This window comes from Crinia signifera, chromosome 1, assembly GCF_055691185.1.
Source record: "Crinia signifera chromosome 1, ASM5569118v1, whole genome shotgun sequence".
Classification (NCBI taxonomy): domain Eukaryota; kingdom Metazoa; phylum Chordata; class Amphibia; order Anura; family Myobatrachidae; genus Crinia; species Crinia signifera.
In genome coordinates, this window is record NC_139217.1 from 128,005,316 (window position 1) to 128,240,089 (window position 234,774).

At 43.6% G+C, this 234,774-nt stretch overlaps 1 protein-coding gene across 1 annotated transcript; it reads left to right on the plus strand.

Moving 5' to 3' along the window:
- The first annotated feature begins 16,084 nt into the window (after nucleotides 1-16,084).
- On the plus strand, nucleotides 16,085-182,037 carry RNF150 (ring finger protein 150). Its single transcript, XM_083173272.1, has 7 exons — nucleotides 16,085-16,759; nucleotides 87,871-88,121; nucleotides 115,750-115,821; nucleotides 118,770-118,852; nucleotides 155,573-155,669; nucleotides 159,846-160,053; nucleotides 176,207-182,037. Exons 1-7 carry the CDS (start codon nucleotides 16,315-16,317, stop codon nucleotides 176,323-176,325), a joined length of 1,275 nt encoding a protein of 424 aa, XP_083029398.1. The 5' UTR covers nucleotides 16,085-16,314; the 3' UTR covers nucleotides 176,326-182,037.
- Nucleotides 182,038-234,774: the final 52,737 nt, after the last annotated feature.

A 234,774-nucleotide genomic window follows, 5' to 3' on the forward strand; every position in this document is an offset into this window, starting at 1 on the left:
CCATCAGGCCCATTGTTAATCCGGCTCTGTATATGATACCCAATAATTCTCCACGCGCCAGAAAGTTTCATCCAATTTCTTGTTTATTTCTTTCTTTCAAATTTGTCACCGGAAAAACCGTGAGAATTGACCCAATGCGTTTCTTCATCAGGGGTATAATCACAATTATTTTTTCAAAAAGAAAATCATATCTCCAATTGGTATCAGGAGAAAGGGAAGAAACCCAGTTTCGATATACCACTTCTCGTTTAGCTCTATAGAATGGGATAAGAGCGTTTAATACGCTTAGTAGTATACAAGTGTGTGAACACCAATACAATTCTAGGAAAAAGTTTTCCTTCCCTGTATAGTGCACCTCTCTTATACCCCTTTCACATCGCACTTTTAAAACAGTATATTGCATTTTTTTTCCCATTTTAAAACGTTTAAGGCTGCAATGTGAAAGTGCCAAAGTTGATTTACCGGTTAAAGTTAACTGGTATTTCCACACGGTTAAAAAGCAGAGTCCTACACGTTTTAAAGCCGTTTTTTAGGCAGTGTGAACAGCTCTATTTCAATGGCTTGAAACGTGTCCCTTGGGGGTTAAACGGGTTGAATGTTTGAATGGTATTAAATGATTTTTAAAACGGTTTTCACCTGCAATGTGAAAGGTCTCAAGGCTCAGACCCGTTTTAAAGTCCCATTTAAGAATACCGTGTCATTACCCATTTCTGCAATGTGAAAGCAGTATATATGAGTTCTATCTCCAACAGGGAAGGACAGCAGCTTTATAATATATATATATATATATATATATATATATATATATTCTCTCTCTCTATATATATATATATATATAATAATATATTTCTGGTGCATTTAAATGAATATAAACATTGATGGGCAGGGGGGTGGGGCCAGCAGGGTGCACTGTATTGCCGGGCAGGGAGCAGTGCTGTCTGCTCCTGTTTTTGGCGGGGGGTGGGGCTAGTTGCCGGGGAGCAGGAACAGCAGCAGCCGGAGAGAAGATGACTGGATCTGCGGAGTAGGACCAGCTTGGTGAGTATGACAGGCGAGGGGGGGGGCAGGGGGAGTCAGCGGGGCGGTCCGCCGGGCTGAAAGTGGTTAATCTTTCAGCCCGGCAGGCATACACACATGGCGATGATTGATGAAAAACCATCCATCATCGCCATATCTGCTGGTAAAACCAGCAGATGAACCATTTTACTAGCGATGATGCGGGAGCGCGCATCATCGCTAGTCGGCAATCTGGGGGGCATACACACTGGGCGATTTTCAGCCGAAAATCGCTCAAAACGGCTGCTGAAAATCGTCAAGTGTGTATGGGCCTTAAGAAGCTGCTGTGTACTTCCTTAAACATACTACTTTATACATTTAAATCGGTACAAATTGGGGAGAGGGGCATGGCTATGGGTAAAGGGGCATGGTCATGTCCTTTTTCCTGTCTTTTCAATAGATTATGGATGGAATGTAATAGGTTGTTGAGAGTTTTACCTTTTTTTTTTAAAGCGCCAATCATTTACACTGCAACACCAGGTTGATTTTGCCATGTAACTGATTGCCGCTTTAAAAAAATGGGAAAACTCAAAAACTCTTCACTTTCTGATTCTCACAATGCTGCCAACTTGCCGAGAGCAGTGCACAGGACCCCCTTCCAGGGAGCCCCACTCACAGCCCTCTGATGGCCTGTGGCGTAAAAACCACACTGCGATCGCATATGCAATTTGATAAATATTATGTGCAGCACATGGGGGGTTATTCTAGTCCATTCTTTCTGACAAAATCCTTCTTAGATGGACAAAACCATGTGCACTGCGGGTGGGGCAGATGTAACTTGTGCAGAGAGAATTAGATTTGGGTGGGGTTTTTCTTCAAAGTGAGATCTATATTGAAGTGTAAAATCATGCAGTCAGTATTTTCCCTGCACAGAAAGAAAATAACTCACCCAAATCTAACTCTCTCTGCACATGTTACATCTGCCCCCCTGCAGTGCACATGGTTTTGTCCATCTAAGAAGGATTTTGTCAGAAAGAATGAACTAGAATAAACCCCATAATATCTATCGATGCGACATTCGACCGGTAGGCCTGCGAATCACGTCGGGTGACACGTGCGATGGCATGCGATTTGTCACGGCGAATTATAGAAATCGCATGGATCACATGCCATATCTCACAAGTGTATGGGCACCAATAGTTTTAACACATACAAAGATGTCGTACAATAGAACTCTGTGTGAGAAAAGCTTGGCAGCACTTTACACACAGATTCAGTCTCTGTTGCGATACTACATGCATCTATGACTGCGCAAGGTATCGGCATAACAAGATACAATTTCACTTCCGCGTCCCACCGCGGCTTGCGTCCGTGACACGCACGGCCATCTTGTTTCCGGCTAATACACCCGGACATCCGGTCTCCTAATACAGACGAGGTGTTGCACAGGTGTACCTAAGATTTAAGGGACTATATAACAGGGCTTGAGTGCCCTATCTTTGAACACTCCTGAAGAAGAACTCATTCGAAACACGTTGAGTGTCCTGAACGGTTCCATCTGAGACGGACAGCTACAAGTCAGCACGGCATCCCTGGTCTCCGAATCCCCTGTTCCGGAGGGGTCGTTTGGACTTTCAGAGGGTGTCTTTCTCATTCCATCCTGCTTTGCTGTTAATGCCATTGTTGGAAACCTTTTATGCTGTTTTTACGTCTACAGATTGTAAGTGTGGACTTTTATTAAAAATGTGTGTCTTTAAAGGATAATTTGCACTATTCCTTTTTTCTTGGTATACCCCCTTGTCGCATGTCCTGCGAAAGGGAGGTTATCATTGCAGGTTATCACTCTAACCAGTTGAAACAATTCTGGATACCTATGGTGATATAAATCCATTTATTTGTCTGGTTATACACTGAGCGCTTATCTGTTTATTATACCACTCTGTACCAAAAGGTCAATACATGAAAAAGGTTGACGTACATTATGTCGACATGGTCAAAAGGTTGACAAAAGCAATAGGTCGACATGTAGGTGCAGGTGTATGAGCTCCCTACTCTGTTTAAGGAAATACCCAAAGAAAATATTGCAATATCAAAATATTATACTCTTTAACAAATACATATTTCTTTTAATGTATTTAAAACCTGCTGTCTGCTTACTCTGTGACATCACAAGTTGAAGAAAAGTTTGCTACTGATGAAAAATTTGGTTAGGTGTGTGTGGAGCAAGGTTTTAGTAAGACAGGTGTTTGGCGGTTGGTCAGTTTCATAGTTGGAGAAAAGTTGGTCTGAAAGTTGGGATGTATGGCCAGCTTCAGTTAGGAGATTGGGACAGATGAAGGCATGGTGTGGGGAGTTTCCATAAGGTGGTAGCAACTTTCAGGGCTGGGCAACACCGACCCTCCAGATGTTGATGAACTACACATCCCAGCATGCCTTGCATCAGTTTCAGCATGGCCACATAGCAAAACTAATGCAAAGCATCCTGGGATGTGTAGTTCATCAACATCTGGAGGGCCGGTGTTGCCCAGCCCTGACAAGGTAGATGAGGTAATTTAAGTGAATTATGGAACTGTAAAGATCAGGCACTTCACAGGATTGATATTTTTTCTATAGTAAGTAAGTTTCATTTATATAGCGCACTTTCTCCAACAGGACTCATAAACTCAGAGGTAGTGATTCTAAAATAAAGGTAACTGATTAGATACCTGAGGACCAGATCTAAGAATGTCTGCATACAGAGCTAGTATGAATCATCCCTAGCAACATTAATTACAAATAATTATGTTACAAATTAATACGGTTTGTTCCAACTTTTAAATGGTTGCTGGGTGATGGCCGACAGTCGGGATCCCAATGGTCACTACACCGACATCGGAATCCTGACTTTTTTAAATGCCCGGCAGTTGGGATCCCAACTGACAGGGGCTAATCTCCATCATGGTGATCCATGACCCCCATAGAGGGAAAATACAACCTGTGGCAAGCCACCAACGAGCCCGCAAGCGGCTTTATTGCACTCTCCACCCTGTCAGTGTACCGGTGGCCAGGATTCAGATGTCAGTATACTGACCGTCGGAATCCCAACCGTTGGCTCGCCATACCACACAACTTTTAAATAGACAAAAAAATTGAAAGCTCACTACGCTGAAGATAGAAAATGCCATGTGTTAGCAATGTTCCCTGCTTTGGATTAGTTTTTCTCTGAATTAAGAAAAGATAACCCTTAATTATGTACTTATGGCAAATGCACCTATGTAAAAAAAAAAAGTGTGGTGATACTGCAATTTTGATGTACTGTATCTGTATATAGCCATTTATAATTTTCTTTAACGTAATTATCCTTACTTTGTATGCGTCGATATACTATTCCTGCTAAATAAAATCAAGCAAAAAAGCCGTGTGCTTTTTCAAAAGACTCCTCCTGACACTGCATAGGCGCACAGTGTAGTTGATGTCCATACAGAATTTTGGGCCAGATGTATTAAGCTTCTTAAAGTGATAAAGTGGAAGGTGATAACGCATCAACCAATCAGCTGTGTTTAAAAAATGATTGGAATTTATCAGCCGGTGCATTAACACCTTCCACTTTTTCACGTTACCAGGCTTAATACATCTGCTTTTATATGCATAGATTACAGAAGATGGTGCCTTCAGATGTAGGAAAGAGAAACATTATTAGCATAAAATTATAAATACAATTTTTTTAATCAATGACTGTTAAAACCTTTATGAATGTATCACAAATATTTTGATGGTATATTTTATTGCGAGCTATTGCATGTTGCCTCTACATTTTATGTGTCAGCTTAATAACCTTAAGGTGGCGCCCAACTATCAAGATTGAACTATTTGTATTGTTTTCCATGTGCACAAAGATTTGAATGCATTCAAACATAATCTAATCTTTTGAGAAATCAAAAAGACTTCTGCAACTGGAAAGTAAATGGGAACATCAATAGGATATTGTGTATTAGGTAAATATGCCCTGTTGTAAGCTATGCATTTAGGAATGATCCATACAGTATCTCACATGCTGGAATGAGACAGCTGATGACAAATAAATTGTGACATAATATGAAGAATGAAGCTCATAAATGAAGTGTGATAAATCATTGTAATTATAATCATTGTAATTATCTCACAAGCACAACTATTACAATAATTGCAATACAATATGTATCCAGTGATATAACTAGGGCTTGGTGGCCCCTGGAAAACTCTCAGAGGGGGGGAGGGGGGAGTCCTGTTTGATAAACCCTTTTATGTGTATATGTTTTATCATATCTGATAAAAGGAAAAAAAGGCGCTGTGAGCGAGGCTGTCCCAAGCCCTGCCTCTCTGACCCATCGCCCCCCCATCCCCGACCAGAGCCTGATCAAATCACTTGCCACAGATTGAATCTCTACTACGATCCGATCTGCGGCACTGCAGCTGCGCTCCCCACACCCCTGATTGACAGCCGCTGCCACGGGAACCTTTTTGCAAAGCAGGACAGCTGAGTGACGGCTCAGCTGTCCAATAGCGGCTAAAGCAACAGCCTACGGCTCAGTAACTGGCTGGGCGCACAGGCTGCACATAAGAAGGAGGCTGGGTTCTATCGGTGTGTGGATTCTGGAGCCTGCAGACTGGAGTGCTACCGCTGCCTAGGGAGAGAGAGAGAGATCATGTGTGTGTATGGGGGAGGGGGATCCCAGGTATTCCTCTTCTGGAAAGTTTTGCATAATGCCAAGATGGAAGGGCAATCTTAAAGCCATGGTTTCCCAGAGGTTTTCTCCACAAGGGTTTTTTTCCTTTCCTGCGTGCTGAAGGATGACTCTTTGTGAGTCCAGTGGTTGCTCCAGTATGTGGCTGTTATACCGTTATAACCACCAATCAGTAACATGCAGGAACACCATTGCTGCAATATATATAGGCCTGCCTTTCATCTACTATATATACCCCGACCGAGTCCGATGATAATGCAGCAGTAGCTGCCTATACTTATAGAAGTGAGGCGGAATGCACGACCATATTGGCTTGCATTCCACCCACTAGCCTCACTACCCACAAGCCTCTCCACTCACTATTACCCATAAATGGTGCCCTGGGTACGGAAGCTTGCGTTCCACCTGCTATTACCCATCTTAATATTTACATTTATTATACCAATTTCTACATTATTAATACATTCTTTTGGCTCCTATAAATCTCTCAAGCATTATAGATAATTGATATGTTACCCCATCATGTTCCCCCTCTTTTATTTTTTCTATTTTTCCTGTATGTGGACCAACTACTATTATATTTTATTACATTTTTTGTTTTACACTTTCTTCAATCTGTTTAAAAGGGGCTAATTATGAATCCTTTTAGGGTTTTATAGTCTCACATAGGTTTTAAACATGGTAGTTTTAAATAAAGTGAATTTTATTTTGGGCAGGAAGTGATGTCATGATTCTCTATATATAGCTGACTCCCCAGCTCCTCACTCATTCTATTGTTGGAGTGGAGTGAGCTACACATATATTTGTGCTGAGTGATATTTTATGAAGTCTACATACTTGAATTACATTCTTCTTTGTTTTGTCTTTGTAATTATTATTATCCAATTTTTTGGCCTACTATATAACATTGGCCCGGTATGTAGATATGTTTATTATGAATTTTTAGTTGTATACATCATCCATATGTATTTGATTGTATTTTATTCATACCTTGTTTTTAGATTTTATGAATTTGTTACCTTAAAGTAGGCATGTCCAAACTATGGCCCTCCAGCTGTTTTGAAACTACACATCCCAGTGTATGCCTTGAAATAGTTTTAGCATTCCCTAATAGCAAAACTGTGGCAAGGCATGGTGGGACTTGTAGTTTCACAACAGCTGGAGGGCCATAGTTTGGACATGCCTGCCTTAAAGGAACATTTCCCACTATCTGGACTTTGTTAGTGATAATCACTTTTTGGTATGTACCATTATACTATATTGTTCTCTATATAGCAGAATATGTTTATCATATGATATTATATTCATGCCCCACCCCCTCCCCTTCCCCCTCTTTCTTTTTTCTGTACCATTACCAGTCTTACCGCTGATGAAGTCATATGACGAAACGCGTTGGGTACTTTGAATAAATTGCTTCATTGCAAAAATTGGGATCCGCTTCTTGCGTGGTCAGATGATGATTAACAACACTTGGATACGCCACTGTTGATCTTTATCACTGGGACAATATACTGTCATCATTTATTTTCTATTGTGTTTTATTTGATGTTTTTTATATCGGCTGGTTGGTACTTTTTAGTTCTAGCGCACTTTAATATTTTCTCTTTCTGTACCAATTTAACCCTTCACTAACAGGAGGGGTTTATAGCGTTGCTGCTGCCCCCATTCACAGCGCAAGGCTGAGACCTATATTCTTGTGTGTGTGTATATGTATATATATATATATATATATATATATATATATATATATATATATATATATATATATATATATAAAAAATGGATGTGCAGACCGGCACTCTCCCCTCTGTAGCAAAGGCCCCGGTGCTTTTCTAAGTCATGAATGGAGAAATAGAAAAAATAAGGCACTCCAGGGACTTGAGTAAATGCAATGTGTATTAACAACAGCAAAAGCGGCCAACATTTCGGGGCTACAACGCCCCTTTGTCAAGGCAATCAAATAAGTGAAAAAGTACAAACAATGGTGAATGGTGTGACTCACCCTTAAACAGGATTGCACCGTGTCTCCGTTCTCCCGGGGCTGGCGCACGCCGTGGTCCCTGCTGCCGGAAGTCGCTGTCGGAAGTGCGTCGTCAATCAAACGCTTCCCCCGCTAGGCTGGTTGTCAGGGTGATTGGAACGCACGCTGCTCTGTTGCTAGGGCTGTACTTCCAGGAGCGTTCTAATATGCTTTTTCTGTAGCGGCCAGCGACAGCGCCTGGGTGTCGGGATGACACGGTGCTGTGAGAGGTGTCTGTGAAAAATTGAAAATAAATGGTGACGAAATGAATAAAGGAGCTATAGTGTGACACAAAAGATTAAGATCTCCCTAGGTGGAGAATACAGGGTGTTCAGCTGCACGTGAATGATGAATAAGGAATAAATGGGTACTTGTGTATTTTGGCGGCGCCCATCGCATCGCATACCATAACGCATACGATGGTATGCGATGCGACGCGATATCGTACGATAGTGCACGATGGCATACAATTTTCAAATTGTATGCCATTGTACATGGCATACAATGCCATACGATGCAATGCGATTAAACATTGTATAAGCACCCTAATGGGTGCTTACAATGTTAAATGCACCCCCACGCCACCCCCCCCCCCCACTATAAACGTGAACCCGAAGCGTGGCGAGCGCAGCGAGCCCGCGAGGGGTGGCGGTACGCGTCCTACGACATTTTCATACCCCCACTATCCACGTCGGCGTGGAGTTGAGAATAGAATAGTGTGGCGAGTGCAGCGAGCCACCGAGCCCGAAGCGTGGCGAGCGCAGCGAGCCCCGCGAGGGGACGCGGATACCTGTGAAGCCCGCGAAGGGACGCGTTTACCTATGAAGGTATCCGCGTCCCCTCGCAGGGCTCGCTGCGCTCGCCACACTATTCTATTCTCAACTCCACGCCGACGTGGGTAGTGGGGGTATGAAAAGGTCGTAGGACGCGTACCGCCGCCCCTCGCGGGCTCGCTGCGCTCGCCACGCTTCGGGTTCACGTTTATAGTGGGGGGGTGCATTTAACATTGTAAGCACCCATTAGGGTGCTTATACGATTTTTTATCGTATAGGGGGTCAAAATTGCGTCGCATCGCATGCTATCGGGTACATGGCATGCGATGCGATACGTTCATCGTACGATGGACATCGGGGGCGCCGCCAAAATACACAAGTACCAATAAATGGATAAAATGAGAGGTTAAAAATTGACAGCGGGCCGATTAGTGACCTATCCTAAGGATGGAAAACAATATTAACCCTACTGGTACTACAGAGACTGCAGGTGCCAGAGGATGAATTTAATAAACATGCACTGCTGAAAGCAAAGGATACCCAGCTTAATATTACTGCTGCAGACCACCACCAGATGTGACTTGGTGAAATATAATGATAAAGGTCCATGATGGATTAGCTATTTGGACTGGGTGACAAATGTCTCTCAGATGTAGAAATTCCATCCAGGGGGTTAGTCGCACTATATAATGACAGTGGTGGACCAAAAGGAAGTTGAGGGTGAAAGATACTGTGGATAGTGGATTAATGATAAATATTCCAATTATGGAGTACTGAGTGTTGGATTCACAGGAACACCGATAGAGACAGTCGATCATTCAAGCCTTGTGGTTTCACCGTATTGAGCCGGTGTATCCATCTGGTTTCCATTTTTACCAGATTACCAGCTCTATCACCTCTCCGGATCGATGGAGGAGTATGGTCCAGGATAATGTGCTTGAAGTCGGTTAGGCTGTGGCCAACTTGTAAAAAGTGTTTGGCCACCGGTTTTTCAGTACCTTTACTGGCCAGTGCTTGTCCTATAGCTACAACACGACAGCTACAAGGCCAGTATTATGTGGTGCTCTGGGGGGCAATGAATGTGTGTTTTATATTTTTCTGATTAGGCTAACTCATAACTCCTAACTCGGGACAGTCCCATTTTTTAGGTCTGTCCCACTTTCCAATCCGCACAGTTGGGGGAGAACCTTTGGCACTGCTCTGCATATAGCATTATTCAAAGTGCAGGAAGAGCCAGAGGGCAGGACAGCATCTCAGAGAGAGCTCATGAACAGTCCAAGGGCAGTGAGGCACATGCCTAGGGGAGCCACCATCCAGTAGTGCTGAGAAAGTGGGGGAGGGGCACTAATTATTTGATAATGGATTTGTTTCCAGTAGGCCACATATTTTATGATTGGAAGCCACAAGCCCTGGATTTGCCTATTACACAGGGTTGCCTACTTTCAAAGTCTCCTCTCCGGGAGAAGCCAGAAGAGTAGACTGTCAGCAGCACATCGGGGTGGGGGTCTTGATGTAGACGTCATCAAGACCCGCCCCCAGCACTGCACATCCCGCAATTTACAGGTCTTTGAGGGGGGTGGGGCTAAATGACATGATTTGCATCTCTGGCTAAAAGCTTAGGAAGCATACAAATCAAAAAAGTCTCTTGAGGCATTGGCCTTTAAGGGTGAACTGCTTTTTGGGACAGAACTGGAGTCCATTTTAAAGCAAGCTTTAAAGAAGCACCCGTCCAAAAGCGAGAATAAGTCCTCCGCATGATGGGGCGGAGACTCTCCATTCTGGAATCAGAGTAGGGGGTCATCTCCTGAAATTTCGCGACCAGTGGATCAACTCCACCATGGACCCTTGCAGGGGCATAACTATAGCACCGCAGCCCCCGACACCGCGGGGGGGCGCTGTGCATGTGGGGGCGCCGGGGGCTGCGGTGCTATAGTTAACCCCCCCCCCCAATCCCCCGCAGACTGTCACTTACCTATCGCGCTGGTCCCGGCGGCTCCGTTCTTCTGCTGAGGACCACCACAAAATGGCCGCCCCCATATAGCACACAGTTCTCTGAAACTGTCTGCTGTATGAGGGCGCCCATTTTCTGGTGGTCCTCAGCAGAAGAACGGAGCCGCCGGGACCAGCGCGATAGGTAAGGCTGTGGGGGATTGAGGGGGGGTTTGCATGGGCGGCGGGGCAGGGGTGCTCGGCGGGGCGGCGGGGTAGGGGTGCTCGGCGGGGCGGCGACGGGGGGCGCCCCCCCCCTAACGGCGGGGGGGGGCGCCCAAAACGTAGCTACGCCACTGGACCCTTGGGTTCTTTCCATCATCTCACAAGGTTACAGAATAAATCTTAGGGGATCTCTCCCCAACAGAGGTTTCTTCCAACACTCTTACCGAGAGAGGCTCGTCTGCTGGAAGCTCTCTTGGGGGTGGCAACGTCCCTTATAGAGAAGGGAGTGGTGGTCCCGGTACCTCAGGAAGAGAGGTTTTTATTCAATTCTCTTTTTGGTCCCCAAACCAGACGGGTCCTTCAGACCCATTCTAAAGGCCCATACACACTCGAAGATTTTCATTTTAAAAGACTTTGGCAAAATCTTTGATAGATATATCTGTCACCAAAGTAGTGCGTACACACTGAGCTACTTTCCCCAAAGAGCAAAAGATTTTGAGGAGGCGAAAGACTTTGCTGAAAATCTTTCATTAAAAGGTTATTTACATAATGGGCGGGGTTTGAATTCCAAGGGTGGGAGCAGAGGCCATTGTATTTAGTGCATTTCTGTTCTTTGGGCCTGATTCAGAACTAATCGCTGGGCTGCGTATATTCGGAGCCCAGCGATCAGGTAAACCCCACCCTATACTGCCAGCTAGGGCTTTCTTGATCTTTGCCAGGGGTTACATGCTCTTTGCCAGGGGCTTCATGCTCTTTGCCAGGGGAAGTTACGCCGTGCACTGCACTCAGTGTTAAAGGAGACAGCCGGGGCAGAGTGGTGGGAAACCCAGATGTCTCAGAACAGGTCTATCTGTCCGTGGCGCGGCTATTTGAAATGATGTGTCGGCTCGTGAATCGCAAGCCAATAGAAGCTTGCGGCCTGGTAGCGCCTGATTGGTTGCCAGGCCGCTAGCTCCAATTGGCTCAGGAGTCGCGAGCCGGTGCGTCATTTGAAATAGCCGTGCCACGGATGGATGGACCTGGTCTGAGACAGCCGGGTATATGTTACTGCCTAATAATCATTGGTGGTCAGTGGTGCCAGTAATATATAGATTGCTGGCATGTGCCAGCAATCTATATATTACTGGCTTAAGAATTTCATTTTTGCCCAGTGGTGCCATTAATATATACATTGCTGGCACGTGCCAGCAATGTATATATTACTGGCTTATGAATATCATTGGTGCCCAGTGGTGCCATTAATATATACATTGCTGGCACATGCCAGCAATGTATATATTACTGGCTTAAAAAGGAAAACATTGGTGCCCAGTGGTGCCATTAATATATACATTGCTGGCACATTCCAGCAATGTATATAGTACTTGCTTAAGAATCTCATTGGTGCCCAGTGGTGCTATTAATATATACATTGCTGACACATGCCAGCAATGTACATATTACCAGCTTAAGAATCTCATTGGTGCCCAGTGGTGCCATTAATATATACATTGCTGGCACATGCCAGCAATGTATATATTACCAGCTTAAGAATCTCATTGGTGCCCAGTGGTGTCATTAATATATACATTGCTGGCACATGCCAGCAATGTATATATTACCGGCTTAAAAAGGAAAACATTGGTGGTCAGTGGTGCTCCGTGTGGAGCAGGATGGAGGGAGGTGGGGGGAGCACGGTGTAGGTGGGCGGGGCGTCAGCCTGTCATTGTGGCCGGGATGCAGAGCTGCCTGGGACCCATGTTGACAAGCACAGCGGACGGCGGGGGAGCAGGGCTCTGCACTGCATCATCCAGCCGCAGCAGTCTGAGCAGGGCGGCGCGGACCAATCCTGCAGGGTAAGTATATGACAGGCGGGGGGCGGCGGGGCGGTCCGCCGGGCTGAAAGTAGTTAATCTTTCAGCCCAGCAGGCGTACACACACGGCGATGATGGATGAAAAACCATCCATCATCGCCACATCTGCTGGTAAAACCAGCAGATGCACCACTTTCCTAGCGATGATGCGGGAGCGCGCATTTACATGGGAACGCTCATTCTGAGTGCCGCCACCACCCCAGTCTGCCCCCCCACCCCCACCCCTGTACGAACACCATGCCGACAGTGCAGGTCGCCTAGGTAGCTCGCACAGAAGCTCTGCACATTACAAATTCTGCGCATGGGCACAATCATCGGTACGGGGGACCGAATGGATCAGAATGAGTGCCATTATACCCCTTTTACACCGAGGCAAGAACCTGGGTTTTTGCATTGTGGAACATGGGTAGGACCCTGTTGGCGGGCAGTGTAAATGGGTTTTCCGGGGTCATCCGACCTGGCTCCCGTTTACAGCAATGGGGCAGCCCAGCCTCCTGACTGCAGTGTCCTGCGGTCAGTTTGGAGGTTGGGCGGGGGTGCACACAGCCTCCACTGTTGTCTGCTGTACTGTGCAGACAGCAGCAGAGGCAGGAAGGAGGTGAATGGATTCACGGACAGGGTGGGAGGGGGTGGGGGCTAGCGGCGCACAGAGGCTGGGGGCAGCCCAGCAGCTTACCTTGGACTGGTGGCGATCGGCAGTCCCAGTGCTTGTCATCTCCAAGTGCCACCCCTGTTTACACTGTCAGCACCGCAGTGTAAATGAGAAAAATCCCGTATCCGACCGTATTGGAACCATGTTCTAAATAACGGGTTGGATCTGGGTATTTGTTGTAAAAGGGCTATTACAGAGAAGTTCGCACTCAAAGGGTTAATACTATAGTTGCAAAAATGTTAGTGCTGAGCAGGTGCATCTCAGCACAACATGTATGGTCTAGATCAATGGTTCTCAACCCCGGTCCTCAAGGACCCCCAACAGTGCCCGTTTTCCAGGTCTCCTGGCAGGTGAACAGGTGCACTCATTAGTCACTGACACGTTTTAAAAGATCACAGGTGGAGCTAATTATTTCACCTTTGATTCTGTGTGGAGACCTGGAAAACGTGCACTGTTGGGGGTCCTTGAGGACTGAGGTTGAGAACCACTGCTCTAGATAGGCATTTCAGGACTACTATTTGTGATTTAAAGCTTCTTCAACATAAGTGTAACTAGGTATTTGCATACTCTGGGCCAAATATATGTGTGTGTGATATATGTGCGCTGAACCCCTGCATTTATAAGAGGGTACCTGGCACATCCGTGATGTCAGCTGCCCATCCCCGGCACCCATGTCACGGGCCGATTGCCATGGGAACACCCAGCGTTTTCATGGCAACACCCATGAAACACTGGGCTTTCCCATGGGCACAACTATCTATTGCTGCGCTAAGCCCGCTGTCTTGGGTGCGTGCACCTGGCAAACAGTTTGTTTGTTGTGGCCTCATGTACCCAGTCACGGGGGATGCGAAGTAACTAGAATAACGCCCACGTCTAATGATGACGTTACTGGAGTCTGCTCAGCCAGGATACCGAGAGGTCCCGCCCCCCTTGTGAGCAAAAAATCTGTAACAAGAAGAAATATGCAAAAAAAAACCTCTCGGTATCCCGGCTGAGCAGACTCCAGTGACGTCATCATTAGACGCCCCGGGGAAGCTGAGCGGGGAGGACCAACAGGAAGGCTGCAGGTATTTATTCTTGTATTGCACGTTTGTTTGGTTGGTTATTTTGCACTTGATAAAGGGGCAACACAGCTCCGAAACGTTGTGAGAAAGTGGTCTCCTGTGTCTTCATTTTGCGAGTGCCGCCGTCCCCCACAGCCATATATATATATATATATATATATATATAGTACAGTAGATGGCAATAAGGCGTCACTCGGAGACTGGATACAACTTCAAAATTTATTGTGTGGTGACATATATATTGTTATTGAAGATGCCATATATAACAGGCTGCGATGCCTTCTTTTCAGTATTTTCTAGTATTTTATGTAGTGTAAAAGAGTTTAGCCCCATACACAATAGGCGACCCTGGGAGTTTCCATTGTTAACAATACTGAGTGTACTCACTAGAAAATATAGTAAAAGATATCGCTCAGCAGGGCATAAAGTGGTTATGCAGAGGTGGGTGAACTCATTTCTCGATGCCACCTAATTACCCTCCCTCCCCTCATTAGGCAGAGACAGGGCCAGTGGTAGGGTTTTTGGCATCCCCCTGCAAACTAGAATGCGGTTCTGTGAGAATTACTGTGCAGGGCCAATGTGGAGGATAAAATGTTCCACCTCACCATTAGAGGTAGTGGAAGTCAGTTCCACCCCGTTCCCCCTCACTTTAACTCCTGTCGCTCAAAAAGCCCTTTCTGAGTGATATATTTTACTATATCCTCTAGTGCAGTGTTTTTCAACCACTGTGCCGTGGCACACTAGTGTGCCTTGAGCTGTTCTCAAGTGTGCCCCCAGATCTAGAGATGCCCAAACCAGTTTACAGTCACCACCAGTTCAACTGGTCTCTTCTTTTCATGTAAAGGGCCAATGTATTTTATTTTTGTTACCTGTGGGGACCAATATGATTGTTTGTTTGTTTTTCTTGTGGGGGCCAATGGGTTTTGCCCTGTGGGGATCATAGTGTGCCTTGGGATTTTTTAAAACTTATTTAGTGTGCCCCAAGGTAAAAAGGTTGAAAAACACTGCTCTAGTGTGTATGGGGCTTTATAGTTTTTCAGCATTATTTATTTTTATTTATAAAGTATTTATATATAGCGCAGCATATTCCGCTGTGCTTTATAGGGCAATAATCACCTCTATTTTTGTAGTGTCAGGAGAGGGATGCGCTCACTAGGTCTACAAACATTAGGTCGACCACTATAGGTCAACACATGAGTTTTTAAGGTTTCTTTTTAAAAGGTGTTTTTTTATACTTTACTATCCAAGTAAGACTTTAATAGTGTGTCGACTGAGACACCAAAAAACATGAAAAATGCATGTCAACTTATTTCATGTGTTGACCTATAGTGGTCGATCTATAACTGTTGACCTAAATTCTGTCGACCCTATGACCCATATATAGATGTGCAAAATTCATAGATTTTTTCTTTCTTTCTGCTACTGGCAGGTGTATGTTTTATTCCAGTGTCAGAGACTTCACTAATGATTTCTGTGGTCACACACTGACAGAAAACAAGACCCTAGCTGGCCTTTGCACATGTAGGTGTGAATAAACACAATATGAAGACAATAAAGTAACTTTAACAAAACACAAATAAACAACCTGATGCACATCCATCATTAGTTTATAAAGTGGGCCTTGTTAGCTAAACCGGGTTTTGCAATAAAGTCAGTGGGGTGGATATATAGAGGTGGATATTTATATATGTTTGTGCTCAATGTGGGGGACGGTGCTGGCCTGTACCTAATGCCCGGCTATGCCCTCCACACATATTTCTACTAGGGCCCCTCCTCCCTTGTTACATGTACATGGCATGCTGTGTGTATGTGGGAGAGGGGTGGCACTGGCCACACAGGCTGCAGGACACCCGGCGGCGGGGCAGCAGCTCCAGTGTCCCGATCGCTAATAATAGCAGCAGCAGTAGTAGCAGTAGCAGTATCATCCCTGCCGCCGCCGCCGCACGCAGGCGGAGGAAGGAGCAGCAGCAGCGGGCTGGGGAGAGGGAGCAGGAGGAGGAGGAGAGAGCCCTAACCTGGCCGCAGCCAATGGCAGGCGAGTCTCCGGCGGTGACATATTTGGCAGCGGGCAGAGCCGCCGCTGGAGCAGGAGCATAAAGATGGCAATGTCCCTGATGGAGGCATGCCGCAGCCTGGCGCTCTCCACCTGGCTGCTCTCCTGCTGCTTCGTGCATCTGCTGTGCATGGACTTCACGGTGGCGGAGAAGGAGGAGTGGTACACGGCCTTCGTCAACATCACCTACCACGACCCGGCCACCGGCGCCAACAGGACGGAGAAGAGCGAGTGCGGGCGCTACGGGGAGCACTCTGCCAGGCAGGACGCCTGGGGCTTGGCGGTGATGCCCTCCCCGCAGGACAGGTTGGCCTGTGACCCGGCCACCAAGTTCCCGGTGCCCGCTCACGCCGGCAGATGGGTGGCCCTGATCCCTGTGGGGAACTGCTCGTGTAGGGATAAGATCCGGCACGCCGCCCTGCACAACGCATCGGCCGTGCTCATCTATAACGTGGGCTTCGGAAATGAGACCATCACCATGTCTCACCCAGGTCAGTCTGCTGCTGTGCGCCCATGTGCAGCGCCGAGCACATGTATGTACTCTTACTGCCGGTCTCCTTCCACCGGGCACAGCCTGGCACATACCTCTCCGGGTACCGGTGTCTGCATCAGGTCTATGGATATGTACATTGTACACAGGATATACTGTCAGGTCAGGATGTACAGAAGACACACTGTCTGCATATGTTTATTATACACAGGACACTGTCAGGTGGTCTTGATGCACACAGTATACACAGGACACTGTCAGGTCTGGATGCACACAATATACACAGGACACTGCCAGGTATGGATATGTTGATTATGCACAGGACACTGTCAGGTGGTCTTGATGCACACAGGACACTGTCAGGTCCGGATATGTTTATTGTACACAGGACACTGTCAGGTCCGGATATGTTTATTGTACACAGGACACTGTCAGGTGGTCTTGATGCGCACAGTATACACAGGACACTGTCAGGTCTGGATGTGCACAGTATACACAGGACACTCCCAGGTATGGATGTGCACAGTATACACAGGACACTGTCAGGTCTGCATGTGCACAGTATACACAGAACACGGTCAGGTATGGATGTGAACAGTGTATGCAGGACACTGTCAGGTGTGGATGTGCACAGTATACGCAGGACACTGTCAGGTATGGATGTGCACAGTTTACGCAGGACACTCAGGTGTGGATGTGCACAGTATACACAGGACACTGTCAGGTCTGGATGTGCACATTATACACAGGACACTGTCAGGTATGGATGTGCACAGTATACACAGGACACTGTCCAATATGGATGTGCACATTATACACAGGACACTGTCAGGTCTGGATGTGCACAGTATACACAGGACACTGTCCAATATGGATGTGCACATTATACACAGGACACTGTCAGGTCTGGATGTGCACAGTATACACAGAACACGGTCAGGTATGGATGTGCACATTATACACAGGACACTGTCAGGTCTGAATGTTAACAGTATACGCAGGACACTGTCAGGTATGGATGTGCACAGTATACACAGGACACTGTCAGGTCTGCATGTGCACAGTATACACAGGACACTGTCAGGTCTGCATGTGCACAGTATACACAGTACACTGTCAGGTATGGATATGCACATTATACACAAGACACTGTCAGGTATGTATGTGAACAGTGTATGCAGGACACTGTCAGGTGTGGATGTGCACAGTATACGCAGGACACTGTCAGGTATGTATGTGAACAGTGTATGCAGGACACTGTCAGGTGTGGATGTGCACAGTATACGCAGGACACTGTCAGGTATGGATGTGCACAGTTTACGCAGGACACTCAGGTGTGGATGTGCACAGTATACACAGGACACTGTCAGGTCTGGATGTGCACATTATACACAGGACACTGTCAGGTATGGATGTGCACAGTATACACAGGACACTGTCCAATATGGATGTGCACATTATACACAGGACACTGTCAGGTCTGGATGTGCACAGTATACACAGGACACTGTCCAATATGGATGTGCACATTATACACAGGACACTGTCAGGTCTGGATGTGCACAGTATACACAAGTCACTGTCAGGTCTGGATGTGCACAGTATACACAGGACACTGTCAGGTATGGATGTGCACATTATACACAGGACACTGTCAGGTCTGCATGTGCTCAGTATACACAGGACACTGTCAGGTCTGCATGTTCACAGTAAACACACAACACTGTCAGGTATGGATATACACATTATACACAAGACACTGTCAGGTATGTATGTGAACAGTGTATGCAGGACACTGTCACGTGTGGATGTGCACAGTATACACAGGACACTGTCAGGTATGGATGTGCACATTATACACAGGACACTGTCAGGTATGGATGTGCACATTATACACAGGACACTGTCAGGTCTGCATGTGCACAGTATACACAGAACACTGTCAGGTCTGGATGTGCACATTATACACAGGACATTGTCAGGTCTGGATGTGCAGAGTATACACAGGACATTGTCAGGTCTGGATGTGCACAGTATACACAGGACATTGTCAGGTCTGGATGTGCACAATATACACAGGACATTGTCAGGTCTGGATGTGCACAGTATACACAGGACACTGTCAGGTCTGGATGTGCACATTATACACAGGACACTGTCAGGTATGGATGTGCACAGTATACACAGGACACTGTCCAATATGGATGTGCACATTATACACAGGACACTGTCAGGTCTGGATGTGCACAGTATACACAGGACACTGTCCAATATGGATGTGCACATTATACACAGGACACTGTCAGGTCTGGATGTGCACAGTATACACAAGTCACTGTCAGGTCTGGATGTGCACAGTATACACAGGACACTGTCAGGTATGGATGTGCACATTATACACAGGACACTGTCAGGTCTGCATGTGCTCAGTATACACAGAACACTGTCAGGTCTGCATGTTCACAGTAAACACACAACACTGTCAGGTATGGATATACACATTATACACAAGACACTGTCAGGTATGTATGTGAACAGTGTATGCAGGACACTGTCACGTGTGGATGTGCACAGTATACACAGGACACTGTCAGGTATGTATATGAACAGTGTATGCAGGACACTGTCAGGTGTGGATGTGCACAGTATACGCAGGACACTGTCAGGTATGGATGTGCACAGTTTACGCAGGACACTCAGGTGTGGATGTGCACAGTATACACAGGACACTGTCAGGTCTGGATGTGCACATTATACAAGGACACTGTCAGGTCTGCATGTGCACAGTATACACAGGACACTGTCAAGTCTGAATGTGCACATTATACACAGGACACTGTCAGGTATGGATGTGCACATTATACACAGGACACTGTCAGGTATGGATGTGCACATTATACACAGGACAGTGTCAGGTCTGCATGTGCACAGTATACACAAAACACTGTCAGGTCTGGATGTGCACATTATACACAGGACATTGTCAGGTCTGGATGTGCAGAGTATACACAGGACATTGTCAGGTCTGGATGTGCACAGTATACACAGGACATTGTCAGGTCTGGATGTGCACAGTATACACAGGACATTGTCAGGTCTGGATGTGCACAGTATACACAGGACACTGTCAGGTCTAGATGTGCACATTATACACAGGACACTGTCAGGTCTGAATGTGCACATTATACACAGGACACTGTCAGGTCTGAATGTGCACATTATACACAGGACACTGTCAGGTATGGATGTGTACATTATACACAGGACACTGTCAGGTCTGCATGTGCACAGTATACACAGGACATTGTCAGGTCTGGATGTGCAGAGTATACACAGGACACTGTCAGGTCTGGATGCAGAAAGTATACACAGGACACTGTCAGGTCTGGATGCACAAAGTATACACAGGACACTGTCAGGTCTGGATGCACACGGTATACACAGGACACTATCAGGTCTGGATGTTCACAGTATACAAAGACACTGTCAGGTCTGGATGTGCACATTATACACAGGACACTGTCAGGTCTGGATGTGCACAGTATACACAGGACACTGTCAGGTCTGGATGCACAAAGTATACACAGGACACTGTCAGGTCTGAATGCACAAAGTATACACAGGACACTGTCAGGTCTGGATGTGCACATTATACACAGGACACTGTCAGGTATGCATGTGCACATTATACACAGGACACTGTCAGGTCTGGATGTGCACATTATACACAGGACACTGTCAGGTCTGGATGTGCACATTATACACAGGACACTGTCAGGTCTGGATGTGCACAGTATATACAGGATACTGTCAGGTATGGATGAGCACATTATACAATGTCAGGTCTGAATGTGCACAGTATACACAGGACACTGTCAGATCTGGATGTGCACAGTATACACAGAACACTGTCAGGTCTTGATGTGCACATAATATACAGGAAACTGTCAGGTCTGGATGTACACAGGACATTGTTAGGTCTGAATGTGCACAGTATTCACAGGACATTGTCCGGTCTGGAAGTGTACATTATACACAGGACACTCAGGTCTGGATGCACACAGTATACACAGGACACTATCAGGTCTGGATGTTCACAGTATACAAGGACACTGTCAGGTATGGATGTGCACATTATACACAGGACACTGTCGGGTATGGATGTGCACATTATACACAGGACACTGTTAGGTCTGGATGTGCACATTATACACAGGACACTGTCAGGTCTCCATGTGCACAGTAAACACAGGACACTGTCAGGTATGGATGTGCACATTATACACAGGACACTGTCAGGACTGGATGTGCACATTATACACTGTATACACCATCAGGTTTCGATGTGCAGGTATCACATTGTATCAGGTTTGGCTGCACATATTATATACAGGAGGTATACATTAAACATAGTATACACAAATAGCACACTGGCAGGTATTCAATGCTGTGGGCGAGTGGTGACAGCGAGCAGAGCTTCCTGCTCGCTGTCACCACTCACCCTGACAGTATTCAACGCAGCCCCCTCATACGCCAATTCCCCCTCGATCCATTTTTTGAGCGAGGGGATATTGGCGTATGTGGCTCCTAAACCAGTGAGACTCGCGGCTAAATACAGCGAGTTTTCTGCACTAGCCGCGGGTCTTGCTGTTTTGGGGAATTCTCGCCGTCCTGTGATGGCGATGATTTCCCCAGAACATTGAATAGAGCGAGCGGCCGGCGCGGGGGTTAAACTGCGAGGATCGCTGGTTTTCTGCAATCCTCGCTGTTTAACCCCCTCGCTGGCCGCTCGCCGCGGCATTGAATACACCCCACTGTATCAGGTTGTTATTGTTATACCCAGAACACAGCTGGTACGTTTTATACAGGTGGGAGACTGCATAAGGTTTTAAGGTGCACATCATATACACTGTATTTGTTTTGGATATGCTCATTATTGAAGTACACACTGGTGGTACACTCATTCGATTTGGATATGTGTGTTATACAGAGATGGCATTTTGCATCACTATTGAATATGAATGTTATACTTAGGTGGCACACTGTGTCAGTTTTATATGTAAATGTTATACACAGGTGGCACACTGCATCAGTTTTATATTTTGACATTATACACAGCTGGCACACTGCATTATTTTGGATTTGCACAATTTATACAGGTGGCACACTGCATCATTTCAGGATTTGCACATTATACACAGGTGGCACACTGCATCAGTTTTATATTTGCACATTATACACAGGTGGCACACTGCATTAGTTTAGGATTTGCACATTTTATACAGGTGGCACACTGCATCATTTTAGGATTTGCCCATTATACACGTGGCACACTGCATTAGTTTAGGGTTTGCACATTATACACACGTGCACTCCATCAGTTTAGGATTTGTACATCACACACAGGTGGCATGCTGCATTAGTTTAGGTTTTGCACATTATACACAGGTGCACTGCATCAGTTTAGGATTTGCACATTACACACAGGTGGCACGCTGCATCAGTTTAGGGTTTGCACATTACACACAGGTGGCACACTGCATCAGTTTAGGATTTGCACATCATACACAGGTGACATGCTGCATTAGTTTTGGATTTCGCACATTATACACAGGTGGCATGCTGCATCAGTTTAGGATTTGCACATTGTACACAGGTGGCACACTGCATCAGACAGGATTTGCACATTATACACAGGTGGCACGCTGCATCAGTTTAGGATTCGCACGTTTCACACAGGTGGCATGCTGCATTAGTTTAGGATTTGCACATTAAACACAGGTGGCACACTGCATACGTTTAGGATTGGCACATTATACACATGTGGCACACAGTATCAGTTTAGGGTTTGCACATTACACACAGGTTTCACACTGCATCAGTTTAGGATTTGCACATCATACACAGGTGACATGCTGCATTAGTTTTGGATTTCGCACATTATACACAGGTGGCACACTGCATTAGTTTAGGATTTGCACATTAAACACAGGTGGCACACTGCATACGTTTAGGATTGGCACATTATACACATGTGGCACACTGCATCAGTTTAGGGTTTGCACATTACACACAGGTTTCACACTGCATCAGTTTAGGATTTGCACATCATACACAGGTGACATGCTGCATTAGTTTTGGATTTCGCACATTATACACAGGTGACATGCTGCATTAGTTTTGGATTTCGCACATTATACACAGGTGGCATGCTGCATCGGTACTCTTTACTTAGAAGGGCGCCCACGATTTTGATCGTGGGCATCGTTAGTAAAAAATCTCGGGCATCTCGGGCATTGAATGCACTAAAAAATCGGGTGCGATCAACCGACGAGATGCCCGAGATTTCCCATAGGGAACAATGTTAAATGTCTCAATTGACCCAATTTTCCTGTTCAATGCCTCAATTGACCCGATTTTTCCATAGGAAACAATGTTAAATGGGCCACAGAGGCCAAATAGGCACCCTGAAGTGTATAATGGCCACCCGAATTGTTAACGCCACCCCACGATCAACGTCAACCCGATGCGTGGCGAGCGAAGCGAGCCCGCGAGGGGCGGCGGTACGCGTCCTACGACCTTTTCATACCCCCACTATCCACGTCGGCGTGGAGTTGAGAATAGAAAGTGTGGCGAGCGCAGCGAGCCACCGAGCCTGAAGCGTGGCGAGCGCAGCGAGCCCCGCGAGGGTACGCGGACAGCTGTGAAGCCCGCGAGGGGACGCGGATACCTGTGAAGGTATCCGCGTCCCCTCGCCACGCTTCGGGCTCGATGGCTCGCTGCGCTCGCCACACTTTCTATTCTCAACTCCACGCCGACGTGGATAGTGGGGGTATGAAAAGGTCGTAGGACGCGTACCGCCGCCCCTCGCGGGCTCGCTGCGCTCGCCACGCTTCGGGTTGACGTTGATCGTGGGGTGGCGTTAACAATTCGGGTGGCCATTATTCACTTCAGGGTGCCTATTTGGCCTCTGTGGCCCATTTAACATTGTTTCCTATGGAAAAATTGGGTCAATTGAGGCATTGAACAGGAAAATCGGGTCAATTGAGACATTTAACATTGTTCCCTATGGGAAATCTCGGGCATCTCGTCTGTCGCATCGCACCTGATTTTTTAGTGCATTCAATGCCCGAGATGGGAGCCCTTCTAAGTAAAGAGTACCGCTGCATCAGTTTAGGATTTGCACATTGTACACAGGTGGCACACTGCATCAGACAGGATTTGCACATTATGCACAGGGGGCACGCTGCATCAGTTTTGGATTTCGCACATTATAAACAGGTGGCTTGCACAGGTGGCACACTGCATCACTTATTTATTTATTTACAGTTTCTTATATAGCGCAGCAGATTCCGTTGCACTTTACAATTGTAAACAGAGTTAAAACAAACTGGGTAACAACAGACAGACTTGGAGGTAAGAGGGCGCTGCTGCAGGCTTACTATCTATAGTTCAGGATTTGCACATTATACACAGGTGGCACAATGTATCAGTTTTGGATTTAAATGATATACACAAGTGACACAGCATTAGTTTTGGATATGACCATTAAACAGAGTTGACCCAGTGCAATAACTCAATTTGGGAATGACACTGTGTGTTTATGTCATGCACAGTTGGTGTGATGTACACTTCATATTTGGACAAGTGATATTCTGGTCACCTGCGTTAGGCCTTTGTACACATTAACAGAGAGGATATGTTTTAGACTATTTTATATTGTTGTACTGTTGAGATTGATTCCATATAGACCTAAGTACAGTATTTAGCTTGTTTATATGTTGCTTTTTGAAGTTTTCTGAATGTTGTTAACCCTTTGAATGCCAAGTGAATTTGTCAAAATTGGTGTAAAAATTGCCAATCAAACATTTTTTTTTTCATAATGACCTGTAATGTGTCCCTTACATAGGAAATATCTTTTTTTTATACAACATTTTTTAGTTGAATTTATATAACAAATGGGAGCAACGTTTTTTTGCGGATTTTTTGAACATCTGTCACAGAGATGTTGGCACTCAAAGGGGGGTATGCAATGTTGGATCATGGCTGTCGATACCCGCCGAAAGCCGTGATCCAGGCCCGTTTGTGATCAGATCGACCGCATAACGACAGATGAGATTCAATGTCCTGCCTGCCGATGGGCGCAAAGGGGGCATAGCGGCGAAAACGGCCGTGGATTGTTGATCTGCGGCCCGGATAACGACAATCCACGGCCGTTATCGGCAGAACGGACCCGACAACTTCTGAAGTCGGGCCCGTTCTGCCGTCATCCCGCATCAATGCTGTCGTTAATGACAGTATTGAATGGCTGCCGGACGGGGTCCCGACAGTCATTAACACGACGTTGGGATCCCGACTATTAAAACAGACGGCCGGGTTCCCAACGGCCGTCGGCTATTTTCCCTCGTGGGGGTCCACGACCCCCATAGAGGGAGAATAGAATAGGTGGCGAGCGTAGCTTGCTACAGTGCCCGCAGCGTGGCGAGCGCAGCGAGCCCGCAAGGGGCTTTACTGAGCTGGCCTCCCTCCTGAGACCAGACAGCCGGGATCCCGACGTCGGGATAATGACTGTCGGGATCCCAACTGTCGGTGAATCATACCACACCCCATTGAATAGGGAGCCGCCGCTATTTCCCACGTCGGAAATAGCAGCGGCAGAGTGCATATCCCCTAAAGGGTTAATTTAGAGTCCTGACAAATTTGTTTACACTAAACATACAGTTTTCCAAGATTCAGATACACATTCAGGAATGTAATGTTATTAATTGTGTAAAGGGTATTAGCCTTCACAATGCACCTTTACTATTGCTGCTGGTATACTTGTAGTCTCTCCTATAATGATCCTATTTATGCCATTGCTTACTTGTAAATCTATTTTTATAAGTGATATGCATCACTTTGCTGGAAGCTGTTACTTATGCATGGCTTCGTAAATCCTAAGGTGGTGTCACATAGGCTCTCTTCAAGTTATACAATCTCTCACTGCTAATTTATATAGCATTTTCTTTGCACTTTTACATTATCTAATGCATGCTGAAAAAATGAAGATGTGTAGTCAGATTTGCCTTGTTTCTTTCGCTACATTATTTTATAATGAGTTAAAGAGCAATTCTTGAAAATTTAGATTTGGGTGCTTTGGACCATAAAGTATCTGTGCTCCAGAACACGTGATACCTTAGCTTTCTGCCAAAATTACTATCTGCCCCGTTTCAGGTTCAAAACTGTCAGGAAGAACAGATTGGAATCTGAGCCGCTCAGTTCTACTAAAAGCTTCTGTGTGCCACAGGGTCTGTTCACATATGACGTATTGAGGGCCTGATTCAGATTCGCCCAGACAAAGAAAATCCGCCCTGTGTAAATCTGCGAGTCAATTGCCAAACTGCTATCCTACATCCATATGCAACTCAGTAACCTTCAAATGATTTCCCCAGTCTGTGCAAAAGCCCCATGCACACTAGCCCAAAGTCTCGGTATGCGGACTCATGATAGATTGACTCTAAGTCGACAGTCATAAGGTCGACCACGATTGGTTGACAGTCAAAAGGTGGACAGGGTCAAAAGGTCGACAGGGACAAAAGGTCCACAGTCAAAATGTTGACAGGGTCAAAAGGTGGACATGTGCCCACAGTCAATATTACATGCCCTGCCATCTACTACGGCATGGAGGGAGTATATAATAGTGCAAAACATGGCGTGCGTAGTGTGCAATGCGAGGGGACGCAGTACACTTAGACGTCGACATAGACACCAAAAAAACATGAAAAATTCATGTCACCCTTTTCATGTTTACCCTTTGACCCTGTCAACCTTTTGACTGTCGACCTATAGTGGTCGATCTTATGACTGTAGACATGGACATTGTAGATCTAAAATTCCATAACCAGATTCTCTTTGAACTATTTCAGCAGTGTCTCCCTGTCAGCTCCAGGCAAACAATAATTGCTACATTTCCCCCTGAAATTATTTTATGGAGCGCTTTCAATAGTTGTTCAAAACAGTGTGGTCATCACTTAAAACCGTAATTTTATGCATTGAAAATATTTATGTTTTGAGGGATTTTAGATCCTGCATAGTGAAATGCGCTAAGGGGGACTAGACCCGTAATTATGTTTAAAGTTAATTGAGCCTTTTATTTGTTAAGAGCTGTAGGAAAGCTGTGAATGTGTGGCGAGCAGGATACCTCATTGTAATAGAGTATGCTGGCAAGTATAATGTACGAGGGTGGATCAGTAAGTACCTGTGTTTGAAGACAGGTGGCGTTGCTGAGGAAAATTAGTATTACTAAAGCGGGGGCTGGTGCATTGTCGTGGTGGAAAAAAAAACAGCCCTATGAATCAATCTGAAATGTGGTATGACATTGGGTACTTGTTTCCTAGCACGGCCACAACGATTTAGATCGTTGTGGTCGGAAGATAAAAAATCGGATCGGTCGCATCGCATGCGATTTGGTCGCATGCGATGCGACCGATCCGATCGGCCGATTTTTCACCCGATTTTTTTATTTTTTCACCAGATTTTTTTTAATTGCCCCCCCAAATGTTACTAAGTGTGCTAGACCCCACGATAGACGTGAACCCGAAGCGTGGCGAGCGCAGCGAGCCCGCGAGGGGCGGCGGTACGCGTCCTCCGACCTTTTCATTCCCCTACTATCCACTAGGGCGTGGAGTGAGAATATAATAGTGTGGCGAGCGCAGCGAGCCACCGAGCCCGAAGCGTGGCGAGCGCAGCGAGCCCCGCGAGGGGACGCGTATAACTTCACAGGTATACGCGTCCCCTCGCGGGGCTCGCTGCGCTCGCCACGCTTCGGGCTCGGTGGCTCGCTGCGCTCGCCACACTATTATATTCTCACTCCACGCCCTAGTGGATAGTAGGGGAATGAAAAGGTCGGAGGACGCGTACCGCCGCCCCTCGCGGGCTCGCTGCGCTCGCCACGCTTCGGGTTCACGTCTATCGTGGGGTCATGGCGGGCACATAAAAAATGTGAAATGGGTCATATTGACCCATTTCACCTTTTTTATCAATTTTCCCTATGTGAGATGGACTTAATCAAGTCCATCTCATCTTGTGCCATTATAATGGCACAAGACCGACACGATCCTCCCGATTTCAATGTTAAAAGATTTTTTAACATTGAAGTCTATGGAAAAATCGGGTCAATCGGTCGGTCGCATCGCGGCCGATTTTAATTGGTCGCGACCGACCGATTGACCCGATTTCTGTCAATCAAAGGCAAAAAAATGTAAAAAATCGGCCACATCGTGAGGATCGTGTCCCTTAATTAAGAGCCACGATCACTCACGATTGTGGCCGTTCTAGGAAACAAGTACCTGACATTGTTTGAAAGATGGTAGTATACAATAGTGATAACAACTTTCCTCAGCAACGACACCTGTCTTCAAACACAGGTACTTATTGATCCACTCGCATATGTTAGGGCAGTGGTTCCAAAGCTGTGTGCAGTGGCATCCTATTGACCACCAAATCAACCTTAGTTATGGTCAATCATACTTGCCTACCTGACCCTCTCCATGCGGGAGAAAATGCTCTTCTCCTGGACTTCCCTGGTAATGTATGATTGCCATCACCTGTGGTGAAAAACCTTTATCTAGCTCCCCACAGGTGATGGCAATCATACATTACCTGGGAAGTCCAGAAACAGAGCATTTTCTCCTGCATGGAGAGGGCTAGGTAGGCAAGTATGTAGTCAATATGGCGTTTCGCTTTACAAATGGAAACAACAGTGATTAAACAAACAGGGTAGCCACAAACTGACATCTAAATAGCAGGGCCCTGCTCGCAAGCTTACAATCTATGCTCCCGCTGGTCATTAGCGATGTCCTCTGTGGTCTGCACATGCAGGATGATGGAGGTTACCACAAACAAGAGCCATGCTGGGGAATACACATGGCCCTTGCTTGCCTGGCACTGTCACTTGTCAAGCCTGGCATTGGCAGAGGTCAGCTACGCTGCTGAGTCCCGACAATGCCGATATTGCGCCAGGAACATATCATGTCATTTGTACCTAGCTTAAAGGCTTAAACATTATCCCTGCCAGTGGTACAGGGCCTTATTCTAGTTCACTCTTTCAGACAAAATCCCTCTTAGATGGACAAAACCATGTGCACTGCAGTGGGGCAGATGTTACTTGTGCAGAGAGAGTTAGATTTGGGTGGGGTTTTACTTCAAAGTGAGATCTATATTGCAGTGTAAAAATAATGCAGCCAGTATTTTCCCTACACAGAAACAAAATAACTCGCCCAAATCTAATTCTCTCTGCACATTTTACATCTGCCCCCCTGCAGTGCACATGGTTTTGTCCATCTAAGAAGGATTTTGTCAGAAAGAGTGAACTAGAATAAGGCCCACAGTGCTATCAATTTTATTTTACTTTTAATGTGTGCTACCTTCTGGAAGCTGTTGAGTATAGGTTGTATAGTTTTAGAAATGATAAATGTATAAATAATTTTTTATACTTCTGTGACCCTTACAATACACTTATCTCATATGAAAAAATAATTGACATAAACGTAACATAGGAGTATTAAGAGTACAACTGGGGTGCAATACGTATTGGGAGACTGCAGTTGTTCAGAAGGGTATGAATTAGCCTTCTTTTCAACTAAATCCCCTTACAAACAAGTGCCCAAGTATTTCACGGACAGGTCTGTACTATCCGCATATCAGCACAGGAAGAACTGAACTATGTCAGCAGCTGTTTGTCTGTAAGTGGAACATTTTTACTTATTCATTTAGGGGCAGATTTATTAAGCTTGGAGAAGAGATAAACTGGAGATAAAGCGGAGAAAAGGTAAAAGGAGATAAAGCACCAGCCAATCAGCTGTGTTTGAAAAAGACAGTTGGGAGTTGATTGGCTGGTGCTTTATCTCCTTTTACCTTTTCTCCGCTTTATCTCCAGTTTATCTCTTCTCCAAGCTTAATAAATCGGCCCCTTAATCACTGTAATAAAGTACATCATGAGCTACTGGAATCAGTATGCGGCACGCTTCCATTTCATAATATCATTGTTTTACCTCGGTAACAGCATACGGAAGAATGCTCTGCAGCATTGTTTCAAGACTATGGGGGTTATTCTAGTCCATTCTTTCTGACAAAATCCTTCTTAGATGGACAAAACCATGTGCACTGCGGGTGGGGCAGATGTAACTTGTGCAGAGAGAATTAGATTTGGGTGGGGTTTTTCTTCAAAGTGAGATCTATATTGCAGTGTAAAAATAAAGCAGTCAGTATTTTCCCTGCACAGAAACAAAATAACTCACCCAAATCTAATTCTCTCTGCACATGTTACATCTGCCCCCCTGCAGTGCACATGGTTTTGTCCATCTAAGAAGGATTTTGTCAGAAAGAATGAACTAGAATAAACCCCAATGTTACTGCACGTAGTGGGATTTTGGGAATCCCTTGTGACATACCATGCATGCACAGTTTGTACTTAGTTGTTTAGACCTGTTTTAAAGCCCTAACCCCTTGACAAAACGTCTTTATCTTCTAAATTCACTGTTCCTCTGATGCACCTATCCGGCACACTATGTGGTAAACTTAATAAGATGGGGTGTTGCTCATATCATCCAATAAGATTATACATCTTATTAATTTAGTACATTTTACTGTTTGGTTGCTATGGGCAACATCCAATCTTAGTAAATGTACCCCTATAACACATTCATAAGCTACTTCTGGAATTCTGATACTCTCAACTTCCCCACTTTGTTGATGTGTAGCAACAGGATATAGGCTGGACTAGTGAGGAAGTGTTGATAAAATATTTCCAATTTACTTACAGTATGTCAGATCCCAAAATGTATTGGTTATGGAGACCAACTGTACATTTGTGCTGAGGTGGTACAGGGTTCTCAACATTCTATTCAAAATGTATAGCAACACTCTACAGTGATAACAAATTCAGGTGTTCCCCTTGACCCATCTTTTTGGCTATTCAACTGTGTGTATGAGTCAGACGTGTTGCTTTCTCTTTTTCTGAAAAAAAAAAAGTTTAAGACAGAGCAGCAACATCAGGCAAATAGCTAAGACTGAGAAATGAATGCCTGTTCCATTTATATTACAATTATTGGTACTTGTTTCCTAGAACGGCGCCCACGATTTCTATCGTATGGGCTCCTAAAAATCGCATTGCATCCCCCTGGAATATTGCGGCATGCGATGCAATTCGATTTTTAATTGTACAAGCACCCATGCCATGAGATGTGATTGGTGCTTACAATGAGATGTAACCCCCTGTATCCACGCCATCCCAAAGTGTGGTGAGTGGCAGCGGTACGCGTCCTCTGACCTTTTCATACCCCCACTATCCATGTCGGCGTGGAGTTGATTTTAGATAGTGTGGTGAGCCACCGAGCCGGAAGCGTGGCGAGCGGACGTGGAATACGAGCCCGAAGCGTGGCGAGCGCACACGGATTACTTTACATGTGGTGCTGCGCTCGCCACGCTTCAGGCTCGTATTCCGCGTCCCCTTGCGGGGCGCGCTGCGTTCTCCATGCTTCGGGCTCGGTGGCTCGCTGCGCTCGCCACACTATCTAAATTCAACTCCATGCCGACGTGGATAGTGGGGGTATGAAAAAGGTCGGCAGCATTGAACAGGGGTTCTCGGCAGAACGAGCCCGACATCACAAGCTGTAATCACGGGCTCGTTCTGCCAAGAAAAGCCAGAAATAGGCCAGCTCCCGGCTGGAGCTCATCTATTTCCACCCTCAACTCGTGGCCACGCCCCTTTCTCGCCGTTTGGCGGCCGGGACATTGAATCCCGACCGCCGAGCTCAAGTCGAGCAAAGCAAGAACGGGACAGGGGGGGCACGGCTGTCAAACTTGCTCGACAGCCGTGCCCCTGACATTGAATACCCCCCTTAAGGTGGAATGCTCTGGGGTTTTGTTAGCGTTAAATTCCTGATATTCCTATGTAGTTAACAATAAATATATTTTCTAACTAAGGTCCAGATGCAGTAAGCTTCAAATCAGCTCACCTGCCATGTCACAGACTGTGGGGTAGATTTACTAACCTGTCCCTAACGTTCTTTATGAAGCTACTTTCGCTTCACCACTGTTTCGTGGAGAAGCGGCCCCGCAGTTCGCCCTGATCATTTAATCTTCGTTATGTGAGTGCATTATCCCCTGCTGACGGGGATACGCATCATCCCATAACATGTGTGCGCTCCTCCCCGGCTATGTGTTCTGCGCATGCACCAGTTTCCCTGACACACGATGTGTCTCCGGCGCATGCGCAGATTTCCATGGTCAGCCGCTTGCTGGTCTCCGGCGTCTTCAAATTCAAATGGTTATGTTCACTGGGGATGCTGTGTACCCGGTGCATGCGCAGTTTGAATTTGAAGACGTCAGAGACCAGCAAGTGGCGCCGAACACACCAGGATAACCGCAGCGCCAGATTCTGGCGCTATGTACATGCGAAAAAAGGAGGAGCGCGCGGCCATCCAGGAGCTTAATAAAGGTATATTAGGCAGGCGCCAACTGTTAGATAACGTATAACGTTATCCCTCATCTAGCACCGCCATTAAAGTAATCGCACAGTGGGTTTAATATATGAGGGGAAGCTTTAGCGCACGGGGATAGCGCATATGCCCCACAGCGCCAATGGATAAATCTACCCCTTAGTTTGAAAAATGTCAGGCAGGAGATGTTTTGGTGGTTGTTTATCACTCTCCATTTTATCACTTTTGAAGATTAGTGCATCTGGCTCAATAACTGTATAAATACAATTATGTGTTCTGATCATCAAAGAGAGATTCTTGTAAGTTTCTTATAAAATGGTTTGTGTGTTCATCAATGTTTCATAACTGTCACCTGGTACAGACCGTTCTACCTTTCCAGTCCTGTTCAGAAGCACAAAATGCACTTCCAGTACTGCACTTAGATAAAAGTAGTCTCAATTTTTATGCATCCTGGATGTATTTTCTCATTACTCATTACTTACGTGACAAAGCCCAACTACTGTATGGGCATGGTAATGGTAATGTACCTTGGAATCTATTCATGTACATAAATGTAAAGTGAATTGTTGCTTATAACCAGGGCTATTTTTCTGCAGGCTCCAGCAGGAACTGTGGCCATTATTCTAGTTCACTCTTTCTGACAAAATATTTCTTAGATGGACAAAACCATGTGCACTGCAGGTGAGGCAGGTGTTACTTTTGCAGAGATAATTAGATTTGGGTGGGGTTTTACACCTGCCTCACCTGCATTGCACATGGGGCCTTATTTTGGTTCACTCTTTCTGACAAAATACTTCTTAGATTTACAAAACCATGTGCGCTGCAGGGGGGCAGATGTAACATGTGCAGAGAGAATTAGATTTGGGTGAGTAATTTTGTTTCTGTGCAGGAAAAATACTTGCTGCTTTATTTTTACACTTCAATATAGATCTTACTTTGAAGTAAAACCCCACCCAAATCTAACTCTCTCTGCACATTTTGCATATGCTCCCCTGCAGTGCACATGGTTTTGTCCATCTAAGAAATATTTTGTCAGAGTGAACTAGAATAAGGGCCACAGTTCCTGCTGGAGCCTGCAGAAAAATAGCCCTGCTTATAAGTTTCATGCACTCTATAGAGCTTTGAAAAGTAGCAATTTATGTATACTGTACTTACCCTTCCGGCAATGCGATCCTTTATCCAGGTCTCCAGCACTGCTGTCTTCTCTAAAACGTGGAATGATGGGATCGGTATGAAATCCTGGCGGTCGGAATCCCGGCGGTCAGAAATCCTGACGCCAGAATCCCGACAAGGGGGGGATGGGGATCGCCCCCCCTTGCGGGCTCGCTGCGCTCGCCACGCAGCGAGCCCGGTGCTTTGCTACACTCGGCACACTAATTTCTTCTCCCTCTATGGGTGTTGTGGACCGCCGGGATACTTACTGCATCCCGGACATGCCCCGTTCTGCGCATGTGCCAGTGTTGGAGGTCAGGAAAAGGCTGCCAGGTAGGGTTACCACCTAGTCCCTTTAATTCCGGACACATATTAATTACACAGGTTCTGTGGCTGGCTGACTTCAAGACTCCACTTCACCTGATTTTAAACTGCCACAGAACCTGTGTAATTAACATGTGTCCGGAATTAAAGGGCCTAGGTGGTAACCCTACTGCCAGGGCTGCTTGTAGTTTAGGGGGCAGATGCAGGGCAGAGAAGCACAATGCTTCCCTGCTGTTTTGGCAATCCAGTTCAAATTCTGCGATCCTGAGATGGCGTATCTGAACTCCCTTGAGAAGCAGTAAATTGAGATTCCCATTCTTTCATAGATCACACTCACTGTGTGGCGATGCAATTCAGCCACGGAGCTGGGGTGGAGCTGGAGAAGTCAGGAACTTCTCCATGGTAGCCCACTTTGTGAATAGCCCGAAGGAGGGAAAAGCCCTGTTTTCCTCAAAACACGACTTTCCTCTGCTTTATGAATAGACCCCCTTATCTCTAAAGTATGGGGAAAGAAGCCGCATACACCTATTAGGAGGTGTATCTTCTATAGCTGTCTCCTCCCTGCTGTAACATCTGAGCTGCTGATGGGCAAAATGTGCCCTGCCCCTCTACCAGCACCCTGCTAGAACAGCCTGCTGCCTGTCCCCACCAGTGCGCACGAGGAAGCCCAGCACCCCTGTAGATGCCCGGCGCTTCCCCGGCAGTTACTTTGGCGGGCCTGGCCCCCCTCCAATGATGATGTTAGCTGGCCTGACCCGCCCCCTTTGGTGGCCAGTCCGCCCTTTTAATTCTGCCCCCGCCCTGCACAGTTCCTAGAAGGAACACTAAGGCCGATATGATGCGTGGTCCCATAAGCATTGCATTGAACCTGAAGATTGCACGGGCTGCACTATATATATATCGCATCGCCTTGCCTTTTGACAGGCTTGGTTGGGATTGAAACATAGAATTTGACGGCAGATAAGAACCACTTGGCCCATCTAGTATGCCCCTTTTTTTTAAACATGTTACCTCATACCATATTTGATCCTTATTTTTTTTTTTTTTTGTAAGGATATCAATATGCCTATCCCAAGCATAAATTGTTCTACAGTATTTGCCTTTACCACCTCTGATGGGAGGCTATTCCACTTATCTACTACTCTTTCTGTGAAGTAATTCTTCCTCAAATTTCCCCTGAATCTTTCTCCCTCTAGTTTCAGTGCATTGTTACATTGATACATTGTATGCAAAAAGACTGCATATGCCTGGGCAGTTCCAGGGGAAATCCCAGACGACTTATCTCCTAGTGTATGGCCACTTTAAGGTGTCCTATGTTATACTGAACTTTTTACATGATTGAATACTTCTGGAAGCCAATGTATATCCACACAACAGTCCTAATTATTGGACCCACTATTGGGTGGAGCTTGTGGGAAGCAGGCAGAGCTTTGCTAGCTAATGGTTGTACAGATTAGGGCTGGTTTACTGGTGAATGGGGGTGCAGGACTATGGATAGGTGGTAACATTTGTGTTATCCAGATTTGTTCAGGGTTCATGTTGGTAGATATGTGAATGCATAACTTTCAGTACAGATAAAACACACCTATGACATGGTGAACCTGTCATACAGTGCAAGCAGTGTGGGTTTGTTTAGTTTATTTATTTGTTTCTTTTATTTGTTTATTTCATATTTTTATTTGTATCAATTTGTGTATTATTAGGAATAATGTATTCTCAACATAAGAAAAAACAGAGGGTGAGATTTAATAGGATGAGAGATTCAGTTTCTTTAAAGCGGCAATCACAAAATCAAACTGGTTTTGCAGTGCAAATGATTGCCACTTTGAAGAAACTGGAGATTTCTCACCAAATCTCTCACTTTCTTAATCTCTCATCCTATTAAATCTCACCAGGATGTTAGAATGAAACTTTGTGTTGTGTGGCCTGTAAAAAAGGACTTGGATAGCTTTTATATGGTTACAGAACTCCTGGGTGGCTTTTCTGTAGCATTCTGTATTATTGCTTCTGCTGGTTGTATATTGCAGTGTCCAGATTTACACATTCCATCCGTGATATGCTATATCTTATTTTTCCAGCTGCTGGAGTTGATCTGTAACCTTCCTGAGCAACAGAATATGCATTCTCTATGTGAAAAATGCTGTTATACTGTGTACCCAAGCTTTGTTTATCCTGATTAAAAAAAAAATAATATGGAAATATATTTCTTATTAATAGCAGGTGACTACTCATTTGATAAAGAACATCAAAGCTCTTACAAGCTCATACAACAATGTGGGTATAGGGTGGGAAAAGAAGTACCAGGAAGCTAAGCACACACAGGTGAGGTAGTAAAATGTAATCAGACTTTTACTATTCTCTCCGGGAGAAGCCCTGCAATTTGTGGGTCTTCGAGGAGGGGGCGGGGCTTATTGATGCAGTTTGCATCTTTAGCCCCAGAATCACGGGAAATTAATTAATGGAGCAAACTTTGGAGCCCACTGGAAAATACCATTGTAAGCATTGCACCAATCAAGCAGAATAGTAGTATCTGCAAAATCTACCTGAACCTAAAGTATGATATAGGATGGACGTGTTTTATAGTGGGCAATTATGGTCATGACAAGTCAAATCTAAGCCTAATAGTGATCTACTGATGTGCTATATACATTAAATGCAATGGTATTTCTATAAAAATTGTATGTGCTGAATTCACTATAAATGGTCTATGCCTCATGCTACTTTTTTGATGATGGGTCTGTTGGATCAATGTGATATCTTAATGCCCACTCCAAAATATAACCACCAAATAGCATAAAAATGTAATACTGTATATAAGATACTGTTTTGTAACTCAAAATAACAAAACCCATGCATAGAATATATTATCTGAATTGTACTGGTTTGGAAGTAGCTTCTACTGAGCTTTACTTAACCTGAGAAATATCATTTTCATCTCCCACGAGACTTCGTACATAGGTATATTCATATTATATGATTAATTATATTTATATTACCGATTAGCATCTTTGGAACATTTTGTAAGCTTAGAAATATTTTGTTTAGTAATATGTGGCTTCACATTTACCTCACAGGAACTGTGAGTCAGATACATAGAAAACTGGATTATTCAAAGGAAGTACATTTAAAAAAAAAGATTAATAAAACATATGAAAAACATCATGGGCGGTTATCAATGCTCTGTGGTGAGCTGTGACGGCGAGCAGTGCCGTTAGCTAGCACTCACAGCTCGCTGGTCAGAATTCAACTGCCTACCCCCCTGCATTCGCTGTTTCCACCACCGCTGTTTCCAGCGAGGTTGCGCCCATCAAAATGGTGAGGCTTGCAGCTAAATGCTCTGATGGCGAGGAGTCCCCCGGATCGTTGAATAGGGCAAACGGCCGGTGCGGCGTTAAACGATGAGGGTGGCTTCTTTTCAGCAATCCTCTCCAAAAACAAGCCACCCTCGCCCCATGTCTTTAAGTTCCAGTATGCACTGGCATTTATAAAGGTCAAGTTAAAGTTTGCTGCTGAGTGATCATGCGCATACCACTGTAGGGAGACTCAATGCTGAAAGCCCCAGTACCAAGTGAGGAACCTGGTAACCAACCTTGTCTTGCAATAACCTCACATACAGGGTTCCTTGCCACATACTGTGAGCTGAATGATGAATCACCCACAATTTTTCAGGGCACTTTTGTCGGAAGCCATATACTGTATATGTATGGGAGACCAAAATGAGAAAAGAAGTGGAGTAATACATAAGTTGCCAATAGGAATCAGTTAGTTTCTACTTATGATTTTATAGAATGTAATTGATATAATGCTTTCTCAATGCTGATTGGTTGCTTTGGGCAACTGCACTGGCTCATTGCTCCACTTTTGTCTCTTCTTGATACATCAACCCATGAATCATGGGGCATTCCCATGAGAAGGCTGGGCGTTCTCATGCTAATGAGATCGTGACGCGGGTGCAGGGGTGGGCAGCTGACATCACCGGATGTCAGCTGCCCGCCCTGTCCTCGCACAGGGTGCCTGCAGTTTAGAGACACCATATAAGTGGCTCTGAAATGCGAGCACTGGAGAAATCATTTGATGGTCTCTGATCTAACAGTGCATGGAGGTTACCAGCAGCTTACCTTGGTACTGAGCTTGCCCCAGGACAGCCATCGTTGGTCCCGGCGCTTGGAGATGATGTCATCTCCAAGTGCTGCCCCCGTTAACTCTGCGGGTTGGCACCCTAGTGTAAACGGGAAACATCCCGGGTCCGACCTGGATTAGAACCATGTTCCAACTTCTGGGTCAGATTCAGGATTTTGTTGTATAAGGGGTAACAGAGACTCTTTCCTTCTCTTATAACTGCTAGCTAGCATGGATGTGCCATGGATGTGTTTATAGAACTTCTTGCTGCCTACTGCCTAAAAAAACCTCAGGGACAGCTGCTGATGCTTGTTGCTGCTTAGCCTGATGGATAGACACGTCACCACTTTATTTTATTACATGTCACATTCTGTATATTTATAAGGACCTTGTTTTCATAGTGGTGTCGATGATCCACTGCTGTATTCTCCTTTTAAACGCTGTAAGCTGATATCATCAGTGCAGATAACTGCCAGCTCTTCACACACTCTGTGATACACAGTATTCATTGTGTTATTGCAGGAAGTGTGTAAGCATGTCACACATGTTACCTATTAATCAGCATTTAATTCTGTCTGTCTGCTCCTCCTGAGCTGCCAGAGACCACATATTCTAGTTCTAATGCTGAACCTGATTGGACAGATGCCACAGTCATTCAATCAGATGCCACATTAAAAAATGCCATGGATGGCTGCATTCCGCTGTGCAGTGCATAGAGTTTTATGTAGTTTTACAATTAAAAAAAAGTTAAACAAAGTTAAGATTTGAAACATATTAAACCCTTATTCAATGCTTTATTTTAAAATTGAATGTTCTCTTTTTGCTCACCATTGTAATAGAATTGAAAATCCATGGAGAAATCCGTGTGTCTTTGTAATCCAACGTGGTCAATAACAAAAACATAAAGTTGATTCAACTGCTGTCGACCGCAACTCAATGACTGTGACCTGTATTGATTGGGAATTCTCTTAGCTGCATGCAGGAATACTTGCGATTGGCTGCGCTGCTGCTAACAGTGTGAATCAATAATGGTCCCTTTTATGGTCAGGGTAGAAGGAAAAGATGAAAATGATGATGTGATCATGCTTTCATATATGAAGCAATAATTTGTACTACTTATCAGCCCTTCAAGGATGGAACAATATAAACGGAACCTCAGCACTCGTGGCTGTGCGCACCTGAACGGAACACCTGATTGGTTGCACGAAGGAACAAATGGCTACCTGCGTCTAAAACACTTGACCCATAGAGGTCAAGTTTTTTTTTTTTTTTTTTTTTATGATTTGATTCTCAAGAGTGCAATAGTAAAGTAAAATTTGTGTTAGTTGTGTGTATGTTAAATGTGTATTGCCGAAAAATGGAATGCAATAAATACAGAGAATTACACACAGCTGTTATTAAATTGCCATTGGAGTAAATTTCATTAACCTTCACAACTCATATAATGTGAGGCAGACTTAAAATGTTAAACTCCCTTTTTCTTACAATGTATACAGTATATATGTTAAATCTGATCTGCATATGCAGAGTACATTAATGTTAGGTTTGTGTAGATAATATAGTTACTACAGCCCCATAAAATAGATCTACTATACACCGATCTCTAAATGGAATTGTACTTTTGTAATTACTGTATTTACTTACATTACAGTGAAGTTGGATTCAGTTTGGTATAGAGAAGAGTCGGTGTAGCATGCAATGTGACTTATCAAGATGTTGTAAAATTTGGCTGCAACAATATTGATTCCATTAGTTTCAGGATAACTAAATGACTTTATACAGAGGCCTACATGTTATGGAAAGAACTTGCCCTCTATTTTAGGAACCATATGTCACATCACAAATCATAAAGATGGGAAACTTTCTGCAGGTTTGATATATGTGTTGACTGGTCATGATGTTGACATTGACCATGTCCACATACTGTACATCAGGTAGACAGTTGTGACTCAGCACTGACTTACAGTACCTGCTCTCGATGGCTGAAGCAGCTTCTGGGTCCCGACAGTTGCAGCAGAGTCATCCTGCATTCTTAACCCTAACTGCCCTCTAGTGTCTAACCCTAAACTCCCCCTTGTGCACCACCCATCCCCCCAGACTAGCCCCAATGCCAACAGTCTTAGAATTGCGACATCTTGCCTGTTTGCATTTTACAGTGTCCACATTTTGATATTGACCTTATGAATGTTGAAAATGTTAATATCAGCATAATAAATAAATCACCTGTACATACAGGCCCTTATTCTGGTTCACTCGCAATGGCAAATTCCTTCTCAAATGGTCAAAAAAATTGCGAAAGAACAAGAATAAGGGCCACATTCCGAAGGGATTTCATGGTAGTTCCAAGACTAGGCCACTGAAAATTTGTATAGGTACTTGTGTAGTTTCACGGCGCCACAAACTATGTTAAAAAAAGTAACTTAACTCCATGCCAACATGGATAGTTCATACCCCCACTATCCATGTTGGCATGGAGTTGATTCTAAATAGCGTGGCGAGCGTAGCGAGCCACCGAGCCCGCAGCGTGGGCGAGCGAAGCGAGCCCCGCAAGGGGACTCAGACGCACGGCACCATACTGGCGCCGTGAAACTACACAAGTACCTTTGTATATATTAGCATGTACCTTGTAAGATAAGTAAGCTTATTTTTTGTATCTTCTGGAACGCAGCACAACCTAACAAGAACAAAACGCAGCGGAGGGAAGAAAGGTTGTTGCATAATGACTTTTAGCTCACCTTGAAGTTAAACCATTATGTCTATAGGGAATTATACAGTAGGTGTCCAGTGTGTGTTGTTTATTTATTTATTTACAGTTTCTTATATAGCGCAGCAGATTCCGTTGACAACGCTGAAAGAACAAACTGGGTAAAACAGACAGACATAGAGGTTGGAGGGCCCTGCTGCAAGCTTACAATCTATAGTATGCCAGCCCTTCCCATAGGATCACCATTTTTTAACGCACTATCTACTGACAAATTCGGGATATTTTCCAAGCTGTCGTTGTGGTGCTTACCATGTTATATTTTCTGCCAAACCCAAGCAAGTGAAGTCATCTACAGATAACACACACTTGGCTACTACATAAGCCAGGGGTCCTAATGGATAAATGCCGCTTTGATTAGAAAATCTGCTGTATTGGCGGTTAAGGGTCATTTCTAGAAAGTGCTGGAATGTTTGTTTCCTGTGTTTCTGTGACTAATGTATGGCTGAAAATGCCTATTTCACCTGCATTTGCAGCTAGTCATACAGCACATTAGCAGCTACCGTACACTAGGTATACTGATTGATGAGCTTAGTATGTTGGGAGAACTGCAAGGGGGTGTGGATCATTAAGTCACCAGCATGTTGGTCGACAGTATTAGGTCGACATGAGTCTAGGTCGACATGCAGGAAAGTCGACCTGAGTCTAGGTCGACATGTGTTAGGTCCACAGGGTTAAAATGACGACATGGGTTAGGTCGACAGTCAAAAGGTCGACATGGTTTTTCACAATTTTTTGTCCCGAATGTTGTCACAGTCAACATGAACACTGAAACATAGCACCGCGTCCCCTCCCATGGCGCGCTGCACTATTTTATTCTCCCATCACGCCCTAGTGGATGGTAAGACTTGAAATACCCCCTGTCGGCACATGTCGGCTCCCAAAAAATATGGGAAAAATGCCATGTCGTCCTTTTGCCTGTCGACCTAACCCATGTCGGTCTAATGGCCCTGTTGACCTAGACTCATTTCGACCTAAATGCATGTCGACCTTATGGTGTCGACCTAATGACTGTCGACCAACATGCTGGTGACCCAATGACTGTATCCCCTGCAAGAAATGACAGTAATAGGTTCTTGGTATACTAGTATTAGATTATATTTTGGAGTTTTATATCCATCTGGTCTTTTTGGATAACTAAACGGTTGCAGCACTATACTCCTCCATGACTATGGGCCTTATTCTGGTTCACTCAGAGTCAAATTCCTTCTCAAATGGACAAAACCATGTGCACTACGGTGGGGGGGGGGGGATGTAACGTGCAGATAGAATTAGATTTGGGTGAGTTATTTTGTTTCTGTGCAGGGAAAATACTGACTGCTTTATTTCTACACTGCAATATAGATCTCACTTTGATGAAAAACCCCACCCAAATCTAATTCTCTCTGCACAAGTTACATCTGCCCCATCTGCAGTGCACATGGTTTTGTCCATTTTGAGAAGGAATTTGCCCCTGAGATTGAACCAGAATAAGACCCTGTGGGCCAAATGTAATAGGGTGAGAGTTCCAGAAAGTGAGAGATTTTGGGAGAGTTTTCCCATGTTTTTTAAAGCAGCAATCAATTACATGGCAAAATCAACCTGGTTTTGCAGTGTAATTGATTGCTGCTTTAAAAAACATGGGAAAACTCTCCCAAAATCTCTCACTTTTTGAAACTCTCACCCTATTACATTTGGCCCTATGTGTTATCCAGTTGACAAAACACAGGCAGACTATACCGTACCATAAAATAAAACATTCCTGTATGTAAAATAGAAACAGAGAATAAAACTACTTAGTGCTATTTTAACCTTATTGTTACACCAGGTACAAATACAAAGATATACAGTGTCTAGGTCATTAGTGAATAGGTCAGCATTGACAAAAAGGTCAACACAATCAAACTGTCGACATAGGAAAGGTCGTCATGGGGTTTTCACTTTTTGTTGATAGTGTCAACACCTGAGCATGTGGACCACAGACACTGACCAATGTATCATATATAAATCTGTGTCTCTTGTAAAGAAAAGATGGGAAATCCTACGCAAGTGATTTCTTCTGGTTGGCCATGCAGTAGGGCCGACCAGAAGCAATTGCTAATGACGGCAGGAGCACCCTTATTGGGCATACCCACTGAATGATCTGGCAGAAATGTTTCCATACAGACAGAAATTACCTATGGGGCCAAGATATGTCTAGAGTGTACTTGGCTTTAGTCAGAATTGATATTAAAACTGCTTCGACTGGGCAATTTTTTCATGGGATAACTGGGTCACACTGCATTGACTTTCAGAAAAATGCACTTCTGTGGGGTCGGAACCACAGATGAGCCAGCATGGCTTGCAGTAATACTCAGGCATATTTTAGCATCACAATCCACTTTTCAAAAAATTCAAGAAGAATAATGACAGTTAATATAGACATATGCTGTATATAGCTCCCAGTAGATTAGGTACTCAGGTGAGTCTATAGAACAGTGGTTCCCAACCTGTGGTACTTGTATGGGGGGTATGCTGCAGACTGGTTGGGGGTACTTGATATAGATATATATACCGGTATATATATATTTATAATATTTGTAAATGTAGTGAATATTAGGTAATATGCGCTCAAGTTTATCATTAGCGTAGGTCCTATAGGTATGGAGAGGTATGTGTATGGTCTTAAAGGGGCTGCAGTCTATCAGGTGTGTCCTGGACACCCTGTGAGGTACTATGAGAAAGAAATGGATAGACTGCGCTCACCTGTGATGCGCTTATGATGAATATACAAATATAGTGTGTAGATGTAAGCAAAAGAAGAGAGTAAGATGGTAAGTGGGTAAAAATTAATGAATTTATTAAATAAAAATGAAGTCGCAGTTGGAGAATGTGTGGAGTCCTGGTGATGCAGGAATAGGCCAGCGGGGTATCACTCCACTAGGCCTATTGTTTAGGTGTAAGAGTGACCTACTGTAGGTAGGACTCTTTAACCATAGGTCCCTTAATAGGAACCTATGTACCTATGTGGGTGACCGCAGCGGTCTGTATGGGCAAGGGGATGGGGGATAAAGTGGATACAATGTCCAAGTGCACAGTATTGCGGGGTGCACTTGTCCTGTGGTACTGTGTCAAAGTCTCGTATTAGCGGTGTTACTGCAGGATAGGAACAAATGAGGATGTTGTCCAAAACTGTGTGCCAGGAAAAATGACCGGGGTGGAGGACAGTGAGCGGCGTCCCGCTTTGTACTCTTACCGGATCCTTGTAGGAGAAGTTCTGCCGCCTCTAGGGAGCTGTTGTCGATGGCGCGGGTGGATGCACAGCCGTGCGCCGGCACCCGGCTCCACAGTGTCTGTCGCTCGTGGCTTCCGGTTTCCGCTCTAGGGAGAGCACGGTTCCCTTGGAAACGATAGACAGCGTACTGCTGGCTCGTACTCCCGGCTGGGAGGAGGCTGTGGCAGAAGGGGGTGGATTACGTAGATTTGATGTTTGCTGAAGTCTGAGACTGAAGTCTGTGGGTGTCCCAATGCGTTTCAGCCACTAGGGCCTTTGTCAAGGAATGACAATATTTGTAAAGGCAGAAGAAAAGGAAGTCTCCCGTTGTCATGGAGATTAACCACGTCACGCCGGTTTAGTTTTCACATTAGGCTGTTTTAGCGGGGCACTGCGCCCTGCCCAATTTTTAAAGGGCAAATGCTCCCTGCCCATTTTGCGGTGCCCTGCTAAAAGAGCCTAGCCTGTCGGTCCCTGCTGTGGGCTTCTGCATGCCCCCTCAAGAGACTTCGGCAGGCGGGCCTGTCCACATTCATGACATTGCTGGGCAGGCCTGCCCACATTCATGACGCATTTGTGACGTCACCGGGCAGGTCCGCCCACATTTGTAACATCGGCGGGCCCGCCCCACCGTGTTCAAAGTGCCCCTTTTCCTCCAGCACCCTGCCCTCCTGGGATGCTGGAGGGAACATTCCGCATTCAGCGTCTCCTCATGCTTTTACCTGACCAGCAATCCACTGGGAACTACCTGTGCTGCCCTCAGACAAGAGTGTTCCTCTGCTCTCGCACTGACACGGGTGAAGGAATAGCGGCATTAATCCTACAGAGGAGAGTGTGAACCCTCAGGTACACAGCCAGTGACCAGGCACAGAGGTAACAGATTCCTGACCGCACACTACTCCGTTGCTACTCCTTAATCTGAGGAAAATCATAAGGACACGCATACCGCTCACTTCCACTCCATTCATAAGTACTGTGGATATTTCCTTAACTCACTGCTTCCATAGCCTAGACCTCTGCTTCTATAGCCTAACACTAACCCCTTGATGCTTTGAACCTTAACTCTCTGCTACCTTAGCCTAAACCTAACCCTCGGCTTCCATAAGCTAACCTTAACTCCCTGCTGCCACTGCATAACTAACCCTCTGCTGCTGCAGTACAACCTAACTCTCTGCTTCCGGGTGCCGGATGACGCTCCGACAGTGGGGATCCCAACATTCAGTATCCTAATGTCGGGATTCCGACTGCTGGTGCTCCGACAGGGGGGATACCGAGACAAAGGGGCTATTCTCCCTTGTGGGGGTTCCAAGACCCCCATAGAGGGAGAATATAACCTGTGGCGAGCGTAGCGAGCCCGCAAGGGGCTTCTTTGTGCTCACCCCCTGTCGGAGCACCGGCAGTCAGGATCCAGATGTAGGGATACTGTCTGTTGGGGTCCCCACTGTCAGAGCCCCATACCACACCCCTGCATCCATTGTCTAACATTCTGCTGCTATAGCCTAATCTCCTGCTGCCGCTGCATAACTGTGAATAACACTAACCCTCGGATCTGCGCAGAATTTCAAACTGCACATTTGCAATATTGGGAGCATGTTGACACGCTGCAGATGCCAACATATTTACAATTTTTTATAATATTTAAATGTATTTCATATTAAATGCGTTTTATGACTACATATATTTTTGCATAGTGAAATGTATGCTTCTGTATGAAACAAGGGCCTTATTGATAAATGTAAGGATAAGTAGAAACTCATAAATGTTTTGGCTGCAAAAGCTGTGCAGTTCCCTGTGAGATGAAACCTTTGTGTAAGTCCTAGCACAGCTCCACCTCCTGTGTGGCAGAACTACGCTGCTCACTGCTGACTGCTGTTTTTGGCATCACGCCTACACACTGTATACTGGACAAGTGCGTCTTTTGGCAAGTCTTCTACACCCAGGAATGTTGTATGTATAGAAACTAAGGAAAAGGCTAAGTTAAAAATATTTCTAGTCTTCAAGCAGACGAACAATATATTTCCTTACTATCCCGAAGAGCAGACCAATGGCATTTCAAGTTTTCTTTAAAGCTGCTCATAGTATTGCATGTGTTACTTACAGTACACAGCTCATTATAAAACATCCGTTTCTGTAACACCATTTATATTTCTATATACACATACACAGTTATGGAGATGGCCGAACCGTTTGTAAAGTATGTGGTCATAGTTTAAGCTGCATATAGGGCGGAATGTAATGAATGGCAATCACTTACAAGGCATAGATTGCCTTGTATATGATTGCCCCTTTAAAAAAAAGTCAGAGTTTGGCATCTCTCACTGCCGCCAAACTCGGACGGCATTACATTCGGCCCATAAGTTGACATTCCCAAACCCAAGCAAATTAAACCTGATAAGTAACTATAAACTTACTTAAGCCCAGAAACAACATATGCAACTGTAGTTTCACAACGCTGATGTATTCAATGATTTCTTTTTCCATGTGCAGCGAATCCTGTTTAGGATTCGCTACACATTTGCAGGGTTCCGGAGGGCTGCAGCATTCGCTGCCAGCCCTCCCTATTCAATGCAGCAGGATCTCGCTGCTCCTGCTGGCAAATTTTAACTCCTGCGGCGAATGCCGCAGGAGGACGGAGGCAGGCAGGGAGATGTAAGCCTCCCTGCCTGCCCCAGAATTTGTGGGGGAGGGCTCCCAGGGCACAGGCAGCAGAGGCTGCCCCCCAGGAATGCTGGCACGGGACAGGGGGGTAGGGAGCCACTTCTCTGGTCCCGCATGTAACAAGCCGGGACCAGAGTGAAGTGAATATATGAATATCTAATGAGCGGCTCCCGGCCCCCTGCTGATATTAATGTGCTTCAAGCACATAAATAAAAATAGCATGCCCCTTCACAGAAAATAAAAAACAGATTTTTTGACACCAAAAAAAAAATCCTTTATTTTAAAAGATCACTTTCCAGTTCACCTTAAAAAGATGACGAATGCAAAACGGTGAATCATGGCAAAAATCAGGGAGAAAGCAGTTCTCCATCCTAGCATTGATTACACTCTCGGCGAATCCCAGTGAAAACCCCATTGAAATACACCAGCTAATTGCAGCGAGCATGAAACAGAACTGGCGGCATTCACTGTTCGCTTTCGGCGAACAGTGAACATTGAATAGGGTGAATCATATTTTCAGTGAAAAAAATTCACCGCAAGGAGTGAAAACAGCCCGATTCGCCGAAGAAAAAGGTGAATCGGGAGCATTGAAGACTGGCCTATAACTGCCCTTTTACAAGCTGGGTTACCAAGGAATCTCCTCCCTTTACTTGGCCAGTACAGGCCTACCCCTAAAGTAAAGACCTTTTCATTTTGATCAAAGGGGAAATACCTGGGAACCCTGCTTGCATCCAATATGGCTGCTAGTCTTTCTGGTAAGACACAAAAGCCATTGTGATTTATAATGAAAAAACAGAGAACACATAAATGATAACATACAAACACAAAGGCCCTTATTCTGTTCTAAGCGGTAACGGCCGCATGCGGCCGTTCCGCCGATGTTTTCGCTCTGCGCATGTGCAGAGGTCACTCTGCGCATGTGCAGGCGAAATCGCCGCACATTTTTTTTTAACGCCGCAAAGGGGGTGGATAGGGGCGTGAGGGGCTACTTAGCCTCATTTCCCTATGCATACGCCCCGCGTTTCATGGGCGTTCCCATGCAAACGCGGGGCGTACGCATGGTAATGAGGCTGTGACGCATGTGTTGGGGGCGGCCATCTGACATCGCCGGATGTCAGCTGCCCGCCCCCATACATGCTTTCACACGGACAAGTGTCCGTGAGGTCTATGGGTGCGGGAGCTGGTGGAGCGTGCGGCCCTGCCTTCGATGGTCGGTGACCATCGAATGCAGGGGGCTGCTCCAAGATGGTGGAGGCGTATCCCCCGCCATTTTCATGCGGACCGCCACATGTCCGCGTACGGACGGCCGTGGCGATCCGTATGGAAGGCGGGGATTCGCCTGCACGGTCGGAGCCGCATATGCGGCTCCGGCCGTTCCAACCAGAATAAGGGCCAAGGTGAGGCAGGGTGGTGACTTCAAAATGGTCCTGTGAGAGTGAGAGCTTATATGGGACTATAGGCCGCCCCCTAAGCTCTTATTGGCTAAGCAAAAACAGGAACAATAACAAACACCTGTTCATGAAAGTATCAGTATCTCACAATTACCATTACCAATTTCTCTGATGATATACTCCAGTATCAGTGAATTATGATCAGTGGATCTTTGCCACACTTAGCTACACTTGCTGTGTTTTTCCCCCACTTTTTGTTTCTCTGGCCCATATTAACAAGGTCAGGATATTATTACATGCCGATTTGTCTATGTAACCAGTCTACAGCAAATTCCATTGCAGTTTTCTACACCTTGCAATCTTGTTGGTTCTACTGCTGTGTCCTTGTTAGTATTTGTCTTTTTTCTAACCTATTCTTGGGAACCTTTGCTTTTGGTTGTCACGTTTCAGAAACCTAGGGATACATTTACTAAAGTGTACGTTTTTAGACGTGAGGGATGTTATTCATAGCAACCAATAAGATTCTAACTATTTTTGTAGGTGCTAGAGCAGCTGTTCCCAACCTTTTTCTCTCCTGTACCCCTTGATTAGGCTTTTCATTTATGAGTACCCCCTTTCTATTTGAACTATCATCAGTACTTACCAGTGGAGTGGAAATGAGTGGTATGCATGTCCTTATATTAAGGAGTAGCGGAGGAGTAGTGTGCGGTCAGGAATCGGGCCCTTCTGTGTCTGGCCGTTGGCTGTTTACTGTCTCGGGTTCTCGTTAATGCCTGGATTAAAGCGGGTGGTTCATCTCCACAGCAACAGGAGACTTCTTCCATCATTACCAATATTAGTTTTAAGTACCCCCAACCAGGCTGTAGCGTACCCCCAGAGGTAAATGTACATTAGGTTGGGAACCACTGTTCTAGAGGATAATAGCTAGAATCTGAATGGTTACTATGGGCAACATCTCTCACTTCTGAAAACTCATACTTTAGCAAATTTACTCCCTATTTTTCAAAAACATTGAGGCATCGGAGAATCTGAAGACTCTTCCTTAATAGTTCTTTAAATATATGGACAAGGGGCCCGATTCAGACCTGCTTGCTTGGCTGCTTGTTTTCGAAGCCTAGCCAGCATGTTAACCATGCCCTGGGAATGCACACACCCCTCCCCCTGCATGAATCCCTGTGCAAGGATGCGAACGGATGTGTACTCGCATGGATCAACATGAATTCTGGGTGGGCGCCAACATCATCCACCTGCCCTGAGCAGGCAGGGGAACGCCTGTATTGCTGGGGCCCATGAAACGCTGGGGATCCACCCATGAGATGAAGGCATTGGCAGCTGGGGCGACATTTTGCAGACCCAAACCATCGTCAGGCTGAATTCGGACCTGTACGAACAGGTATGAATCAGCCCCAATGTCTTCTCCTGGTCGCTCCTTATCTAAACATAGTCTAGTCCCTTTAATTTCTACTCCTGGTATTTTAGTGGTTGATGTTTCTAACACCTCTATTCAATGAGTGCTGACTTATTTCACTGAGATAGAACAACATTTCCTTCAAATTACCGAGGACAGCAATGCAGTTTGCACTTCTCTGTAAACTAGGCAACCGTAAATTCCCAAAAGAATTTTGATGAGCATGCCAAGCCAATTAGTTAGCTAATACTTTTTTTAATATGTATATTTCCTATTACAGTATTTTTCTTACCTCAGTTACTCCCCATAGAACAAAATGTACTGCTAGCCCTGTCATTCTGCTCTTCGCCCCTCTCTCTACCCCTACACCTGCCACAATCTCGACACACTCATATATTTAGCCTTCCAGATAAATAGTTTTGTTTTTGTTTTTATCTGAAGGACTGCACTAACAGAAGGTGTTAGTGATGTAATATGAGGTCATCTGTACAATTTTCTTTTTTAATTAAAAAAATGGTTACTAATTACTACTGCTTTATATTCGTTGTCATAGGAAATGCATTTTGTGTGGGGCCTGAGACAATGGATTTATCCTAAACTGTTTTAACTGGGTCATAGGATGTTTGTCCACGTCGGTGATGGAACATTCAGGTTGGCTTGGTAAGCTGTGAACATCACAGCTTACTGAGCACCTAGGACACCATCCGCCACCCATCTGAACGCCCGCCCCCCTGTTGCTGTGATGTCAGCCGCCTGCCCCGGCAGGCATTGGCCCACCCACGTACCCATTGGAACGCCCATCAGTTTCATGGGGATGCCCATAAAAAGCTGGGTGTTCCCATGGGCGCAGCCATCCGCCCCTGGCCCGCCCAGATGTTTGCAGACGGCTCCGAGATTAATAAGTCACCAAGGCCATTTGCAAAGGGGGCCCATAATAGACCATGCATAGTCCTCAAAACATTGGGATGGGGCCGAACTCATAATATTGTGAGTGAACTAAAATCACTCCCATTGTTTCTTTTATTACTGTACATAAAAACACCTAGCCGCAACAGACCATGTGGTGTGGGATGCCTGGTGCGACGTGTGACGCAGAAAAACGCAGCTCAGTTTCTAATAGACACAGTGGTGTGACTTTAAGCACACAGCAATTTGTTTTAAACATATACACAGTAGTCACAGATAAAGCACAACAGAACTTGGCATGAGAAAACCTCAAAGCCACTGAACCCCTAGCACAGATTCACGATCATTTCCCCCCAGATGTACTAGTGTCACATGTCAGTTTAATCAGTGTAGTCTTATGAAGCAGGTTTTGTGCATTGCATTTTCACTAAGATGCACATATCAGTGTAAAATATATACGGAAAAAATGCTCAGTGCAAATCATGTCGCACAGAATCTTCTTCGCCATGAAGGGCTGTTTGGGGCAATGGCTACGGAAATTTGTGAAAAAAACTTCACATACCCTGGTGCTAACTAGTACATACTAAGCACACAGCAGTAAGTGGAAAAATACGGTGTGCCAATACCCTTAATACAGAAAAAGGAAATACACTCCACTATGCTAGTGCAATATATATAACACTTTACAAAATGCTGTTGGTGTCAAAAAGCAATGGAAGCAGGTAACCGGCAATAGTGTAGGAAGTCATGTTCATTATATGTGGCTGTAAGCATTTCATTTGCTCACATTAGCTCATATTCAAAGTGGCCGGTGGGGGGTTAAATAGCTGGGATTGCAGAAAACAAGCCATCCTTGCTGTTTAACCCCCTTGCCGGCCGCTCACCCTATTCTACATTCCAGGGGAATCCTTGATGTCACAGGACATCTAATGCAGGGAGCCCGCTGCATTTAGCCGCAAGTCTCGCTGTTTCTGCGGACGCACACGCCGATTCCCCCTCGCTCCAAAAACTGAGCGAGGGGGAATCAGCGTATGCGGAGGGCTCAGTTGAATACTGACAGGGCAAGCTGAATATACCCCATTATCTGGGTTCCACTTCACTTGAGCTCCAGTTGATTTGGGAATATCTTACCTTAGATTCTTGTTTTTGAGTGAACATTCATGAACCAATTCAGTTAGTTTAATTAATTTTTTCAGCTTATTGGAATAGTTATTTGGCTGACATGTTTATCTCACAGCACTAGATACGAAGGAATAAGTTGTATTTTATACATTTTTGTCACATAGGAAGTTGTGGTTTTTCTGTTTTGGATGAATATGAAACATGCATTTCCTTTAATTCAAATGTAAATATGTATTAACATGAATTACCAGAACATGCCCTGTTGCCATTAATAGTTACCAGTGATAGTATGTAGATGGAGAGATTAGCCTTATTGCCAGTGAGAAGTCAGTAGCAACTGGTTTACTTATTGTCAGTTGTACCAAACTTTATTGGTTTGTTCTGCATTCCCGTGAATCAGCTGACTAGAGATTTTGAGAATGATTTAATGGATACTGTCTACGCATTTTTCAACAGAAATAAAAGAAAAAGAAATATCTATTGTTTTCTAGTTTTTAAAGTACAATGTATCTAAAAAGTGTAAAAAGAGTTATACAGTAATTGTGTTTATAACAATGCTTTGTTACATTTTTATAGTCTGATAAATTGATGTCAATCTAAGATCTGGAGGTTCATGAGCCCAGTGGTGATTATTCCGTATGAATTGGTTACACAAAAAAGGTTTGTGTATGAAAAGATTCAATACAGAAAAGAAGATACAATTTGAAAGCCTTTTGTTATACTTTCCACTAGATAAAGACATTTGTGTAGTCAAATTGAATCTGTTTACCATCTATGAGATGGACAAAGAAAAAAAGTTTTCATTTTAGCGTTCTAATCTTTTCTGCGCCTTTTTTTAGATGCACCATTTATTAATCCCAATATATAATGGCACTGATTCAGGTGTGGTTGGTATCTCTGAGAAGATGCAATGTAGCGATGCTCGGTACACTGTGCATGTGCAGTATAGGTCCTGCATTGTCACTCGCTGCAGATGTCACATGACAGTCTGCAGCTGTTTGGGGGTGACTATGGCCTCGTTTTACAAATTGGAGAAACGTCACTTCTGTTTTGTGGGAGTGCTGAGGCCAGGATCTCGTCTTCCTACAGAGATTTCCTGGCCTCAGCGATGGATCTGCAGAGGCCAATCTGAGTAACCTCCAGGTCACTCAGCCCCCGATGATGTTGCATATTGGGTGCATTGTTGGGTGCAGTATTGGATCACACATGAATTCAGGTGGCATCTACTTATATCAGACGCCTCCTGCTGCATTACTATATGAAATCATCACTGCTGTTTTTTAACTATAACAGCACCTGAATCCATGAAAGTGTTTGTATCATACATATGTTTATCCAACTTTGTTTAAGCACAAACTGAATTACTGCACAAAAACACCTGCTCCTCTAATCCCTTTGCTGTCATAGGCATGTGTACTGTAAAATAATGCTGGGGGCAGGACAGGTGACAGAGATGGCAACCTTGCAAAACTGACACTACCCAGTTTGTATGTAATATAGTACTTGAACTCATTGAGTGCTAAAGAGTTTGAGTCATGTTCACCTATACTTATCTTCAGGACTGCTTGGCTGTGGGTGAAAAACTTACCACAGCCTCTTCAGTAACTACTACCGGTGGGAAGCTATTATATCAGTCATTGTTACAACATCATCAATACTATTAAAAAATAAATTCTGCAGTACATGGGGATGGAGGCCTGATTTAGGGGGAGATTCTCTAAGCGAAAAATGCGGTAAAAAACCCTTTATTGGGGTTTTTACCGCATTTTGGGATGCTGTAAGCATCCCCCGCCGGGTTACCGCGGCGGGGGGCATCGCCAGAAAAATCTGGCGATGCCCCATAGAAGCCAATGGGCTTCTACCGCAACCCTCCGCCGCCCCGCATCGCCCCCTCACCTGTGTCCGGGCTGCACAGAGCTGTGCTGCCCAGACCTGTGACCTCCTCCCTGCACTGATCCTCTTCCTGGTGCAGGGAGGAGGAGAGCCCGGCGCAGCAGCAGCAGCGCCGGGTGTGTCCTTTGCCTTAATTATCGCATATGTTACAACATATGCGATAATTATAAATGCGAAGGGCGGCGGAGATTCTTAGAGAATCTCCCCCCTAGTCCTGTGGGGGAGATTCTCTAAGAATCTCCACCCCCCTTTGCCGCCCATCGCAATTATAATTATCGCATATGTTTTAACATATGCGATAATTATAGCAAAGGACAGCTCTTGCGTTAAGAGCTGTCCTTTGCGGTGAGAGTCGCTGGGTCCCAGCAGGTCCCGACGGCTTCCCCCTCCCTCCCACAGACCCACACCCGGCGCTGCTGCTGCACTGGGCTCTCCTCCTCCCTGCACCCGGAAGAGGATTAGTGCAGGGAGAAGGTCACAGGTCCGGGCAGCACAGTTCTGTGCTGCCCGGACACAGGTGAGGTGGGAGGGGGCGATGCGGGGCGGCGGGGGTCCGTGCGGGGCGGCGGGGGGTCGTTGCGGGGCGGCGTTGTGGGATGCGGTAGAAGCCCATTGACTTCTATGGGGCATCGCCAGATTTTTCTGGCGATGCCCCCCGCCGGGTTACCCGGCGGGGGATGCTTACAGCATCCTAAAATGCGGTAAAAACCGCGATAACGGGGTTTTTACCGCATTCTTCTCCATAATGATCCCTACATAGCTCCAGTGTGTACCCAGCATTATTCAAATGTATACATACACCCTATGGTTTACATACAAATTCCATGCTAAGGTCACACTGCACATGTCTAGAAAACGGGTAAGGATAACGCTTGCACCCCCCCCCCCCTGGTGTTTAGGGGCAGCAACCAGCACCATTATTCAAAGTCAATTTATTTTGTAGGCATGCTGGGACCAGGGTCTGTGTCATCAGACACAGATTTCATGGACCAGGATGTCCGGATCCTACAAGCAGTGTGAGGAAGCTTCAGCTTACGCAGACTAACCATTGCCTGCAAGCATCATGAATCACAACCTCAGATGCAGCTGTGCTTGCCACAAGATTTATTCTCCCTCATGGGGGTCGTGGACCCCCATGAGGGAGAATAGGCCCTGTAAGTTGGGCTTTCAGGCTTTTAACAGTCAGGATTCTGATGTTGATCTACTGATTGTAGGAATCCTGACTGTCGGGAGGCCATCGGGCACCCCTTTTAATTAGTTTAATACTTGTAGTTATCTGCGGTAAATTACCCCTGGGGTTATTCAATTGTCCCCGAAGGCAGGAGAAGAAATTTCCAGATAACCACAATGGTGGCCTCAAAAACACAAGGATCTGCAAACATATCCTGCACATGAATACAGGACAATACATGCGGAAAAAAACAGGCAGATAAAAAGTAGCTGCAAAGCCCATTTTTTTTCTACGTGAAAATCTGGAGGGTACAATTGAATTTCCCCTAATAGAAGTATGTTTTTCCCTTAATAATGTCTTAATTAAAAATGAATAATTCCTTTGATCTGCAGGTTACCGGATACTAGTATTGGCGTATTATTGACAACTACTTGCAGTTAACTAAATCTGTTTACTTCTAGGGGCAGTATTCAATGAGGAAATTCTCCGTGCATGGAGAGCGTTTTATTTCGCTCTCCATGCACTCTCCGTGTTTTTGCGGAGATTCTCCATGTTTGGAGATTCTCCGTCAGGGCACTTTATCCACTATTCAATGTGGCTGATGCTCGCCGCCACTCGCGGCGAGTCTTAACCCCTGCAGCGGACGAGCGTCCGCGGCAGGGAGCTTTCAGGGAGCCGGGGGACGGAAGCAGCCAGAGAGATTAAAGTCTCCCTGGCTGCTCCAGAGGAATGTGGAGGGTAGGGGGGCTCCCCGGGACCCAGGCAGCACAGGCTGCCCCCCCCTATAGCCAGCGGGGGACCCAGTATTCACTGCACCCGATCGTGCATATTAACGATCGGCTGCAGTGAATATATGAATATCTAAAGAGCGGCTCGAGCGCTCCGGCCCCCTGCTGGCTGCACTGTGTAAAAAAAAAAAAAAAAAATTAAAAAAAATATTTTTTTTACAATTAAATATATATTCATGTGCTATAAGCACATTAATAAAAATAACATGCCCCTTCACAGAAAAAAAAAAATGATTTTTTGACACCAAATTAAAAAAAAAAAACCTTTTAGTTTAAAAGTTCACATTCCAGCTCCCCATCAAAAGATGGAGAATTGCTACACGGAGAAAATCACTTAGAAAGACGGAGAATATTTCACATTGAATAGGGTTGCTCGCTTTTGGAGAGCAAAATGCTCCGTCCAAGCGAACAAAGCACAAATTCTCCATAAAACACGGAGAATTTTTCTCATTGAATACTGCCCTAGGTAACAAAAATCCGTAGGTCAAGGGAACACTGACAAATTAGAGAGATTAGGTGGAGCTCACATTTCAGTTTCACCTCAAAAAAAGAAATCACTGTGGAAAAAAAGCATAAAATGCTTTTTAAACAGTGCTCCCCTGTATTATTCTTTACTGATCTTGGGCCCACATACCCCAAACCCTTTTTTATTTCTACATTATGGTGTCAGCTACCTTTCATATAGCTTTATACAGTAGATGTTATGTTCCCCCTTTATTAGGCTTTATTGATTTTGTGTCCCCAATATATAACTTCATTGTGTTTCTCCTCTTATATACCTCCATTCACTTTGTACCCAAAGCCTTTTTATAACTTGATGTGCTCTCCTCCCATATCTATAGCTGGATTGTGTCCCCACTCCTCATTACATAGCCTCTTTATATATCTTGCTATATGCTTCCCTCCACCCCGCTAATTCTTGCTGTATATTCTCCAGCCAGGCAAATACTTATACTTTGAGGAAACGTTATTGTTGTTATTATAAAAACAAAACCCAACGCTGCAGCCTGCGGCAGGTCAGAATACAAAAGCTGTTCTGAAATGATTGTTTTTTTCTCTGTTAGTGGACGCACTTGTGGGTCAGGATAAATCACTTCTCAGGCTGAATTTAGCTCACGGGCTGCCATTTGAGTTGGTCTCTCATAGAGGGCCTTATTTTGGTTCATTCTTTCTGACAAAATCCTTCTTAGATGGGCAAAACCATGTGCACTGCAGGTGGGGCAGATGTAACATGTGCAGAGAGAATTAGATTTGGGTGGGGTTTTACTTCAAAGTGAGATCTATATTGCAGTGTAAAAATAAAGCAGTCAGTATTTTCCCTGCACAGAAACAAAATTACTCACCCAAATCTAATTCTCTCTGCACATGTTACATCTGCCCCCCCCTGCAGTGCACATGGTTTTGTCCATCTAAGAAGGATTTTGTCAGAAAGAATGAACCAAAATAAGGCCCAGAGTAACAATGAAATCAAGGGAAAGGCCAAGGACGTCGGGAGAGAAATAAGGACCAGTTGTCGTCCTTGGCTGGCCCTTTTGGCTCTCCTGATATCCTTGGCCTTAGGTATTTTTACTTGTCATACTGAATACATAAAAGATGCTCAGTTGAAAGTCTGCGGTATTCTAAATACAAAATGTTTTTATGTAGGCATAAGTTAGAGTAGCAATAACAATACTGATGTGGCGTATTCGGTCCATTTTACATAATGTTTTTTCCTTACAGTTTGAGCTCATATATTTATTATATTTATATTATAGTCATTATTAGTTTTAATTTATTTTTGTTTTGTGAGGTGAAATTAGACGGTTGCTGGAAAAAAACGGTGCACTGTGCAATATGGTCGCTGAGCAATATATCGCTGAGCAAAAATAAGACAAAATCGCTCTATTGCACCGTGTGTTTGCACCTTTAGTTCCCTCAAACATGAACGTACTGCAATATGTTGCTATTTAAATCTAGAACCAAGAACCAGTGCTGGAGAATTTAAGAGGATTGCAATATCTCAAGCGATTTCACTGAATAGTCATTAGTTCTGTATCTACTTCTGTTGCTGCCACTTATGGCTCTCCTGACGTCCTTGGCCTTTTCCTTGATTACATTGTCAGTTTTACTTAGCTGTAATAGGCTCTGAGGTCTCTGGCTGTTACATGGATGCAATCCAGTTGGCGCTCTGTCACTACTTGGCCGCACCTAGAATCAGCGCAGCAAGAGAGAGCAAGTTTTCTTTGTACAATAGTACTGTGAGGATTAATTACATATTGTATGCAATCTACTAATTTTAAAAACTGGCACACATTTATCAAACTATCGCTCATATTTTGAACTCAGATCAAATAACTGGCATGTTGGGGACCTCTTGTTATGAACCAAAAGCAGTGGATAAAGTACAAAACCCTCTGTGATATTGTGATTACGCAGTGCGCCAAGAACTCTGCAAAAGAATAGAGGTTTATGGAGCAAGACGGTAGCATCTACATAGGAGTAGATATTTGTAGGGGTCGATGGGATGAATTTGGCAGAGCAGGCATTCCACAAGAGGCATTGCTTACATAAATGTGCACGGTATATTTAAAGTCTGCTGCAGCTATAGAGTTCAAGAACAGAAATAGCTCTAGGTAAATATTTTAACGGTGCAAGTAAGAGCAGATAACGAAAGGTAATTGTTGATGATTGGGGACATATGGCAAATGTTTTGTAAGTTTGAGGTAATATTTATTTATTAACAGTTTCTTGTACAGTACAGCAGGTTCTGTTGCGCTTTACATTTATAAAATAGGGATAAAACTGGGTTGTTACAGACTGTCAAATGGTAGGAGTGCCCTGCTCGCAAGCTTACAAACTAAACTATAGGGGCAATGATACGCAAGGATAATTCTATTATGCATTCTGCATTAAATTAGTGCTTGACACTCATGCAGTATATGACAGGCAGAACGATGATGACAATTATACATTTTTGATGGGCTGGGACAGGGATCACATGTGGCACAGACATTTTAAGGGCGGGATGTATCAACATACATCCCCGCCCTTCGCACGGCAGCCGCCGCGATGTTACCGCATATGTACTAACATATGCGGCCAGCATCGGGCTGCGGTAACGGAGACCCCCGCGATACCTGTGATGTTGGCTGCGGGGGTCTCCGTCACCTCCCGGCGGCTGCCAGCGTCCCCCTGTGTCTCCTCCTCCCCCCTGAAGCCGGATGTCCTGCCGGCTGTGACACCAGGGGGAGGAGATGATCACAGGAGGACGGGAGGGGGTGGGCGCGCGGACGGCGTACGTCGGGCGGCGAAAGAAGCCCATAGGCTTCTATAGGGTATCGCCACCCAGAGGGTGGCGATACCCTGGCCTGCGAAAACGGGGCGAACCGGTGATGATACATAGGAAAATGCGGTAAAACGGGGGTTTTACCGCATTTTCCCGTTAGTACATCCCGCCCTAAGTGAGATATTTGGTAAGACATTTCCAGTTTTTTTAAAGCGCTAATCATTTACACTGCAATACTAGTTTGATGTGAAAATGTAAATGATTGCCAGTTTAAAAAAAAACTGAACATTTCTTATCAAGTATCTCACTTTCTGAATCTCTCATCCTAATAAATTTCACTCTTTATCTTTATCATTTCTGCTTTCAACTTTTGTTTTTGCATTGGGGGACTCATTTTCCTCCAGGTTGGTTTTGTCTTTTTAATGACTGCTATGATAAAATATTGGGCAGAACCCATTGATGCCTGCAGTGTGCACGCTATTTCAGTCATACCCCTTTCCGACTGCCAAAGCAACCTGGGTTCTGCCGTGTCAATCCGGGTTGATCTGTGGAGCGAAAGCTTTACTGACCAAATTTTCGGGTCGAGCAACACAGCATTTCAACTCCGGTCACAACCATGGTTGCACACGGCTCTGACCTGGCTTGCCTACAGTGTGAGCGGGCAAACCGGGTCCCGTTCACACTATGGAGGAGGCAACGCTTGGAGACAGCGTCAGCTCCAAGAGCTGCCTCTTCCCCTGCCCCCAATAATCGCCGACAATCAAATGATGTGGAACGTGCACACAGATTTAAGGTTCCTCAGAGCAACCTTAAGCAGCCCATACACGCTGCAATGCGGGCTGTGCGTTCTGTGCTTTGAGGTGCGCGCTCCCGCAGCACCTCATTGCACAGTACAAAAAGTATGTGCTTGCACATACTTTTTGTACTTTGTTTTCATCACATTGCATCGCATTGCATGCACAACGCATGCACATGCAATGCAATGTGATCCATGCTTGTTAAGCACGGAACGCACGCCCGTATCGGGGCGTGTATGGGCAGCATTAGATCTGCGTGCACATTCTGAGGGAAGTGGATGGGCAGCTGACATCCGGTGATGGCAGCTGTCCGCCCCCCCACACTGGGTGTTCCCATATGCTAATGAACCTCCCCACACCCTCTGCTCGCAAGGACGGGTGCAGCACCCTTCGTCTGCACATGCGCATAAATTACCATGCGCCTGTGCAGACGCAAAACATCTGACACCTTGCGAACGAAGGGGTCCGTACGAACGGACCCAAATAAGGTCCAGTGTTTGTCTCTGCCTTAATTTGGCTAACCATCGATAACTTATACCCCTTTCACATTGCACTTTAAACCGGTATATTGCCGTTTTTTTCCCATTTTAAAACATTTAAGGCTGCAATGTGAAAGTGCCAAAGTTGATTTGCCAGTTAAAGATAACCGGTATTTCAACACGGTTAAAAAGCAGAGTCCTACACGTTTTAAAGCCGTTTTTTAGGCAGTGTGAATGGCTCTATTTCAATGGCTTGAAACGTGTCCCTTGGGGGTTAAACGGGTTGAATTTTGAATGGTATTAAATGATTTTTAAAACGGTTTTCACCTGCAATGTGAAAGGTCTCAAGGCTCAGACCCGTTTTAAAGTCCCATTTAAGAATACCGTGTCATTACCCATTTCTGCAATGTGAAAGCAGTATAAGGTTAGTAAAATCATATTTGTGTCTTCTTTTAGGTTGTTATAATAATATTCAACTTTATCCTAGGTGTGTAACTTTTTTTTTTGCAACATATTACAGTATATGCAGGAGATTTAATAGATTTGGTTTGGTTCCTTATGATGGAAAATGAAAACTATAATGGCTTCATATACAAAGCTACTATGAATAATGGCTTTATATACAGGCTTATATGAATAATGGCTTTATATACAAAGCAGTAGTAGCTAATAATAATAATAATATTAAGCTTCTATGAGACTAGAAAGCTTTTTGCAATGGGAGTATTTGTTTCATGTGTCATTAGCTGGCTTTGCTGCTCACTCCTAGAGCAATTTGTCAGTAGAATAAACATCTTAATCTGAAGACTTGTGGGAGTATCAAGAAAATAGACAGGTGATAATAGGCTGTGGTTTGCTGGGATCAGAAGAAATGACACAAATGACTGGAGAAACACCGTATTTATACAGATCAGACAGGATTTTCCTGCAGCCATCTCACCTAAAGGATTCTGTTGGATTGCTATTACTACGACATGAGACATAGGCCCTTATTCTGCTTCGTGCGGTACGGCCCGCGTGCGGCCGTACCGCCGATGTTTTTACTCTGCACATGCGCAGAGGTCAATCTGCGCATGTGCAGCCCCCTTCGCCGCAGACGTATTTCGTCCGCCGCAAAGGGGGCGTATAGGGGCGTGAGAGGCTTCATGCCCTCATTTCCCTATGTGTACGCCCCGCGTTTCATGGGCGTTCCCATGCAAACGCGGGGCGTATGCATGGTAATGAGGGCATGACGCAACTCATGGGGGCGGAAAGCTGACGTCGCCGGATGTCAGCTTTCAGCCCCCATACAAGCTACCACACGGACGATTGTCCGTGTGGTCTCAGCTTGCGGGAGCTGCCGGGGCGTGCGGACCTGCCTTCGATGGTCGACGACCATCGAATGCAGGGGGCAGCTCCCACCATGGTGGAGGCGTACGCCTCCACCATTTTTATGCGGATCGCCAGCCGTCCGTGTACGGACGGCCGTGGCGATCCGTAGGGTGGGCGGGGATTGGTTTGTGCGGCCGGAGCCCCGTGTGCGGCTCTGGCCGCACCAACCAGAATAAGGGCCATAATAAGTAGTTATAGTTATACAGGTTTTGGGTTGTGTTTTTATTATAAAATCTTTCCATTAAAGAGGATTGGCCTTATTTTCAGTCACACAAAATTCCTCCATTGCGTATTTGTATGCAACACTGACTGTTTTCAGATTTGGCTGTATCTAGGTGTCCGCACCACCCCTACACATCCGCTCTAGAACGTTGCTTTTGTCCCTATCAGTGCGCTTTTAGGGTGGCCTACTTTCTGGCTGCCCCCTCCGAGAGACTGGCCACATTCCGGGAGGCTTGCCCCCATTTGCAGGATGGGGATCCCATTTTCGTGACCCTCCCGGCCATTCCAGGAGGGTCGACAACCCTGTTTTACACTGACTAGCCCAGTGGTTCCCAAACTGCAGGGGTGCTTCTGGTTGGTGGTCCAGGACCAATTTAAACTATTTATGGTCAATATAATAGACAAAACCAGTGATGCTGGCTGCCAATCCTAGCATATGCGTACAAACAGAAGGGAATCCTGCTCCTCACCACATAACTGCCATATAAACACGGTCTACCTAACTTTATTTATTTTCTAAAATTCTTTTGGCCTAGGGGTGCCATGAAAAAAAATGTCATTCTGTTACTCCACGGCATCGTGATTCAAAAAAGTTTGGGAATTACTAAACCATTGCTATCCTAGGTTCAGCAAATCCTTAGGCAACCCTTTGAAACACACCTCTGAACAACCCACAATTGTTCAAATGTCCGTATAACACTTATCCTTGATGTGAACACTCATTTACACTCAGTGGCAAGTAGCTCAGGTGCGTATTCTAAAACACTTGAAGCTGCAGAACATTGTATGTGCACGCTCTGTGGACAGTTGCTAAGTATCTGCTGAATTTACCTGCAGAGCAAACATGCATGCAATCCTGCATCAGATCCAAATAGTGTAGAAATATGTGCAGCACCCAGGCGTCTAGAAAGTGTGGCTACCAGTTGAAAATGTAGTGCATGGGAAACATGTTCTGGAGTAATTCAGTTCCCAACTACAGTTTGTGCCATTACAGTTATGTTACCTCTTTTTACTGTACATGCTGCTCATTTTCCAAAGTGAGGAAAAATAAGGGACGTTGTAGTTCTGCATAAATCTGTTGCAGATGCGCTCCAAGGCACTACACAGAAACTACATTTCCCATTACATGTGTTTAAACTTTTACAATCTGAGTGAATATCATGTGTTGCTGGAGTATTTCCTAATGTTTGGGAATTACCCAAATGTCATTGTGGACGGGATGCACTAACACGAAAATGTGGTAAAACACCCTTATCAGGGTTTTTATTTAATTTTGGTATGTGCTAAGGCCCCATTCATCTGTTCTATCGGGCCGATGATTAATATCCAGCAAGTTGGATAAATCTAGTTAATCGCTGGGGTCAGCCCAGTGTTCTCGATGGAGAGCACTGGCCCTGACAGATCGCTCAGTGGCACATCTCTATGCAGTGCTGAGCGATCTAGTATTGCTCACAATGCTCTTGCAACACATCTTTCCATGTGTAGGCCCCATTAGTTTATACTGTATGCATTTTTTCATCCTTAATGTAATTTATGTATTGGATTTGGAGTAACACTGTGTTCTTGACTACTTACCTGTTGTATCACATTTTCTCTACTCATTGATAATACAGTGAGCCATGGTAAACATAAAGCCCTTGAACTTGTGCAGAACTGAAAGGAATTTGAGTAATTCCACTGTAAGCCAGTTATGGTAGTGGTTTACTTATACCTTATTGATACCGCAAATAGTGGGTTGCTCCCGGGATTAGGACACGGTCCATTCCAGGAGTGACCTGGCTTATTTGCGGTATGAAAGCTCAGACGCTGACCCGGCTTATTGCTGGGTCAGTGATGTCATACAAGGGCGGGGCAAACAACGGTGCATTGTCAAGGGTGGGGGGAGGAGGCAGCACTTGGAGCTGACAGCGCAACCTCCTCCATACTTTAAACCGGACCCATGTCGTTTGACCCGGGTTGCCCGTTCACTCCGCACCATAGTTTGTAAAGATTTTGGCCCGGGATTAATTCCCGCCAGCACTACACCTGGGTGGTTCCTGTGGCCAACCAGGGAAAAAAGGCTGGTGTGGATGAGGAATTATACACATCGGAGCTCGGCACGTGCAACATGCATGGGTAAAGGCGCGCACCACTATGATTGTGCATTGAAGTCACAATTGCGGCTCATTGAAAAGGGCAGCGCATGGCACAGCACTGTAAGTCTACGCCACTGATGCGACTTGCTGCGTCAAATGGGTACTAGCAGCCATATTGCAGTGCCGATGAGTGCTGCTATATCTGTATATGGATTATAGTGTGTTTCTAAATTCTGTATAATCATATCTGTTAAAAGGCAAAGTTGCACTTTCTCAAAGATAAAAAGACTACATTTACTGTTGTGTTCATAATGCTCTAGATTACAGGCTCAGACATTGGAGCAAAAAAGTGCTCACAACTGAATATTGCTTATCCAACATAATGGCAGCATTGACTGTGTGTGTGTGTGTGTGTGTGTGCGTGTGTGCGTGTGTGCAACAGGCACATACATTACACAAGCAGGATGAGTTGTGATTGCAGGCACATGGCACGGCCTACTGACAGGGTTGCAGCAGATTGCTATTGCCATGCTAACTCTGTATAGATCTGAGAGAAGGAATGAAGAGGGACATGTTAAACACTGATATAATTCTTCTCGTTCCTTATTAGATTGTCTTAGCAGAGCCCTGAGGAGTAGGAAGAATCTTCAGAAATATAGCCATGCAATTAGCACATGATGATGTAAGCAGACAGAAGAGGCACATAACACAAAAAGCTTGCCACAGTGGGATTAAATGCTTTTACTATCAGAATCTCAACAAATTAAGATCATGTTTTTCCCTTCAATTATATTAGTCCTTTCTCTTCCTTGAAATATAATACCATACCCTCCATTATGACCCATTGCATTCGGTACACAATGCTCTGCTCCTGGACTTCCCTGGTAATGTAGGATTGCCAGCACCTGTGTGGAACTAGGTAAGAGATGAGAAGGTTGTTTCAACACAGGTGATGACAATCCTACATTACCAGGGACGTCCAGGAACAGAGCATTGTGTACCGAATGGAATGGGTCATGTTGGAGGGTATGTAATACTTCATGAAATAGGCTTATTTATGGTGCATTCACTAAGCATATACTGTCAGCCATATAAGGCCAGATGTACTAAGCTTCAAAAAGTGATAAAGTGGAGAGTGATACACAACCAGCTAATCAGCTTCTTACTGTCATTTTACAGGCTGTGTTTGAAAAATGACAGGTAGCTGATTGGTTGGTGATTTACCACTCTCCATTGTATCACTTTTCAAATGCTTAGTACATCTCGCCTATAAAGTGCTACTGCGGCAACTGAAAGAACTACTAGGTCCTTAAACTTGTATTTTTAGATGTTAACTATGCTATACTTACATTCCACTGCAGCTCTCATAGAAAGGTATCACCTTCCCAATCCATTACAGACATCCAAAATACCTGATAAATGTACGCAACAACACAACAGTGTCCTGATGGGATCCTAAAGACATTGGAGTTGGTGTGACTGATTTGTGGTCCTTGCCTTGTGTGTAAATAAAACAATCCTCACAGGGCAACCTGCCAAGCCCACAGTTGCCTACATTCCAGGAATTTTCAGAAGGCTTAATGGCTCCTGGCATTGTGAGCCACCTATCTTTATCACTGAAGTGATGGGCAGGGTGAAGGTAATTCATCATTTGGGCAGCACGGACGGTGTAATGGTTAGCATTACTGCCTGACATCACTGCGTTCATGGGTTTTATTCCCACCATGGCGCTAACTGTGCAGAGTTTGTATTTTACCTCTGTGCTTGCGTGGGTTTCCTCCAGGTACTTCGGCGTCCTCGGGGCTGCAATGATACTATTTGTAGTTACAGCCCCTTTTCTTCAACAGGCTAGATAGGAAAGTGGGTAAGTATGGCCAAGCTGCCACTCCCACTTTGCCTGTTTAGTTACAAAAGCCCCTCCTTCAGAACTTGGCCACCATTTGCAGGAAACAGAGAGAGAGCATGCTGTTCATTCTGTATATATATACAAGTATACACCTGTATATTTGCATGTCTTTGCTATATAATAGTGTAGAGTAGTAGCTTTAAGGCACTACACAATTTGAGCCCGATTTCACATGATTATGGTGGAACTGGCAGAGAAATTGGAAGTGTATGACATCCGATCAGATCCGATATGGGGTGCTGTGCACATCAGAGTTAGAGGTTGGATGGGCTGCACAGATAAATGGGTACATATTTCCTAGCGAGGCGCCCGTCGGGTTGATCGTATGCCTAAAGTTTAAGGTACTTAAGGCATGAGATCGACGCGATGGACCTGATTTTCTGTCAATCACCAGTTTATTTGCCGGTAAAAGAGAAAATCGCGTCCATCGCGGCCCATTATAATGGGCCGCAATGCGACCGACGCGATCAACGTGATTTTCCCATAGAGAATAATGTTAAATTATTTTTAACGTTAAAATCGCGTTGATCGCGTCGGTCGCGGACCATTATAATGGCCCGCGATGCGATCAACGCATTTTACATATGGAACAATGGGAAATGGGCCAATATGGCCTATTTCTCATTGTATATGGTTATAAAGCATGGTTAATGCCCCCCCATTGTTAACGCCACCCCACTATTGACGCCAACCCGAAGCGTGGCGAGTGCACGCGTATACCTGTGAGGTTATGCACGTCCCCTCGCGGAGCTCGCTGCGTTCGCCACGCTTCGGGCTCGATGGCTCGCTGCGCTCGCCTCACTTTATAAGATCAACTCCACGCCGACGTGGATTGTGGGGATATAAAAAGGTCGGAGGACGCGTACCACCGCCCCTCGCGGGCTCGCTGCGCTCGCCACGCTTCGGGTTGGCGTCAATAGTGGGGTGGCGTTAACAATGGAGGGCCATTTCACCCATCAGGGGGGGGGGTGCTATTAAAATGGGGGGTTTTGGGGCTATTTACATTGAAATCAATGTAAAATTGGGTCTCAGGGACCATTTTACATTGATTCCAATGTAAGGATCGCGTCGATCACATCGCATGCGATTTGGTTGGCATGCGATGCGATCGACGCAATTTTTCCGACCCGATCAATACAATCAAAATTGCGGGTGCCGTGCTAGGAAATAAGTACCGATAAATGTTATGTGCAGCTGTCAGTGGCACATCGTGGGTGCTATCCATCTGTGATGTATCGCATCTGATACCATGTGGCTGGCGGGGTGCGGCGGGGAGAATTCAAAAATCCTATTCAAAAGACTGGGCAGCCGCCGATTGGTCTTTTAAATATGATTTTTAACTCTGCTGCACCCTGCAGCACATGTAAAAAAAAATATGGCACATCAAGTGCCAAATTTTAAGGTGGCTATACACGGTGCAATGCGCACTCTGCGTTTTGGACTAGATGCGATGCAGTCTAGTCCAGCACATACTTTATGCGATGTAATGTGTGTGGGAGCGAGCATCGCAAGCCCAAAATTCTCCATTTGTGGGCACCTTTAATGAGCTCTACTGGAGTGCTGCAGCTGGAGCTCAGGGGAAATTGGGACAGACTAGTCCTTAGGCCTAATGTATTGGGGACTTTACAGTAATTTAGTAAACAAGTGATATTAGTGGCATTTCACTAATCATTGATCACAAAATCCTATTGCCTTTCAGTTCTCTAATATCTAGGCTTTATCTGTATGGTATCTGCTTTTTCTAACAGTTTTCATGTATCTACCTGCATTGAACTGTACCATACTGTGGGGGAGATTCTCTAAAAATCTCCGCCCCCCCTTCGCCGCCCATCGCAATTATAATTATCGCATATGTTCTAACATATGCAATAAGTATAGCAAAGGACAGCTCTTGCGTTAAGAGCTGTCCTTTGTGGTGAGAGTCTCCGGGTCCCAGCAGAACCCGGCGGCTCCCCCCTCCCTGCCACACCCGCCGCTGCTGCTGCGCCGGGCTCTCCTCCTCCCTGTTCCCGGAAGAGGATCAGTGCAGAGAGGAGGTCACAGGTCCAGGCAGCTCTGTGCTGCCCCGACACAGGTGAGGGGGCGATGCATGCTGGGCAGCGGGGGTCCGTGCGGGGTGGCGGGGGGTCGTTGCGGGGCGACGGTGGGATGCGGTAGAAGCCCATTGGCTTCTATTTTTCTGGTGATGCCCCCCCGGCGCGGTAACCCGGCGGGGGATGCTTACAGCATCCCAAAGTGCGCTAAAAACCCAGATAACGGGGTTTTTACAGCATTTTTAGCTTAGAGAATCTCCCCCTGTATGTCACATGCAAAATGAGAACAGACATACTGTAGATCCTAAAGTGATGTTTGAATAGTAATAAGATATAATTCCATACATACATACATACATAATACAGGAATTACAAGGTTTGGTATTTGCTTGCATACATTGCATTAAGGAGACACTGTCATGAAATACATTTGTAATCCTTACTCACTATATTCAGAAACCTTCTGCAGCAGTTGGAATCATTGTTCATTTTGGCACGGATTTTCAATTTAGTTTTCGTCTTAGTCACTTTCTTCAAATTTGACTAAATAAAATGTCACATTTTAGTAATTTTTTTTATTTTTCTCTTAGTCAAGATTTAGGCAGTGGATCTCAGTTTTGTCTAATTTTAGTAATTGATTTAGTCATAATTTTGCATTAGACTGATACAATAATCATTCCTTGAAATATTTCTATACCTTTCTCTATGTGTTAAGTAATCTAGAGGTTCTCAACCTCGGTCCTCAAGTACCCCCAACAGTTCACATTTTGGAGTTCTCCACACAGAATCACAAATTAAATAATTAGCTCCACCTGTGATCCTTTAAAATGTGTCAGTGAATAATGAGTGCACCTGCCAGGTGACCTGGAAAACATGCACTGTTGGGGGTCCTTGAGGACAGAGGTTGACACTGATCTAGATATCACTATACATGTCACCACAGTAGAAATGCTATAATACAGTGTGACTGTGCACTGAGTCCTTGCCTGGCATGAAATCATGTTAAAAGAGTTTCCCTCTGCCTCCGGACAGGCAGTGCCTCTCAGTCAACTCCCCTCTTACCTGGCTGCGCACTGTGTTGAATTGTTTTGAAAAAGCTAATACCCGAGTCTCCCCACTCCGAGACAAAGTCCACAGGTCACACACATTTATTTATTTATTTACAGTTTCTTATATAGCGCAGCAGATTCCGTTGCGCTTTACAATAGTCAGCACAAGTCCCACCGTATCCCACATTTGGGAAGCCTGCAGTGCTTCCTGGTTACGTTTTGCACATCTATCCCAAGACCTGCGGACGGGAGTTGTCCAGACGAAAATGATACAACAATGTACGTCATGACGACATGGACTAATATTTCATCATCATTTATATATATTATTTCATTTTTCTGGTATCCCTCTAAGGGTCTGATTGTGATTTGCATGCATTGCCATTATACACGCAGCGGTGCATGCTTCCTGAATGGCCACGCCAAGATACTATAGCAGTGCTGCTCAAAATGAAGATTTATTTGCTGAATGATTGAAAGTCAGGGACCGTTAGAGGGAGGTATCAAGGATTTGGGGCACCAGAGATATATGAAGAAGTAAAACCTAAGTAAAACTAAAGAAAAATAACTGAGCATGTTACCTTTGCTTTTTGATTTCTGCCAGTAACTACAGTATTTATGAAGGAAAATATCCTATAGACTTTATATTTTAGACAGGACTGTTGTAAAATTCACTGTATTTTATCATAATTTACTGTGTATTTGAAAATCTCTCTTTTTAACCCTTTTAAGTCCAACGTCTAGTCAGGTTCAACAGCCCTAGCGCTAGTAGCAGATCCATTGGTGAGCTCATTTAAAATAAGAACTTAAACATCGTTCAACATTCAGAGTACACCATTTTTTTGATAAATAAAATAATTTACAATTAATGTAAACATTTAAACTAGACTGTTTGAATTGCAAATAAAAAACAAAATGTGGACTGCAATAGGTTAAAGTTTATGTTTAAGGCACAAATTGAGTCTGAAAATGTTCTCGGATCTTGTGTTGCAAATCTTTGTCCCAACAAATATGTTGCCTACTATTGGAACAGCAGGACACTTGTTATTGCAACACTTCCAATCTTTTTTCATTATAAAGAGGAAACAGTGGGAGCCATTGGCACCTGGGACTTTGTGTAACCGCTCCAACAGTGCATAGTGTGGGGGCGATATAGATGAACAATAAGATGCACATGATTTTCTCTGCAATTAGTCATTTTTAAAGCTAAATGAACCAAATTATCTCTCAACACTTTCGATACAGTGTAGACATATAACTCAAGTAGTTTGATTTGGAGTCTCCTAAGTAATATAAATGTGGTGTGCAGATTGAGATAATTTAATTGAGGATTGATATTTACGGAATAAAGTATGCTTTTGGTACTTGTGGAGTATCACGGCTCCCATCGTATGGCATCGTATGCCATATGTAGTGGCATACGATGGCATGCGATGCGATGTTTTACCGATTTTTGAGCATTTTTGCTCAAAAATTGTATGCCATCGCATGGCATCGTATGCCATATGTAGTGGCATACGATGTCATACGATGCGATACGATGTTTTACCGATTTTTTAGCATTTTTGCTCAAAAATCGTATGCCATCGCATGGCATCGTATGCCATATGTAGTGGCATACGATGTCATACGATGCGATACGATGTTTTACCGATTTTTGAGCATTTTAGCTCAAAAATCGTATGCGATCGCATCGGATGCCATCCGATGGCATCCGATGCGATGCGATGGCACCCGATTTTGCACTGAAATGCATCAGAATGCATTGAGAAGTGTATATAAAAGTAGTGAAATGCCCCCAAATGCCATTTTTCATAGTGCACCACCCCCACTATCAACGTCAACCCGAAGCGTGGCGAGCGCAGCGAGCCCGCGAGGGGCGGCGGTACGCGTCCTACGACCTTTTCATACCCCCACTATCCACGTCGGCGTGGAGTTGAGAATAGAATAGTGTGGCGAGCGCAGCGAACCACCGAGCCCGAAGCGTGGCGAGCGCACGCGGATACCTGTGAAGCCCGCGAGGGGACGCGTATAGCTGTGAAGGTATCCGCGTCCCCTCGCGGGGCTCGCAGCGCTCGCCACGCTTCGGGCTCGGTGGCTCGCTGCGCTCGCCACACTATTCTATTCTCAACTCCACGCCGACGTGGATAGTGGGGGTATGAAAAGGTCGTAGGACGTATACCGCCGCCCCTCGCGGGCTCGCTGCGCTCGCCACGCTGCGGGTTGACGTTGATAGTGGGGGTGGTGCACTATGAAAAATGGCATTTGGGGTCATTTCACAAGTTTAATACACATTTCAATGCATTCTGATGCATTTCAATGCAAAATCAGGTGCGATCGCATCGCATGCCATCGTATGGCATCCGATGCGATCGCATACGATTTTTGAGCTAAAATGCTCAAAAATCGGTAAAACATCGTATCGCATCGTATGCCATCGTATGCCACTACATATGGCATACGATGCCATGCGATGGCATACGATTTTTGAGCAAAAATGGTCAAAAATCGGTAAAACATCGCATCGTATGCCTTCGTATGCCACTACATATGGCATACGATGCCATGCGATGGCATACGATTTTTGAGCAAAAATGGTCAAAAATCGGTAAAACATTGCATCGCATCGTATGCCATCGTATGCCACATGCGATGCGATGCGATTTTTAGCATACGATCTGCATACGATGCAGGTCGTGGGAGCCGTAATACTCCACAAGTACCATGCTTTTTATAAAGTATGTATATTTAATGGATGTGAATATTGGTTATAATATCTTATACTATAGTATATTTTCATTAAATACAGTTTCATGATATGCATATAGGAGTTGCTGCATGGTTGAATGCAACTTCTCTGCAGATGATCCCACTTTGCTTCCAGAGATAAGGCACATATATATATATATATATATATATATATATATATATATATATATGTGATAAAATGCAGTTGTCCATAATTCTGCAAGGTCGTACCGACTTCCGATGGGGGACAGCACCACAATCCCAGCATCAATTAGGATGCAGACACCAGAATCCCAAATACTAGGATGATGAGTATAAGTATACCAGGCATGGTAAGAGTCAGGGTGGAGAGGAGGTGAGTTAGGTTTAGGAACAAGGGGGGCTGATGGTGCCCATACACGCTACGCTTTTTTGGTCCTATTTGATTTGATTTTGACTACATGCGATACAGTACAAAAAGGATGTGCCTGCACATCCTTTTTGTACTTTACTATATCGGGCTCCCGGGGACGCGCATCGCGTCGGATCTGAACGCAGCAGACACTTAACACGCCGCGATTATCGTATATGCGATGCGTTTTGTACTTAAAAAGTACAAAACGCATACGATAATCGTAGCGTGTATGGGCACCATTAGGGTTAAGCTGTGTGTGGGGGGGGGGGGGATAGGGTTAGGCTGCAAAGATTGAGGGTTCGCAATTAGAAAGGCTGTTAGACTGCATGGCAGGATGGTTAGGTTTAGGCAGCGATGTATGGGGCTTTTAGAGTTGACAGTTAGGGTCAGGCTGTGGGGAGGTTTGGGTTAGGCTGTCGGAAAGAATGGTTAGGGTTAGGAAGGGAATCAGGGGGGAGGTAAGTAATTTTACCTGACTCCTGCTGGGGTTCCCTCTTCGGGATCCCAGAATTGGTATTCTGTCTGCCGGCATCCCAACCTTTGGTCATCTATATGAATCCCCTCTGCAATGCAACCTTCCAGTACTGTATCTGCACACATAGCTTATACTCTTCCTCATCAAGGGGCACATGCACATAAAGGTAGAGCAAAAGATCCATCTGCAAAAATGCGTATTTACAGTTCTATATAAAGCTGGGTACACACTGATTAGTTTTTAGATTCTAACGGATCAGAATCAAAATGTCGTCCAGTGTGTACTGTATGCACTATATTGGTGACAATGCGCGCTACCGCATTTCATCCCAGGCATCCTACTTCATCCTGCATGTACAGGATATCTGCAGCGAATGCCATGCAGCGGCCAGCATCGTGTCCAGTCGCGGTAGATGTCTCTGGGTACACACGTCATTTAAAACACTGGGCGTTCCCCTGCTCCGTTCCAGTGTCTGCACCCGCCCGCCCCCTCTGGAGCAAGTAGCTCGGTGAGTGTGAAACTCACTGAAGCTGTCCGCTCCCAGAGTTTGCACATAAATGCGCACGGGCAAACCCCCTCCATTGGACAAGGGGCGGAATTCTGACTGAATCGGCCCCAAAATGAGCCCTGCAATTGGGTCTTAATTAGGCCCGTTTTGTAGATTGATTCTGAGCTGTTTTATCATGCAGTTTGCTGCTTTTCTGAGGTAATGGCCTTGAATTACATGTTCAGAAACGTTCTAAATGCAGCATAGTAATTCACAACAAGCACATATTGATTTTCTTGGTTAAACAATAATGAGATTAACTGAAATGCAAGCCAATTTCCCATTCAGTTATCTGCTGCTGTTGTTAGATATTCACTTACCTGAAAATACTGCTTGCATTGTCTTCAATGTGATAGAAATACACTGTGAGCTTTATTTTGTGTACCTTTGCAGTCTGTACCTTGGTTCATGTTTTACTCGTTTCTAAAGATTACATCTGACACTTACCGTACACTTGTTTTTCATGTTGCTGCTGCCTGTGGCATGTATATAACCTTGTTTCCAATGTAAGTAGACAGCCGGTGTCTACTGGAGTGTGTAACGTATGACTCTAATGGTTGCTTTTATTTTTATTTATGACTTTAGCATGCAGGACAATTGGGAAATGCAGTAAACATCTGGCCCGTCATTAGGCCGCATACTGTTGTCAGAGCTTGGCATGGCCAGACTGTAATGAGATGTACTTACGTAACTACGAGACTGGTTGGCTGATGCACACGAAGATCTACAGTCTCTGGCAAAGCTGTACGAAAAGCAGACTGTACAGTGAGAAGTCAGTGGCGTATAGAACATGTTTTCTTCAGTCTTTTGTTTGATATTAAATGGATTCTTCTCAAAATAAAAATATTTGGATTAGGCCATACATTCTCCTTAAAGGGACTCTGTACTTAGGAATTTACTTTATTTGACACGATTGTATTACAAGCACAAAACATATATAGATTTATGTCTGAGAGAAATGTGTGAATGTACAGTACTTAGATGGCATTGCAAAAGCGTTCGTAGCGCCTAGCACAGTAAATAAACAAATGAGCTAAAAAAGAAAGACATAAGGGGTATCCAATTAACCATGATCATTGCTTCATGTAGGGGCTATCCTATTAGACCAATAAGCTAGCACGACCCACGGCTTATAAGGGATTTTGGCCCTGATTGTAATTGGTTCTCCCTGTTGCGAATTCACAACAGGGACCGATGTAGAAGATCTGCGTATAAGCACATGTGCATAGACTCCGAGGCACTCGCAGCGGGGTGGGTGTACAGGAGGCGGGCGGGGGGAGTTTGCAGTGTTTCCTGTGCATACCCAGGAAAACGCTAGGTGTGCCCATGTGAACAGGAGCGGCTACCTGGCTTCTGTAGGCGGGCACCAGGGAGTGAGTTAGATAAGCGATCGCTTCTGAAATCATTTGATAGACGGCGACCATCGAATGATGTCGGGCTCCCACGCAAGGCTGCGAATGGATGTATATGCAAATGATCCATTTACAGCACTGCAGGGGGGTGAGAATAGCGAGGGCGGGCGTTCAGGCGAACAGCTGCGAAATTACACTGCTTTGTGAGCCAATCAGAATGAGGACCTTTGTTTCTTCTGCCTCAGGCAGGCATCGCAAAATACCTGATAAGCTCCAGCCGCAGCTAGAAAAACATAACAGGTTTCACTAAACCTAATTGAATACAACGTGAGAAATTATTGGTGAAACCAAGAAATTTTGGGGGGGGAAAGTGTTTTGCTCCCAATGTTTCATCAGGCGTAATTGGATAGCCCAAAATGTAGCACAAGTACATTATATATAAACATCAGGGTGGCAGAAACCAAGGGTTAGGCACAGCCTAAGTATGTAAAAAAAACCAGAATATTTTTTAAAAATCTTATTTTTATTATACTAATAATTTTTATAGTCAAAACTGTGGAGTAAAAAGTCTATGGCAGGTGAGGCAGTGCCTCACCTGGCTACCTTTTCTGCACCTCTCTTATTAAAACTCAGCTAATATCCAGCAGTGTATACTGCTGCACTTGTGTATAATGCCGGCATGTACTCCAGGGCTCATATATTGTGTGCATATCTGGCTCTGGTACTTGCCAAGGCCTCCTCAGCCATTTACCTCCCTTGCCTTTCCCTTCTCAGCACTGAGATTGACGGCTAAGGCGCTAAGCACCTGTGGGTGTAGGCTGACAGCCAGGTAAGGTGGCCAGACCATGGTTATTGTACGTGTGGTAAGCGGGGTGTTTTCACTGGCACCAGGATGAGGGGGTCATAGCGCCTGGCATAATATTACAGTAGGTAATAGTAGCTAATTCACATTTCGTTGGGCTAGCTCAGGGGTCCTTAATCTATTTTGATCTGGGACCCCATCAGACAATAAAAATAATTACAGGACCCCAGCAAGTTACTGCAGAAGGTCATAACATCACATGTGTAGTCAGCAGACAGCACATACATGGCAGCAATGTGGAAGCACAAAATGAATAGAGGAGTCTGAAAAATCTGTTGAATTATCTGTTATTTTAGACTCCTTTAATCACTGACTGAGATTAGAAAAGTCATCAGACTGATGGTCAGCAACATGGAGTCATGACCCCATGCAGAGAAGGTCAGGACCCACTTTGGGGTCAGGACCCACAGTTTGAGAACCACTGGGCTAGCTGAAACCAGGTGCTAAATCTATATCTTAAAAAGATATTATAGGTGCAAAGATTACTGATGATCGAGGACAAGTGGTGCTGTCTGTTCCTCCCCTCTTTCTCCTCCACTTTTACAGTGAGATGGTGGGTGGAAGGGTTTGTCTCTAGATAAATACTGTGTGGGGCTTTGCTAGTCTAAGTACAAAAATTAAAGCTAGTAGGGGTAGTTAATGCGGTTTTAATGCTCTGTGCAATATATTTATTAACCCTTTAATATTTATATTTATTAACCCTTTGAGTGCCAAGTGAATTTGTGAAAATAGGTGTAAAAATGGCCAAGCTTATTCATCATAATGACCTGTAATGTTTACCTTTTATACAGGTTGTGTATCCCTTATCCAAAATGCTCGGGACCAGAAGAATTTTGTATAATGGATTATTCCGTATTTTGGAATATTTTTATATTTCAATGATGTATCTTGAGGTATCTTGCATTTATGTTGTATAAACACATCAAACTCATGAAATACACACCAATACTGTATGTTTTTATTTGTGCATGAAACAAGTTTGTAAAACATGAAACAAAGATTGTGTACAATCTCAGGCACTGAATTTGAACGACAAAGCAATCATGTCATTGCATGTATATAGTGCCAGTTACATGTTATTTCCCCAGTAGTGCCAGTTACATGTTATTTCCCCAGTAGTGCCAGTTACATGTTATTTCCCCAGTAGTGCCAGTTACAGATGTACCCAGTAGGTTTTTAGCAAAAAATAATAACTAAAAGTACATTTTGGAGACTAATAATAATTTGGATAAAGGATTCCCTATTTGGATAAGGGATACTCAACCTGTACAGAAAATATAATGTTTTTTTTACAAAATATTTTTATTTGAATTTATATAACAAATGTGAGTGACACTGGCATTTTTAGTGGATATTTTGCACATCATTCACAGAGATGTCGGCACTCAAAGGGTTAAGTGCTGGCATTATAAGCTAATATTGAGGCTCATTGGGGCATTCAATTCAATTCTGATTTTGGGGCAAGTTGGAGCAGCTAGGCCTATTTATAAAATGGATAAATTTACTGATTTAGCTGTTTGTAGGTGGGCATAGTTAATGCTGTTAATGTAATGCCAGGTGTGGATGTGTGTGTGTGTGTGTGTGTGTGTGTGTGTGTGTGTGTGTGTGTGTGTGTGTGTGTATGAAGGAGTATGTATATATGATTATTGAATGTGAATGCTGTATATATTATTTACTAAATGAGAATGCTATTTAATAAATGTAATAGTTTGATAGGTTGAGGGTATCATTATACATTATTATTTATTTATTTATTTACAGTTTCTTATATAGCGCAGCATATTCCGTTGCGCTTTACAATTGAAAACAACAGTGATTAAACAATCTGGGTAGAAACAAACCGACATAGAGGTAGGAGGGCCCTGCTCGCAAGCTTACAATCTATAGGATAAACATGGATGCTACTGTATAGCTGTCTGGGCAGAAATAGGCACATTTATTAAGTGTCAATGCTGTATAATTTGAGGGCTTATTCATGGCGAAATAAGGCCTCATTTTTATACATTTGTGCTAATGAGTTATTGGGTGAACAGCAGCTATCTCTTTTCCAAACAGGTCCCCAGCATTCCAAGACCTGGACCCAGCAGTAACTGAGATGTAGACACCAGCAGCAGCACCAGTTAGTGAACACTGGAGGAACAGGTAGGAGAGAGCAGCACAGTCTGATAACTGTTCTGATTCTATTGGAAAGGTCCCAATTATGCTGGACTGGCCTGCACTGCAGACTGTCCTTACCATAGGCGCTAGCTCTGTGAGCACCACCAATATTTTTGCTGCTGCTTCCACAAGCTATGTTTAGGCTATTTAGACCCGTATTAATCTACTCTGACTTTCACCAAGATCAGTGGGGATTCCCTTTATGTCTCTTGCTGAGGAGAATGAAATGTCTACTTACGGCTCTGCCACTATTACTCCCAGTGTGCAAGAGATGGGCTGCATGAAAGTCTAAAGATAAGGAGGAAGGTCACGTGAGTGTGTCCATGTGACTCAGCAGTCATCTTCAGATCAGATAAGTGTAGGGGAATTGTTATGAGTAGAATGTATGGGTGTGTTAGATGGTTTAAGTATGAAGAGCAAATATGTGGGTGGGTGTTTTGTGTATGATTAGAATTTCATATAATATGTGTACTATATAATATAATGTGGGGATGAGTTGTATTCATTTAATGTGTTTATGTGATTGTATTATACTGTGTGTTGGCGGTAGGACAATTATTAAATCAAATTGAAAATGATTTAAAGTTGGGGACAAGAGGTCTAAAGAGCTCATATATAGAGAAGATAGATCATTCACAGACTCCTAACCCATTTAGTGCTACTGTACTTACAGAAATTCCCCACCACAATCTGTTCCTGATGGAAGACAGGCCGGGTAAGTATACAGGTGGGAGAAAGTACAGTGTCAGTAAAGGGTGGTGCAGAGCAGTGAGCAGACTATGGGGACCCGGCATAGTTACCACAATGTGGCACAATGGTTAGATTCCTGCCTCACAGCACTAGGGGCTTGGGTTTAACTTTATATGTTAAGTGCTTTAAATGTTATTGGAATGTAGATGCTATATAAAGAATGTTCAATTTTATTACTATTTATACTGAAGCAATGGCATTGCCGATGGAGTCGATGAATGTGCATGAAACAGTTGAGAATCATGTAAATAATATAAAATATAATAACAAAAGATAATATTACAATATAATCAACACTAATATAAAAAAAAATGGGTCATGCAAATTTTCTGGTATTTCCCTACCTGTAATGTGAATTCCAATATATGTTACGTCATTATATTACCTGCTGTGATCTGTGTCTAGCTTGTGGAGCTCTGTAGCATACCGCCCAACATTCGCAGTAGGTGTTTGGTATCAGGACAGAATGATGTGCAGTATGGTGGGTCCTTACTGCATCATGGCTCCCATCCACACAGCTCTATTCAACACTGCCATATTTAGATGTGTGGCAGGGGTGGGGGGAGTGGGCACATGCACTGGAGTGGCATTCTATAAATTCTCAGTAAACAATACTGGCATACAGTACTATATGTGGGTATTCGTAAAGGTAGTATAGGTGAGAGTAGAATAAACTATACTAAAGAGATGGGTCTTAAGTAAGATTTAAAGGCTGTGAGAGATATAGATTGGGAGTGGTGGGGCACTAAGCAAGTGGGTAGCAGTTTACAAGAAGTCTTCTGGGTGGCAATAAGCATTGAGGCATTGTGCCGGGTATGGGTTTCTGTTATCGGGGGCCTTGTAGGTTAGAGAATTTCTGTTGCATTCTGGCATTTCAGATGGATTGAAACACGAATAGGTTGGTGAGGGAAGTGGCACGTGGGGTGAGTTTGTAGAGGTTAAGGCTGGAACTGGTAATCTTTAGTGTTTTTGTTGGCATCCTGGGTAAGAAAAGGCTGCATTTTGGCAGTATTTCTAAGGTGAGTGTGACACCAGGTTACGGTCAGAGGGATTTGGGGCAGAGCAATTTGGAGATAGTAAAAAAGCAAGTGGGTTACAAGATTAGTGTTCTCGCTAGGAAGCGGGTGGGCAAGGCGCAGGGCATGTGGAGGCAGCATGAACCTAAAAAGGTTATATGGCCCCGGTGTCACTATTAGGAGGTGGGCTGCCCATACACGATCACAAATGGGGGCCTGACCTGCACCGTCGGGGTGCTGGACTTCCTTCAAGCTTTCCATTTAATGCAAATAGATGCTGTGCACATGCACAAGGCTTCCATTCAAGCGGTGGTAGCACAGCACTGGCATGCTGTTTTAGAAGGGGGGGCGGTAAAAGGGGTGTTTGCTAAAATAGCCTAATGTGTAGACTATGACATAGTACAGAAGGGGAGAGGTCGGAAGAGTATCGGTATAGTAGATTTGGATGTTGCAAGTATAGAACAGTACTGGAAGCAGAATGGCCAACTTATCTCAGCAAGAGAAGAGGTGTTCTGTGAGAAAAGCTGAGGCCTGAGGACAGAACATTGGGATTCAGCTGATTGGCATAGACTTCTTATCACTTCTTAAATATTATGCCATTAAAGGTTTATGTTTCATTTGTATTAATATAAGTATTAAACTGTCCATTTGGGTTGTTTTGTCTTTTATGTAATCATCTAAAATATGTAAGGGATTGGTAGCACTTCTGTTGTTTTGGTTGTTCAGTGTTCAGCCATTTTTATTAGAAGCAACAAACATCACTTTAAAGTCATACTGATGTATATTTCCCTGGCTTAGGTAATACTAATAGGCTAGTGTCAGATGTATTTCATTTTTGGTTTTTAGTAGATACAGTAGGTCAGGTAAGAGGTAGGATCAGAACCTTGCGGGAGGTCAACAGATAGGTTACAAGTAGAATCTTTGATGGTGGGATGTATCATGTATCTCAATTGAATTGCTATACATCCTGCTCCTTTTCATATGTATATCAACATTTTTAACACCAGTAAGAACTAATACTTCCTTGCCGGGACAGCTCTTCCAAAATAGGGGCATCCTGGCAAATAAGGGACAATAAGGCTTCTAACCCAGAAGTCCTAATCCACATGCATGTCCTTCACTCAGCACATTCATAAGCCAACAGTTTTTTTCCATACTTTACCATACAAGTGGACATAGAGTTAGTTCATAATAAGCATAGGGAGTGAAGCCAGCCATGCGAGGAGATGAGGTACACTGATATGGTGTCCATGTCAACCTATGTCAATATAGACACCAGAAACTGTGGAACAAAACATTTCGACCTTTTTCTTCTCTACCTGTGGCCTGTTGACCAATAATGGTTGACCTATTGACTGTCAATGTTATTAGTGTTGACCCTATGACCCATTCCCAGGGGACTCTGAAGTTTTTGTGGTAAGTAGCTCATAGGCTTTTGTAGACAGCGCCTTCTATAGATCGTATTGCCTATTGCACAAGCTCTGGAAAATTCAGCTTTTTGGAACTTGCTGCATATTGCTGCCCCATACAATTCTAGACTTTTGAATATATATAGAAATCCTCATGTACTGTGGTCATTCTTGCCTACTTTTGAAAACTAGTTTCAGGGAGATTATATTTGGTAGTAGAACTTTGCACAGAGCCCTATTGAGGGGGCGTGTTATGCTCCTCCCAAAGGGCGTGTCTAGTTCCATATATGGAGAGATTGTGAAAATACATTGTGAACGTGGCACCTAGAAGCGTGGGTGTGTACTGCTACATCTGAGAGGAATCTTTTAAAATGACTTATATAAAAATGTAGATGAGCCCCAAAGCAGTTAGTAGGAGATCCTATACTTGGTAAAGTGCTGGGAAATGGTGCTGATGATTCAATGTACAGTATCTATCTCTCATTCCCTTTTTCCCTAAAAATGTAACAGTGTAATGTGGGCTAGATGCATTGAGGGAGATTGCTAGACTAATGAGGGAGGGAGGGAGATTGCTGTTATTTCATGGAGTCTCCTGCAGAATGCAGGAGGGTAGGCAGCTATGACTGTGGTACACCACAGAAGACAGCAGTTGCCTGAGATTTTACTGCATTTAAAAAGAACAATCCATCTCATCCTAAAGGACTTTATGCGTTGCTATAAGCAGATCAGTGATTACTTTAGTGAGTGTAGTCCCAGTGGGGATGGGAGCCTGATTGCAGTGACCTAGAGAATGGGATAAGAGGAGAGAAAGTGAGATTTGCAGTTGCTTACAAAGTAATGATGATGCAAATAGGAGGACAGAAATTATTTTCCTATTTAAAGATTTTGTTTTCTATTACATGTTACCATTTATGTGATTTGTTTACTTACTGTACATCTACATAAGTATAACTGAATAATGTGTGTGTGTGTGTGTGTGTGTGTGTGTGTATGTAGCTGTTCCACGATAACTCTTGAACACACTGACTAATCGTTGTCAAACTTTGCACACTATGTTATCGTCTTAAGGGACGATCTATGTTCAAAGATGGGTTTAATCGGACGACCCCTTAAGGGTGCAGTCATAAGGGTCCATGCTATTTCTGTTGTTTTCATGCGATTCATTGGAAAGCTTGTGACTTTCTGAATACAACCAGGGCTGCTGAAAGTGGAGCTGGGCCCCAGTAAAAAAAAAAGGGGCATAGTCAATGGGAGGGCATGGCCAATGGGAGGAAGTGTGACCATACCCCTGGAAAAAAACCCTTTGCAGCGGGTGCGAGCTGTGTGACGGCATACAGGCTGCTGCTGCAGCTGCCTCTGCCAGCGGAGACGGGGAGGATCGGTAATGGGGGAGTTAAAGGCCTATAAGGGTCCATTAAATGAAAAATGATTAAATGAAAAACAGGCCTTAAGACTAGTCAGCTCCTAATTCTCATATGCCGCTGATCAGAGCCTGAGTGGGCGTTATGTAACTGAATAATACTGCTCCATGATAATCAGTATTGTTTGTTCTGGTTGCCTGCTTATGTTAGAGATTTGAATGTGGCAAAGGAATGTTAACATATAACTGGTCATGTACAGTTGATATTGTATATTTTTTACTTAATAAAATATAACTATATTAGAAAGCAGTGTTCAGATAACTTTGTAGAAGTACTTCCCTATTAATGTTTGTTCTTCTTATTTTGTAGTTGTTTTTGTTTCCATTACATTTGTGCTTTATCAGTATGAACACCTGAATATATGAAACGTGTGCTGCTAGGGCCTAATTCAGACCTGATCGCAGGGCACATTTGTTCTCAAAATGGGCAAAACCATGTGCACTGCAGGAGGGGCAAATGTAAAAGATATAGTAAAGGCTATTTGTGTAATTTGAGTATCACATGCGGCCTCCATTGTGATAACTCAGCAATTACCCACCGTCGCTGGACCGCAAATGATACATCGTACAGTAGGTGGTCCTTTGGCATACAATGTATTGTATTTGACCCCCCTAACAGCTGACAGCAAGTGCTGTCAGATCCAACAAATCTTCCATGCAGAACTTGCGATCTCCGAATCGGGAGTTAGGCACATATATGATTCGGGCACTTTTCACCTGATTTCTCAGCCTGATCTGTTGGAACAAGTGAAAAGGGCCCAAATCATATAAGTGTATGGCCAGCTTTAGATTTGGGTGGGGTGTGTTGAAACTCACTGGTAGATGTATGAAACAGTGATAGGGGGAAAATGATAAAGTACCTGGTACTTTATCACCGGCCAATCAGGTCCTGACTGTCCCTTTTTAAACCCATACTGTAACTTAACAGTCAGGAGCTGATCGTCCGGTGATGAAGTACCAGGCACTTTATCACTTCTCCTCCCTTATCACTGCATCTACTCGTCAGTCCTCAATCATTACATAGAGACCAAAGGGTAGCTACCAGTAAAAACAGAGGATTGCCCCGGTTCACTGGCCTCTGTGTTGGCAGAATGGGGAATGGGTCAATACATTGCAGATGCATGGGCCCCATAACACACCAACTGAGCTTATAGGTGAATTTTCTGGTTTAGCTGAATAAACAAATTTCTCATTTATTTGTAAATGATTAATATTATTGCATTTTATTGAAACGGCGCCACAAGTGGTTTGCAGCGCCGTACATATGGCACACATTAGAACAATACATGGTACACAGGACTAAACCTAACACTAACTGAAGAACAAACACAGAGCACAGGTAACAATTAACAGCACAGTTCTTAGTACACAATACAGATCAGGGGCGGATTGGGAATTAAAACCAGCCCGGGAAATATCTTGAAGCAGCCCTAATGGGGGGGGGGGGGGGGCGGCGTGGTAGCGTTGTTGCGCGCCGTAGGCGCGCCAAATTTTTTTTTGTGGGCGTGGCCTATCAATATGGGGGTGTGGTCTATTTCAACGAGCTGCTGGCTATGTCCCCAGCCCCTCAGGCTGCAGAATAGGCGTATGCGTACAGCGTTTATTCTGCAGCCTGTGGGGCTGGGGAGATAGAGACAGGGGGTCTCACAACACAGTAGAGTGGCAGGGTGGAAGAGGATGCAGGGAGGGAGGGGGGATGGAGGGTGGCGTAGAATGCTGGGAGGGGAGATGCAGGCTGAGAACGAAGGGAGTGAGGACTTACACAGGGTGGCACAGGACGCAGAGTGTGAGGACAGCATGGTGGCACAGGATGCAGGGTAGGAGGGGGGAATGCAGAGTGGCAGGGGATGCAGGGAGGGGAGTCACAAAGTGGTGGAAGATGCAAGGAGGGGAGACAGTGATGCCCATTATACATATGCCACACCGTGATGCCCATTATACATATGCCACACACCGTGATGCCCATTATACATACAGTAGGAGCAAGTTTCATCTTTGCTCTTTTGGGCAGGGCTAGCCATGGATAGCCATGGCTAATCTATTGTTCTCAACTGCAATACAATACGTATTGCAGCTGAGAACAATAGAATAGCCATGGCCAAAGGAGCAAAGATGAAACTTGCTCCTACTGTATGCCACACACCGTGATGCCCATTATACATATGCCACACACCGTGATGCCCATTATACATATGCCACACACCGTGATGCCCATTATACATATGTCACACACCGTGATGCCCATTATACATATATCGCACACCATGATGCCCATTATACATATACCGCACACCGTGATGCCATTATACATATGCCACACACCGTGATGCCCATTATACATATGCCTCACACCGTGATGCTCATTATATATATGCCACACACCGTGATGTACATTATACATATGCCACACAATGTGATGCTCCATTATACATATGCCACACACCGTGATGCCCATTATACATATACCACACACCGTGATGCTCATTATACATATGCCACACACCGTGATGCCCATTATACATATGCCACACAACGTGATGCTCCATTATACATATGCCACACACCGTGATGCCCATTATACATATGCCACACACCGTGATGCCCATTATACATATACCGCACACCATGATGCCCATTATACATATACCGCACACCATGATGCCCATTATACATATACCGCACACCGTGATGCCATTATACATATGCCACACACCGTGATGCTCATTATACATATGCCTCACACCGTGATGCCCATTATACATATGCCTCACACCGTGATGCCCATTATACATATGCCTCACACCGTGATGCTCATTATACATATGCCTCACACCGTGATGCCCATTATACATATGCCACACACCGTGATGCTCATTATACATATGCCTCACACCTTGATGCCCATTACAACATATGCCGCACACAGTGATGCCCTCGGGGCGGCGCGGGGGTTGCTGCCGCTACGGCAGGGGGGGGGGGGTTGTTGCTGTCGCCACAGCCGGTGAGGGCGGGTCGGCGGGGTTGCGGACACTACTCACCACCGCCTCCGTCGACATCCAGCGGCATTGCCCAAAACAAATATGGTCGCCGCATATGAGCATTTAATATATGCATATATGCGACGGCCATATTTGTTTCGGGCAATGCTGCCATTTGTGACCAGGCTGGGCTGCGGCCGCTTCTAACGAAGGTAAGCGGCCCAGCTAGAGTGAAATCTGGTCCGGCCAATCCGCCTCTGGGTGGGACACAATCAGGGAACAGGACTGCTAACAGACATGGTTATATACCAATGCGCTCGGCGGCACAACCATGAGAGCAGAAAAATAAATGGTACTGGCAGGGGCGCACGGTGATATATATATATACACACACACACACACACATATATACATATACATATATATATATATATACACATATATATACATATATATATATATATATATGTATATATATATACATATATATGTGTATATATATATATATATGTATATATATATATATATACACATATATATATATATATATATATATATATATATATATATATATATATATATATATATATATATAGGAGGCAGGCTGCATTATTTATTATTATTTGTGGCACTTTACCGCGTCTCCTGTGGCTGCCCTCAGAGTCAGCAGTGTCAGCACTCAGCAGCATATTTGATGCTGCCCATCAAATCCGGCTCCCCAGCCCAGCGCGCAAAACAGGTCGACTCCTTCACGCTGCTGCAGCTGGGGAGCGTCACGGGCGGCTAGGCACTAGGCAGCACTTCATGCAGACCGCGGGAGCAGCTGTGTGCGCTCGCGCATGCGCACCAGCCCTCCCGCGGCCATTTTAAGTTTGGGAGCTTCCGAGGCCGGCCGCGGCCATCTTTAATAAGGGAATGGACGGTGCTGCGGCCGCGGACAGCACAGAGACAGCTGTTCGGCCGGCCGCGGCCCTGATAAGGAGGTAGGGCGGCCACTTCGGCTACAAAATGTGCCGGCCCACCGGGAAACGGCCCGGTTTCCCGGTGGGCCAATCCGCCCCTGATACAGATAAGATGTAGGGAATGTATTACCCTTATTTCAATGATATGTATCAGCTTTATTGTGTTAACACATCTGCAAACATGTTATCAAACCTATATACCAATCTTAAATACAATACTGTGAACAAGTTGGGTTGGAGAAAGTGGAGCAAACATGTATTTTATACCAAGATATATTATTGCCGCTGTCATTTTTATTCGCTTTTCTGTGCACTAAAATCATAGTAATCTTCTGCAGATTTCTTTTCTCTGACATCTCACCCCCTGCAGTTATATTGTAAGATTAAGTGTCGGTGTGTTTCAGCATTTAACTAAAGATAGCCGTTTCATGTTCAGTCCAGCTTTTCTGATAATAAAATGTTAAGGTGGCATTGTAATCCCCACATGAAACCTTTTGTGGCACTTTAAAAACAATAAAGAATGACTTGTCTTGATAGTTTCTTGCTAAAGACAACAATACTCAGTAGTTAAGAAAATGATCGCACATAAAATGTCTAGAAACTGCAGGTTTATGTGAAGTTGTCTGAAATAACGATACATTAGACCTTTGATGTGACTCTGTAACCAACAAAATGCAAGGAAGAAAATAATGGTAAATTAGGAAAAGCGTGAAATACAAAAACTAGAGGCATTAGGGCTCGCTATGCAGCAGTAGTTCGCAGCTTAGCGAGCCCTGAAATGTTGCACGTCCACCCCCGACGTGGGGGGATGTACGTGAACACATCCCCTCACATGTTGCCGAAGGGGAGAGAAATCGTTTGATTCGATAATTTCGTCCGAACTCTTGGGAAGGACTCCTCTCAGAAATACAGTTGTGTAACCCCCAAGCCCCCAGTGGACAAGAACAAGATGGATGCATTCTGCCAGAACTATCCCAGGTTGTTTATGATTGAAGTATGTCAAAACCTCAGCACTCTCCCTTACCATTTGAGCACAACAAGGCTGCATCTGGAGGGGTGCATATGCCTGCGCCAAACAATTGGGTTCCTTTTTAAAGAAACAAAATCAGATAAAATGAGTGTTTGTAAAAACGGCACTCCCAAAACAAGTGCTGTTGCATTGTAAGGGGTGAGATGTTACACTGGTGTTTTATATCATACATTTAAAAAAAAAAAACAGCACAAATCTGACTTTTTGCTTTCATTATTCTTTATTGAATACATGTATTATTTTAGGAATGAATAGTTCCAAAAAAAATAATCTGATATGATTGTTCATAAGATTCACCATACTGCTGGTGAACCTCATCACCAACAGTGATAACTAGAGACAGGATTATATGCATTTGCATATTTGCCTATGCATTTGCATATTTTGCCCATTCTCACTGGTTATTGCATATTTTACCTAAAATCTAGTGATGGTGCATATTTTAGGCCCCACCCGCGAGTTACAGCACTGCTTTGCCCTGCTGCTGCTGGCCAGGTAGTGGTAGAGTGTGCAGGCTGGGGCAATATGTGCACAGTGTGGGGAACCTTGGATGTACGCTATGTCTGACACTGCTCTAGGCTGCCAATCCATGTTGATAAAAGTCAGTCTGGGCAGATGCCATTACGAAGCTCCTGAACCTTTGCCTGCCCCTGGCCTGGGACTTTACACCAAGAGACAGACTTCTGCAGCAGAGGAGGCGGGCAGAAGGGTTGTGACATCACGCGGCGCAGAGGAAATGCCGTGTCACAGTGCGTATGCGGAGCAGGGAGGAAGCCTTCCACTGCGCCGCCCTCACACACTATGCTGACATTTGATCCATCCGCACTGGAGATGAGGGTCCGTGTAGTTGATGCAAGAAGAGCTTTGGACACTGCAGTCTGCTGTAGCAGCCAGCATACTGACATCTGCAGATGCCGTGGGCCTATTTTTGAGGTTTATTTGCAACTAATTTTATGCTGATTTTTAAATAAGTAAAAAATTACTTTTTTTATTATTTAATGTAGCATATTTTAACACTTTTCATGCATATTTTAAGTATTTTTCATGCATATTTCAAGCTTTTTATGTTGCATATAATCCTGTCTCTAGTGATAACCAAGCTACTGTAGCAGTGATATTGTCAATAGTAGTTTTGCCCTGCAGTAAAAGCCCTGCTAATATGCTGATCAGTGTGGGTGATGCATACAGGGAAAGAATTGCTCTGCTAAGATATAAAAACGTGTTTAGCTAAACTGAAAGCGGTTACAGTCATTAATCAATAGTGCAATCATTTGATGAGCTACTTCAGCGCTGAAAGTCTTTGGAATGGGCTTCTGAGTCACCTATAAAAATGAATTGGTTCCGTAACTTATATCTGACCTTGCAGATAATTGCTGTTGTATTCTTAACATTGTTTTCTTCTCTCTGGCAGGTATTGAAGATATCGTAGCAATAATGATCCCGGAGCCTAAAGGGAAAGAGATAGCAAGCTTAATAGAAAAGAACCTTAATGTGACTATTTACATTACAATTGGAACACGGAACTTACAAAAATTTGTCAGCCGTACGTCAGTGGTGTTTGTTTCCATATCCTTTATTGTCCTTATGATCATCTCTCTGGCCTGGCTAGTATTCTACTATATCCAGAGGTTCAGATATGCAAATGCTCGAGACAGAAACCAGGTGAGTACCATAGATTTCTCTAATAATACTTTGTAGAAGGGGATAAGGAATAGCTATCAGAATGAAAGCTGAAGTATTGGTGAGCTTGGTCAACAGGGCCACACAATTGCCCGTTGGGCAGCAGAATGAGGTGATAGGGCACATAGGACCAGCCTTATTGCCACCACTTCAGCCATTTCAGTGCCCTTGTTTGGGCAATCCATATGTAAAACACCATTATTTAAATGAGTGCTCATACTAAATGTTGATATGGGTTGGATACGAAATGCTGGAAGTCAGGATACTGACCGACAGGATCCCGCTGATCACATTGTTGACAGATTCCAGTGAGTATTCTAACCCTCCTTCCAGCTGCCTAACTGTCTTCTTCGGCCGTCCCCCTTAGTGCCTAATACTCACTGTCTGGATCCTCTGCATTGTGACCTTTTGGATTCTGCTGTCGGGAATCTGACGGTCTGGACCCTCACTACATTCCACTGATATTATATAGTTCTTAAGGCATTTATTTTGTGTAACATTTGTAGGTAAAGTACAGCTATCGTTATCAATTACAAATTCATTACAGAAAATTATAACTGCTATCAATTTGGTCATTCTTTAGCACCGCCAATAAAAACCACAGATTTTGGTGTGTGCAATATCAGCTTTTATCAACTTCATAAGGAAAAAAAAAATAGTGTCATTGGATTATGGTGAACCGTTTAAGCCTAGTACTTATGGAATGGTGCGCTAAGCAGCTCTGAGATACTTCCAAAATAAATTGTGACACATCACACTTCCACATACAATACAAAGTTCTGTTTTTGGTGTTGTAGGCTTAATAGTAACTTTTTTTTTTACATTTATAAATTGGGACCATGAATGCAGCTGCAGCAGTCAAACTAAACATCTTACCTGCCCAAGTACAGAATTGTAACCTGGACATGTTTTTTGCCCTTAAGGTGTGTACACACGGTGAGATCTCACTTTCTATTCGACCCCTATTCGATCTGTGTCTGGATCTGGGTTGGTTACAGTGGTCACATTTGATTTTGACTATGTAGTACAGATCTATACTAGCTAGTCTTTCCTGCCAATTCTATTTCTCTATTCGATTTACACTACACGGGAGCGCGTATGGGGATTGAATCTGCATTGCATGTAGGAAAACCATTCAATGCCCATTCGATTTCCTATTCGATTTTACTTCTATAAGCAATATCGAATACAAAAATAGTGCATATCTCACCGTGTGTACCCTCTATTAAACTTGCCAATGCAGAACAGCATATATCATGATAATGGAGAATAAAGTGCTCATGTAACGCTTAATGCTGCAATACGCCATACTGTATATTCTCCAAATTAAAGCCTTGATTTTACTTTGGTGTATTTATATAGAGCATTACAAAATGCCCATCTCCATACCTTTTAGAACACAAGTATAACACCAATAATGTAACTTTTTCTACTTGTTGTATATACTGTAACTAGCGACCCACCGCTGCTTCGCACGGGTACATTGTTAAGGGTCACTAGTACATTATATCAGTGTATGATGTAAGTGACTGTAATGGATCAGTAACATGGCGCTGGCAGCGACAGTACAGAGGAAATTGGATTCCCCCATGGGTATCTGTGACAGAATATGGCACCCCCCAGAGGTATGAGTCACCACAAAAGCCACCGGCCCCCACCCAACTTCAGGACATGGTCCCTGGGGTACTCATCAATGCTTCCTGGGAAGGAGAGTCACTCTCCAGCATCTCACTTCCAGCTGACACAGGTGGGAGTGTAAGCCAATCCACCCTGCGCTGGGCTTCTCTGTCCACCAGCTTCCAGCTGATCTCCATTCCGACTACTACTGCTGTCAACTATACACAGCCAGAGACACCACCGTGCCACGTGACCCGTGCCGGGCAATCAGCCGTCCCCCTCTCTCTACCTGCTCTGTCCCAGCGGCAGCTCTGCTTTTCGAAGACTGAGCGCTGACACCACCCAGCCGACCTGCCCCTAGCTGAGTCTTCCCACACATACTGTCTGGCCATGCCGCAGTAATTTTTCTGTGACTTAATTCACTAAATCTTCATTGCTCATCTCCCATATGGGATACGCCAAATGTTAATGTACCAAAACCTTCCTCAAGAACTGCACTACACGAGAGCCTGTGCAAGCTCAGTTCAAGGTCATTAGTTTTTTGTCCCTACACATTTGGGTGGGTGGGTGGGTTGGGGGACGTAGATAGTTAGTAGGGGGGGATTGTTGGGCACTATTTAAGGGATCCAAGTATACCTGGGTTGGGGTTTAGGTCATACAGGGAGGGGGGTTGCTTTGTGGGGGTTTTATTTTATTTCTTGTTAGACACGTCGTTGTTGCTATCCTATGTTGATTGTAGCTTGAGTGGATACAAAGATTCTGTTTATACTATGTGACAGAGGGGATTGTCCATCTAGTTTTCATAAGACCGTTTTATGTACATTCCCGCTACTTTTACACCAGACACTTACCCGAATGGCGCCTTCGGGTATTTCTGTTGGTAGAAATATATGGGAATTATTTCTTATATCCTGTAATAAATACATGTCTCCTTTGGTATGATTGCACTATGCTAAGTGTTTACCTTTATATATACCACCTATACAATGCCGTGTCTATTTGTTTGTTTGTCTTGTTTAATTGTGTGTGAAAAATCAATAAAAAATTATTGGGTACTTATGTAGTAACTGGGCTGCCGATTTCTAAATCGGGTCGGATCGGGAGATCGCATCGCATCGCATGCGACCATGCGATTCGATGCGATGCGATGCGATGCGATGACCCGATTTTTCCATAGGAATCAATGTTAAAATGGACTGAGTCCATTTTAACATGGAATTCAATGGGAAAAATGGGTCCTTTTCATACCCCTACTATCCAAGTGGGCATGGAGTTGGATATAAACCTGTGGCGAGCGTAGCGAGCCACCGAGCCCGAAGCGTGGCGAGCGAAGCGAGCCCCGCGAGGGGACGAATACCGTCCCCTCGCGGGGCTCGCTTCGCTCGCCACGCTTCGGGCTCGGTGGCTCGCTACGCTCGCCACAGGTTTATATCCAACTCCATGCCCACTTGGATAGTAGGGGTATGAAAAGGACCCATTTTTCCATAGGAATCATTTTAACATTGATTCCTATGGAAAAATCGGGTCATCGCATCCGATATCGCATCCGATATCGGATGCGATGCGATATCGCATCGCATCGCATCTGATTGTATGCCTTAACTTAAGGCATACAATCAAAAAATCGGCAGCCCAGATACTACATAAGTACCAATTATTGAATTTAAAAGAACTGCACTACACAATAGTGAAAACTGCATAAAAATTCAACCTGTGGTTTCCGAAATTAGCGCGTTCAGACAGGCAGACAGACGTGCTTCGGGGACTTTATTTTATACTATGTAAGGATATCACTATGGTTTACTGTTTGTATATCATTAACAAAATAACAACACTTGTGGATGGTCAGTGCCTGTGCCTAACCAGAGGTGTTGGGTTAATGTCTCCACAAGTGTTGTTCTTATTTTCATAATAACACCATCCGGCATATTGGTGTCACACCTGATAGGGTGACACCTGGATGTGTTCTTCACCCTACTTGTGACACCTTTGCTTACCACTAATCCACCTCTGAAAGTAGTTACAAATACTTTAATAAGGAAACTGTTATTTCATGTTAAAATATATTCTTAATTTATTATGTAGTAAAAACATACCATCACTACAGTTTGAAATATGGGGGTTATTCTAGTCCATTCTTTCTGACAAAATCCTTCTTAGATGGACAAAACCATGTGCACTGCGGGTGGGGCAGATGTAACTTGTGCAGAGAGAATTAGATTTGGGTGGGGTTTTTCTTCAAAGTGAGATCTATATTGAAGTGTAAAATCATGCAGTCAGTATTTTCCCTGCACAGAAACAAAATAACTTGCCCAAATCTAATTCTCTCTGCACATGTTACATCTGCCCCCCTGCAGTGCACATGGTTTTGTCCATCTAAGAAGGATTTTGTCAGAAAGAATGAACTAGAATAAACCCCATTGATTTGTACCTGTATTATCAGCTTTTTATAGCAAAACTATTAATTATTTATTATGTTCTATTCTCTTCTACTATATTTTTACTTTAAAAAAGCTGCTAATAGGCAGATGTTACAATTTAATGTTAACCAGATGTGGAGGATTTGCAAAGAAAACTGTTTCCCACCAAGGAATCGCGCTGAAAACGTTGTCATTAAACAGTGAGAGTAAACTTTTTTTCCCTCCACATGTAAAAAAAAAACGTCTATAATAAATATCTTCGAGGAGTTTATACACAGGGGCTCTGTGTGTCTGTTGATATAGACACATAAGGCAAGGTCTATGTGAGGGACTGTTTTTAATTGCACACAGCTTTATGGGTTAGTAAATTTAGCAAAGTATGTCCGGGAGAAAAAACCTCAATCATAACACATTTTACTTTTTTAGTGTGTGAAGCTTACATCTGGCAGGGCGCTACTTCTACACTACTGAAAACATAGCTGGTTTTTTTTATAGCTGTTTTTTTTTTATAATTTTTTGTTTATTTACAAAATGTTTTAGCAGGAATACATTGCATTGCATATGAACTCTTATTTCCTTTGTGTATTTATATCATTTTTAATATTTCAGAAAATAAGCTATTTTGTATGATGGTTACACACTTGCTTGCATTATGAAATAAAATGTTTTCAAATTAAATTAACTGTAATAGTTTGGGTAAATTGTTCCAAACTTGTGTTGTCCAGTAGGCAAATGTGGTTAAACCAGATTGTTTTTTAGATTTTATGGTTTGGGAGTGAATCTAAGGTGATAAGTTCTGTGTGCTGCAGGTAATATGGATTGGTGCAGAGTGTTGGACAACTTGTTTAACCCCTTCCCGACATTTGACGTACATTTACGTCATGGCCGGGAGGTACTTCCCGACACATGGCATAAATGTACGTCATGACTTTAAACTGTCACTGCGTCTCGAGACGCAGTGACAGAGGGACGATGTCTGCTGTCCCTGACAGCAGACATGTCCCTGCATGCCCAGGGGGGGCTGCGATGTCGCCCCCCCGTCGGCGATCGCTGTGATTGGCTGTTCAGTGTGAACAGCCATTCACAGCGTTTTCCTGTGTTACCAGCGAATCGGACGCTCGGTAACACAGGTGTCAATCACCGCCGGGCGTCAGGGGGCATGAGGGGGTCATCGGTGACGATGACACCTCACCTCACCCCACCTGCCCCCAAGGCTGTGATTGGTCCGTGGGACCCACGGACCAATCACAGCCAAGGCGCGACATTTAAACTGACGGTGACTGCGCTGCAGACGCCATTCCGGTCTGGAATAGCGTGCAGAACGGTCACCGTGCCTGCCTGCCGTGAATACCGACCTGATCCTTGCTAATACTTACCTGATCCTTGCAAATACCTTACCTGATCACCTTATCACTGCTTGTAGCGTGCTGGACGCTTCCTGGATCTGACTTCCTGAGACTTCCTGCTGCTGCTGCAGTGTGATAGAGAGATAGAGAGATAGAGAGAGAGATAGAGAGAGATAGAGAGAGATAGAGAGATAGTGACAGAGAGAGCTATATTTTGTGTCTGCTACCCCCCCTTTTTGGGGGTGCAGGGGTTTTCTATATATATATAACTGTCAGTGCTGCTGCTGCAGTGTCATACAGTGATAGATAGTGATAGATAGTGATAGATAGTGAGAGGTAGAGAGATAGAGAGATTTGTGTCTGCTACCCCCCCTTTTTGGGGGTGCAGGGGTTTTATTTTATATATATAACTGTCAGTGCTGCTGCTGCAGTGTCATAGAGTGATAGATAGTGATAGATAGTGAGAGATAGAGAGATAGAGAGAGATAGTGACAGAGAGTGATAGAGAGTGTATATTTTGTGTCTGCTACCCCCCCTTTTTGGGGGTGCAGTTTTTTTTTATACATATAACTGTCAGTGCTGCTGCTGCAGTGTCCTAGAGTGATAGATAGTGAGAGATAGTGAGAGATAGAGAGATAGAGAGAGATAGTGACAGAGAGTGATAGAGAGTGTATATTTTGTGTCTGCTACCCCCCCTTTTGTGCTGATCAGTATATCTGTGCTGATCAGCAACTTTTTGGGGGCGCAGAGGTTTTTTTTTTTATATATATACCTGTCAGTTGCTGCCAGTTGCACTGTCAGTTGCACCAAAGGTTGTGCGCCTGCTGTCCCTCACTGGTAATCAGTGTCGCATCACTGATCACCTTTTTTTTTTTTGTGAGTGCTGTGGGGTCTTTTTTTAATTTTTTTTTTACACACACTGATTTTGTGGGTGTCCTGTGGCCACTGTGCGCCGATCAGTGACGTACATCACTGATCAGCTTTTTCGGTACAGGGTTGATCAATTTTTTTTTTTTTTTTTGATCAGATTCCTGTTGCCTTTGAGCGCTGTTCAGTGACAGACGTTACTGACCAACATCTGTGCTCAATTTTTGGCGCAGGACCTTTTTTTTTTTTTTTAACCCCTTCAATTTTTTATTTTTAACCCCTTCATTTTTTTTTTTTTATTGGTATAAAGTATTTTTTTTTTTCTGCACCACATACACACTACATACCCCCCGGATTGAAATAAAGTTTGTACCCCCCCCTACACTATACACGTGTTGAAACATTTCACTACCAGTAACACAAAAATAAAAATGGCATCCCAAATGTCCTCCCAAATGTCCTCCCAAATGTCCTCCCAAATGTCCTCCCAGTCATCCAGGAGAATGTATTCAGTGGAGGAGGCATATGCCATGCTTGCTTCTGACTCTGACACAGCCAGTGATGCAAGCGGGGAATTTGAAGGATTCGTCTTAAGCTCCTCTTCCTCCTCTGGTGATGAGGGACCCCCTCAAAGACGCCCCCGTAGATCAGCTGAGATTCCCCCCCCCAATAATTGATCTAGTATGGACCCCACCACCAGACAATTTTGAGCCCCAGGTTCCTGAGTTTTTGGCCATGCCAGGAATCCAATTTGATTCCACAGGTCTCAGAGAAATTGACTTTTTCAAATTATTTTTCTCTGATGATTTTATAAATTTAATGGTGGACCAAACTAATTTATATGCCCAGCAGTTTATTGCTCAAAACCCCACGTCATCATTTGCTAGGTGGACCCCTGTAGATGCAGTAGAGATGATGACGTTTTGGGGTCTGGTGTTTCATATGGGCATAGTAAAAAAGCCAGAAATTAGGCAATATTGGAGTACAGATGTTCTGTACAGTACTCCATTTTACCGTATGGCCATGCCCCGGACTCGATTTGAGACAATTCTTAAATTTATACATTACACCGATAATGCACAGTGCCCACCCAGAGATGATCCCACCTTTGACCGGCTATTCAAAGTCAGGCCGGTCATTGATCATTTCAGTGCCAAATTTGAAGAGGTGTACATCCCTGAAAAATTTATTTGTATCGACGAGTCCCTTATACATTTTAAAGGAAGGGTTAAATTCCGCCAGTACCTTCCCAGTAAGAGGGCAAGGTATGGCATAAAAATGTATAAACTGTGTGAAAGCACCTCAGGGTACACCCACAGGTTTAGGGTTTATGAAGGGAAGGATTCAAGAATTCAACCGCCAGAATGCCCCCCCTCCCTCGTAGGTGTTAGTGGGAAAATTGTCTGGGATTTAGTGCACCCCTTCCTGGATAAAGGTTATCACCTCTATGTGGATAACTTTTACACTAGCATCCCCCTGTTTAAGGCCCTTGGTTCAAGAGGTACAGCAGCTTGCGGTACTGTGCGCAAGAACCAAAGAGGCCTCCCAAAAACGCACATTGCCCAAGTAATGAGAAGGGGTGAAAGCAGGGGAATATGCACCGAAAATATGTTGTTGGTCAAATATAAGGACAAGAGGGATGTCCTTATACTGACAACAATTCACGGAGACAGTACCACCTCCGTCCCTGTACGAGGTACCAGTACCCACACCTCCAAACCTAATTGTATCCTGGATTACAATAGGTACATGGGCGGAGTGGATCTTTCAGATCAGGTACTGAAGCCGTACAGTGCCCTGCGGAAAACAAAAATCTGGTACAAGAAGGTGGCCGTGTATATCATCCAGATGGCACTGTATAACGCTTACGTGCTATTCCGTTCTACCGGCCAGAGGGGGACATTTATGCACTTTCAAGAGGAAGTCATAAAGGGCCTAATATTTGGGAACCAGCAGGCAGAGGGCCCCAGTACTTCTAGTACTGGCCCCCGTATTGTACCAGGGCAGCATTTTCCTGATGAAATCCCCTCCACTGGAAAAAAGGGCAGGACACAAAAAAGGTGCAAAGTTTGCTATAAAAAGGGAATAAGAAAGCAAACTATTTTCCAGTGTGACACTTGCCCCGACAAACCCGGCCTATGTATAAAGGAGTGTTTTAAAATATACCACACATCTATGGAATATTAGGTTCATAATTTCACCGTGCTTCGGGGGTCTTGCTAATGCCACATAGCACCCACCATTCATTCCACCAGAATCTGAGCCGCAAAATCCAAAAATCACTCCTTCCCTTCTGAGTCCTGCCATGCACCCAACTGGTATTTTTTGGTCACATGTGAGGCATTGCCGTACTCGGGAGAAATTGGGGCACAGATTTTGGGGTGCTTTGTCTCCTTCATTCCTTGTGAAAATGAAAAATTTTGAGCCAGAACTGCATTTTTGTGTAAAAAAATGTAATTTTTCATGTTCACTGCCCAGTTTTATCAAAATTGGTGAAACCCCTGGGGGTTTGAAATGTACACTATACCCCTATATGAATTCCCTGAGGGGTGTAGTTTGCAAAATGGGGTCACTTGTGGGGGGGTTCCACTGTATTGGTGCTTTGGGGGTCTTGCTAATGCGACATAGCACCCACCATCATTCCACCAGAATTTGTGCTGCAAAATCCAAATATCACTCCTTCCCTTCTGAGTCCTGCCACTTTTTGGTCACACATGAGGCATTGCCGTACTCGGGAGAAATTGGGGCACAGATTTTGGGGTGCTTTGTCTCCTTCATTCCTTCTGAAAATGAAAAATTTTGAGCCAGAACTGCATTTTTGTGTAAAAAAATGTAATTTTTCATTTTCACTGCCCACTTGTATCAAAATTGGTGAAACCCCTGGGGGTTTGAAATGTACACTATACCCCTAGATGAATTCCCTGAGGGGTGTAGTTTGCAAAATGGGGTGACTTGTGGGGGGGTTCCACTGTATTGGTGCAACATAGCACCCACCATTCATTCCACCAGAATCTGTGCTGCAAAATCCAAAAATCACTCCTTCCCTTCTGAGTCCTGCCATGCACCCAACTGGTATTTTTTGGTCACATGTGAGGCATTGCCATACTCGGGAGAAATTGGGGCACAGATTTTGGGGTGCTTTTTCTCCTTCATACCTTCTGAAAATGAAAAATTTTGAGCCAGAACTGCATTTTTGTGTAAAAAATGTAATTTTTCATGTTCACTGCCCACTTGTATCAAAATTGGTGAAACCCCTGGGGGTTTGAAATGTACACTATACCCCTAGATGAATTCCCTGAGGGGTGTAGTTTGCAAAATGGGGTCACTTGTGGGGGGGTTCCACTGTATTGGTGCTTGGGGGGTCTTGCTAATGCGACATAGCACCCACCAAAATTCCACCAGAATCTGAGCTGCAAAATCCAAAAATCACTCCTTCCCTTTTGAGTCCTGCCATGCACCCAACTGGTATTTTTTGGTCACATGTGAGGCATTGCCGTACTCGGGAGAAATTGGGGCACAGATTTTGGGGTGCTTTTTCTCCTTCATACCTTCTGAAAATGAAAAATTTTGAGCCAGAACTGCATTTTTGTGTAAAAAATGTAATTTTTCATGTTCACTGCCCACTTGTATCAAAATTGGTGAAACCCCTGGGGGTTTGAAATGTACACTATACCCCTAGATGAATTCCCTGAGGGGTGTAGTTTGCAAAATGGGGTGACTTGTGGGGGGGTTCCACTGTATTGGTGCTTGGGGGGTCTTGCTAATGCCACATAGCACCCACCAACATTCCACCAGAATCTGAGCTGCAAAATCCAAAAATCACTCCTTCCCTTCTGAGTCCTGCCATGCACCCAAATGGTATTTTTTGGTCACATGTGAGGCATTGCCGTACTCGGGAGAAATTGGGGCACAGATTTTGGGGTGCTTTGTCTCCTTCATACCTTCTGAAAATGAAAAATTTTGAGCCAGAACTGCATTTTTGTGTAAAAAAATGTAATTTTTCATTTTCACTGCCCACTTGTATCAAAATTGGTGAAACCCCTGGGGGTTTGAAATGTACACTATACCCCTAGATGAATTCCCTGAGGGGTGTACTTTGCAAAATGGGGTGACTTGTGGGGGGGTTCCACTGTATTGGTGCAACATAGCACCCACCATTCATTCCACCAAAATCTGTGCTGCAAAATCCAAAAATCACTCCTTCCGTTCTGAGTCCTGCCATGCACCCAACTGGTATTTTTTGGTCACATGTGAGGCATTTCCGTACTCGGGAGAAATTGGGGCACAGATTTTGGGGTGCTTTTTCTCCTTCATACCTTCTGAAAATGAAAAATTTTGAGCCAGAACTGCATTTTTTTGTAAAAAAATGTAATTTTTCATTTTCACTGCCCACTTGTATCAAAATTGGTGAAACCCCTGGGGGTTTGAAATGTACACTATACCCCTAGATGAATTCCCTGAGGGGTGTAGTTTTCAAAATGGGGTGACTTGTGGGGGGGTTCCACTGTATTGGTGCTTGGGGGGTCTTGCTAATGCGACATAGCACCCACCAAAATTCCACCAGAATCTGAGCTGCAAAATCCAAAAATCACTCCTTCCGTTCTGAGTCCTGCCATGCACCCAACTGGTATTTTTTGGTCACATGTGAGGCATTGCCGTACTCGGGAGAAATTGGGGCACAGATTTTGGGGTGCTTTTTCTCCTTCATACCTTCTGAAAATGAAAAATTTCGAGCCAGAACTGCATTTTTGTGTAAAAAATGTAATTTTTCATTTTCACTGCCCACTTGTATCAAAATTGGTGAAACCCCTGGGGGTTTGAAATGTACACTATACCCCTAGATGAATTCCCTGAGGGGTGTAGTTTTCAAAATGGGGTGACTTGTGGGGGGGTTCCACTGTATTGGTGCTTGGGGGGTCTTGCTAATGCGACATAGCACCCACCAAAATTCCACCAGAATCTGAGCCGCAAAATCCAAAAATCACTCCTTCCGTTCTGAGTCCTGCCATGCACCCAACTGGTATTTTTTGGTCACATGTGAGGCATTTCCGTACTCGGGAGAAATTGGGGCACATATTTTGGGGTGCTTTTTCTCCTTCATACCTTCTGAAAATGAAAAATTTTGAGCCAGAACTGCATTTTTGTGTAAAAAAATGTAATTTTTCATTTTCACTGCCCACTTGTATCAAAATTGGTGAAACCCCTGGGGGTTTGAAATGTACACTATACCCCTAGATGAATTCCCTGAGGGGTGTACTTTGCAAAATGGGGTGACTTGTGGGGGGGTTCCACTGTATTGGTGCAACATAGCACCCACCATTCATTCCACCAGAATCTGTGCTGCAAAATCCAAAAATCACTCCTTCCCTTCTGAGTCCTGCCATGCACCCAACTGGTATTTTTTGGTCACATGTGAGGCATTGCCGTACTCGGGAGAAATTGGGGCACAGATTTTGGGGTGCTTTTTCTCCTTCATACCTTCAGAAAATGAAAAATTTTGAGCCAGAACTGCATTTTTGTGTAAAAAAAATGTAATTTTTCATTTTCACTGCCCACTTGTATCAAAATTGGTGAAACCCCTGGGGGTTTGAAATGTACACTATACCCCTAGATGAATTCCCTGAGGGGTGTAGTTTTCAAAATGGGGTGACTTGTGGGGGGGTTCCACTGTATTGGTGCTTTGGGGGTCTTGCTAATGCGACATAGCACCCACCAAAATTCCACCAGAATCTGAGCTGCAAAATCCAAAAATCACTCCTTCCCTTCTGAGTCCTGCCATGCACCCAACTGGTATTTTTTGGTCACATGTGAGGCATTGCCGTACTCGGGAGAAATTGGGGCATATATTTTGGGGTGCTTTGTCTCCTTCATACCTTCTGAAAATGACAAATTTGGAGCCAGAACTGTATTTTTGTGTAAAAAAAATAATTTTTCATTTTCACTGCCCAGTTGTACCACAATTGGTGAAACCCCTGGGGGTTTGAAATGTACACTATACCCCTAGATGAATTCCCTGAGGGGTGTAGTTTGCAAAATGGGGTCACTTGTGGGGGGGTTCCTAACTTTTAGCATCTTATGGTGCCTAGAAACCTACATGGTGCCTAAAAAATAATCTCATAAAAAGGAGGCTCCAAAATCAAGTAGGTGCTCCTTCTATTATGAAGCCTGTGGTTTGGTCACCGTGCACACTAGGGCCACATATAGGATATTTATGAAAACAAAAGAATTGGGGGAATCAATTTTCAGTCACATTTCTCTAGTAAAATGTACTGTGTTCCTTAGAAAAATGTATTAAAATTGCAAATCTGCAAAAAAAAAGAAATTTTGAAATTTCACCTACACTTTGTTTTAATTCCTGTGAAACACCTAAAGGGTTAACAAACTTCCAAAATGCTGTTTTGAATACTGTGAGGGGTGCAGTTTTTGAAATGGCATCATTTATGGGGGTGTCTCACATACAAGTCCCTCAAAGTCACATCAGAACTGAACTGGTCCCTAAAAAAATCAGTGTTTGAAATTTTCTTGAAAATTTGAGAATTTGCTATTCATATTTGAAGCCTCCTAGTGTCCCAAAAAATTAAAAGGAAGTTGAAATAATGATGTCAACATAAAGTAGACATATGGTCTATGTTAGTTATTCACTATTTTGAGTGGTAAGATTATTTGTCTCACAAGCAGAAAATTTAACATTTTGCAAATCGCTAAATTTTCCATTTTTTCACGATATTTTGGTATTTTTCACAAAAAAACACAGACTGTATCGACCCAAATTTACCACTAATTTGAAGTACAATGTGTCACGAAAAAACAATCTCAAAATCACTGGGATAAGTAAAAGCAAAAAAAAGTTATCCCCACTTAAGTGAGACATGTCAGATTTGAAAAAAAGGGCTCTGTCAGGAACGCAAAAACTGGCTCTGTCAGGAAGGGGTTAAAAAGTGTTTAAACATTTAGCAGACAAAATTAGGTATTCTCCTGTACTATATGGATGTACAAAGAAAGGTTGCATTCAAAGAAGTATATTGCATTCTCATTACAGGCATTTATTGGCGATAAAAGCTCTGCCAACCGTGTCTCATTGGTTGAGCAGACCATTAAGATTTTGAGACAGGCCTTTTCTTTAGCTAGGCTGCCTGAGACTCTTCTTTGGAGATCTAGGGGGATATTCAATCTCGGACACTATTTGCGAGGGGGGAAATAGTGGCGACCACCTATTCAATGCTGTCTTTCCTGACAGCATTGAAGAGGCAGATCGACAGAATTGGCCCGACTTTAAAAAGCAGTCGGGCCCGTTTTGTCGATTTTCGGCCATGAATTGTCACAATCGAATATCGACAATCCACGGCCGTTTACGCGTACACGCCTCCTTTTCTCCGATTGCAAATCGGGACGTTGAATCTGGCGATCTGCGGTCGAACAACATGAAGACGGGCCAGGGTCACGGCTGTCGGGCCGGATCGACAGTCATGACCCAGGATTGGATACCCCCCCTAAAGTTCAAGAACTTGCTTATTTTAATGCTAGCTTCCTCTGGACCCAATATCATGTTGCTTCTTTAGGGAAATATGTATTAAGGTGCGCTGCTATCTGCAGCTGGTTTGAGAACTGTCAATCCTCTTAACAATACAAGTAGAAAAAAGAAATTCAGCTGAAATTAAGCATATATGATGGTTTCATTACAATAAAATATATTTATTAACACAATTAGTAGGACATTTTAAAATTCAATAAAAACTATGAAGTCAATTAATATTAACCTGTAGTACAATTCGGTAAGTCGTATATCTAGGATGCATTCATGGAGACTGGATTGGCCTCTCTATTGAAGCAGCAAAAGTTTTTTACCAGGTGGCCATGTCCCAAATGTAGAATGGCGTAGCTGCAGATGATTTCTAAAGGGATATCTGGAAAACCTGGGCGATGTATTCATAGATGCCACTGACCAGGTCCTCTTTTTGCGCTTGAATAGGAAAAATGACCATAAAGAAATGCTGTGTCCTTTATCCAGTAAAGATGGTAATATGAGCGATCCTCAGGAGTTCTAAGTGTCAGGTTAAGGCAGTGGTTCCCAACATTTTTGAATCACGGCACCCTAATTTATCAAAATATTTTTCAAGGCACCCCTAGACCAAAAGTTTGTTACTGAGAGTTTCAGAAAAAATATTAAATTAAATAAGTTTTGAGTAAATTGTATCCTTCGGTCCAGTTATGTGGTGAGGAAAATGATTCACTTCTGTTTACCCACATATTTTATAATTGGAAGCCATGAGCACTGATTTTGCCTGTTTCATTGGCCATAAATAATTGTAATTGGTTCAGGACCACCAACCTGAGGCACCCCTGCAAGTGCGCCGAGGCACCCCAGGGAGCCTAGGTGCACAGTTTGGGAACAACTGGGTTAAGGGTATAATAGCTCTAGGCGTTTCCCTGGGATAGGTCTCCCAGCTTCATCAGGAGCAGAATGAGACATGTCTATGAGAGTATATATATATATATATATATATATATATATATATATATATATACAGTATATACCGATTGGTTAATTGTGAAATGGATTGCTGCTTATTAAAAGGAAGAAACCGTCACACACAAAAGAAATATATATATATATATATATTTATATGTTTATAAAGTATCTACATGTCACTGTGGACTGAGTTGGTCTGTATATATTTTGTAACAATGTAGAGAAAATTGTTTAACTAAAGAAACCTTTTATTTTAACACAACATATAAAAGCAGAGGTTTCTGATCATTTGAGCTGGGTCACATGTCTTAGGGTCCGATCACGTGACCCGGAGGCATGTGCAGAAAACTTTGTTTCATTATTTATAATACTAGACTTTATCACCATAACCAGGATAAAAACAAATACGCACAGCGGTACCCATTATACAGTATAAATGTAATTAAGACTTATCCGATATGTTCAGCCGATTACTTAAGCTATTACAGTAAGAATAGGATGATTTGTAATATATATCACTAGCTTAATATATAAGAATATGAGCATCAAAACAATTTAACAGTACCCCTAGGCCGAATGTTAATTATTGTTAAATTCAGAAGAAATTATTAAAATTAAGTAAATTGTGTTTATATGTCAACCTTGCCCCCCTAAGAAGGAATTTGCCAGAAGGAGTGAACCAGAATAAGGCCCTATATTTTGGGGAAATGATCACTGTGAATGCCCTGTCCCCATATAAAACACTCTGTGACAGTACTTGTGTACAATCACGGCTCCCACGATGGGCATCGTATACGGAAAAATCGCATCGCATGAGATCGCATGCGATCACATGCGATGCAATGTCATTTTTCACTGAAATTATGGACATGAGTTGAAATCATGTAAAATGCACCCCAAATGTCATTTTTCACACTGTACCACCCGCACTAACAACGCCAACCCAAAGCCTGGCGAGCCAGCGAGGGGGGGGTATGAAAAGGTCGTAGGACGCGTACCGCCGCCCCTCGCGGGCTCGCAGCGCACATCACGCTTCGGGTTGGCGTTGATAGTGGGGGTGGTACAGTGTGAAAAATGACATTTGGGGTGCATTTTACATGATTTCAACTCATGTCCATAATTTCAGTGAAAAATGACATCGCATCCGATCGCATGCGATCTCATGCAATCGCTTGCGATTATTAACAAAAATGAATAAAAACACGGTAAAATCGCATGCCATCGCATGCCACTACATATGGCATGCGATGGGAGCTGTGATTGTACACAAGTACCATGTATTTTAATACGGGTTGTAAGGGCTGTTACACATGGATGTTGTAAGCGAATGTTGAAGGTACAGTAAAGGTTTATTTTATACTTTGTCCTTGGTTTTAATGGAGTGTTTAAGGAGTTTCATCAAAATCTCCCTATATTATAATTTATGGTACTTGTTTTCTAGCACGGCGCCCAATTCTTTCATCTTATGCCATCGCATCGCATTGCATGCTATATAGCCACATACGATGGCGAGCGCAGCGAGCTTGCGAGGGGTGGCTGTATGCGTTCTTCGACCTTTTCATACCCCCACTATCCACATCGGCGTGGAGTCGATTTTAGATAGTGTGGCGAGCGCAGCGAGCCACCGAGCCGTAAGCGTGGCACGCCCCGCGAGGGGACACGTATTACTTTACATGTGGATAGTGGGGGTATGAAAAGGTCGGAGGGCTCGTACCGCCACCCCTCACGGGCTTGCTGCGCTCACCACGCTTCGGGTTGGCGTTGGTAGTAGGGGGGCATTTAACATTGTAAGGTCCCATCTGGGTGGTTGTACAATAAAAAATCGTATACCATCGCAATGTATGCCATTGTATGGCATACAATTTTTTATTGTACAACATCACGCAGCATCGCATTGCATACCATATTTAGTCTTATGGTATACAATGCGATGGGCGCCGTGCTAGGAAACAAGTACCTAATTTATAATGTGCTTCTATCAAACCTCACTGTGTTGAATCAAGCTTTTGCTCTAGTCTGTGCAACAGGCATAATTGAACACTCAAACAATAGGTCCTTTTGCATAAGGTGCATATACATGGTGCGGTTTTACCTTGTGATGCGCGTTCCTGTGCACATCACATTGCAAAGTACAAAAAGTATGTGCAGTCAGTACTTTTTGTACTAGATTGCATAGCATCTAGTTCAAAAGGCACGCTGCTGTAGCGTATCGCATGTGATTTGAAGTAGATGTATTGCATCTAGTACATAACGCATGGAGCACATCGCACCCTGTGTGTGTACATTTTAATTGGCCCCAAGAAGTTGAATAGCTGATTTTAACTCCCATGTGTACAAGACCTAAGAGCTGTGGAACTAGTGAATACAGTACCACAAGGTCTAGTATTAGTGGCAGCTAGTGCATAAGTAAGTAGATATCTAATTAGCAAATCAGAAAATACAATAAAGTTAGTAGCATTAAAAACACACACACATACTGTACACACACACACACACACAAATAATAGTATGTTGATTGATGGAGTTGTTTGATAGCCTATCCTATCCTTCTGTTTATGCTCACTTCTTCCCAGGGCCGGTGCAAGGCACCGGAGCGCCCCAGGCGAGTCGGGGTGGGGGTGGGTACCTGTTGCGCCGTCTGGGGAGTGGGCAGGGTGGTCCATGCTGGTGTCTGACAGGAGCCTGCAGTGGTGTCCTTGCCACGTGGGTACCTGCGGCGCTGTGTATAAAGCTGGCGGCGGGGGTCCCTGCAGTGTATGAGAAATAACTAGCAAATAACTATGCGGCGGTGTGGGAAGCACTTCTGTTTTGAAAACACTGGCTGCACGCGGATTGGCTGAATCTCAGCCAATCAGCGTGCGGCCAGTGTTTTCAAACCCAGCAGATAGCGCTAGTTATTTCTTATTCACTGCAGGGACCCCTCACCGCCGCCAGCTTTATACACAGCGCCGCAGGTACCGGCGCGGCAAGGACACCACTGCAGGCTCCTGTCAGAAGCCGGCATGGACCCCCCTGCCCGCTCCCCAGACAGCGCAGCAGGTACCCCCTTTGCACGGGGGGCGAGAGGCGAACTGCCACCCTCCAGCGGCCGGCACCCTAGGCAAATGCCTAGACCTGCCTAGTGGTGGCGCCGGCCCTGCTTCTTCCACTTCTCTGGCACCCCAGTCTTTCTAACCTTCCCCTTTAGAATGTAAGCTCTCACGAGCAGGGCCCTCTCTCCTCGTGTGTCTTTATTAGAATATATAAACCTCTGCCACCCTGATGATTGCTTCAGTGTCCTGTCCCCTGATGCAACTATCCATATTAACCATGTACTTGTCCTAAACTGTCTTGTACTGTAATTCGTTATGTGTTATCGCTCATTTGTGTATTGTTAGGCGCTGCAGAACCTTTGTGGCGCCATATAAATAAAGGATAATAATAATAATAATAGCCAGGACTATGCATTATTGCCTTCCTTTTGATCAGGCCTGGCCAAACTGTGGTTGCCTAGCTGTTGTGAAACTACACATCCCAGCATGCCTTGTCATAGTTTTAGCATTCCCTAATAGCAAAATTGTGACAGAGCATGCTGGAACTTGTAGTTAACAGCAGCTGGAGAATCACAGGTTGGTCAGCCCTTTTCTAGAATGAGAGGGATGTTACATAGGAGTGCGACTTACACCTCTAAAACACTTAGCAGCTATGACATAACCATAGCAATATATTTTACTTTCATCATTGTTTATCAAAAGAAAGGGGGAAGAAGAAAGTATAATAATGTTTTCACAAATGTGGCACTACTGCAATTCAAGTTAATATAGAGATTTCTTTAGTAGATAAAGGGAATTAAATTATATTTCCTTAAAGTGACTCTTAAATATATATAAAAACCAACCTGACATATGGAGGGAATAAGGTGTAAAACAAGGAATGGGATAAATGGTCTTATTCAGTATGAACAGAATCATGTAAGCCTTGAAGCTGCTGTGTGGCCACCCATTGAGTAAAAGTGCCTCTGTACAGTCAACAGTATGTGATGGCTACAGTAAGCAGTCATTATGTGTGAATAGCAGAGTTCATTGAATATGCCATTATAGACTCTCTCCAGAACAGAATTAGAGCCTAGAAAAGCTTTTGCTTCTCTGTGACATACACAGATTTCAACATATTGCTTCGTGTTTTGGATATGTTTTATGATTTTATATTTCTCATTTCTTACCAACAAAGGTAGTTGGAGGAGCAGGGTTATATGCAGATTCGTCAAATTGCAATGAGAAGCAGGTTGTTGCATGGCGGAATGCCAATAGGGTCTGATTCACAGCTGATTATCGATACACTGCGCCTGTGTACGGTTCACGGTATGCATGCACGAGGCTGTCTTGTGATGAAGTTCTGCAACTTTTTCTAAGGGCACAGCATTCGCACAATGATTGACAGGAAGTAGGCATGTGGGGGTGGAAACAGGCCATTTAGTGGGAGTGTTAAAGAATCTGCAGACGTGCCTAAAAAACCGCTGGGAGTGTTCGGGAAACCATTAGGCGTGCCTGAGCATTATAGGGGAGTTTTTATGATGTCCGCTCCAGGCCGGATATGTCCTTTACTCTCACACTGCTGAGTAAGTCCAGGGCTACGTTGCGCCTGCGATGAGTTGTGGCTAGTATAAAAATCATTCAACGGTGAGCCTGTTACGATGGCTTTCTGACATCTGGACATACATCTGGACATACGTACAGCATAAACATTGATACACAAGGCGGAATTTCACTCTAGTGGGGCGATGGCTTAACTGAACGCTGGCCGCTGCGAATTTGTGGCCATGTGTTTAGGTCTGAATAAGGCCCATAGTCCCAGCTGACCCATTCAAAGGGACCAGCTGTCCTCCTGTCGTGTTTTTCAGGAAGTTATTTCCACTGCTGCAACCAGTGGAGGTAGGTGCTTCGAGAGCTTGTGGCAATTCTATAGTGTTTATTATGAGAAGTGCTAAGCATTCCACATTTTGAGAGTAAAATAACTAAGATTTGCATTTTTGCATTATTGACTGGAGGAAGTACAAATACCATATTAGTCACTGCTGAAAATGCCCAGGATTACCATGGAACTAGACTCCTTTCCCTATTCTGCACTCTTTACCCCTTTAATAATGCTGTTTATAGCATACTGAGCCAAACTACAGATGTGTCCTTGCTCATCTTATCTGCGGTCACATTTGCGGCAGCACCACAGTTTCGACTTGTCACACCTGCGTGTGACCTGTTTGCAGGGGATTATTCACCCACGCAATCCTATGCACCCATACACATGGTGGCAAGCATACATGACATGGCAAACAACCCAGGAATCATCAGTCAGTCAAAAATATAGTTTGAATCAACATTAGCATTGGGCTCCCTGATTGCACTCCCCCACTATCTGTCGTGGGCTGATCTACACCCTTTCTTCTGGTCCTCACCTCTCTTCTTACCATGTGACCAGCCGCCAGCTTCACAAATAACACATGAAAAGTTTCTGATGTTAACATAGTACACTTTTACCAACCTATTGTTTGTAAAATAGGAATGTAATGGTGGGAGCAGCATCTCCAATCTTACTATTCTGTGAATTTTACATATTATATTATCTCTGAAATATCCTATGTGGCAGGGACAGCACACCCGGCCGGATGACACAAGTAGAGGTAGAGAGCTTTCTTGAGAATGTCTTCACTTCACCAGGGTGGTTGAAGCTAAGGGGGTTTAATGTGGCAGGGACAGCATATTTCCACATGAGGGCAATGTGGAAGATCCAGTCCAGGTTTTAGAGCAGCAGCAGGAAAATTAGATCCAGTCCAGGTTTCCTAAACTGAATTGGTCAAGGTTTGGCTGATTAGCAGCACCTGTGGCTTCCTGTTATATGTGTGTCCATGGCAGGAGGTCATTGCTCCCAGTGCTGATAAGCAGCTGGGTGATAGGCTGGTAATGTAATATTACATTAGGTGCTTTGGAGTGTACCCTGACTGTGAAATCTGTGGAAAAGCCTGCAATGCTGTAACCTTGTATGCTCAGCTGTTAGCCCAGTATGCTGTTTACCTGCTATAAAATAACGACCCAGACTTAATCTATATCCAGTGTATATGATTCCTTTTCACATATATCATATAAATATAATTTTTCCAACCTCATCTGCTAAATACATCCATCTCCTGCCTTAGCAATGCAGAATAAAGTACTCTGCACATATATGTTGCGCAGATAATGGTTACAGCTGAACATATATGGAAGAGAGGTAAGCATTGTAGTAGATCATTGTCATATGCCCAGCACTTTGAAGCAGCATGCCTGACCCATATATTTACATTTACAATGGAACATTACTGGTCTGGAATGATTATGCTGGGGATTGAACAATGTCATGGGTTCATATTAACCTTTCATCTGCCTTACTGCTTCTGCTGCTCCATCCTGGGCTCTCAGCTCCCTTTACTTACTCCTGCACTAATGGGAATTGCTATTTCTCACACATTTGGCTCCGAAATTCATACTCTGAACAATAATTTACATTTTTAGGCCTTGTACAGAGAGGCGTCGAAAAACAGTGTCTGAAAGCACAGCCAAATCCATGTACATTGTCCTCGCTTTTAGCTAAGTACTGAAAGCATTTTCTCTTACAGCAGTGTGCCAACCCTTACTAATGCAACATGTAAGCAAGGGCTTCACAGACAATCTGTGTGTGTAGGTAAATGGCCAGTTTGTGGACTATTGGCATGACATTTTTCTTAGTGCAACCAGTTCTGAATGAACAACCCGTGAAGGAAAACAACCATAGTGCATTCCCGCTGCAGCAACCCGCATGCCTGTATGATAAAAACTTCATCTTGTGTGTTCATGGTGAGGAGCCTCTCTGCTGTGCTCACACTTCCCTGAGAGTATTCAAGGTGAGGAACTGGGAAAGGCAATCTAGAGGAGCCTCTTTGCGAGGTGAGGAACAGTGGGAAGCTAGAAGGTCCTCTCTGCATTGCCCACTCTTCCCTGAATCTGTTCTAGGTGAGGAACAGAGAGAAGCTGGAGGAGCCTCTATGCAGTACCCATGCTTCACTGAGAGTGTTCAAAGTGAGGAACAGCGAGAAGCTAAAGCAGACTCTTTAGAGTACCAATGCTATCCTGAGAGCATTCAAGGAACTGGGAAAAGCTAGAAGAGCCTCTCTGCATTACCCTTGAGTCTGGTTTTATCCAGGTCTATGGCAGAGGACTAAAGGTGCAAACAGGTCTAAGCTTAGGTTACCACTATTTGCAAAGAACCCTTAAACCATCTATGGAGGGTGTAGGCCGTACAGTCCCCATTAGAAGAGCAATCCTCTTCAAGCTTCAGCAAAGCCTTCCAGGCTTGGCTGAATACTCGCTGGGTTGAAGCACTATGCTCATGCAAAGATAAACATTGTGTATGCATATAACCAGCTGCTGTTATGCTGCCGGAAATACAACAGAGGATTCTGCAGAGCAGGAAGATGGCACCAGGCAAGTCAGTCATGTTAAATACCAGCAGCATAGTAGTAAATATCACTGTAAGATGTTTGGCTAGTAAACTGAGGGCCCAGTTAAGGAGCGAGACATATCCCCTTTAGCATTTACCGATGATATTGGGAATTATTCAGACCTGATCGCAGTTGTGCAAATTTACACAGTGACCGATTGTTAAATTACTACGCATGTGCACAGTGGGCATGCATGGACACAGAACTGTAATAAATCAGCAATCACAAGCCGGACACTGTTTCACTGCCAGCAAGCCGGCATTTGGGGGTGGTAATCGGTTAATATCTGGGAGTGTCTGGGAAATTGCAGACGTGCCCATGCGTTTTCAGGGAGGGTGTGTGACGTCAGCTCTAGGCTATCATTCTGTTTCTATCGCACAGTAGATTCAGGGTTACACACAGACTGGGAAAATCATTAGATGGTGAGTTATTTGCATATGGATTGGCAGCTAGACACCAGTCGGCATGGTTTTCACAAGCCATTTGCAGCCTTGCACAGGGCGGGTTTTCACTCTGAAATTTTGTAGAGCAGCAACTGGGTCTGAGTAAGGCCCAATATGTCCTCCTTGTAGTAGTCAACAAGCAATGGTAAATTAAGATTAGCACTGTTTGTCACTGTATAATTTATGCCATTAATAGAGACGAGACCAATGGCAATGGTGACTCAATGCAACCTTTCTGGCTGCAGTGAAGCCTTCCAGACATTGCCAGATGCCCATCGGATGAGTGTCATGTGCGGACTGGCTGTCACACATAAGCATGACTCAGCAGCCATCCCTGGCAGTGGTCTTGCAGACTACCTGCAAGCAACAGCCAAGAGGATACTGACAGGGTGGGCGGCCATTGCTGGACCTCACCGGATTTCGCTAAATAGCACAAGTATCACTGCAACACTAAATAATGAATGCTGCTGGCTCTAAATATGCAGCTGCCAATTAGTATCATTGTTAAATGGCCTGAAATTTTAGGGAAGCATAGAAAAGTTATTGTGAGCCATAACTACACATAGGCAAACAGGGATGAATGTTGATTAGCATTCAAAAGGCCTCCATACACGAGGCGATTTGGTCCGATTTCGGCCGATTGCAACCAATCGGCCCGTTAAATCGGACCAAATTGTCCCTCCCTGACATGCTGTCGGGTCCGATGCGCGGTCCCGTGCGCATCAGACCCGACTGGGTGGTCAGACCGGTAGGCCGTCCGACCACCCGTTCCTCCTGGCGGCGAGGCGGGTGGGAAGCAGGGACGCATGCGCTCCATCACAACGGATCGCATGCATCCCTGCCGTCGGGAAGGTCCCGGCGGCTCGCAGGCTGTCGGGTGTCCGTGCACTGCTGCGAGACATCGCAGGCAGTGTATAGGCACCTTAAGATTTATGATCTGGGGAAATGTTTCATCCCTGTCTCAGTAGGTCATGAGATTGAATGGAAAGCCGCAAGTCTAAATCAGTAGAGAAGAAGATTGTGGCATTTGTCCTGATAACACCTATTGATGCTGATGGAAAATGACTAGCCGGCTTTTCTATTCATATAGGATATCACCCGTCAAGGCTCAAGTGCGCTCATGTCGAATAAGGAGCTAAGACTGCAGTGGCATGGCAGCCTTTTCTTCTGTTACTTAGCAAAATGCAGTATATGTAATTTATTACACCAGTATATCTACAGCAAAAAAAGCACACTAGTTTGGGTCATGTAACTAACAAGAGTTAAGCTGTGTACACACTATACAAATTGCCCCACTGCCGATATTGTTAACGATATGAGCAGCTCTGCCAGATGAATAATCTAGCGCATACACACTGAACGGTATCGTTAACAATATCATTCCATGATGTCACCTGGAACATAGCTGGACATTTGAAGACATGCAGAAGTTATAGTCACAACTTGACTGCATGTTTAGATGGGGGGGGGTCATTAATATTCCGCAGCAGCGTGCCTCATTAACGGTATAGTGGGTCACAACCTGGGCATTAAAGCAGGCATATTTACCTTCCAAATGCCTCAGAAGAGACAGTGGGGGAAATTCTGGTTTAATTGGTCCCCTGCGTGTTCTCTCGGGGGACGATTTTTAGCACATGCACATTTATGCACTTGTGCAGAGGCTTGTTGCGAGCGGGTGCGGCGATCACCGCCCCACTCGCACCTAGCAGTGCAAGCGCGGGGGGGGGGGGGCAGAGCCCATGGGAACGCTCAGTATTTCATGGGCATTCCCATGAAAACGCTGGGCATTCCAATGCAAATGGCCTGGTGCCATTGGTGCCATAGACGTGCAGCGCAGGAGCCCTCCAAACACCCCCATCATTTTTTTCCCCCAATCAGTGCTGCCCTTTAAATGCTGCTGCCCATAGGCAGGTGCCTAAAGCTGCCTAATGGTAGCTTTGGCCCTGTATGTATTTATACATAAAGTATATTTTATCTATTTAAATACATACAGTACATGCACAAAAGCTTCCAATTGAAAGTGTTGGGCTTTTGACACACTTAGCCGTTTGGGATCATTTTCTATCTCTTCCCCTGCTGAGGACTATTAATAAGGCTGTTTTGATTACTTCCTGTCACTGCTGGAAAGATCCAGCATATGAACACAGTGTTCTCAGGCTGGTCTTTTAGCACTTTGATGGGTTGACTGTTTCAGAAATATGTCTACAGATGAGGATGCAGCCTGCTGTTTGTCATTATACTAAGACCCTTTCACATAATGGACTGACCATTCTAGTTGTTTCTCATTATGTGGAACACTTTGTGATATTTCCCAATTGTACACTGCATTGTGTCTAGAAGTACTGTAAACCTCATCTTTCCTGTCCTGAAGAGAAAGACGTATGACTGGCTTGCTCATTGCTATTTCCTTTGTGGCTGCATTGTTTTCTATAAGCACGAGAAAAAAAAAATCACCTTTGGTTGCCCACTTTGTACCCATGATGCAACTTTCTCTTTGTTGGTAATGTTTACAGGATAATAATCACCTGCATAGATCTTAATACATAAAGTTTAATAAATACATAAAGTTGTAAAGTAATAATAATAGAGTAATAATAAAGTAATATTGATTTAGAGCATGCTTTTCTCTAAAAGAACACGCTTTACGTGTAAAGGAAAGAACCATTGCACAAAAGCAGTCAGACATTTTGGGTGCTCCACAATGGTTACAGTGGGTGAATGCAAAATCTAAAATACAGTATAGAGTAGTAGATACCATTGAATAAACCTGTCCTTGGATTACACCACGAGTGGAATCTACCTTCACCAGCGCTAAGGGAGATCAAGGAAAACGGGTACTTCCCTTATCACTATCCGTATGTTTGATTTTGTCAGCGGAACCAAAGTAAGGTTGTATATCCTATGTTTCACTCATAGTTTCCCATGCCGTTATACATGTAAAGAAACATAGGAAATTTCATAGTGCATAACAGTTTAATATTCCATATATTCACACAATAAAAGCAACATGTATAATCACACAATTAAAATAACGCACAAAGATTGTATTCAGGAGTACTGAAGGAACTCCTTCGGTAGTCAACCCCCCAGCAGCTTTTGCGCACGGGGTGAACATTATACTGTCTTTGTATTGATCGTCCTACTCCGGAAAGTACCCACATAGGCAGCTTGCTTGGGCACACTTTATAAGCTACAGAATGCAGGGACACACAATGCATGGAGATATTGGGGGATATAGAATGCTGTACAATGTACTAACTACAAGATTTAGATGTAACCCGTCACCATGCGTGTGCATCTGATTTGCTCCCATGGCTCATAGAAAAGCATTGAGAGGAGATACAATTTTCTTATGTAAATTAGGAGCATACACTGATGATTAGGACTGGTACCAAGAAATCATTTCTGTCCTGATTTTTTTTTTTATAAAATACCAACCATTCCTAACTACCGGCACATCCCAGCACTACTCCAAAGTTCTGATAATTATTATGTTTATTAAGTTAACCTCATTGTGCCTGCCTATTCATTTTTACATTACAATAAAAAAATAAAAAAACATACAAAGTAAGAGGGCCCTGTTTGCAAGCTTACAATCCATATGGATATAGGCAAGTGCTACATGTTCATTGTGGTCCACCTAGATTGCAGAGGTTTTTGGCTGGCAGAATGCTTCATTCACACTAGAGAGAATTGCGCTATAGAATAGTGTCAGTAATGAGTGCAAAGAGCCTAATTACCCGTATTGCACCCTGCACTTCTGTTGGGATATACAGGTTGCAGTGCTGCTTTGTCACGGTAAATGGCATTCCTCAACTTACTGTAGGTGCCAGGCCCAATGCTGCTAGCGCACGTGGTAAGCCCACAATTCATATTGCGGCACTAGTTCTGTCTTGATTTCTGCTGGCTCCTCAGGAGGGCACTCGTGCCCGGTGCTATTCTATAGCGCATTTCAGTGACTTCCCCACACAATGTGGACCTAGGGTTAGAGCATGTGAAAGTAATCAAAGAAAAATCTGTGAAGTTATGTGTTCACAAATAAATCTTTTTGCGCATGGGAGGGCATTCCACAGGGTGGGTTAGTTCAGAGGTCTCTTGCAGTCACCTGATCCATCTACTGTACCAATGAATGTATTTATAAAATAAGCTCTGAATTTGTACCGGATACTGCCCTTCAGATGTTGAGGATATGCACATGTGTAGCATTGCTTCCCGTTATAGGTACCTCCTCAGGAATTGATATGGAATCCCGGCGGTCTGAAATTCCGGCGGTCAAAATCCCGACGCTGGAATCCCGACAAGGAAGGATGTGGATGGCCCCACCTTGCGGGCTCGCTGTGCTTGCCACGCAGTGGGCCCGTTTCCTCGCTACGCTCGGCACACTAATTTATTCTCCCTCTATGGGTGTCGTGGACACCTACAGAGGGACAAAGCGTCGGATTTTGACCGCCAGGATTCCGACCGCCGGGAAAGTGACTACATCCCCCTCCGACGGCTTAAGCTAACATTTTGCTTCCATACAGGATAATGTACATAGACCAGAAAAGTGTATAAGTGAGATCTCTCATCTCCTTCTCATTCTCCATATCTGGGAACTGTCAGCTTGAATCTTTATATGCTCTGCCGGTTTCAGTTCTAAGGTCAGGTGAATAATGCAGAGGAGGAAGCCAGCTCAGAACTCTCAGAAAGAATACAGTTTGAACTGTCTGGTTTCAGATAAAGGGGGAGAGGCGTTAAACATTGGAGCGAGATAAAAAATGGAAAGAGATAAAGCACCAGCCAATTAATTTTTCAAAAACAGCCTATAAAATGACAATTAGAAGGTGACTGGCTGGTGCTTTACCGCTCTCCACTTTATCTCTCTCCGAGCTTTAATACATGCCCCCCTCATAGCACTGTGTGAAAATCCAATGTGCAAGAAAAAGAAATCATGTACTTTCTCTGTGTATGTTTTTCAGCGACGACTGGGTGATGCTGCAAAAAAAGCCATCAGCAAATTACAAGTCAGAACAATCAGAAAAGGAGATAAGGTAATGGTGATATTCATATCCCTCCCGCCCACTTCCTCCTGAATGCTCAAGGCACATCTAAGGTTACCTCAGAGTAACCTTTGATGTGCATATGCCGTCCGCATCATTCGATGGTCAGCAACCATCAAATTATGTGGGTGTTCCCCCACAGCCTGCGAATGGATGTTAATGTTAAACATCCATTTGCAGCCCCCAGCGTACAAACGGGGGGGGGGGGGGGGGGGGCGGGCATGCATATTGGCATTCGCAGTGTGGCGTCTGGTGGACTTGCAAAGCTGAAAATAGGGCTTTCCGAGTGATAATGTGAACAGTATGGCCTAGTGTGTACATACCATGTCATTACCCCCCTCCCTCGACCTCACGCCCAGCATCAGCAAGTGTGTATGCACTTGCCGATGCTGCTCCCACTGGGTTCCTGTCACCACCAATATCGGCTGGGAACGGGTAATGTGTATGGGGCTTTAGCCTGTGCAGGAGTGTTGGAAAAGGAAAGACCTCCATTTTCTCACATGCTCTGGGGTGTTTCTGAATTTTATTGCAGAATCCAGTTCAGGTGACTATATTGTCATTATAGGAATCAATCTAAAATACCCAGTCCAAAATGGTTTAGGCCATATGTGTCAGCTATTGGGTTTTAGAACCCAGGAATTGTAATTTCTAATTTCCGCTTTTAGTGGCATTTTTAAATGATATACTGTCCAAATGTTAGAAGTAAAATAATTACTTCTGTAACCAATAGGCTGCATTGGGTAATGACATCTTCAGATTTGAGTGCTGTGGCTGCTGCCAGAAATGGAGAGACCACAGCGGATATTGGAGACATCTGCTGTGGTCCCTCCTAGTTATATTCAGAGAATCTTTAATATTTGTTGGATGTATGTACCGACTCCTATAAACAGAGTCAACAATAAGAAGTCCAAGTTCTAAAAGTTATGCGAGGTGAGATTATGAGGTAAAAATAACCTGAACTGTTCATTACGGTAAATATTTCCAAGTGTTTTAATGTCGCATATACAGGTCACATATACAGGTATAGTAATGTACATGTCAACAACATGATCAGGGACCATATCTTGTTAAACATTGATTACATATAGTAAAAGATATAAGACTTACATGGACATTAAGGAGGACCTACTATACTATAAAAACTACCATTCTCACTTTAATGTCAAAGGTTCATTTGCACTGGTGCATAAAATTACAACCCACAGTACATACTTTTCTGCTGGTGTCTGTCCTCTGGATCTATAAATCAGTGCACTCTCTCTTTGAGAATCTGGAGTGCATTGTACAACAACTACAGTAGCTTGCATGTAGCCAAGATGGGAATACACATGCTGGAAAAAGTAAAAGTCACATTGAAGTCTGGCCTGTTTTTGCTTTGGACTTATTCCCTTATTTTGTGTCTTTTTCCTAATATAATGTGGAGTAAAACCTTATATAAGTCCTAAATAAGTAATAGCAATATGAGGACAATAGGACAGTCATTGTTTATGTCCAATGCAAAAGGCATCCTATTGACATTATAGGTTTATCTCCCAACTTCTCTTTCCAACCTGTTGGGAAGAAAAATGTTTGTACATCTACTAAGCCAGCATCTGTATTTAGCATTCCAAGAAGCTCAGATTTCTGGCCTAACAGTACAAGATCTTGTATATTTTTTAGAAAATATCTACATTTATGTTAAAATTGGCTTATAAAGGCTGATTCTAAAGCGGAGTACACACTGGATCAATGGTAGAATGATATACTATTTCATAACGACAAATGTCTTTTAGCAGTCTCTCCAGTGTGTATACAGAATCTGGACTGATGAATACCTGTTGCTTCATTGTATACCCAGCTTAAGATGGATGCATCTCTACTACTTGCATACATAATGCATCATGCCCATCGTTTTTCTGTCTGCTGCCTCAACATGATCATTCATATCCTGACATTCAATAACTCCATGTTGGGTGCAAAACATTCATCTGAAACAGATGCCCACCTCTGATCACATTTTACTGAAGTTAGCTTAAATACCCACAACACTGCCATTACACTCCCACTAGATGGAACAGGTCAATTCATCTTCAGGAGTGTTGTCCAGTAGCGATGTATCACGGAAAACAATCCATCTGAACTTACCATTTCACGTTTGTGTGTGTATGCCTTATACGGCACATGTGCAGCATGCTGAAATCTGTAGGTTCCATCCACATGCCCACATGGGTCAGGAAAAATCAAGCCTACTGTATAATGAGCAACATTAGCACATGCTGGCACCTTTATAAATGCTGTTTGTAACTCTATCATCTTCGGACCAATCAGAACCGTGAGCAGCAACTACTCCGAGAGGCAGAGCCGAAATTCCCATTAGGCCTAGGGGCGGCACTTGGATGCCTGTGATAGTACTGTCGGCCCAAAATGTACCAACAACTGCAAAATACACACTGTACTGTACTATATTCCATCTTAAATAGAGTGTAAATGGATAGGACAAGCAGATACTGTCCCTGTAAACTGTCCTACTTAGTAAATATGTATTCATAATAAACATGTCACAGTTAGTGGCTTTTTTTTATAAATCCATTATATTGGCTATTATCAAATGAGGGCTTATAAGTAATCAATAAAAATAATACAATTATAAACGGGGGGGTTGCGAACATTATTGTTGTGCCTAGGGGCGCCCTCATCCCTAAATCCGCCCCTGCCAAGAGGGAATCTTATTGTACTTATCACTATTCCCTACAAATATGTTTATCTGCCACTGGTGCCTGTGCATATGATATGCAGAGTGTTTCTAGTGCCAGGAATCTCATGCAATAATATACTTACTGTTATTTTATTTTGTGTTCTTTTGAGTGACAGTCATTCAGTCCTTCACATCTCCATATGGATAAGCTGGAAAGAGCAGCTCATTTAGCAAACACTGGTAATTGTTGCTGTCTTTGTTGCAGGAGACAGAGCCAGATTTTGATAACTGCGCTGTATGCATTGAAGGATACAAACCTAATGATGTTGTCCGAATCTTGCCATGCCGGTGAGTTGATATATTGTTGGCACGGTTTACAGCAGTTTGTGCTTTGGAAAGCCTGCCAAGCTCTGACATATTTTACTAGCTGAGACAGTGCAGGCTTTGTAAATAATAAAATGTTGCAGTTTTGTATAGTCTGACTGATTTAGAAGTCAAGTAGAACTGAAAAGAAAACAAGATATTAAAGTTCGGAGCACTATTGTTCTGTCTTATTTAAGATACACAATAATTCCCCGCACCACATCATCATATTTCTCCGGTCATCCTTCGCCATGCCGGGTACTGCACCGAGCTCTGCATGCTGCATTCAGTGAAGGGCTTAATGCCTGAGGAGGGATGGGATAGGGCACCCTGGTGCTTGGGATGTCAGAAGCCAACAGCAGCATCCCTATGCACTGAATCCTGTCACCCAGGTGGTAGGTATTCTGATAGTCACCCCCTACCCATCTATCCCTAATCCTCCTTACCTGCAGGTTTACCCTAATCTTCTGGGTTACCCTAAAATGCTGGATTACCCCCAGCCTCCGTGCACCCCTAGTCCCTGTCCTTGAGGTGAATGGATGTCACACACAGGCATCCATTCACCTCCTCCCAGGCTCTGCTGCTATCTGCAGGGTACAGCAGGGAACAGCAGAGGCTGTGAGCGCGACCTGCCCAACCTCCATACTGACCACAGGATGCTACAGTTGGAAGGTTGGGCTTAACCATTGGTGTAAACGGGTCAACGAGGCAAAAGCCCGGATTTTTGCGGTGGTGTAAAAAGGGGTATTAACTACACAAAGCTACAAATATCACAAAGCAATAGAACATGTACTACTGTACAAAATGGATGTTAGCTGAGCAGTTTAACTACTGTAAATCGATATTTATCTTAAAGATAGTTTGATAGGAAAAAGTGATAGGGGGACTTGGATTAAAAAGGGAAACGTGAGAACCTACTGGTGTTTTGATATGTATGTATTATAGGCTTGGGTCTATTTTGCTAAGTGACTTTGGAAACACTGACCAGCACTTGCAAATGCTATGTAGGTTGTTCAAATCAAATAGAATAATGGGTACTCTTTACCTAGAACGGCGCCCGTCGCGGGCATCGCGGGTACATTTATGTATGGCCGCGACGCGATGCCCGCGATTTCCCATTGAAACCAATGTTAAACATGAAAATCGTGTCGGTCGCGTCGCGGCCGGCCATAAATGTACCCGCGATGCCCGCGACGCGATGCTCCCGATTTCCCATAGGAATCAATGTTAAAAGGCGCGATGGACCCGATTTTACTGTTAAATGCCTCAATCCACCCGATTTGGCCATAGGAATCAATGTTAAATGGGCCACAGAGCCCATTAACCCTTAAATGTCCCCCCAAATTTTTAACGCCACCCCACGATCCACGCCAACCCGAAGCGTGGCGAGCGCAGCGAGCCCGCGAGGGGCGGCGGTACGCGTCCTCCGACCTTTTCATGCCCTACTATCCACTAGGGCGTGGTGTGAGAATATAATAGTGTGGCGAGCGCAGCGAGCCACCGAGCCCGAAGCGTGGCGAGCGGACGCGGATACCTTCACAGTTATGCGCGTCCCCTCGCGGGCTTCACAGGTGTCCGTGGCGAGGCGGACACCTGTGAAGCCCGCGAGGGGACGCGTCTACCTGTGAAGGTATCCGCGTCCCCTCGCGGGGCTCGCTGCGCTCGCCACGCTTCGGGCTCGGTGGCTCGCTGCGCTCGCCACACTATTATATTCTCACACCACGCCCTAGTGGATAGTAGGGCATGAAAAGGTCGGAGGACGCGTACCGCCGCCCCTCGCGGGCTCGCTGCGCTCGCCACGCTTCGGGTTGGCGTGGATCGTGGGGTGGCGTTAAAAATTTGGGGGGACATTTAAGGGTTAATTTGGCCTTTTTGGCCCCAAATCGGGTCCATTGAGGCATTTAACAGTAAAATCGCGGTCAATCTGCCGTTTTAACATTGTTCCCTATGGGAAAATCGCGGTCATCGCGGTCATCCCGATTTACCCGCGATGACCGCGATCACCGCGATTTTTACCCACGACGACCGCGATTTCAATCGCTGGCGCCGTTCTAGGTAAAGAGTACCGAATAATGTGTCTTTCCCAACATTCTATACACATTTTTTCATTTATTTTTCTAAAGATGATGAAAAGTTTAAACACCAAAATCCTTTTTTGCATTATAATACACCATTAACTTTTTTTAAACTTTGTTATTGCCAGTGTAGCGTGATAAAGAAGAAGAATGCAATTGTAATTTCAATTTTTTTTAGCTGGAAAAACAACTTAGTACTATGCTCAATTTAGGCGGTTCCAACCTGAGAGCCATTTATCTCCCTGTAAGAAGGAGTGGATGGTGGTCCGAGACAAGCATGACCACTGGTTGAGTTCTCATTTGCTTGTGGAAATCTTCACTTCTCAGGCTTATAAGTGGCACGCTTATTTACTCCGGCCTGAAGGTACTTTCGTCAGAATTGGCACGTTCCAGTAAAATGATCTTTCGATTGCAGCTCAATTCGTTTAGTGTAAACATGAATATTTCACAGCTATTTTAGGCATTCCTTTAGGTCTCTAGTGTATTTTACTATGAAAAAGAATATTGTTTACACTGGTATAATTTGTAAGGAATGTGCATAGTAATCTGCAGCTCATACTTGACCAGTTATAACAACCGGGGTTTCTGTATTATATTATATTTGCACTGTTTTCGACAGGATTTTTGGTTTAATAGTTAATATCTCCCCTATGGTATGGTGTTCAGAATATGAAAAATAAGTAAGACATCATTTACAAATTACTAGGTAAGTGCTTCAAAATGAGGCTATTTTGGGGAGCAGTGGGGAGATATTTGTCAAGCTACCCCTGGCTGTAGCCCTCACTTGTAGGAAGTCAGTTTCTGTTCAAAGATGGATCTTGTGCACATCATAGTAAACAAATGAACAATACTTGGACTGTTTCAATAAAGATCACATACTGTAGCTTCTCTGTATAATAAAACTATAGTTATTTCCCCATTGCTTTTGCTTCATTATGGAATAAACTTCTTCGAACACAACTTTGAGTTGTGAAGAACTCAATGAAATAGTATGGTAAAGCATGCCTGCTTACTCTCCTGGGTGTCATTTTGGCCCCAATACACGGTTCTCCGAATCAAGGCTCCTACAGTTAGTGCAGAATAGACAGGTATTTGCCTCCTCCAAAATCTTTACAGCCAGCAAAGACAGTACATTTTAATAGTAAACAAAAACAGTGGCTGGATCCAATTAAAGCGCCCAATGTTATTGGGTCAGTGTAAAGAGAAGACAAAGCAGAAGTTGCAGATTGATAATCCTGCATAGATCAAAGGGCGGAAACATTGATGTTTATTCTGACAAGAATAAAACCTTCCTGGAAGAGTACATGTAGGAGCTGCAGAGCTAATAATCGTACTGAGACGTAGAAATTAATATGCATACAAAGAAGCTTTCCAATAAAAATAGCACATAAAAAAGACAGATGAGCCCTAAAAGGGTTATGGTATAAATCATAGACAGATTCATCATAGACAGTCATATGATTGACCACTAATGGTCGACGGTCACAAGGTCGACAGGGTCAAAATGTCGACAGGTAAAATGTCGACGTTGTTAAATGGTCGTCATGAAAATGTCGACACGGTCAAAATGTCACCATGGAAAACGGTTGCCATGAGTTTTTATGGTGTCTATGTTGACATGGACACTGTCTAAGTGTACCGCGTCCCCTTGCATCGCTCGCTATGCTCACCATGCTTCGGGCACTATTTTATTCTCCCTCCACGCCCTAGTGGATGGTAGGGCATGAAATACCGCCTGTCGGCACATGTCGGCTGCAAATTTTGTAAAAAAAATGCATGTCAACCTTTTGACCATATCGAGCTATTGCCTGTCGACCTTTAAACACTGTTGACCTTTTCCATGTCGACATCTTGACCCTGTCGACCTTTTGTCTGTCGGACCATATGACTGTCTATGATGAGTCAGTCTGTGACCAGTCCAGATACCCCCTTAAAGAATGGTGACACGGTGTAAGAAGCGGAATAATGTGTTCTTAACCCTTTGAGTGCCAATACCTCTGTGAGAGATGTGCAAAATATCTGCTAAAAATGCCAAGGTCATTCACATTTGTTATCTTAACCCCTTCATGACAGAGCCAGTTTGTGCCTTCATGACAGAGCCCTTTTTTTCAAATCTGACATGTCTCACTTAATTGGGGATAACTTTTTTTTGCTTTTACTTATCCCAGTGATTTTGAGATTGTTTTCTCGTGACACATTGTACTTCAAGTTAGTGGTAAATTTTGGTCGATACAGTCTGTGTTTTTTTGTGAAAAATACCAAAATATCGTGAAAAAATGGAAAATTTAGCAATATGCAAAATGTCACATTTTCTGCTTGTGAGACAAATAATCATACCACTCAAAATAGTTAATAACTAACAAAGACCATATGTCTACTTTATGTTGCAATCATTATTTCAACTTCCTTTTAATTTTTTTGGACACTAGGAGGCTTCAGATATGACTAGCAAATTCTCAAATTTTCAAGAAAATTTCAAACACTGATTTTTTTAGGGACCAGTTCAGTTCTGATGTGACTTTGAGGGACTTGTATGTGAGACACCCCCATAAATGATGCCATTTCAAAAACTGCACCCCTCACAGTATTCAAAACAGCATTTTGGAAGTTTGTTAACCCTTTAGGTGTTTCACAGGAATTAAAACAAAGTGTAGGTGAAATTTCAAAATTTCTTTTTTTTTGCAGAGTTTCAATTTTAATACATTTTTCTAACGAATACAGTAGATTTTACTAGAGAAATGTGACTAAAAATTGATTCCCCCAATTCTTTTGTTTTCAAAAATATCCTATATGTGGCCCTAGTGTGCACGTTGACCAAACCACAGGCTTCATAATAGAAGGAGCACCTACTTGATTTTGGAGCCTCCTTTTTATGAGATTTTTTTTTAGGCACCATGTAGGTTTCTAGGCACCATAAGTGCTAAAAGTTAGGAACCTCCCCCACAAGTCACCCCATTTTGCAATCTACACCCCTCAGGGAATTCATCTAGGGGTATAGTGTACATTTCAAACCCCCAGGGGTTTCACCAATTTTGGTACAACTGGGATGTGAAAATGGAAAATTACATTTTTTTACACAAACATGCAGTTCTGGCTCAAAATTTTTCATTTTCACAAGGAATGAAGGAGACAAAGCACCCCAAAATCTGTGCCCCAATTTCTCCCGAGTACGGCAATGCCTCACATGTGACCAAAAAATACCAGTTGGGCGCATGGCAGGACTCAGAAGGGAAGGAGTGATTTTTGGATTTTGCAGCACAGATTTTGGTGGAATAAATGGTGGGTGCTATGTTGCACCAATACAGTGGAACCCCCCCACAAGTCACCCCATTTTGCAAAGTACACCCCTCAGGGAATTCATCTAGGGGTATAGTGTACATTTCAAACCCCCAGGGGTTTCACCAATTTTGGTACAACTGGGCAGTGAAAATGAAAAATTACATTTTTTTACACAAAAATGCAGTTCTGGCTCAAAATTTTTCATTTTCACAAGGAATGAAGGAGACAAAGCACCCCAAAATCTGTGCCCCAATTTCTCCCGAGTACGGCAATGCCTCACATGTGACCAAAAAATACCAGTTGGGCGCATGGCAGGACTCAGAAGGGAAGGAGTGATTTTTGGATTTGGCAGCACAGATTTTGGTGGAATGAATGGTGGGTGCCATGTTGCATTAGCAAGACTCCCAAAGCACCAATACAGTGGAACCCCCCCACAAGTCACCCCATTTTGCAAAGTACACCCCTCAGGGAATTCATCTAGGGGTATAGTGTACATTTCAAACCCCCAGGGGTTTCACCAATTTTGGTACAACTGGGCAGTGAAAATGAAAAATTACATTTTTTTACACAAAAATGCAGTTCTGGCTCAAAATTTTTCATTTTCACAAGGAATGAAGGAGACAAAGCACCCCAAAATCTGTGCCCCAATTTCTCCCGAGTACGGCAATGCCTCACATGTGACCAAAAAATAACAGTTGGGCGCATGGCAGGACTCAGAAGGGAAGGAGTGATTTTTGGATTTGGCAGCACAGATTTTGGTGGAATGAATGGTGGGTGCCATGTTGCATTAGCAAGACTCCCAAAGCACCAATACAGTGGAACCCCCCCACAAGTCACCCCATTTTGCAAAGTACACCCCTCAGGGAATTCATCTAGGGGTATAGTGTACATTTCAAACCCCCAGGGGTTTCACCAATTTTGATACAACTGGGCAGTGAAAATGAAAAATTACATTTTTTTACACAAAAATGCAGTTCTGGCTCAAAATTTTTCATTTTCACAAGGAATGAAGGAGACAAAGCACCCCAAAATCTGTGCCCCAATTTCTCCCGAGTATGGCAATGCCTCACATGTGACCAAAAAATACCAGTTGGGCGCATGGCAGGACTCAGAAGGGAAGGAGTGATTTTTGGATTTGGCAGCACAGATTTTGGTGGAATGAATGGTGGGTGCCATGTTGCATTAGCAAGACTCCCAAAGCACCAATACAGTGGAACCCCCCCACAAGTCACCCCATTTTGCAAAGTACACCCCTCAGGGAATTCATCTAGGGGTATAGTGTACATTTCAAACCCCCAGGGGTTTCACCAATTTTGATACAACTGGGCAGTGAAAATGAAAAATTACATTTTTTTACACAAAAATGCAGTTCTGGCTCAAAATGTTTCATTTTCACAAGGAATGAAGGAGACAAAGCACCCCAAAATCTGTGCCCCAATTTCTCCCGAGTACGGCAATGCCTCACATGTGACCAAAAAATACCAGTTGGGCGCATGGCAGGACTCAGAAGGGAAGGAGTGATTTTTGGATTTGGCAGCACAGATTTTGGTGGAATGAATGGTGGGTGCCATTTTGCATTAGCAAGACTCCCAAAGCACCAATACAGTGGAACCCCCCCACAAGTCACCCCATTTTGCAAAGTACACCCCTCAGGGAATTCATCTAGGGGTATAGTGTACATTTCAAACCCCCAGGGGTTTCACCAATTTTGGTACAACTGGGCAGTGAAAATGAAAAATTACATTTTTTTTACACAAAAATGCAGTTCTGGCTCAAAATTTTTCATTTTCACAAGGAATGAAGGAGACAAAGCACCCCAAAATCTGTGTCCCAATTTCTCCAGAGTACGGCAATGCCTCACATGTGACCAAAAAATACCAGTTGGGCGCATGGCAGGACTCAGAAGGGAAGGAGTGATTTTTGGATTTTGCAGCACAGATTTTGGTGGAATAAATGGTAGGTGCTATGTTGCACCAATACAGTGGAACCCCCCCACAAGTCACCCCATTTTGCAAAGTACACCCCTCAGGGAATTCATCTAGGGGTATAGTGTACATTTCAAACCCCCAGGGGTTTCACCAATCTTGGTACAACTGGGCAGTGAAAATGAAAAATTACATTTTTTACACAAAAATGCAGTTCTGGCTCAAAATTTTTCATTTTCACAAGGAATGAAGGAGACAAAGCACCCCAAAATCTGTGCCCCAATTTCTCCCGAGTACGGCAATGCCTCACATGTGACCAAAAAATACCAGTTGGGCGCATGGCAGGACTCAGAAGGGAAGGAGTGATTTTTGGATTTGGCAGCACAGATTTTGGTGGAATGAATGGTGGGTGCCATGTTGCATTAGCAAGACTCCCAAAGCACCAATACAGTGGAACCCCCCCACAAGTCACCCCATTTTGCAAAGTACACCCCTCAGGGAATTCATCTAGGGGTATAGTGTACATTTCAAACCCCCAGGGGTTTCACCAATTTTGATACAACTGGGCAGTGAAAATGAAAAATTAAATTTTTTTACACAAAAATGCAGTTCTGGCTCAAAATTTTTCATTTTCACAAGGAATGAAGGAGACAAAGCACCCCAAAATCTGTGCCCCAATTTCTCCCGAGTACGGCAATGCCTCACATGTGACCAAAAAATACCAGTTGGGCGCATGGCAGGACTCAGAAGGGAAGGAGTGATTTTTGGATTTTGCAGCACAGATTTTGGTGGAATAAATGGTGGGTGCTATGTTGCACCAATACAGTGGAACCCCCCCACAAGTCACCCCATTTTGCAAAGTACACCCCTCAGGGAATTCATCTAGGGGTATAGTGTACATTTCAAACCCCCAGGGGTTTCACCAATTTTGGTACAACTGGGCTGTGAAAATGAAAAATTACATTTTTTTACACAAAAATGTACTTCTGGCTCAAAATTTTTCATTTTCACAAGGAATGAAGGAGACAAAGCACCCCAAAATCTGTGCCCCCATTTCTCCAGAGTACGGCAATGCCTCACATGTGACCAAAAAATACCAGTTGGGTGCATGGCAGGACTCAGAAGGGAAGGAGTGATTTTTGGATTTTGGAGCACAGATTTTGGTGGAATGAATGGTGGGTGCTATGTTGCATTACCAATACAGTGGAACCCCCCCACAAGTGACCCCATTTTGCAAACTACACTCCTCAGGGAATTCATCTAGGGGTATAGTGTACATTTCAAACCCCCAGGGGTTTCACCAATTTTGGTACAACTGGGCTGTGAAAATGAAAAAATACATTTTTTTACACAAAAATGTACTTCTGGCTCAAAATTTTTCATTTTCACAAGGAATGAAGGAGACAAAGCACCCCAAAATCTGTGCCCCCATTTCTCCAGAGTACGGCAATGCCTCACATGTGACCAAAAAATACCAGTTGGGTGCATGGCAGGACTCAGAAGGGAAGGAGTGATTTTTGGATTTTGGAGCACAGATTTTGGTGGAATGAATGGTGGGTGCTATGTTGCATTACCAATACAGTGGAACCCCCCCACAAGTGACCCCATTTTGCAAACTACACCCCTCAGGGAATTCATCTAGGGGTATAGTGTACATTTCAAACCCCCAGGGGTTTCACCAATTTTGGTACAACTGGGCAGTGAAAATGAAAAATTACATTTTTTTACACAAAAATGCAGTTCTGGCTCAAAATTTTTCATTTTCACAAGGAATGAAGGAGACAAAGCACCCCAAAATCTGTGCCCCAATTTCTCCAGAGTACGGCAATGCCTCACATGTGACCAAAAAATACCAGTTGGGTGCATGACAGGACTCAGAAGGGAAGGAGTGATTTTTGGATTTTGCAGCTCAGATTCTGGTGGAATGAATGGTGGGTGCTATGTGGCATTAGCAAGACCCCCGAAGCACGGTGAAATGATGAACCTAATAATCCATAGATGTGTGGTATATTTTGAAACACTCCTTTATACATAGGCCGGGTTTGTCGGGGCAAGTTTCACAGTGGAAAATAGTTTCCTTTCTTATTCCCTTTTTATAGCAAACTTTGCACCTTTTTTGTGTCCTGCCCTTTCTTGCAGTGGAGGGGATTTCGTTGGGAAAATGCTGCCCTGGTACAATACGGGGGCCAGTACTAGAAGTACTGGGGCCCTCTGCCTGCTGGTTCCCAAATATTAGGCCCTTTATGACTTCCTCTTGAAAGTGCATAAATGTCCCCCTCTGGCCGGTAGAACGGAATAGCACGTAAGCGTTATACAGTGCCATCTGGATGATATACACGGCCAGCTTCTTGTACCAGATATTTGTTTTCCGCAGGGCACTGTACGGCTTCAGTACCTGATCTGAAAGATCCACTCCGCCCATGTACTTATTGTAATCTAGGATACAATTTGGTTTTGAGGTGTGGGTACTGGTACCTCGTACAGGGATGGAGGTGGTACTGTCTCCATGAATTGTTGTCAGTATAAGGACATCCCTCTTGTCCTTATATTTGACCAACAACATATTTTCGGTGCATATTCCCCTGCTTTCACCCCTTCTCATTACTTGGGCAATGTGCGTTTTTGGGAGGCCTCTTTGGTTCTTACGCACAGTACCGCAAGCTGCTGTACCTCTTGAACCAAGGGCCTTAAACAGGGGGATGCTGGTGTAAAAGTTATCCACATAGAGGTGATAACCCTTATCCAGGAAGGGGTGCATTAAATCCCAGACAATTTTTCCACTAACACCTACGAGGGAGGGGGGGCATTCTGGCGGTTCAATTCTTGAATCCTTCCCTTCATATACCCTAAACTTGTGGGTGTACCCTGTGGTGCTTTCACACAGCTTATACATTTTTATGCCATACCTTGCCCTCTTACTGGGAAGGTACTGGCGGAATTTAACCCTTCCTTTAAAATGTATAAGGGACTCGTCGATGCTAATACATTTATCAGGGATGTATAGCTCTGCAAATTTGGCACTGAAATGATCAATGACCGGCCTGACTTTGAATAGCCTGTCAAAGGTGGGATCATCTCTGGGTGGGCACTGTGCATTATCGGTGTAATGTATAAATTTATGGATTGCCTCAAAACGAGTCCGAGTCATGGCCATACGGTAAAATGGGGTGCTGTACAGAACATCTGTACTCCAATATTGCCTAATTTGTGGCTTTTTTACTATGCCCATATGAAACACCAGACCCCAAAACGTCATCATCTCTACTGCATCTACAGGGGTCCACCTAGCAAATGATGACGTGGGGTTTTGAGCAATAAACTGCTGGGCATATAAATTAGTTTGGTCCACCATTAAATTTATAAAATCATCAGAGAAAAATAATTTGAAAAAGTCAATTTCTCTGAGACCTGTGGAATCAAATTGGATTCCTGGCATGGCCAAAAACTCAGGAACCTGGGGCTCAAAATTGTCTGGTGGTGGGGTCCATACGAGATCAATTATTGGGGGGGGGGGTCTCAGCTGCTCTACGGGGGCGTCTTTGAGGGGGTCCCTCATCACCAGAGGAGGAAGAGGAGCTTAAGACGAATCCTTCAAATTCCCCGCTTGCCTCACTGGCTGTGTCAGAATCAGAAGCAAGCATGGCATATGCCTCCTCCACTGAATACATTCTTCTGGATGACTGGGATGACATTTGGGATGACATTTTTATTTTTGTGTTACTGGTAGTGAAATGTTTCAACACGTGTATAGTGTAGGGGGGGGTACAAACTTTATTTCAACCCGGGGGGTATGTAGTGTGTTGTGTGTATGTAGTGCAGAACAAAAAAAATACTTTATACAAAAAAAAAAAATTGAAGGGGTTAAAAAAAAAAAAAATTGAAGGGGTTAAAAAAAAAAAAATTGAAGGGGTTAAAAAAAAAAAAAAAAAGGTCCTGCGCCAAAAATTGAGCACAGATGTTGGTCAGTAACGTCTGTCACTGAACAGCGCTCAAAGGCAACAGGAATTTGATCAAAAAAAAAAAAATAGATCAACCCTGTGCCGAAAAAGCTGATCAGTGATGTACGTCACTGATCAGCGCACAGTGGCCACAGGACACCCACAAAATCACAGTGTGTGTAAAAAAAAAATTAAAAAAAGACCACACAGCACCCACAAAAAAAAAAAAAAGGTGATCAGTGATGCGACACTGATTACCAGTGAGGGGCAGCAGGTGCACAACCTTTGGTGCAACTGGCAGCAACTGACAGGTATATATAAAAAAAAAAAACCTCTGCGCCCCCAAAAAGTTGCTGATTACCTCAGATATAGTGATCAGCACAAAAGGCGGGGGTAGCAGACACAAAATATACACTCTCTATCACTCTCTGTCACTATCTCTCACTATCTATCACTATCTATCACTATCTATCACTATCTATCACACTGCAGCAGCAGCACTGACAGTTATATGTATAAAAAAAAACCTGCACCCCCAAAAAGGGGGGGTAGCAGACACAAAATATACACTCTCTATCACTCTCTGTCACTATCTCTCTCTATCTCTCTATCTCTCACTATCTATCACTATCTATCACTATGACACTGCAGCAGCAGCACTGACAGTTATATATATAAAAAAAAAACCTGCACCCCCAAAAAGGGGGGGTAGCAGACACAAATCTCTCTATCTCTCACTATCTATTACTATCTATCACTATCTCTCACTATCTATCACTATCTATCACTATGACACTGCAGCAGCAGCGACAGTTATTTATATATAAAAAACCCCTGCACCCCCAAAAAGGGGGGGGTAGCAGACACAAAATATAGCTCTCTCTGTCACTATCTCTCTATCTCTCTCTATCTCTCTCTATCTCTCTATCTCTCTATCACACTGCAGCAGCAGCAGGAAGTCTCAGGAAGTCAGATCCAGGAAGCGTCCAGCACGCTACAAGCAGTGATCAAGTGATCAGGTAAGGTATTTGCAAGGATCAGGTAAGTATTAGCAAGGATCAGGTCAGTATCACGGCAGATAGGCACGGTGACCGCTCTGCACGCTACTCCAGACCGGAATGGCGTCTGCAGCGCAGTCACCGTTAGTTTAAATGTCGCGCCTTGGCTGTGATTGGTCCGTGGGTCCCACGGACCAATCACAGCCTTGGGGGCAGGTGGGGTGAGGGTGGGGTGAGGTGTCATCGTCACCGATGACCCCCTCATGCCCCCTGACGCCCGGCGGTGATTGACACCTGTGTTACCAAGCGTCTGATTCGCTGGTAACACAGGAAAACGCTGTGAATGGCTGTTCACACTGAACAGCCAATCACAGCGATCGCCGACGGGGGGGCGACATCGCAGCCCCCCCTGGGCATGCAGGGACATGTCTGCTGTCAGGGACAGCAGACATCGTCCCTCTGTCACTGCGTCTCGAGACGCAGTGACAGTTTAAAGTCATGACGTATATATACGTCATGTGTCGGGAAGTACTTCCCGGCCATGACGTATATATACGTCAAATGTCGTGAAGGGGTTAAGATCAAATAAAAAATGTGCATAAAAAGATTGTATTTTCTATATAAGATAAATATTACAGGTCATTATGATGAATAGAATTGTTTGCTTGCCAATTTTCACAGCTATTTTGACAAATTAATTTGACACTCAAAGGTTAATGGACAGGTTTCCAGGTGCGGAATACAAGATTATAGGTACTTGCATTGGGCAATTTTCTAAAAGAAGGGGAGCATATAAATTTGCAGCATTGCTGCAAAATGCAGGATTATAGGTGGGTTAAATGGCCTTGGTATATCACCCCTGCCACACATGTTTATGTAAAACATCCATTCGCAGGTTGTGCGAAAGTGCACAGCGTGCAAATGGGGGCTGGGTGACCTGCCATTCACAGGGCGGGTTCTGGTGGACTTGCAAGGGTGCAAATTCGCATCCGAGCGAGTCAACCAGAATGACCCCCAGAGTACAGCCCAAACAAGTGCATTTTAACTGTAGCTGTGCAGCTTCTATCAGCTAAATGTTGCACAACTACAAATATTGGGCCTGATTCAACTTCAGTTGCAGTTTTGCGTTAAAAAGCAAAACTTCAACTGCTGTCTCTAGCATGCTGGGGGCCTCCCTGAAAGTCCCAAGTCCCTCCTTGCGATGTGTTCACAAAGTAATCGCATCACATTGGAGAAATGTGATGCATTTCCGTATTTATAGTAGCCCCCTGTCTGTGCTGCCTAGCTGCGAAGGCAGGCGCACGGATGGCATTTTGCAGCTTGCAGTGGCTGCGCGAGAGATCACGTAGCCACCTTGAATTGCTGAGAAAACAGATCCGGACACACCTGTGTTGTACAGTGCACGCCTGCACAACGGTTTGTCGCTGCCCTGCCATGACTCAGACTGTTTGAATATTTGCGCAGTTGTTCGGAAATCGTCAATTTGTGATTTTTGCACAGTAGCGATGCTTACTGAATCAGGCCCATGGTGTTGTAAATTCATGCTCGTATTGTGTATGTGGGCACATGTTTGCACAAATTGAAGCGAGATGCCTGTATATGTTATGGTTCATACAGATAGTGGTAGATGCTCAATTAGTTCAGTAACATTACCCAGGTGCATGAGGGAGGGGTTAATTACTGGGTAAGTAAAACAAGACATTTTTTCCCTCAGCACACTGAGCAATGCTAGTAACCAATCTAGAACACTACATGATAATAGAATTCAGAGATATTGGTTACATATACCTGCGCAGGTGTATGCTATGCCCCCAAGCCGCGTAAAGGCTTCTCTGTATATTGGGGGTCCCTAGCGCTATATCTAGGTGCAGGGTGCGGCACCCCAAAAACCATCATAAGCTGGGAAGCCCAGTGCGGCATGCCAGTGATATACTAAGTGTTAATAATTAGTGATAGGAAGCCGAAGCTATATAAAAGGGAGAGATAAATTAATGTAATTAAAATAGGATAGAGATAGTGTTAGTGAGGGAAAAGTGTTAATAGAATGTACTAAGGGCATGCCGCACTAAAGCCACCCAGCCCATCCAGTCCAGGAGCACCGCACCCCACACCACCGTTACCCTAAATTGGGTCTACGATTAACCAGCAAGGAGCCACATGATAATGGCTCCTTACTTGATATATCCAAACTAAGAGCTACCTACCTTGGAGCAGGTATGGTTCATAATTAACTTTATTGACAGTTATAAATAATATATATATATATATATATATATACTAACATATCGATTTGGTGCACTTTTGTATTCATAGTGTAACATGCACTAGACCGTGGGTACGATGGTTCTGTGCAAATTTGCACCAAAGCCCACACTTTGTAAAAAGCTCTGTTTTTATGAGCAGTAAGGATTGATGTTTTACAGTGTCTCCACACCCAGACTGTAAATGTGTATGTTAATGGTTACACAGAGATCCCTTTAGAGACGTCTGTTTTCCATTTAGAAACTATGTGGAACTGGCTTTCAAGGGAAGTAGCTGAATGAACATATTTGTCTGTATCTACCTAAAAACATTGCCAACATTTCTCGGTTCTTCTTTCTATAACACTGTAATTGAATGAGGCTTTAAAGAGATTTAGGCCTGTCCATAGCGCAGTATAAAAATATTAGGAACAGTTTAAAAAAAATTAACAGTTTGTTGCTCTGTAGTGTTAAGCTGGGTACACATATGTACAATCGTCGGGCCGTTCTTCCGATCTGCGGACGAACGGCCGTTCGATTGTATATATGTGTACGCAGTCCCGATCCCTTCGTTGCGATCGATAAACGGCCAAAAACGCTCTTGGCCGTCCACGGTCGGTCGGTCGAAGGTTCTTTGCTGCTTAATATTCTTCCGACAGGACGGCTCCATATCGAAAGAAAAGTGACATGTGTACGCACGTTCGATCGATATGCAGCCCGTTCCTGCGATCATTCCTCCCAAAAGCAGCACGCCCATGTGGATGTTGACTAGCTGCGTCATCCCTCCATCAGCGCAGCATGTAAACAACAGGAAGTCTTCTCCCCCGTACTTTCCGCGCCATGCTGTTAAAGAATATTCGTTGTGTGTGCATTCCTTTTTAAATAAATAATCGTTGTGTGTGCATTCCTGACAGATATAGTTATAGAAGATAGATAGATAGATAAATAGATAGATAGATAGATAGCCAGATCGGGAGAGTGTGTACGGTGGTACAATCTTTTTCTTGCGATTGTTTGGACTGGAGTACATCGGACGTCGCAAGTAAAATTGTACATATGTGTACGCGCAGATCGGTCGTATATTTTGGACGGTCGAACGTGTATTCGGACGATCGAACGGTCGCAAGAAAAATGAAATTGTACATATGTGTACCCAGCTTTAGTTTTTTTTCTTGCTAGAAATTCATTCATATTTAATACATGAAGTATTGGTTCCAAGATAACCAAGGATATCCTTGGAGTTCAGGCACAAGTGTTTGCTTTACCTATCAAATCGACTGAGCCAAGTTACCTAATTATCTGACCATACTTGAATCACACAGAATCCATTACCTTAGCTGCTAAAGTACTCTAAGTATACAATAAACTATTCATGTATTCCACATATTCCTACTGGAAAGATCTTGCAGAATCTATTTAAAATGTTTCAACATAAGTTATAGGATGGAATGTAGCAGGTTAGGAATTTTCAACTCTTCATAAATCAAGGAAATGCGCCACTGAGTTTTGGACACAACTTGCCGTATGTAATAGGCTGCAATATATTGATGAGCTTTTTTGGCCCGTGGACATTTTTTGGGCAAAATCTGACACAGCTTTTACATTTATAAAATGATATGACAACTAATACATCAAAAAATATAAAGCACTCTCACACAGAGCTGACCCGGCGAGGGTATACGCATAATAACAGAACCCAGGAAAAGCTGCCACCGTACGTTTAATGCTAGCAAAAGAGACCACATGTTGAGCAAGTGGTACAAACACTCCTGCTCTCTAGTGTGGTTTTCTCAGTGTAAAGGCCCCCATACACTATGCGATTTTGGGACGATTTCATCCGATTTCGGCACTTTGTGTCGATAATCGGGTGAAATCGGCCCAAAATCGTAGGTGTGTGATATCTGATCCGATCCGATGCGCAGTCCCGTGCGCATCGGACCGGATCAGGGAGGTCGGACGGTCTGTACATACGATCACGTCCGACCTCCCTGTATGCATATGCCTGCCACCTGACAGGCATATGCATGCAGACACCGGGGGAGCAGTGGGGCGGGCAGCGGGTCCCTGAGCACCTGCGAGTGCTGCTGACTGACCTGGCCGGGCGGTGGTGGGGGCGGGCGGCGGTGGTGGGGGCGGGCGGCGGGTGCGGTGAGCGCTGCTGACCTGGCCGGGCAGTGTACTTACACATAGCAGCGCAGCAGCGGGGACGGGCAGCGCAGTGGCGGCTATTATATTTTTAAAATACTTGTCAAATGACCGGCCGCTCTCTGATTGGCTGAGAGCTCTCCGGCCAATCAGAGAGCGGCCGGTCATTTGACAAGTATTTTAAAAATATAATAGCCGCCACTGCGCTGCCCGTCCCCGCTGCTGCTATGTGTAAGTACACTGCCCGGCCAGGTCAGCAGCGCTCACCGCACCCGCCGCCCGCCCCCACCACCGCTGCCCGCCCCTGCCCGCCCCCACTACTCCTCACCGCCCTGCAGCTCCCCGGGTTTTTTTTTACATGGGATAAATCGCATGCGATTTATCCCATGGAGAAAATGGCACATCAAGTGCCAAATTGTATGTGAGCCTCCCGGGGAGCTGCCGGGCGGCTCGCAGGTAAATTGGGTCCGACTTGTCCCTAGCACAAGTCGGCCTAATGTATGGGGGCCTTAATATACGTACAATCTAGGTCTCCCAGGACCTTCGGTATATCTGAGAGATGATTAGATAGCAGCTACCTTTTAGATCCTGCCATTCTGACTCCTGAATGGGGGACACAAAATTATGTGTGTTTAGAGCAGTTAACACTTGGCTTAAATGTCTTTAAATCTCACAGACTGGATGCACCACATCCACTGTGGGAACTATTCTATCTTTCATCTGATTCTGACAAAGTATGTTCAAAAACTTCTGAGCTCAGAGGGACCAGAGCCAAATTTCATGTGAAACTGCATCTAGTGCTGGGCCTTGGGCATGCCATTGTTCTGGCATTTTCCCTCCATGTGCATCATTCTCCATTCCGCATAGACAAACCAGATTTCAAAGGCATTTCCAAACATGGCCAACATACTCCGCATTAGTATGCAATGCTAGTCCCACAATTGCAAGGGAGTGTTGGCAGTGGTAACGCGGAGGGGGCACAATACAAACATTTATGGATGGGGGTTTAAATGCAAGAAATAGAGATATGGGGAGGGAACAGACCCAATACAGGGCATATAGGTAGGGTAGGGTTCACAATACAGGATGTACAGATATGAGACGAAGAATACAAATTCAGGGGGGCACAATATTTGACAATAAGTTAACAGGGGATTCGAAATAGGTCATACACATTGGGAGCATCTGTGGGGTTTGATAGGCCTTAAAGGTGCACATGTCTGAGTCTGAGGAACCTTATTTTCCATGTCTACGTCTTCTCATGTCAAAAGCTGTCTGGTTCATTGAGTAGCTTTTAGTAGGCTTGTCGTGTGTCATAATACCCCTTATGTGTGTGTAAATGGGCAACATATGTGTCAAAAGGCAGATGTATGATTTGAATCACATCTGTATTGTGCATCTCTAGCGAGTTACAAAGCCATTGCCCAGTTCGTTGACTTGTAAATTTGACAAGGAATGTGTCATTATACCAGGTTTCTGGGCATTGTTCAGTGAGTCCTGTGATTACATGTGGCAATATCTTGCCGGAAAATCACCACAATCAATGGTTAGGACATCCCCATCACAGTAAAACATCTGTCATTTCATATTAGAAGTACTGTATATGTGCAACTGTGATGCATAATTGCTTATGGCTGCTCAGTAATTACCTCACACTTACAGTACAAATGTGCATGAGCTGCCTTCATAGTTCCTTAAGTACTTCTGCCTCATACAGTGCATACACCCATTTCCACTAAAACTGTATTCCTTGGGGACTTCCGGTTCCGGCGTCTATGTGAGGAGACACAGGACAGAAGGGCTCCGTGGCGAGTTAGCAGGACGGCACCCCTAACTCACCGCAACGCGGTCCATTCTGACGGGAGACCTTGCCCGCACCTCCGGCAACCCACAGCGCTGCATGGAGAGGTTTCTCTCTCCTATGTCGAGAAGAGGGAGATCGTTATCTAAGACGCAGAAAAAATCCAAGATGGCGGGCGCAACACCAGCGCGGCAGCAGAAGGGGCAGCCTGCCTCACAGAAGGAGACAGAGGTCAGTGTATCACCCTCGGGCAGCCCTGCAGACCCCCTGGCTGACTTGACAGACTCCCCACAGCCTGATGATCAATACCAGGCAATGATTAAAGCGATTAAGGCTACCATAGAGCCTCTATTTGAGAGGCAGGCTGACACCTTTAAAAGCTCCATTACTGAGCTAAAGGATCATCTCTCCCAGCTCACAGGCAGAGTTTCTAAAGCTGAAAATCACTTGGGGGCAGTATTTCATGATGTACAGGAGCTGAAATCTGAGCACTCCACACTACAGAAAACAGTACAGGCTCTAACAAACAAGGTTGACGACCTGGAAAACAGGTCAAGAAGGAACAACCTTCGACTGGTAGGCCTTCCAGAACATGTAAAAGGGCCAGCATTACACCACTTTATAAAAAACACTCTCCCTGGCCTTTTGGGAGTGGAGGAAGATTGCAGGGACATGGTAATCGAACGGGCACATCGCCTAGGCCCTGACCGAAGAGAGACTAATTCCCGCCCCAGAGTCACGATATTCAGATGTTTAAATTATTTGCATAAGGAATTGATATGGAATGCATCACGGAAGAAGAAGACACTACAATGGGAATCCCATAGACTTCATCTATTCCAAGATTACTCCTCTGAGGTCACTAGGGCCAGGAAAGACTTTTCCACAATATGCGCCAAACTGATTGAAGACGGCCGTAAGTTCGCTTTGATGTACCCAGCGAGGTTGCGCCTTTTTGAGGGAGATACCTGCAGGGACTTTTCCACCCCGGGAGATGCCAGGGCATATCTGGAGACGCAGTCGGTGAATGGCAATGGGGAAGGTTGATGCAACCCCGAAGCCCTCACGGGGAAAAAACTAGTAGTTAATGGATAAACTCTATCCTCCCGTCGGGGATTATAACGAAATTGGTTTGCAGGCGGACTGATATATTACCTCAATAACAGTTCTATTTCTCTTTCCTGGTATCCTTCCCGCCTGGGAACGGTTGTTATTAATTGAATGTCATTTATATTCAGTTAGGTTAGTTAGGTATATAAGGGGTGCCGGCCCAGAAATGTTGCCTGAGAAATGCATTAGAGCCATTTGGCTAGTGAAGTTAATACGGAAGTTCAAAGGTTAGCGATGATTCGCTTTGGAAGATTCCTTCCAAATACTGTTTTACAGTTTATGTGTTATCTGTTTGTTTGTCTTGTATGTCTTTGTTCTATACCTAATGGAGGGGAAGTGAGGTTAACTGGTTTAAAGATTGCAGGTTGGGGAAGGGTGGGGGGAGGGATGCATTATAGGGGAGGGAGAGAGAGGCTACTTTGGAAGGCGATTATATGCTGGTATTCAAAACTAAAACAGCGTGATGGCACAAATTAAAATATGTTCGTGGAATGTGGGGGGAATTAATTCCCCAATAAAGCGTAAAAAGATTCTCCTCTACCTCAGGAAACAGAAAGCAGATATAATCCTTCTTCAGGAAACACATCTGACTGAGGTGGAGCATGCAAAGTTGGGACAGATGGGCTTTGAAGTAGTGGCCAGTGCTTCTTACTCGTCCAAGGCCAGGGGAGTAGCGATCCTGGCGAGAAGGGGGTTAACCTCTGCATCTAAATTGTTATATGCTGACCCATTGGGGCGTTATGTATTGGCTGAAATCTCAGTACTGCAGGAAACATACGTGGTATGCAATGTATATGCGCCAAACAAATACTCCAGAGTATTTTTCAGTAAATTGATATCTAGATTGTGCCCACTAATAGATTCACAGGTAATCCTCGGGGGAGATTTTAACATGGTGGCCCAGCCTGCCTTAGATAAATCTTCACGGCCCAAGCGCAATCCCACCCCCCCGACGATAGGCATATCCTGTCTCTCCGAACAACTGCATCTTTTAGATTGCTGGAGAGTGCTACACCCGACAGACAGAGAGTACTCTTGTCTTTCGGCGGCGCACGGCACCTTGTCACGCATCGACTACCTGCTTGTGTCGGCTACCCTGTTCCCTAAATTAATTGATGCACAAATGGAACCGATAGGCATATCAGATCATGCTGTGGTCTGGTGTACATTGGCTACCTCAGTAGATGTTGGATCGCATAGGCAGTGGAGATTTCCTTCACACTTGGCCAACTCCATTGGTTTCAGGCGGGCTTTGGAGGCGAGATGGGCAGAATATATGCAGGATAACCAACCCCATGTGGATAACCCCATGCTCTTATGGCAAACGGCAAAGGCAGTGCTAAGGGGGGAAATTATTTCATATGTCTCAAAAAACAAAAGAGACCGGACAGCGGATTTACTGAAAGCTCAAAATAAACTGACAGACACATACGCAGCGTTTCAGGCCTCCCCTTCCCCAACAAACAAAGAAACATACATACAGGCTAAGTTGGTGTATGACTCCCTTCTAGATAAACAGACTATTCAACACATAAATAATGTTAATTTTCAGTTTTACAAACAGGGGAACAAAAACGGCCGTCTTCTTTCAAACCTGATCCGGGGAACAAGGCCATCAGCCTTTATACCCATTCTAAAAACCCCTGATGGAAAAAGAGTCAACAGGGGACCTGACATTATTAAAATTTTTCAAAACTATTACACAGAACTATATAAGCAGGGAACCCTAAATTTAGAAAAAAAAAGGCAGTTCTGGGCCTCCCATGAACTACCACAGGTTTCTGAGTCCAGTAGAGAAAGCCTTATGGCACCTATATCCATAGAAGAGGTTAAATCTGCAATTAAAAAATTGAAACCATTGAAAGCCCCCGGCCCTGATGGATACTCAGGGGAATTTTATAAAATTCTAGTGGATAAAATTAGTAACACCCTTACTGACATGTTTAATGCCATCCTTAAAGGGGAACAGATTCCACCTCACTTCAATACAGCAGTGATTAAAGTCCTCCCCAAGCCAGATAGGGACCCAGAAGATCCGGGATCTTACCGCCCTATATCGCTACTAAACGTAGATTACAAATTACTAACCAAGATAATGGCAGATAGATTAAAATACATACTGCCCGCCATAATTAGCCCAGACCAGACTGGTTTCATCCTAGGACGCCATTCGGTGGTTAATGTTAGGAAGGTGCTGGCTGCAGTCCAACACATAGAGGGAGGGATGACCCCAGATGACCAGGCAATAATATCCATGGACGCAGAAAAGGCGTTTGACCTGGTCATCTGGGACCATCTATTTGAAACAATACATAGATTTGGTCTACCGGAGACCTTTACGGGCCTATTGCAAAATCTATACCGAAATCCTCTCACCCAAATCGCATGCAATGGACACCTCTCTCAGACCTTTCCGATTCAAAAAGGCACACGCCAGGGATGCCCACTCTCGCCTCTCCTGTTTGCTTTGGCCTTGGAGCCACTGGCTATTGCACTGCGATCCGAAAAATCCTTCTCAGGCATCAATATTGGTCCAACAACGCTAAAAATCTGCCTATTTGCAGATGACATGATGCTTTTTGTTTCCAACCTAGCCCACTCATTACCGAGCATTTTAGACACGCTAGAGATGTTTGGTTCCTTTGCAGGATACAGGGTAAATATACACAAGTCAGAGTTGTTAAAGGTGTCGGGCTGCTCCCTTGCGTCGGTTCCGCAACAATTGCTAAGCCAATTTAAAGTTAAGTCTCAATCTGTGAAATACTTGGGAGTATTCATTCCTGGCTCCATAGAGGACCTTTACCCTCTTAATTACAAACCTATTATAAACAAGGTGGTGACGCAGCTGGAGGCATGGAGGTCTCTCCCCCTATCGCTACTGGGAAGGGCAGCAGTACTGCAAGCAATTATATTTCCTAAAATATCCTATGGGATTCAAATGTTGCCAATTAGCCTTTCTAAGGCAGATATGAAAAAACTCACTGCAGCTTTCTTCACCTTCTTATGGCAGGGGAAGAAACCGAGAATCTCGAGACACAAGCTATATTCTAAAAAAAGTGAAGGAGGCCTGGGTATACCAAATATCCTAGCATTCACACAGTCAGTACTAATGAGATACAACCTAGACTGGTTATTGGGCACGGAAAGCTACACCCACAGAAACACGGAAGAGGCGATATTTGCCCCTTATTCACCGGCGGCCCTCTTGCATGCTCCACGCTCAGACCTACCCCCGCAGATAATTAATAACATCTTATTCAGAGATGCCTACTTGGCATGGTTAGCGGTTAACAAAAAACTGGGAAGGGAACACCGAACGACAAAACATGCCCCCCTATGGGGTAATCCAACTTTCCAACCTAGCTTGATGAACTCAGGCTTCCTACGATGGAAGGCGAAGGGAATTTTGGCAATACGGGACATCTTTGACCCAGGGGGAAATATATTATCTTTTCAAGAACTAGCTGGAAAATTTGAGATAAATAGAGGAGAATTCTTTATGTATTTGCAAGCTAGGCATTATGCCCAAACTTTGCCACCAACTATGAAGGCCCCAGATACCCCCGACCCTCTACATTCCATATTTGTGCTGAGCCAGACAGGACCATTTAAAATCAGGTATATTTATGCGGAGCTATTACCTATGTCTAACGAAAATATCTGGTCTAAAATAGCGGCAAGATGGGAAAAAGACATCCCACAAGTTACTTCAGCAGAGTACTTAGTGAAACCCATAGAAAAAACGCTTAAGACGCTGAAATCTGCTATGCTGCAAGAGGTGCATCTCAAAACGATCCACCAGGCGTACATTTCACAATCTCAAAGGAGACACTTCATACCAGGGGATCTGGGGTTATGTTTAAAATGCAAAAGCTCATGCGCTTCATTCTTTCACAATATGTGGGATTGTGGCAGACTCAGGAAATTCTGGGACAAAGTTATGTGTTTTATTAATGAGGTATGTCACCTGAAGTTAGTCAAGGACCCATCGGCCATGCTTTTGGCGAACTTCCGCAACTGGGATTTTCAGGGCAGAAAACGGGCCCTGATCCCTTTTGTGGTTATGGTCATAACGGTGGCAAAGAAAGTAATTCTCAGAAATTGGACAGTATCATCCCCCCCATTTTTGTCAGCAGTAAAACAGACGCTAATACAGACCCTGTATATGGACAGAAGAGACACGCTCCCAGATGTGGAAAACGGGGCAAAGAAATTCTTTGAGAAATGGGGGGTATATGTTGACTACCTACCACAACCCACACAGACACACATATATAAATTATTTACAGACACCACATGGTACCTACATAGATCACTCTCGAATTGATTAATCATACCAAGTAGCCTTTCGGGGAAGGGGGAGGGGAAGGGAGGGGGAGGGGGTTAAAAGTTGGGGAGGGATAGGTAGTTGCAGTAGGATAATTAATAGTATGCTAATATGTTTGAAACGTGACAAATGACCAAATTTGAATTAAACTGACAATCTAAGTAATGGCAATAACCCATCCATTAGGGAAGAGATGAGAAATTGTAAGATCAATACCAGATCATAACTAATGCTGAAGTTAAACATAGATATACACTCATCTAATCTTTTTCAAAATTGTCAAACATGGAATGTCCATTACTATTGTGGTAGTCTGTAATGAAACAATGTCATGTAAGACTGAAATTTGACAAAATAAAGGAAAATTGTTTTGAAAAAAAAAAAAAAACTGTATTCCTTATAAATCATTCATTATCACGGTATCCATCACATTGATGTTCTCTGGTTTGTTCCCTTTTACTAAAGCATTGATGAAGAAATGATATAGTTGCTAAACGTGTGAGTCTGCTTTTTCTCCTACCTCATTAGGGTACCCATTACCAAATAATACAGCATGAAAACCCAACTTTATATATGTGTGTGTCATTCTCATCCTTTTATGTTCTATAAATAATGGTTCTATTAACTTTCTACAATCTTTGTAATGGTTGTCATGATCACTGGATTAGTTACGCAACAGGGAGTATTAATGGCTTTAGTTGTCTCTCACTTATGTATAGGAGATCATAGTTACATATACTTGATGCTAGAAGCTGAGACTAGACACACAGAACATAGCACTATGCTGGGTCTCTGAGACATGTTCACGAACCAAAAGGATAATTTCACGTAGAAAAACACCTGTATGTCTACCAAGCAGTACTGAGGGTATCCCAGGACAAAGACTAAAGGGTCAGCGCGACAGAAGCTGTTAGCTGCATCGGAGAAAGCCGGTTCAGCCCGCTGTCAGTGCGGGCTGTCCGGCTCTGCTGCAGAGAGACCAGCGCTGGATCCTGGATCGGTATGTATAGCGGTGTAAAAGTGAGGTGTGTGGATGTGTGTGTATGTAATAAAGTTTTACTTTTCTGTGTGTGTGCTTTATTTTAACATTCTTTTTACAGGTGGACTACAAGTCCCAGCGGGCCCATTAATGCCCCGCATGCTGGGACTTGTGGTTCTCCAAGTCCCAGCATGCGGGGGAGGTCTGCTGGCACTTGTATTTCTCCTGTATTAAGCAATGTTAGGAATGTGAATTTAACCCTATCAGGCCGGCATCCAATGGCCAGGGACGCCGGTGACAGCCCCGGGCTTCAGCCCTGGACGGGTGAAGCCTGGGGGGGGACCCCTTTATTGGGGGGGTCCCCACTCCTCCAGGTACCCCGTCCAAGGCTGACCAGCCACGGTGCTCATGGTACGGCCGGGGGACCTTGTGTAAAAAGTGTCCCCCGGCTGTGGCATGACACTGCTGGCTGTTGGAGCCCGGTGCTGGTTTCAAAATACGGGGGACCCCCAGATTTTTTGTCCCCCGTATTTTTGGAACCAGGACCGGTCCAAGAGTCCGGGGCTGGTTTCAGAAATACGGGGGACCCCTACGCTTTTTGTCCCCCGTATTTTTGGAACCAGGTCCGGCTCAATGAGCCCGGGGCTGGTTATGTACAGGAGGGGGGACCTCACGCCAATTTTTTTTTATTACTTTTACACATATTTTACCAAAGAACCATACACAGATCACATTGATCTGTGCATGGTTCTGACAAAATCGCCATGTTTCTGACAAAATCCCCAGTCAGGATCAGGTCTATTTTTTTTTTTGAAGTTTAGACCATTTTTTTTTGGCGATTTCCAAATTCGCATCTCATTAAAAATGCGAATTGTATATTTTTCAATGGGGAAAACATCTGGATGCGAATTCCGGAGTTAAAAAAAATCGCACTTTCAGAAAGTGCGATTTTGCGCCAAAAAGTGCGATTTATGCCGCAAATCGCCACACATTAAGTAGTCGATTTGGGGAAAAAATGGCCGTTTTTGCGATAAAAATCGCCAAAAACCCAACATCGATCTCTAATAAATGTCACCCCATGACTTGGACAATGATGTACAGTAGGTGAGTATCAGATTCAAGCTAAAAATTACAATTTAATTACAAATCAACCTATATTAATAATGGCTGTTTTATGGCACAAATTAGTGAAGAAATTCAATCAAAGTCTGAGCAGTTGGAAAATGTTTTATTCCATTTCACTTTTCTGTGTGATCGTAGCTAACACTCCTGTGTACAGTAGCTTGTGTTATAGTAAACATCTTCTGTAAAGCACAGTGGACATCTGCCTAGAATTCCAAAATAAGGAAAGAAAACTTTAATAAAGCAGATTCCACAAAGCCATTATTCACCAATTTATTACATTTAGTATGCAATATTTCTTAATCTATTGTGTTCCAAATGGGAAGAAAACTCAATTATAAAATAATCTACATTAATTGTAACTACAGTATAAAGACATTTTTTTCATTGGCAGCCAGTAACAAGCAATCTCTCTACCTCTTTGGGGGATATTCAATTAGGGGTGGTCATTTCATCAAAAAAACTTTAAGATTTTAGTGAACAATTAACAGGGTTTAATTTAGATGGCCGATAATATCTATTTATCAGGCAAAAATTGCGATAATACAGCTTTTTTTTTTTTCATGTGAATATTTAGCGGGGAGAATTGAGTAGCCCAAATGTATCTCATTATAAATATATCCTTGCGCCGCTCAATTACATTTTATTTGTGCACTACTCAATATAACGAGGTGCACAGAGGTCCTTTTCTAGACTTTAGTGGAATCTCCTGCACTCTTCCCAATTCCTCCCTTGTGCCCACTTCTGTTACTCCCATTTTGTGAAGTAGATATACTGTATGTTGCCACGTTTTTTGGTTGTAAATGATTTTCATATTTTAATAGAATCTGCAGCAGCCAGACCAAGTCTCCAACTGTCCACCTTCCCAACCCCAGCAGGTCAGGAGCTGCTGCAGCAGCCAGAGCAGGTCTCCAAATATCCACCTTACCAACCCCAGCAGGTCAGGAGCTGCTGCAGCAGCTAGAGCAGGTCTCCAACTATCCACCTACCCTTCCCAACCCCAGCAGGGCAGGAGCTGCTGCAGCAGGCACAGCAAGTCTCCAACTATTCACCTTCCCTTCCTAACCCCAGCAGGGCAGGAGCTGCTGCAGCAGCCAGAGCAGGTCTCCAACTATCCACCTTCCCTTCCCAACCACAGCAGGTCAGGAGCTTCTGCAGCAGCCAGAGCAAGTCTCCAACTATCCACCTTCCCTTCGCAACCCCAGCAGGTCAGGAGCTGCTGCAGCAGGCACAGAAGATCCTGAAAACCCTCAATGAACAAGCAAACAATCATGGGATCGATCTCACATGGATTTCACATTGATATCTACAGGGTTCAATTCACAGACCACTCTGCCGATGAGTCGCTTATTAATTTCAGTTTGTCAAAAGTTTGTAAAGTGAAAATGTTTTCATTTACTGGACCCTTATAGGCCTTTAAGGGTGCACCTTAGGGAGTCTGTATATTGTGTTGTATTTAGAAAGTCATGAGCTTTCCAACAACATATCACAATGCATGAAAACAACAGAAATAGCATGGACCCTTATGACAGCACCCTTAAGGGCTCGACCGATTAATCCCATCTTCAAACTTAGATCGTCTCTTAAGATAAGGTCGTATGCAAAGTTTGAAGAGGATTAAAGTGTTGAAGAGTTATCGTGGAACATCCATACACACACACACACATCGTTCAGTTATACTTATGTAGATAGGTGAAAATTAGTGGTAACTGTAAGTTGAAGGAGACTGCCCTAAAAAGATATGAAACATCTATTTATGTGCTAATATACATTACCAACATTTTTACAAAAATGTTTTATATTTTGTATTTATTTGGTACTGTAATCTATTAAAAATAGTCAAAGCCTCGCTCAGCATGATCATTCAGCAAACAGCATCGCAATGTGTGCTGAGTGATCGTGCTGTAGCACGTTGCTCAGCCAAAAAGCTGTGTCGCCCCGTATATATGGAGCGTTACATTTTCAAAAACTTTGTGTATTTATTTATTATAGTTTTTGGCAAAGAGGCTGTTTCTGCCTTTGTCTTCCGCATTGCATAGTTCTTCAATGTAATGATAATGACCAGCAAAATATAGTACAAATATTTAATGTTTACTAACTGCAGCCCTGCAATACACTTATCCTGCTCTTATGTGTGCACACGGTGAGATTCCCTTGCTATTCGACTTATACGGTCTACACACATGCCGATATTAAGGCATTTTCTAAGCGATTTTGCTTAGTTTGGCAAAGTCGCTTAGAAAATGCCCTCACATCGGTGTGTGTGTGGGGACTATATCGGCAGCAATGCGCGTTCCCGCGCGTCTTTATCGCTGTCCGAGATTGATGGACAGTGTCCATCAATCTCGGCATCGGCAGGGTTCTCCCACCGGAGAACACTGGCGCTGTCTGCTCGCTTAGCACACAGAGCTGACAGCTCGCTCTGTGTGTGGGCTGTCAGCTCTGTGTGCTATGCGATAGCGGCGCAGCACAGCCCGACCTAGCATAGCTAGGTCGCCCTACACACATCGCTATGTCTGTAGGGCCCATTAAGATTCGAGTGCTATGCGATCTTTGCTATCTCTGTACTATTTACATACAATTCATACAATCAGCATTAGATTTGCACTATATATAGTCATGCTGCCCTGTATATCTGGGTTTCGATTTGTGCTGTCACGGGAGCGCACATCGAAAGGTAATAAAAACCTGTGCGATCTGCATAAGATCTGCATGAAATTTTGACTATATAGTCAAAATCTAATGTCAAATCTCACCATGTGTACACAGCATTATTACTCTGCTGAAATAACTTCATAGCCTCTGTATGACATCATTGCTTATTTGATTAAACCCATACTGCAGCGCAAGCATGTACGTTATAAAGAATATCCACCCCACCACATGGAAAAGCTGGATGGGTCTCGGATAAGACATCACTGTAACTATTAGGAATGTTGGCAATGCATTTAAGCAGTGAATGTCAAGCCAGTACAGGGAAGTTAGCACTGGAGACGTATAATTCATTCAGCTACTTCCCTTCCAAGGAAGCCCCACATAGTGTGTAATGGAAAACAGATCTCTCTACAGGGAACCCTGTAATCAGCAACATGCACATTTACAGCCTGGGTGTGGAGACACTGTACTACACAAGTCCCTTATGCACAGAAGACTTGAATATGGCTGCCAGACACAGGCTCTGCAGGACAATTACAGTTTTGCACAAACATTGAGGACAACAGGTATACAGAGAGTCAGTGCTATGGTTGTGCCTCAGTTTGCTAAATGATGGGCTGCGAACAGTGAGGTTTATATTAACAATGGGCTTCTTTTGCAGATTTAAGTAAAAGTGTAACAATAGTTGTGAGCTATGTATTTCCTATGTGGAAGGGCAGTGACCTATCTAATACCCCTTTTACACCCATATCTCCGATCCGGTATTTGGAACACGGATCCAAGCCAGGTTGGATCCAGGATTTGCACCGTTTACACTGTGGTGCCTACCCACAGTGTAAACAGGGCTGGTGCTTGGAGATTAAATCATCTCCAAGCACAGGGACCGCCAGTCGTCGTGCTGTGGGCAAGCCCAGCACCAAGGTAAGCTGCTAGGCTGCCCCCCGCCCGTGAGGTGAATGGTCACCTCCTCCCTGCCTCTGCTGCTGTCTGCAGAGTACAGCAGACAGCAGCAGAGGCTGTAAGCATTAATAGACTATGGACCTTATTCTGGTCGCAGCATTGCCTGTGGATGAAACGCTGCTCGCACGCCTCCCCTCAGCGAATTCCCCAGCACGGCTGCGAATAGATGCTTAAACATCCATTTGCAGCCTTGGGTGCGGGGGCCAAATCATTTGATGGTCGCCGACCTTGTAATGATTTGGAAGGTGCAAGCAAAACTAAGACACTCTCTGGTGTCTTATACCCCTTTCACATCGCCGACACGTTTTAAAAACCGGTATTTTAAAAGGTAATTAAAACGGGTCAGAGCCTTAACATTGCCGCAGATTACCGTTTTAAATACCGGTTAAGTCTCATTCAACATAGCAGTCAAACCGTTTCAACCCGAACACGTTTCAAGCCAGAGTGTCAACATTGCCTGTCATTTTAAAGGGGACAGCCTTTTGCTCTGTAGCTTGTGTTGTTTGCCTGAAATACCGTTTCAGACACATTGTACACATTCACATTGCTCAAAAAACGGCAAGGAACCGTGTAGGACTCTGCTTTTTACACGGTTCGAAATACCAGTTAACTTTAAACGGTAAATCGGCTCTGGTGCATTCACAGTGCAGGCTTAAACGTTTTAAAATGAAAAAAAATCGGTAATTTACCGTTTTAAAAGTGCGATGTGAAAGGGGTATTAGCTTTGCGTCCTCTCTGTAGGGGGGGGGGTGTCTGCGTCCTGACGCACACCATCGCTCCCTTGATGATCAAAATAAGGCCCTACTGTATATTCATGTGTAAGGTAATAGTTTGATATTAACAAATTGGATTTTATCTCCTGTATCCTGCTGGAATTTACCTCCCAAGCGCTGCAGTTTGCATCTGATCATGCTGCTATAATCCTGCTTACTTTAGACATGCCAAAGATGCAAAATGCTAGGGGGTTTATATACATATCAATGTCACATTAATGGGCAGCTTTCTAGGTAGGTGGATTTAAATAATGTCCAGTAGTTTCTTATTTTGGAAGCCCATTGCCCTCTACTCTAGCCTTCATGTTCCATAAGTGTGTGTGTGTGTGTGTGTGTGTGTGTGTGCGTGCCTGCGTGCGTGTGTGTGTGTGTGTGATGCTTTCAAAGATAGAAGTGTAAATAGTTCATTTTGATCAATTAACCAAATGCAAAGTGAATAAACAGAAGTAAATCAAAACACCATTTACCTTCAAAACAACATACATTTTTCAAGGAACACTTGCACAAAGAATTTGCAAGATTAAAGTCAGGTATGTGATTAACCAATCATACCAAACAATTGACAATAATCATAATTTTTATATGTAGGTTGAAACACAGTTATTACCAAAAACAGAAACAGCTGTGTAGGAGTCTTAAGGAACAGCCAAACCCTGCTACTCATACACCATGGCCCTTATTCTGGTTCACTCGCAAAGGCAAATTCCTTCTCAAGTGAACAAAACCATGTGCACTGCAGAGGGGGCAGATGTAACATGTGCAGAGAGAATTAGATTTGGGCAGGGTTTTACTTCAAACTGATATCTATATTGCAGTGTGAAAATAAAGCAGTCAGTATTTTCCTTGCAAAAAAAAAACAAAATAACTCACCCAAATCGAATTCTGGTTTTGTCCATTTGAGAAGGAATTTGCCTTTGCGAGTGAACCAGAATAAAGGCCCATGGCAAGACTGAGCACAGCAACAAGACACAAGGTAGTTATACTGCATCAGCAAGGTCTTTCCCAGGCAAATATTCAAAGCAGCCTGGGGTTTTAAGATGTGCTGTTCAAGCTTTTGTGAAGAATTACAAAGAACGTTGAGGACTTAGATACATCTTTCTTACCCTTCAGTATTGGAAAATGTCCAGTAGTACCATCAGCTCAGACCTGGTGGAAACCAGTGGGACCAAGGTACACCTATGTACCATTGGGAGATATCCAGCCAGAAATGTTCTTCATGGAAAAATTGCAGCCCAAAAATACCAAGCGACTCATCTATGCACAAAACTTAGGAACTGGTATGCGTATAAATAGCAGCTGGTGCTGTGGACAGATGAGTCAAAACGTGACATTTTTGGCTGTAACAGAAAGCAGTTTGTTTGTCAGAGTGGTACAATAACGAGTGTCTGCAGGCAACAGTGAAGCATGGTGAAGGCTCCTTAAAAGTTTGGGGCTAAATTTCAGCAAATGAAATTTGAGATTTGGTCAAATGAATGGCATCCTTAATGCTGAGAAATACAGGAAGGTACTTATCATGATTGGCTCCAAATTTATTCTGCAGCAGGACAGCAACCCCAAACATACAGCCAATGTCATTATATCATGTCATATTATTAATCAAGAAGACTAGTAAGCGAATGTGATTAAATACACAGAGTAATTACCTACCATCTGTACACACGGATAATTACAATATACGGCTATACTTACCAGTTGTTCACAAGTACAACTGAACAAATTCACTGATTGATCAGTTAATATAGGCCCTTATTCAGATCTGATCGCAGTACAAATTTGTTCTCAAAATGGTCAAAACCATGTGCACTGCAGGTGGGGCAGATGTAACATGTGCAGAGAGAGTTACATTTGTGTGAGATATTTTGTTTCTGTGCAGGGTAAATACTGGCTGCATTATTTTTACACTGCAATTTAGATTTCAGTTTCAATACACCCCACCCAAATGTAACTCTCTCTGCACATGTTACATCTGCCCCACCTGCAGTGCGCATGGTTTTGCCCATTTTCAGAATGAATTTGGGTACTTGTGGAGTATCACGGCTCCCACGATGGACATCGCACATGAAAAAATCGCATGCGATCGCATTGCATGCGATTTGATCGCATGCGATTTTTAACAGAAAAGCATCCAAATGCATTGAAATTAGTATGAAACATGTTCAATGGCCCCCAAATGGCATTTTTGAGGCTGTACCACCCCCACGGTACGCGTCCTACGACCTTTTCATACCCCCACTATCCACGTCGGCGTGGAGTTGAGAATAGAAAGTGTGGCGAGCGCAGCGAGCCACCGAGCCCGAAGCGTGGCGAGCGCAGCGGATACCTTCACAGGTATCCGCGTCCCCTCGCGGGCTTCACAGGTGTCCGTTCCCCTCGCGGGGCTCGCTGGGGTATGAAAAGGTCATAGGACGCGTACCGCCGCCCCTCGCGGGCTCGCCACGCTTCGGGTTCGCGTTGATAGTGGGGTGGTACAGCCTCAAAAATGCCATTTGGGGGCCATTGAACATGTTTCATAATAATTTCAATGCATTTGGATGCTTTTCTGTTAAAAGTCGCATGCGATCAAATCGCATGCGATCACATGCAATGCGATTGCATGCGATTTTGTAAAAAACGTTAAAAACCTGCAAAAATTGCATCCCATCGCATGCCACTATATATGGCATGCGATGGGAGCCGTGATAATCCACAAGTACCTGAATTTGTACTGCAATCAGATCTGAATAAGGGCAATAGGACAGTGTAGAGAAAGAAGTGCACAAAGACAGCACATTTGTTTATGATTTTTACAATATCTTATATATTTCTTCACATTGCACCTTACATCTTGCTGGTCTTCAGCTATTTTAGTATGTAGATAAATAAAAGTTAATTTTTTATTCTATAATTGTATCTGACCTATAGAAGAATGTGAATTATTCCATTATCTGTCCATTGAGTGCCCCAACAAAGGAATACTATCTTCTTGTTTCCGGGTTGACTGTACCAGTTATACCTGTGAGCTCCACCTGACATACACTAGGCTATTCAACAATTTATGAATAATTAGTAATAAACATTATAGGAATGGACTGTTTATTGAAGATACAGTAGGAACTAAAATATGTGCAGACAACCCTAACTCTGTTTCAAACCATTTTTCCGCACCTTCCTAAAACTTTAGCACAGTACTCTATATAGGCCAGATGTAATACGCCTTGAAAAGTGATAAACTGGAGAGTGATAAACCACCAACCAATCGGCTCCTAACTGTCATTTTTCAAACATGGCCTGAAATGATTAGATGAGATGGTTAGATGATTGGGTGGTAGTTTATCACTCTCCACTTTATCACTTTTCAAGCGTAGTACATCTGGCCCTATGTGTGTGTGTACGTACGTACGTACATACATACATACATACATGGTGTGAGCTGTAGTCTTTCTGTCCATGGACAGTGATCCTATAGATCAGTCGCTGTCTGCCCTGTTTTCTGCTTATACCTGTTTGATGGACTCAACCAGTGGTGTAATAATGGCAATGCAGCCCAAGCGGTGGCTTGGGGGAGCATGCGCTACCTGGCGCATGGTCTCTGCAGATTACCATATATACTCGAGTATAAGCCTACTTTTTCAGAACACTTTTTATGCTGAAAAAAGCCCCCCTCGGCTTATACTCGAGTGAGGGTCCCACTTGAGTCAATAAGTTTTCCCATTTTTTTTGTTGTAAAATTAGGTGCCTCTGCTTATATTCGGGTCGTCTTATACTCGAGTATATACGGTACATGCATTTTGGCGGTGTGCATGGAAGCTTCTGAAAATGGGCATTTAGAAATGGCCACCACCTTGGCGGAGACAGATAATAGAGGTCCGATTATCAGGGGAACGCAGCATGTCGGATTCTAGGAATATTTGCCCACCTGCAAGCAAGTAACCCCTGGCAATGAGCAAGAAAGATGTATATAAATTGTATGGTATGGAATATTTGGTCGACCCAAGAAAGGTAGACACTCCTTGGGTCGACACCAGAAGGGTGACAGGCAGAAGGTCGACAGAGTCCTTAGGTCAGCCGGCAGAAGATCAACAATGCAGAAGGCCAACACAATTTTTTGGATTTTTTTAGGCGTCTACATCTAGACTTCTAGTTCTGGACACTAAGTGTACAGCAGCCCTCGCAATGCTCGCTACTATTCTCCCTCCATGCCCTAGTGGATGGTAGGGCCTGTTCTAGAATCACAGTGGGGGGAAAAATAAAAAAATCTGTGTCGACCTTCTGCATTGTCGACCTTCCACCGGTCGACCTAAGGATACTGTCTACCTTCTGCCTATTGACCTTCCGGTGTCCATCTAAGGAGTGTCGACCTAACGACAGCATCCCAGATTGTAAGCTTGCGAGCAGGGCCCTCCTACTTCTGTGTTGGTTTGTTACTCCCTAGTTTGTCTTATCACCGTTTCCAATTGTAAAGTGCAACGGAATAGGCTGCACTATATAAGAAAGTGTAAAGAAATAAATTAATAAATATGAATGCAGATGGTTGCCAGTTATTTGATGCCAAGATCTCATTGCCTCAAAGGAGTATGTACACTTAATTGAAAGTTCTGGAATATCCGTTCATTTCAAAGTATTGCCTACAGCATGAATATAATTCATTACTGCTTTCTAGGTATTGATGTCAAATTGTTTCTGAAAATTGCCCTTTTTATACCATAGCGATACTAACAGGTGATTTCAGTATATACTGTACAATGTTTCTCTTTTTCTCTCTATTTATAGCCATGTGGATAATTATCTTGCAAATAATAGAAGCATCCTTGCAGTCAATGGCACAAAAGCATGTTCCCAAATGAATCCAGACTTTCTACCTTCAAGTAATAAATATCATATAAAACTGGGAAAGGTTTTATTACATGGGAAGAGATAGACATCTTACTCGAATGGAAGATGTTAAACTTGATCCCTTACAGTCACGCCAAGAAAGTCAGGATTTGTGGCAGATCCAGAAATCACAGCAGTGACATACAAACCCAGAGTACCCTTAATGCGTTTCATCCAAGCAGGACTTTATCAAAGATTTCCAGTCTCCAAATGTAAACATTCAATAAAGTCCTGCTAGGACGAAACGCATCAAAGTCTTCATATCACAAAACATTATTAATGCTGCCTACATATGTCCCCTTTTGCAGTTAGCACTTCTATATAACCCTAAAGTTTTCATCTGTCATTTTGGGAAACACTGCAGCAAAGATTTGTTGTAGTCGAAAAATCTTGTAAAATAGCTTCTGATTAACCAGCCGACATAATGGAACTACTATTTGTCCCATTAGATAATGGTGTGATGCTTCTACTGCCCCATTAACAACTCTATGCAGTGCCACTAGCTCCTTACAAGTACATGCATTTATACTTTCTATCAGTCTGATTTATTGAATTTTATATTGTTTTATGTTTAATGTTTCTGTATCTGGACACACCATGCCTTGATTGATGACTCTTTTATATATATATACATGTACATGTATTTTATGTATTTATACTACACAATCTTGACTAAGCAAGAGAAACACTGGGAGATTTTGGCTAACCTTCTAGGGGACTCTCTAGTCAAAATCTCCTGCCAAAATCTCACCGTGTGGAACCCCTTTAGTGTTCCTAACATTGTAACAGCTTTATTTCCTGTTCTGTCAGGAACCATACACTGTTCTAGCAGCATTGGCTAAGTCTTTTATACCATTGCCAGTTAGCATGATGTACCCATTTTCCTTAGGATCAATTGAACAATAGGGAGCAGCCGTGGTTGTGTTGAATCTTCACCTATTTTATGCTTTTTATTGAAATTAAAAATAAAAGTTCCTCTTTTGCATGGCATGTACTGACACATACCTCCCAACTGTCCCGATATCAGCAGGACAGTATCGATAATCACACTGCCCCGCCATCCCATCCGCCGGCCACGCTGTCTCGCGCGGGTGGCGGGAAGGCTAGGGGAGCCTGTGATCACCCACTGCTCTGCTCCACAAAGAAGTGAGGGAACCATGAATATATGACATGCGCACAGTTTCTAGTTAGGGGTGGGAAGTTAGGGCTAGGCTGCAGAAGGGGTGAGTTGAGATTACACTACTTACCTATTTTGGGGGGGGGGATTTTGAACATCAGGATTCTGACCGTCAGCATTCCGAGCAATGGGATTTCATACCCAAACCCGTTAAACCATATTCAAGAACTAACTGTTACTGTGCTAATTGTTAATGTCCTATATACACTAATAGAAATGTAGTCACATCAATCATTTACTTGCAAACAATATATATATATCTGCTCTGGGTACTGTATTTGCTGCTCTGTAATATGTATGTCTGCTCTATAGTGAGTTCATATGTTGTTGTTATCCTGTCATTACTGCAGGCATCTCTTCCACAAGTCATGTGTGGACCCTTGGTTATTAGATCACCGCACCTGTCCAATGTGTAAGATGAACATCCTCAAAGCTCTGGGCATACCGGTAAGAATATAGGACAATAATCACATTTTGGGGTATATTCACTGCCGCCGGCGAGGGGGTTGGTGAAAATGGCTTCTTTTCGGAGGGGATCGCTGAAAACAAGCCATCCTCGCCGTCTGATCCGCTAGCTGTGTTCAGTATTTCGGCAAAATCCTCATTGTTCCCTCAAATGACGAGGTTCGCCATGAGCCATTCCACCTTGCTGAAAAGAACCAGCAAGGTGGAAACGCCGAGTGTAGGGGACACCGTTGAATACTCTGACGGTGACCTATCGGCACTGCTCACCGTATAGCTTGACGTCAGGCTCGTCGGCACCATTGAATATACCCCTTTAAGTCTCCCGGTAAAAGTGAGAAGGATGTAGCTGGATACTATTGCTAGAGTTGCTATTCAAAGTTTTTATTTCCCCTACATACAGAACCAGATGATTACCAATTCCTTTTTGCCTCTATGATGTCACTGCTCTAGATATAGACAGCGTTCATGCAAATATTGGCTCAGTGTAAACTGAATGCCTGGATTGTGTGGAGGTTTTTTTTTTTTTTTTTTTTATAAATATTATCACCACCTCAATTCTTATAGTGTGTACACATGGTAAGATTTGGCTTCCGATGTTCCCGATATAGTGAACATCGAAAGCCATATCGCATGCAAATCGCATGCTTTTTTAGGGCTTGCAAGCCGGATGCGTGCTCCCGTGTGAGTGCAAATCGGCAGCCAGATAGAGGGAAGGCAAGACTATATAGTGCAGATCTTAAGTGTGTGGCATCTGTTTGCTGGATCCCACCTCTCACCTGTTTGATTCCAACTTTGGCAAGAACATGGCCAGATTAGAGTGAACTACACAGAGGTGAAAGTACAGGGCATTCAATGCATCCTGTAGCTGTTATATAACAAACCAGAGATTTGTATTCTGAGAGCTTTTTTACCCCAGGACATTAGCATGTGATTGATCACTAGGGCTCTCAGCACGTCAATAATGGTTTCATAACTAGCATTATGTGAGAGGTTGATACATCACAAATGCCAAGTCCATGAAGCTAGCTTACTGCTTACATTTTATAGACAGTGGCTGTGGTGTTTTAGTCTGAATTTGATTGGTTGCAATAATTCAAACCTTGTAAAACTCAGTTGCTAAAGTTTTTTTTAGCATGACACAGGACTCTCCCAGACAGCTAAATACTGACTCAAAAATCTATGCATTTTCCCAATTAAAAATTGTACACATTTATTTATTTATTTACAGTTTCTTATATAGCGCAGCAGATTTTGTTGCGCTGTACAAACGTTGATAACACTGAAAGAACAAACTGGGTAAAACAGATATACAAGTACATGGAGGAAGGAGGACCCTGCTACAAGCGTACATCATTAAAATATTTTGATTCAAATATTGCTTTAATGCATATGCCAACGTTAAGGGATAAAAAATGTCTGTTTAGACATATAACCAATCTCGTATGTCTGATCATTTGTATTGTACTTTATGTAAAGAGGGAAATTTACTAAAGGAAATTTGAAAAAAAAATAGGTGTATTTGTATCCAGAAATACACTTATTTTTTTACATTTACTATCCCGAAAATATGGCAATTCGTATTCGTATTGATAGCACATCAATACGAATACGAATTGCCGTAATTTCGGGATAGTAAATGTCAAAAATAAGTGTATTTCTGGATACAAATACAACTATTTTTTTTTTACAAATTTCCTTTAGTAAATTTCCCCCAAAGTGTCTGGAGGCATCAGACCATTCAAACGTTGCTGAAGTATGTTTTATATAATGTGTGCAATTTACTATTGTGATTGCCCTCAGTCTGTCTGGAGTTTCATTCTTTGGGGCATATCATATGTACATTTAGAAGCCCCTTGCCAGTATGCAGAGCTGGACCTATGTTCCTCCATTATACCCCTTTCACATCGCACTTAATTACAGAGTTTGTGCCGGTTTCTTGCCGGTTCGACACGGTAATTGGTACGATGTGAAAGGGGTTAATGGGTCCAGTAAAACGGTAGCAACACGGCAATACGAACCAGTAAAAATTAAGGGTCCTTACTGGTGCGTTGCTTTGCGGTGTGAACAGGTTAATTGGGTCAAGCCACCCATTTCCCATTCACACTATGGTGGATGCAGTGCTTGAAAAAGCATCAGCTCTAAGCGCTGCCTCCGCCCTTGATGATGCTCTGCCCCATTATTGGTGATCCGCTAAAGCGATCTGAACAGCGCAAAATGCAGGGTCGCACCAGGACTGAACTGTTTCAAAGTCCCGGTGCGACCCTGCATTTTGCGATGTGAAATATATATATATATATCATATGTGCCAGTTTGGCACCTAGTATATGCGCCAAGTTGTGTCTTAATAGCAGTGATCTTTTACCCAGATAATGGGATTTGAAATCTGAGCATGCGTGCTTCCTCTGGTAACAGCCTCTTCCACACATACAGTATATGTCATATTGGGATGCTGTGAAGATCCCGCTGATAGGATTCCTGCCGTTGGAATACTGATGCTGGCACCCTCAAGAACAGCGCTAGAAACCAAACATAGAGCCGCTGCTGGTGTATGCTAACACTTGTAGAATAACATGTTTAATCAAGCAAGGACTTGATAAACTTCAAGTGCTGCTATGCCATGTCACTGTAATTGTCACCAATGAAACATATTTCAACCAATCACAAGTAACATAGAAACATAGAATTTGACAGGAGATAAGAACCGCTTGGTCCATCTAGTCTGCCCCTTTTTTAAACATGTTACCTCAAACCATATTTGATCCTTATTTTTTTGTAAGGATATCAATATGCCTATCCCAAGCATGTTTAAATTGTACTACTGTATTTGCCTCTACCACCTCTGATGGGAGGCTATTCCACTTATCTACTACTCTTTCTGTGAAGTAATTCTTCCTCAAATATCCCCTGAATCTTCCTCCCTCTAGTCTCAGTGCATGTCCTCGTGTTCTGTTGCTCCTCTTCCTGAGAAGAATGTCTCCCACCTGTACCTTGTTAAAACCCTTGATATATTTGAAAGTTTCTATCATGACCCCCCTTTCCCTTCTCTGCTCTAAAGTATACATATTAAGATCTTTTAGTCTTTCCTGGTACGTTTTGTGATGTAGGCCATGCACCATTTTAGTTGCCCTTCTTTGTACAGTCTCTAATGTATTTATATCCTTCTGGAGATATGGCCTCCAGAACTGAACACAATACTCTAGATGAGGTCGTACCAATGACCTATACAGTGGCATTATTACTTCTTTCTTTCTACTGCTGATACCTCTCCCTATGCAACCAAGCATCTGACTTGCCTTCTTCATTGCTTTGTTACATTGCCTACCTGCCTTTAAGTCCCCTGAAATAATGACACCTAGATCCCTCTCTTCCTCAGTAGTTTCCATTATAGTGCCATTTATACTATATTTAGTCTTTGGATTTTTGCAACCCAAGTGCATGATTTTGCATTTTTTGGCATTAAACTGTAGTTGCCATGCTCTTGACCATTCCTCTAATCTACCTAGATCATCAATCATTTGTTTTACCCCTCCTGGTGTGTCTACCCTGTTGCATACCTTTGTGTCATCTGCAAAAAGGCACATTTTACCCTCAATTCCATTTGCAATATCACCAATAAAGATATTAAAAAGCACTGGTCCAAGTACATATCCCTGGGGTACTCCACTTGTAACCTTTCCCTCCTTTGACTGTACTCCGTCATCATCAGCCATCATGTGCACATTTATTGAGCTTTTCTCTTACATACAGTATCTATTGTCAACACATTTCAATTGGTTTTCTGCCCAGCAGAGGGAAATCACTGTTTACTACTGGATTTTAAGCAAATAATTAGCAGATTAGATAAATTATTTAATTTATTTATGGTGATATATGGCTATGCTAAATTGCCCATTGATACATTTTCCATGACTACTCTGTACGATCTATAGAAATGCTTATGGCATACACGCTACAATGCCAAGATTGTATCCACTGTCAGCTATCCAAACGGACAGACAAGAAATTGAAGTAAGAAGAAAAGTTTGTATGTTATTAAAAATGGAGAGCTATTATTATGCATTTCTATGAAATACATAAATGTGTACTGGTTATCAGTTTTCTTTGTGTATATGTATGCCGAAAAAATGATAGTCTCTATTTTATTTTTTATCCCAACAGCCTAATGCAGATTGTTTAGATGACATCACTCCAGACTTTGATGGTTCTGTAGGACCACCAACCAATCAAATTACAGGAGCCAGTGATGTTACTGTGAACGAGAGTTCAGTAGGTGTAGATCCCACTGTCCGTACGGTGGGTGTCCTACAGATTATCCAAGATGCAGATGTACTTCCGCAGGTCGGCGAGGTCAGCTACACTGCAAGCAGTGAGTACTCACTAATGTTAATGAAAATTATCATTTTGGAAAAATGTGTTGTTACTTCACTGTCACTCAGGGCCGGTGCAAGGCACCGGAGCGCCCCAGGCGAGTCGGGGTGGGGGCGCCCCGGTGCCGGGGGGAGGGAGGGGGTGGGGGGGTGGTACCTGTATAAAAAATTGCTGCCCCGGCGTCCCTGCAGTGCTGGGGCGGTCAGGGGTGTCCGTGCCGTAGGGGTACCTGCGGCGCCGTCATGTGTATAAAGCTGGCTGCAGCCGGCGGGGTCCCTGTAGTGAATAGCAAATAACTAGCGCTTCCGGCGCCGCCGCGCGCATAGCGCTAGTTATTTGCTATATACTACAGGGACCCCGCCGGCCACAGCCAGCTTTATACACATGACGGCGCCGCAGGTACCCCTACGGCACGGACACCCCTGACCGCCCCAGCACTGCAGGGACGCCGGGGCAGCAATTTTTTTACACAGTTCGCTGGGGGTGAGGGGCGAACTGCCGCCCTCCAGGTGCCGGCGCCCTAGGCAAATGACTAGAGCTGCCTAGTGGTGGTGCCGGCCCTGCTGTCACTTAGTAAGCAGTCTCTTGTACTTGGTTGATAATTAGAAATGTAAGAATTTTAAGCGGCTTTGTCAGATCTAACTACAGTAAGAAGTGGATTGTCACATCATGTTTCATTGTGAACTAAGAGACATGTAGGGGGAAATTTACTAAAGGAAATTTGTAAAAAAAATAGGTGTATTTGTATTTAGAAATACACTTATTTTTGACATTTACTATCCCGAAAATACGGCAATTCATATTCGTATTGATGTGCTATCAATACGAATACGAATTGCCGTATTTTCGGGATAGTAAATGTCAAAAATAAGTGTATTTCTAAATACAAATACACCTATTTTTTACAAATTTCCTTTAGTAAATTTCCCCCGTAATGTATTACTGAATGCGCCCACATGTCAGAGATACTAATTTATTTATAACTCGTCATAAACCCAAACCTTTTTTTTATGCAATCAGTCTGTTTTTGGAATTTCATCCTTAAAGAAGCCTCCACTGTTAATTTATTTATTCACATCACCGGTAGCGTAACTATAAATTTTTACATTTTTCTCCCCCCTGCAGAAATTTTCACCCTAAAATGACAGCAAATTCATTGTTTCTAGTTGTTATAGGACCCAAGATCTATGGTGTACATTTTACTTCTACATTGCCACCATTCCTCATATGGGAGATCTTCACAAAAGTTGAAAATGGGGCAATGGTGGGTGAATTTATGTGACAAGAGGAGAGTCGAGAAGGCATAGTTTGCATAAATGTCACATTCTCTCCTTGCTAAATGCATTCCAAGCCTCTCCGCTTCTCTTATACCTGCTCTCTATATATAACGTGAAGGTCATGGTTGACCAGAAGAAAGAGGTTAAAATAAGATAACCACTTCTGGAAAATATGTTCCAAATGAAAAACTTTACGAACAAAAGAACAGACATGGCTGCCTAGAAAGATTCCATGTGGTTCACCTTGGCACTGCCCCATATCATTACTGTTGTTACATAACAGTAAGATATAGATAAATATATAGATACAGTAAGATACATAGAGGTGTATCTAAAAGGGTTGGGTACGAAATGCCGGTGGTCAGTATCCCGACCGCCAAAATCCCAACAGCTGAATGCCAATGGTCACAGTGCTCATGTATCCCTATACCTCTTCTAGGCCTATACCTAGCCTTTATACTGGCTACACATCTAACGATTTATCTGTCTGGTGGGAACAACAATCTGGTAATATAGGGGAGCAAATGACAATCAACCATTATCTTCCAGGGTATGGGTCATTGGGTCGACCCATATTAGGTCGACATGCATTGGGTTGACCACAGAAGCTTGATGTGGCTTAGTCGACACATGAATTACAGGGTTGACAGGGTTGGGAGGTCGACACAAGCATTAGGTCGACAGTCAAAAGGTTGACATGTGTTTTTCACGTTTTCTTTCTGTCCCAGATGTAGACAAAGTTGACATGGACACCGTCAATGTGTACTGCATCTTCTCGCATGACTCGCTATGCTTTCCATGCTTTGGGCATGATGCCTCACTGCGCTTGGCACGATCAACCTAAGCCATGTCAACCTTCAGTGGTCGACCCAATGCATGTCGACCTTATAATGGGTTGACCTAATGACCATATAGCTTCATCCAAATGCTGGAAACACACAATGGTCATTAAGAAAATTTGTCCAAACAGTCATTTTTGGGTGTCTTGTCTAGTGTTTCAGAGCAAAGGGTTATTGTTATTTGTTTCCATACATTACCAGACTTTGGCAACCTAACCCAAACCGCCCCCTCCTGCACCCTAACCTTAACCGCCCCCTCCACCGGAGCAAGATGATAGGTTGAAACTGTCTATGTCAACAGTCAGTACATGAACAAAGGTTGACATGCACTCTACCTTCCATGTGGATTACTATTGGAAACCGAAAAGTGTCCAAAACACAGTGGTAGGGGAGTGGAGTAGGGGGTCCACTACTCAGGTGTCGACTTTGACATAAAAAAAATAACCTTACATGTATGTTGATCTTTTCATATGTTAATTTTTTCCCCACGTCGACCATTTGCTAGTGTTGACCTTCTGCATGTTGATCTAGACACCGTTGACCATATGATCCACACACCACCTCCGCAGCCTAATACTTACTCTAATACTCACTACTGGGATCTGTTGGAAATGTGACCATCAGGACTCCGCTGTCAGTATACTGGGGGGGGGGTATATTTATTTAGCACCTTCTAGAAGATAATAGAATCTGATTGGTTGCTTTGGGCAACATCACATCTTCAATAGAACTCCCATCTTAGTAAATTTACCCCTGACGGTCAAGAACCTGACATCACATCTAATGAATTGTGTATATTAAATGTCATAGATTTGTTTGTTATTCTTTGATATATATAAAAGCACTTATGTGTAAAAATCACGTCCTGGCAAGTGGCAATAAAGGAAAGACCATTTTATTGACATGAAATAGAGACATAAAGCATGTGACATTTGCTATTATGGGCATTAACCCCTTCAGCGGTGGCTTTTTGTTTTTTAGAGAGCGCTCCCCACATGACAGGTTTTTTTTTGGAGAGCGCTCCCTAAAAAAGAAAATCACAGCTGAATGTCCAGGGGCCGGGCAGCAGGAGGAAGGGGCCGGGCAGCGGCTAAAGCTGAGCTCCTCCCTCAGCTTAGTGGCGCTGCCCAGCGCCAAGGAGGGGAAGAGTGGCAATCCCGGAAATTTTGCGGGAATGCCAGTGTTAGCACTGAAGCATAACCCAGAAAATATCCAGGATTACCACTGAAGGAGTTAATCATACCCCTTTTCCATCTGCAAGCCGGGTCGCACCCGGGATTTTGTACCCGGCTACAACCTGGGTGCGACCCGGCTTGCAAACCCATTCACACTAGAGTCCCCACCCGGCATAATGCCGGGCATGTGACGTCACCGGGAGGTGGGGTTGGGGAGGTGCATGAATGCATCTCCCAGTGCCAGCTTTTGCACTGTAGTGAACGGGACCCAGGTCGCATTGACCCCGGTTACCCGTTTACACTACACAGTGACCCAGGTTGAACCCGTGTTCAACCCTGGTCGCTACCTGGGTAGAAATGCCGAGTCTCACGACCTGGGTTATTTCTACAGGGATCGTTTTCACCTGCCTAAAATCCCGGGTTTTATTATTTTGATATTTAGGCTAGTGGAATAAGAGGAAGGCATGCTGTATGGCAAGGAGGGTATGGTTCATAAGGTTGACCACAGGAAGGTCAACATACATTGGGTCTACCACCGACGGTAGTCAGGCTTTAGGTCGACACCCTGAAATTGGCGACGTGGGTCTGGGTTATTCGATTGACACAAGCATTAGATCGACATGGGGAAGGTTGACATGGGTTTTTCATGTTTTTTTGTCCTGAATGTCGACACAGACAACATGGACACCGTATTGGTGCACCGCGTCCCCTCGCATGCTTCAGGCACGGTGCCTCGCTACGCTCAGTACACTATTTTATTCTCCCACCACACCTTAGTGCAGGGCTGGGCAACACCGGGCCTCCAGATGTTAGTGAACTACACATCCCAGGATGCTTTGCATTAGTTTTGCTATGTGGCCATGCTGAAACTGATGCAAGGCATGCTGGGATGTGTAGTTCATCAACATCTGGAGGGCCGGTGTTGCCCAGCCCTGCCTTAGTGGATGGTAGGGCATGAAATACCACCTGTTGGCTCCAACAAAAAAAATAGGAAAAACCTATGTCAACCTTTTGACTATCAACCTTCCTCATGTCGACCTAATGCTTGTGTCGAACGAATGACCCTGTCGAGCTAGACCCATGTTGACCTTTTGAGTGTGTCAACCTAAGGCCTGTCGACCTAGTGACCGTATACCAGCAAGGGAAGGACAAAGCAGCGACAAGAAATATCAAAGTGATAAAATAGAAGTGAGGAAGCGCATTGAATTGAGAGCAAACAGCTGCAGCAGTTAGATAATAGATAGGAATGTGTTACATCATGTTTAATCTACGAATTGTTTACGTTGACGTCTATAATGATAAGATATTGTGTCTGTTACTCACTCTCCTGTTTGATGTGCACTGGGTCCCATGACCTGGGGGGGGGGCATCGATGGAACAGAGGACACAGAACTTTATCTTTGTACCAGAGAACATATTTATCTGCTTACAGGGATTCGTATAGCAGCAGCCATGGGACCGCTTTTATTTATTCATTAAAATAACAGATGCAGAGAAACTATGTGGTGAAGGCTAATGGAAACTATTTGCTTTGAAACTGAATGGACTAATTTTCCTGAATGGTTTTATACTTTTTGTGTTGCTTTTTTGTATCTATGGTAACTTATGGTAAAAGCGTATTTATATTACTGTGTGCTGTAACCAAGAGAGTGATCAGCTGCATGTGTATAATCACTGTTTCCTTGCTGCTGAATGGAATCCTCTGGGTAGCAGCGTCTTAATTCCCTGGAATGGATACTTTGCTGTCATGGATCCAGATCTGCAAAATTAAAAGGTTTGGAACAATGTCACAAAGTTTCTTAGTGGGATGAGCTACCACTGTGGTGAGAACTATAGTTGCAGGCACCAGACTGATTAGGAGACAGGATACCTTGGGGGAAATTTACTAATACCCTGTTCTCACTGCCGCAAAAACCTGGGATTTTGCCTGGGTAAGCAGTAATTTCCCATGTCGTGTCTCAGTGTGAATGGATGTGAGTGAAATTCCCCGGGAATTGCACCAGTGTGAACATGCCTGAACTGGGTTTTTCACACAGGATGTGAAAAAGCAAGCTGATTGGGGAATGAGATCAGGTGACATGTGATGTCCATTTAATGCTGCGGAGAGGAGAGGAGACATGGGGCACTGGAGGGATGAGGAGGTGCTTGAGCTACTGGCTGTGAGAGGGGAGGAGGAAATAAAGAAGCAAGTGACTGGCACTGTCAAGGAGTCGACAACATATCAAAAATACTATCTGCCCATGGCATCCATAAAATACAGCAGCAGGCTGTGAACAAACTTAAAGCACTTCATAAGCAGTACTCCAAGGTGCATGATCTCAACCGGAGGAAGAGTGATGGTGCCCCTATGGACAATCAAAGCTGCTCTTTAAACAGCCAATCAAAGCTGTTCTTTCAACAGCCAATAAAAACGTCTCTTAGATTCCTCACACTTGTTGGCAGGGCAGACCTGGAAACCAGTGTGAATGGGGCAGACCCGGGAATTTCCCAGGTCCATTGTGCAGTGTGAAGGGGGTCTGCGAGCTGAGAGGATCTGTGCCCCGGCAAACACCCAGGATCAAAAGCCTGGGATTTTGCAGGGGCGGCAACGAGAACATGATTTAAGATGGGAGTTCGATTTCAAAATCAAAATATATACTTATTTGTTTAGCACCTTCTTAAAGATAATAGAAAGTATCTGATTGGTTGCTCATACCAGCATCTGGGAGTAGAAATAGAACTCCCATCTTAGTACATTTTCCCCCTTGTGTTAGTTTCAGTACCAAGTTTGTGCTTCCTGTAGTGTATTCCAGCCAGAGCACACTGTATAGGAAATAAAATATCCACCCTGCAACCAATGGCACTTCAGGCGGCTGTTTATTAATAATGTGACACCTATACTAGCATGACAGTACAACCATTGGATTTTTGCTATCATATGGAGGGTTGAGGTTTTGTACGTAAGCATCAGTGATGACATAAGGATGCTCTACGTCTATTTTAGTTTAGTTTATGGCAGGTACAGTATACTCAATAGCTGTCAAATATGTTCCTCACAATCATTTGCAGCTGCCGATTACTTTGGGGTTGTTATCTGCCAGTAACTGACCATTTGGCCCGCCATCCTGGCTTTGTTGTCAGGCCATGAGAAATGTCCCGTTATGGCGCACTAAGGCGTACTATATAGCAAAAGTGTGTAATTACACTGCTTCACAGCTGGGTGGCGACTGCTCCAATAATGAAAACGACAGTACAGTGCCGCAGATGGATATGTGAAGCACCATTGCCATTTACTGTCAGCCTTTGCTTCCACTTTACCTGTGTACAGTATGCAGAGCCTACTATAGATCCATAAGGGTGGGCTCCATTGTGTCCAATAGTCACTGCCCCCCATCAGTAATTATGCTTCATAGACGCTCATTCAGCCCCAGGGACTCAGTGACAAAATCTATGCCAAGCTTAACTCCAAAGGAGTGGACTAAACTCGGCAAACATTTCCCCAACGAGTCTCTGAGACTGAATGAGTATCTGCATAGCATAATTACTGTACAACACGGTGGCGGGCCAAGTCTATCGGCCACGAGGGAGCCCACCACCACCCAGCAACATTTACATTAAATACACTTTTTTTAATGTAATAATTTCACATACATTGCGACAAACCACGAGCGTAGCCCTGAGCACCAACAGCATTTAGGGCCTTATTTTGGTTCATTCTTTCTGACAAAATCCTTCTTAGATGGGCAAAACCATGTGCACTGCAGGGGGGGGCAGATGTAACATGTGCAGAGAGAATTAGATTTGGGTGAGTAATTTTGTTTCTGTGCAGGGAAAATACTGACTGCTTTCTTTTTACACTGCAATATAGATCTCACTTTGAAGTAAAACCCCACCCAAATCTAATTCTCTCTGCACATGTTACATCTGCCCCACCTGCAGTGCACATGGTTTTGCCCATCTAAGAAGGATTTTGTCAGAAAGAATGAACCAAAATAAGGCCCTTAATTACATAAGGCTTCCGGGTTCATGCATCAGGTGTGAATGAGATGACAGACTTGCGGTACAGTATCCCTAATGGCCTAGTGGTTAAGCCTACAGCATGCCATGACCCCCATGCCTGGAGGTCAGTAACAACTAATATATTTTGAATTCCACTGTTTTATTGTTTTATATTTGTACATTAAGGTGTGTATATATATCGGAAAGTGGTCACGTAACCTCATATTTCGGCAGAAAAAAAAACGAAAACCCTGCTCAAACAGTGAGCTTAATCCAGCACATGGTCAGCGCCTCCCCCTCTCCTGAAAATTGCTTATTTTAATCCCCACATAGATTGGAAGCTCAATGTAAACAAGCACTGCGCCTTACCTCTGATCAGCCTCCATCACTTCTTTGTATATAAAGGGACAATTGAGGCCAGGGGGTAATGGGGCAGAGTTAGCAAATCTCAAACAGAACAGCACTATAAAGTCAGAAATAGATAGTAGAGCTGGTTTGTTTGGGTTAGTCATACATAGAGCAGGTATGTTTAAATTAACGGTACTTGTGTAATATCTGGGCGCCCGATTTTGACATCGGGTCCGAAAAATCAGTTGCATCGCATGCGACCAAATCGCATGCGATGCGACCGATTCGACCCAATTTTTACATTGGATCCAATGTTAAATGGTCCCTGAGACCCGATTTTACATTGGAACCAATGTTAAATGCCCCACAGACCCCATTTTTAATTGTATACCCACCCTGATGGGTAATAACTATGTGAAATGCCCCCCATTGTTAACGCCACGATCAACGTCAACCCGAAGCGTGGCGAGCGGCGGCGGCGGTACGTGTCCTCCAACCTTTTCATACCCCCACTATCCACGTCGGCGTGGAGTTGATTTTATATAGTGTGGCGAGCCACCGAGCCAGAAGCGTGGCGAGCGCAGCGGAATACGAGCCCGAAGCATGGCGAGCCCTGCGAGGGGACGCAGAATACATGTTAAGTAATCCGCGTCCCCTTGCGGGGCTCGCTGCGCTCGACCATGCTTCGGGCTCGTATTCCGCGTCCCCTCGCGGAGCTCGCTGTGCTTACTACGCTTCGGCCTCGCCACACTAAATAAAACCAACTCCACGCCGACGTGGATAGTAGGGGTATGAAAAGGTCCGAGGACGCGTACCGCCGCCCCTCGTGGGCTCGCTGCGCTCGCCATGCTTCGGGGTGGCGTTAACAATAAGGGGCATTGACCTAATAATTAACCATCAGGGTGGGTATACAATGAAAAATCGGGTCTGGGGGGCATTTAACATTTGATCCAATGAAAAATCGGGTCTGAGGTACAATTTAACGTCTTAAAAACCCCGAAAATCGGGTCCCATCAGGTCCCATCGCATGCCTTAAATTAAGGCATGCGATTAAAAAATCGGGCGCCCAGATATTACACAAGTACCAAATTAACATACAGGTACAAAATTAGAGCAGATGTGTAATAAATAAAGCTTTTAAACATTATTTCTTACCTTAAATTTGTAAAATATACTTACATTTGTCAAAATAGTCACACAATTTTGGGCGCAAATTTTTTGTTTGTTTTACTTACTTCACTAAAATAGTCACTGCGCAGCTCCCTTTTGTCATAGATTAATCTCCATGCTACTGTTGACCAGCAGCCATGGGAAGGAGGCAAATGCACAGTAGGGACAGTGACTGAGGCAGAGTTAGAGATAGGGAGAATTAGATTTGGGTGAGGTTTTACTTTAAAGTGAGATCTAGATTGCAGTGTAAAAATAAAGCAGTTAGTATTTACCCTGCACAGAAACAAAATACTTAATCCAAATCTAATATCTGCACCTGTTACATCTGCCCCAGCTGCAGTGCACATGGTTTTGTCCATTTGAGAACGAATTTACCTTTACGAGTGAACCAGAATAAGGGCCGGTATGTGCACATGGAGTGGTAGGAGGCAGAGTAACTCATGAGGAGGTGGGTCAGACGCATGCTTGATGAGGCAGGAGACAGAGGTACATACAGGGAGGGGAGAGGATAGGTATATATGGGGCATATAGGGGTTAAAATCGCTCATGGGGGCGGAGTAAGAGGCACATTTGGAAAGGCAGGGGGTAAAGTCGCTCATGGGAAAGGCTTGCCTCTATTACACACATACACATGGTGAGATATGAACTATTATTATATAGTACATATCTGCAGAAAACAAAGTACATATTGAACCATGTGTATGCAGCTTGCAATCCCGATGCGCGGCCTCGCAGGGTCAGTATCACAAGTAAAAATAGACTGTACCGGCAGCTCAATTTTGAGTAGAGAGTGTACAACCTACAGTAGGAGCCCATCTCATCTATCTTCCATAGGGCATGGCTCAGCATGTCAAGCCATGGCTATCCTGTTGTTCTCAGCCGTAATACAATACATAGAACAATACAGCAGGGGATTGGTAGGGTAATCCAATTACTCACTTAATCCTATTATAGGGATAGGTGACAGTGGCTCCATCTGTATACAGCATAGTCAAAACTGTACATAGCCAAACTCGTACCGTGTGTATGCACCTTAACAAGAGATAGGGCAGGGATATATGTGAAGGATAAGCTTTGATTTTCTGAAGCCATCAGCTTTCCTGAAGCAGCACCGCTCTTTGTCATTGTGTGCACACACATACTGTACACATGGGTGACACCTACCCAGCATTTTAAATATTAAATGCTGTTCACAATAGAGATGAATTGAATGTTCTCAGCACACTACCCGGTGCAAGCGGTTCTTATAATAGAACAGCAATGTCAATCAGTATGACACTAATGGTTTCTTTATAGTACACATGCAGTAAGTATCATCAAGGAAAGAATCTTGACAGAAGTGTTGTTGGTTCCGTTTTTCATGCACAAATATGATGTTAATAATGAAAAAAGTCAGAGAGTAGGCCCCCTTACACTTGTACAACTTATGCTGTGTACACACTTGTACAATATGCATGAGATCCAGATGAGATTTTGACTATGTATACAATTTAGACTATGTATACAATTTAGACGATATAGTGCAGATCTGCACTATATAGTCTATGCAGCCAAGACTTTCTGCATGAGATCCAGATGAGTTTTTGACTATATAGTCAAAATCTCATCTGGATCTCATGCAGATTGTACAAGTGTGTACACACCATTAATGTCCAACAAGTTGGACCTGATTGACTCGAGATTTATCCTATGTGCAGGAGGATCAATCTCTTACAATCGCTTGGTTATACCCAATGGCACGGGATTGTGCATTGGGTTCTACACATCAGGCACATCAGATTTTGTCAGACAGGCACATCAGATTTTGTCAGATAAATTGACCCAATCCACCTGAATTGGGTCAAATCTGACAAAATCTCACAAGTGTAAGGGGCTCTGGGTATTTCAATTCATATATTTTTAAAACCAATTGTTTTCTGTCCCCCTGACCCAGATTGAGAGACTGATTGTGAGGTACTGTTATGGGTCATACACTGGGAGATTTCTGCTTCATTTCTAAGTCATTAGGCTAAATCACTTAGAAATTAAGCACAAATCTCTCCGTTTGTATGCCCCACAGCAATAGCGATGCGCGTCCCCATGTGTTGCTGTTGCCGGTCGAGATCATTCATGCATGCAGTGAGCGATCTACGTCCACCCTCCTGTAATACCCTTATTGAATTGTTATTATTATATCCTATTCTAAATCACTCAGCACAAATCTCTTGTGCGAATCTCTCAGTGTTTTTTAGGAGATCTAGGCTGTGGGAAATCTCCAACACTAAATTGCTCAGAACACATCGCTTGCTCAAATCTCCTGGAGTGTATGCCCCATTACTTTTCTTTTTTTCTGTTTTGTGGTAGTGGAAAACTGTCAGGTTTAAGGTTTAACCCTTTGAGTGAATTTGTCAAAATAGTTGTGACAGTTGGCAAGCAAACATAATGATGTCCTGTAATGTTTACCTGGTATAGATATAGGGCAGTATTCAATGAGGAAAATTCGCCGTGTTTTATGGCGAATTTCTGCTTTTTTCGCGTTGGTCGGAGAATTTTGGTCTCAAAAAGCGAACAACCCTATTCAATGTGATATTTTCGCCGTCCGCAAACAGTGAATAATGGATGGTTCTCCATCTGATACTCGCCGCCAATCGGCGTGTCTTGTCAATAGGATTTTGCATTGAGATTCGCCGTCTCTCGCCATCACTCGCCATGAGTGTATTCAATGAGAAGACGGAGACTAATTTTCTAGGTTAATTTCTCCGTGTATCACTTGCCATCTTTTCATGAACTTTTAAAATAATGTTTTTTTTTTTTTTTAAATTTGGTGTAAAAAAAATCAGGAATTTTATTCTGAGAAGGGGCATGCTATTTTTATTCATGTGCATGAATATATATTTAATTTAAAAAATATATATATTTTTTTACACATAGCAGCCAGCAGGGGGCTGGGAGCCGAGAGCCGCTCATTAGATATTCGGAACTTGTGTAGTTTCACGGCGCCAGCATGGCGTCTGAGTCCCCTTGCGAGGCTTGCTTCGCTTGCCCATGCTGCAGGCTCGGTGGCTCGCTACGCTCGCCAAGCTATTTAAAATCTACTCCATGTCAACATGGATAGTGGAGGTATGAACTATCCATGTTGGCATGGAGTTAAGTTAGTTTATTTGACATATTTAGTGGCGAGCGTACACCCGTACACCTGGCGCCGTGAAACTACACAAGTACCAGATATTCATATATTCACTGCTCCCGATCATTACATATGCACGGTCGGGTGCAGTGAATACCCGGTCCCATGTTGGCTCTCCCGGGGGGCAGCCTGTGCTGCCTGGCTCCCGGGGAGCCCACCTCCCCCCCACATACGTAATGGGGCAGGCAGGGAGACTTCCATCTCCCTGCCTGCCGCCATCCTCAGGCTCGCCGCAGGGGTTCACAGTCACCTCACACGCCGGATTGGCTGAGACTCGCCGCGAGGGTACCTACTATATACATGCCTCATACTCAGTATTCCCACACCTACTATATACATGCCTCATGCTGAGTATTCCCATGCCTACTACATATATGCCTCATGCTCAGTATTCCCATGCCTACTATATACATGCCTCATGCTCAGTATTTCCACACCTACTATATACATGCCTCGTGCTCAGTATTCCCACACCTACTATATACATGCCTCATGCTCAGTACTCCCATACCTACTATATACATGCCTCGTGCTCAGTATTCCCATACCTACTATATACATGCCTCATGCTGAGTATTCCCACACCTACTATATACATGCCTCATGCTCAGTATTCCCACACCTACTATATACATGCCTCATGCTCAGTATTCCCACACCTACTATATACATGCCTCGTGCTCAGTATTCCCACACCTACTATATACATGCCTCATGCTCAGTATTCCCACACCTACTATATACATGCCTCATGCTCAGTATTCCCACACCTACTATATACATGCCTCATGCTCAGTATTCCCATACCTACTATATACATGCCTCATGCTCAGTATTCCCATGCCTACTACATACATGCCTCATGCTCAGTATTCCCATACCTACTACATACATGCCTCATGCTCAGTATTCCCACACCTACTACATACATGCCTCATGCTCAGTATTCCCATACCTACTACATACATGCCTCATGCTCAGTATTCCCATGCCTACTACATACATGCATCATGCTCAGTATTCCCATACCTACTACATACATGCCTCATGCTCAGTATTCCCACACCTACTACATACATGCCTCATGCTCAGAATTCCCATGCCTACTACATACATGCCTCATGCTCAGTATTCCCACACCTACTATATACATGCCTCGTGCTCAGTATTCCCGTACCTACTATATACATGCCTCGTGCTCAGTATTCCCACACCTACTATATACATGCCTCGTGCTCAGTATTCCCATACCTACTATATACATGCCTCGTGCTCAGTATTCCCATACCTACTATATACATGCCTCATGCTCAGTATTCCCATACCTACTATATACATGCCTCGTGCTCAGTATTCCGACGCCTACTATATACATGCCTCATGCTCAGTATTCCCATACCTACTATATACATGCCTCATGCTCAGTATTCCCATGCCTACTATATACATGCCTCATGCTGAGTATTCCCATACCTACTATATACATGCCTCATGCTCAGTATTCCCGTACCTACTATATACATGCCTCGTGCTCAGTATTCCCACACCTACTATATACATGCCTCGTGCTCAGTATTCCCATACCTACTATATACATGCCTCGTGCTCAGTATTCCCATACCTACTATATACATGCCTCATGCTCAGTATTCCCATACCTACTATATACATGCCTCGTGCTCAGTATTCCGACGCCTACTATATACATGCCTCATGCTCAGTATTCCCATACCTACTATATACATGCCTCATGCTCAGTATTCCCATGCCTACTATATACATGCCTCATGCTGAGTATTCCCATACCTACTATATACATGCCTCATGCTCAGTATTCCGACGCCTACTATATACATGCCTCATGCTTAGTATTCCCATACCTACTATATACATGCCTCGTGCTCAGTATTCCCATACCTACTATATACATGCCTCGTGCTCAGTATTCCCATACCTACTATATACATGCCTCATGCTCAGTATTCCCTTACCTACTATATACATGCCTCGTGCTCAGTATTCCGACGCCTACTATATACATGCCTCATGCTCAGTATTCCCATACCTACTATATACATGCCTCATGCTCAGTATTCCCATGCCTACTATATACATGCCTCATGCTCAGTATTCCCATGCCTACTATATACATGCCTCATGCTCAGTATTCCCATGCCTACTATATACATGCCTCGTGCTCAGTATTCCCATACCTACTATATACATGCCTCATGCTCAGTATTCCCATGCCTACTATATACATGCCTCATGCTCAGTATCCCCATACCTACTATATACATGCCTCATGCTCAGTATTCCCATGCCTACTATATACATGCCTCATGCTCAGTATCCCCATGCCTACTATATACATGCCTCATGCTCAGTATTCCCATACTATATACATGCCTCATGCTCAGTATCCCCATGCCTACTACATACATGCCTCATGCTCAGTATTCCCATGCCTACTATATACATGCCTCATGCTGAGTATTCCCCATACCTACTATATACATGCCTCATGCTCAGTATTCCCATGCCTACTATATACATGCCTCGTGCTCAGTAGTTCCATGCCTACTATATACATCCTTTTACCATGCCTAATGTAGGGTACACACCAGGATGACCACGATCATGCGACAATCGTGAAACGATTTCCTTTGAAATCACACAATGGCCTCACGATGGATTGGATTACACGATCTGTACCCAAACCAATGTAGATGGCGATTCTTTACTGCAGTAGGTAAAATCTCCAATCCGACAGATGATCGGCAGGGGCGGGGCGCACATCAGATCAGAATCGTAGTGAAAACAGGTAGGATTCACACTATGCCTATAACGATTGGGGCCCTAATCGACCTGGGGTGTACCCAGCGTAATACTCAGTAGTCCCACAGTTTCATACAATGAAGTCATGCTACATATATTATTTAATCAAATAGTTTGTGTAATGGAGCCACAAAAGTCTGAAAGTGCCTTAACATTTAAATGGCACTTTTACCCAAAAGAAGCACTGCAGGATATAATGCAATGATAGTAAACTCCCATTCATTCAATGAAAACAGGCACATACTGTACGCTTTACTATATGTCTCCTGTATAATCCATCTGTTGTGTTAAAGGGCATATTAATAATGATGATACCAGCGCTCTCATACCGATGCTGAATGTTACTAACTGAATTCACATAGTTTTACATGGTCATTTCTTCCGTTTGAGCTCAGTCAGGCTGAATATGTGCATAATGCTTTTTCCATTTGACTCCTACACACACATCTGTCTTACATCTGTTTCCCGTCTCATCTCTGATTTATCTGGCATCTGTTTACATTAGGAATCAGAAGAATATGTGCACATATTTTTTTTTTATATATATATACCGGAACTGTACATATTGACCTATAAATGTTCACTATACATGACATCATAGGGAAATCTTTATAAACGGTGTTACTTTTCTAGCCTTGCGGCCTGGTGGCGGAGTTGCAGATGGAGCCTCATAGCGGTGGATCATTGGGGGGCGGGCACAATTGTATTCATAATAACTGCACACGGCCATAATTTACTGACCAATCCAGACGACTTTTTAATGAGATATTTTAATGAGATATGTGTGTTAAAATAGACAGATCGGAATGTGCAATTTTCGCGGCAAAAAGTGCTTAAAGTTTTTACCACAATTCTCACCCTATTAAGTTGGTGATTTCTGAGAAATGTGTGAATTTGGCAGTTTTTTGACAAAAAATTGGAAAAGTCGAGATATCTCATTACTGCCTCACAGCGCTGAGGTCATGGGTCCGATTCCCACCATGGCCCTAACTGTGCAGAGTTTGTATATTCTCCCCGTATTTGCGTGGGTTTCCTCCCACAATCCAAAAATATACTGGTAGGATAATTGGCACACAACAAAATTAACCCTAGAATGTCTGTGTATGTGGTAGGGAATATAGATTGTAAGCTCCACTGGGGCAGGGACTGATGTGACCTTTCATATATTCTCTGTAAAGCGCTGCGGAATATGTGTGCGCTATATATGAAACGGTTAATAAATAAATAAAATAAATGTCACAGGAAATGTCATGAGTCAGTTTAGGGTGTGATCTGATGAGAAATTACACGTAACTAATTCTCAATATGTGCATTTATTGCTGTGTTAGTCCCGTATGACCAACAGGTTTATATCTTTTAGGTGTACAAGATCCGGTAATCAGCAGTGACTCGGACATCTCTCTGATTATGGCAGTAGAAGTGGGACTTTCAGATGTGGATCTTTCCACTGATCAGGACTGTGAGGAGGTGAAGTCATGAGCAGGTCTGTTGCTGCGATCCATAGGAAAGATATAGAAGATGTGAAGAGGTCGGCTCTCCTGGAGTATGGACTATTCCAAAACAGTAAAAAACACACACCATCACCATAAAATCTCCAGTGCACTGCATTAAGGGATGATCATGAAAAAGCAATAGCGCCAGGCGCCTGCTATTGTCAGCACAGTTCCTTCCCGCTGGATTTTAAGTTGTGTTGATATGGGAGCAGAAGCCTCCTGGTTTCCTCTCATGTGCAAGGCTTGAGTCTGCAGGCTTCCCTGATGAGGATGGTAGACATGGAACTAAAATGAAATCTTTGATGCTGTTTAAAAAAAAAAAAAAAAGAGATAGAAACTTTGTTACCTTTTTTTTGTTGTTTATCCACTTTTAATCAGTGTGTTTCAATCACAAATACCTTGGTCCTGACAGCAAATACTTCAATCTTTTTTTACTTCGTGACTTCTCTGCCAAGTCAACAGGAAGAGATTGTGATGGTCATGTGTGAAAGCCTTACTCTTATCTTAAGAAAGCTATGGTAACCGGATGGGCAGCCATCCCAGAAGCACTTGAGAAGAGAATGTCTTCAGAGTGCCCATACCAGTTGCATGTGATCTGACATTCCTCATGAACTGCCTAAAGAATGTTAGGTACTAGAGTTACAGTCTGTTACTTTGGGTCATAAAGAAGACTCAGGCGTGAGTGAGCACGAACACTATGTCATTGCATAATCTATTTTGCATCTAACAACATTGGTGAAAGTTTTGTCAGTTTAAAAAAAAAAGAAAAAAATAGTATCCCCGCTTACAGTCATTTCTTAGGGGAACCAATACTTTTGACACTTAATGAAGAAATCTACAGTATTGTGCATATGCGATGAAGTGGGTATGTTTTTTTTTTTTTTTTCTTGAGGAATAAATATATATTTTTTCAAAAATGAATATAAATATTAGTTGGGGGATTAAATAAAAAAAAAAAAAAAATTGGTATTCTAGGGCCGTGAATTCCAGTAAGATGTTATACTACATCTACATTGCATTATGCCATTGTTTACAACTTCGGTTTTGTAACCTGATCTCTCTTATGCCGACACATTTTTCCTTGTAACTGAATATACTGCCATAGCGGATCATTCCATTTCTAACAATCTGGTTTTATCTGTCAATCCACATGAAGGCAGTTCAGATTTTGTGACATTGGCTACTCGAATCTTCTTATGACAGGAATAAGGTCACTTGTGTAGACATCAAGTTATGTTAACAGTTTCACCAGTTTGAGAAATGCATTAGAACAGGCATGTCAACCTGCGGCCCTCCAGCTGTTGTGAAACTACACATCCCAGCATGCTTTGCCATAGTATAGCATGCCTGCATTAGACAGTTGTATTATGTCTTATTAAAAGGAAACTGACATACAGCTGTGTCCTCATATACTATTGCTAAAGTCGCACTAACATCTCTTATTGGTTCGCCAGATCCTATGTGACTCTGCTTGTGCTGGGAGTTTTAATGCAAATCTACGTCTTAAAACCCCCATACACTAGTCAATTTACCTGCAATTTGGGATCTTTTCCTGCAAATTCAGCGATCAATCACAGGAAAAGAGCTCAGTACTTATGTAATATCTGGGCTCCCGGTTTTCTTATGAGACCGTGTCCCCTCGCCACGTTTCAAGCACGGTGGCTCGCTGCGCTCGCCACACTATATAAAATCAACTCCATGCATAGTTGGATAGTAGGGGTATGAAAAAATGGGGTGCATTTAACATGGGAGCCCAGATAATACATAAGTACCAAGAGCTCAAATTGCAGGTGATGACAGCAGGCCCGATGTTCATCACACAGGAGCCTGCGAGTCGCACCTGCTGTAAAAGCAATCCTGCTGCCCATCTCAATAGGGGATCACCGTTGACTTATATGCAGTGTATGGCCATCTTTAGTTACATGTGACATGGCAAAACTGCTTCATGAGACTGCACTGAATAATTTGATAGTGACACTTGCATATCTCTGTGCACCTAATTATAGAACTATGAATCTTCAAAGTGCTACAATTGCAACACGCGCTGGATTTATTTCTGGCCAAGTTCTGTTGTGTATACAGATTGACTCAGTCACACACAGACCTACAAGAGACACACATGAGAGTGTAGTCTCATGAAGCAGTTTTAATGCACTGTGGCTAAAGCACACAATCACGCGAAAAGGAGCTACACCGCTCAGGGCAGCTCTCTGGTGCCAGATATCTCACACTACACGGTGTATTGAGGCTAGGTGTGTGAGGATACATCTGTAGCTATAAACTATTCTTTTTGCTGGTTTTATTTGACACTAAATGTTATGATTTGTCAAACATGCACCTGAGTCATGTATTGAAGAGCTTTGTACAATTGCTGTGGGAATTGGTAAGCAAGAGTGCAAGTTAATATGAGGTCTAGAATTTCTCATTAGGTTACCAGGGGAACAGGACATTTTACACACTCCTGGCCTGTGACACAGTATTTCCATTACTAATGACACAGATGTTAAAAAAGTTTAAATCTTCCTAAGGTTTTAAACAATAGTAAAGAAGTCATGACTGCTTAGTGGTAGAGATGAGGGAGAATGTAAAAAAAATGTTGCTATATATTACACTCACACTGCATTTGACCATGGAATAAGTTTAACTTAAAGTGTTCCCAAATAGGGATGGGACATCGAAAAAAAACTTTAGTTGTACCAATGCCTTAGCATTGGACATAAAACACTATTAAGTCCTACTGTTGTTGGTTTAGGAATACTGATAGTTTCTTCTTGATTTAAGTAAATGAGCTACTTAACACCACTCACAAGGAATTTGAACACCAAAACCTCTGGTATCATATATATATATACACTTGTAAGCTTTTAGAATCAGCATGAATTATGTGCATTTTGTTAAATACTTTTGTATTTAAAACAGGCCATCTAAAATAATTGAACTCCCAAACGTATGTACTGCAGTCAGACACTCAATCATTTATTTTTTGCATACTAATGGCATAATTCAGCTTCAGTTGTAGTTTTCTGAAGATTTGCAATAATACACTGTCGGCGGTAGCATAAAGGGTGGCCACCCCGCACATGGCAAGGCCACCACACATGCCAAGCCATGCAACGCAATCACAAAATTTTGCGATTGCATTGCTACTATGCGAATGCTTCACTATAAAGCAAAGCGCTTGCATGGCACAGATAACCCTTTGGCTGCACAGGCTATCTATGAAACCAGGTGCAGGACCTCCACCTTTTGGATTGCAGCAGTTGTGTGTTATGTCACACATCTGCCGCTCCCCCCAATACCGAGTCTCTGCACCCACCGGCCCTTAGACTGTGGTCACATTTTTCTCAATGCAACTGCAGTTTCAGGGCTCCAGCATGCGAATATTGACAACTGCCAATTTGTGCCTGGTGCTGAATTAGGCGCCATAAGAAGCTAGTTATAAATGTTAGTTTAAACTAAAGCATTGCAGCTAACCAGTGCCATGCAGAGCATAGCCACACATCCAATTCATTGCAGCCAGGCACTGCTTAGTTTCACTATTTTAAACTAACAATTACAACTGACGTTAGAATTACAAAGCTTTCTATGCAGATGCTACATTTTTTGATATGCTAAATATCTGACTGTTGTACATGGGATTGAGAGTTTGAGGGATGGGATGTCATGCTGAGCAATGTGGGTCTTAAATACTGGAGAATTTAGCTGCAAGTGCATTCATCTACAGTATGTAATAACAGCTGGGTGTAGGAGCCATAAAATAATGATTGTAGGATTTGCCATTGGCCAGAATCCCATCCCTAGTCCCAACGACACTATATATACAAATTAATTGATTATCATTGTCCAAGCTTTATTCATATAAATGGGCCAATGCAGATTTGAAAGCAAATTATTTTTACAGATGGGCCTTGTGTGTTTGCACTGCTCTTGTTCCTGAGCCGAGTGCCCACATTTATGGGTGAGTCAGAGACATAAGTAACTCGGATGCATCTCCACTTGAAGGGGTATAGCTGAGTGTAGCTTATTGAGGGTGGGCCAAAAAACTGCAGATCAGTGATTATGCAATGATCTGCATATTTGCAGACCACTTAGGATAAAGGTGGTGTAAATGTGCACTGATACGGATCTAAGCTATGAAAGCAAGCATATGGATAGGGGAGATCACATAGATGCATACAGGTGGACATACGGGGTGAAGTGTAATAGGATGAGAAATTCAGAAAGTGAGAGATTTGGTGAGAAATATACAGTTTTTTTAAGCGGCAATCATTTACACTGCAAAACCAATTTGATTTTGCTGTGTAAATGATTGCCGCTTTTTAAAAAAACTGGAGATTTCTTACCAAATCTCTCTCTTTCTGAATCTCTCGTCCTATTAAATCTCACCCAGGATTTACATATTACATTTCACCCACACTCTTCTTTCACAAAGCAGGAGTACAGTAATCAAGGTTCAACTTTGCATCATTCTTAATTCTGCAAATTGCTAATTTGTTAACATTGTGCTCTGTTCATAGTTGTACACTATACGTTCACACTCACAATTTATTGAAAATATGCTAATGCCTGCCAACAGACTCCCCCTCTGAAACAGTATGTTATGAGAATGTTGCTAATGTTGCTGTCCTTGTCTGCTTCATGTAAACATCCCCTTGGGATTGAGCACACACCACCATTGACACATCAGATGCACATCAACTCATCACGTAAGTCTTGGGCTGTGAAGATGCCAGGGCAACTTCCTCTCTAAATATGGCCTCTAAGACTTTACCACTGCAATTGGGAGCAAGAACGCAGACACACACCCTGGACTCCCGTAAATGTCCATAGATCACAATGGTCTAAGAAGCGTGGGATTATGGAGACATTGTGGATGTTGTCTTAAACTACAGCTTGCACACGCGCAGTAAGACCTTCCACTGCATTTCGCACACGCACAGTATCAAAAATTTGCTCCACTGCAAAAACATTGGACTAGTGTGCGCGCGGGGTGGCATTTAGCAGAATAGCTTAGTAAATGCAGAACTCAAAATCTGTATTGCAGGAAATCTGTAAAGTGGCCTATGATGCTTTAAAATGAAATTCAAATAATATTTAGCAGAACTTTCTCTTCGATCTAAGGGGCATATCCAATTGCGGAAAGTTTTTGACCTCCATGAGATATACAGAAACAGCCGCACTTTCCGGCAGCTCAGACTCAATTTTTTTTGCAGCTTCATGGTGCTATGTACAAAATTGTTTGAACGCCATGGGAGTCTGGGGTGCCGTCCCCTGCATTTCTACCCAATTGCAATGGCAACTTGCACCCTCACACGCAACTGGATCGGTGGGACAGACAAAAATAAAAAAAACCTAAGCATTCATTTTGTGTCAGACATTCAGTCCCACATGCTATAACCAAACAAAGGATAAGTGCATTACTAAATTCACACTTTTATTCCTAAGCCCCACACATGTTGTCTACCACATAGCTGTGCCCCAAGTACAAATAAATAGAAGCATAGTTAGGGTACTGTTATTTTGTATTGTGAAATACACTAAAAGTTGTATACAAAGGCACTTCCCAAAGAATACTGTTTGTGTTCATTGTATGTTATTATTATGAAGCACCACCACAAAATGTATATGAACCATTCAGTTTTGTTGAAGCGAATATGTGCAATGAATATTAAAGATTTTATCATTTTTTACAATGAAACGTTTATAGCATGGAGAATCTTGCTTTAAAATACACAGTTGTCTTGTTATACTGGCACGTTGTGTCTCCTCAGTTTTACCATTTAAAAGCATCATGTTTTGCCCAAGGCAACTCATAATCAGACCGACTGTAGAAGCCAGGTTAGAGCAATCATTTTGTCAGAGTGCATAATGCTCTTTAGAGCAACCACTAATCGAGTCACTGCTGCAGGCCAGGCATTGGAGGAAGAGTGTGGCCTTATATACAGTACAATGTGTGTTGAGATTTCTGTCCTTTTATATTGTAAATTTTTGTGCTTGAACATCAGCTTTCAAATGGCTATCTATATAAAAGTTAATAAAAGGACACGTTAATTCAATAATTGACACACAATGCAGTGCCAAATTCTCTTATTGCAGCAATATATTGTAAATATTGATGGTCCGTTCACTTGCTGTCAAAGCGGACACACACCCTACCAATACTTGCAAATGGAAGGTCAGTGTTATCAGGTGGGTTTATGTGCAGAGGTGCACATCACGGGCAACATGGGGTGTTTGATTTAGGATCCAAGTTTAGGCAGGCCAGCCAGCAGTCTTTTTTCTTAAAAAGGCAATCATCTACAAGGCCTTGTAAGTTTTTGCTGCTTTAAAAAAAAACTGAGATCAGCGAGTATCCCATATTTCCGTTAACCCGGACCCTTTTACATATAACCCAATTCCTATACACAGAAATGTGATCATAACAAATATCTGAAGATTAAAGGCTTCTTAACAGTTGCCCCTTCAAAGAATCCCGTGATCCTGGCAGAGATTAATCAAGCACCCGGAAGAGGATAAGTAGAGTATAGCAACCAATCAGATTCTACTTTAATTTTATATAATGTACCAGATAAATAGATTATGATTGGTTGCTATGGGCAACACTTTAATTAGTCCTCTTTAGAGGTTTTGCTATATATTCCTCCCAGGTGAGGAAACAGCCCACTTTGGGAGTTAGGCTAACAATATTTTACCCAACTCCCAGGCATTATTCACCTAAGATTCGACAGCAACAGCATTGGCAAACAGCCTACTGGACATTAATTGCCTGATTGAATACTCAGGAAGGGTTGGCTAGTAGCTTCAGGTGGCTCTTGACCCTGAAATGCCCCTACGTACAAGCCATCAACTTCCTAGTGCTACAACCCTGTAACAAGTACGAGTAGGCTTAATTTTAAAAATCTATAGAATACATTTATTGGAGGTTGAAAAACTCATATGATTGTGCTGTATATTGTAAATTCAGTGCATCAATACTTTACTGTACATAAAGGGTGAAATTTAATAGGATGAGAGATTCAATAAGTGAGAGATTTGGTAAGAAATCTCCAGTTTTTTAAAGGCGGCAATCATTTACACATCAAAATCACATTGGGTTTGCTGTGTAAATGATTGCTGCTTTAAGAAAAACTGGAGATTTCTTACCAAATTTCTCACTTTTTTGAATCTCTCATCCTATTAAATTTCACCCTCAGAGTTCAACAGTTTTATACATCTGTATACAGGTATTATCCTTCTGACCTGCAGAGTCCCAAAATGTATGTACAACACAGTAAGTTGGGCTGATGGGTTATTAAGTTAGGTTGACCACAAAACTTGTGTAGAAATAGAGAACAAATTATTTAAAAGTGGGGCACTAGGCGTAGAGCTGGTTTGCTAAGCAGCAGTTATGAGAATTTGGGATGTCACTCCCAACACAAGGTACAAAATCAAGATTGTAACTGCTAAATCTCAGGATGTGCAACAAGATGGTATATTAATAAGTAAAACATTTAATGCATAAAATATAACGATACATAGGTATCAATAAAATCCGGTGTGCATTAGTCAACAGCATCGCCACCCAAGAATTGGTCTGAGTGTCACTTCCTGTGAAGCCCACTGTATGGTTTCCAAATGTGGGGGCAACTTTAGGAGGAGTAAAGTTTTTAATCCTCGCTAATTATAGTGGCTGCATTCCTCCACAAGGATGACAAGTAAGCAAGGTTTTGGAGGATTTCTTTAGGACCAGGAGTACCTGTAGTGGAGGTTTTCCTTTAGTTGGAACCACAGAATTGGGGCTGGTTCTGTCAATGAAAATTGACATGGGGGTTGATAAAAGATGCAGGGCTGTATAGCAACACCTTTAAAATCACCAAGGTGATGGCATCACAGATCTCTTTGACTTGTATGAAGGCTCGGAACTTCCACATAATCCAAATATATGTTACAAAATTATGAAGTCAAGAATGTAAACGTAAGTGTGATTGTAAAATACTAGTAGGTCGGGCCATGTACATGTGTAGCTGGACCTGCAGTAGGCATAGAACAGTTCTCTGGGAGCAGTACCAAAAAACAAAATCCTCCTTTGTATTGGCAAGGGGCAACACCCAGACTGTGAACCACTGTAGTAGTGTATGACCTGATGGTAATGGGGTGAAGTCCTCATATCCAGTCTCTAATAAGACTCTTCTGAAGATAATCTTACTCGGAATTCCTGCTGGCAGAAGATAATTATTCTGTCAGCAATTACCTCACCTGTTCATGCAGAGAGAAATCTTCAAACATGACACACCGCAGCCTACTGGGAATTCAACAAAACCATATACTGTACGTATCTACAATAGTTTGTCCTGTACAATATGCCTGGCTTCAGCATTTAATAAACTCATCCAGTTCTAACCAAAGACTGTTAGCAATGATGGACTACTAAGATTTCAAAACCAAATTTGAGTGGAAACTTTGATAGATAATGTTGATTTAGGTTATAATCAATTACCAAATGTTTTTCATGACTTTGGCATTAAGCAGTGAGTATGGAACATTAAGTGGAAGACCTTATGTTGCACTCGTGTTAGTCTCATCTGCGTGCCAATCTCCACAGCTGTGTGCTATGTATGTATGCTAATTAACACTTCTTGCTCAGTTCTACAAAATGATTATTGATATTTGTGTATTATATTATAAACATGTATTAAAGTAAATGGTATTAGAGAGGCAAAGACTAGACGGTGTAGCCACATTTTAATCCTGTACAGTATAAGTGCAAAAATATTTTATATTGTAAAGGAAAGTTTCTAGTTTTTAACCCTGTAAACATTTGTTTAAATCATTATTGAAACATTGTATTTGTAATTGTCATTTTGTAAAATAAGAAGAAACTTTTTTCACGAGATTTACAGCTCCAAGCATTGCCCTTTGCATAACAGACATTAATTCTAATTACTAATTACATTTTCCTTAATTAATGGCCAATGATTTTGACATTATTATTGAAATTAAAGGTTAATGCCTAACACACTCATAGCTCTATCTTGGGTATAGTAAAATAAGCCTTCATATATTGATTTAATCCTGCAGAGCCTATTACTGTACATCGGTTACAGAACCTTTACATTCTTTCTACACCAAAACTATAAACTGTTCCAAAAAAATAAAAGGCCTCTAGCATACTTTCCGACTTTCTGGCTGCAAGGTCAACACAACAGTGGGCTTGGGATCCTCTTAGGTGGCCAGTGCTGGGGTAGGTGGATGCACATTTACGCCATTGCTGCCCAGCGTTGTAAAGTGGGGGGTTGGGCTATGATGATGCAATTCAGCTGAATTACATCATAACCCGCAGGGATGGGGGTTGGATTGGAGGCTGGATTCAGGAGTCTTGCCCACTTTTCTTGGTGTCTGAGAGTGCCGCCTAATTTTTGGGAGCCTCCCACACATTGCAGGAGAGTAGGCATGTATCCTCTATAGCAGGGATGGGGAAGCGTTGGCCCGCCAGCTGTTGTTGAACTACACATCCCAGCATGCCTTGCTACAATTTTACTATTGTTAAATTTGTTGCAAGGCATGCTAGAATGTGTAGTTCAACAACAGCTGGAGGGTGAAGGTTCCCATCCCTTGCTCTATAGCATTCATTGGCTATGATTCAATGGTTTCCCTAGCAACTAGTGGGTGCCCAAAGGAGCAATTTAGTTGTTGATGTGTTTGAGTGCAAGTGCTACAGGGGGCACATTGAGATGGCATGCAGAAATCTGCAAAAACTCATTTGGGTGCCTTAACCAGGTGTTTGGACAGGTTTAGCCACTATAGACAGTTCATGATAATTAATGGGTGCCCAGAATAATTGAATTACTCTATTGGTTGCCCATTAATTAGTGATGCCCATAAAACATTTGCCTTCACCCATACATTTACAATTAAAGAGGGACGCAACCAATTTTACTCACAAAGGCAATAATTAGTGATGACAGCATGTGCATGAAAATACAGGTTATGCCCTCATATATGCCTATTTGGAGATTCTGCACCCATGTATGAGATGCATACCACTCTACTGGCTATTTTTACAGATTTTCCATGCAAATTTCTCTTCAGCCATGCACTTCCAATTTATTTACAAAGGCATCCTGTGCATAGAAACTGAGGTTGTTGCTTGTGTATGTCAGTTAAAAAATGTGATTTATGTATTTACTGTTCTTTCATTTCCCACAGAAGATTGAAAAGAATATTGTCAAGTGAAATGTTGGTATTTTCTGTGAACATATATCCCAGTAAAGTAGAGCCGCAATTATGTTTCATGTGCAGAAACTGGCATCTCCCAGCTTAGTAACTGGGCTGGTGCAAATACTGCAGGGCAAACTTCACCAGCCCAGTTACTTTTTATTTAGTTAACCAAGGGGGTCTTCAGTTCCCTATGATGTGCTGCAGTTGCTCATTACCTAACAGCTCATATTGTTTTCTCCTGACATCTCTATAAGGAACAAGGAAAAACAAGAGTAGATACTGGTCGTAGCGTGCCTCTTCCCAACCCTCACAATTATCACATTGAATAAAATCCCCCAGAACCCTCCCATAATTCCACTTTGTCTCTCTTCACTGTAACACAACAAGGTAGGAGGTAAATATGTATAATATGTATCAATTTCATTTCACTAGTTATTACTCTATAATGCATTGTACGTAAAATTCATGCATTACCTCTTTTGTTTTTAAATAAAAATAATCAGAATGTTATTTAAAATCATTGTGCAACCGTTGTCTGGAAACAAATACCACACCTAGTCTACCAGCAACGGGAACACTACATGATTACAAAGTCTATGTAATGGATCTAAAACTCTTTATTATTATTTTTTTTATGTGAATATAAAATCGTTTAACCCAGGGGTGTCCAAACTTTTTGCGACGAGGGCCAGATTTGGTGAGGTGAAAATGTGTGGGGGCCCACCATTCAGCCTGACATTCTTTGAATCATTAATCACATTAGAATGGTCCCCCACTCTGCCCCCATTCACTTTATGTCCCCCCATTCACTGTATGTCCCCCCTGCCTGCCCCCATTCGCTGGATGTCCTCCACTCTGCCCCCTTCACATTATATTCCCCTGCTTGACCATCCTTCTCTGTATGTCCCCCAGCCTGCCCCTCCTTCACTGTATTCCCCCCATTCACTGTATGTTCCCCACTTTGAACCCATTCACTCTGTCCCATAGCTTGCGCCCCCCCCCCTTCTCTGAATTTCCAGGGGTTGGATACACACTCACCCGAATGCTGCCAAACACATCTCACTGTGGCGGCCGCCACCTCCTCACTGCTGCATCCTGCATCTGATGCTCCACCCGCTTCTGGCTGGAGGCTTTGGGCCACTTGAAATGATGACACGGGCCGCAATTGGCCCCCGGGCCAGACTTTGGACATGCCTGGTTTAACCCTTTGAGTGCCAACATTGCTGTGAGCGATCAAAATATCTGCCAAAATGCCAGCATCGCTCACAGTGACTGTTCTTTTAGTATACATAAATACATATACAGCCAAGTCATCTAATTAAAGTTTAGTTAAATATTGCACTCAAAAGAAGAACAGCCGCTGTGAGCTGTGCTGACATTTTTAACGGATATTTTAAGGATCTCTCTCAGCAATGTTGGCACTCAACGGGTTTGTAAAAAGGTGTGTTTGGCAATTTTCACACCTATTTTGACAAATTCCCTTGGCACTCTAAGGGTTAAATATCAAACCCATGGAAATCTGGTGACTCAAGCCATTGGTATGTTCTCATTACATGGGTCAATAATAAACAAATTGGTCTTATATGGGCCATAAATATGGCTGTGATTTCCCATTGTGCCAATCCACCAGTCAGTAAGCATGGATGATTGTTGATCCGTTGGGGCATCTGTGAAAAAAAATAGCAAATCAAATATACCAGACTCGCTAATCCCGATCATTTTCTGGTTGAATTTGGCAAATCGTGGATTTCTAACAATTTGGATTTTCCCGATCAACTTGTATTTACCGCTTCTATTTCAGCTCCATGCCAAAGAAACTAAATGTAAAACAGTTCTGTAAGTGTTTTCTGCAATGTTACGGTATACAGTATCTACACAGTTGTCATATATGCTCTTCTTTACAGGATACTATACAGTACATTATATATACACTTTACATTATACTAATTTTACAGAAACACATTTTAATTGTCATGGCAAAATTTACAAATAAACAATCTGCATAATTTAATAAAATCTCCAGTTTATATGAGGCTAAATTTGTACTATCTATACTTTCTTTATTGAGCTAGATTACAATTTATTTCATTTTGTTGGGGGCATGAACCTTATGTTATATAAATATTTTTTGGTATTTTTTTAAAAGGGCTTCATCTCTGAGAACCATGGTATCAAAACACTAATGAGCTAAAGACTCAATAGTTTAAAAGATTAGTAGCAACCGTAACATATTTTTAGTTAATCGTAACAATTACATGTAAGTGCCGATACAGGCAATGCCACTTTTATCTATTCCTGTTTGTTTCTTAATGTTTTGGGGGGGGGGGGGGGGGGGGGTTGGATTGGCTTCTGGCCATTTGTTTTAGTTATTTAACCACGACAATTCTCTTTTTTTTATACTACCGCTATTAGTGATACATTATTCTTCACACTTTCTCCCTACTGTCCACGTTGTACAACAGACATGTGGCCAAAGTTCGGCAAGCCTTTAAATGCGCTTTGTTTCCCTAGACTCTACTTTTTTATTTTGGGGTGCTGCATAACCATATGTGAGTGCTAAATTGTCAATTGAAGGTTATTGTATTGAGAAACCACTTCCCGCTAGTCCCCTGTATTATCTTACCCTACCCATCATTGCCTAGCTCAGGGATGGGGAACTTCGGCCCTCCAGCTGTGGTTGAACTACACATACCATCATGCCCTGCTACAGTTTTAGCATGGCCAAATAGCAAAAGTGGGTACTTGTGTCGTTTCACGGCACCCAATATATCGGATGCAATATCGGCCGATATATCAGATGCGATATCGGCCGATATATCAGATGCGATATCGGCCGATATATCAGATGCGATATCGGACGATATATCAGATGTAATATCGGACGATATATTGATGCGATCCGAATTGATTTTTGACCTGTTCATATCCTCACAGTAGCAGGGAATCCTCGGATATGTAGTTCAACAGCTGGAGGGCAAAAGGTTCACCATCCCTGCCCTAGCTAAACAGAGCAAAGCCTGGGCATAGTAGACCTAGATACTTGCCTAGGGCAACGTAGCTCCATAGTGGGGAGATAAAATCACCACCCATGTGGGATTACCGCATACAGTTCAGGAATCCATATTTTGCACCATTGGTAATCCCGCACAGCACATGTCCAGGAGTCCAAACATGCTCCAGCACGGCAGGTACTGGCAGCAGCTTCTGTGGCATTAGGGTGGCCAATCCCGGGATCGGCGGGATCCTGGGATTTAGTTTTTAATTCGTCTTTATTAAGTTTTTATAAACAATTACACATACTACATATAACAAGGATAGCAATGATGTGTATAGAGCACAATAGTTTTTAAGAAAACAAGGTCCCGTACATTATATATTTAAACACATCGTTACAAACAATAGACAAACAAACACACTTACAACATTTAAAAATCTGCAGTGTCAATAGATCTATCCTGATTGATCGAATTGGATACGAAAAAGAAAAGACTCAGCCTTATCTTGGCATGCTTTCTAAATGCGGTCTATCTCTGTCCTACATTTAATTGGAAAGTTTTAGCCCTATTCCTGCATTAGGCCTTAGGGTGGGTTTCGTAGTACTATATCATGACCTGGATCAATAGTTCATATAACATGGGGCATGAATCTCCAAGAGAGGGGAAAAAAAAGAAAAAACAAAGGAAACAAAATTTCGTTACAATATAGTGCATATAATTAGTGCCCTTATTCCTCCGCATCACAACTTTTAAGGGAAAATTCTTAATAGTGTTATTATAATAGTGTTATTATAAGTTCTCTGAGAGATTTGTGAATAAGTGCCATAGGATGAAAAAGAGGAGAGGAAAAAAAAAAAAAAAGCCATAAATACTCAACCTCTCCTTCACGGAGTAATTATTAGAAAATTCAGTGTACTTATTATTATATTATTAATCTTAAATATTTATTTATTTATTTAAAACTTCAACGTGACCCTTGTGTAAGAAAAAATAAGAATAAGAGGAAGGGGGAATAGGAAAAAGTGCAACAAATATCTAAGCATCCCGCTCCACACCGTGATAAAATTTTGAGTTTATCCATGTCCCCCACATACAATAATACTTCTCAATAGTATTCCTTGAGAGATATACTCCCCGTTCATGGGCACAGGTGTAATTAACTAATGCAATCCACTCTTTTATATTTGGTGGTTGACGGGCCATCCAGGTCCGAGCTATACATACGTTGGTCAAAGCACTCATGCAGATGGCGTATTGTCTTTTTAATCTAGTTATACCAGCTGAGGGCCAAATACCCAAAACAGTTTTTTTTTTTTTATTTTCCTCCAAGTTTGGGAGGCTCAGTTCTCTCCAAATCTCACCTACCTCTTGTCTAAACCTATAGACAAGGGGACAGTCCCATAATAGGTGCCAGAAATCACAGCCTGATGTATTACACTTAGGGCACCTATCAGAGGAGGATCCAGAGAACTTAATCAGTCGGTCTGGGGTCAAGTAAATGCGTTGTAAGATGTTGTACTGTATTAACTGAACTCTAAGGGAGGAAGTAGATTTCTTGGGATTGGCAACTGCTCGTTCCCATTCCATATCTGACATATCTGGTATATTCTCCACCCATTTAGATCGAAGTAGATCACTATGTGTATCATGATTTACAGATTGAAGAAATCTGTAACATTTAGAAATATTCTTCTCTGGTCCCAATATCTTAATAAAGTTTTTAACAGGATTATCGGATACGGTGAAGGGATCGTTTTGCATATATTTGTTATAGGCACTTCTCATTTGCATATATCGAAAGAACATCTCATTCGGGACATCATATTCCTGTTTGAGAGTTAAGAATGTTTTAATTTGGTTTTGGGAGACTATTTGGCCGGTATTTTTAATTCCATATCTCGCCCAGGCGACAATGTTCTGTTGTATATCAACCTTATTTAGAAATAATAAGGAAAAAATATTAGTCTCCGGATCCATATCACTGTATCCGATCATCTTATTAACCTGCTGCCAGATTTTAATTTTCTGACCTAATAGTGCCGGGTATGCTTTACGGTAGTTCAAAGTAAGAATGGCTTGTAAAGGTGTATGGCCCGGGAGTGCATGTTCTATAATTTTTCGTAGTTCAGGTGGCTGACCCTGGCCTAAGCACCATTCTTTCATATGTACCATTTGGGCTGCCCAATAATAAAATTTGAAGTTAGGGAGTGCCAGACCACCTTTGTCCCTATCTTTCATCAGCGTCGTAATCTTAATTCTTGGAGATTTGTTTTTCCATATAAAAGGGATCAGGATTGAGTTAATCTTCCTAAACACTGTTTCGCCGATATAGAGAGGAGATTGTTTAAATATATATAGGAATTTCGGCAATATAACCATTTTTATTAAATTAATTTTACCCAGGATTGTTAAAGGGAGTTTGGTCCATATTTTAAATTTATTTATGGTGTACTCTAAGAGTTCTAGGATGTTGTGTTGGATAAAGGCCGCTGGGTGGAGTGATATTTTAACGCCCAAGTAGTCCAGCCTATTTACCCTAGGAATGGAATATTCCGTACGTGTAATCATCCTCCCATCATCTGATTGGCAGCCGATCAGTATTTGAGATTTAGCCGTATTTATAGTCCTATAGCCGTATTATATCCTGGGATTTAGCCCCAAAATCCCAATCTCCAATCCTGGCCGGGATTTCGGTATTAGACTGCGCATATCTCCGCTGCTGGAAATCTTGGTGCCCGCTCCTGCCACCACTTCAGCAGCTCACCCACCAAGCAACACATCCCATGACTGCCACAATGCTGCCGCCTGCCCTGATCCCCCTCTCCCAAGTAAATTAATGTGGGGGATGGGGGGGGGGTTCTTTTAGCGATGCCAATCCCAGGATTGAGCATTTTCCAATCCCAATTCTGGGGATTGAAAAAAATGCCCTGGGATTGTCATCCCTATGTGGCATTAGAGAGCTTGTGAGACTCTGAGGCTGCATCTCCTGAGAGTGTTTCACTCTCTCAGTGTGTGGGCTGGTTAGTGTGTGGGCTGCTCAGTGTGTGGGCTGCTCAGTGTGTGGGCTGCTCAGTGTGTGTACCATTTAGCACATACACACATACACTTTCTCTTCACATAAATTAGTTGTTATTGGTCACTCTATTGTGATCGCATTCCAGCCTTCTCTATATAATAGCTATACTTTCACTATGTACAGTATGTGCACAGTGGCGTAACTACTGTAAGGCAGCCCCAGCAGCCGCTTGGGGGAGCAAGCAGCAGCAGGGTCTGTGTGTGGGTGCCAGAACCCGCTCGACGCACTGACATGCTGCTGCCTGCCGCTGCCTGGAGGCGAGTCAGCCATGACAGTGATGACAAATCCCCCCACTGATTCAATTGACTGTACACAGAGACGGCAATTGGCTACTGTGTACAGGATGGGCGTACTAGGGTGACCTGGGATGCATCTGAGCCAGGGGAAGCAGAAGTGTCTGCTGGTCTCTCTGCCTCTCTCCTGCTTCAGCTTCTCCGTTATGCGTGTGACGTCATCACGTCACACGCTGGGGAAACACACTGGAGAGGGGGCGGGGGGGGGGCGCCACAAACTTTTTGGCGGGGGAGCAAAATTTATAGTTATGCCACTGTATGTGCATGAAGATATAAATGTCATTCTGTAATCCAGTGGTTCCAAACTTTCTTTACCAGGGCACCCCAGAATATCAGCATTTGCTCATGGCACCCCTAAATAAAAAATAAAGTAAATTGTGCTCAACTGTCCCCCTTGCAAACATCCCAAGGCACCCCAGGGTGCCTAGGCACACAGTTTGGGAACCACTGCTGTAATCACAAATCTCAGCCTATTACCAGCAAACACCAATGACAATGTGAAAAACCCAGTGAGAGAGATTTTAAACCCTTTTCTATACTAACTTATTTGATATTTTCATAAAACGCCAGTCATTGGCTTGGTATAATGCAGTTAGCTTAATTTGGGTGGTCTGTGATTTTATAATTGAATGTGTATTTTACTGTCATTACTTTCCTTTGTAAATGCTTCTTATTGACTTCTGCCTCAGTTGGGCTCTGCCATACATTGCTGGCCTTTCTGATTCTGGATCACTAACATTCTGAACAGGCTGCATGCTGGAATTACACCTACACTATATTGATTTTTTTTTTTTTTTTTATACGTCATGCTTAATTAATTTTTAAATAACACAGCTCTATATTGTGCAATAGGCATTCTTTTGTGCAAGCTTGCTGAAATGTTGCAACCGTTAGTTGGGTTTGCATTCCCCTTTACTATTTGCAACCATTTCCCATGATGCACTTTATACCCCTTTTGCCTTTATATTTATATAACATGGGAAAATGAGAAATACATTTTTATTCTTCTTTAACTCAATTGTACTATGCCATCAAGGCATGTTTCAATGTTTGTGCACTGCAGTCCTTAGTGGACAAAACTCAATTCCTGCATTTATTTGACAGTATCTATTTTATTTAGTATTGGTCACAATTATGGGACATTGAGGAATATCTATATTCAGGGATGTCTTCAGGAAACTTGTACTGTAGTCGATGGTGCTTGGTACAGATAATTATAGGGAGATGTAGCATTGGAGAGTGTAGCTGTAATTTTATACTCTGTGCTAAATAAATGACAGAAGCTGATTGGTTGCTTTGGGCAACTTTTCCACTTTATTCACAAGGCTTTATAAAAATTCCTTTTAGGGGAAAATGTCCTGAAGCTTGGTAAGAGATCAAGTGCCCAGATATAATCTACCAACCAATCAGCTCTTGTCAACCAATCAGCTCTTGTCATTTTTCAAACACATATACAGGTATCTATACACCATGGCGGTTAGGAGCTGATTGGTTAGTATCTCTCAAAGATTTGAGATCGTGAAATTATAAACTGATATTATTTTCTGACTGTAATTTAGAAAATGTTAGTCTAAAAAAACCACATCAACAGGTCTACAGTTTTTGTTATGTAGACTGAACACACTGTAAATACCTGAAAAATGTATATGTACCAGTAGAAAACATTTTGTAATAAAAGAATTACTAATGAAATCTGAACTTGTGTTGCAGTGCTTTATGATCTTCCTTCACAAAGATAAAAATCAGTAAGAAGATATCGACCTAACGCATGTGTCGACCTAGACTCATGTCGGCCTTCTGCCATGTTGACCTAGACTTATGTTGACCTTCTACAATGTTAACCTAACAGTGTCGACCTAAGGACTGTTGACCAAATGATCCCAACACCTGCACAGTATGCACTGGGTTAAAAAAAGTCTCCTCTCTGCTCTTTATACCTGCATGTGCCTGGTGAGATCACTAGGGAAATAGCCTATCACCCCATAACTTCCTGCCTGTGCCTGGTGAGATCACAAGGGAGATAGCCTATCACCCTCTGTGACCTGCTCATGGCTTGTAAATACAGTTTCAGAGCCATTTACACTACAAATGGATTGGCTCTGAAACGGGTAGGACACTGCTTTTAACTCGTTTTGGATTACAGGTATTTTAAAAACGGTAATTCTCTCTGCACCTTTCACATTACAGCTAGAAACGTTTTAAAGCCATTTAAAATTGTCAATTTACTGTGTTTTAGCTGTAATGCGAAAGGGGTATAAGGTACAAAGACAATATATAAGAATGATTGGCCACAACTTTGTGTAGACTGTGCTGGTGGGTTTAATGCAAATTGACATATAGGGGGTATACAATTATCAGCTAAAAAAAAAATTCTGGATGTTTGGATAAAAAAAGACAGAGCGGGCATTCTCCTGAGAAGAGAGACCAAGTGGATCTACCTTCTGAACACATGCAACCCGTATGGCTTAAATGAAAGACTGCCGTGGAATGTCTTCATATATATTTTTTTAACTATAATAATAATAATAAATAAGGACAAAAAGTCAAATATTCCAGTATAAAACATTAATATACGGTAAAATAATAGCAGGTGCACTATAGTTAAGGGAAGTAATGTGCAGTTTAATTAAGAGTATTACACTAGATTTTTAATCAAAGGGTCTTCACAGTTTATAATTAAGTTGTTTTTATATATCACTGCAAATCATGAGTGTAATATAACCTATATATATTTTAACATTGTCACTGTTACTTTTTAGATATCTGTCTCCCCCCATGGCCGCTGTACAGAAGCCGACAGGGCTAGCTTTTAGGCAGGAGCGGGTTACTAAGCACGCTGAAAGGTTGCCTAGAAACTCATAACCAAGGCACGTCACAATAGTGACGTCACCGGAAGTCCCCGCAGCCCGGAAGCCAGCTGACCTCAGCCACGGAAGGGACCTCACTTGCACTACTCATATTAAGTATATTCAAGGTAGGACCTCTTTGTACACATGTTGATTGTTTTTTCACCTTGAAAACGGGGTCCCAGAACCCCGAAACGTTGGTACACTTATAAAAACACTTTGAAAAATCACTGGGAGTGACGCTGCCTGTGTCTGCGCCGAAGATATATATATATATATATATATATATATATATGTGTGTGTGTATGTATATATTTTTTATTTAATTTTTTCTCCTTTACAATGAATTGGAAATAAGGCCTTATCACTAAATTATATTGTCTTGCTTCCTCCATCACCATCTCATTTGTTTTAGGGATGGTAAATTAATAATAAAGTGTGATATCTGATGCTGACTAACACAGCCATGTGTGCTGGTTACTATGTAAACCATACACACAACACAGCTGTCACTGAAATTACAGTCGTTCTGGGAACACACATTCCCAAGTATCTACAGTATGGATGTAATCCCAAGCCACAGTGCATGGCATCAATGTTATTACATAAACAAGACATATTCACAGGTGATTCAATGCACACAATAAAGAAGTTTCCATTGCAAACATCTGATAATTACCTTTCCTTGGCTCCCAACAACTTGTTTAATCTCTCCAACATTTCCTACAAAAACCAAACAAGGTGAATGTCAGATTCCACCTGTTCCACTGTGATTAATGAGTGGTTAGCAATGCATACTGTATACGTCTGCAGATTTTACTATCATTAATCAAGAACTAACTTCCATACGCAAAACTGGCTCTGTAAATACTGTTGTTTTTATTTAGTGAAAGAAAAATTGTTGTGATGGTTTGGGCCCTGCATAACACTTGTGTTATTTCATTCCCTGGATGGCAGCCATATCTTCACCTGCGTATTAATACTGACATAAAAGGGTTGCCTACCCGACCCTCTCCTTCAGGGAGAAAATGCTCTGTTCCTGGACTTCCCTGGTAATGTATGATTGCCATCACCTGTGGTGAAACACCTTTCCTATAAATTATCTAACTCACCACAGGTGATGGCAATCATACATTACCAATTACAACAACTCCACAGCAACCTCCCCCACCCCCTCACTTCTCTAACATGCATATCTGCCCCAAACATTGACCGTCCACACACACAAATGCTCTCCTCCACACTGGCCTCACCATTTCCTTGCCTGACAGCACAGAGGGCTCTGCCCTGGTACTTATACACAGTAGCCGGCTTATCTCTCCTCTGAGGCTCAGTTTGGGAGGAAACACTGCTGCATCCTCAGCTGTTTGCTGCACAGTGCTCCTCCATCCTCTCCTCTCCTGCAGCCCAGTTTAAATATTTCTGGAAGTAGAGGGAGCTGTGGGGCGGCTTGCAAGTGCTGGAGACTCACTGTGCATGCCCTGTGGCCTTTCTGGCGCCCGGAGCTCGCGCTCCACTGGGAACCACCCTCCCTACGCCCCTGACAGTGTGCACACTCACTTGGGAGGCTGTGGAGGCTTTCAAAGTCACCTGGATTCCGGGAGAATCCCTGAATCTGGGAGACTGCAAAAATGTCCTGGAGGGTTGCCACCAATTCAGGGAGAATCCAGGAAATCCTGGAGAGTGGCAACCCTAGTCAGGACCTAATGACCTTATCTCCTCTTCCCTGCACATCAGTACTTGCTGGGGAGGAGGTGCTATAAGATTATGGTGGAGCCAGCACTACATAGGTAAGACTGAGTTATCCACAATGCCACCAACTCTTCTCTATAGCTTTGCCTGCCTGCCGAGGTGCAGCAGGCTGGCCGCCCAGCACTAATCCAAACCACTGCCATCTGTCTGCCTGGGCTCAGTCAGAGGATGACTATATGCAGCCCCTGTAGGAGGGCAATGACTATGTGTAGCCCCAGCAGGAGGAAGTTAAGCCGTTTATTATAAGACACAAAAAATGGCGGACTCTTATTCTGGGAGGACATAGGAATACACTGTGATGATGAGTTTTTTATGTATTTCATTTGTACCTAACAAGCCTCTTTCTATCTTTTGCGAATTTGTGGTGAATTTGTTAAATAAGTATAATAAATGACGTTACCTTGGATGGTTTTGATTAAGAGAATATGTATATAGGTTGAGTATCCCTTATGCTTGGAGCCAGAAGAATGTTGGATAACGGATTATTCTGTATTTCAGAATATTTTTATATTTTAATGATGTATCTTGAGGTATCTTGCATTTATGTTGTTCAAACACATTAAACACATGAAAAACACACATATATTTTATTTGTGCATGAAATAAGGTTTTAAAACATGAAACAAAGTTTGTGTACTATCTCAGGTACTGAATATGAATGGCAAGCAATAATGTCCTTGCACCTATTTAGTGCCAGTTACATATCATGTCCCCAGTAGTGTCAGTTACATATCATGTCCCCAGTAGTTTCAGTTACATATTTTGTCCCCAGTAGTGCCAGTTACATATCATGTCCTCAGTATTGCCAGTTACATATCATGTCCCCAGTAGTGCCAGTTACATATCATGTCCCCAGTAGTGCCAGTTACATGTCATGTCCCCAGTAGTGCCAGTTACATGTCATGTCCCCAGTAGTGCCAGTTACATATCATGTCCCCAGTAGTGCCAGTTACATGTCATGTCCCCAGTAGTGCCAGTTACATATCATGTCTCCAGTAGTGCTTTTAGCAAGTAAAAAAAAATAATTTGCACTCTCTGGAATGTATGGTTTTCGGAATAATTTGGATAACGGATATTTGGATAAGGGATACTCAACCTGTTTATATTCTATGCTTTACCACTAACAGCGCCAGGGCACCAGTCTGGTTCAACCCGTGTGGTCCAGGCATCCAGTCATTTCTATATAGTGAAGTTCTGCCTGTATACTTAAAAGGTATGTAATGAAAGGAATGCGATTACAGACATGGGGGGAAATTTATCAAATATTTTTTAGGGGAGATATATAAATATATATCATGCTGCTGCTGCTGCTGCTGCTGCTGCTGCTGCTGCTGCTGCTCTAAAACCTGGTCCATATGGTTCACATTCACTTCATGTGAACTTATGCTGTCCCTGCTACAACATATATATTTTTGACATTAGAGAGATCTCAGTCACACCCTGAGGAAGGACCATATAATGTAGATCAAAAATGTGTTTGCGGAGAATAATGAACTCTCTCGGACTGTGGACTCATGGATTTACCTTTTTCATCTGTAAGAACATACTGATCTGCTAATTCGGGGCAAGAAGGTTTTAGTTTGTTTGTCTACACCGATGTTGGGGGTCCTTTTTGGAACTTACTTGTTTTTGGAACAAATTATGTTTGGAACCTTTTTTTTGGGAATCTAATGCTGGAATACATGTGGGTCCAGGTGACTAAAGAAACCTTGTGAAGAACGTCTTTACCTATTTCAAGGTGAGTCTATGCCCAAAAAGGATCTGTCTCTTGGTCTGGGCTGAATGTGAGAGTTGTGACCACCTGAAACCCCAGACAATAACTTTATGTGCACGTATCTCACAGATATTAAGGGTCAACATTTGTGTCATTGAATTGGGATCCACTGTGGAATAACCGCCTGTTCTTCTCTTATGTTCCTGAGCATGGGTCTTTAAACTGTGTCCCTCCAGATGTTGTGAAACTACATGTTCCAACATGCATTGCCACATTTTTTCCTATAAGAGCATGCCAAAACTGTCAGGGCATGCTGGTACATGTAGTTCCACAACATCTGGAGGGCCACAGTTTGAAGACCCTTGTTCCTGAGTAACGCTGATTCCAGTAACAAGGACATCAGAGATTAAAGGCACACATATCCTATTCAAGGGACCATGGACCACTCACATGCTGTATTGTATATTCTAAGAGTTGGTGTCCCTGAGTGGTTAGTGAGCTCCAACGGACAGGAGGCTCAGAAAAATTGAGTGACCCTCCCCTTCCCCTGGAAAGGTGAGCAAGTCCCCTGCTTCCCCCTGTACCCTACCTCAACCACCCACTTACAGCTGTCGACCTTCACCCATGTCGAACAAATTAATTAATAAAAATTAACAATATAAATAGATTAGTGATCACTCGGTTAGTGCATATGCAGGACTATGTAATCACATAAATAATGACAAAGTTAATGAAATAATAAAGAGAAAAATAAAACAGATAAGAGCTTATATCTATCTATATATCTGGACTTTTAACCACTGCATACAACCATGTCATTGGTGTAGATGGTAGCCTCCCCAATGGAGGTATTCATTGGTATATTGCCAAACTGCATAGTGTGGTTTTATGTAACCGTCACTAATGACTTCTGTCCCACAGTTACAGTCATTAACTTACAAGCTTAGGCAAGAACAATCCTCACAGTAAATGTAAGTTGACCATATACTCACAACCATCCAGTAACAGAGATGGGTAAGAGTGTTCTGCTTAGCTGGCACTGTTGATGATTCTGTGTGTGAACCCAGCAGCTGTGAATGCTGTTTAGGACAGCCACAGCGAGTCCTACAGTAACTCTGTTGGTCCGCCCCAACAAATGAGCAGTACCTGCGGATGCTAAGGCATTCACCTATAATCGCCAAGTTTGGAGGGACAAATTAAGTCCGGCTCAACTCCGGTTCAACCAGGTGTTACTGCAGGCAAAGTACTGGCGATGCTTCAGGGGAGATCAAAAGTTGAAACTGGCTAACAGAACCTAACTGGGGATGACACTAGCTAATGGCTTTTGAGCTAATACTGAGAAAAACAAGAACAAGTATGTCGACATGGTTTTAGGTTGGCGTTAGGTCGACATGGGTTAGGTCAACAGGTCGCGAGGTCGACATGGGTTTTTTCACTGTTTTTTGCACCAACATGTGCTGACGGGCGGTATTCCATGCCCTACCATCCACTAGGGTGTGGTGGGAGAATAAAATAGTGTGCCGAGTGCAGCAAGTGATGCGAGGGGCTGTGGTTGACTTCCAACTGTGTCAACATTCGGGTAAAAAAACTGTGAAAAAACCCATGTCAACCTCGTAACCTGTTGACCTAACCCATGTCGACCTAACGCATTTGTCGACCTAAACCCATGTCGACCTTGTCCCATGTCAACCTAGACTCCTGTCGACCTTCACCCATGTCGACCTAGTTGCCTGTTGACCCAACGGAGTCAACCTAATGACTGTCGACCTAAGTTGGGTCGACAACACGATCCACACCCGTTGGGATCACATTTTAAAAATCTCAATGTTAGCTTTTACATATATTATTTGGTATTAAGCTTATAAAAGTCTGGTCTTGATAAGAAAGACTAAATCAAATTATTTGGAACATATATATTTATATATATGCCAATAACATTTGCTATTGGCACATTTGTATCCAAATATGCAAATATCAGCATAAACTGTTTTTCAAATCTAGGATGTATGAGAAGGAATATGCAAATATTGTCTCATGCGTTGGCAAGTCTGACGAGTACACCTCCAAATAACACATCTTCTAACAAGTACAAGTTATTTTACATTCTCATCACTGGCGCTGTCTCTGTATAAAAGACAGGAAGGGCAATCTAAATATATTCTCACTTACACAAACATAGAAGGGTAATCCTCGGTCATAGTGCAAGTAAATGAGATATGTAACCTACTAATAGTCACTCGTTATATATAACCTTGTCCATATTCCAACACCCTGAACCAGGATATCTTATTGCGGTGCCTCGGCTTCTTCACTAAAATAAAACATGTTTTAGCATTTTCTAATACCAATAGCTAATACTCTAAAAATAAGTACAAGGAAAAGTACTTTTCTAATAGTGTTCAAAAAGATCTACAGAAAATTAGGATTAATGAAAAAAAAAATCTGATCCAAAAGCTGACTTTTTGGTATAGCTTTAATTGGGTATGGGGTCATAGGGCCAACAAGAGGAAGGTCGACATGAATTGGGTGGACCAATAAAGGTCGACATGGATCACGGTCTGCATATCCTGTAGTAGACCTCTGTGTTAAGTCTGTGGGAGAAATTTTATAGGATGAGAGAATCGGAATGTGAGAGATTTAGTAAAACATTTCCAGTTCTCTTAAAGCAGCAATCATCTACACTTCAAAACCAGTTGGATTATGCCGTGTAAATGATTGCCGCTTTAACAAAACTTAGAAAAAGTCCAAAGGCGAGCAACAAAGCTTATTAGGGGAATGGAGAATTTAAGCTACGGGGAGAGATTAAGCAATTTGGGACTATTTACATTAGAAAAGAGACGTTTAAGGGGGGACTTGCTCAACATGTACAAGTATATCAAGGGCCAATATAAGGAACTGTCACACACCCTCTGCAGCAGCATTGAGGATAGATTGCAGTGGGGGCAGGTGTTTGTCAAGGATGTCACATGGGAGGAGATTACAGTAGTCCAATCTGGAGATGACCAGTGAGTGGATGAGGGGTTTAGTAGCATCCAGGGTCTGATCTCGGAAAAATAGGTTTTAAATGGAAATGGCAGGACTGCAAGACACTGTAAAAATAAAGGTGAGATTAGTGAGTTTATTCCCAAGGTGTTTTGCTATTAATGGCAATGCATTGTCCTTTATACTTCTATCTGAAACACCCCTAAACTTTCACAAAACAATATTTCAATTTGCCATAGTTCAGGGGTCTTTCTATTTTAATAATACAAATGGATTCAATCACTTAGTGGCAAAACTGTGGATGTGTTTAGTGCACCTGTGTGATGTATTTAGACACACAGTCCACCACACTCCAAAGTATGCAAAGAAGTGGTCAAAAAATCGGGCGCAAACAGTTCTGTTACTACAGAATAATTGGTCTAAATATTTGACACTCCAATGAGTGTTTTTGCAGCTCTCAATTGGGGACTTCTGTGTACCCCAAAAAAAACAAAACAACTCTAAATTACCAAAAAAGATAATAAGAGAGCGCAATATAGGTACCAATATTTAATAATTAATTCATATATATTAATACAAATTCAACAATCATAAAATTGCATACTTTAAAACATATACATTAAAAAACATAATATTTAGGCAGATCAATGGTAACCATGCAGGGTGAGTGTAAATTGGATATGGCCACAAGAACAAGATAATTTAAGTGCCTAAACCAAGGGATTGTTCACATACAACCACATGTAGTCTCATTTTAATCTAGTATATAAACTTTATCTTTTGTTTTTGTTTATCAAGACTATAAAATCACCAGATACTATACATAACAGTTTAGGCAATATCCCCTTTCCTTTTTTCCTTTTTTCTTTTTGCGTAAGGGGATATTGCCTAAACTGTTATGTATAGTATCTGGTGATTTTATAGTCTTGATAAACAAAAACAAAAGATAAAGTTTATATACTAGATTAAAATGAGACTACATGTGGTTGTATGTGAACAATCCCTTGGTTTAGGCACTTAAATTATCTGTCCTCTTCTTATATATCTGGTTATTTATTTAAAAAAAAAAAAAAAACTTTTTTAGGTTGAATAAGCTATTCTGATAAAGTCTCTACCTATGTATATATATATACAGATTCTTTTTTGATTTTTTTAAAAAAACTCGATTATTTTCTCTTGTTATGATGTGGTTCCCTCTATAAATTTGTCAGTTTTCGATTCACTGTGTGTGCGGTTTAAACCCCCCCCCCCTTTTTTATGGGGAAGTTCATATGTATACAGACGGTGATTCCGTATGGATAAGTTCTGTGCGTGTATGCTGTTCTCATATGGGTGGGGGATACTCTGCACAGCGCAGGGGAGATAAAACTACAACTTTTAAATATATAATAAAAAAAGATGAGCAACACTAATATTGATAAGAAATTATTTAAAAAAAAACAAGGAATACTGCTATACAATAAATTAATAATAATATATAAATAAAAAAACTCCCCACCGGTTAAGGTGGTTGGATGAGGGATTTGAACCAGGGACCCAGCGATGTGTGAGACTGCTGCACTATGAGGTGTGCCACAGAGCACAACCTGATTGGTATAAGCATTCCGTGTGGATTAATAGCTCATTGACATCTCTCTAAAAAATTGATCTCTGTATATTTGCGTCTTTCTACTATATAATTTGTTTCTTTCCCCTCTTTATATGATTTTGACCTAATGAGTCCCATTCTATAAATATAAATATAGCTATGAACGTATTTAGAGACTTGCCATTGCAAACAAGTATTGACACAAATGTGTTTTTTTACTGGTGTAATACAGACAAAGAGTCTGATTGATTGTTAATAGCTGTCACATGCGTGTGTGGTAGTATCAAATGTGTGATAATTAACTGGCCAGAATGATTGGTCAGTTGATCTTTTAAAAAGGATCTCCATGCCCTTATGGGTTAAAACCTTCTGAGGAAACTGCCAGAGAGCAAGGCAGAGAAACGCGTCAAGGCATTTGTGGACAGATCATTGTACCTGCAGGGTTGGTTAAGAGGTGTTCTCCACCTGGAGCCTCAGGTGTATTCCCCAGCACGGACCCCAAAACAGCAGGAGAAGCCGCAGCACCTATCTCGGACTGCAACCTGTAAAACAGCGCTGAGAATCGGGAATTAACTCCCTGAGAGGTGCGGGCGAACAGCTGATATCGGAGACACGGTCTGAGAAGCGAGCACGCACACAGCCGTACGCTTCATCACTATAGACGGTGACATCAACTCAAGCTCCCGACCGAGGTCTGGTAAGAGCCGGCAGTCTTTTCCTAAAAGCCACACTATATTGTTACTGTGTCTTAGCAGTTATATAGACATACCATCTATAACGTCTACTGTCTGCTGGAGTGTGCAGATTTGTATGCGCAATTTTTTTCGGTCTAAGGATTAACAACACTAGACACTGAGGTGTCTATGGACTGAGAATTATATTTACACCTTAAAACTGCAACTGACCCTGAAGGGTCCTGTGATAAAAACATCCTGTGGATTACAAATACTATTTACACCTGGAGCAGGACTCTGTGTAATTGAAATTCTACATTAATCTACATTCTGCCTCACAGCGCTGAGGTCATGGGTTCAATACCCACCATGGCTCTAACTGTGCGGAGTTTGTATATTCTCCCCGTGTTTGCGTGGGTTTCCTCCGGGTACTCCGGTTTCCTCCCACAATCCAAAAATATACTGGTAGGCTAATTGGCTCCCAACAAAAATTAACCCTAGAATGTCTGCGTGTGTGTTTACATGTGGTAGGGAATATAGATTGTAAGCTCCACTGGGGCAGGGACTGATGTGAATGAACAACTATACTCTGTAAAGCGCTGCGGAATCTGTATGCGCTATATAAGAAACTGTTAATAAATAAATAAATAAATAAATTAAATACTAGTGTCATTGGACTGAGTTCTTGTGGCCATATCCAATTTACACTCACCCTGCATGGTTACCATTGATCTGCCTAAATATTATGTTTTTTAATGTATATGTTTTAAAGTATGCAATTTTATGATTGTTGAATTTGTATTAATATATATGAATTAATTATTAAATATTGGTACCTATATTGCGCTCTCTTATTATCTTTTTTGGTAATTTAGAGTCTTTCTATTTTAATGTAACAGTTATACAAAATGTTCCAACTTCTAAGAACTAAAGGCCCATACACACTGGGCGACTTTGAGCTGAACGATGCTCAAAACAGTATGTATGAGCGTCTTTCAGCTCAAAGCAGTCCAGTGTGTATGGCCCGGCGATGAGCGGTGAGCGCTGCTGCACGCTCCCGCATCATCACCAGGAAAGTAGTTCATCTGCTGGTATTAACGACAGATGAGCGGCTTTGAGGACAGCTTTGCATAGCTTTGCGCTATGCAAATCCTTCGCCCCCCTGCCGTCTGCGCCAGGGAAAGTGTGTATGAAAGTGTGTATGCACTGAGCAGCTTTCCCCCCAGCGATGAACGTGATCATCGCTGTCCAAACACGCTGAGCATAGTCTCCCAGTGTGTATGGACCTTAACAACTGTACTGTATTAGGGTACTCTTAAGGTGCGTACACATGGATAGATTTGTCCAACGATTCAATCTCGTTAACGATTTCCTCTGAACCTCCTGCACAAACGATTTGGTGACAAATGATGAACAATTGAGCAAACGATTACAGCAAACGATTACACATGAAAGATTGATCTTTAACGATTTTGGAGGGAGAGGGAGCCAGTCAATCAGCCTTACCAAATCGTTCATCGTGCATACACATGAAACGATTGGTACACATCGTTAACGATTGGTCGCTGATCTTTCTGCATGCAGGAAAGATCAGCGACCTCTACTAACGACTGGCGGGTGCGCGCATCGCTGGCCATATCGTTCCTAAACACGGAACGATTTGAACGATTGGTCTTTTCGATCGATCGGGAACGCCCAGATCTTTTGCCAAATCTATCCGTGTATACCCACCTTTACTGTTGCTGTAAACTGAATAGTGAAATATGTGGCTCTACTGCCCTCTGGTGGTTGAAGATTGGTTTTGTATTTTTTTTGTATACTTCAAAGGCAGGATTTCTGTTATTAGTTAGGTGCCTACTGATCTATATCTAGGTTCATAGGGAGAACATGATTCCAAATTAAGAGAATATAATTTACAACCTAAGCCCCATACACACTAAGTGATATTGTTCACAATGGCAAATCTTTTTTTTTTGTCTTTATTAACCTTCTAATCATGGTTCAAGCGATTTCTCGCACAATTTTATTCAGGCAGCCCATGATTTATTCATTTTCATACTGTACATGTGATTATTGACCATCTTCTTCCATCCCCTCTATTAGGGATAAAGACAGATCGTTGGAATTACTGATATGTGAATCATGTTGGATTTTCAGATTGGAGAGTTTGGCTCCTAAGGTACTTAACCCTTTTGAGTGCCAAGTGAATTTTTATTCATCATAATGACCTATAATGTTTGCCCTATATAGGACATATAAGCTTTTTTTTTTTACACAACATTTTCTATTTGAATTTAAATAACAAATGTGAGTGATGCTGGCATTTTTAGTGGATATTTTGCACATCGCTCACAGAAATGTTGAGACTCAAAGGGTTAATACTACAATGAGTTTATTATTATTATTTTTTCTAAATTATAGTAACTTGGATGCTGTATTTTGGCCCTTATTCAGATCTAATCGCAGTACAAATTTGTTCTCAAAATGGACAAAACCATGTGCAATGCAGGTGGGGCAGATGTAACATGTGCAGAGAGAGTTAAATTTAGGTGGGGTGTGTTGAAACTGAAATCTAAATTGCAGTGTAAAAATAATGCAACCAGTATTTACCCTGTACAGAAACAAAATAACTCACACAAATCTAACTCTCTCTATGGGCGGGATGTATTAATATACATCACCGCCCTTTGCCATCATGCTAGCACATATGTACTAACATATGTGGGCTGGCATCTCGGTGCGGTGATGGAGGCCCCCCCCCCCCTCGCGATACCTGTACTGTGGTGTGCGGGGGGAAGTCTCCATCACCTCCCAGCCGCCTACTGCTCCCTTCACACCGGGACAGCTCAGCGTGGCTGTCCCCGGCACCTCCTCCTCCCCCCTGCAGCCGGAAGGACATCCGGCTGCGTTGCTAGGTGGAGGAGGGGTTTACCTTCCGGGGTCCAGGAGTACCTTTCAGGAAGGTAAGCTGGAGGGAGTGGGAGAGGGGGGTCAGTGCGGTTGTGGTGGAGGCGGCGGGCAGCGAAAAGAAGCCCATATGCTTCTATAGGGTGTCGCCACCCAAAGGTGGCGATACCCTGCCCGGCGGTATCGGTGCGGCCAGGTTTTAGTACATAGGAAAATGCAGTAAAACGGTGGTTTTACCACATTTTCCGCTTAATACATCCCGCCCTATACATGATACATCTGTCCCGCCTGCAGTGCACATGGTTTTGCCTATTTAGAGAACAAACTTGTACTGCGATCATGGCCCTTATTCAAATCTGATTGCAGTACAAATTTTTACTCAAAATGGGCAAAACCATGTGCACTGCAGGTGGGGCAGATGTAACATGTGCAGAGAGAGTTAGATTTGTGTGGGATGTGTTGAAACGGAAATCTAAATTGCAGTGTAAAAATAATGCAGCCAGTGTAAAATAACTCACACAAATCTAACTCTCTCTATACTTGTTACACCTGCCCCACCTGCAGTGCACATGGTTTTACCCATTTTGAGAACAAATTTGTACTGCGATCAGATCTGAATAAGGGCCTATGGGGGAGATTCTCTAAGCTAAAAATGTGGTAAAAACCCAGTTATCGGGTTTTTACCGCATTTTGGGATGCTGTAAGCATCCCTCCACCGGGTTACCGCGGCGGGGGGGCATCGCCAGAAAATTCTGGCAATGCCCCATAGAAGGTATATGGGTTTGGTATTTCTGCACACACAAATTAGATGACACCCTTATTTTATGGGTGAGGGGTCCACTCAGTGTTTGTACACACTGGTGGGGGTGCTATCCCAAATTTTAGAGATTAGGATGAGAACAACAAGACTCTCTCTATACTTGTTACACCTGCCCCACCTGCAGTGCACATGGTTTTACCCATTTTGAGAACAAATTTGTACTGCGATCAGATCTGAATAAGGGCCTATGGGGGAGATTCTCTAAGCTAAAAATGTGGTAAAAACCCAGTTATCGGGTTTTTACCGCATTTTGGGATGCTGTAAGCATCCCTCCACCGGGTTACCGCGGCGGGGGGGCATCGCCAGAAAATTCTGGCAATGCCCCATAGAAGGTATATGGGTTTGGTATTTCTGCACACACAAATTAGATGACACCCTTATTTTATGGGTGAGGGGTCCACTCAGTGTTTGTACACACTGGTGGGGGTGCTATCCCAAATTTTAGAGATTAGGATGAGAACAACAAGAGAAAAGAATTTGTTATGGATGCACTCCTTCAAAGAACAGTAAGACCGAAAATTTATTGGAAAGATTCCTTTTTATACTTTAAAAAGTGGTAGCTCCTCTTATCTTTATTAGTATAGGATGGATAAGGAGACAGCCACTGTTAGCGAAATAAGAGGTTAAAATTTACAGTGACATACATACATTGAGTGACAATGGAAAAGAAAGAAGTGTTTTCAGATTTTAAAAATGTAGGTAGGGATGACTGTTACTTGTGGTGTTTTAACAGTATTCTGGGGTATATTCCCCACCAGGATATACAGTGTACTCCTTTTTAATGTTTTAACAATATAATTGCCACTTTGATACACTTGTTCAACAGAAAATAACAATAAAGTATATGTGTGCCTGAATTGGCTTTCTGTGGTGTAATGGCTAATTATTTTTATCACAAGGAAGACTGATTGACAAGAGGGCAGGTAAGTATTATTTTGTGGGGTACTTCACATTGACCAGATAGTTGGTTTGTATCTGTCTAAAGTCTGGCTCAGTGCCCAGATATTGGAGACAGAGTATTATAATCTATAAATTCGCTCTTATAAAGACATACAGCAGCAGCGCCACCTGCTGGAAGCCTTTAATATTGGTGCTGTTATAATAGGTATTTCATGCACTGAGTGGTGCATGAAATACCTATTATAACAGCACCAATATTAAAGGCTTCCAGCAGGTGGCGCTGCTGCTGTATGTCTTTATAAGAGCGAATTTATAGATTATAATACTCTGTCTCCAATATCTGGGCACTGAGCCAGACTTTAGACAGATACAAACCAACTATCTGGTCAATGTGAAGTACCCCACAAAATAATACTTACCTGCCCTCTTGTCAATCAGTCTTCCTTGTGATAAAAATAATTAGCCATTACACCACAGAAAGCCAATTCAGGCACACATATACTTTATTGTTATTTTCTGTTGAACAAGTGTATCAAAGTGGCAATTATATTGTTAAAACATTAAAAAGGAGTACACTGTATATCCTGGTGGGGAATATACCCCAGAATACTGTTAAAACACCACAAGTAACAGTCATCCCTACCTACATTTTTAAAATCTGAAAACACTTCTTTCTTTTCCATTGTCACTCAATGTATGTATGTCACTGTAAATTTTAACCTCTTAATTCGCTAACAGTGGCTGTCTCCTTATCCATCCTATACTAATAAAGATAAGAGGAGCTACCACTTTTTAAAGTATAAAAAGGAATCTTTCCAATAAATTTTCGGTCTTACTGTTCTTTGAAGGAGTGCATCCATAACAAATTCTTTTCTCTTGTTGTTCTCATCCTAATGCCCCATAGAAGCCAATGGGCTTCTACCGCATCCCACTGCCACCCCGCAACGACCCCCCGCCGCCCCCCATCTCCCCCTCCCCTCTCACCTGTGTCTGGGCAGCACAGAGCTGTGCTGCCTGGACCTGTGACCTCCTCCCTGCACTGATCCTCTTCCGGGTGCAGGGAGGAGGAGAGCCCGGCGCAGCAGCGCCGGGTGTGTGAGTGAGGGGGGAGCCGCTGGGACCTGCTGGGACCCGGCGACTCTCACCGCAAAGGACAGGAATCAAGGGTTTGTATGAAGTGGGTGGACTAAATTGTGCAAAGTGGTCAGCTGCATCTTCTATCTGAACATCTACCACAGAGGAGAAACTTAAATACTGCAACTACAGTATGTATGGTATGCTGGTAACAATTTAATTAGATGCATGTGGAATAAAACTGCATCATGGTGTCTGTGTTGAGTACTAAGAGGACCAGGGCCGCCATTAGGGGGGGTGATGTGGGTACAGCCGTCCCAGGCCCGGCCTCTCTAAGAGTGAGGGAAGGGCATGGGCAAGTCATTTTGCCAACCCCCCCCCCCCCCACACCACCACTGCCTCCGCTGTGCTGCCTGCGCTCTCAGTGAGGCCCTGCATTGTCCCGGAGGCTTCTTCACTTCCAGACGCCAGCATCCAATCAGAGCTCGTATACCGCCAGCAGCCTCACTGATTGGCTAACAGTATAAGAGCTCTGATTGGCTCACCAGCTGTTAATTGGCTGCCGGCATCCGGAGACAAAGAAGCCTGCACTCCGGAAGCAGGGCCTTCGTTCAACCACAGTGCACTGAGCAGGAGGCAGCACAGCAGATGGGGGTTGGGACCCAGATCCGGGCGGTAAGTGAGGGGGGAACCGGGCTGTAAGTGAGGGGGCCCGGGATTAAAAATCAGTCCCGGGACCCAAAATTCCTAGCGGCAGCCCTGAACATGACTAAGCTATCAGTTAGCTTTCCTTCTATATAACGACATTCTTAATGTGGACATCAGAATATTAAAAAAAACACATCCTGTATATTGATTTACTCAATGATTACTTGTGATTGTCACGTGTCTTACTCTCAGTCAGCATTGAGGCGCGGGTAGTTGGGAGTCCCCCTGTCCCACACTGGGGGAGCAGTGGTGAGTAGACGTTGTGCACAGGCACACAGCGTCTATTCAGGAAGGCAGCGAGGGAGAGGGGGCATGGACAGCAGCTCTCAGGTTGCTGGCCATGCTCCCTCAGTGTCGAAATAGGGGTGTGGCCTTCCAGTCACAGACATTTAAAGTCATGAGCCTTTTCCCAAACCCGTTACCTTTTTTTTGAGGGGCCACACACAGGTCCCAAGCCCAGAAGGCAAAACGTTGGGAGGTATGAATATGTATTCTATCTGATTTTTGTGTTTAAAAAAATATATATTCCAGCTGAATCAGGGGCGTTAGTTCATCCCAATCACCTGGAGGCAAGGTAAAGTTTGAACTCCCCCCTTTAAAAAAAAGAGAACACAAATATGATGTGTGCAAATGTGTGTTAGTGTGGGGGTGTTTAACTATTTGAATATTGTTATTGTTTATTTATATGGTGCCACAAGTCTTCTGCAGTGCTTAACATAGGACATAAACAAATTAGCAAAACAAGAAATGACACAGAATTAGAATAATATAAATAACTCTCTCAGCTGGTCTGCAGGGACTGGAGCACACAGTGAATTGGCTGGGCTCCAGCTCCGCTATGTGACAATGCCTGGTGGGTCAGGGTCTGACTTTCTGAAGCATGCAGAATGAGCGTTCACCACTCCAGTCCAACACAGCAGCTTAAGGTGCACCGTCGTCTGCTGCAGCATAGGCTGAGCGGTACCAGACAGGAATCCAGGGACAGAGCCAGTCAGAGCTGGCCCTAGCCTAAACGACGACCTAGGCAAGACTTTGGCTGGTGCCCCCTAGCACCGCCACTAGTTCCACCTTTGACCCTTTTCCAGCACCATTAACCCTCATCATAGCAGTCATCATTTTGGTGCTCCTACCCGCAATATTTTAAATAGAAACACTGCAAACATTCGGTTCGCAGCCCAAACAGGGGTGTGTTGCTGCTGAGAAGGGGCATGGCCACACAATAGTACCCCCAATTCAAATTATGCCACACAGTAGTGCAACTTTATTCACATTATATCATGCGATGGTGCCCCCTACATCACACAGTAGTACCATTTTACCTTATGTACATTACTCTTCACATTATTCACATTATACCCTTAGAAAAAAATCCTGAGAAAATACTGTATTTTAAGCACCTCCATGGTCACATGCAACCCAGCACAAAGCAGTGTGTGCTGGGCAGAGGAGAAGAGCTGCTGCTGTCACTTAAGAGGAGGAGGCCCGGGGCCCCCACTGGGCCCTTCCGTCAGACTTTGGCCTGGGTAAGTTGTACCCCCTACCCCTTTCTCTCGGCAACCCTGATAATACCACACAGTAATGCCCCTTACACATGACACACATTATTAATGTCCTTATAACCATAATGCCCCTTACACATTATGCCAACCTTTATTAATACCCTTCATACACATAATGACACACATAATGCCCCTTACACATATGTTGCACATTATTAATGCCCTTCTACACATGACACACATAATGCCCATTACACATATGTTCGCATCAGGCCCTTTCTCTCACAGAGTGCAACTAAGCTGATCATCCACTCACTGGTCATCTCACGGCTTGACTACTGCAATGTTCTCCTCACCGGCCTCGCTCGATCCCAACTGGCTCCTCTCCAATCTGTCCTCAACGCTGCAGCCAGGCTTATCTTCCTCTCCCGCCACTCTAATTCAGCCACTCTCCTTCATCAAAATCTGCACTGGCTCCCATTCCCCTACAGAATCCTCTTCAAACACCTCACACTCACATAGAGGGCCATCTCTAATTCCATTGCTCCATATATCTCTAACCTCATCTCCATTCATACACCCTCCCGCCCTCTACGGTCGGCTGACGACTGTCGTCTCTCCTCCACCCTGATCACTGCTTCCCATGCTAGAGTACAGGACTTTGCCTGTGCTGCACCCATTCAGTGGAACGCACTCCCTCGCTCCATTAGACTCTCCCCGACCTTGCAAAGCTTCAAACGGGCACTGAAAACTCACCTATTCATCAAAGCATACCCTTCCACTGCATAAACCAGCTGGTTCTCCGACCCCTTGCCTGTTTACATCGGGCTATCTAGCTACCACCCACTTGCTTGCACCTCTTGTAATCTGTCTGTCTCCCCTTCCTACTAGATTGTAAGCTCCTCCGAGCAGGGCCCTCTTCCCTCCTGTTGTCAAAGCCCACTTCTCTTCACATTTCACTCACAGCTCTCCTATACTCCAACACTCAGTGACCATCTTCATCTGCATACTCATCTCCATCATTGGCCTCAAGCCTCTAGTTGTATGTTGATTGAGTCCTCACTACTTATAGTATATTTAAGCTGTAATGTGTATTGAACTGTGGCGCTCTTTATTTGTACTCCTATTTTTGTTATTTATTCAATGTTATGCCAAGTTTTGTTTCCCTGTACTGTTCCTATGTACGGCGCTGCGAAACACTTGTGGCGCCTTATAAATAAAATTATTATAATAATAATAATAATAATAATATGTTGCACATTATTAATGCCCTTATACACATGACACACATAATGCCTGTTACACATATGTCACACATTATTAATGCATTTATACATGACACACATAATGCCCCTTACACATATGCCGAACACTATTGCACAACCAATTATAAAGAAGGATCTGGTAATGTGCACTTACCTTGAATATTCAAGTGGTAATTCAAGAGTGAATCATATGTCCTAGGACACATTTTAATTGAAACTAAAGCGGCAATGCAGTGCACATGGTTTTGTCCATCTAAGAAGGATTTTGTCAGAAAGAATGAACCAAAATAAGGCCCCTGGTTACTGCTCATGTTGTATGAACGTACTGTTCCCCCTCCCTTTTTCTTTTCTGTATCCCCCTTGTCTATGCTTTTCTTGTTTGTTTGTTTTTTCTTTTCTTTTTTCTCCCTTGTTTTTTTCTTTGTTTCTCTGAAAATTCAATAAAGATATTGTGAAAAAAAAATTCCAATCATCTGGTGTTATTGTTTTTTAATAATAGCGCTGCTCTACTTGCCTTGTGCTTGTATTGCTATTGCACAACCAACCCACCCGCAGACAGCACTCGCACAGCCGCTAACACTGTGACCTCTGCCTCTGCTTGGATACAGATGTTTCCTCATACATCTTGCCTCAATAGGCCATGCAGCTCCTGGCCAGTTCTGCTAACGTTGGGTGCCTTTTTTGCTGAAAATTCGTCTTATTTGCATTGTTATGTGACCAGCACACACAAGGAGCTTCCGATGATTAAAATGATATGCAGCATGCCTATATTGTGCGACTGTGGCTGTAACTGCATACGGAATGCTACGTTACAGTGATTTCCATGAATACACTATTTCATATGCAGATACAGCCTCACTCACACACACATAATATAGGCATGCTGCATATCATTTTAATCAGCAGAAGCTGCTGGTGCCCCTAGGCATTCCAAATGCCCTAGGCATTTGCCTAGTTTACCTATGCCTAGGGCTGGAGCCAGTCAAATAGCAGCGGATGCAGGGGGCGATTCTCTAAAACAGAAATGCGGTAAAAACCCGTTATCAGGGTTTTTACCGCATTTCTGTATGCTCTAACCCCCATCCGCAGTGTCACTTGCTCTCTGACTGATGGGATTCATTATACTTCTAAAATCGAATGTCAACTTTGTGAAGACATCAGTTGGATATATGAACAAGTCTGTTTCAAAGAAAAAAAAATCATAAAAACACATGTCGACTTTTTGACCTGTCAACATTTTTAATGTTGCTATTTTGACCATGTTGGCATTTCGACCATGTCGGCATAATAAATGTTGGTATACTGACCGTCGGTCAATGGTGGTTGGTATTTTAATGTCGGGATTTTGACTGTAGGTAAATTGACTGTACCCCTTTGTATTGCATATGGAGATGCAGCACTGTGACCAGGCTCTCATCACAGCCGCGCTGACAACGGCAGTAGCTCTCACACACACATATAGTACATATTGAGACTCCACTACTGATCTGGAGAATGGAGAGTGCTACAAAGTACAACGAATAATCAATAGTAAATGATTGTGAATGGTTCTCTCCCAGTGCGCACGGCTGAGAACATATTAGCCTTAGCCTGTCACGGTAATCTTGGCAGTGCTCGGCGGTAAATATGACTGGACATGTTTTGTGTCAGGATTTTTCTGTATTTTATGATGAATATATTAACTTACGCATATTTATTACATAATTAGCGATATATATTAAATACCATCCTATTCGTATTGGAATAGCTCAAGTAATTTGATGAACATATTGAATAAGCCTTTTTGTTCTTAATGACGTTTCTACTGTATATTGGGTATTGCTGTGTGTATTTGTTTTTATCCTGGTTATCGGTCCGTCCTCTGGTATCTATGGAAATGAGTGAAGGTTAATGAAAACCATCACGGTTTTCATTAACTTTCACTCATTTCCATAGATACCAGAGGACGGCCTGACGTCCCCCATAAGCACAATACAATAATGTAAAAATAACCCTCACTGATTTGGAGAAATACGTATAGTATCTTACATGTCTGTGCTCTTCTGCTACCGAAAAGCTGAAATGTAAACCACTAGCTGCCTCCTCTAAAAATAGTCCAGAGAAATGTCAGCTGAATCAGTCAGGATGTGATTAATAAAGAGCTTCTATGTGTTCTCAAAACTGCTCACACTGGGGACTTCTGTTCTGTGTGTCAATAAGAATGTATTTCAGTGTCAAAGCACTGTCCACTAATTTACTCATTGTAAACACATAACTGTATGCTTTAATCTCTTGCAGCATGTCCAAATCTGTTTACAAATGCCTAATATTACTGTGTCTAAAATTTCTGATGACTAAAAACAAACCAGTTTTATAAAATTAATAACAGGCATGTTTTTCACAGTAGTGATGCAGTTACTGGCGGTTCACATATCAATCAAGTAAATAAAATGTCTATGGCATGTTGTCACAGTCTGGGATATTTTTAACTGCTTTATAAATAAAAAAACAACAACCCCTAAGCCCTGATGATGCCACAGACTGACACTGTTATTTATTTCATACAAGGTATTTTCTACTCGAACATAAACTTGCTCGTACAAGCATCAGACCAAAGCAATAAGCTATACATTTATAAGAACAATGGGCCTAATTCGCACTTGATCGCAGGGCAAATTTGCATACCTCCCAACATGACCCTATCCAGGAGGGACAGAATCTTCTATTCCTGGACTTCCCTCTTTATTTATGATTACCATCATCTGTGGTGAAACACCTTTCTTATCCATTAACCTGTTTAAAACAGGTGATGGCAAACATAAATTCAGATGGAAGTCCAGGAGCAGAGCATTGTGTCTTTCCTGCAGAGGGTCATGTTGGGAGGTATGAATTAATTCTCAAAAATTAGTTCTCATACAGAAACACACAGGCAATTACATATACAGAAACACACAAAGACTAGCTTAGATAGATAGATAGATAGATAGATAGATAGATAGATATAGACGTACATCTTTCTCATCAGGCCCCTTTGTGTAGGGTTTTTGCACCACTTTGAAGTGTTCTACAAATTAAAAATTATGAGAGGAGTAATGGAAGGGACATGATAAAGCACAATGGAATATTCTCATATAACATTCCCAAAGATGAAAGTGCACCTTAAGGGACAACAACTCTGACGACGAGGTGAAAGGTGCCGGTCTGTCCTGGTGTTGACAACAACCACCTGCTATCTTCTCCGAGGGTTTGCCCGACTCGTCAAGCATTGGTGCCTATGCATGGAAAGGGATGGGGACTACGTTGAAAAGTGAATAGTGCATTACATATAGGATAAGCTGCATTATCATGTACAAAAAAAAAGTGTTGAAATGCGTTCACAAATAAAAAACTTATAGCCATGGAGGCATTACTTTTCAATCCAGCCTCATACCACTTATGTGGAAACCTCCCTTTAGAAACCCTGCATTTGCCCCTGACCATCCAGCAGTCTACCGCAGCTATTGCTCTTGTCTTTTGCCTCTGCTACACCATCTGGCAAGTTGAACATCAATTTCTCAAAACAAGGTTAGATTTGCCATTAAAATAAATGTTGTTTTAAGTCCACAGACAACTGTCAACAAAATCAGTGATTTTAATAGATCTTCATAAAATTTCTACAAACGTTATCTAAATCCCCATACTAGTTGGTCAGTTCCAAAATATTTATACTTTTTTTTTTAATTTAAACTGTGCATCATAGACAAATAGGTGTTGCAAGACATGTCCAACAAACCCAAATCCTCATTCAAAATCCTTCTTTAGTGTGGTCCAATATGTATGGGCCCGTCATTCTGTGTATATTAAGTACTAAGTACAGAAATACAAAATAAGATATTACTCCGAAGTTTTATTATATTGGTATCTTTGTTTCAAATATATTTATCTTCATTTTCATTATTGTTTGTTTTTCAGCTTTGTCTGTGGGGGATGTAAGCAGAGTACTGCGAGGATGTGACAGTCCTTACCCGCAGTGATGCCGTTCTTCCCAAATGTCTGTGTTAGAACTGTTCCTCATTTCTATGGAAAATCCAAATTCCTCTTTCCACCCAAATTGTACTGCATGGGACTGATTTATGTATCTTTATGCTAAATAGTCTCCCTTGACTCCCAAACAACTCATAGCAGTGGTAAACGCAAGGTTTTTAGAGGGGGTTTCCTAATGTAAACCACAGTCTCCCACTCTGCAGCGCATTGCACTAAGTACAGGAGTCTGGAAGAATGAGAAGAGCCTTGAAAATTACTCTTTTTATACACTATATACAGTATATGGAATACAGCATTAATATTTAGCAGTACAGATGATCTTAGTATAGGCTGCTTCACACATTTAAATAATATAAGTGGTCAGGAAAAGGTTAAACATATCATAATAAATAAATACACAAGCAAATACAAAAACATAATATAACCAGTAAACCCCCCCCCCCCCCAATCACCGCAGGCTTACCTGTCTGCACGTCCCGACTCCCCTCCTGGCTTCAATTAATAATTCTATGCAGACGGACCACGATAAAATGATCCACACCTACAGTAAATGAGGTAGAAGAAGCTGGTACACCAGGCATGTGCAGCAGCTCTGCTCTGTCCCTTACACTGCATGATGTGGTGGCAGCTCTATTGATCATATTATATACCAGTGCTACAGTATTGTTGTAATAATTTAAGACACTTGCCAAGAGGAGCAAAAAGAGATATCGTGTAAAGGCGCTTCAGTATGAGTGTGTCTAGCAGCAGTCAAAACAAAAAGGGGTAGTCACCCCAATACAATGGACAGGGCCGGCGCCACCACTAGGCAGTGTTAGGTATTTGCCTAGGGCGCCGTCCACTGGGGGGCGGTAGTTGGGAGCAGGGCAGGAGGGAGAGCTGGAGGTCTGGCTTAGCGGGCAGGAGGGAGGGCTCGCTGCGCTGTGTGCAGTTCAGTCCCGGACCCCGGTGCATGTTAACTGACATTTTCCTCCACCCGAGGCAGGGTGGCAGCCAGGCAGCGTCTGAGGGTGAGCCAAGTGCTCAGCGCTGCCCGGCTGAGCGGCTGTACACAGTGCAGGTGGAGGAAGTCAGGAAGATGTCAGTCACACTGCGCCGGGACTGAACTGCGAGGCCTCCCTCCTGCCCGCTAAGCTCTCCAGCTCTCCCTCCCGCCCGCTGAGCTAGACCCTCCCACCTCACCTCCTGAAGGGTGAGTAATATATACACCGGAAACCCCCCCCCCCACCACCTGGGGCGCTCCGGCGCCTTGCACCGGCACTGCCAATGGATAGAAAAAGGCCCCTGTGTGTACCAATGTTATTTCTGTAATTTTCTATATGCCATTGCCTTCTCATACAAATTGAAAGATATATGCGTGTCAAATTCAATGTTACATTACTTCTGGGTTGTGGGCCACGGATTGGACATTTTATTGATAAAGCTATACGTGGTTTCCTCATCAGGAAATCACACAGTCTTGCGCCTTAGAAGCCATAAACTGGCATACCACAGTGCGCACGAGCATACCTTAGAGGTACGCTCACTCCAGTGTGCGCCCCAGCCCTCACTGATCCGGGATGGTTGATCGCGTGTGCAAACCGTGGAACAGGAAGTGCGCGGACGTATCATGCGTTCCACCAACCACATATGACACGCTTTCCGGACTAACGGAATCGGAGGTATACTTATAAAAGAATACACAGTTTTCTGCACTTTATTCTTATTAATCATTTTTAAATGTATATGCATTAAATAAATCTGTCTCATATATATATATTTTCTATATTTCTTGTATTGTATTGATGTATTGGGTATGGTGTATACAGTGCCTTGCCTCCCTCCACCAGTACATTGTGTTTTTAATTTGCGTAGGATTGTGTGTGACTGGTGCTCTTGTTCCCGTCTTTTCATGACGTTGTTGTCCGGCTGCGGGTGTCCATGGAGACCGTTGGTGCGTGTGTACACCGGTTACCATGGCGCCAGGGGGCAGGCGCGACGCCGTCTGATGACGCGGCAGCATGAGCGCGGGAAACGCAATCCTGACGTCCACGCTGGTGCTGGGATATAAGGTGAGTGATGTCTATTGTATTTTATGCCTGATGACGATTTGACTGAATAAAATCGAAACGTTGCTAGACCTGCCTAAGTGATTCTTTTGGAGCCGGGTGCTGCTGCTACTGTAACCATACAGTTGAAGGTGATATATTCATCCCCCTGCAAGGGGATTCAGCGGGCACCGGTCGCAGTAACCGTTGAGTATTGGGGAGTGCTTGGCCATCTGGACTGTGTATTGGTCTTTCCCGTGGCAGGAGAGGGATTGTACCTGGCCTATGGCACCCTGAACTTGTTGTGAAGTATCCTGTGTTGCCGCTACATCAGTGTTCCTGTTTGGACGTTCTGTCCTACTGCATGTACTATGGCTGAGGGAGGTCTTGGTGTGGATACACCGTTGGAATGCATCAACCTGGCTAAACTCACTTTAGGGAGTGGCCGTGACATTCTCAGAATCGGAGGCAGACGATATATTGTTTAAAGAGATCTTTGATAATGCCATCACTAAGTCACCTGATCTGATCTACCGTGACTGGTTGAAACTAAAACAAAAAGAATTGGACTTCTTTTACCATGGGGTTACGCTTACAGATTATTACAAAGAAAAGCGTATACCCCGTGGTTTTAGGGTTAAAAATTGCCCTACGATTGGCCGCCATAACCTGACTTTTTGTAAACGCTGGATTGGGGTGCTGAACAAATGCAGCTATGATCTAATGCTCCTCGTGATTGAGGAGGCGGGTCGTGAGCTAAAAAATGTACGTGAAAAATTGGCTGCGTTTGAGCTAATTAACAAGCAGACCCTTGAGGCGGATTCCAGCACTGACTGGTGTGAGAGACTTAAGATGCAATTAGCAACATATAAAAGAGATCTGCTTTTGTATAAACGCCAGAAGCTGGATAAAGTAGTGGCTGATTATGAACGGAATACTGTTTATTTATGGACCAATTCGGATGTACGGGGGCGTGGCCAGAGAAGGAGACGCGATAATCGCCAGAGTAATAGACGCTATGCTGGACCTGGCGATCAATATACCACCAGCGACTCTGATTATGGCTATGATCAACAAAGCGGACCCTCCTCCTCCTCCCAATCGTCGGTCCCTTTAGGGGTGCGAACCCGCACCCAGTTATTAAGAGGAAACGACACAGAACAAGGAGGGGTGGTAGGAAGTGGCGAGCGAAGAAGGCGCGGAAGGCCGCCCTTGAACAGGAGGCCCCGATAGTGTTCAACCTGTCATCATATTCTCTCACCCCCGATGAAACTAAGGTACTCAGTCGTGGCCTATCTTTTGTACCTACCAACAGTTTCCGTGACTTTGATTGGCAGGTTGAGAAATTTCGTCTTAATAGACAATTACGTTTACGTGAACATTTTGCTAAAAAGCAACCTATTACTTACAATGATGATATTGTGGACAATGATATTCCTGTGCAATTACGTAAACTGCTGCCGAAGTCTAAGTTCGATCCTTTGTCTAACAATACATTGATTAAAACCTTTACCAGAATGTTGGAGCGTGATGTTGATGTGATGTTGAAATCCAATGTATTTTCCACTAGGGTTGGTAATCTCCCGCATGCTGAGTATTGTGCATTAAAATCGTTGGCAGATAATCCGGGTATCATCATTCGCCCCGCTGACAAAGGCGGGGCAGTGGTGATACAGGATTTGGGTCCATATAAATCTGAGATTGAACGCCAATTGGCGGATGGGGCTGTATACCAACTATTGCCCAAAGATCCCTCTGGGCCTTACAGTACTTTGCTTAAAAATCTGGTTAAAAAAGCAGTCTCCGATGGTGACATCAGTGCTATTTTGGGAGAGGCCTTAGTTCCTGCATGGCCTGTGACACCTATCATGTATACCCTCCCCAAAATACATAAGCACGCGACTGTACCCCCTGGCCGGCCGATCATAGCGGCCAACGATTCTCTTTTTCAGAATTCCGCTGTATACCTGGATGCGGTTATGCAACCGTGCATTAGGGATCACCCCAGATATGTACTGGACACTACCACCTTCATTAGTGGTCTGCTCCAATTGGGTGAGATTCCTGTGGGCAGTCTATTGTGTAGTGTGGACGTGTCCAGTCTATATACGGTGATACCCAACACTGAGGGGATTCTTGCGGTGAGAAGGCTTCTTACTAGTAACCCTAAATATGTTGGCCCGCCCATTGATTTTGTATGTGATCTGTTACTTCTGCTTCTTACCCATAACTACTTCATACATGATGGGAGGTTTTACCTCCAAAAATCAGGGTGTGCGATGGGGTCGAATGTGGCCCCATCGTATGCAAATGCATACATGTTTGGGGCAGAGGAGCAGATCTTCTTTGATGATCCCTATGTGTCTGGCATGGTTTTCTACTATGCCAGATACATAGATGATGTCTTCTTAATTTGGACAGGGACTGAAAAACAATTTACGGATTTCATGTGTCGACACAACCAGTCAACATCCCCTTTGAAATTTACTTTTTGTACTAGCGAAACTATGGTTAATTTTCTTGATGTGTCAGTGAGTATAACACAGGGTCGGATTGCGACCAATCTTTTTAGAAAAGAAACTGACCGGAACACCATTCTTCATTGTGCTAGTTTCCATCCACAGCCTTTGAAGTTTGGTCTTCCCTTTTCACAGTTTGTTCGGGCCTGTCGCATCTGTAGCGATGCGAAACAGGCAGAAGAACAGATTGAAATCATGATTGGAAATTTCCTGGTTAGGGGCTATGATCTACAGCTCCTTCTGAAGGCTAAGTCTAGGGCATTGTCCATCCCTAGGGGCGAACTTTTGAAACCCAAGGATGGATCTGGGGGATCTACCAGATCTAAACTACCCTGGGTGAACCACTATAGCACGGGTAGTGAGCAAGTACGTAGGATTGCTAAAAAACATTGGCCTATTGTCGCCTCTGATGAGGATCTCAACCTGTCTACTGTCGATCTCATGCCCTGTTATACGCGGGGTAAAAATATTAGGGATTGGGTGGTTCGGACGGATGTCACACCACGCAAGGATATGGCACCTGCGATTACCTTTTTGGGGAGACGTAATGGATGTTTTAGATGTTTAAACTGCATTACATGTAGGAGTTTAACTGTGAGTGATAGTTTTTGTCATCCTTTTTCTGGGAAACGATATCAAATCAGATCTAAAGTGACATGCACTACAAGGTTTATTGTCTATTTAATTTCTTGTCCGTGTGGCCTCCACTATGTGGGGAAGACGGACAGAACCTTGCGGGAGAGGATGGCCGGACACCGTATGGCAATCCGGACCGCCCTCAGTAGCGGTACTAGTGACCAGCCTGTGGCAAGACACTTTGCCCAGGCTGGTCACAGTATGGCTAATTTAAAATACATTATTATAGACCATGTTCCCCCTAAGTTAAGAGGTGGTAATCGATCTCTTGCGCTGCTCCGTTGTGAGTCCCACTGGATCCATCGACTTCGGACGATGGTACCATTTGGACTCAATGACCATTTAGGTCTACATGCTTTTCTATAAATAGTGCTGCTACTCCTTTAGTGTTTATCCGTATTCTGCATATGTATTTACGCTACGCTTGTTTACGTTTTATCTACTCTATGCGCATATGTTTTTCTATATTTTCTATATTTCTTGTATTGTATTGATGTATTGGGTATGGTGTATACAGTGCCTTGCCTCCCTCCACCAGTACATTGTGTTTTTAATTTGCGTAGGATTGTGTGTGACTGGTGCTCTTGTTCCCGTCTTTTCATGACGTTGTTGTCCGGCTGCGGGTGTCCATGGAGACCGTTGGTGCGTGTGTACACCGGTTACCATGGCGCCAGGGGGCAGGCGCGACGCCGTCTGATGACGCGGCAGCATGAGCGCGGGAAACGCAATCCTGACGTCCACGCTGGTGCTGGGATATAAGGTGAGTGATGTCTATTGTATTTTATGCCTGATGACGATTTGACTGAATAAAATCGAAACGTTGCTAGACCTGCCTAAGTGATTCTTTTGGAGCCGGGTGCTGCTGCTACTGTAACCATACAGTTGAAGGTGATATATTCATCCCCCTGCAAGGGGATTCAGCGGGCACCGGTCGCAGTAACCGTTGAGTATTGGGGAGTGCTTGGCCATCTGGACTGTGTATATATATATATATATATATATATATATATATATATATATATAATAGTAGTATATTTTATTTATAGTTTTGGATAATTTATAATTACGTTCTAAATTACAGTGTTCAGGTGTGTGATCTTCATTTATCAAACAGGACCTTCCACGATTCATGTTTTAAAACCTTGTTTCGTTCACAAATAAAATATATTTGTGTGTATTTCATGTGTTTAATGTGCTTATACAACATAAATGTTCAAATAAAAAAAATTCCAAAATACGGAAAAATCCATTATCCAAATGCTTCTGGTCCTGAGCATTTTGGATAAGTGATACTTAACATGTACTAAGATAATGGCCACACCCAAATTAGTTAATTTTTAGTGTTGTGTTTGGAGCTGTGGCAGTGAGTCTGAGCTAATAAATTCTGTCATTGCATCCTTTTTAAAAAATATATATTTATTGCAAAAAAATACACAAAGTTCAAACAATACAAAAAAAAAAAAAAAACAATAGAAAACAGAGATCCCCCTTCCCCAGCTCTGTGTACAATGGCTTTACCATGAGGAATCAAGGTAGGTAGGAAAACAACCGATCCTCTCCTGTGCTATAGCTGCCAGGCCATTTTAACCCTTTGAGTGCCAAGCGAATTTGGGTGTGAAAACTGCCAAGCAAACATTTTTACTCATCATAATGACCTGTAATGTTTACCTTATATAGGAAATATAATCCTTTTTTACACAACATTTTTTATTTGAATTTATCTGACAAATGTTAGTGACGCTGGCATTTTTAGCGATTATTATTATTAACACAGCTCTTGCGATATGAGTTGTCCCTTGCGATGCAGCTCCAGCCGCGGGGCATGCTGGGAAAGATCCGTGATAGATCGCTCACACAGCATTGCGGTAAGAAGCCCATAGGCTTCTGTAGGGAATCGCCAGCTTTTTGCTTCAGGAATGCAGTAAAAATCACGATAACAGGGTTTTTTACCGTATTTCTGCTTTAGAACATCCTGGTCTGGACTCAAAGTCAGTATCTGCTAAAGAAGTCAGGCCAATAAAGGTAAGCTAGAATCAAGATGATTAGTTGAATAGCTAGTTGCAGTAAACAGATGAGAAGATTAATTCATTATGGATCAGGCCCAAGCAAAATAATGGACAAGCCTTTTATGTCAGTACAGAAGTTGAGGATGACAGAAGGCACCAGCAACTACAGCACTGGCCAGAGACAAAATAAACGGTCAGTGGGACGGGAGGAAGTGAAAACGGTGAGGTGGAGCTATGGCACAGATCATAGGGGGGAGAAATGTTGTACAGGGAGCACTGGAGTACTGGGTCTTAATGCTGACATAGCTTTTTATATGAATGGATTGCACTATTTAGTTGCATTTTAGCAACATAAGTGAACAGATATGTTACCAATTCTAGTATAATGGGTTTTTTTTATTTTTATTTGTGATTAATTAAGAGGAAGTTTGAAGTTTTTTGTTTGTTTTTTAAAATTGTTTTCATTTAAAGTCCAGACTATTGATATTTTGACACATATGCATTTTCCTATTTTTTTGGTTTAAAATTCAATTGCATTAAATAAAATAGATTTGTATTAGAATTATATCAGCTGTGCATTAGCCATGTACACCTTTATCTTTAATTAACATTTTCAAAGTCATTAAAATACTCATCTCACTGTATTTTAGAAATCTGTCTCATCGATGTCCATTATTATGTTTGTTTTGGGGTGTTTTCAATGCCCTTAAGGTGAGCTATGATGGCGAGCAGTGCCGATAGCTCGCTGTCAGTATTCAACTGCCCCCATTCACTCGCCATTTCCTCCTCGCTGGATCTTTTCAGAGAGGTGGAAAACGGCGATTGCAGCCATCAAAATGGCAGGGCTCGCCATAAAATGCAGCAGGCTCGCTGCATTTGTGGGGAACCTCTCTATTTAGGGGATTTCCCCGAAACATTGAATACATTGAGTGACCGGCGAGGTGGTTTGTTTTCGACGATCCTCACTGAAAACAAGCCATCCTCGCTGCACAAACCCCCTCACCGGCCGCCCTTTATGTTGTGACACAATTGTAAACCTAAAGATCCAACCACAAAGGAACCACTAAGGAAAGGAAAGTCATCGCAGAGTTATTTATTGTTATTTCCACTGTATGGCTATATGTCTTATCTATAATACAACCTTTACATATGTCATCTTGTATGTGGTTTGTAACCACATGCACTAAAGCTCACAACAAAAACATCTGATGTGCACAAATAGCACAACCTACAGGGCAGAAGCACTTTCCTGGGCTCTTCACTTTGAGGCGTACTTCACCTCAATAACCTGTATTTATTTTCCCATTGGGTCAATGGCAGGAGTCTGTGCATTAGTATACAGGAAACCATTCTACACTGCTGGTATTGGGAAATGGAACAAATATGTAACTAAAGCAGCAACTTTTCAGGTTAAATAATAGATTCACATACAGTCATCCATCCATGCAAGATATTTTGCCCGAAGCACTTAGGGTGAGACAATAAAACAAATATTTTTTTCTTAATCTTTTCAGCTATCATTTCTAACCATCACTTCTTTTATCAGGAAAATGGTATTTAATAAATATAAACAATTGTCAGAATTACTAAATTGTGTGAAACCCATTGTTAAAGTCTACAATGTATGATGAATCTTTTTCATTTTGTGGTGGTCCTCAGCAGAAGAACGGAGCCGCCGGGACCAGCGCGATAGGTAAGTCTGCGGGGGATTGAGGGGGGGTTTAACTATAGCACCGCAGCCCCCGGCGCCCCCACATGCACAGCGCCCCCCCGCGGTGACGAGGGCTGCGGTGCTATAGTTACGCCGCTGAGTCCTCTCTTTGGTGCTGTGCCCCCATTAATAGTTACTGGGAATATATAACCCTGCACTATGGAAAACATAAGACACATGTTTGTAGTCTTAAGAGAGGAGTAATGACTCCCCCCCCTCCTTTTTTTTTCTCTCTCATAGTTGTTATTGTCTGGTGACTGTTAGAAATGCACTGACGGATCCCTATGCAGTGATGCAGATGACAAATGCTGGCATTGAGCAGTAGAGCACTGAATATGGGTAATCCTGCTGGCTCTGCAGGCAGTGTGCAGGAAGTACCCTTTGGATCCAACTCTGCAGCAGTGCTACTGACAGAAGGGTGTAGTTCAAGGCACCATGGGGTAATTTGGGTCCTGCACCCAGGACAATGGCATCACTCGTCCACCACTAGTTATAGCTTTGGGACAATGACACACTACATCAAATTTTATACAGTAGGATTTCTCATTTGTAAAGTATGTTGGGCTGTTATATTATACCTACCCATTATTTTCAAATGTAGGTCTTAATATTAAAATACACATGTTAAACCCTTCTCTTCAGCAGATTGGGAAATGCATTAATTCTGAAGCAAGAGACAATAACCATTTTCTCTGGTGTTTCCAAAACCAATTAAACACAATTAAATTTAGTTCACCTTCTTGAAATGCCAAGAAAACCAAAGTTTATAGCCATTTTGGCTAGATTTTAATTGATGTGTTAGAAGGGGAAAAAAGACTGATGGTATTTTTCGAAAATTCAATGTCTTCTGAACAACCAAGGTGTCATTTCTGTGGTTACTGCATAGAATCATCAGTTGCATCAGTTACTGGGTACTACTGTTTCTTCTTATATTGAAATCAACAGTATCGCAGCAGCAGTGGTTGTGCTGTGTTGATGCTGCAGGACACGTCTATCACAAACGTACGTCCTGCTGCAGTAGTAACCCGAGCTGCATCCTGAGGTGGATCTCTCTCCCACCATGGTGCCTTGAAGGCCGTCCATCGCAGAGGCCAGGAAATCTACATCCTATGATGAAGAACCTGCTTGTGCACATAAAGAGCGGGTCCCATGCATGCGCAAAGTAATGAACTTCAGTATATTGTGAATAATATAACAGGTGAAACCGCATCTGAATGACCCCATTGATTCTGTGACTAACACAATTATTTCATAGCTTTTTATATTTTACCTAGGACACCAATGAGTCTACTTTTTAAAGGGTATCCGAATAACTTAAATTTTATGCAATTAATTTAGATATTTACTAAATAAAGCCCCCCATACACACTATCCGCCCGATGCCGATATAGTTAACTTTAAAGATCACAGCCCCCAATTCTGTGCTTGCTCATTGAATGATATCGTCTGCCGATTGGCCGTTGATGACGTTCAGTGGCGTCATCTGGGACCGGTGAAACATGCAGGACCTTTGGCTATATATCCAAACTGACTTGCATGTTCAGCAGACATCAATCAAGTGATATCTTTCAAAATATCTTCTAGTGTGTATGGGGTTTACCAAACATGCAGGTCAATTTTGGCTATATAGCCCAATGATGTGCATGTTTCGCGGGTCCTGGCAACATCACTGAAAGAGATCGGCAACCGTTTAACTATATCGGCCATGGTCAGGTTGGTTGCAGGTGGGCTAGTGTGTAGGGGACATAGGAGTGCCCCAGAAAGATTGTTTTTTTGTCAGCTCTGATAAGCCGTGCTTTATTACTATGCAATTAGTGGTAATACTATGATAATAAATGTACTGGTATATACTGTACCTGAGCTGTACTATGTACCCATGGCATATTTATTAATTAACAATTTATTACACAATAAAACATAAAAAAAATCATATAAAATTGTCATACATGACAAGTGGGGGCGAAAATGAATGGACCAAGGTGTTGGGGGGACCAAAATAAATAGGACCAGCACCGATCCACCGAAGCCCGTCCCAATGGAATGCAGCTCCGAACGATGCCACTCCCGGGCGCCGCCGGAGGGATCGGCCCCGAGAGACTCCGCCGACACAGGACCAAACCCCAACCAGCCCGTGACGAACGCCCCGACAACGGCCTGCAGCACCCAAACAACGGGGCGCAGGTGGAACAACCAACCGCCCCAGACGGCCACCAGACGAATGAGCAGGAGGCAGCCCAAACCCGCAACCAAGGTCCAAACAGGGGGGCACCAACGCGCCCCGCCGGATCCAAACGCCAGCCTGATAAAGCCGGCATCCAGATCCGGTGAAACGCGCCGGTATAGGTGGAACAACCAACCGTCTCAGACGGCGTCCAGACGAACAAGCAGGAGGCGGCCCAAACCCGCAACCAAGGTCCAAACAGGGGGGCACCAACGCACCCCGCCGGCACAAAGCTGGCACTCAAATCTGGCGAAACGCGCTGGTGCCCCCCGCCCAGACCCCGGCCGCAGACCCGGACCACCCACCCGACCGCCACCCGAAACAACTGGCTCCCCACCCACACCCCGCCAGCCGGACGCCACAAACCGCCACCGGGACACCCACCACAAACTGGCCGAGGCCTAAGACCGGCCCTGCACCAGCAACACCTCCCAGGACCGACCCCCCCAGCGACACCCGGAAACAACACCACCCAGGACCGCACCCCATCGGGACAACCCCCAGCCGACCACCGCAGGTCCTTTTTTTTTTTAAATAACAATTTTTTATTATTTTTTGTTTTATCAATAATACAAAGAATACACACAGGTACCCATGGCATATTAAGTAGCCTACTTTAGCTGGGATGGACTAGTACAGGATATAGGAAGGAGTGGGGGGGAAAAATCCTGTGTCCAGAATAACAGGTGGCAGTACTACAGAGAACATAACAAAAAAGTGCTGCATATAGGTATATTTCTAGTACATCAAATAATCATATAGCATTGGGTTCAACATAACAGCAACAGGTGGTACCCACCCCGCACATGTCTGTAACAGTATCACAAGACACTAAATACCAGCTTTCCTTATGAGATTGGCCACGTTCCAAACAAAATCATGATGTTCTGTGTAAACAGAAGCTGCCACCTTGCTCTGTCTCCATGGCTACAGGACAGTACATTAGATGCCCGGGAGGGGTAAGAGTCACAGAGAAGACAACAGGAAAGAAGCACTGTAGATTAGAATTTATTAATGCTATTAATACATAAAATGCTAATTTATTAACATACTAAAACACAGTTATTTCAGTACTTGTTTCCTAGCACGGCGCCCGATTTTACTACGTACGCAAACGTAGTGAAATCGCATCGCATGCCATTATTGTATGGCATGCGATGCGATGAGATGCGATTCTACCTGTTATAATGTCATTTAATGTACTATACCAGCGGTGGCCAACCCGCGGCTCGCGAGCCGCATGCGGCTCGCCGCGCTGTAACTTGCGGCTCCAGCCTCCCATCCCATCTGCAAAGCAGGGTTTTGAATTTGGCGCCAATTCGGCTGCCAAATTCAAAACGCCGCATCGGCGGCCATTAGGAAACGGCTGCGGCGAGCCAATCAGCGCTCGCCGCGCCGTTTCCGCCCTGCCCCCGGCGTCTGACATCAGACGCCAGCGGGAGGGCGAAAGTCTTCTCCACGCCGGCGGAGCGCTGGAGCGCTCCTGAAGACGCGAGAAGCCGCCGGAGGATGGCGCAGAAGACGGCGGCGGGGAGAAGAGTTCCGGCGCCGCTGAAGTGGCCAGAAGACGCCGGGATCAAGACAGAAGATCTCCGGCACCTTCTGCAAGAAAAAAGAAGATGGCTCCCGGAGAGGCCAGCGGGGGTGGGAAGCAAAAGAGCTGACGAAGCTCCCCCCAGCGGCCTCTCCCAACACCAGGTAGGGGCCTTTGGCCTCCTACCCTCCATCCACCCTAGACCACCGGGTGTCGGGCACTAGGCCCGTGGGCAAATTCAGGCCCTTCTGGCCTGTGTGCGCATTAGTCGGGCCCTCTTGGCCCGTGGCTCATTTGGTTGTTGGGCCCTCCTGGCCCTCTAGGTGGGCCCTTTAGTTAGGAAGCTGGGCCCTCCAGCATAGGTGTTGCACTGTGGGCAACACCTGTGCTGGAGGGCCCAGCTTCCTAACTGTGGGGGCATATGATGTTTGGCACTGTGGGGGGCATATGTTTGGCACTTTGAGGGGCATGTGATGTTTGGCACTGTGGGGGGCATATGATGTTTGGCACTGTGGGGGGCATATGATGTTTGGCACTGTGGGGGGCATATGATGTTTGGCACTGTGGGGGGCATATGATGTTTGGCACTGTGGGGGGCATATGATTGGCACTGTGGGGGGCATATGATGTTTGGCACTGTGGGCGGCATATGATGTTTGGCACTGTGGGGGGCAAATGATGTTTGGCACTGGTGGGCATATGTTTGGCACTTTGAGGGGCATGTGATGTTTGGCACTTTGAGGGGCATGTGATGTTTGGCACTGTGGGGGGCATATGATGTTTGGCACTGTGGGGGGCATATGATGTTTGGCACTGTGGGGGGCAAATCTGGCACTCGGGGCATAAAGTTTTGTCATGTGGCCACTCTCCTTGTCATATGACCACGCCCCTGACCACTCCCCCGACCACGCCCCTTTTTGGCGCGCGCGCCTTAGGCGCGCGCATGATGTTGGCTCTTTGGCTTGACGACTGATATTTTTCAGCTCTTTACCTCTGACCGGTTGGCCACCCCTGTACTATACCATTAAATGCGTCCACCCGACCTTTTCATACCCCCACTATCCACGTCGGTGTGGAGTTGATTTTATATAGCGTGGTGAGCGTATCGAGCCACCGAGCCCGAAGCGTTGCGAGCGCAGCGAGCCCCGCGAAGGGACGCGTATTGTTACATGTATTACGCATCCCCTTGCTGCGCTCGCCACACTATATAAAATGAACTCCATGCCGACGTGGATAGTGGGGATATGAAAAGGTCGTCCGGGCGCGTTCCGCTGTGCTTGCCACACTTCGGGATGACATGGATAGTGGTGGTGGGGGCCTAAATAAATGACATTATATGTCATTTAATTGTATAGTACATTAAATGCCATTATTATAAGTCAAATCGGATCCGATATCTGATTGCATCGCATGCCATACAATAATGAGCCAAAATTCATATAATGCCACACGGATTGTGCCAAAATTCACATAATGCCACACGGATTGAGCCAAAATTCACATAATGCCACACGGATTAAGCCAAAATTCACAATATGCTTCATAAACAAGGACTTTGCTCGCATTAAAAATTTACACCATAATGCCCATTACATTTAAGCCACACATCAAAATGTCCATTACATATTATACCAAACACCATAATGCGTATTAAAAATTATGCTACATACTTTAAGTGCTGCTTACCTACATGCTCATTGCCAGGAGTTCCATGCTCATTGCCAGGAGTTCCATGCTCATTGCCAGGGGTGCCGAGAGGGGGGAGCAGGTACAGTTTACCCGAGCCCAGGCCTGTCAGGGGGGCCCAAGTCTGGACACACAGTTTTTTTATTTGGTGGCGAGTGCGCCATAGTCAACTTTTCAACGGCGGCATTGAGAGTGTGGATGTGGGCCGGCATGGGGGCAGCAGCATCATAGAGGTCCTTCCACTCTCCGACTCCAGGGCCTGCAGAGAGCCCGCCACGTGATTTGGGAGTTTACTCCTGGCAGAGCATGTTAACCCCTGGCAGATCATGTAACTCTGGGCATAGCATGTAACCCCATGGAGAGCATGTAACCCCTGGCAGAGCAGGTTAATCCCATGGCAAAGAGCAAGTTAACCCCTGGCAGCAAAGGCGTAACTATAGTCCCGCAGCCCCCCGCGGTGGTGGGGAGGCGCTGAGAAGGTGTGGGCACCGGGGTGTCTGCGGGGCTATAGTTACCCGCTGCCGTCTGCCACCTCCCCGTGCAGCCGGTACCTCCTGTTCTGCGCTTCTGCCGGGTCCCGGCTCCTGCAGCTAATTAAAAGTGAAAATGCCCCCATACAGCAGACCGTTTTTAAGGTTGCTAGAGGAGGCCGCCGCCTACTCTAGCATCCTCAAAAAACACGGTACTTCTGTAGTTTCACGGCGCCACCGCGCGCACAGTCTGTAACAGAAACTTGGCAGCCTGCCAGAGGCTCTGTTTCACTGTGCGAGTGCCGCTCTAGCTCTGTCTGACTGAGCTTGTGCCGCTCTAGCTGGACGTAAACAGCATAGCGGCCGGCCAGCAGCAGCAGCGCTGCCCAGGCACTGACAGGTCAATGTCACTGTGGCACTTGTAGTTCCACAGTGAAATAGGCAGCGCCTGGGCATCGCTGACAACGGGGGTATGTTAAAGTGGACACCCCGGCACAGCGATGCCGGGGCTTCTAAACTGTATGCGAGATTCAGACGCAACTGCGTCTGAATCTCGAGTCACATAGATAGCCGCTAAGAAGCTGGAAAGCCTGGATTCAGACGTGGCCCTAGGGGAACACTATTGAAACCCACCCTCAGTGCCACTAGTGGACGCCAAAGCTGTGGACCGTGTAAATCCCACTATCCACGCCCACCCGAAGCGTGGCGAGCGGCGGCGGTACGCGTCCTACGACCTTTTCATACCCCCACTATCCACGTCGGCGTGGAGTTGAGAATAGATTAGTGTGGCGAGCGCAGCGAGCCACCGAGCCCGAAGCGTGGCGAGGGGACGCGGATACCTTCACAGCTATCCGCGTCCCCTCGCGGGCTTCACAGGTGTCAGCGTCCGCTCGCCACGCTTCGGGCTCGGTGCGTGGCGAGCGGATGCTGACACCTGTGAAGCTCGCGAGGGGACGCGGATAGCTGTGAAGGTATCCGCGTGCGCTCGCCACGCTTCGGGCTCGGTGGCTCGCTGCGCTCGCCACACTAATCTATTCTCAACTCCACGCCGACGTGGATAGTGGGGGTATGAAAAGGTCCTAGGACACGTACCGCCGCCGCTCGCCACGCTTCGGGTGGGCTTGGATAGTGGAATTTACACGGTCCACAGCTGTGGCGTCCACTAGTGGCACTGAGGGTGGGTTTCAATAGTGTTCCCCTAGGGCCACCTAAACTTCTTAGCGGCTATCTATGTGACTCGAGATTCAGACGCAGTTGCGTCTGAATCTCGCATACAGTTTAGAAGCCCCGGCATCGCTGTGCCGGGGTGTCCACTTTAACATACCCCCGTTGTCAGCGATGCCCAGGCACTGCCTATTTCACTGTGGAACTACAAGTGCCACAGTGACATTGACCTGTCAGCGCCTGGGCAGCGCTGCTGCTGCTGGCCGGCAGAGCAGCACGCGCACAGTGAAACAGAGCCTCTGGCAGGCTGACAAGTTTCTGTTACAGACTGTGCGCGCGGTGGCGCCGTGAAACTACAGAAGTACCCTGTCTGCATTATGGAGGCAGCCATTTTCTGAGAGTCACTTTTTATATGCTGCAGGAGCCGGGAGAGCCGGCTCATAGTCGCTGAGGCGTTTACACAGGGGCGGGGGGCGGGATGGAGGCAGGCAGGGGGGCGTTTATATGGGGCACTTTGGGTTTCCTGGGCATTCCCATAAAAATGGTGGGTGCGCCCACGAAAACCCATGTGAATGCAGGCGGGGCCAGGACGTCAGCCATGGAGGATGATGAACTGAAGAGTAAAAAATAAACTATTAACTAATAAGCCACTAAATGCCATTTTACAGACTGTGGGGGTTCTTCTGGTTCACTCCTTCTGGCAAATTCCTTCTTAGATGGACAAAACCATGTGCACTGCAGGTGGGATAGGTGTTACTTGTGCAGAGAGAGTTAGATTTGGGGTTTTACTTCAAAGTGAGATCTATATTGCAGTGTAAAAATAAAGCATTCAGTATTTACCCTGCACAGAAACAAAATAACTTACCCAAATCGAATTCTCTGTGCACATGTTACATCTGCCCCCCTGCAGTGCACATGGTTTTGTCCATCTAAGAAGGAATTTGCCAGGAGTGAACCAGAATAATCCCCAATGTTTGATAAATCATAGTTAAGAGCTGATTGGTTGATAGTGTACCTCTCTTTACTTTATCACTCTGTGGCATTTACACTTTTATCATACCTTCCAACTTTCTCGTTTGATTGGGAGCCTACTCGAAAAAGGGTGGAGCCACAGAATGGCCTCTGGACTGATAAATGCTGTGCGCATACAGAGCAGAGCAGCCATGAA

Excerpts from the sequence above, each read along its gene's own strand:
- RNF150 (XM_083173272.1), top strand. The coding sequence starts at position 16,315 with ATGGCAATGTCCCTGATGGAGGCATGCCGCAGCCTGGCGCTCTCCACC. Across the intron at positions 16,760-87,870 it reads CATCACCATGTCTCACCCAG|GTATTGAAGATATCGTAGCA; the intron begins GTCAGTCTGCTG and ends TCTCTCTGGCAG. Across the intron at positions 88,122-115,749 it reads ATGCTCGAGACAGAAACCAG|CGACGACTGGGTGATGCTGC; the intron begins GTGAGTACCATA and ends TATGTTTTTCAG.